This window comes from Sorex fumeus, unplaced genomic scaffold (genome assembly GCF_029834395.1).
Source record: "Sorex fumeus unplaced genomic scaffold, SorFum_2.1 ptg000005l, whole genome shotgun sequence".
Taxonomy (NCBI): Eukaryota; Metazoa; Chordata; class Mammalia; order Eulipotyphla; family Soricidae; genus Sorex; species Sorex fumeus.
Window position 1 is genome coordinate 3,561,950 of NW_026606062.1, and position 288,358 is coordinate 3,850,307.

The 288,358-nt window shown below is 44.0% G+C and overlaps 2 protein-coding genes across 2 annotated transcripts in view; one reads left to right on the plus strand and one right to left on the minus strand.

Moving 5' to 3' along the window:
• Positions 1 to 16,586: 16,586 nt before the first annotated feature.
• COL4A4 (collagen type IV alpha 4 chain) lies at positions 16,587 to 148,112 on the minus strand. Its single transcript, XM_056121365.1, has 47 exons — positions 148,108 to 148,112; positions 147,862 to 147,904; positions 144,546 to 144,623; positions 124,530 to 124,664; positions 123,209 to 123,253; positions 122,397 to 122,513; positions 118,612 to 118,680; positions 115,343 to 115,378; positions 113,817 to 113,879; positions 113,495 to 113,530; positions 113,270 to 113,311; positions 107,440 to 107,520; positions 105,461 to 105,514; positions 104,616 to 104,675; positions 103,746 to 103,790; positions 101,572 to 101,625; positions 100,531 to 100,600; positions 97,953 to 98,057; positions 92,268 to 92,432; positions 87,839 to 87,928; positions 85,900 to 86,063; positions 83,557 to 83,629; positions 80,354 to 80,460; positions 75,184 to 75,367; positions 71,004 to 71,072; positions 70,748 to 70,855; positions 70,014 to 70,232; positions 67,002 to 67,163; positions 64,304 to 64,474; positions 62,125 to 62,268; positions 59,166 to 59,273; positions 56,984 to 57,165; positions 54,802 to 54,865; positions 52,648 to 52,722; positions 47,552 to 47,659; positions 46,392 to 46,499; positions 38,840 to 38,911; positions 37,065 to 37,193; positions 36,863 to 36,976; positions 34,937 to 35,092; positions 32,329 to 32,436; positions 31,141 to 31,149; positions 28,106 to 28,231; positions 25,687 to 25,803; positions 21,747 to 21,935; positions 18,203 to 18,489; positions 16,587 to 16,850 (listed from the first exon to the last, which is right to left on the minus strand). Exons 1-47 carry the CDS (start codon positions 148,110 to 148,112, stop codon positions 16,587 to 16,589), a joined length of 5,010 nt encoding a protein of 1,669 aa, XP_055977340.1.
• A 33,310-nt stretch (positions 148,113 to 181,422) lies between these two features.
• COL4A3 (collagen type IV alpha 3 chain) overlaps positions 181,423 to 288,358 on the plus strand; it is a 182,169-nt gene continuing 75,233 nt past the window's right edge. Inside the window, exons 1-13 of the mRNA XM_056121379.1 lie at positions 181,423 to 181,512; positions 269,267 to 269,323; positions 271,581 to 271,670; positions 277,194 to 277,238; positions 278,403 to 278,447; positions 279,030 to 279,092; positions 279,757 to 279,810; positions 280,995 to 281,021; positions 282,058 to 282,135; positions 283,823 to 283,885; positions 284,005 to 284,040; positions 287,750 to 287,791; positions 288,212 to 288,289. Of these exons, the coding sequence (XP_055977354.1) occupies positions 181,423 to 181,512; positions 269,267 to 269,323; positions 271,581 to 271,670; positions 277,194 to 277,238; positions 278,403 to 278,447; positions 279,030 to 279,092; positions 279,757 to 279,810; positions 280,995 to 281,021; positions 282,058 to 282,135; positions 283,823 to 283,885; positions 284,005 to 284,040; positions 287,750 to 287,791; positions 288,212 to 288,289 (768 nt within the window). The remainder of the gene's footprint in view (positions 181,513 to 269,266; positions 269,324 to 271,580; positions 271,671 to 277,193; positions 277,239 to 278,402; positions 278,448 to 279,029; positions 279,093 to 279,756; positions 279,811 to 280,994; positions 281,022 to 282,057; positions 282,136 to 283,822; positions 283,886 to 284,004; positions 284,041 to 287,749; positions 287,792 to 288,211; positions 288,290 to 288,358) is intronic.

The window sequence follows — 288,358 nt, forward strand, 5'->3', positions numbered from 1 at the left end:
GCCACCAGCTCGCTCTCAGCTGCCTTGGCAGAGCCAGGGACACTTGCAGGCTCATGAGACCCGGCATGAGTCCAGGGAGCTCCGGATGCCAGTCTGCAGCTCCTTGGGTCACTTGGTAACTGAGGCAGAGCTCCAGCTAAGTACCTGTGAGCCTTGTGGTGTCTGCACTCAAGCCAACTGGAATCCCTCTTGCCCCAGTCCTTCAGCGTCTTGCCCCCGGGATGCCCGTTAGAAGTAACCTCCTGGGTTGGAGAGATAGTACAAGGGGTTAAAGCTCCTGCCTTGCACATGACCATCCTGGTGCGAGTTTGCCACCATGTATGGTCCCAGAGCACTGCAGGAGTGAGCCCTGAGCACCTAGGCTGTGCCTACAAAACCATACATAAGTAAAAGTGACTTTCTGCATCTCACATGTTCCCAGGGCCACGAGACTCTGCTCTAGTCCTGCGTGCTCAGCCTCCTGGGTGAATGGAGGCCCAGACGAGCCTGTGTCTTATTTGTGGGTCTTATTTGCTCCCCCCACCCCCATTCTTTTTTCCCTCCCTGGAGCGATAGCACAGCGGTAAGGCATTTGCCTTGAGCACAGCCAGCCTGACTGAGCTGGGTTTGATTCCTCCACCCGTCTCGGAGAGCCCGGCAAGCTACCCAGTATCTTGCCCGCACGGCAGAGCCTGGCAAGCTACCCGTGACGTGTTCAATATGCCAAATACAGTAACAACAAATCTCAAAAAAAAAATGGAGACATTACTGGGCCCGCTGGAGCAAATCAATGAACAACAGGAGAACAGTGTTTGTTTTGTGTTTGTCATCCACCAGGGCTCCTGGGAGCAGCTTCTGAAATGTACATTTCCCACTCAGATTGGTTGGTTGGTTGGTTGGTTGGTTGGTTTCACTCACATTGAATGTCCAACTCTATGAGTATGGAATTTGAATATTTGGTTGTTGTTGTTTAAATTATCATTGCCCTGGAGATAAATAATAGCTCCTGGCTCTGTTTGCCTTGTCAAGATCTGAAGACACCAGAATCGGGCTGGGCGTGGCCTGACTGTAATCTACACGCCTTCTTTATTCATGGAGTCGGAACCTCAGGAAACGGGTTTGGAGATGTGGAAGAGGTCCTTTGAGTTATAAATATAAACCCATTATCATAGCACACCAGCCAAGATGCTCCGGAAATTATTATAATTACTCTGTTCCCTGAATAGCCTTGCTCATAACCAGTGCTCTTTTTCAGTGTCCATCTTATTTCCACCACCACCCCCAAAGCAATAAAGAATCTCCAGAGTTATGCCAATAGAGTGAGTGGAATTAGGTTAAGACAGACAAACAGACAAAATCCAGTGTCTTGGATTCATGATCTTGAATTGGTATTTTGAGTTTGGGTTCCGTGCTCAGAGTTGCTGATCTCTGACCATCCCATTTTTGGTCGACTGGCCGTCAGCTGAGGAGAAACCTTGCTTCCAAATCTTGCCTCGCCTGTCGAGAGGAAGGGGTGGTTCCCACACACTCCCTCAACCACCTCTCACGGACCTTAGTGGCCTGCAGTTCCAAAGTCCTTGTCCTTGGTTTAGGAGATTTTATTTTGTTTTTGTTTTCGTTTTTGTTTCCCTTTGGGGCCACACCTGGCAATACTCAGAGGTTACTCCTGGCTCTGCACTCAGGAATTACTCTGGCAGTTCTTAGGGGACCGTATGGAATGCCAGGGATTGAACCCAGGCCGGCCATGTGCCAGGCAAACATCCTACCAACTGTACTTGGCTCCAGCCCAAGTTCTTGGTCTTTGAGTGCTCCATCCCTGAGCACGGTGTGACTAGGGGGAGAGAGCTTGGGGTCAGCGTGTGAATCTGGCATAATTCCTGCCTGGAATGTGAGTCTCCTAAGGGTCGCAACCCCCTCCCACGTGGCCTCTTCACTTCTCTGGGGAGATTCGGCCAAGAACTGCGTTCAGTTCTCGTTTGAACAGGATGGACCTCCCTTGCTCTCCCTTCCTGTGCTTCCAGCCTTTCCTGATCTCCCCCCTTGCCCCAGTCTTTCCTTTAGAACACAGGCTCTGCATAGAGAGACCTTTACCCCTCCACTTCCTGCCTGCTGGTGCTTTACCTTACCACTTGACTCTATGTTCCACTAGGAGCTCATCTTCCCCAAGGGCCCTGCCCCTCTCTCCATGCCTTTTATTGCCTCTCTGTAACCAAAGAATAAAGCACAGAGTCACTCACCTCGACTTAGGGTCTTGGGTCTGCCCCTGAGTCTCACGCCCACTTACCTGGGTCAGAGGCCTACACTTCTACCAACTTGCCTCGTTGTCCTCGCCGCCAGACTCCCCTTGCCCTGTCCATCTGGGAGGTGCTTTGAGAGGAAACAGCCCTCTGGAGCCTGGCCTGATCATGAGGTAGACCCCTAGGGCACCAGCAGATACCCTGGGACACATTATGCCCGCTTGTTTGAGGAGGACTTAATCACGGCCCATGGGAGCCACTGCGTTTGGCCACCGCCCTTGCTGTGGCATGGGAAGAGACAGACGTGCAGCCTCTAGGGTCCTGAGCCTGGGAAGGCACTGGACACCAGCCAGCTCATGCCCACGTCTACCACCAGCTCTCCCTGCACGAAACCTGCATTGCCTCCCTCCCCGGCCTCCTGGCCAGCGTTTCTTCCAGGAAGTATAAATTTCTTTCTTTTTATTTCCCCTAAATGTTGGGAAACATGCTCATAAACAAAACACAAATCAAATCCCCAAAAGAATGACATCCTTGCTGTGGGGTACTTATTTGTGGTCGTTCAAAAAATAACTGCTTCTCCCTAAGAGATGCTGTCTCTTGATAAGTCCCCTCCCTCAACCTCAGTTACCTTCTGACCATGACTCAAAGTTATTTATTGAGACTCTTGAACGCAGTCCCAGGATTTCATTGAATGAAAGCAAGAAGGTCCCCAACCCTGCCCCTCAGAGCTGTGGCCCCTGCCCAGCAGAGCCGAGGCACCCAGGAGTTGCCGTGGATAAAAACACAATGTGCATGTGAATGCACGTACACACACACACACACACACACACACACACACACACACACACACACACACACTCACACAGTGGTGGAAAACCATTCAGTCCCGCCACCTCTAACAGCCTGGATGAACCTAGAGGATGTTGGTGTTAAGTGAAATGAACCAGAGATATGATCTCACTTTATATGTGGAGTCTTAAAAACAAGCTCATAAAAGAAGGATGCTCGGTGGGTGGGTGGGTGGGGTGAGGAGATGTCTAAAGGTACAAACTTCCAGTTCTCAAATGAATATATGGGGACTGCAACGATAGTACAGTGGGTAGAGCATTTACCTTGCACCCAACCATCCCGGATTCGATTCCCAGCATCCCATATTGTCCCCTGAGCACTAGCAGGAGTAATTCCTGAGTGCAGAGCCAGGAGTAACCCCCGTGCATTGCCGGGTGTGACCCAAAAAACACTGCACTGTAGCACTGTCCTTTTGTTCATCGATTTGCTCGAGCAGACCCAGTAACGTCTCTATTTTGAGACTTATTGTCACTGTGTTTGGCATATTGAATACGTCATGCGTAGCTTGCCAGGCTTTGCCATGCAGGTGAGATACTCCTCTCGGTAGCTTGCCGGGCTCTCCGAGAGGGGCAGAGGAATCGAACTCGGGTCAGCCATGTTGGCTGCATGCAAGGCGAAAGCCCTACCCACTGTGCTATTGCTCCAACCCCTGTGCTATGGCTCCAGCCCATCCCAAAAAGCAAAAAAAAAAAAAAAAAAAAAAAAAAAATGAATATATGAATCCCATCCCAATTCATGTTAAAGCCATTCTGCTGTATACTGAAAGTGCTTGGAGAAAAGTGGGGGAGCGAGAGGGGGGTGGGGATGGAGGAGGATGAATGGGAACAGGGCTGCAGGAGAGGAAGAAGAAAGAACTGCTCTAGCTACGTTCTCGGCACCCAAATCCTCAATTTCAGTGAGTACAGTTTTAATGAGCCCATTCATTGCCTCCCGGAACCCTAAGCCCAAGCCTCACACAGGGGAGCTGGTTCCTTGCTGTTCACACTCCGAGGCTCCTAGCAAAGCAGCAGCAGCCGCCGCACTCGATTCAGCAGCACCTGAGCACTGAACACAGGACCTGTCTGGGCAGGAACAGCCCGTCCCGGGGAAGTAGCTCGCCGGCAGCTGCAGGCAGCTGCAAATAAGTACAGGTGTGATTGCTCCATCTTGGCCGTTGATGGGATTACACGGCGCCAGGGGGCCAGTTGGTGGGTGTGACCCCCGCCTACTGGAATTTGGAGGATCTGGGTGTAGGATGCTCGGCCCCAATCCGAGTAGGCTTGGAGATCTTGCCCCCGGAACCCACGTGGCTTTGTCTCTCTGCCGTGTAATCCCATCAACGGCCAAGACCCAGAGACTATAAAAACCAGCTCCTGGAAGAGAACAGTGCAGTCTCCTGCCCCCGCGCCTGGCTGTCCTCACAGGGCCCCCTTGAAGGAGAGTGGGTTGAGCTTTCCTTCCCGCCCCGACCAGGGCTCTGGCAGCCGAACAACCTCCAGGACCAGCCACCACCATGCTGAGACCACTCTCCGCACACATGAAGGTACTGGCAGAGGGACAAAGCCACGCGGGTTCCGGGGCCAAGATCTCCAAGCCTACTCGGATTGGAGCCTGGCATCTTCCACCCAGATCCTCCAAATTCCAGTAGGCGGGGGTCACACCCACCAACTGGCCCCCTGGCACCATGTAATCCCATCAACGGCCAAGACCCAGAGACTATAAAAATCAGAGACTAGAATACACAGTAAGGTCTTGAAAAGGCAAAAAGAAAAACCACCAAGCACAGGTGCCCACAGTGGACACCAGCCCGTCAGAGTTGGGGTTCACCCTTTGCCTTCAGAGCCCCAAAAATGGTGCATCCAAGCTGTACCAGAACTGAAAGTCCTCTGTTTCTTTTAAAGCAGTATTGGAAATGATTGCAATAGAACTTTCCTTTCATTCTAAAACGTTCTGACTTTTCTCGAACAACAATAGTAAAGGATTTCAGGTCAAGAACACTGATTTTGCAAAGATCCTCAACAAACTACTAGCAAATAGAATCCAACTACTCATCAAAAAGATCATACACCATGACCAAGTAGGATTCATCCCAGGGATGCAAGGATGGTTCAACATTCGGAAATCAATCAACATAATCCACCATATCAACAAAAGAAAAGATAAAAAGCATATGATCATATCAATAGATGCAGAGAAAGCATTTGATAAGATCCAGCACCCCTTTATGATGAAAACCCTAGCCAAAATGGGTATAGAGGGGACCTTCCTCAACATAATTAAAGCCATCTACCACAAGCCTACAGCAAGCATCATCCTCAATGGGGAAAAACTGAGAGCCTTCCCTCTTAGATCAGGGACGAGACAGGGATGCCCACTCTCTCCACTGCTGTTCAATATAGTACTGGAAGTACTTGCAATAGCGATTAGGCAGGAAAAAGATATTAAGGGCATTCAGGTAGGAAAGGAAGAAATCAAGCTCTCACTATTCGCAGATGATATGATACTCTACTTAGAGAACCCAATAACTTCCACCAAAAAACTCTTAGAAACAATAGACTCGTATAGTAAAGTTGCAGGTTATAAAATCAATACCCAAAAGTCCATGGCTTTCCTATACGCAAACAGTGAGAGAGAAGAAAGCAACATGAAAAAAACAATCCCATTCACAATTGTGCCCCAGAAAATCAAGTACCTAGGAATCAGCTTAACTAAGGAAGTAAAGGACCTGTACAAAGAAAACTACAAAACGCTACTTCAGGAAATAAAAGAGGACATGAGGAAATGGAAAGATATCCCCTGCTCATGGGTCGGGAGACTTAACATTGTCAAAATGGCAATACTACCGAAAGCATTGTATAAATTCAATGCAATCCCTATAAGGATACCCATGACATTCTTCAAAGAAATGGAGCAAACACTCTTGAAATTTATATGGAACAATAAGCCCCCACGAATAGCTAAAGCAATTCTTGGGAAAAAGAAAATGGGAGGAATCAACCTCCCGAACTTCAAACTGTACCACAAAGCAGTAATAATTAAAACAGCATGGTACTGGAACAAAGGCAGAACTGCAGACCAATGGAACAGGGTTGAATACACTGACATCTCTCCTCAATCATATGCTCATCTAATCTTTGATAAAGGTGCAAGTAATGTGAAGTGGAGTAAGGAAAGCCTCTTTAATAAATTGTGTTGGCATCACTGGACGGCTACATGCAAAAAAATAGGCTCAGAACTCTGCCTAACACCATGTACAAAAGTAAGATCAAAATGGATTAAAGACCTCAACATCAGACCAGAAACCATAAGGTACATTGAAGATAAAGTTGGCAAAACCCTCCATGACATTGAAGCTAATGGTATCTTCAAAGATGCCACGCCACTGGCCGAGCAAGTGAAAACAGAGATAGATAAATGGGACTATCTTAAACTAAGAAGCTTCTGCACCTCCAAAGAAACAGTGACCAAAATACAAAGACAGTCTACAGAATGGGAAAGTATATTCACCGAATACACATCTGACAAGGGGTTGATATCCAGGATATACAAAATACTGGTTAAACTCCACAAGAAGAAAACATCCAACCCCATCCAAAAATGGGGCAATGAAATGAACAGAAACTTTCTCAAAGAAGAAATCCGAATGGCAAAAAAGCACATGAGAAAATGCTCTACATCATTAATCATCAGGGAGATGCAGATCAAAACCACAATGAGATACCATCTCACACCTCAGAGACTGGCCCACATTCAAAAGAACAAAAGCAACCGATGCTGGCGTGGATGTGGCGAGAAAGGGACACTCCTTCACTGTTGGTGGGAATGTCCACTGGTTCAGCCCTTCTGGAAAACAGTATGGACGATTCTCAAAAAATTAGAAATTGAGCTCCCATTTGACCCAGCAATACCACTCCTGGGAATATATCCCAGAGAGGCAAAAATGTATAGTCGAAGTGACATCTGCACTTGTTTGTTCATTGCAGCCCTCTTTACAATAGCCAGAAACTGGAAGAAACCTGAATGCCCAAGAACAGATGACTGGTTAAAGAAACTTTGGTACATCTACACAATGGAGTACTATGTAGCTCTTAGAAAAGATGAAGTCATGAAATTTACATACAAGTGGTACAATATGGAAAGTATCATGCTAAGCGAAATGAGTCAGAAAGAGAGGGATAGACATGGAAAGATTGCATTCATCTGGGGGATATAAAGTAACAAAGTATGAGATTAATACCCAAGAATAGCTGAGATCAGCACCAGGAGGATTACTCCATAACTTAGAGGCCAGCCGGGTATCCTAGAGGAAAGGGCTATTCAGATAGAGAAGGGAGCACCAAATAAAGGATGTTTGGAGGATCCTCCCAGGAGGAGAGATGCATGTCGAAAGTAGAGTATGGACTGAACATGTTTGCCACTCAATGCCTCTTTTGCAGACCACAACACCCAAAAGGAGAGAGAGAACACAGGGGATTGCCCTGCCACAGAGACGGGGGGATGGGGGGATGGGGGTGGGAGGGATATTATCCATGGTGGTGGAAAATGGGCACTGGTGGAGGGATGGGTATCTGATCATTGTATAATTGAAACCAAAGCACAAAAAATTGTAAATCTACAACTTTAAAAAAAATAAAATAAAATAAAGGGGAAAAAAATAAAAATAAAAAAAAAAAAAAAGAACACTGATTTTGTTTTATTTTATTGATTGATTGATTTTTTGCTTTTTGGATCACACCCAGCGATGCTCAGGGGTTACTCCTGGCTCATGCACTCAGGAATTACTCCTGGTGGTGCTCGGGGGACCATATGGGATGCTGGGAATCGAACCCGAGTCGGCTGTGAGCAAGGCAAATGCCCTACCCGCTGTGCTATTGCTCCAGCCCCCAAAAACACTGATTTTAACTGATGGAAATATGCATGCGGCCTACATGGCTGACCCGAGTTCGATTCCTCCGCCCCCTCAGATAGTCCGGCAAGCTACTGAGAGTGTCCCGCCTGCACGGCAAAGCCTGGCAAGCTACCCGTGTTGTATTTGATATGCCAAACACAATAACAACAACTCTTGTTACTGGTGCCTGCTCGAGCAAAATCGATGAACAACGAGAGGACAGTGACAGTGACAGTGGAACTATGCACACTTTGTAAAAATTTTATTTCAGGCACTGTAATTTGCAATATGAATCATGGCAGATTTCACGCAGAAAACATTCAGTCACCACGGCCTCCACCAGCGAGCCAGCTTCCCTCCAGCAAAGGCTAAGTGACACCCGGCCCCAAGCCAGCCCCCATGCCAGCCCTCACCCCCATCCTCCCAACAGTGCTATGCTTCCTGTGAAAGAGCAGCGTGCAGTTTGTGGCCTTCGCATAGTTGCTGTTTGTTCGCTTTTGTGACTTTCTATACCACACATGAGGGAGATCATTCTGTATCTTTCCTTCTTCTAACTCCACTGAGCATGATCCTCTCCAGATCCGTCCACAAATCGCACGACTAACAGCTTTTCTTCTAAGGTAAAGCGTATTCCACTGTGTATGCACAGCAGGCACGGGCTACACCGCCATCCTGGAGTAAGGAAGGGGTGGCAGGAAGGGCCTTGGCAGGAAGTGGGTGAATGAAATGTTGACACGGGCTGACACCAAGGTCATTTGACCCCTGCTAAGGCCATACCACCAACCCAGATCATTCTGGCCTCATGGATCCCTAAAACTGGCCCTCCAAGAATGGGGGGACAGCAGGTGGGCTTCCCCCAGACTGGTGGCTTTGTGGTGACAGCTGCAGTCCTAATTGATCCCTCAGAGAACCCTGAGTTTCTCAACAATCCACCTCCAGCAACGCACCAGAAGACTTTGGCCTTTTTTTGGGGGGGGGGCAGTCACACCCAGTGATGCACAGGGATTACTCCTGGCTCATGCACTCAGGAATTACCCCTGACAGTGCTCGGGGGACCATATGGGATGCTGGGGATCGAACCCGAGTTGGCTGTGTGCAAGGCAAATGACCTACAAGCTGTTCTATCGCTCCAACCCCCAGAAGGCTTTGGCCTTTGGGGAAAGACTGTTTAGAGACCAGTAGACCAGGAGTCAAGAGCTGCTGGGAGCTCTGTGGTCTTGAGCAAATGACTTTTTCTCCTGAAGTCGGTGGGCCCCATGGGTGGCTTATGTGAGGCAGAGAGAGAGATGGTTACCTTCTCTCAATCCTCCTCTGCCCCCGGGGACGGGCTGGGAAGACTGGGACTGATAAAGTCTGTGAATGAGCCTCTGTGTGCGTGGCACGGGCCAGAGCCCCACCAGCTCCGCCAGGTGACCATCAAGCAACACCTAATGTCCACTGATCCTTCTTGGCACAGGAGTTCATCCACACTACCTGATTTCTTAGGAAGCCGCAGACTGGTGGGAGGGAGAAATTGCTCTTTTCAGGAAAAGAAAGCCAGCCCTAGGCCTTCCCCAGGCCGTACAGGTCTTTGTCCTCACAGAAAAGAATTTCAGGAGTAGACTAGCAGTGAAATAAAACAGATTTTATTTGGAGGTTTTTAGAAAGGTGAAGAAGGCAGAGCCCAGTGCACATCACAAGAGGGGAGATGCAGGCGATGGCGGGCGACACATATGCTCGGTCACATTTTGTGCTCGGCCATGTGGGCGCAAGCAGCACATGGGCGCTGGCAGCATATGCACACGCATCCTTTGTTCAAGTCGGCATTTGTAGGGTTTCTCCAACCTGCCCCACATGGGGCTTTCTAGCTAGGTGAGAGTCTGTTTCTAGGGTGGTCCCCAAGAGGATAGAGTTGGGAATGGTCCATAGTCTTCTTTGAAATTCCTTACCTGGTCTTTGTTCCCACAGGATTTTCCTTTTGAGGGTCGTCCCACCCTCTCTGGGCATCTGAGCCTTAGTGCCTGTCGGCAAGGTGAGATTTTTACAGTTTCCAGGGCTATGATTTCCCAGGAATTCCAATACCATAGGAGGACCCTTCCCTGTCTACCTGCTGCCTACATCACAATCCTCAATCTCCTTGTGGGTCAAGTACAACAGTTGAGAGCATGAGGGAAGCACTTGCACAGGAGTCAACACTTCCTGCCACATAGCGAGTGCTCGAGGGCTGGAAACAGCCCTATATCAGGCGGGGGGGCGGGGGCAGGGGGACACCAGATACCCGGGAAACTGCCTCCTACTGACAAAGCACAGTTCCCTGAAACAGATGTTGGGAAGCTGATCCAGTGGCTGCTGGAAAACAGGGTCCAGTCCCAGCCCCATCTTCTGGTTACCATGGCAACAGAACCTGGCCCTCCATCTTCAGCAGTTATGTCCCTCGCTTCTGATTCACAGCACGGCTCGGCAAGGCTGGTGCTGTTGGGCTCCTTCAAGTAAGGAGAGAGCTGGGACCACAGGCATGAGTCTCTGTGGTCTGTCACTGCACCTCAGCTGGGCTTGGGCATCCCCCTAAGTGCTCCTGAGGTCTGGTTTCAGCCCCCCACCCCACCCCACCCCCTCAGCACTGGTGCAAACCAGACTTCCTAAAGTCTTGGAACCTCATCTTTCTCCAGCAAACGGGGCTCTTTCTCCCCTATTCCTATCAGCCGCTCAAACTTTCTCCAAGCATCCTCTCGGGTTCCCCCCGCCCCCCACATGGGCCAGCTCCAAATGAAAGGGGCTAAATTTTTTTAAAAAATAAACTCGCTGTGACTTAAAGGAAAATAAATGCACCAGGTAACAGTCATCTTAGAGGTCACCTCAGCATTTTCTGTCAAATGAACCACATTGTAAATGGTGATGCAATAAAACTTGCTGTGTCAGAGGGGTAGACAGACATCTTGAAGCATGCTACAGATTGCAGAGTCTAACTTTACAGCCAGAGGTTAGAGAAAGAAATGCAATTTATTTGACATTTCACATTATCCCCTATGAATCATTAAAAATGTAAGCAACATAAAATTCAAGCATTTCACAAGGATGTGGCAACCTGCCTTGGTGGCTTCAAATGCATTATGCAGTGTCCCTAGCACATAATAACAGTGACATCGCAGAGGACTGGTTTTTAATGTCAATTGTTTTGTTCCCTGCAGAACTTCCTGATAATGTCCCTATAGAAAACTGTGATTTTTCCCCCTCCGTGGTATAGTAGCTTTGAGAATTGAAATGAAACAGCATTCCCAAAGACATTATAAATTGGCCAACTATAAAGTAATTCTTATCAGTACTGTAAATGTTCTGTAAGAATCATCTTATAATTCTACTAAGTAAAACCACCCCAGGAACTATTCTTCATATTAAATGGCTTATTTTATTATTTTTATTTTGTTGTTGTTTTATTTTGCAGTTGTATGGGGCCATACCCGTTGATACTCAGAGCTTAGTCCTGGCTCTGCTCTCAGGGGTTACTCCTGGTAGGCTGGTGGGACCACATGGGTGCCAGGGATTGAACCCAGGTCATCCACATGCAAGGCAAATGCCTGACCTCCTGTACTACTTGACCCCAAATGGCTTATTTTAAATAGATGGCAGAACCAAAATATATTTATTCTTACTGGGTTAGGCATATGCTCTAATTTAATTTCCAATGTAAAAGATGTTATCCCATTTTATAAATGAGCAAAATGGGTCTCAGAGAACCGATGTGATTCACCCAGGTCAACAAGTGAGAGAAATGCATAAGTTTCCATACTTGAGACAGTTCTTCCAAATAAAAGGCATGGTTATCAGATTGACCCGGTGAGGAGGTAAATCACCAATCTAACGTCAGTTCCTGGGACACAGATCATTTGCTTTATGCCTAAACAAAAAAAATAAATAAAAGATTTTTTTCATTTCTAAAAAATCTTACATCAATTTCAGTGCATTATTCATGGACTAATTTTCCAAGTACCTAGAAGGCATCTAGAAAGATTGGAGCTGTGGTTCTTGTTCTGAAAAGAATTATTTTGGTTGCAGGATGGGTGTTGAACCCAGGGCTTCACCCTTGCAAGGTACGCTCTCTACCATGTATGTCTTTAAAGTTGTGTTTTGGCTTTTGGGTTTATTTGTTTGGGGGTCTTGTCTGGTAACATTCAGGAGCTACTTCCTAGGGTGCCTCAAAGATCAGGGCTCAAGGAATTATTTGGTGCTCGGGATCAAACCCAGGGCTCCTATCTGGCAAATCATAGATTCAATCAAGAGCTGTCTCCCTAGACCCTTCTAAAAGGCTGAAGCTTCCAAACAAGGAGGAAGTAGGGGCAACAGGTAAGGCATAGCACATTTCAGCAACAAAATATCTCTCACCTAGATTTCTCAAAACTTATCATGGCTGAAATTTCAGTCTGTGGAGAAGCTGGGTTTCAGAAGGGACCGACTATTCAGACTCCTCTGTTGACTTCCAGTCAGTAATTAATGAGAGGAGTGTGGGAGAGTGAAAGCAGGCAGAGACACCCAAAGTTTCTGGAATAGAGAAATGTTGTCTCCATCTTGTCAATGAGAACTCTCTCACAGAGCCATAGGTCACCTATCACCTCCTGACACGTAACTGCCACTGAAGAAAGAACAAGGTGTCAATGAGGTGCTTGGCTCTGTGTGGACTCTGGTCACAGACAGGACAAAGCCTGGTCCCTAATGTGGACCATGAAGGAGGTGACAAGTGGGAACAACTGACAAACCCACAGGGACAGGTCCATGAGCTACGCTGGGAAGAGCAGAAGGAAGTCCGGGACTCCTAGAAAGTTCTCACATGTCCTCCCTGCTCCTTGACACCAGTCCAGACTCTCCTGGGCTTAGTGCTCTGTCTGGTGCACGTGTACCTGGAGGAGGATGTCAGCCATGAAAAGAGTGGAAGTAAAATCTCCTTGTGGCCTTTGACCCCAGGAAGTCATTGGGGGAGGTGAAGGCCAAGAGCAAGCTCAAGTTTCCCTCTCAGAGACATGACAACTGGACTTTGACATGGGCAGTATCCACTGTGAGATGGCAAGTACTGGATGCTGGTGAGAGGCTGTGTTCAGACAGGCACCCCAAGGGGCAGAGGAAGAATGTGGCCAATCGCAGGAAGTGCTCTCCAGCATAGAGAAGAGGAGGAAGGAGCGGCCGTTTACAGCTCTGATGCTCCAAGACCAGTTTCCTGGAAGGAAGGGAGCCCCACCTAGAGACTAAGAACCCAGAAGGGAAGTGGCCCAAACCATCACAAAACCTAGAGCAGGGTGGCTGGAGACATAGCACAGGGGACAGGGCACAAGCCTTGCATGTAGCCAACCCCAGTTTGCTCCCTGGCATCAAATGGTGTCCTGAGCATTGCTGGGTGGGGCCTAGGAGCCCCTGCTGGGGCGGTTGGGGTAATCTCTGGTATCCAGGGCCTAAGCAATGGGGCTCTGTATTGAACCACTGGCCAGATTGGCTGAATAGCTCCAGGAGTGGCCACCTGTGGCCCCTGAGCACTGCTTGGAAGCCCCCACTGGGAAAAAGGAAAAAAAAAAACACAACACCTAGAACAAGTCCCTGGGGACAATCCCGATGTATTCTACACCACAGGTGGCATAGGGGGTTCTTGGGAAGAGGACCTCTACAAGACTAAGTGATCGCAGGAATAGATACGGAAGAGTGTTAAACATTGTTCATGCTGCACAGAGAAAGGTTGTTCCAAAGCACATCCGTCTCTAACCAGCTGAAGAAACATGCGACCTTCTGGTCCAACACATTATTTTGCTTTCCCCCACCCCGACTGTGTTTGCCTCTGGAGGCCTTTAAAGGCTCTTCAACCTCAGAAGGCTGTGTCGGTGGTGCTTGAGAGGGAACTCTGGAGAGAATGGTATTTCCGAACATCAACCTCGTTCCGATATCTCAGGCCAATTACCCACTTTACTCAGTCTGTTTTCAGAAAAGGTTATTTAGCCAATGCCTAAAGGTAGATCTAATACCAAAGTTAATGTGTTTCAAGTCAAAAGCACACACCTGTGTGATACAGCAGGTCACACACCTGTGTGATACAGCAGGTAGGGTACTTCCTTTGCATGCAGCTGAGACAAGTTTGTCTCCCAGCATCATCAGGCGTTATCCCTGAGCATAGAGGCAGGAGTAATCCCTGAGCACTACCAGGTGAGTCCCCAAATCCCAAACCCAAAAAGTTCACAAAAAAAAAATTGTGAAAGTTGAAGGAACAAACATACATGTTGCTTATTTCATAGACTCCTTCCCATCTTCCCAGGAGAGCTCTGACTGGCCCTCACCATCAGGAATGAATGGAATGACTTTTTTCAAAGGTTTACATTTGGGGACTGTGGAATAATGTGTTGGAAACAAAAAAAAAGTGTCATTATAAATACACTTTATATTTACATTATAAATACGCTTAAATAGAAGTGTTGAATGAACCAGGAAGGAACTGTTGAGGCCCATCAAGGAAAATTGTTGTCATAATGTCATAATGTTTCTCTTGATCAGAAAGTAGTTTAAAAAAAAAAAAAGACTAATAAATGGCCAGCAGGGCTGGGGACGGGGGTGGGGAACAGTCCAACACAAGGCTGGTTTGGAGCCAAAGAATAGCTTTTTCAGCCACCGTTGGCAAGAAAAACTTTTTCTATCAACATGGTTTCATTGAGCTTTTCCGCACTCAGCTCTATTTTTAAGTTTGTTGAGGCTGAGCACTGAAGTCAAAGTCATTTTCTTACAAGAAATCTACTTAGTTTTCCTAGAAGTGACACTTTTTCGTACAAGGAAGGCTATTTCCCTAAACACTTTTCGTTGTAGGTTTTTCCAGCAAGTCTTTTAATTTTTATTTATTTATTTATTTATTTATTTAAATAACTATTCTATTTCTTTGTTTTTTGGTTTTTTGGGGGTCACACTCAGTGATTCTCAGGGGTGACTGTGGCTCTGCACTCAGAAATCACTCCTGGCGGTGCTTGGGGGACCATATGGAATGCTGGGGATCAAACCCGGGTCGGCTGCATGCAAGGCAAATGCCCTACCCTCTGTACTATCGCTCCAGCCCCAAGTCTTTTAATTTTTAGACCACTGGATTCCTGGGAAAATAGAAAATGGATCTTTGGCTCTTCAGTGGATTCAGAATACAGAGAACACGCCATTAAACATGAACCTATTGGGCCAGAGATAATAGAGCAGCTAGGGCATTTGCCTTGCATGACCCGGTTCTGCTCCTGAACTCTGCCAGGAGTGATCCATGAGCACGGATCCAGGAGTAAGCCCTGAGCACCACTCGGTGAGCCACCCTGCACCCTCACCAATGGACCTGTCTCACCCACTGCATGGAAAATAGAAAGGCTGAATGTCTAACTACTGCCAGTGTGTCCTCATGAAATAAAAATATAAGAATGCTTTTAAAACTGGAAAAAGAAGAGGTTCCTGTGAAAGCCCAGTCTTCAAAACATAAAATTCAAATTTCAGGCTGCCTTTTGTTGCTTTTAAAGATAGTGCCATGACGCCCTGGCAGGGTGACCCAGACTTAAATGAATCTTCTTCCCTAAGTTTAATTAAGTCGGCCCTTAATTTTCTCCCAAGTACATAATGATAGCGCTGTCACTCGCCCTACGAGCTGTCATTATGCCAAGGGAGGGAGAGCACACATGGGCCTGGAGGCTTTGTATGCCCTCATGCCCCCTGAGGGGGCCCCAGGTGGCCACAACCCCATTTGCAGGCAGGCAGGGAGGGTGGCTGGGCCCCCCGACTGGGAAAAAGCGTTCTGTTTGGAAGTTCCCGGCAAGGCCAGTCCCATTTTTGTGAATCACGGCCTTAATATTCATTAACAGCTTTTAGGCTCTTAATCCCTTATTGAATATATACATTTTTCCCATAATTGCTGCTTTTCAAAAGCCTTGCCCAAGTAGGCATTTCTATCCTCTGCAAACTGCAGAAGAGAGTGTTTTATGCTCGTCTGGGATGTGTTTATGCTAATGCTGCATCCCTAGGAGGTCAGGCCCTTCCCGGCATCCTGATTCATTCTGCTTTGCAGTCAACTGTGAACACTGGGGTGATTTGGGGTGTGTGTGTGTGTGTGTGTGTGTGTGTGTGTGTGTGTGTGTGTTTTGTTGTTGTTATTGTTGTTTGAAATCCCTCTGGGTCATGATTTTACAATTATTTAAAGTGCACGGAAAAATAGATGACAGAGGAAATCATTTTGAAATGTTGGAAATCTCCACTTTCAACATTCATTTGTGGTCCTATTTATTTCTTTCCTTTTTTTTTTCCTGCAAAGTCCAGCCGGAAGCCTGCTGGGTCCTGGAATAATGGACTTCAATGGTTGAAAAGGCTGCTCACCAACGAGGGAAGACCTCACTAACACAATTTGTCGTCTGCCTCTCCTTATTGATTTTTTTTTTTTTGCCTGCCTGCCTGCCTGCCTGGGAATTCGCATCTTTTTCAATAAAGTCAGTCAGCTCACGCCCATCCTGGAGGAGCTGAAACTCCAGTTGAAAAAAAAAAGGGGGGGGGGAGTCTGGAGGGAGAGGGAGGGAGAGAAGTACCCTCTGGGTGTTCCTGGGAAAGCAGAATTTACAACTGAGCACCTTGATACCTGCTGTCCCAGTACTGATGTGATGCTTCGGCCAGGAGGGTTTCTGGCGCTGCCCGGCTGCCCTCTAGCTGGGTCTCATGCACACCTGGCACCGGCTGACCCTCTGGCGCTGGGCCTCGCCAGTCTTCAGGGTGGCCGGGGATGGCGCCGAGGAAAACTGTCCATCTGCGCTGACGGTGCTCAGCCAGAAACTGTACTCATTGGCGAAGAAGTGGCACGTGCCCCGCCGGCCTTGGCACTCGATGAAGGGGGCCACCCTGAAGTCTTCCAGGCAGCTGCCGGGGGACATGAGTGCCTGCCCGCCACCCTGGGCCCCGGCTCCTGTGTGCTGCGGGGGAGCAAGAGATGGTCAGGGTGCTGGGTTGGGGGTGGGGTGCGGCAACGCATGAACTTTGCCTGCAGCTGGCCCCAGCTCCATCCCAGCGACACAGGGTCAAACCCCCCTCCCAGCCTCACTGAGGACAGGCCTGCAGGGTCCTGAGCGCCGTTGGAGTGACCCCAGTGAACATCTCCAGGCTCCCAATGAACCATGACCAGGAGGGCCCCAGAGTTGGGGAGATGTGTCCCCAGATTAAAGACTTGGGGTGAAGACGTGGGTCCACCAAGCCCAGGCCCAATCAGAGTGCACCCTGTGCTTGACTTTTGGCTTTTTGTTCCCCCTGAAAGTAGTCCAGGAAGAGCCAAGTCCCACCTGCCGCGGAAGGGGAATTGATGCCCGCCCCCCCTGCCCTCCAAAGAAACGAAACCCCGAGACAGAGATAGGGCTATCTCCCCAATCCTGCCCAAGAAATGAGAACCCAAAGCAGCAACAAAGAAGCTGAAGGGTCCTAAAGATAAGGATAGTAGATACACGGGACAGGTAGATTGCTCCATAGCTGGAAGCCTGCCTCATGAGCAAAGGGGAGAAGGCAGCTGGAATAGAGAAGGAATCACTAAAAAAAAGATGGCTGGAGGAATCGGTCGGGATGGGAGACATGTGCAGAAAGTAGATAAAGGATCAAACATGATAACGTCTCAGGGTCTGTGTTGCAAACCATAATACCCCAAAGTAGAGAGAGATTACGGGGAATCATGTCTGCCGTGGAGGCAGGAGGAGGGTGGGAAAGGGGGGATATACCTGGGATATTGGTGGTGGGGAATGTGCACTGGTGGAGGGATGGGTGTTCGATCATTAAAAAAGAAGAAGACGAAGAAGAAGAAGAAGAAGAAGAAGAAGAAGAAGAAGAAGAAGAAGAAGAAGAAGAGGAGGAGGAGGAGGAGGAGGAGGAGGAGGAGGAGGAGGGAGAGGAGGAAGAGGAGGAGGAAGAAGAGGAAGAGGAGGAAGAGGAGGAAGAGGAAGAGGAGGAAGAAGAGGAAGAGGAGGAGGAGGAAGAGGAAGAGGAAGAGGAGGGGGAGGGGGAAGGGGAAGAGGAAGGAGGAGGAGGAAGAGGAAGAGGAGGAAGAAGAGGAAGAGGAGGAGGAGGAGGAAGAGGAAGAGGAGGAAGAGGAGGAAGAGAAAGAGGAAGAGGAGGAGGAGGAGGAGGAATCCCTCTGTGGCTTGAGGGGGCATTGGAGAGCTCAAGTCCACCAGTCGCCCTCCAGGTTGACTGACTGCGCATATTCATAGAACCATATTCATAGAACCAACATATTCATAGTTGGTGGGGGGGCGGGGGGAATGGGGTGGGGGATGGCGCTCACCATCAGGAAGGAGTAGCCGGTCCAGAGGCTGGTCCATGCTCCTGGGCACGGGGGCACCGTCTGGTCCTGGCTATGCACAGCCACCGCCTGGGCGGGCGCCTCGCACACGGCGCAGCGGCTGATGTAGGGGCGGATGTCCTCCTCTGAGAGTGGGGTGTCGGGCATGGGCCCCGCGCTGGCCAGCCAGTAGGATTTGTCGTTCCTCCGGGCATAGTGGCACACTTGATGGATGTTGCAGTAAGCGAAGGGCAGTGTGCTGAACACAGGCAGGCAGGAGCCGGCCAGCCCTGGGCGTGGGGAGAGGAGATGGAGGGTCAAGGCGTGCCCGGGCCTGTCTCCACCTGCCCCGTGCCCATCGCTGGCAGGCCCTGTTAAAGGTTGCTCCCATGTTGGAAAAACCTGCTGCTTCTCTCATCCGAACCTTCCTGGGGCCAGCAAAGGGCCAGGGGTGCAGGGACAATGAGCTACGGAGTCTCTACAAAGCTTCCACCTGTGGGGCTGGAGCCATAGATAGCACAGCAGGTAGGAAATTTGCCTAGCATGCGGCTGACCCGGGTTCAATTCCCAGCATTCCATAGGGTCCCCCGAGCACCACCAGGAGTAATTCCGGAGTGCAGATCCAGGAGTAACCCCTGTGTCTCGCTGGGTGTGATCCAAAAAAAGAAAAAAAAATAGCTTCCACCTGCCCCCTGCAGGGGTGGATAGGGGAGTGGAATGAGCAAAAAGGCAGAATGACACAAATACAAAGTTATAATGATGTAGGTGAGTAGATAGGAAAGGACCCCTCCCAAGGCAAAGGCAGGAAATTTCCTGGGAAATAATAGCCCTGACCTCATGGAGAACTGGTCCCAGTCTTTTACAGACCCTGAGGAGTCTGGACCCTCCTCTGACAGAAGCTCCATCAGGAACAAAAGGCCAGGAAAGGAATTTCAAAGAAGACCACCACTACTCCTAACTCTACCCCCCTGACAACCTCCCTAGCAACAGACTTTGATCTAAGTAGAAGCCCCACATTGGGGCAGGTTGGAGAAACCCTATAAAGGCCACTTTGAACAAAGGAAGGGCATGCATATGCTGCCCAAGTCCATGTGCTGTTTGCGTCCATGTGGCTGAGCACATGTGTCGCCCACATCTCTCCTCTGAGATGTATACTTTCATGCTTTCCTGTCTAATGCTGGGGTGTGTGTAGGGGCTCTCTCCGCCCTTGGAAAAGCTCGGGTTCTCTCTTGAGCACATTACTTGCCACTCTCTCCCACTTTTTCTCCCTCCTTCCCTTCAAAACCTCCAAATAAAAACTGTAATTTTCACTGCTCGTCTATTTCTGAAATTCTTTCTGTGAGGCGAGGCAAGATGAGAACCCAGTAACCCTGGGTCCTGGGTGGCAGAGGCAGATCGGGAGAAAGTGACCATCTTTCTCCTCCTCTCTACACATAAGCCACCCATGGGGCCCACCGACATCAATAATAAGTCCCATGGAGGGGCAGTATTGGGGGATAGGTATGGGGCTAGTTGGGATTGGCAGGTAACAGGAATGATTGATGGCAAGAGGAATCTATCACTGCTCACTGGGCTGCTGCTTCCACATCACTCTTGGGGAGGTTCTGGGAAGAAACCAAGGCAGAGAATGTGGTCGGGCCTGGACAGGACAGGCGTGTGTCTGAAGGAAAGGCAGCAGCCCAGAGGGCCTGAGATTTGAATTTCGACTCTCAAAATTAGAGGGAAAAGCTTAACCCTCCTGGTGATGCTCAGGGGTCCGGCCATATGGGGTGTCCGGGATTGAGATGGGGTTGGCTGGCTGTAAGGCAAGTGTCTCCCTGTGCACTATTTCTCTGCCCTCCTGAGAGTTTTATGATAAGGGAGTTGGAGCTGAACAGGCTCTCAGGCATGGCTGGAGGGAAGGCAGGGAGAGCACATCCAGGACTCAGTGAGACCCAGGAAGTGAGTTTTGCTGAGCTCGTTAAGGAGTTTGGATTTTAGCTCAACCATTCTGCAGAGTTTTACGATATTGACTCTGGCCAGACCAGGACAGGAGACAGACTTGGGGCACACAGGGACCAGGGCGGCAGGAGAGAAGGAAGAGAATGAGAAAGGGGCAAGACCAAGACTGACCCCCAGGGGGTGACCGAGAGAGATGTGGAGGCAGCAGTCCCTTTACTGACGGGGTCCAAGCCCAGTGGGCAGTGACCAGAGTCCACTTGCCGTCAACCGTTCCTGTTCGCGCCTACTGTGTGCCCACTGTCCCACCACTGGCTGGGAAAAAGAGGTCCAACGCGATGCTTGCTTGACCCCCTGGCTCAAAATCTATTCCCAAAGGGGACACCGTCTGTTACTGAGAACCGGTTAGGAATGTCATGGGCCATGCAGTAGAGGCAGCTGCATGATTTGAAAAACAAACCTGAGCTGGTCAGGGCTTTGGCAGCCTCCTGGAAGGACATCTCCTGGACAGGGTGCTGACCAAGCCCTCCCACCCCCCACCCTGACACACTAGCTCTGTTCCCATCTGTGCCAGCATTCAAGTCCCTGCTGGCAAGTCCCAATCATTCATGTCAGAGATATCCTGGACATCAGTGGGGACATCAGGCATTCCCAAAGCCTTCTGGTTGGCAGTCAGACCATCCTAACTGCAGTCAGAGGTCAACCTTCAGCTCCTTAGAGCATTGTAGATTTGATAGTGTTTGGCTGAGAACTGACCTGGATCCAGAGTCGGGGCCTGAGAGATGATGGTCTAGCGGTTCGGGCTCATGCCTAGCCCACACACAAACCTGATGTCCTGCACCCTAGGGTCCCCCCAAGCACCACCTGGTGGACCCTGGGAAGCCCAGAGGTCCCCAGATCTGTAGGGTTTGTGTAGTGACACATTCTTGGGCATCCAGATTGACCGTGAATCACCGGTGGGGTCCCTGGACTCCCTGAATACTTCGGACAGTACAAACCAAAAACTATAGAAATCAGTCAATGAGTGAAAAATGCCAAAGTCAAGGATTGAAGATGCCACGAGAGATAGTCCAGTGGGTAGGGAGTTTGCCTTACACCCCTCTCACCTGGGTCTGAAATCTGGCACCACATAGGGCCCCTGAGCTCAGCCAGGAGTGATCCCTGGGCACAGCCAATAATGATTCCTGACCTCAGAGCCAGGTGTAAGCCCTGAGCACAATCTGCTGCCCCAAACAATCAAACAGAAACCAGGGCTGGAGCGATAGCACAGTGAGTAGGACATTTGTCTTACATGCGGCAGACCCAGGTTTGAGTCCCAGCATCCCATATGGTCCCCCGAGCACCACCAGGAGTAATTTCTGAGTGCAGAGCCAGTAGTAACCCCTGAGCATCGCTGGGTGTGACCCAAAAAAGAAAAAAAAAATCAAACAGAAACTAGTGTTGGAGGGTAGGGGGCGGGACCCCCACGTGCCTGGGTCCCTGTCACTAACAGAACGGGAAGCCATGGGGACTAGAGGAAAGAAATTAAGACCAGCCGAGAAACATCCTGTCACTTTCCCATAAAAATTACCCCAAACCTTGCTCCCACAGGCCCTGGCTGGGCACCTACCGAGGTCCTGGTTATGAGCTTTCTCCTGCCCTTCCAGGAACAGCAGGCTGTAGCCCGCCCAGAGTTGGGCCATGCCCACTGGGCATGTGGGTTCTCTGTCGCTCTGACTGTGCAGAACCAGGAGGAAGCCCCCGAGGGCTTTGGCGCTGAGCCCCGGGCGCCCAGGCGCCCCAGGGGGCCCGGGAGGACCTGGAGGAATAAAGAGGGGAGATGGGAAGACAGTTTAGGGAGCACAGTGGAGTCAGCAATACCACACAAAACTATCCCGTGCTGGGCTGGAGCGATAGCACAGCAGGTAGGGCGTTTGCCTTGCATGCAGCCAACCCAGGTTCAATTCCCAGCATCCCATATGGTTCCCTGAGCACCACCAGGCGTAATTCCTGAATGCAGAGCCAGGAGTAACTCCTGTGCACCAGGAGTAACTCAAAAAGCTGGAAAAAGAAAGAAAGAGAAAGAAAGAAAGAAAGAAAGAAAGAAAGAAAGAAAGAAAGAAAGAAAGAAAGAAAGACGCTGTGCTGTGGCATGTGCTCATGGAACAGAGCAGCATATTCGGGGGTGCTCACAGGAACACCCCATCCCGGTGGCACACCAGCGCCCACAGAAGTCAGCAGGAAGGGGTTCATGCTCCTGCTAGAGCTTCAGGGTGCATCTCCTCTAGGGCCGGAAAGAGGGGTAAGGTGCGTGCCTTACACACAAGCAGCCCAGGTTCTATCCTGGCATCTGGTCTCAGAGCCTGCCAGGAGGAAGCCCTGAGCACAGTCGTGTGTGGTGCCCACCCCCGAATAAATACAGACATGAAAGCAGAAATGAGCCCGCGTCCCTGTCTCCCTGAGTGTAGTAGTCCCTGGGAGAAGGAGGAAGAGTGAACAGAGGGAGAAGGTCTAGTCATTGTGGCATCTGCCCAAAGAAAGCACCAGAACAGGGATGGTTTCCCATCTCACCGTCCACTCCCCCGCCCCCCACCCGGGGGTGCTCTGCCCACGTTGTCTCCCTCGGAATGGAGCCCACTCACTAGGGCTCATGACCAAAGGGCCTTTCTGCCTATCCCAAACTGCTCTGGCTTCTGCCCTGTTTTGGAGGGGAGGGGCACAGCTGGCAGAGAGGGTGCAGGCACCGGTAATGTCAGATTGAACCCAGGGACTTGGGACACGCCGGCAGCCCCAGGTTCAGGAATCTGGCAGCTCCGTTCAAGGACTGTTCAAGGACCAGGCAGCTCCATTCAAGGACCTGTACACGTTTGACCAGGTGGGCAGGTGAAGGCCAGCCTGGCATCCTGATGGACAAGTCCATCAATGGAGAGTTGATGGACAAGTAGCCATTGTGGAGGCAGGTAGCCAGGGGACAGTTGATGGGCAGGTAACCAGTGGACAGTTGATGGACAGGTAGCCAGTGAACAGTTGTTCCCAAGGCCAGCAGGATCTGTCTCCTGTGACATCTCTGAGGGGAAGGCCTAAGGCCATCTTGTAGTCAACAGCAAGAGAAGGAAGTGAAATTTGACTTGGGTTCTGGGGAGATGGCTCCATGGGCTAAGTGCAGGTTTTGCATGTAGGATCCTGGGGTTCAAGCCTTGGCACCACCTGGTCCCTCGAGCACCACCAGAAATAGCCCCTGAGCAGTGGCCTGAAAGTAGCCCCCAGGCACCACTCAGGAGGTAGCCTCCCTAATAAAACCAAACCAAGAGACACAGTCTAACTTTGTGTTTTGTTTCTGATTTTGGATCACATCCGGCAATGCTCAGGTTACGCCTGGCTCCACGCTCAGGAATTACTCCTGGCAGTGCTCAAGAGACCATGTGGGATGCCAGGGATTGAAACTGGGTCTGCTGCGCGCCAAGCAAATATCCTTACCGCTAGATTATCATCGCTCTGGCCCTGAAGTCTGACTTGCAATCCAGAGTTTCTGCTGGCCTGAGCCCTGAAAGCTGCCAAACACTGAACAAATGCACTTGACCTCGTGTCCATGGTGCTAACTGGGGCCTGACTTGGGACCACACATTCCGTGGGACCTGCAGTTCTCGAGCTAGGATCTGGGACTCACAGAGCAGAGCATGGGAACAGGACCCCGCATTTCTTCCCAGAAACCAAAGGCAGAGGCTGAACTGCTGCTTTCTTTATTCAACACCCTGGTTACCTTCTGGGACCACAGCTGATGGTGCTCAGGAATCCTGGTGAGCTTGGGAGACCAAGTAGGATGCCGGGGATTGAACACGGGTCAGCTGGGTGTAAGGAAAGCACCCTACTTGCTGCACTATCACTCTGGCCTTTCTTTGTTATTTTTTATAGGGGTCACACCCTGCAGTACCTGGATGTCGGGGGTCATTCCTGGCCGTGGGGCTCAGGTACCACAGGGGCCGCACACCCAAGCAGTGCTATGAGGCAGGAACTAATGCGGGGGATCAAACTTAGCCATGCTCCAGCTGTACTGTGTACTCTGCTCTAGGGCCATCCCTTTTGGCCTGAGCCACAGCTGCGGGGGGCTACCCCTCTCCAGATCTCCAACCCTCCTCACTGCCCCTTCCCCAATGCTGCATGGTAAATTTCCCAAGAAGAGAGCGTGTTGTGGGATCTTTGGGTCCCCAGTGCCTACCACAAGGGCCGGTGCCCCCAATCTCAAATGTCAGTCAGTTCTGAGGAGTCTCAGCTTTGCATTCAAGTTCCCTTAGAAAGTCTTTGAGAGCTGAGACAGGGGGATGGTACTTGCTGTAGCCATGGCGGACCCAGATTCCATCCCTGGCACCCTTGAGGGTCCCTCCAGGAGAGATCCTGGAGCACAGAGCCAGGAGTAAGCTCTGAGCACTGCCAAGTGTGCCCCTGGCCCCTCAAATTAAAGAATGAAAGAAAAAGAAGAATCTCAGCTGAGCAGCTTGAGCACAGCCGGGAGGATGGGGCTTGGCCCTCAGCACCGAGGGTGGCTGTCCCAGCCCCTCCAGCAGAGACCCCCCCCAGCCACAGAGTCACAGAGACCCACAGAATATGGACACACACACGCACACTCACACACACACATACACATGCACACACACACGCACACATATGCATATGCACGCACACAAGCATACACACAAGCATGCACACACACATGCACACACAGGCATGCACACGTGCACGCACACACACATGCACTCACGTACACATACGCACACACATATGCACACACGCACATGTGCACACATGCACTTGCACACACACAGGTGCACACACGTGCACATGCACACATGCACCTACACATGCATGGACATGCACATACATGCATACACACATGTGCACACACATGCACATGCACACACGTGCATGCACACAAGCATACATACAAGCATGCATACACAGGCATGCACACACAGGCATGCACACACACACGCGCACACATGCGCACACACATGCACACACATGCTCACACATGCGCACACATGCATGCACACATGCACACATGCATGCACACATGCACAATGCACACACATACGCGCACACGCATGAACGCACATGTGCACACACGCGGACATGCACACACATACACACACGCACTTACACATGCATGGCCATGCACACACATGCATACACACATGTGCACATACACACATGCATGAGGACACACACACACGCCCTCCTACTTCTGGATTTTCTGAAGGCCATAGGCTAAGATGAAGGGACTCAGGGGCCCAGGGATTCTCCCGCTCCCTGCTTGTAGCAGGTGAGCACCCCTCCCCCCAACAGCACTGCTACTGCTGGTGCCCTGGGGCTCAGCTGCTTCAGGAAGAGAGCAACCCAGCGGCCTGGACCCTGTGGTAGCAGATGGAGCATGTCAGAGCATGGCAGGGGGACCCACAGGGCTCCTGGTCCTCCCGTCTCCCTTGGATCTGCTGACTTGGCATCAAGACTGAACCCTGGCTGGGCTGGAGGCACCCAGGGATGCTGCACTGGCCTACTCGAAGCGACTCACTTACCTGCTGGTCCAGGGAAGCCCATCTCGCCATGGTCCCCTGGGCGTCCTGGAGGCCCGGGAGAGCCAGGGATGCCGTCCTCGCCCCTCCTGCCATCCAGGCCCGGCTCCCCTTTGCACCCTGCATGGAAGGTGAGGATGGCCATGGGGAAACAGCTCGAGTCTGCCAGCACCCCAAAGGCCCAGGAGAACCCCAAGTGCCAGCTGGCCAGGGATTCTCATCTCCACCATCCCTGCCCATTCCCACCCAGGGGCATGATGCTGCCTGAGTTCCAGCCCCTTGGCGGCGGGGGGGTGGGGGTGGGGAGGCGGGCAGAGCACCAGGAGTACTGTCCCCGGCTCAGCGTGGCCATGGGGTCATGGGCAGGGGCACGTGACCACACCCAAACGTGCTCAGTGAGAATGTTCCCATATGTTGGAGATTTGGGGTTGCGTGAACTCAGATGGTTTCTAGAATCCAACATCTTTGAAGCCAGAGTGGAGGAGTGTACTGAATTTGTTAAATGCAGTTGGGAGCCAAATAAAGTTTGGGGCAAGGGCAGTGATTTTTACACATTTTTAAGTGATTAAAAATCATAATAAAATGAATGCTGTTCTTGCATGTTGCAGGACTGTGAGTTGCCAAGGGGTTCATAGATGCCAGGCCATCCTGATAAAATTGGGGCCCAGCTATCTCAAGGTGCCCTCACGGGAAGGGAGCACTGACAGTCACCAGCACCTGCTTTTGGACAGCATTGCACAGAGGCTGGAAGGTCCCTGTGCACACACTGTGAGGCCAGCGTGGAACCTGCACAGCACCCTTGGGTCAGAGCAGGGCATGGTCCTTTCTCTCTCTCTCTCTCTCTCTCTCTCTCTCTCTCTCTCTCTCTCTCTCTCTCTCCCTCTCCTCCTCCTCCTCCTCTTTCTCAAGTATCTACCTCTCTTCATCTTGTATGCTCTAACTCTTTCTCTATGTCTTGCTCCTCTCTCTCTCCCTCCCCCCTTCTCCCCCATCTCTCTCACCCTTTTCTCTCCTGCATGAATCTTGCATCTCAGTATCTAATCTCTCATCTCTCCCTTGGTCCTTCCACCTGTTCCCCTTCCTCCTCCTCTCAAGGCGCTAATTTCCCCACTGCTGTCTAGTAATCTCCATCCCTCTTCATCTACTATCCTTTCTTCTGTATCCTCTTGCTTCCCCTCTCTTCTATCCTCTAGCCCTTTATATTCTCCCATCTCTTTGTGGTCCCTCCTCCTCCTCCTCTCTCCCTCTCTTATCACTCTCCCCCCAGTCTCTCCATCAGCTCCTCTCTCCCCCTCTCTCTGCCAGAATTAGCTAGAGATCACCTGTGTATTCAAAGCATTCGCTCAAGTGAGTCCCACACACTCACTCTCCTGCACAGCTCTTCAAGGTGGACCCTACTGCTGGGGTCCACCCAGGAAGCCTTGACTTGGGAGCCATCGAGAAGGCAAAGTGGCAGAACTGAGGGACATGAGTGAATGGCAAAAGCTAAGCCCTTGTGGTAAAGACGAGAGTGGACATCAGCATTGTGTGGCCTGATCCATGCTTCATGGGCGTGCAGAAACCACTCAGATTCCACCATCGGGAGCACGGCTCACCCTTAGCGACTTGGGTTTGAGGAAACAAGTGGTGACAAATTTAGTTCGACTCCCGCTTAGCCAACAACAACAGGAAGCAAGCCACCACTGAGCTGTGGAGGAAAAGGGACAGCCAATGGACTCTGGTCCCTGAAAATCATTTGCACTCATGGAATGCAGGGTCAGGGGCACTGACCACTGGGGTGGCTGTCCTCTAACCCGGGGCTCCTTCTCTAAGTACAAAGAACCAGAGGCAGCGGGGATAGGCACAGAGAACACAAACTGGAGAATTCTTGTTTAGAGAATCGTTTGACTTACAGTCTTACATAGGCCCCCTGTCAGGCAGCCCATGAAGGAATCAGACAGGGGTTGGTTAGAGGGGCATCAGTGCCACTGGCATCATTTAGTAGGAACCCCCTTTTCCTCCCCCTCCTCCACGCAATAAATACATCTCCTCTTTCCTTCTTGCGAGCTGTTTCTGCTCCACTGAGCCAAGGCAATTGTTGTTCACTTAAGAGCCAGTCAACAGCTATTAACCACTATGAATAGAACATCTACTCTGTTGTCCTAAGAGGTTTCAAAACCTCAAATCCCAACGTAGCCCAAATAGAAAGGATTTCAATAGAGTTTAACACAGAAGTAGAAGGGATGTGTTGATTCAGTTAAGGCATGAAACCTTCGGGGAAGCGTGGAAAACGCTATGGAAGAGGAAGATTTTCATCGCTTTATCCCCACTAGGATGAAAGACTTTTTAGCCTCTCTTTGAAAACTCTACAATGGCACAACCAGTAGAGTTTCAATTCAGTGACATAGGATACAAAGAATGAACATCAGCATGAGACTTGTACCTGGTCCTGGGGGGCCTCTTGTGCCAGGGGGTCCCATGGCTCCTTCTGGTCCTCTTGGGCCCGGTACCCCAGGAAGCCCTGGAATTCGGGGGCAGGAATCCAAGTCTGCAGGTGGTCCACGTTCACCTGAAATTGAAACCTCAACTTATACAGTGATAGGTTTGCTTCCATGAATGGACAATCTCCTTCTTCCTTCTCTGGGATTCTTAACGATGCTGAACATGTTCAAGATTCTTCAAGAGTCCAGTGTCAGTGCCATGAAGGCAGAATTTTTATTCACCATGAGGTGAATGAAAAACTTTCAGGAAGGATCTTGTTAGAGGAATGAATGAATGAATGAATGAATGTGTGAATGGCAGAATTTTTATTCACCATGAGATGAATGAAAAACTTTCAGGAAGGATCTTGTTAGAGGAATGAATGAATGAATGTGTGAATGGTAATTTAGAGGAAGCAAAATAAGTGTGAGACAGGAGAGGCAGGCTGAAGCAGGATTATTTAGTCATTTCAACAAGGGTTCCCACCTTTGGGCCACTCTTGCTGGCAGAGAAAGGGATGCCGGTCGGTTTCTAATGCTCAGCTTATTGTCCCTCTAGTTTGTTACTCTACATTTTCTTTTGCACAGTGTCTGTTGCTCAAAGAGAGAGAATTTCAGGGTTGCCAGAGATCTGAAAACGATTTTTTTCCAAACTGAGTGCATGTCAAAATTCTCCATGAGCATCATAAAAATAATCTGATGCCCGAGCCCCCAAAATACTGGCTAATGGTCTAAGTTACCGCCTGGGCAGTGCCCTCAATCCAATCCAGTGAATCCAGCTGGAGCTTTTGGGAATTAACTGGTACCAGGATTCCTGCTTAGATGTAAAGGATAGGAATTGCAGGGGAATGAGAATCTGACTTCAGCCACTTTTTATATTCTCTAGCTGTTTTCACAGTCAGTCAGGGCTGGGAAGTATCATCCTAGGAAGTTGGAACTCTGACCGTAGCACGTGAGAACCAGTTTATCAAAACCTCGAAGCCCTCAGCCTTACGTGTTGCCAGGTAATAGGCTCATGGGCTGACCTAGGACTTCATGCTGAGAACCACTGCTCTAAAAGTTTGACACTTCACTTGGTTGCGTTTGCATCTCTAAGACATTTTTTCTTGGGGGCTGGAGTGATAGTACAGCAGGTAGGGCGTTCACGAGGCCAACTGGGTTCGATTCCCAGCATCCCATATGGTCCCCTGAGCACCACCAGAGGTAATTCCTGAGCACAGAGCCAGGAGTAACCCCTGTGCATCGCCAGGTGTGACCCCAAAAGGAAAACAACAACAACAACAACATTTTTTTTCTTCTTCTAATGCTTCATTCAGTCACCTGACTGGGATCACCCCGGGAAGAGAAATGATAACACTAAGCAGATGAGAAACATTAATGGAAGTGATTGAATTGAACTGAACCAATAGCAACGAGTTGAATTGCTTTGATTGACTGCTCCATTACGTAGCAGGCCCTGTGCTAAGAGCTCCTCACAAAGTGCTCCCTCCAATGCTGTATGTGCTGTAACTTTCAGAAGAAAGTTACAGGTGATTCCACTCAGGTAATGGATACATCTAAGATCACAGGACTATCACAGCCGCCTATGCTAAACTCCAGTCACCTGGTTGCAGCCCTCTGCTCTTAATTTTCATACCGACTGCATGAAGAACTCTCAGTATCTGTGAGATAAATTTTACAAAATGCAATTTTATGTAAAACATGACTTCTTAGCCTTAAAACTCATACAAATGTGCAAAAAAATTTTAATCACACCTAAGCTTTTTGTTTGAAGGACCCCAACTACAACAAAAATGATACATAAACAGTAAGAGCAGATTTGCCTATATAAAACTGACCTGAATTCCTTATAAGCAGTTGGAACTTAACCCCCCGATAAACATTGTATAAAATCCAAGCACTGCAGAGTTGAATATCTTTTTACAATATGTGCAATTTCGTGTAAAACTTCTACCCTGGGTGACTTGAGAGAGATGCATGTCAATATTTTTCCATTTCCCCCTCAATAATCTGGTGTATTACTGTGGAAATTTACCAGTGGTGGTAGGAGGAAGAGGAGGAAATGGGAGGGGGAGGTATAACACTGGGGTATCTTATTTAGCATTGGAATGAGTTCATTCCAATTAGTGCATCATTAGAGATGCACTAAAAGGATTAAGGCAAAAACTCAGCAAATACCGAACTTGAATTTTTTAATGCAAATTTTTAGATAGTAGGATATTTTTTCCAAATTCTGATTTTTTTAAATACTCTTTAATAAACCAGAAACTGATAGGGAGAGCTGAGGTTCTAAGACCACCCCCTCCCCCCCGAAATAAAATATAGTATTTGTGCTCAGGGCCACTTCCTGTAGGGTTAATCACACATGCCTGGAAAGAATAAATGTAAGAAGGCACACTCTTTCCTTTTTCTCCTTTTAGAGAAATTCCCTTTATCCTCACTGAAAATGCCAGACACAAAATAATATGTTGCTTTTGCGTGATAGAAGTGTAAGTGAATACCGAGTTAAAAAAGACTAATAGCATTTTCTTTTGAACACACAAAGAAATTTGCTCCCTGAAAATGGACTTGGGGTATGATGGAAAACATTTGTTGCGCCTCCTTACTGGGTTTTAAGATCCCATCTTTTCAGGGGTTGATACTGCTTATTTTAGGGATGTCCTATGTATTTATAGTGTAGGACTTATAAAAGAAATGTACATGGGTGTGTGCTGTACCATTTGACAGAGAAAGCACTCATACTCCAGGCTTGAATTGAAATTACATAACGGAGCAGCTAGGCCGCCTTGACAACCTATAATGAGGCTCTGCATTAGGACACTCTAATATGGGGTTACTATATCTGTAAAGAGGAAGCGATGGCATTACAACCTAATATAATTACAGCACCCCGACGACCAAAATGTAACCAAGCGGAGCTCACAAGACAAAAAGGCAAGAGTGGAAGTGGCTGGAAATCAGAATTAGAGGAAATAATTTATGTAATAGCAATACTTACCTTTGGAACCTGAAGAGATTCAGATCCAAAGCCACACGATATTCATAGGGAGGAAAGAGATGTCAAATTTGTCAGTTAGGACAAAAGCGAAAGAGATCATTTGAGAACATCCATAATCATTTGAGGAGCGCTTCAGGGACATGCAGGATGACAGCACCTTATTTACATAAAAAGTCAGCATGAATATTGCTGATGGGAGCCATGATGATTTAGGGACAGAGTTACCATAACAAGACTGGAAACGAAACTCACCTGTACAATATAGAATTTTAATGGGGTAGAAAAATATGCCCTAAAAATAATACAACATATGTAGGGGTTCTATTCGATTGGAAGAATTCTGAGAATTCCATGTTATTTTGCCAAGTTTTATAGGTGCTGGAGAGAAGGGAAATAGACGACAAACCAAAGTGTAAACCTTTGTTAGACTGTGCTCTGTCCCAGGCTAGAGCAGTGCAGTTATTGGTTTGGACTAGGGGTTCATCTATGAGATTGTCACCTATTCCAAATGGACACCACATTGCCATCATATAGATTTAGGATCAATGCTGAGATAGATTGTTTCTGTCCTCTCAGACACATGTGTCTGTCTCTCCTTCCAGCTCAGCCCCGGCTGACTCTCCCCCTGAGATGGAGCTGTGTTATGTACCGAGCTTGGGTTAAACAGCCTTTCTCTGTCCTAGGAACAAATATCCTTTTACAGAAAATGTTGAATAAAACATCTGGGGAAATCAGTGGGAATCCAGGGACAGGAACTGAGCAGACAATCCTCAGATACAATAACTGGACCAGCCTTGGCTTCTCGTGGGAGAAAACACCGAGTTACTTACTTTAGAGATATTTGGTAAAATCAACTCCTCATGTTCAGACTTATGTGATCAGACAGTAAATATTTGCTTACCAAACACAAGACTTGGTAGTGTGCCTGAAATAAATATAATCTTTTTCTTGGGATGCAGACAGAGGATCCCAAGCAATGCAGAGGGGGCTTCCGTGGTGACAAATGGGGAGGTTCAAGAGCTTTAATCTTTGTACTTCGCCCCACATACCCAGCCCCTAAATCCCAACACTAGGTAGAGGGATCTCAGGAGATCCTAGTCATTTGAGATAATGTCGTGGCTTTCTGGGAGATGCCCTCCCAAACTCATGCTTGAACAAATTGCCATGTAGAGATGTATAGAAACTTACCTGGGGGACCAGGGGGCCCTGGACAACCAGGGATTCCAGGCAAACCCTTCTCTCCTGGTGACCCCGGAAGCCCAGGTGGTCCTTGTGGCCCTGGAAATCCCATAGGACCTAAAAGGAACATATGACAATAAGGCACCTGGGAAGGAGACACAGAAAGACAAGGTGGGTTGAGGAGGAGCTGAACACTGATGGTCACCCCTACACATGCATCAGCCTCAAGACCTAGGTGACATCCCCCATCCTTCTGTCCACTGAGACTCCCTCCATCTGGAGGAAGCATGCTAATAAGGAAGTAGAGCTCAAGTAAGTGCATGACATCCTCTGGCTCCTCCACATCGCAGCCAGTGCCATGTTTCAGCTATTTCTTAGAGCTGCATAGTTTTCCATTGTGTCTAGAGATGCAACAACTTGGTCCATTTCTTCCTAGTTGGTTGGTTTTGCAACTTGGGTCTTGTACTTAATGCTGAGATGAACACACAGATGTGCACATGTGCTTCTGAATGAATGTTTGTCTGTGTGTGTGTATGTGTGTGTGTGTGTGTGTGTGTGTGTGTGTGTGTGTTTGGGGGATAGATACTAAGATGAGGTACCCCTGGGACATCGTGGGATTTTCATTCCTACTTCTTGGAGAAATCTCTTTCCACAAAAGTGGAGACTGGGGTGGGAAGGGAGGGACATTGGGAATCTCAGGGAGGGAGGTGGGCACACTGATGATGAGGGTTCTGGTGTACACCAGAGACCATCACTAACAATAGTGTAAACCACTGTCACTGTCACTGTCACTGTCCTCCCATTGTTCATTGATTTGCTCGAGTGAACCCAGTAATATTGTGAGACTTATTACTGTGTTTGGCATATCGAGTACGCCAGCTTGCCAGGCTTTGCTGTGTGTGGGAGACACTCTCGGTAGCTTGCCGGGCTCTCCAAGAGGGGCAGAGGAATCAAACTCGGGTTGGCCATACCTCAATTAAAAAAAAAATTAAAAAAGAAAAAAAAGGGCAAAATTTGAATGAGCATGGAAGCAAAAGGAAACCAGGAAAAAGTGCTTTGTTCTCCGGGACCAGGATGGCTCATAGCCTCAAGAGCTTCCCCCCCCCTCTTCCTCACTCCTTCCCGACACATCTTCACACATCCTGTTCCTGTTCTTCTCCTCTCTCTTCTACATCCTTTCTGGAAAGTTGATCAACTTGCCAGAAGTTGATCAAGGTGGAACAATGGGTGCATGTGCAGGGGTGGGGAGTGGTAAGGATGAATGGAGAATTCTGCAGGTTGAGCTTCCTGGGCCCTCCTCTGCTCCCGCCAGGGCTCCACGGGGGCTGCAAAAGTCTGTCTGTTCCCAGTGTCCCAACTGGAGGCTATTCAGGGTAAAGAAGGACCACGCTGAGACCACTTGTTGGGGGTTACTCGTGGCTTCTCCTGGTTGTGGAACTTCTGGGACAGCAGCCAGGCTGCTTGCTTCCTGAGTTCCTCATCCAGGGACGTTTGGGTCTCTTAGATCTTAAAGTCACCTGCAGGTCACTTTTCACCCTTTAACACAGTCAGCTTCCATGCTAGAGAACAGCTTAAATCACTGCTCTGAACTTGCTCTAGCCACAGTGCTTAGAGGGCCAGAGACCATTTGGGACAATCTTCAGTCCTGTTGGTCTGAATGTCTACTACTTGGACTTGGAAATGAGGCATAGCAGAGTGTGGGTGGTCAAGAAAGTGTTGGGGTATGACCAGAGTTATGGCAGGAGAGGCTTATGGTATGGGGTTATGACATCCAGGGCATTCACTCCAGCCTTTTGAATCCGGTCCCCATCCCAGAGACTATGTTTTTTAATAACATATGGCCTGCATTTTATTTTGATAGTTTAGTTCCCATCTAGAGAGAAGACGATTGTGTGTTTTTGGAGAGCAACTAGTGCTTCTTATTTTAACTTGTCTATTTCTATTCACAGGAAGTAGGAATTACAACAGGCAGTGTTGGCCCCAGAGCTTTGAGGTGAAGTAATACCCAAGGACAGTAGTATCAAGGGCTAGAAAGATTGGTCCGTGATTGGAAGCCTGTCATAAGTGGGGGGGAAAGGAGAATGGGGAGAGCAGTTAGGATAGAGATGGGACCACGATGACAATGACAGTCGGAAATCAGCACTCAAGAACTGCATGCCATCTGCTTATGGGGCAGGCTTGAGTGGTGGTGGGAAACTTCGAAATAATGGTAGTGGGAAGGTGTAATGGTGGTGGGACTGGGGTTGAAATATTGAATGTAATCAATTATCATGAACAACTTTGTGAAAATAAAATTTAAAAATTTAAAAAAATAGGTAAAGGGACAGACGGATTTCAGTACTTATATTGCAAATCATAATGTCCAAAAGGAAAGAGAGAGAAAAAGAGACAAAGAAGAAAAGTGCCTCCCATAGAGGTAGACTGGGGGAAGGAGGGCAGGAGAGAAACTGAGGACATTGGTGGTGGGAAATGTATGCTGGTGAAGAGATGGGTGTTGGAACAGTATATGACTGAAACCCTATCATTAACAACTTTGTAATCGTGTATCTCAGGGTGATTCAACAATAAAAAAAATATTAAGAGTTTTTTTCACCTAGGAAACCATTTGTGCCCATACCTTTCTGACCATCTTTTCCGTCGCATCCTGGGAAGCCTTTATGTCCTGGAGGTCCTGGTGGGCCTGGGGGACCTGGTGGCCCTGGCAGACCACAGTCACCGGGATCCCCTCTCAGAAGCTCAACAGTGCCGGGGGCACCCGGAGGTCCAGGGGCTCCTGAACAGAGGGAAGAGGGTCTCTCAGTGAAGAGCAAAGTATGTGTCAAAGTTTATTAATGAATGCAATTTGATGGCTAGCAAGCAAAGAATGAAGATTAGAAGAATGTCAACAGCATCCGAAGTGAGATAGAGATTATGCCTCATCAAGCCCCAGTTGAGAAATAGCAAATAGTCTTAGGAATTATTTGAGCAAAAGAAGTTAAGCAGTTTTCCTTCTTTCAGAGACATTCCTGTTAGAAGTAGCAGTTTATGAGTTTTATTTACATTGATAAACCACTGCAAAACATAAGGGATGGATGGAGAGGTGGACAGAGAGGTGGACAGATGTGTGGGTTGGTGGTTTGGGTGGATGGGTGGATGGATCAATGGATCAATGGATGAATGGGTGGATGGATGGGTGGATGGATGGAAGGGTGGATGGATGGAAGGGCGGATGAATGGATGGGTGGGTGGGTGGGTAGGTTGGTGGATGGATGGGTAGGTGGGTTGGTGGATGGATAGATGGGTGGGTGGGTGGATGGGTGGGTGGATGGATGGATGGATGGATGGATGGATGGAAGGGTGGATGAATGGATGGGTGGATATGGGTAGATGGGCGGATGGATGGAAGGGTGGATGAATGGATGGGCAGATGGATGGATGGGCGGATGGATGGATGGATGAATGAGTGGGTGGAGAGATGGGCAAATGGATGGATGTGTGGATGGATGGATTGGTTGGTTGGTGGATGGATAAATGGAAGGATGGTTGAATTAATAGGTAGATGGATGGATGAGTGGCTGGTGGGTGAATGGATGGCTGGGTATATGGATGGGTGGGTGGATGCATGGATGATGGATGGATGGATGGATGGATGGATGGGTGAATGGGTGGGTGGATGGATGGGTGGGTGGATGGATGGATGGGTGAATGGGTGGGTGGGTGGATGGACATGTGACTACTGCCTAGGTGCCGTCTGGATGGCTAAATAGATTGTGGACTGGAATGAGTAGACGGATAGATTATAGGATGGGGTAATAGTGAAAGCTAGCAGGTAAAAAGAAATTTATCATTCAATTTGAAAATTAGTATCTTTACATGGGAATTAAATTGAAATTCTATTCCTAGTGGTAAGCATCTTTCCACGTCATGTATGAAACAGAATTACATCATAGTTGAATCCCATCCTTACTAAGATCCTAGAAATTTAAGGACAGTGGGCCTGTGTCTTCTAGAAGACCTCTAGTTGAAATAGGATTGTCTGCATTGAGCAAGATCTCACTGTTCTGTGCTTTATGCTGCCCTCAATTCTCACCCCAGTCATCCCACTTTGTCACATCAGGTCTTGGCTAGAGTGGAAGTGATGAAGGAAACCAGAAGTAGCATTAGCAGCACACAAAGAGATTCTGCTTCTCTTTGGCTGCTAGGCCTGGTGCCTCTGTCCCTCAGGGCAAGAGACAATGGTTTCAGTGATAGGCACCAGAGACCACCAGTAATTGCAGTTCTTTCCTGCTGGTACTGTCCAGACCCTCATGGCCAAGCTACGGACAAGGCTTGCTTGAGTCTGAACCATCAGAGAGAGGACTTCTGGGACACATGAAGAAGGAGCAGGAGGAGATTAAGCTCTGGCTGGGCTCACCCAGGTGAGCCTGTAGCTGTTCACTCTCCACCGAGCCCAGTGTCCATATTCCCAAGGCTGGAAACACCAAGGGCATCTCCCTGCCCTTTTCCAACAGAGCATCTAAGGGAAAGGGCATCCCTGGTCCCAAAAGACACAATTAGCTTGTACCTCTAGCTCCGTCGGAGCCAGGAGGTCCCGGATCTCCAGGTGGGCCCGGATCAGGAATGTCCCCTTCAGCAGCTCTCCCTGGGACACCCGCAGGACCGGGTGGCCCACGGCTCCCTGTGGGGGATACACAAAACCATGAGTCTCATTACACCCAGCAGACCCCAATGCATCACCAAGAGAAGCAACAAGTGCACTTTCTTACCTGGAGGACCGGGAGGACCTTTTTCTCCAAAGAGGCCGGGGGGAGAAATCCCGGGGCTCCCTGGATCTCCAGGCTCTCCCTTCTGCCCAGGTGTGCCCGGGGGGCCAGGTGGGCCCATTTCATGCAGACCTTAATGAAGAAACAGCGTTAGTCACACAATTCTTGCGTGACCTGGAAAGCACGTACTTGCCAAGTGACAGGGCAGTGGCTGGTTCTGCTGAGCTGGGGTCTGGATTTGATCTTGTGCAGTGCTCAGGGGTAACTCCTGACTGTGCTCAAAGATCACTACCGGCAGTGTTTGCGGGGGTCATATCCAGGGTCAGAGGCTGAATCAGGATTGGCAGTGCCAGGCAGTTGCCCTTCCTCTGCTCTCTGAGCCCCTTGCCACATTCTTTACTCTCTCCACACACTGACTAACCACTGGGTTCAGCGACTTGGCGGCTCTTCCCAGATTTTTCTTTTTGCTTCTAGAGAACAGAAATTTATTCTCACAATTTGGGGGACCAGGAGCCCCCAATTTCTTTTCTTTAAAACAGCAACTAATGGACCTAAGAGATAGCACCAGAAGGAAGGCCCTGATTGGGCATATGGCCAACCTGGATTCAATCCATGGCATCCCCAAAGGTCCCCCTGAGCACCACCAAGAGAGATTGCTGAGCACAGAGCCAGGAGTAAGCCCTAAAGCACTGCTGGGTATGGGCCCCAAACAAACAAAAATAAATTGAAAAACTAAAATCACAACCCCAGAAGCAACCAGCCCATCTCTAGTGTGGAAAGATGCACCCAAAAGGTGACTTGAATGGCCAGGAAAGGATGAAAAAATTAGTTAGGAACTTGATGCAAAGTTGGTGGGGAGTGTCACCCCGAAAGGGGAACACTCAGCAGATTCTGGGAGGGAAATTACCCATCTTATCAAGCATATTTGGAAGGGCCACTCTATGACTCGGAAGACAGTTGACTTTCTCTTGCTTTTCCCATTCTTATGAAGACTCTGTCTCTCACACTGCCCGTTCAAGCTATGCCCGTGAGTCCTGCAGCCTACGGGCCTGATCCCAGAGACCCCCTCTGACGGAGAGCGATTTTCCCAAGAAAGCAATCCAACAGCGGGCGCGGTATTAAAAGAATAGAAGAGGCTAAGATGCTGTTGTTGATGAGCCTGTTCGCACCATCAAAAAATAACAGCAATTTATTCAGGTAATTTGTTTTAGCAGCAGGCTATTGAAGGATGCGAAAAGCCCTAATTAGACCCATGCGATCACGCTTGGCATTACTACACTTAAAACAATACCCCCCAGAATAAAAACCACAGCTCTTTATTTGTTATTCATAACATTTTGAAATCGAACTCCACCTAAGCAATTTGTCAGGTGTACTTTGGGTAGAGAGAGTCTCAAGCAATATCAACCACATGCCTTCTTTTATTTGGGGAGGGTGGGCATACCCATGGGTGGTGCTCAGGGATTACTCCTGTCTCTGTGCTCAGGGATCACTCTTGGTGGTGCTCAAGGGACCATATGAAGTGCCAAGGATCAAAGTAAGGTCAGCCACATGCAAGGCCAGCTCTGTGACCCCTATTCTAGCTCCTTAGATGAAACTCTGCCTTGGAAACACATTTAAAAAATAAAATAAAATAAGGCATCTTCAGCACCAAAGAATTGTCCCCAAATGTCACATCTCTCGGCTAGTTCTTAGGGCTGAATCTGGGAAACAGCACCTACCAGAGGTAGCACGGTCCCACTGGCCCTGAATCTCTCACAAGTAGGATTTTTTCTTACCTGAAGCACCTTTGGATCCTTTCTGGCCCTTTAAGCCATGCAAGCCGTTCCGACCTGGTGATCCAGTGGGACCTGAAACATATCACAAGCTTGTGACACATAAGAAGGAAGGAAGAACTGACTGGCAGAGTCCTGGCCCCTAGTCACAGGTGTTGCCCAGAGGAGGGCGGGCTGTGGAGGCCACCGAGGTCTTGAGGGGATATCACGAGCTTGTGGTCCCCAGAGAAATTCCAAGGCATGGGTTATTCTCAACGCCTTTGTGGGTTGGCTGTTCAACATACTTTTCTTTGACTTGAAAGCACCACTGTTGGGTATGAGTCTGCCCCCAAGATCTCTCCTTCCAGCCTACTGCAGAAATCCTCACCAGCTTATAATTACTGAGTCTGGGTGTGGAAAGTGACCTTCGAATTTTTAATGGTAAAATCACCCTAAATGAAGACGCAGATTCAACAGGAGCATGGCCCAGACCCTTTCCCTCTAGCTTCAGGATCTAGGCAAGCGGTCACATTGGCTGATTTCTGATTTCTTGAGGATCTGGTCAGGTAGGTCAGTGTAGGAAGACAAAAGGGAGGGGTGGGGTCTATGGTATGCCACACCTTTATCTCCTTATCTATTTCTGATAATTTTGAGTATGGTGGGGGGAGGAAATGGGTTCAGGTCAAGTTTTATCCACAGATATTACTTGGTAATAACTTTCAAAGTAAACTATTTTGTTGCCTCTTTCAGGAAAAGAACTGTATTTTGTAATAATCTCCAATCTGTCATTAGAGAGGAGCTCACCGATTACTTCTCTGAGTCTGTCAGACATCAGCATAGTTTCTTCAGGGTAACATCTATCAACCAAGCTTGACATTGAACACCAAGAAGTCCATAGAATTAAAATTATAGATAGATTATATAACTACTGGTAATACTAAAACAGCGTAGTATTGTAACATACAGCATATTATAACACAAAATTTGTGTTAGAATGGCACACCATTTAACTGACTGTATTTAATTAAAGATTATCTTTATTAATATAATATTTTATACTTATTTTTATTAATATAATATTTACAATATGTGAATATTTAAATTTTCAAGGAGAAGACAGAGGGAGGGAAAGGCAGGTGATAGGAAGGAAAGCAGTGAGACAACTAATATGTATAAAATATCTCCTGGGCACCGAGGCCTCCCCTGGGCCCTTCATATAGTCTTGTCCCAAGGTTTGGTTTAAAGGAAGGAAACTTCTAAGCCCCTGGTCAAGCCTAGTAATCAGCCTCGAATGCTAAGGAATATCCTATCCAATATAGGATAGACTGGGCTTCCTTCCCAGCCCAGGATAAACTCGCTCAGTATACAGATAGCCCTTCACTCATTTTAGGACCTCGTTCCTCTCAGAATTTAGGACCAGAAAGTGTCCCTCCTCTACCAAGCACTACAGAGAGTTCCCTCCAAATCCTAAAGAGGTCCCTTTCCCATGTTCCACCCCTATCTTGCCTTTGGATGACTGGTTGCCTTCTGGTACATTAATTAACTGAAAGACTAGGTCCTTCGAATTGGTCTTTCCAGGTCCCATGTAGCGTCCCTCCTGCCACACATGAGGTGTCCAATAAATGTGAAATGAGTATATGGATGTGTGAAAGAGTGGAAAAGTGAGGTTAGGGGGGAGTGTCCAGAGAGAAAGCACAGCCAGGTAAGTTGCTTGCCATGTATGTTGCTGGCCCTGGGCCCACCCCTGACACTGAATATAGGCCCTAAGCATCACTGGAAGTGATTCCTGAGCACAGAGACAGGCCTCAGTCTAGAGCACTAGATTTTCAAGGAGACAAGGTGTGGTCCAACTCTGTCCCACCCAAAATAGAGAAGAGGGGGAATGGTGATGGGGAGGCTTGAAGTGAAGCCGGGAAGGTTATTACAAAAGCGTGCTACAATTTCTGATTCCATGCCACCACTTCCTTTGATGGATTTACAGGGTGAACAAGATTTGAGGAATTCGAAGTATCCATTGGTATATAAATAATTCAAGTGCTAATTATTATCTATTCATTAAGCACATTCTCTGTGGACTTCTTATTAGAAGATGTAACAGTTAATTGGTTCCATTTTATATATAATGAGTCCACGCAACAGAGAGTTACTCTATTTTTAAAATCTAAACTTAGATTGGTGCTAATGGGCTCTATTTGCACAACTAGGAAGGCACCCTTATTTTCTCTAAAGCATTATTTCCTAACCACTTAATTTAAAACGAAATAATAATTCTGGCTTAGTTTATTTTCCAATCTTCTTTCTTATTTATGTGGCAGTGTTTCAAGTTTGCACCAAAAGAACACACAGACCTTCTTTATCAGCCAAGTCTAGATATTTATTACAATCTATCCCGGAATGGTGATAAATTTTTTGAGACCACTTTGTTATTTCAGTGGTTTTGATCTCCAGCTTAAGCCACCAAGATTGATGGCGTGGGGGGCTTGGTTGGGGGTGGACAGTCTCCGCTGCTGCCAGTTCTCCCTGGTCTCACCATATGCCCAGACCCTGGCTTTTCCCGGTTCCAGTCGCTCACCATTGTTGAACTGACTGACCCTGGCCTGACCCAGTGTTATCTTTCTAAATTGAATGCAGCTACATCTGGGTAGGGTTTACAGGGTGATATCCCCCACCCCCACCCCACCCCACCCCTTTCCACTGAAAGCTTTTTATCAATCCCATCTCTAAATCAGAAAGTTGTTCATGCATAAAATATAGACAGTGCAGATGAGGCCATTAGGCTGACAAAGCACATTCTTGGTAATGAGGATGTTTTATTCACTTCTGAGGTCCATCCTCCCCTCAACAACCCTCACTTGAGAGGGTTCCAGGGTGCACCCCCAGGCTCACAGGTTAGGGCACTGCCCCCTCCAGCCAGAGAATCTCATTCCTTCGCCCCCCCCCCCCCCCCCCCCCCCCCCAGCCTCCACCCGGCCCCAGCTAGCTTCCAACTAACAGGATTCCTTGATTGGATCCTAGTTTGAAGAACTTCTTTCGTTGTAGCACTGTAGCACTGTCCTCCTGTTGTTCATCCATTTGCTCGAGTGGGCCCAGTAACGTCTCCATTGTGAGACTTGTTGTTACTGTGTTTGGCATATGGAATACATCACAGGTAGCTTGCCAGGTTTGCCATGTGGGCAAGATACTCTTGGTAGCTTGCCGGGCTCTCTGAGAGGGGTGGAGGAATCGAACCTGGGTCAGCGGGGTCAGCCATGTGCAAGGCAAACGCCCTACCGCTGTGCTATCGCTTTTGTTGTAAAGACTGGAAAATTGTTCTTTGCAATCTCTCTCTCCCTGGAGGCCTTTTATCCTATGTTTAATACTATGGCCCGCTTGTTCCTCTTTGGGGCACTTCCAAGTCTAGCATGGAATGCGTCCCATCCTGAGATACTTCCTCAGTCCCAGGCCAACCGGGACAACTGGTCACCTGGACATCAGAGCCAATATGGGTGCGAGAGATCCAGGTGATGCTCCCTCCTGAAGGGACTGTATCCAACCCTGATCAGAATAACTTCTGAAATAAGATTGCAAATTGAACTTCTCATTCCAAGGAGTCTTGAACGTCTGCCAAGGAAAGCCAAGAGAGCATAAACATCATCTTCGCTGTCTCAAAGCTTCAGCCCCATGTAGAGCTAGAGGCAGATCTAGTGACAGGCTCAGCTGAGGGAGACAGAAACCCTGACTTGACGGAACAAACGGCAATTTCCTCAGGAGGGGAAGTGCAGGGGCAAGGAATGGGAGGGGAAGACCTCTCCGGACTCCAGGGGTGGAAAGCTGGGAGAGCAACTCTGTGATGCTCTTAGCTCAAACCTGGCATTTTTCTGATCCCAGAGACAGTTCCTGATGCTTTTTTGTTGTTGTTGTTTTTTAAAGTTTTGATGCCAATTCTTCTTTTTAATTATTTATTTATTGCTTTTTTTTTTCGGGGGTGACACCCAGTGATGCTCAGGGATAACTCCTGGCGGTGCTGGGGAGACCATATGGGATGCCGGGGATCGAACCGGGGTTAGCCATGCACAAGGCAAATGCCTTACCTGCTGTACTATCGCTCCAGCCCATTCCTGATGCTTTTGTTCTCAGGAAAACACTTTACTTGGCAACAATCAAAATAACTCACTTACCCATTCTTGACACTTCTCATCATGCTACAGAGCTCTCTTAAGATCCCCATGATCTTACATGGAGACTCAGCTGGGGACTGAGTGTCTCCTTTAGGGGTGAGGGGCTGTACACTTAGACACTCACATCTAGGCATCAAGCCATTTTTTTTTTTTATTAAAGCCCACATTCAAATGAAAGTTTAAGTCGGACACAACACGGGCCGGGCTCGGAATCCATATGGCCTGTGGGAGCAGAGCAAACAGCTCAGTTCAGCGGCCGGTTTGTTCAAACAAGATCAATAGTCTCCTTGACTTATTCAGAACATACTTCAAATATTTAGCTTCTCAGTTCAAAGCGTTTCTGCTGGAGGGTGATTCATTTTTCGATCAGCATGATACACTGCAACAATGGATTTCTATTGTAGGCGTTTACATTTTTTAGCCACGGGTTTCACAGTTTTGTTTTGAAGTCCTGGTGCGTGGGAGGTGGGGTGGGGGTGGGGGGGTTGAAATGCAGGGTCCAGGCGACAGTTTGCAGTGCAACAGCGCCTCTGTGTGGCCAGGAAGCACACTGCAGCTGAAGCTGCAGAAAGGAATGAGTTCTAGTCCCTCTCTTAACCAATGCACAGAATTAGGATGTGACCAGAGATTATTTTCAAGGAATTTGTTACTCAGTCACGTTCACTGGCTATTAGATCTCTAATATATCGCTCTGAAGTTATGTGGAAAAAGCAAACTAATTCCAGGGAAGGAAGAAGCAATACTAGGAATTAAACCTTGTCATTTGAGTCCAAGTGGGTACCTGTTACCATATCAGGAAAATCCTTATCTTTTTTTTTCTTTTTGGGTCACACCCAGCTATGCACAGGGGTTACTCCTGGCTTTGCACTTAGGAATTAGTCCTGGTGGTGCTCAGGGGACCATAGGGGATGCTGGAAATCGAACCCAGGTCGGTCGTATGCAAGGCAAAAACCCTATCCGCTATACTATTGCTCCAGCTCCCTTATCATTTTTATTAAAGTGGGAGGCTTGGAAGATGTGGCGATGAAGTAGGAGGAATTAATAATGGGAAATATTCTTTTGGGGTTATTTGTTAATTTTATCTGCCAGGGACTCAAAAAAGTGCCAAAGAATACCCAACTAGTAGAACTGGGAAGATGGCTGAAAAGGCTGGAACTTACACTTTTGCATGCAAGGACCACAGGTTCGATCCCAGGCACAGGCATTGATACCACCTGGTCCCCTGTACACCCCCAGCACCACTAGAGTATCCCCCTCAACCTCTTAAAAATATCCCAGTAGGGACACAAAGGCTGCCAGAAACAGGAAATAGTCACAATATTGAGAGAGAGAGAGAGAGAGAGAGAGAGAGAGATTTATAAGACAACCAATTTATTGTTTTTCTTTTCTCTTTTTTGTTTGCTTTTTGGTCACACCAGGTGATGCTTAGGGGTTACTCCTTGCTCTGCACTCAGAAATTACTCCTGGCATTGCTTGGAGGACCATATGGGATGCTGGTAATCAAACCTGGGTGTGCTGTGTGCAAGGCAAACGCCCTACCCACTGTACTATTTCTCCAGCCCCAATTTATTGTTTTTCTTGAGCTCCTATATTGCTTTACAAATAACTAGGTAAAAAAATGCCTAAAAGCAGGTTTTTCACACAAACAGATAATTTGTTTTTTTTGTTTTTTGTTTTTTTTTAATTGTATTGAATCACCGTGAAATAGTTACAAGCTTTCATGTTTGGGTTACAATCACAGAATGATCAAACACCTATCCCTCCACCAGTGCACATTCCCCACCACCAATATCCCTGGTATACCCACCCCCTTTCCCACCCTCTCCCTGCTTCCATGGCAGACAATATTCCCCATACTCTGGTTTTGTGATGGGAACTTTCTCCAGCAAGTTATCTGGCTATATAGAAACAGAGAAGCCTGCCATTTCTGCAAAATCAATGACTCCCTCTTTGTAGATTTGTCCCAGGTAAGTCTACTACCTGCTGGAAAATAGGAACTACTTTTAAGTCAGTGAGGAGTGAAATGAGGAGGTTTAAAAAAAACACAACAGGGAGCTGGAGCGATACACAGCAGGTAGGGCGTTTGCCTTGCATGTGGCCGACCTGGGTTCGATTCCCAGCATCCCATATGGTTCCCTGAACACCGCCAGGAGTAATTCCTGAGTCCAAAGCCAGGAGTAACCCCTGTGCATTGCCAGATGTGACCCAAAAAGGAAAAAAACACACAAACACAACAGTATTTGGATTTTTTAAAACAATAAAATGATGAATCCTTTCCCCACAAAATATATTTCCAAATTTCCTGAGAGGAAGAATGTTTAGCTTACCAAAATTTAGTATATGTATGAGTCAATGAGCAGAGTGGAAGTGGGAGGAGAGGCAGAAAAGGTAGAAGGTGGAAATGAAAAGGTAGAAAGGTAGAAATGGTTGGTTATGGGAATGAACTGGCTAAGGGTTGTGCCTTCAGTGGTAGGTTAAGGGGGACAGGCTCAGCTTCCCAGCTACTAGCTCACTTGTCACGGTTTATTCATTCATTTAATTCATAAATTAATACTCAAATCAGCCAGCAGGCTTCATGAATTCCTACTTGTTGTCAGGGATACAAAAAGTCATCCCTGCTTTAAAAATAAATCCTATTCGACTAGATGAGAAAAACCTCTAAACAAAGAGGATCCAACGTAAGCATTATGCTAGGACAGGCACACAAATATCCATGAAAAATGTTTTCTTTCTAAAACGGAGGCAACGAACTGAAGAAAACGGCGCACGGATGAATGAGACGCGATGAAAATTGTTAATTACAAATCATTATAGTCCATGCTGTGTTGTATTTGATATTGCATCGTGTTGTCACAAAGCCTATGTGATAACGAAAGTGTGAGTACTGTTAAAGGGAAAAATCAAACTGGATGAAAAGGTTTAACATCTAACAAAGACGATGACCACTAGGTGCTCTTTCTCCACTGCCAGCGAATGTTTTCCTTCCACTTAGCACCATTGGTAAATGTAACTTTATTTACATACTTAATTTTATGTATGTCTTTCTTGTTATAATGTTCCATGAAGGAAGAAGTCAAGTCTTACTTTCTTCAGAATTATGTATCTCTTGTCATACACGTTCGCAGACATCATAGGAGCTGAACTATTTGGGGAGAGTCAATGGTTAGGTCTGCCGTTATGGCCACCCTGGGGGAAGTGCCCTCAGAGATGATAAGGCAGCGCCATCATTTCTGTAGAAGGCAGAGCAGGAGACTAGATGAACACAGACCCAAACCACAAGAAGAAACAGGAAGTGGTACTTCTTTCCATCCTCTTGGGAACGAGCAATAATACAAAGTCTACGTGACCGATTACTGGAAAGCACCATGAATTTCCTCCTTAGATGGAGCTTTCTGATGGGCTGAGTTCCTCTGACTTACCTTGTACCCCGGGAGGACCGGGTGCCCCTGGATCTCCCATGACACCTCTTGGCCCAGGATCCCCCATAGCTCCGGGATGTCCCTCCTGTCCAGGCATTCCTGGAATACCTGGAGGCGACATGAACATTTTGCTGACACTCAGATGATCCCTGACTTGCATTCACTGGGAAGCTTATCTGTGTTCCTAGGGGGAGGCATTGCCAGGTCACATTTTCTTCCTAGACCTCTACCTCTGGGAGACCCGCACGCTTGATGCCGGGAGAAGAAAATAAACTCAAAGTTGCCAATCACAATTTAAAACTCTCCCTTTGGGGCATGGGCAAGGGGTGGGGTGGTGGAAGGGATATTGGGAACATTGGTGGCGGAGAATGGGCACTGGTGGAGGGATACCCGATCATTGTATGACTAAAATATAATCATGAAAGTTTGTAAATCTGGAGCTGTATCTCACAGTGATTCATTAAAAAAAAATTTAGGGGGCTGGAGCAATAGCACAGTGGGTAGTGTGTTTGCCTTGCATGCAGCTGACAAGGGTTCGATTCCCAGCAACCCATATGGTCCCCTGAGCATTGCTAGGGGTAATTTCCGAGTGCAGAGCCAGGAGTAACCCCTGTGTGACCCAAAAAGCAAATAAAAAAATTTAAATTAAAAATAAAAAGCAAAATTGGGGGGAAAAAACCCAAACCAAAAATAAATAAATAAAAAGATGGGGATTACCTCCTTGTACTAAATTAAATAAATAAATAAATAAAATTCTCCCCTTATTTGGCAGAAGTGGGCGGAGGAGAGACCCCTTGAAATGGGGTATTGTGTGAACAGTGTGCCCACAGGTCTGAAAGAGAGACAGAATCCCGATCCTGAATGACCTGTGAATGAGGGAGAGCGAGGCAGGCACCTCTCTATGCCAGACCATGCAGGCGAGCCTGGCACCCTGCTTGGCACTCTGGGCGGGGAGGTGTGGTCTGCATTTACACCCACACCTATGAGACAGGACCGGCTCCAACTGACAGGGGAAGAGAAGTCTAAGTGACTCGTCCAAAGTCACAAGTCTGAGGATTGGCAGAACAGAAGCCAAACCCAAGTTTATTGGAAATCTGGATGTTCTCAATTCACCAAGATATACGTGAGTACAGGGAAGGTTTTGAGCCCTCTCAGGATACCTGGACACCCTGGTGGTCCGAAGGAGCCAGGCGGTCCTGGTCTTCCTGGTGGTCCTCTGGGGCCTTGAACACCAGGCAAGCCCCTCTCTCCAGGTTCTCCAGGATATCCTAAAGAAAAACGGTCAAACCTCTGAGTGGTTGGATATTGCTTTCTGAGAGTAAACCTAGACCACCTCCACTGCTAGCCCCCTTTTTCCATTGTAATTTAATACTAACAATTTTTCTATTGAAAAGATAAACTTAAAAGAAAAACTGAAAACAAAAGCCCTATACTCAGATCACCTTAACACAATTTTTCATCACTGTACAGTATGCAAATCTTGCCTATACTTTCTAATTAGAATTTTCTCAAGTTAGCATTATATCATAAGTAATGATTCAAGTTGGCTATTATTTGCCTAATTTTAGATGACAGCTCAGAGCTTATTGAGTTAATCTTTGATAAATTAATTCATCTAATTTCCCCCCACTATAGGTCATTTGAATTATTTCAATGGCAGTTACACATAATGATCTTTATGTATTAAAAGATATTTTCCACTTAATCCACTTACATATAATCCATCTTCTTCCATTAAATGATTTCCTAGGAAAATGCTTAAGCAACACCTAGGAAACATCCTTAAGTAATAGAGTATATTTGAATTCCTTTTTATGCATTCGAAAAATGTTGAACTATTTTAAAGTAAACTACAGACATCATAGAATTCCATCCCTAGATACTTCGGGAGGTATGTCTGAAAAATAAGATTACTTTCCTGCATAGCTAAAATAATATTATTAAAGCCAAAAATATTAAACACAGTTCCTAAATATCATCTAATGTTGATTTCAGACTTGGGTTACCCCAATTTTCCCTTTAATGTCCTTTCCAGCTGGTTTGTCACCTGTGTTCCGTTCCTGAACGAAGCATCCTATCTAGAGGATCTAACCCTTGAAATAAATAAAAACCCCAAGGAGTCCTTTTCTCCTAACAGTGATCTGACACAGAGAATATACAGTGTCATAGATCAAAAGTCTTCTAGAACAGACTACTTTCCTTGTGGTTTTTGATAGAGGTTACTACATAGCTTGGGTAAACTCTAAGCAACTCTTACCAACACACACCCAACTTTGCCTATATCCACAGTTTCCACAACAATTCTAACAGATGGCTATGATGTTCTCACAGAGGCTTTCAGCTTGTTTGGTGCTTCTCTTGCTAATTTAGTCAGGACAAGATGGTATTTCAGACCGATTTTACCTTTATTTGCTTGCTAGAGAAGATGAATGCTCTCCTGTGGGTTAGTTTATAATCCATGTCTGTAATAAATTCATGTGAGGAGGATAACCAGTGCTGAAAATCACCAGTTGAACCCATGAATCAACTATATAACTCTGTATTGTCAAACCCATGGGGGAATGTGGATGGAAGGGACAGTCATCATTTACTTAATAGATATGAGACAAGTCTATGACAGTCTCTCTCTGTTTCCTAGTAGAATTTAAGATCTATGCACCTCACTGGGTTTTTTGGTGTTTTTATTGTTTGTTTGTTTTACTTATTCTGAAAACATCCATCCAGTAAAGGTAAGGCACCATTAGCCTTATCTACAAAGTGCAAGTATTAAAACTCTGAAATTTGACCACAACACCCAAAAGGAGAGAGAGAACAAAAGGGAATGCCCTGCCACAGAGGCAGGGTGGGATGGGGGGGGGGGGATATTATCCATGGTGGTGGAAAATGGGCACTGATGGAGGGATGGGTATTTGATCATTGCATAATCAAAACCCAAGCACAAAAAAATTGTAAATCTACAACTGTACCTCACGGTGTTTCACTAATAAAAAGAAAAAAAAAGAGAAAAAAAAAAACCTCTAAAATTCTTCCCTCCCCAGTCCTTTTTTTTTTTTTTTTAAGTTAAGCACAGAATTTGTGAGTTCTCTTTGGTGTGCCTTCTCTCTGGAATAAAAGGGAAGCTGGTTCTGAACCTGGTACAGTCCAACATAATCCTTTGACACAGACTTTGAAACCACGCTTTCTCCTTAAGTTCATTAAAACTCAATATAGCATTTCCCAGTTGATGGAAATTGCATATGTAGGTAAAGTCTGTGCTGGTGAGTAACAAATGATGTAATTTAAAAAGTGTCATCTCACACCTTGCCATAGGGTAAAGGGGTCAATTTAAATGGTGATAATCACGGGAAACCAGAAAACTACAAGACAAATGTTCTCGAGAAAGAGCCTAGGCATAATGAGAACTCAGACTTAGGTTTTTAAATTAAGTTCTTAGGCAACACAAAGAATTCGATTTTGAACTTTTTGTCTTATAAAACCTCATCATCTTTAAGGTTTATGGAAAAATGCTCATATGTGTACCAAAAAACTCAACATTTTGTGGACTGTCACTGCGGCTGAGAACAGCATGAGTCCAAGTGTGTAGCCGTGTCTAGATTTACATTGATTTCAGACTCTCACTGGTGGGGCTGGAGCAATAGTACAGCAGGGAGGACGCTTGCCTTGCATGCGGCCAACCCAGGTTCAAGTCCCATCATCTCACATGGTCTGCCAAGCACCACCAGGGGTAATTCCTGAGTGCAGAGCCAGAAGTAACCCCTGAGTATTTCTGGGTGTGACCCCCAAAGTCCCACCCCTCCAGGAAAAAAAATAAATAAATCCCCAGAGATTCTCCCTGGCTCCTCATTACAATCTGAGAACCAACTGAGAGATAAAGGAACAGAATCTTTTTGATTTGCATCTCCCTGATGATTGGTGATGGAGAGACATTTTTTCATATATATATTTTGGCCATTTGTATTTCTTCTCTGAGGCTGTTTCTGTTCATCTCTTCTCCCCATTTTTTGGTAGAGTTCTATGGGTTTTACCAGTGCTTTATATATCTTAGATATTATTGGATAAGTGGTTGACAAATAGTTTCTCCCACCCTGTGGGCTGTCTTTGTATTCTGGTCACCGTATCCTTTGAGGTTCAGAAAATTCTTAATTTAATAATTTTTTTAATAAGTCCTTTTGTTTATACTTGCTTCTACTTGCAGGTTTGGGGAAGGAGGAAAAAACAAAGGACGTTGGTGGAAGGTAGCGGACACTGGTGAAGGGATTGGTGTTGGAACATTGTACGCCTGAAACTCAATCACAAATATCTTGGAACTTTGTCATTCATGGTGATTCAATAAAAAATAAATTTTTTTTTTTTTAGAAAAAGAAGGAACAGAACCCAGATATCAGCAACCTACCAAGACCTCACAGGCAGTCTTAACAGTCACTTTGAACCAATGAGTGTTCTTACTGAGACTTCTCACTCTGGAATTTAGTATGAACTTCAGTGGTGCCAACCCCCAATTTCTCCTCCAATTAGACACATGAGCTATACACACATCCATATATCAGCTAAAGTGTTATGTTATCTATGGCTATTTGTTCATATCGGTGGCGAGAGACCCACACAAAAGAGGCAAATGAACTTTTTGCTACCTTGACTTCTCTTACTATTAGAACTCTATTTTAGTACTTACATGGTATAAAAAAAATTCCCATACTATTTTGCTCAGATATTTTTCCCTCTTATATTGAATGAAACATGTCTACAGTCAGAGAAAAATTATAAGTGAATATACGAATAAAATAAAAATATAAAATAAAAAATAAAAACATAAAATATATGCAACATACAGGTTGATATCATATAAAATATGTATATAACAAAAATACGCTATGTTTTGATTTACAAGGGCCTTATCTAAATGCAAGACTGACATTTCACTGGTCCCCAAACAGTTATCTGACATTGGGTTCCCATCATGAAAGGACATCCCTGTGTACACACCTTTGTATACTTAGATGCTGATTAAGATCAATTCCTCTAGTCAGGAAGATAGTCAAAGGGGCTGAGTGCATGGGAGTTTGAAGTTCCATCCCCAGTCCTGCATGATCCCTTGAGCCCCACAGGGATAGGCTCCTGAACACAGGTCCTAGAGTAGCTTCTGAGCAGGCCTGGGTGTGGTCCCAAAGCAAGAAAATAAACTATACATGCATATGTATTCCAACAAGTGGGCGATGCATATCTTGAATGCAAACGCACAACAGAAGGGAATAGAACTATTCCCCACCAGTCTCTGAAAGGTAAATCTATGAGTCACACTGATAGACTGCCATGTCCTACATCCACTCTCCACCATAGGGGATGCTATTCTGCTCCTTTTCCAGGGAAGCATGGAGCTGTACATATGTGGGGGTGTCTTTCCACTGTGGTTCATCTATGGGAGGTGCCGAGACTTGGCACAGGAGTCTACTGGCACATCACCGTCTGCCCTGAGGAACACAGTGCTCGAGTGACTGAGGTTTGCTGGGATGGTGATGGAAAACTTCTAAATGTCTGCTTTGTGTGTCAGTAAGTCAGAGCACTGGTCTTCATTCTCCTGGGCTTTTGTGAATCAGAAATGAATTGTGGAATGTCAGCTGGCCGCTGGGGTTAGTGTAAATGGGCATTGCTAATGGAGCACATTAAGGTTTTCCTTTTCTTTTTTTGTTTTGGCCCACACCAGACATGCTCAGGGGCTACCCCTGGCTCTGCACTCGGGAATTACTCCTGGCCGGACTCTGGGTACCTGTCTGGGATGCTGGGGATAGAACCTGGGTGGTTAGATGGAAACACACACACACACACACACACACACACACACACACACACACACACACGGCAGATGAACCTGCTGTTCTATCGCTCCAGCCCCAACTAATGTAGCACATTTAATTGTAGAGATTATAAAATAGTCCAGTTTTACAAGCCTGCAATAGCTCTTCTCAACTATGTCCCTCCCTCCCTCTTTCCCTCCCCTCCTCCCTCCCTCCCTCCCTCCCTCCCTTCCTTCCTCCCTCCCTCCCTCCCTCCCTCCTCCCTCCCTCCTTGCCTCCCTCTCCCTCCTTGCCTCCCTCTCTCCCTCCCTCCCTCCCTCCCTCCCTCCCTTCCTTCCTCCCTCCCTCTCTCCCTCCTTACCTCCCTTCCCCCTCCCTCCCTCCCTCTCTTCCTTCCTTCCTTCCTTCCTTCCTTCCTTCCTTCCTTCATTTCTCTCTTTCACCAAGAAACCTCATCACTGTACCTGGACATCCAGGGGCGCCTGGTTCACCCTTTGGCCCAGGGAGGTCGCAGTGTCTTGCAGGGTCCCCCCTGTGTCCTGTAAGGAATAAAGTGCATATAACATTATTTAAGAGAATTTAACTTTGTCTTGATAAGTGATCTAGTCACTTTTATATTGTTATTTTAGAGTCTATTTAAAAATATTTTAGAAGAGAACTTTTGAGAAAATGCTTTTGTTCCTATCTGAGACTCAAAAGAAACATGGGTGCAATGTGTGATGGAAACAGACACGGTTTTACATTTTATAATCGTTAGAAGGAATGAAAAATGCTTAAGCAGGAACCTTTAAAATCCCCTAACATTTAAAGATATACACCGAGGCAACAACCAAAATGCAAAGGCAACAAAATGGTAGACCAGTCACACACATTAGATTTGGGCAGCAGGGGTGAGAGGAAGCGGGTGGGAGCCGGCTCTGCTATACCCTGTCAGAATAGTGTCTATGAGAAGTCAGTGTTTAGAGTATTGTAAGCTGAAACTTAAAAAAAAATAAATGCAGGGCTGTAATGATAGCACAGCGAGTAGGGCATTTGACTTGCAGCCAGCTGGGTTTGATTCCCAGCATCCCATATGGTCCCCCCAGCACTGCCAGGAGTAATTCCTGAGTGCAGAGTCAGGAGTAACCCCTGTGCATCACCGGGTGTGACCCAAAAAGCAAAAAATAAAGTAAAATAAAATAATAAAATAAATAAAATTCTCTAACAGAGTTTCAAATTGAGGTTTCTAGCTAAAAAAAAAAAAAAAGAACCAAAAACTTGGCTCTGGGTGACTGCACCCTGCATGGTGTTTGGAGGAAGTAGAGCAGAGGGGGAGGGATGGGGAGGGGAGGGGAAAAGGAAGAGAGAAAGGGGGAGGGGGAAAGGGGAAGTGGGGGAGGGGAAGGGAGAAGGCTGTCACGGCTTGGCTGATGTAAGCTCCTGGCCCTGTCTCTCGTCTCTCGGGGAAGCCCATCTCTGTCCTGGTAACTAATTCAACTCTTGACCGAGGAGGTCTCAGGCAGTGCCACACTCAAAGGGCATCGCAGACTATGTATGACCCCCACTGTCCCAGGGAACCTGGGCTGAACCATCCACTTCCGTCAGGGTAGAAGCCAGCCGCCCCTTCAAGGTCCCGTCGCTTTGGGCAGTGACACCCAGATCCGTTGCTCGACCGGAATGTGTTCCTGCATAAATCACTGTGCAGCTGCACCTCCACGGGCAGTGCCTCTAGGCTTGCTCCCTCTTCCCTGGGCACAATGATTGAGACCTAAACCTGCCACAAGACAGACCTTATAGGAGAGACGCTTCTAGGCCCAGGTGGGCAGTGGCCCATGGCTGGGCATCTGGTCCCTCCCCTTGAAACATCACTTTCAGAACTGTGGTCACTGGAGGGAGGAGGAGGTGGAGTACGAGGAGAAAGAGAAGGGGGAGGGGGAGGAGCAGGAGGAGGGGGAGGGGGAAGAGAAAGGAGGAAAGGGAGGAGGGAGGAGGAGGGGGAGGAGGGAGAGGAGAAGAAGGAAGAAGGGGAAGAGGAGGAGGGGGGAAGGTGAGAGGGAGAAGGGGAGGCGGAGAAGGTGAAGAAGGAGGAGGGGAGGGGGAGGAAAAAAAGGAGGGGGAGAGGAAGGAGAAGGGGGAGAGGGAGGGGGAGGGGGAGGACGAGGAGAAGGACCTACAGTTGTGGTCTGCTCTAGCACTTAGAAATTTGAGGGACTAACACCAGTGATGGCTGGAGCAACAGCACAGCAGGTAAGGTGTTTGCCTTGTATGCAGCCAACCCGGGTTCGATTCCTCACCCCTCTCTGAGAGCCCAGCAAGCCACCGAGGGTATCCCGCCTGCACAGCAGAGCCTGGGTAGCTTCCCGTAGCATATTTAATATGCCAAAAACAGTAACAACAAATCTCACAATGGAGATGTTACTGGTGCCCACTCGAGCAAATCGATGAACAATGGGAGGACCGTGCTACAGTGCTACAATGCCAGTGATGTGGGCCTAGAGCGTTTGACTATCTAGAAGAGCCTAAGTAGAACGTTCTGGGAGGAGCAGTTGCTGGCTTTGCTGCTCACAGCCAACCAAGGTCACCATGGCACAGGTGTACGTGGGTGAGCCTCGCTGAATGCGTTTCACTCCCAAGCTTACCTTTGGGTCCTTTGGTTCCGTCCATTCCTGGAAGTCCAGGGAGCCCCGGAGCACCTGGCTGACCCTGAGGTTTAACCACACAGAAATGACCCTTAACTGCATTTCAGGCACGAGGGACACATACTTTCCCATAACTCCCACTTGGTTTTGGCAATGAGCAATGGTGAAGAAAATTGGAGAGGCTGGAGCAGTAGCACAGCGAGTAGGACATTTGCCTTGCACACGGCTGACCTGGATTCGATTCCCAGCATCCCATATAGTCCCCTGAGCATCACCAGGAGTAATTTCTGAGTCCATGAGCTAGGAGTAATTCCTGAGCATCGCTGGGTGTGACTCAAAAAGCAAAAAAACAAAGAAAAAAGAAAAGAGAAAGAAAATTGGAAATGCAGCACACATGGACCGGTGGCGAGTTGTTCAACCAAGATAAAACTCCAGAATTACAGACATTGATGCAAATTGGTCACGTCCATTACTGGATTGCAAACCAGTAATGACCTCACATTTTAAATATCAAGGCCTGAATGAACGAGTGGTTCCCAAATGAAATATTGTAAGCGTCATTTCATAGCCCACATTAAAAAAGAAAAATCTTTTATCTCCAAGTATGGGTAACAAGTTTGACATGAAAGTTTTCAAAAAGTTGGTAAGACCAAATGTTAAGAGCAAACTCGGAGATAACTGCAGGCAGATGGAAAGGCCGAGAAGCCAGGAGGTAGACCCACTCATTTTATTTACTTTTTTTATTTTTAAATTTGGATTTATTTTTGAATTGAATCAGTGAGATACACAGTTCCAAAGTTGCTCATGATTGGATTCCAGTCATATAATGTTCCAACACCTATCTCTTCACCAGTGTACATTCCCTTCACCAGTGTACATTCCTTTTTTTCTTTTTTAATTTTTTTTGGGTCACACCCAGCGATGCACAGGGGTTACTTCTGGCTCTTGCACTCAGGAATTACTCCTGGGGGTGCTCGGGGGACTATATGGAATGCTGGGAATTGAACCTGGGTCCTCCACGTGCAAGGCCAACACCCTACCCGCTGTGCTATCGCTCCATCTCCACCAGTGTACATTTCCCACCACCAATGTTCCAAGTTTCCAATACCTCTATTGCAAACTACAACACCCTAAAGGAAAGAGAGAGCAAAAGGCAATGCCTTTCCATAGAGGCGGGGTGGGATGGGGGAGAGACTGGGAGTGGGAGGGCTACTGGGTTCATTGGTGGTGGAGAATGGGCACTGGTGGAGGGATGGGTACTCGATCATTGTATAACTGAAACCTGAGCATGAAAGTTTGTAAGTCTACAACTGTACCTCATGGTGTTTCACTAATAAAAAAAATAGCTCCAAGTTTCTCTCCCACCCCACCCCCACCTGCCTCTGTGGTGGACATTTTTCTTCTCTTTCTCTTTCTCTCTCTTTCCTTTTGAGTAGGCCCACTCTTTTTTTGCTTTTTGGGTCACACCAGGTGATGCACAGGAGTTACTCCTGGTTCATGCACTCAGGAATTACTCCTGGCGGTGCTCAGGGGACCATATGGGATGCTGGGAATCAAACCCGGGTCGGCTGCGTGCAAGGCAAACTCCCTACCCACTGTGCTATTGTTCCAGCCCGAGTGGGCCCACTCTTGAGATGACTCTTTGTTCTAATTAACCAGAGACAAATTGCTACAGGTGTGTCCAATAAGTTGAGGGCAGTACCTGGGTACTTGGAATAACCTGGTGACAGCAACCAACCTTGAGCACTGCTCAGAATTTAGTTACATCATGACCTGATGTCATGATGTAACATGACATCTGTTGCGATAGCTGGAGCTATCGCTGGAGCGATAGCACAGCGGGTAGGGCGTTCACCTTACACGCAGCCAACATGGCCGACCTGAGTTCGATTCCTCCGCCCCTCTCGGAGAGCCTGGCAAGCTACCGAGAGTATTCGATATGCCAGACACAGTAACAACAAAGTCTCCAATGCAGACGTTACTGGGCCCGCTCGAGCAAATCGACGATCAACGGGAGGGCCTTTACCTTTACCTTTACCATGACCTTCCAGAAGTTTCCATTCTTCCTTTAACCTATTCCCTAGGGTCTAAAAGTGAGTTACAATATGGTGCATATGTAAGCATGATATCTGAAAGACAGAGGATTTACTCTACCCTTGTTTCCCAAGCAGCAGCCGCTTACCTGGTCACCTGGATATCCTGGGAAGCCGATGATCCCTCTCAGCCCAGGCAAGCCTGGAGGGCCTGGGGGTCCGGGAATCCCTGGTGGCCCACTGCCTCCAGGCTCCCCTTTGTGAAGTCCCGGGGGTCCCATTCTTCCTGGCTCTCCTCTCCTTCCTTGCATCCCGGGGGTGCCTTTGTCACCTGGTGGGGTTGGAGTGTTACAAAACATCTTCCCAGAAATCCCAGACTGGGCTCAAGTTACATGGAAGTCTTCCTCCTACTTTGAGGAGATGAAGACCAAGGTCTTGGGCATCCTCTGCCTACCCAGCTCTGCACCGTGCTTTAGAGAACTTCCCTGGGAAGGCCTGTGACAGATTCAGGGCTCCAAAGCAAGGAGCAGGCATGGAACTGACAAATGAGCAAACACTTCCCAGGGACCTACAAGCCTGGACAACAGGTTCAAGACAGAGTCAAGTTTCGCAGAGAGGAAGTCTGAATTTGGGAGGGAAGAGAACACAAATGTGCTCAAAACTCTTTTTCTTTTTTTGTGCTTTTGAGGGGAGGGACAAGGGGGGTCACACCTGACAATGCTCAGGGGCTACTCCTGGCTCTTCACTCAGGAATTACTCCTGACTGTGCTCGGGAGACCATATTGGATGCTGGGAATTGAACCTGGGTTGGCTGCATGCAAGGCAAACGCCCTACCCGCTGTACTATTGCTCTGGCCTCTTGGTCAAAATTCTTGCCAGATCCTGGTTCTGAGTGCAAGCAAGACAGATTGGCATAACACTGGCAGTGGGAGGGGCCAACTGCAGACCCCCTGACCTGGAATCTTCGTTGGAACCAAAGCATTTGAGGAGCGCTAGAAGAGTTCAAGTTTGCTGTGCTATTCATTTTTATTGCAGCCTCCCTAAACGGGAATACTTTTCACCAAGAACCAGCACTATTGCTCCACAATCATCCCATCAGTTGCAGACCACTTATTTCAGGCACCAGCCCCCTCCCTCCACCAGACTCTCCTCAAGTCAAGGCCAAACACTTAAACTCTACTTTTCAGGCCTGCACAATTAACCTCCGTGACACTCAATGATGAAACCACCTCATGATGCATTTCTCGGAATGTGTTCCCAGCATTAAGTACCACAGGTAAGGTAAGGTAAAGGCCCTCCCGTTGATCATCGATTTGCTCGAGCGGGCCCAGTAACGTCTCCATTGGAGACTTTGTTGTTACTGTGTTTGGCATATCGAATACTCTCGGTAGCTTGCCGGGCTCTCCGAGCTTGCCGGGCTCCTCAGGAGCAGTCTTACTATGAAGTATTCACATTTATAAGTACTTACACATGTCAATAACATTCTAGCATGGAAAGGTAAAAAGAAAAAAAAAAGCACAATGAGGTTCACTAGTAGGTACTGATATCTATAAAAATGACCTTTTCTAACTTTAGTGTTTTGGGGGGGAAGTTGTTTCATGCCCAGGTCTGTTTCAATGCTCTACAGATAAGTTCATTTATTTGATCACGATCACGATCATGACCATCCTGTTGTTCGTCGATTGCCTCGAGCAGGACCCAGTAATGTCTCCTTCATCCTAGCCCAGAGATTCAAGGCTCTTTCAGGGTTAGGAGAATGAGACCCATCATTGTTACTGGTATTTGGCATATTGGTTATACCACGGGGCGTTTGCCAGACTCTGCCGTGTGGGCAGGTTACATTTGGTAGCCTGCCAGTTTGTCCAAAGTAAAAATGAGATAATAAGATGAGGCACGGCCACAAATGCGGCCGCGCGCTTCTGGAATCTGGGTTTTATAGTCTCTAGGTCTTGGTTGTTGATAGGATTACACGGCGCCAGGGGGCCAGTTGGTGGGTATGACCCCTGCCTACTGGAATATGGAAGATCTGGGTGGAGGATGCTCAGCCCCGATTCAAGCAGACTTGGAGATCTCAGCCCCGGAACCCGTATGCCTTTGTTCCTCTGCTGGTACCTTCATGCATGTAGAGAGTGGTCTCAGCATGGTGGTGGCTGGTTCTGAAGGTCTTCGGCTGCCGGAGCCCTGGTTGGGGCAGGGGGGAAAACTCAACCCGCTCCCCTCCAAGGGGCCCTGGCGAGGACAGTCAGGCGCAGGGGCAGGAGACTCTGCACTGTTCTCTTCCGGGATATCATTTACTTAATATCATTGAAAAAATAATAAATAAGTGTTTACCTTCTTTTCCTGGGAAGCCATCATCTCCCGGAGGTCCAGGTTGCCCAGTTTGGCCTTTTTGGGAAATTATAGTCGTTTTTCCAGCATCTCCTGGAGGGCCTCTTGATCCTTTAAATGCAGATTATGTAAGAACAAGCCAGAGAGAGGCGTCACACATGTGAGTCCTCTATTAAGCCATTTTCCATCCAGTGTGCAAATCTCTATTTAACCTCAACCATGTATATGCTTAGAGACTGCACAACACCAGCATTACTGATCAATCTCCCTAATGCAGGAACACCTTCTTACCTTCCTCTTCTAAGCTGACCAACCACAGGCTCTGGTGAACTGCATGCCCAGTGGGTGTTGGCAAAATTCAACCAAATAGTCTCAGACATAAGGGGAAGTAGAAAGGCCAGAAACATTCCTGCTTTGAAATATTTCTCTTCACTCTGTGAAATTTGAAATGCCCATCCCATCTTTCCCGGTTCCTTGTCTTCCCCTGCCTAGTCACCTCTTAATATTTTCCTTCCATGAGAAAAAATGTACATGTGTCAAAAATTGATAATATATAAATTATTAAGTAGCACTGTAGCACTGTCCTCCCGTTGTTCATAGATTTGTTCGAGCAGGCCCAGTAACGTCTCCATTGTGAGACTTGTTGTTACTGTGTTTGGCATGTTGAATATGTCACGGGGAGCTTGCCAGGCTTTTCTGTGTGGGCAAGATACTCTCGGTAGCTTGCCGGACTCTCCGAGAGGGGAGAAGGAATTGAACTCAAGTCGGCCGGGCCAGCCGAGTGCAAGGCAAATGCCCTACTGCTATGGCTATAAATTATTACTAGTCAATTATTTATAGACTAGTAAAACAAAAAATAATAACAGAATCAATCAACAAAGAAGTAAAAATAATCTGAATTAAATGAGACTATTTTCCCAAAGGGCTTTCAGAACAAAAACTTGCCTTGTAAAAATTATCAAGCATTCATTCTCAGCACACTTAAGAAAATGCCAAAGAGTAGGAAGAGTTGTATGCAAAATACTAAAAATTAGTATTTTTAATTTAGACCGCCAATTTGCCAGCCCAGTGTTGCCTTCACTGGCCTCCTGCTCCCCCTTGTAACATGGGATAATTTTACAGTAGCACAATAGCATTGCAAAGCTCACTTATCTAAGCTAGCAGAGTAACTTGGATTCCTAGATTTCTCGTCAATAATTTATAGACTAGTGAAAAAAAATAATAGCAGAATCAATCAACGAAGAAGTAAAAATAATTCGAATTAAATGAGACTATTTTCCCAAAGGGCTTTTGAGACAAAATCCTTGCTTGTAAAAATTGTCAAGCGTTCACTGTCAGCACAGGAAGTGTGAGGCTATCTTCAATCATGCCGGCAGCCTCGGGGCTGAGAAGTGAAGGAAACATTTAAGAGAATGGATACAGGGTATTTAAACCCACAGTGTTAAAACTTCTTATTTCTGCTATTAATGAAAACTCCTTCTTTAAATGAAACTCGGGAAGACACATGTGTGGTGGGCGGACTCCTTGCTCAGAGGCTTGTGGGTGATACTGGTTGTCTCTATGTGATGTTTGGTCTAGACACTTTTAAAACACTGGGAGAGGGGCTGGAGCGATAGCACAGTGGGTAGGGCATTTGCCTTGCATGCGGCTGACCCGGGTTCGATTCCCAGCATCCCATATGGTCCCTTTAGCACGGCCAGGAGTAATTCCTGAGTGCAAAGCCAGGAGTAACCCCTGAGCATCACAGGGTAATAAATAAATAAACCTAAACCGTTGGGAAAGAAAACTCAAAATGAGTCAAGTGTAGCATGGCCTGTGAAAATAAAATCAAGAAAAAATTTCTGGGTTCCTTGATTTTATGTTTATTATTTATTTATTTTTGCTTTTTGGGTCACACCAGCGATGCACAGGGGTTACTACTGGCTCTGCACTCAGGAATGACCCCTGTCAGTGCTTGGGGGACTATATGGGATGCTGGGAATCGAACCTGGGTCGAACCCAGGTTGGCTGCATGGAAGGCAAATGCCCTATCCGCTATTGCTATTGCTCCAGCCCAGTTCCTTGATTTTAAAAAGTGTGGGAACATGCTGTGCCTGTTGGTCTTTGGCTACTTCTGTGCTCCTCAAGTTGAATAGATCCGAGAGCCCATTGGGCCTGCAAGGCCTAGAACATTGCTCCTGACCTTTGCCAAAATGCTTTCTGTTTATTGTTGTGGGCGCTGCTTCTGGAAGTCCTGGGAGACCTTTGGTGCCTGGCAGAGAAAGCAGATGCCCTATCCTTTGAGTTCTCTCCCTGACCCCAAGCTACTTATTTTTGCAAGAAAAACAAAAGGATAAAGAAATAGAAGTGCTCACACACCCACTCTCAACCAGTGAGTAGTTGTCTGGTATCCAACTGTTATAAAACAGAGAGATGGCTAGTTTGTCTGCACTGCATTGCACTGTCCTCCCCTTGTTCATTGATCTGCTTGAGCGGGCACCAGTAACATCTCACAACAAATTGTAAGACTTGTTGTTACTGTTTTTGGCATATCTAAAACTTCACGGGTAGCTTGTCAGGCTTTGCCATGTGGGCGAGATACTCTCGGTAGCTTGCCGGACTCTCCGAGAGGGGCGGAGGAATCGAATTCGGGTAGACTGTATGCAAGGCAAACACCCTACCCACCATGCTATCGCACCAGCCCCTAGTTTGTCTATTGATCAAAAATTCTACCATATGGGAAGACATAAGAGAGTTGCAAATAGATGATATTATAACAGCTTGACCTAAATTGTTCTGCAGAGCTATGTTTATGGTGGTAGATGTGAAATACTACACATAACTGTATTACGCTATATCAATCAATGCAGTCTAGAGATATGGAAAAATCAATTCTGTTAAAAATTCTAACCCACGAGAACCCAAAGGAGGAAGAAGCCGGGTTGCAGGTGATATTTGTGGGTTTGGGTCAAATCCCACTTACCTTTGGCCCCTCTCACTCCGGGGTCCCCTGGGAGCCCAGGCCAACCTTTTTCTCCAAGTTCGCCTTTTCTGCCAGGGACTCCCTCAGGCCCAGGTTTTCCTCTCTCTCCTGGAAAGCCTGGGAATCCAGGCAGTCCCTGGGGTCCTGAAGAAACAAGAACCAGGGGTTTTAGGGGGCGACGGTGAAAGAGAAGCCTGTTTCCCCCTTGTCTACTGTTGCTTGCAGCTACATTTTGGCTGACTTCAATCCATACTTTGGACATGCCTGCAAATCCCTGGACTTTCCCTGAGACCCCGTGGTTTGATTTTTCCCTCAGCCATAAATTCAGCCCCAGCTTTGGGGCTCACAGAAAAACAAGAGATAATAGACAATGCCCAGATAAATGGTCAAATAGATTACTTCAAAGGCCCTAAATACATCCGTACTGGGTGGTAGTCTTTTTTTTTTCTTTTTGGGTCACACCCAGCGATGCTCAGGGATTACTCCTGGCTTTGCACTCAGGAATTACTCCTGGTGGTGCTTGGGGGACCATATGGGATGCCAGGGATCTAAACCAGGTCAGAATCAAGACTCAGGAGCATGTACAAAGCAAACACCCTACTGGCTGTACTGTTGCTCTGGCCCCCAGGACGGGTAGTCTTATCTTAGCAACACAACTGGGACTTAAACTCACAAGATAGCTCTGGGGAACACTGGGAATCCTCTCACACACTGTATTTGATAAGTAACACAGAGACTCAGTTTATCTATTTACCCCCCCCCCCCCCACAAAATGAGCCATACTTAAATTAGTCTTGTACAGAGTTCCTTCCCTACTAAGGAAATTTTTTTTCTCTTCTACTTACTTTCCAATAAACTTCTCTATTGTCTAACTCTGAGTCTAAGCATATTTATTATTCAGTATTTTCACCCTTGAAAATATTGAAGAACCCTTGAGTCGTGAGAGAACTCAGATGAGTTGTCAGAGAACTCACTGTCACCACTCCTGAGGGTGACACTGGAAGGACCTCGATGATTCAGCATCTGTATTCCTCACTGTCCACAAGGAGGCCCATGAAGGTGGGTTTTCCAATACTGGTCACATCGTGTGTTTCCTCCACATCACAGACACCAGTGCTAACCAGTGTTTCCACGCCACAGAGACCAGTGGTCTACATGCTCCTGAGTCTTGATTCTAATGTGCCCTGTAACATGCTTGACTAATATGTGAAGAGAGCTAAGAATGGAGGGTGGGCTCCATTGTGGGAAGCTGACCTCCATGACCCACCAACCCTGGAAGATGCACGTCCGGTACTGTAACCATCGTGGCCCCTCTTACGCAAATCCGGAGCTACGTATAGATATCTCCAGGAAACATCTGCTACTGCTTCTCCTTGTGACTGAAGGTATTCGACAATGTAAAGATCCTGTGACATCTTTAACCATATATGGACATGACTCTTTTGTGTAACTACCTCATGCCTGGTATGTGAAACGTATAGACTTTGTAACTTTCCTAACCATATATGGACTTGACTAATAGGTATATATATATACCCTGATTGCCCTCAATAAAGGTCTGTCCCTTTTTCCTCTCTGTTTCTAAACTGCACTCTATCTCTTGTATCTTGTGTTCATTCGGTCGGTCCCTCCTTGCACCTACAGACCCTAGGGCCACTTCCGCGGGCCAGAGGAGTGGTCTGGCGCCCCCCCCCCCCCTCCTGCACACATTTGAGGGGAAGAGTCTCAGCCCTGACCTTGACACATCACCCTTTTCCCCAGGCCTGTGCAGTATTCACTACTTCTTCTACAGAAAGGATCTTGGGTCTAACACCCTAGCACTCCACACCTTTATACCTCCAGAAATGTGCCCTGCCGCAGAAAACACGAGTGCAGAGGGCAAGAGAAGGGAGGTGGATGCCACAAGGCAATGTAAACAATGCAACAGCTTTCAACTTTCTTTCTCTCTCTCTGTCTCTCTCTGTCTCTCTCTCTGTGTCTATCTCTGTGTGTCTCTATCTCTCTGTCTCTTTCTCTGTCTCTCTCTCTCTCTGACTCTCTCTCTGTCTCTCTCTTTCTCTCCCTCCCTCAGAGACTCCATGGATTCATTGAAAACCCACCCTTCAAATGAAAATCCATTTTAAGCAGTCAGTAGGTTTCATCAAATGCAGTTGGGGGATTATGACAAAGGTCTACTTACCTTTTGAGCCTGGGAGACCAGGTCGCCCATCATCTCCAATGGGCCCTGGGAGTCCTGGAGGCCCCAAGGGTCCATCTGCCCCTGGCTGTCCAGGTACCCCAGGCAGGCCCTTCATTCCAGCGGGTCCAGGGGGTCCCCGATCCCCGGGCTCTCCTTTCCAACCCGGAGCACCTGAGACAAACCACAATGGCAACATGTGTGAAGAAAGAAAACTGGCTTCACTTCTTGTTTATTCAGACAGTAGAATCCATGTTCATGGTAACTAAAGTGGTTTCTCTACAACTGCTTAAGTGAAAGGACAGCAGGCTTCATCAGGTAAAGAGGCCATCGCAACTCCCACAGTCTACGAAAATATTTTTTGACTACAATTAAAAACAAAGGGAAGATGACTGAAAAAATATTTCCCTGTAGGGATGCATGAATATTATAAAGAAGTTTGTTTTTAATGATGGAAATGGATAGGAAAAAGAAATATTTTTTTCATAGTATTAATCTTAGAAATTAAGATTAGTATTGATCTTAGAAATCAAGTCTGATTTCTGGGGGTCTCTGGATACTCGACACTTCCGGCTCTGCCTTTGAGGACCTTGGAACCTGGAAACCCAGGCATCAAATGGTACTGGAAAGACACCTCCCTGACACTGTGACATCAAACTGTGTCCATGGCCTCTGACAAGATCCACAGGCTCACCTAGACCAGAAGTAAACTTTTTGTTCTTGGCTCTGTGCTTAAATGAATATTAGTATTTTCTGCTCCTCATCACTAATCATCAGGGAGATGCAGATCACAACAACAATAAGATACCATCTCACACCACAGAGACTGGCCCACATCCAAAAGAACAAAAGCAACCAGTGTTGGCGTGGATGTGGGGAGAAAGGGACTCTCCTTCACTGCTGGTAGGAATGCCGATTGGTTCAGCCCTTTTGGAAAACAATTTGGACGCTTCTCAGGAAATAAGAAGTTGAGCTCCCATTTGACCCAGCAATACCATTTCTGGGAATATATCCCAGAGATGCAAAAAAGTATAGTAGAAATGATATCTGCACTTATATGTTCATTGCAGCACTGTTTAAAATAGCCAGAATGTGGAAAAAACCCGAGTGCCCGAGAACAGATGACTGGTTAAAGAAACTTTGGTACATCTACACAGTGGAATACTATGCAGCTGTTAGGAAAGATGAAGTTTGCATATGGAAAGTATCATGTTAAGTGAAATGAGTCAGAAAGAGAGGAACAGACATAGAAAGAATGCACTTATTTGTGGATTATAAAGTAACAGAAAGGGAGACTAACACCCAAGAATAGTAGAGATAAGTACCAGGAAGATTACTCCACAGCTTAGAAGCTGACCTTGCATGCTGGGGGAAAAGGCAGCTCAGATAGAGAAGGGACCACCAAGTAAAGGATGCTAGGAGGGCCCGCTTGGGATGGGAGATGAGGACTGAAAGTAGACTATAGACCGAACATGATGGCCACTTAATACCTCTACCGCAAACCACAACACTCAAAAGGAGAGAGAGAACAAAAGGGAATGTCCTGCCACAGAGGCAGGGTGGGGTGGGGGTGGCCGGAGGGATGCTGGGACTGTTGGTGGTGGAGAATAGGGCACTGGTGGAAGAATGGGTACTCGACCATTGTATGACCAAAATGAAAGCACGGAAGTTTGTAAGTTTGTAACTGTATGCCACAGTGATTCAGTAATAAAAAAATTTTTTTTAAAAATGAATGTTAGTATTTTCTGGGGGTGAGGGGTAGCTAATAGAAGAAAACTTTCCAGATGCTCCCTGAAGCTTTCGCTAAGTGAATTCTATCCAAGCTGGTTGTTGTGAGGAGATGATCTTAGAAATCAGAGCAATCTCATACAGGATTGGTGGGGCTGGGAATAAAGGGGCAGAGGTAGGTTTGCTCCAGCCCTGTCTGGCTCCTGGGAGGGGATGCATTCCTGCCTGTGATCCATAGGACTTAAGGAGCAGAGCCAGCTTGAATGGGCAAATGAAGTGTAGAGTGGAAAAAGTTCACAGCATCAGGGCTGGAGCGATAGCACAGCAGGTAGGGCATTTGCCTTGCATGTGGCTGACCCAGATTTGATTCCCAGCATCCCATATGGTCCCCTGAGCACTACCAGGAGTAATTCATGAGTGCAGAGCCAGGAGTCACCCCTGAGCTTCACTGGGTGTAACCCAAAAAGCAAAAATAATAAAATAAAATAAAATAAAATAAAAAGTTCCCAGCATCACGTGTTGAGAGATTCCCAGTCTTGGGTCTTGGGGGAATCTATAATGCCTCACTAGTTATACCAATCACGAAATGGCCCAACTGTCCTTTACATAAATGAGGCAAAGAAATTGTTCTTTATAAAGTCACTTTTACAGCAAGCAGCCTGGGCAGGGCACCTTCTCTGGAAGAAGAGGAAGCTGTCCCCAGGGGTTCCCAGGCTTAGGGGGCCCTCACAGACACCTCAGTTCGCCCATCTAGCCTTGCTTTTATGCTCTTGAATGATGTCATCCCCATGGCTCTTGGATGATGAGGAAAAGGATCCCAGTCAGGATTACAACTCAAGATATAAAATGGTGCTATGGACCAGAAGGTCCTCGATTCTGACCTTGGGCATCCAGGAAAGATCCACAGCTATGCTTACTTTTTTCCAGAAGTAGGATGGTACCCTTCAAAGTTCCCAGCACCGTGGGCACTTACCTGGATTGCCGGGAGCCCCAGGGAGCCCAGCTTGCCCTGGTCTTCCTGGATCACCTCTTCCACAGGAACTGCCAGGCACACCTGGGGTCCCTGGATACCCAGCACTTCCGGCTCTGCCTTTGGGACCTTTGAGACCTGGAAATCCAGGCATGCCAGGTGGTCCTGGAAAGACACAATACATCCCTGACACTGTGACATCAAACTGTGTCCATGGCCTCTGACAAGATCCACAGGCTCATCAAGACCAGCAGTAAACTTTTTGTTCTTGGTGCCATGCTTAAATGAATTTAGACTCTGAATAGGTTTTCTTATCATAGATCCCAGTAAGGGCCCAAAGACTAAGAAACCATGCACTGCTAAGAGAGTTATTTTGATAAGGTTATGCAGACAAAAAGAAGTGGCTTATGCAAATTAAAAGCCCATGCTGCTAGTCCTGATTTTAATTAACCTCTGACTTGGGAGCGGCTTTACACCAGATTTTCACAATACTTACAACCACAGTTTGTGACTTAAAATTTGCATTTGCAAGAACTGTTGTCATTTAAGCTCTCAAATTTCTATTTCTTAAAAAGGCAATGCCATAATTTTCAGGAAGAAAGATAAACCCCACATAATTTCACACCCTCACCCCAAAGCCCACTAAATAAAGTGTTTCATTATGTTTTGGCTGATGTATTAGCACTTTAAAAATAAAAATCACTTTCAATTGTTGAATTATTTCACATTACATGGTCATCTGCAAATGCTGTCAATTTTGTTGTAATTCTTACAACTATAATTTCAATCACTAATAGAGATGAATTGCATTTCTTTGAGAGAGACAGACAAGGAGAGAGTTGAGGGAGAAAAAGAATCACTTATTTTTCTTGATTGTTTCCAATTGTTCCTCTATTGCAGGTAATATTCCAAGAATAATTTCATATTCACCACCCTTGCCTTCTCGTGGACACTTTCTCTAAATACATTTCCACATGTAAGGTAGTGGTGGACTGGGTCAAAATTATTTTTGTCGACTCACATAAAGTATTTCCCTATTATTTTACAATTAGCTAGGCTCTTATTTTTCATGAATTTTTAAGAATTATAATTTAGGCAACATGGTGACCATAGTGTTAATGTTTAGGAGACTACTGTGTTAAAGTAACTGCTCTCCAATACCCCCAAAGTGCCCAGACCTTCTACCACTGACCCTTTGTCCTCTCTAGTCCTATGGGCAAACATGTGAGTTTGTAATTTACAATCAGTTTTCTGAGGACAAAGAATGGGGCTTATCACACCCCCACTCCTCTTCACTTGCCTGATTCGGTTCCACTATCATCACAAACAAGGCGACTTAAGAGCTAGCATCACTAATGTGGGAACCAAAGAACCAACAGAGCATCAAAGTCAAATCTGCCATGCCCATGTGATTGACACCTGGCTCAGAGGTGGTGATGATCCTGGCCCCCTACTTGGTTTTTCTAAGTCACTAACACCCAAAGGCCTCAGCTGGGACCAAGGTGATGCAGTCAGGTAGTTTAGGGAAGTGCTGCACCCCGCCCCCCTACAAACCCCAACATGATGGCTTATGAGAATTCTGCAAGTAATAAAGCCACTAGTCCTAGGTCTGACCCACCTTGTGGATACTGAAAGCAAAACCTGGTAAGACCTTCTCCAGCAACAAACCCTGAGGAAACTGAACCCCTCTCTAGAAAGGAACTGAAGGAAATTACTGGAGAATCCTCAATTTCTTCCTTTAATCCGATTAACCCTCAGCTAGCCCAGACCAGAGAAGACTGGACCCATTCTCCGGAAGTGGGCTGGATGTTGTGGGCCAAAACAACAACAACAGAGTATAGGTACTCTATAGGTAATAGAAATTTGCTGAGTAATGCTTCCTTGCCAAAATGAAAGTATAAGAACTTGCTGAATCTAGTGCTCAAGTCCTTGTTAAAACCCACTTGGACCCCAGCTAACTGGAGCAATAAACCTCGCTGTGTGACTTGCATTATCGGCTCTGTTCTCTGTCCTTGAGGGGTAGTCCACTCTGGACCCTAACAAATGGAGGTTCCTTAGTGACTTCCATATAGGACACAAATCAGAGCAGGACCATCTTCCTGCCTGGAACTTTCCTGTCCCATCAGCTTTCCCGGTGGACTCCTTCTGTCCCAGGCCAAAGTGTGTTTCCGCTGGTCTCAGCCCCTCCCCTTCAGGCAAGGCCTTCCTGAACTTCCGCCCTCACAGCTCTGCCCTTTGTACCACCCTCTTCATCCTCTTTTTCTGTCCTTCCTCCAGACGGGGCGGCACCCACTGCCCTCCTTCTCAGCACCAAATCACCCTTCTGAATCGCAAAGCAGAGCAGCTGGATTCCATCTATCTGCGCTGGTGTGTGCATGAAACATTCATTTTCTCGATTTCTCAGCAAGAATGTCTAAGCATTCTGCATTCCTGGTTATGTGTTGGATTCCCCGCTGGCACTGTTCTCACTGAACCTTCTGGGCGATGCTGCCCTGTGGACTATACACCAGGGGATTCTCCTCGAGGGGAGAGAGCTTCGGAGACAGTCACTCCAAGAAGCAAAGGATAACGCCCAAAGGGGCACTGTCTCCCCATAATTTGCGATCAGTGCTCCTCTATTACCAGCAGTTCGGCCTGGCTCAGGTCTGCTAGGCGGTGATGTTAATTGAGTTCCCTGCCATACTTTGTCTCACCCACCGCTGTGCTTTCAGGGGTAATAGACTCCCCAGGGCTACTCACAATTTGCTGTGTGTGGTGTTAAGCTTCTCCTTTGTGCTACACTTCCCCTGCATTGTTTCCCAGTCTTATCACTGCCCCCCATTCCCTAGAGGTACCTCTTTCCTATATGAATCCTGATTGGGAATAAAGCTCCTTGATTACTGTCTGGTGATCTGTCTGTAACCAGTTTCTTGTGTATCAGCTGGGGATCATCTATTGGCTCTGAACACATCAGGGGACCCTGGTAGCACAGGGATGGTGACTCAGACAGTGACTGACCACAGGAACCATGCATACCTGCAGGCCCGGGGCATCCTGGAGCACCTCTGTGTCCTTTCAACCCGGGCGCTCCTGAAAGACCCCTCTTCCCTGGGGGTCCCGGGGGCCCATAAGCAGGGTCTCCGGGGATTCCCTTCAGTCCGTCTGCTCCAGGTGGACCAGGAGGGCCTGGGGGCCCCCGCGGGGAGGGCCCTTGCTCGCCTTGAAAGCCTGGATCTCCCATGTCACCACGAAAACCTATTTAACGAAAAAAGGTTAAATGAAGAACTGTAGACACATGCCCAACCCTTGCATTCTCTTAAAATATCAAAGGATTTGAACCCTTTAGAGCAGCTTGATAGATAGTGTCTAGTCCATCTTTCGTAGCAAAAGCAAAACAAAACAAAACAAAAAAACAAATAACAACAACAACAACAACAACAACAAACAGTCCCTTTGTGTTTCCTGTAAGTCAATGATGATTCCCTAATAGCTTTCATTCTCTGGAGAACAGTCTGGCTGCAGCGAGCAGTTTCTGCAACCTAATAGAGCAGCAACAGCCTACAAATCATGCTTCAGGTAGAAGCATGAATACTTATTAAATTGCCATAACCCAAATGTGGTCGGAACACGGCTAAGAGCTTAATATATCAAGAATGTCCATTTCTGCATTGTGTAGAGCTCTAAGGGCCATTTGCTTACTCAGGTGATCCCATCTCAGCGCTACACAAACACAGCCATTCCAAAAGCAGGAAAGCCAATCATTTACTTACCAGGGGGCCCGGGTATATCTGGTTGTCCTGGTTTACCAGGTTGACCCTTTGGCCCATCCAAACACCTGGGTCCGGGAGTGCCCTGAGGTCCAGGAAATCCCTTATGGCCTAAAAGGACAAAAAAGCAGACTCAAGAAAACAGGAATCAAATGAGAAAAAAATAAGGAGATTTTTAAAAAATCTAGGCTGTATTTTTTTTTTTTTTGAGATGGAATCAAAGATGATGGGCAGTCTGATTGACAGCAGCTGAACATACCTGGAGGGCCATCCATCCCAGGAGGGCCTGGACTCCCAGGGTAACTCATATCACAAGGAATTGTATCACCTGGAAGGAAAAAGAAAAGTGGCATTTCCATCATCAATCAATGCCTTGTGAACGTGAATCTCAAGGACAACACATCAGGCTCTTTCTCTGTATAGGGTGTGACACTAAGAGAAAGAAGACTGTCAAGAATGATGGAGCTTAGGGGCTGGAGTGATAGTACAGTGGGTAGGGTGTTTGCCTTGCATGTGGACAACCAGGTTCGATTCCCAGCATCCCATATAGTTCCTGAGCACCATCAGGAGTAATTCCTGAGTGCAAATCCTGCACTGGATTAACCCCTGTGCATCGCCCAATACAAAATATAACAAAACAAAACAAAACAAAAAGAATGAAGGAGTTCTTGAACTACTTTGCTTCTGAGTTTCAACTATCAGATAAGTTACACACACACAAGGGGGTAAAAGAGAATGCGAGTATCAGAAAAATATTGATTCCAGGAACTTTCCATTTTAATTACTTATAAAGAAGTCCACATTTTAGACCCAGGTATTTTTCACAAATCACAAATCACAAATCATCCTGTTATTCGTCCATTGCCTCGAGCAGACCCCAGTAACGTCTCCTTCATCCTAGCCCTGAGATTATATTCAAGGCTCTTTAGGAGAATGAGACCCATCATTGTTACTGGTATTTGGCATATTGGGTACACCACGGGGAGTTTGCCAGACTCTGCCGTGTAGGCATTTTTATTTAATTATTTATTTATTTGTTTTGCTTTTTTGCATCAGGTTACTCCTGGCCCTGTACACAGGAATTATTCTTGGTGGTGCTTGGGGAACCGTATGGGATGCCAGAGATTGAACCCAGGCCGGCCGCATGCAAGGCAAATGCACTGCCTGCTGTGCTATCATCACTCCGGCCCCAAGGCCCGGGCATTTCTAATGTAACAGATGTGACTCCTTTGCTAAAACATGAAAATTACAATAAGGAGCAGGCCTGGAGTCCGGAATATCTGGCTTCAACTTTGAATGAAGGGGATTAGGCATGAAAAACTATTCTGGAGTGTTCCCAACCAGTGGACCAAAACCCCAGTGTGAATTCCTACCAAATCTACAAAAGAATAAAGTAGGGGAGAGAGTATGCCAGCTGCTATTGGCTGGGTCTACCATGGGTCTGTGACTTCAAGCATTTTACCTCTTGTTTTACGAATGATTATACCATGTGGTTATTGTTGTCCCCATTTTAATTTCTAAGACTTCAAGAAACAAACGGTTCCTCTGAGTTCCCAGCTACTTTAAAATGGAATGTTTCTTTTATAATAAAAATACTATCTCACTGTGTATTACTTCTGATCTTCTCCACTAAAAATTGTATAGCTTAAATAAAAATGTTAGAGTTGGGGCTGGAGCGATAGCACAATGGGTAGTGTTTGCCTTGCACACGACTGACCCAGGTTCAATTCCCAGCATCCCATATGGTCCCCTGAGCACTTCTAGGAGTAATTCATGAGTGCAAAGCCAGGTATAACCCCTTAGCATTGCTGGGTATGATCCAAAAAGCAAAAAAAATAAAAATAAAAATTAGACTTCACTCGGATCCCAGTTGATAATCAACGTTGATGATGATCATCAAATTCTTAGGTATTTGTCTTTCTATTTAATCAAAGGAACACCAAAGACTCACGTTTTGTCTTAAATTTCACAATTTCAGACTATATAGTTCAAGATATACAGATGCATTACAAAAGTAAAAATCTTGGGCTAGAGAGATGGTACAGGGGTGAAGAGACTTTGCTGGAACTACATGAGCACTGCTGAGTGTGGCCCCAAAGGCCCTCCTCCATTAAAGAAAAGAAAAATAAAGAAAATATTATGCAAATCTTTTCCCAACCCTTAAAAGAGTTTTAGCCCGCCCAGACGAGACCTCGAGTTGCCGCCCATAAATGGCTCCTCTGACTCTTGAATGGCCATGATCCCAGAGGCACACAAACCAACCTTGGAACGCAGTGGTTTCTGGCAGAAATCCCTCCAACTTAAGTAATAAAAATATCAGAAATCCAGTCTCTGGAAAGAAAGATGGCGGCCACGTGGAAGCCTTGTGGACAGCAGGTTTGAGCCGGGGGTCGGGGGCGGCAAAAACCTCATGGGAAGGGGGGTGTTCCTGTCCGCCCTTCATGCCCTACCGGGTCACCAGTTGCCCCCCACGAGCAGCTCTCCGGCATGGCCATGACTCCAGAGCACAGAAACCAATCTCTTAATTATCTAACTTTTAATAGAAATACTTCCAGGGTTAATAAGTAAAATAGCAGAAATCCAAAACTGCGTGGCCGCAATAGCGGCCGCGCGACATCATTTAATTCTTAAACCCAGCTGTAGAAAGCAAATCATTTCACAACGCTTTTTCAGCATGTCTGATTGGGAGGGAGGGTCGTAAACTCTAAATAATAATGGTGCATCTTTTATCGAAACAATGAATCTAGTCAAAGTAGATAGAGTGTTAACTAGAACTCATCTGCCTCACAGGAATTGGGAGGGGTGGGAGATGGGGTTCTATTGGAGTTTGCGGTAAAAAATAAGTATTGGTAAAGGGAAATGTGTTTGATATTTACATGACTGAGACCTAAACCTGAAAGCTCTGTAACTTTTCCCACAGTGATTCAATAAATAAATAGGTAAAGGTAAAGGTAAAGGCCCTCCCGTTGATCGTCGATTTGCTCAAGCGGGCCCAGTAACGTCTCCATCGGAGACTTTGTTGTTACTGTGTCTGGCCTATTGAATACGTCACGGGGAGCTTGCCAGGCTCTGCTGTGCGGGCGAGATACTCTCGGTAGCTTGCCGGGCTCTCCGAGAGGGGTGGAGGAATCGAACTCGGGTCGGCCATGTTGGCCGCTTGTAAGGCGAACACCCTACCCGCTGTGCTATGGCTCCAATAAATAAATAAATTATAAAAAAAATTTTTTAAAAATTTTAAAAAATAAAAATAAATAAAAATATCAGAAATCCAAAATTGTGCGACCGCTGTTGTGGTCACACAACATCATATGCTCTTCATAATCAGCAATAGAAAAAAAATTATCTAATGATGCCATTTTGGCAGGTCTACTTGTTGGGGGAAAATTTCAAATAATAATGGTGGGTCTTCTGTTGAAAAATTGAATGTAATCAAAGTAGAGAGAGAGAGTAAAGTGGAAATCATCTGCCACACGGGCAGGGGGAGGGTGGGATGGGGGTTATACTGGGTCGCTTGGTGGTGGAAAGTGTGCACTGATGAAGGAATGGGTGTTTGGTCATTGTATGACCGAGACTTAAACCTGAAAGCTTTGTAACTGTTCTCACGGTGATTCAATTGAACTGTGACACGGTCCTCCTGTTGTTCATCGATTTGCTCGAGCGGGCCCAGTAACGTCTCATCGTGAGACTTGTTGTTACTGTGTTTGGCATATCAAATACATCACGGGTAGCTTGCCAGGCTCTGCCGTGTGGGCGAGATACTCTCGGTAGCTTACCAGGCTCTCCAAGAGGGGCGGAGGAATCGAACTTGGGTCAGCCATGTTGGCCACTTGCAAGGCAAATGCCCTACTCTGTGCTATCGCGAGCAATAGCACAACAGGTAGGGCATTTGCCTTGCACGTGGACGACCCAGATTTTATTCCTCCGCCTCTCTCAGAGATCCCAGTGATTCAATTAAAAAAAAAAAGAGCTTCAGCTACCATATCACAAGTCACTGTTGCTTGAAATTCATATCACTGCCAAATACAGTTAAAATCCTTTTTTTCTCCCTAGAATGCTTGCAAATGGGCATGATGTGTTTTAAAAATAAAATTCTAGTGGCTCTTAAAAAGTACCTTACATTATATCAAATAAAGATTTATCTTTTGAATATATCTCTATCATTAAAATACAGTCAGATTGTATAAATTGACAAAGAGAAATGGATGAATAGCAATTTTGGTGTGCCAAATAAATAAAGCAACAGACATTTCAACATTTGAAGATCTATCTTAATAATTGGTGGTGCTGTGGTGCTTTAACTGGTTTAACAGCATTCAAGGTTTGAACAAGGGCCACATGGGATTTTATGAACTGTTCCACCACAGCTGTGCCCTCAGAGAAGCTCACCAAAGTTTCCATGGTTTCTCTTCACCCTCTACCATTCAAAACATTAAAATTACCTTTTGAACCCTTCATGCCTTCAGCTCCTCTATTTCCTGGGTGTCCTGGATCTCCTGGTAATCCTCTCGGGCCAGGTGGACCAGGATATCCAAGACCTGGAGGCCCCCTTGGGCCTGTTCTTCCTGGCGGGCCTGGAGGCCCAGGAAACCCTGGGTCACCTGGCGTAGCATCTTCATGATCCCCCTGGGGATGTTTATATTCTGAATTAGTAATCAGTCTTGGAAATCTGGGAACTCAAGTCAGTGATTGTTAGAGCTGACTGAATGCAGAAAGGCCCTAGTTCCAGAAGATGCTATTCAAAAGCAAATCTAATTAAAAATAATCCACTTGGGTGGTTCACATGCATATTTGCATAGATGCATACATACATATATATTGAGCTGTTTATAAAATACAGCTCCCTGTGGCATATTTGATATGCCAAAAACAGTAACAACAAGTCGCACAATGGAGACATTACTGGTGCCCGCTAGAGCAAATTGATGAACAATGGGAGGACAGTGCTACAGTGCTATTAAATCTAAAATAAGAAACTTTGTGCAGACATATTTTCTGGTAGCACTTAAAATATCACGTATAAGCACTTCATTTAAGAGAGGCTGTGGGCCTCAAGTGATGGGGGATGGGTCACTCCTTTCCATCTCCCTGTCTCTTGGGGATCCTGGCTGTCACATCCTTGGACAGCCTCTGGGTACCATTTAAGCACATTTATGGCCATCCAGAGACTCATGAATGAATCTTAGAACCAAGCAGTTGAGCAGTTCACTGCAGAGATGTCTCTTGATCCCAGTGATTTAAAATATTAGATTTCTGGGAGCTATCACTTAATCACTTAACTTCCCGTTAGTCGTCGATTTGCTCGAGCGGGCGCCAGTAACGTCTCCATTTGTCCCTGTCGCGTGCTATGTAGCCCAATGGCATCTGTTCACTCCGGGAACATGAAGGGCCTCAAACCGATCGTTCATGATCTTGACGAAGAAGTCTGACCATCTGGTAGGTGGGCGGCCACGCAGTCTCTTGACATCCCGTGGTATCCAATCAGTAACAGCTCTAGTCCAACGGTCATCTTTAAATCTCATTACGTGACCAGCCCATCTGATTTTCGACACCTTGGCAAATGAGACAGCGTCCCTGATCCTTGATCGTCGACGGATGTCAGAACTCCGGATTCGTTCTCTCATTTGAGTGAAACGTGATATTCCAAGCATAGCTCTTTCTATTCTTCTTTGGGAGACCTGAATGGCATTCTAATCTTGTTTGCGTAGGGCCCAGGTCTCTGAGGCATATGTTAATGCAGGAAGAACAGTGGAATCAAAGAGATGTGCCTGGAGCCGGAGGTTCTTCGTCCTCTTAGCTATTTCTTCGACGTTCTTGAAGGCGTTCCAAGCCGCTCTCTTCCTCCTGCGCAGCTCGGGTGCCAGGTCATTTGTCATGTTGACCTCTCGACCTAGGTAGACATAGCTGTTGCATTCGGAGATGGTCGTTCCATTGAGAGCAAATGGGGCGTCAGGAACAAGGCTGTTTCTCATACACATTGTCTTCGTAAGATTCAGCTGTAGTCCTTCCTTTCCACACTCACGGTCAAAGTCGGCCAGCATTTGTGCCGCTTGGCTGATGTTTGGTGTTATTAAAACAATGTCATCAGCAAAGCGGAGGTGGTGTAGTTGCCGACCATCTATCTTCACTCCCATTCCTTCCCATTCCAGTCGTCGCATGATGTTCTCGAGGGTGGCACTGAAGAGTTTCGGTGAAATGGTATCACCCTGCCGCACCCCTCTCTTGACATCAACGATCACTTCTTTGTAGAATGGTGAGATCCTGGTAGTGAATCCGCAATACAGCTCACGGAGGATCCTGATGTATTGGGCTTGAATGCCCTGATTGGCTAGGGCTTCAATGACCGCTTCCATCTCAACAGAATCAAAGGCCTTCTTTAAATCAATGAACGTTAAGCAGAGCGGCATCTTGAACTCCCGAGAAACCTCAATGAGCTTGGTTATCGTGTGGATATGGTCGATGGTGCTGAATCCTTTGCGGAACCCTGCTTGTTCGCATGGTTGTCCTTCATCTAATGTTCTGCCAATCCTATTCAGGATGACTTGAGTGAACAACTTGTAGATGACAGACAATAGGCAGATCGGGCGATAGTTGCCAATGTCATGGATGTCTCCCTTCTTGAACAGTAGTACGGTCCTGCTGGTTTTCCATTGGGATGGAACCTTGCATTCAGACAGGTAGCGAGTGAAGAGCCGAGCCAGTGTATTGATGAGTACTGACGGCAGGTTCTTCAGGTGTTCAGGTCTGACCTTGTCTGGGCCGGGTGCTGTTTGTTTCTTTACCGACGAAATGGCATGTCGGATTTCGGAGGGGAGAATGTTGGGAACAACATACCCATCCTGTGGAATTTGGTATGTTGGCAAGTGGACATGGCTACCGAAGAGATTTGAGTAGAAGTCATGGATAATCTTCTCCATTGCCATTCTGGAGGATGTGATGGATCCATCAGGACGTCGGAGGGCAGTCATCTTGGTCTTATAGTTGGCGAAGGACAGGCGGGCCTTATGAATACTTTTCCCGGCTTCTGCCGCATCTACCAGTACTTCTGCTCTTCTCTCTTTGAGGTCTTCCTTGATCGCATCTCTGCACTGCTTTGCAAGCTCGGACGTTAGCTTGCGGTTGCCTGAGGCATGCGCCAAACCACGCTGGCGAATTAGCTCAAGAGTTTTCGAAGATAGGCGACTTTTTGTGGCTATCTCTCTCTTGGCATTCCTTGCACATTCATGGAGGTGCTGAACCAGTCGATCGTATTCCTCGTCAATGTTGTCAACAATGGCATCCTCCCATGTTGCCGCAATAGTACCAAAGAGTTCCCAGTTGGTGGTCATTCTGGGAGTTCTCTTTTTGAACTTTGCAGCCCTTTCTCCCCACTCTGTGAAGTAGAATTTTGCACGAAGGAGACGGTGGTCCGATCCCGTTCGAAATTTTGGGACAACAGCGACATCAGTCAGGCAAAACCATTGATTGAATATGATGTGGTCTATTTCGTTGTGGAATCGTCCACCGGGAGATTCCCATGTCCATCGTTTAGATTCTGCCTTCTGGAACTGTGAGTTACCATGGATGGTCTTGGTCGATATGAAGAACTCTGACAGTCTCTCACCCTGTTCGTTCCATTCTAGGCCATGGGTCCCGATGTGAAGTTCTTCAGCTGATCTTCTCGGTCCTATCTTGGCATTAAAATCACCCACAATGATCTTGTAGAAGGTGTGGTCTTCTTTATAGAACTTCTCTAGCTCCATGTAGAACTTCTCGATTTCTCTTTCATCATAATGAGATGTTGGTGCGTAGACAACGAAGATAGAAACTGCAGGCAGTGAGCCACATCTATTCAAATGTAAACGTCCGATTCGGGTTGTTAGGCATTCGAATGAATCAATGCTCTTGGCCAAGTTTGTGTTGACAAGGACACCGACGCCTCCAACACCTCTTTTATCGCATGTTCCAAGGAACAATTCTTCTCCAGTGTCGAAAACGGCATGGTGAGATTCGTGCCTTCTTGTCTCGGTCAGACCAATGATGTCGTACTTGATCATTCGCGCTTTTACCATCAGGTCCTCGATGGATGCATCTGATGCTAGCGTACGTGCATTGAAAGTACAGACGATCATTTTTGTCTTCCTTCAAGTGGCAGCCTAGGTCGGCCTTGAGATTTTGTCGGCCTCTCCTTTCTCATCCTTCTCAGTGCTGCCATGTCGGTGAAGCCTTCAGGGTCAGGTGAATGAGACCAGTTGTAGTTACTGGTTTTGGCATATCGAATACACAGTGGATAGCTTGCCAGGCTCTTCCGTGCGGGCAGAATACTCTCAGTAGCTTGCCAGTCTTTCCGAGAGGGATAGAGGCTTTTGGGGTGACCTCTAATCACCCTTGTAGGTGTTACCATATTTGAACCCTATCAAATATGGTACGACAATTCCAGAAGATGGGTATTTAGTGTCTTATGATGTGTTGTGCGGCCGCTTGCGGCCGCGCGGGTCCGGAAAGCGTCCTAGAGTGTGGCGATGGCTGGGTAGTGGAAGTAGTGTCGAGAGTGGAAGTCTGCCAGTGGGGTATTTATCTGGGTAGGGTGGGTCTCCTGTGCACAATTCGATCCCTGGGTGGTTGATGGAAGCAGACAGGGCAGGGTAGAGTGGGGCTCCTGATTAGAATCCTTTTGTCACCTGTGGTGGTGGGAGCAATATCTCATACTATTCATAACAAGCAATACAAAATAAATTATCTAGCATCTGCCTGTGGGGCAGTCTTGAGTGGTGGTGAGAAAATTCAAAATAATGGTGTTGGGAAGGTGTAATGGTGGTGGGACTGGAGTTTAAATATTGAATATACTCAATAACTGTGAACAATTTTATGAAAAATTAAATTAAAAAAATAAGAGAGGCAGTGGGAATCTTAAACTGGGTAAATTCCTACACCTTCAGAATTAATTTTCTGCACTTTACAAGAAACTACAGGGATAGAGTTTACATGAAATCAGAAGTCCCCAAACGAGAGACATGTTACAAGAATGACACCAGGTTTTCCTTGCATGCACCCAGTTTTTCCCTGGTACCCCATATGGTCCTCTGAGAACTTCCAGGCATAATCCTTAAGCACAGAGCCACAAGTAAACTCTGAGCACAGCTGACTGTGGCCCCCAAATCAATTAGCAATGAAATAAATAGAATGGCACAAAACTGGAGACTGAACTCTTTCTTATGATTGAACTAATGCTCAGACTGTTATATTGTCTTCAATTATGCCTTGTCTTTGAGAACGACTACCTTCTCAATGTAGTCAATTTAAAAGTGACTCTATAAAAAGGAAAGTGCCCGCCATAAAGGCAGGAAATGGGGTTGGGTGAGGGTAGTGGGAGGGATACTGGGGACATTGGTGGTGGGAAATGTATACTGGTGGAGGGATGAGTGTTTGATCATTGTACAAATAAAACTCAATCATGAAAGTTTTGTAACTATACCTCACAGTGATTTAACAAAAAATATTTTTTAAAGGTGATTATGTGTAGCGTGTTGACACACCATTGAGCTGTGGATTTTTTAAACTGAGAAGGGGGAAATAGTGACCATACTTTTTTTAAATTGTGAAACTCAAAAGCAGGAGAAGAATTGTACATACCGGGAGTCCCGGATCTCCCTTTTCTCCGTCATATCCGCGCTGACCATGCTGTCCTTGCTGCCCTGGAAATCCTGGGAGTCCATCAGGTCCTCTTTCTCCTTTGCGCCCTGGGGACAAAGGGGACAATCAAGTTCTCAACAACCGGGTAATATAGAAAGAACTGAAGGTCTAAAGATATGGTGTTTCAGTAATAAAACTTAAAAAAAAATGTAGCCAAAGCTCTCAATTTAGTTTAACAATTGCATTCATTTATTGTTACTATCATCGTACAACCAATTAATGTCCACAGTTTGTGTCATATATATTTACCTGCAGAATTGTGTATAAGTATAGGGGAATATTTGTGTACTTGGACACAAATTAATGTATATAAATGATCTAAAATACATTATATTTTTAGAAATATGTTTAGGCCATGGTGGTGGGAAATGGGCACTGGTGGAGGGATGGGTATTTGATCATTGTATAATTGAAACCCAAGCACAAAAATTTGTAAGTCTACAACTGTACCTCATGGTGTCTCACTAATAAAAAAGGTAAAAGGTAAAGGCCCTCCTGTTGATCGTCGATTTGCTCGTGCGGGCCCAGTAATGTCTCCATTGGAGACTTCGTTGTTACTGTGTCTGGCATATCGAATACTCTCAGTAGCTTGCCGGGCTCTCCGAGAGGGGCGGAGGAATCGAACTCGGGTCGGCCATGTTGGCCGCTTGTAAGGCGAACGCCCTACCCGCTGTGCTATCGCAATAAATTAAAAAAATATATAAAGTAAAGTAAGTAAAGGCCCTCCCGTTGATCATCGATTTGCTCGAGCGGGCCCAATAACGTCTCCATTGGAGACTTTGTTGTTACTGTGTTTGGCATATCGAATATGTTTAGGTATAATTTAACCCACTGTATTCTACACTTAGTGATATCAATTTGCCTCACTTTTTCTTATTAAAACATCTTCAGGCATAAAAATATGATATGGGCAAATGACTTCATGATGATAAAAGACAAGGGCAACGCCCTTGACTCTGAGCAAACAGACATTCCTCTAAGTCCCTGACTTCATTCCTGTCATGTAGACATCCATCCAAAAGTCAGAGAGGAGAATAGCAACTTCAAAACACACGAAATTTCCTTATGTGAAAAATGTTTCTTTTCCCTTTCAAAAAGGCTGTTTATGCAGGTGCTGCTCACAACAGCCTTTCCTGTTATGTGATGTTAAACATGGTACTCTGCCTCCTGTCACAGTGAATGTCCTCAGGTGAGTCTAATTCTTCCTCATATATAGTTATCTAACTGAATATAAAAGAAATAGAGCTCTCTTTTATCTCTGGTTATAAGAACATGTAGGTATATGCCCACATCTCCTGAGAGAATCTGCATTCACAGCCAGTCCTGAGGGAAATACATTTGGCACAATGAAAGATGGTAGATGCAAGGAGATTCCTGATGCTACTGGATTAGGCCCTGGATTAGGTTGCCTTGGTGGGAATATTATATCTGCCCTTTCAAATGCTGTCATGGAACAGGAGAGATAGTTCAGAGGGTAAGGTGCTTGCCTTGCAGGTGGTCAACCCAGGTTTGATACCAGGTTTGATAACTCCATCCAGGAGTTATCTCTGAGCACAAAGCAAGATGTAAGCCCTGAGCAAGGTGTGTTCCCCAAGCAAAACAAAACGAAAAACCCAATAAATAAGATGTTATTGAGATAAGTCAGTAAATCACTTTCATTTTTCTTAAACTACTTCATGCTGAACTTTTTTTTTTTAACCTCCCAGCAGTGCTCAGGGCTTATTCCTGGCTCTGTGCCCAGGGATCCTCCTGGCAGACTCAGAAACCATATAGGATGCAGGGGATTCAACACAGGTTGTCTGTGTGCAACGTAGCTCTCTCTTGCCACCCACACTTGGTGCTCTCGAGCAGCTGTTCATGGACTGGATTGGACGGCTGTTGCGATGGGCAGGAGAAGGCAGGAACGTGGGTCAGGCTGGTTGATATCAACTGCAATTTATTCCAGTATCCTCTGATTCTCTCTCTCTCTCTCTCTCTCTGTCTCTCTCTCTCTCTCTTCCTCTTCTCCCTGCCTCTCTTTTTCTGTCTCTGACTCTGACCCTTGATTCTCTCTCCCCTGATCCTCACTCTCCTGATTCTCACTCTCTCTCCGATCTTACAGTCTTAGTTTATATAGCAATCACATACGGTGGTGATAGAAAGGTGGGTTGAACATTAACAAATCAACAAAGAGGGGTAAAACCATTCCTCCAGGAGATTAACTCAAGGACAAAATCTCATCTAAGGAGATTACTCCAGATTACTGGGAGATCCAGTAAGGGCAGGATTCCATCCAGGGTGTGTCCCTTTCTTCTTTCTTCAGCTAGTAATCCACTTAAATAGTTGTAGTAAATCTACTAATATTTATAGCAATGTCATTCTGTATAAGCACATTAAGAGATATATCAACTTAAAGTTTCTTTCTTCCTGAGGACATCTCACTATATATTCCAGACCATAGTCCTCAGGCCAGATTAGTCTTCCTAACCCCAGCAGGGTCCTAATCTCGCTGTTACTTTTGGATCATGACAGCATTTGCCCATGACCATGCTCTCAAATTATAGTTGAGTATTGTGGTGCTTTGGCCTGGCCCATTTTGATGCCAGGGTAGCTCACAGCTTACCCTGGGTCCATTCAGTCCCTCATCAGGACCCTACTTTTGGGGTGCTAGGAACTAAGAGCAACTGAGTCAAGAAAGCAGATGCCCAGGAATAAATATTATTCGGAGTCAATCAACTCCCAAGTTACAAAAGCATAATATTAACTGTCTCCCTGTGTCCATACAGAAAGGACATTGCTTTAAGGTAAACTAAGTTCCCTGCGACAAGGTTGAAAGGACAAACCCAGCGTTGTCCTAAACCCTGCCAGTTGTGCTATTGCTCCAACTCTCAAGCTGGATTTCTGTCTCAACTAAAGTACACTTGATTAATACAGAATATTATATATATAGCAGTGAACAGACTGTGGACCAGTGAAAGGCGTCAAACATGAAGATTTAAATGTATCTAAAGGAACATTTTTGAAACAGAGGGTTGGAGGCTCCATTTCCATGTGACTGTGAAAGACAGGGAGTATTTTTAAAGCAATTTTGACAAGTCTTGTTACAGAATTGGTCTATGATCATAGGAAGTTAATGCCAGAGCTAAGAGATCAATTATACTCACCTTTTATTCTTGCTACAACCATGTTCCCCTTTTCTCCTTTGCTGCCAGGTGGTCCCGAGGCACCAGGATTTCCCTTGGTAAAATCATGATGAAGAAATATATTTGTGATGGGTCAAAAGTTATTTATATCCATGTGCAATTTCTATCCATAAAATATCCTTTATTTTTTTCTAAATTACCTATTCTACAACCTACTTGGGGGCTGGAGCGATAGCACAGCAGGTAGGGCATTTGCCTTGCAAGTGTCCAACATGGACACCCCGAATTCAATTCCTCTGCCACTCTCGGAGAGCCCGGCAAGCTACCGAGAGTTTCTCACCTGCACAGCAAAGCCTGGCAAGCTACCTGTGACGTATTTGATATGCCAAACACAGTAACAGTTGTCACAATGGAGACATTACTGGGCCCGTTCGAGCAAATCAATGAACAGTGGGAGGACAGTGACAGTGACAGTGACAACCTACTTGGGTATTTCTGATCTTCTCCTGCCAGTCTTTCAAAGTAGATCCTATTTGACAAAGTCAACTGTCAAGAACTATGTGTAAAAACTGAGGGACTATGAACAAAACTCTTACTCAAGTCAATGGAAAGGTATTGGTGTCAATTTCCTGGCTCGAGCAATATACAGTGATTCTAGAAGTTATCTCTGGAAGAAGTTAGAAGTACATGTGGGAACTTGATTTGATTATACCCTAAAATGTTAAAGTTTCTCAAAATAAAAGAAATGACTAAAAATGTTAAATGATATGGGATTTTATAATGCAGAATTACCAGGGGAGGAGTGTTAACTGCAACAGCAGCTATGAGAACTGAATATATATTCCAGAAATGGATAATTTTCCTTGATGGAGGTGCATAGGATGGAACGTATTGATTTGCTTGCACAGATGTGCTGTTATTTTTATAAATCTAAGAACCAATCAATCAAGCTTAGTTTTCTTTCTAACTGGCCTCTACTTGTTTATAAGCAGTGAACCATGCAGAGGAGAAGAAGCACATGGGAGCAACACACAATGACAACATTGTGTAATGAAAGCGAAGAAACTTCCCCAAATACACACAACAGGTACCAAACATCAAGTTGACCGAACATCAGGTAGAGAAACATAGCACTCAATTGTTCTGCCAATTGAGAAAGCAACTAGATGCACCACCAGTAGTGAAGTTATTCAAGTTATCTTAATGCAGACTAAAAGGTAACTTGATGACATAGTTCACTCAGTCTCTCTAGAACATCACTCTTGACTAGCAGACTGTATTGATTTCTCCCTTCGAGCTCTCTATTGGCTTCTCCACGTCATCCACAAAGCAAGGTCAAATCTAACCCACCTATAAAGACTCAAATTCTGCACTTCTTCACACACCTTTGACTTCACCATCTCCAGTTCTCTTCTTACTTTCTTTCTTTTTTGGGGGGGGGGTCACACCCAGTGATGCATAGGGGTTACTGCTGGCTCTGAACTCAGGAATTACCCCTGGCAGTGCTCAGGGGACCATATGTGATGCTGGGAATTGAACCTGGGTTGGCCACGTGCAAGGTAAGCGCCCTACCCACTGTGCTATTGCTCCAGCCTCTCTCATCACTTTCTTGTGTCACTAAACTCATGATGGTTTAACCCACATCTGTATTATGTATGCTGACTCGCTATCAATTAGAAAGCAGCTCTCGCTCTCTCTCTTATTGAATTAATTATTGTGAGATACAGTTACAAAACTTTCATGATTGAGTTTCAGTCATACAATGATCAAACACCCATGCCTCCACCACCAATATGCTACAGTATCCAGCATAAATGTGCTATTTTCCACCACCAATGTCTCCAGTATCCCACCCCTTCTCACCCACTGCTTCTTCCTTCTTACTCTCTCCTTACTTTTGGGCATCATGGTTTGCAATACAGATACTGAGAGGCCATCATATTTGGTCCTTAATCTACTTTTAGCACACATCTCCATCCTGAGCGATCCCTCCAACCATCATTGATTTAGTGGTCTTAGCAGAGCAGAGGTCCCCAGACACTCTGCTCTGGTCTCTGCTGGAATAAAGTAGGTGCCAAATAAATGAGTTGAATGCGCATAAATGATTTTGGGGTCCATAATATATTTATAACTTAATAATATAGAAATGGGTATTTTCAAAATTATAAAATATAGAATACACTATAAATTCAATAAAAGGTAAAGGCCCTCCCGTTGATCGTCGATTTGCTTGAGCGGGCCCAGTAACGTCTCCATTGGAGACTTTGTTGTTACTGTGTTTGGTATCTCGAATACGTTACAGGAAGCTACTGAATTATTAAACTGCCTCTCACATTGAAAGGTTGTCACTGGTAAGATACTCACAGGTGGTCCTGGAGGTCCTTCAGCACCAGGAGGTCCTGGAAGACCTTTTTCTCCAAGCCACCCAGGGGGTCCTGAGTCTCCCTTTCTCCCCTGCCTCCCAGGAGGTCCTGGCGTTCCTGGAGGGCCCGGGGGACAAAGCACACAGGCACAGAGTCCCTTGTTTCCTGGAGAGAAGATTAAGGCAGCTTTGTCATGTTTCCAGAATCCCAATAATGGCTGGATTGTACAAAACCACTAGTGCAAATATGAACAAAATCCCAAAACTTTAACCATTGTATTCTAATTGGCAGGCACGGTTTTCATTAAACCATAACGAATTGTGATACCTTTGATATGCTTTGTTTAGTTTTCTGTATATGGCATTTTTTTAAAGGCGCTTTCCAGTATGCATCTGAAAGAAGTTTGAATTAAACGAGGTACAGCTTATCAGATAATGGAATGCTCTAAGTGGGATTCAAAGAATGCTAGTGTTGTCATCTGTGTTATCTTAGAAATTATGTTTTTAACATTTTAATTGTATTGCTGCTTGCAATACAATTTTTTTCTTGAAAAAGATCCCACTCTGCGTACTCTATATACTTACAGTGTACATTCAATATTCAAATAAAAGACATTCTGCTTAAAAAAATCGATTCTGCAATTTTGATCATGACGACTGATAAGTTATAATGGGGGGAGAGTGCACGGAATACAGTGTGTGGTGCCCCCATGGTCTGTGGCGGTTTCATTTCCAGACAAAAGAGCTATTTCACTCATTCTGATGAATTCTATGGTGAAAACTGATCATCTGATTCTACTGAGGAAATCTAATAAATAAGAAACATTTTATATTTATTAGAAGTCTGGAAGTCTTCTAACTGGTTTCCCCTGAAGAAACAAGCAAAAACAGTCAGAGTAGAAACTCTGAACACTTGCCACAGAGAAGAAAGGCCACGGGGGAGGGGGGGAGCCTCCACAGCTACTGAGAATGCTCCCGGTCCTGGAGAGAGCCAAGATCACTGGGAAGTCCCAGATGGGGTAGGTGCCGCATCCCGTCTCCTCCAGGGGGAATCCTGGTGACCATGAGCCTCTACAAGCATAGCTCGCTTATGCAGGAACCAGGACTCTTACTCCAAATGGCGCGGCCGATTACACTTCTTATATATAAAGTCAATGGAAAGTAAATTCTCCAACGTTTCTCCCTGAAAATCAGGCTTAACTCTTTTACAAACCACAACACTGAACAGGCTGAACAGGAAAGAGAGAAAAAAAGGGAATGCCCTGCCACAGAGGCAGGGTGGGATGGGGATGGAATGGGGGGTGGGAGGGTTACTGGGATCCGTGGTGGTGGGAAATGGTTACTGGTGGAGGGATGGGTATTCAAAATAAATAAATAAATTTAATTAAAAAAAACTCTGAACACTTAAAATAATACACGAAAGGAACGCTAGATTCCATGGTGTATTACTAATTGATAATCTCCTACAATGTGTTTTATGTTCACTAGGACTTTCAGTAGAAATAATTTTGGTGAGGAGAGTGATCATCCTGCGTTGTATCCATATTCTCACACCACCTGACTCAGTTGGCCAGAAAAGGCTCCAAGCAAAACTGCAGAGCAAAACACTACAGGGTCGGGAAGGTGGGGGACCCATAGAAAAAAAATGAAAATAAGAGTCACATCTTGATCTCTTCCAGGAAGCAAGAGGACCTAATGAGGGAGGTGACTAAACTTCATGGCACATAGGGGTTGCCGTTAGACTGAGACGCAAGCTTTTTTAGTTTGTTTGTTTGTTTTGTTAGCTTCATCACATCCTGAGCACCTCATGAAGTGGAGGACTCCCAGCAGAACTGAGAGGAGTGGAAAATCTATACAAAATGCCAGTGTCCAATTTCACAAGTGCCTTCTCTTGGTGCTATGAACTGTCTCTGAGAAATCCTACCTTTGCTATGTACTTGCCTTTTTCTCCTTTGGAGCCTCTTCTTCCTGGAGGACCCATTTGGCCTTTTGCTCCCGGTGGTCCTGGGTATCCAGCTCTACAATAGATAGCTATATGGCGAGGGAGAGGGTAGACAGAGAGAATCAGGCAACTCCTGTGAATGACTTCTAGAGAACGAATAAAAGCATCCCTTGTACCCAGAGGTTTCCTTCATTCCCATTCCTTCGTCCATACCTTCCTAGGATGCTTTCTGTTTGCTCTAAGACCATATGGAGGAACAGGCCACAATTGTCTCCAAATGGTCCTGATACCAACCCTAGATAAACCCCTCCTTATTCTCAGCCTCATGCAGTGAGTTGCAAAGCCAGTGGATGGACCACAAAACTAAGTCGCACCCGCACAAAACAGAGTATATATGACAAAGAAAATTTCCCTGTTGACTCTCAAACATAACCTAGTAAAGAAAGCATAAAGCATAGCTTGTAAAACAAAACAAAACAAATTGAGACAGTTGAATAAAGCTGACCATTAAATGTAAGCAAAAAGTTCCTTGTTCTCCTCCACATCTGAGTAAAATCACAGTAAAGAGCTATTGTGAAAAATGCCTAAAAGCAGGGGCTAGAGGGATGGGACAGAGGGTACAGCCGATCCTGCATACTGCCGACCCAGGTTCAATCCCCGATATTTCTTTTGATCCCCTGAGCACTGCTAAGAGTAATTCCTGAGTGCAGAGGCAGAAGTAACCCCTGAACATCACTGGTGTGACCTCAAAACCAAAAAGCAAAAAGGAAAAGAAAAAGGCATAAGCTCCAGTGATTCATTAAAATAAAATTTAAAAAAAATGCATAAGCCCATGGGAAAGAATAGGAGAATGAAAAAGAGAGGAAAAAAATAAAGATATACATATTATATATACACACACACATATATGGATATATAGTAAAGTAAAGTAAAGTAAAGGCCCTCCCGTTGATCATCGATTTGCTCGAGCGGGCCCAGTAACGTCTCCATTGGAGACTTTGTTGTTACTGTGTCTGGCATATCGAATACTCTAGGTAGCTTGCCGGGCTCTCCGAGAGGGGCGGAGGAATCAAACTCAGGTCGGCCATGTTGGCTGCGTGCAAGGCAGACACCCTGCCCGCTGTGCTATCGCTCCAGCCCTCAAATTCAGATGCTTTTGCTGCAGCATTTTCCTTGTTTTATTTGCTTGTTTGGGGGGCAGGTTGGACAGCCGCCAGCTGTGCTTAGGGCTGTGCTTAGGGCTTCCTTTGGATATATAAGGACTTTTAAAACCATAGAAAGTTGAATTCTAAGCAGACAGCATGGTAAGCAGAGAAAGAAGAAAACAGGATGCAAACTCTTCCAAAGAAGAGCTGGTATATCAGAAATGGAGGGACACTGAGACCCCCGCATATAGAATTGTTAAAGAAAGAGCTAAAACATAAAATGGCCTTTTCAAAATTGTCAGCAGGCAAGATCAAGGACCCCTCATACAGAGGAAAGCAGACAACACAGTAAAAAGACAACCTGAAATTCAACAATTCAAAAAGCAGACGAGGAAAAGTATTTCATCCCTGAAATAAGAACAGGCTGAGTGATTCCAACTGCCTTCTCCTCTTTGCTCATGAGGCAGGCTTCTAGCTATGGAGCAATCTATCTGTCCTGTGTATCTACTGTCCTTAGGTGTCAACCTCATGTTATGTTGTTTTATACTCCACAAATGAGTGCAGTCCTTCTATGTCTGTCCTTCTCTTTCTGACTCATTTCACTGAGCATGATACTCTCCATGCCTATCTATTTATAAGCAAAGTTCATGACTTCATCTCTCCTGACAGCTGCATAGTATTCCATTGTGTAGATATACCAAAGTTTCTTTAACCAGTCATCTGTTCTTGGGCACTTGGGTTGTTTCCAGATTTTGGCTATTGTGAATAGTGCTGCAATGAACATATAGGTACAGATGTCATTTCTATTGTGCTTTTTTTGCATCCTCGGAATATATTCCCAGAAGTGGTATTGCAGAGTCATATGGAAAGCTCAATTTCTAGTTTTTGAAGGACTAAACATATTGTTTTCCCAAAAAGATGGCTGGAGGAATCGGTTGGGATGCAGAAAGTAGATAAAGGACAAAATATGATAACCTCTCAGGGACCAAATATGATAACCATAATGCCCAAAAGTAGAGAGAGATTATGGGGAGTCATGTCTGCCATGGAGGCAGAGGGAGGGTGGGAAAGGGGGGGTACACTGGGGATATTGGTGGTGGGAAATGTGCACTGGTGGAGGGCTGGGTGTTTGATCATTGTGTGATTGTAACCCAAACATGAAAGCTTATAACTATCTCATGGTGATTCAATAAAATTTAAAAAAAAAGAATAGAAATGACCTTTGAAAGAGATATTTACATGTAAATCTATTCCTTAAGGGCATCTCATTCCAACAGCATATCTAGTCTACTCCTGAACCCCACCAAGAGTGATCTGAGCACAGAGCCAAAGGAAGCCCTAAGCACAGCCCTAAGCACAGCTGGCGGCTGTCCAACCTGCCCCCCAAACAAGCAAATAAAACAAGAAAAATGCTGCAGCAAAAGCATCTGAATTTGAGGGCTGGAGCAATAGTACAGCAGGTAGGGTGTTTGCCTTGCATGCGGTCGACCTGGATTCGATTCCCAGCATCCCATATGGTCCCCTGAGCACTGCCAGGAGTTAATTTCTGAGTGCAAAGCCAGGAGTGACCCCTGTGCATTGCCAGGTGTGACCCAAAAAGCCAAAAATAAAGCATCTAAAATTGAAAAAGATAACGACAAAAGGCAATCTGTATGAAGGAAGAGACTCCTCCCCCCCCCCCCCCCCCACAAGTGTTACAGACAACAAGACAACATAAAGACAAGGAAGAGTAGCCAGGAGGACTGAGTCTCTATCAGAAGAATGTAAAGGGTCCAGAAAATGTAAGAAGGGAAAAATTAGAAGACAGAATATTTTTAAACAGATGCATCAAGAACTTTTCCCACAAATGAAGGATTTGGGTTTGGTTGACAGAATCCAGAGCAGCAGTGATGGATATATTTGAACCCACCCAGGACACAGCTGGGAGAAAGGTCACTAAAACCAGAACCATCCTTGCCACTTTCGGAGAGGAAAAGAGATTCCGAATAATTGGGTCAGTGAACTTCTCAGTAACAATGGTAGAAACAAGAAAGCAAGAGAAAGGACTGGAGTTATAGTACAGTGGGGAGGGCGTTTGCCTAGCATGCAGCCAAACCGGATTCAATCCCTGGCATCCCATATGGTCCCCGAGCACTGTCAGGAGTAATTCCTAAGTGCAGAGCCAGGAGTAACCCCTGAGCATCATGGAGTGTGACCCAAAAAGGGGGTGGGGGGGAGGAAGAGAGGAGAGAGAGAGAGAGAGAGAGAGAGAGAGAGAGAGAGAGAGAGAGAGAGAGAGATCAAATTTAGAAAAATAAAGGCATTTCCAGACAGGTAATTCTCGGCTTTTGCCTTGCATGCAGCCAACCCGGGTTCGATTCCCAGCATTCCATATGGTCCCTCGAGCACCGCCAGGAGTTAATTCCTGAGTGCAAAGCCTGGAGTAACCCCTGTCAATGCCGGGCGTGACCCAAAAAGAAAAAAAATGCAACCTAATGTGAATAGGTCCCCAAAAGGTCCAGCAGAGATTAATTTGAAGAGATAATATCAACAGAGAATTTAATGAGTTACCATGCACTCCTCTGAGATTTAGATAATTCAAGATGGGCTGAAGTTGAATAAACTATAAGTACATTGAAAATCAAGCAAATACATGCAAGGAAAACAAGATAATTATTAACAAAATATAGTGCTGGAAAAGTAATAATATACATTATTTTGTGTCTGAATTGGTAAATAGCATTTACCTCTTCAGTGTAAGTATGGAACACGGATTTAACCAAAATGATAAAGATAACTATAGTTTCTATTGTGTCTCTGTATGATGGCAGCTGGGAGGGATGGGAGGACAATTCTATTCATCTTCTGTTGAGGGACATCAATGTGAATGCCAAATAGAAAACTTAAGAAATAGCAATCCAAAAGTCTTCATGGCAAAACAGAGGTAAACAATAAAAGATCTAAGTCCATCGCCCTTGGAAAAATGGGATTAGTAGAGGTTGTCTGAGAGAGCAAAAAGACTTTTTTCACATGCAGACTTTGCAGAACGAAGTCCATCTCTAACTCTGGTAAAAATGAAAATATCAGAACACTAAAAGTAGCCTTTTACTACAAAGAACTGCCAGCAAATGTTTTCATCTACTTTCAGTAAGAGTTCATACACCAGTGTGTGTTTTTTGCACTATTAACACTACTTGGCTTGTGAAATAGGAAATGACTTATATGTTTAGACAGTAGAGTTTCTGAACAACAAGGCAACCATCAAATGCTACAGGCTAATGAAGGGGAAGGAGGCACAAGTTACCATCTGATCCTGGTGCTCCCGGTGGCCCTGGTGCTCCAGGAAGTCCAGGTGGTCCTGGGTTGCCTGTTTTTCCTGGAACAGCAGCCAAGCTTCCAGGAATCCCAGCAGCCCCTGGAAGTCCCGGATGTCCAGGAAAGCCGGGGGGTCCGGGCGGTCCCATTGGGCCTCCAAGAGAAATTGAGAATGAAAAACACAGTATAAACTCTTGGAGAAACCAAACCAGTGTATTCTTCCTTGGGTTGTTGAATTTTGTAAAAGTGAAAAACATGAATTTAATATAACTAAAATAAACTGCAGTTCTTCCCGAAGTGGGGGTGAGCAACCTCTCCTCACCTCCCCATACTTTAGGGAGCACTGGCAGCCACAACCACAGCCCACCACTGCTGCCATGTAAGCTCACTGCCCAGTTAAATACTCTTAATTTTTTGGAATGGCCGTGCAACATCTCCAAACTCTGTTAATACTAACATCCTGGTAGGAGCACAGCAGATTGAATGGGAATGTGATTGAGGAGTCAACTAAGCCCAGTTTACAAAAACATTAACACAGAAGGTTCAACTAGCAACAGCAGCTTAGTAAACCCTTAGACAGGGACTTAATGTCCTCATGGAGAGAGAGAACAATTTTCACAAATTTTCTTTAATGAAGTATTTATTTTTATTGTTCCATGAACCATTTAGTGGTTACATGCAATACAAAAGACGTGGTTTGGGGTCTGCTACCAGAGTAGGCTTGAAAGGTAGTTGGGAAAATGGGGACAATGGTGGTGGGAAGGTCTCAGTGGCATTGGGATTGGGGTTGGAATATCGGATAACTGTCACAAATGCATCATGAACAACTTTGTAAACTATGGTGTTTACATGTGGAAAAATAAAATAATTCATGTGCCTGTCCTAAGGAAGGCTCAGTGCAGAAAGCACAGGCTCGCAGTCTGGGAGCTGCAAGTTTGATCCCCAGCACCAGCTGCAGGAGTTGAGCACTGCTTCAACAGTTCTCATAGGAGCTCCTGATGGTGCCATAAAATGTCTGAGTATTGCAACTAAAGCATGCGTCTGCTTGCAGGCACTCCAACTGAAAAGTGTGGGTGCACTGGGGCCCCCAGAAAGAACCTTCTGAGCACCGCAGTGACCCTTGGTCAGCAATACAACCAGATCATGCAGGAGCATCACAACAAAAAGTGCTCAATGAAGAGTGTGCTACCTCCTCATCACTGTCTCCGCAGACAGACACAAAGGGAAGGGGTGATAATAGAAATGAAATGAAATAATGCAGCTTGAGTGATTTGGAAAAAATACCCTATAACTTAGCCATCAGAACTCCTCTTCTTCTCTAGCAGGCAGGGTGAAGTCAGCCAGAATGATCTCCTTTAATTATGGGACTCAAGGGTACGCACAACAGGAGAACTGATCCACACAACTGAGGTGGTAATGAGTCAGGGGGCGTGTGGAAAGGGAGGGGTATTGGTGTCCTTGGGAAAGGAAGGTGGGCACACTGGTGATAGGGTGGTGCTGGAATTATGTTCATGAGAAGCCATCAGAATACTATAAATCACAGACTCTCAAACAATAATTTATTTTGTAAAAAATAAAAGACTTGACAAGTCATGAGCAGACCCTAAATCCAAACAAATCAAAAGCTTCTTCGCAACCAGCACACAGGTGGAAACAACAAGTCATAGAAACTGTCTCTCCTTACCCTTCCCCAATTTGCTCAAATTAACTGGGAAACGAAATAGATATTTTCATTAAAAGGCCTTTACAAATCTTTCCATTTTGATAGACTTGGTAGTAATCACAATGAACAAGTGAGTTTTTAGAGAGAAGAGAAATATGGGTCCAGGTCATCATTCATGTTGGACATCCAAGCTCATGGCATCCCAGGCTGATGGAAAACATGGGGGTCTTGGCTTTGAACCAAGTTTCTTCCTCTCCAACCTCAGGTACTTGCAGGTGGCTTGGCTTCTTTGCTGTTCTCTAGCTACCTCAGAGTCTTTTTATAAGCATCAGATCAAAGGATTAATTCTGAGTGCATAGGCACCTGCTCCGGAAAGCATTGTGGCCCCAAACAGAGAAAGTGAGCAGGAAGCATTGTTAGATTCGCCTTCCTGGCGACATCACACATTTAAAGAGAATTGAATCCTGCACGTCAGAGTGGACACTTTGCTTAGCTGCTTCTTCCTACATGTGCCTAGTTCCAGCATCTCTTTGGGGTAAGTTTGTTGTCTTCAAGAGTGGCTACCATAGTAGCTCTGGTCAACCCTAGGCTCTTGTTTCTCTCTTCCTTCATCTCTTGGATCTCTTGTTTCCCCATGCTCTTGTACCTATTGTCCCTCACATTTTTGTCTCTCTTTTCCCTTTGACTCTCACAGTTCTCCTCCCTCACACAGATCTCCTCCCTCGTGTTCTTGTAGGTCTGGTTCCCCATGCACTTGTAGCTTTCATTCCTCTTTGGTCTTTAAAGCCTGGAGGTGATGTGAGGTGGCGTGTCCTCTTCCCCTTGGATGTGGCAGTCTTTTGTGATGATTTGAGCCAGTGGAATACAGCCGAAGGGATATGTCATGACTCCCTGGGCTACACTGTTCAGTGTGATTGAGCTTTTCCTTGTAACTGGAAGCACTAGTTACAAGATCCATTCCTGATCCACTGTGGAAGCAATCACACTCCAAGGAAGCTGAATAGAGTCCACAGAGAGACTCTGATGGAAGATGTGAGTTAGAAGAGGGCATTTCCCATCCTCTGTTTACAGTTCCTGCTTCTATATGGTTGTGCTAGTCAGCTTAGCCCTTGCTGAGGTCTTAAACCACAGTGACATGACTTGTTTGAAGTCACTAGGTTTTTAGGTAACTGAGTCAGATGGACCTTTATTAACCACCAGAAATGCAGCGTGGTAGTTAATGACTTTCTTCTTCACAAATACATATGTGCTGAGGCTTTACACATATTTTCAGGCACTATTTTCTTTCCAAAACAACCGTGCAAAGTTTATATTTCATAGATGAAGCACAGAATGTATAGTATCAAATGTGAAATAATGATAATAACTTGTGAGTCTTCAGCAAATAGCAGGAGGGATTCAAAGAGCAGTACACATACATATTTTATTTCTTATTTTGTTTCTCTAATGACTAGAGTTTACACACTTCAGTTGTGGTGCTTGCATATGCTTAGTTGTTCACCAGGGGTTGCACAACGTTTGTTTTGTTGCCATCACACACTTGGTTGCAGTACAATGAAAAGCAGACTTTGGATGTATCCGGGACCACATATGGCAGTGCCACAGAGATTGCATTTGGGGTGGTAGCAGGGATCCAACTTCTAGCCTCATGCCTATAAGACAAGTGTTTCAACTCTATGAAGAACTTCATTCTGCAGATGAGAAATTTGAGGTGACGGAAAGGCTAATGAATACCCAATATGCCACGAAGTAGTAGAATGGTAGATAGGAGAGCCTGAAATATTTTTAGTCCATGGAGAAAAGGTGTAGTTAAGTCATTCAAAGTTTTAGGTGGCAAGACTGAAATTCCATCTCAGGTATTTGACCAATACTCCACTTATATCATGGGAAATGGGTAAAAAGTTATAAATTGACATAGGCAGGTCACATTGACCTTATTCTAGATATTCATTGTATCATGGATATAAAATGAAAGAGATTTCTGCATATGTAACTTGAAATATAATGAGAATGTACTCCTATGGGCATGGCTTCCATCTGTGGCGTGGCTTTCTGAGTTTCTGACTTAGATCTACAGTTGTATTGGGTGACTCTGGGTACCAGTAATAGTACTGAGAAGAAGGCTCCATCTCCTCCCAGCAGAGAAAGGGTTATAGTGGAAAGGGTGACCACTAAGTGCCTTGACTATCCAATTGTTAGGCATGAAATACATTAAATTGTGGTCATAATAAAATAACAAAAGAATGGAATACAAAATAGAGTTCACAGAATGCCCAAAAGGCATTTTAGGAAAGTTGTGTTTCAATCATATATGTCTATATGGATACATGTGTATGTAGAAAAATATAAATACTAAATGTTTTTTTTAAAATAAGTGTACTGAGTTATAATTTTTTAGGAGTACAATGTTACCACAGTCACTACCAAAGTGATGTTTCTAACTCTGAACTGCAGCCTCAAAATTTGAAAATTTTTATGCATGAAACCTTTCTAATAACAGTTTTGTAAACCACGTTGCTTAAAATAAAATGTAAAAAAATTTTTTTAAAAGTCATTGGGTAAATTCTTTTAAAAACTAGACTTATGGTATTTAAGGATTTCCTGTTGCATTTGATTTTGAATCTACTAGAAATGGGTATTACTTATCCCCATTGGGCTGGGGTTTCAATCTGTTGGAGACACTATTCAATTATCAACAACCACCAAAGGAGAAAAGTAAGTCCAGAGTGTAGAGCTCCCTACTCACCAGAACACTCTAGGGGACTTAAGTAGTTCTGCCCAATTAGGCCAATGCCCTGGTATCTAAAGATGAAGTGGGAGAACCAGAGCTTCACTGCTTTTGTGGTAGCAGAACCCGTGGAGCAGAGACTGAATTCATGATAGACTAAATAAGAACTCCGTAGTTAATGGTTGACTTGCTTAGCAAACTTCTAACTCCTTCTCAGGACATTCAGCAAGAGAACCAGACTATATCAAATTACATTTATTCACGAATTTTCTCCTGCCGTGTTTAATCAGCTCTCCTGGGTACACAGAATGCAAATACCCTGTAAACTTCTGATCTTACTGAGAATATCAACAGGAACACACTGGAAGGAATAAGAAAGGGTTTGTTTCTATTTTTTTTCAATGTCAACAGTGTTCTTCCTTTGGCTCTTCATCAATATTTCTGAACTACAGGGGTGTATATTTGTCTGGGGACCCAGGGATGTTATCAGTATTATTTTTTTCAAGGCTATGAGGAGAGGAAAGGACTGTCATTTTTTTGCTATTTTATTTTTAACTATGGTGGAATGATTTTTTAAAATTCAAAAAGTTCATTCCTACATTTTGTGGAAGAGATGTAAGTTGGGGCCTATGTCTGGGCACACGATTTTAACAAGTAGGTGTCAAAAAAGAACGTCTTCCCAGAGATCAAAGAAATGCTCTACCATTATCTGTGGTTCCCAGGTCTTCCCTGGAGGTGATTATCTTGTGGGAAGGTCAAATATTATCTTTTCCTCCACATTGCCCACCATAATCCTGATATGCTGGTTGGGTGATTCAGGCAAACAACACAATCCTGGATTTCTCTGTGTGACTGATTGGTTTGAGTTCAGCAGCACTGGACCCTGGCTCTTGGATAGGTGCTTTATGATAGCAGATGTCTGAGCTCAGCATTCAGTGAGCGGACATTCTTGGATATCTGGAGGACCCAGACATCCGGACCTTTAAGACCCATTTATGATGAAATTGTTTCAATGCCAGCTAGAGTTGACAATGGCTAATATGAGTGAAGCTGTAGAAAACCTCTGCCCTGGAAGCCAGGCAAAGACACAGGATCCTGGACCGGAGTGATAGTACAGTGTGTAGGGCACTTGCCTTCCATGGGGCTGACCTGGGTTCAATCCCCGGCATCCCCTATGGTGTCCCCAGCACCGACAGGAGTAATTCTTGAGTGCAGAGCCAGGAGTAACCCCTGAGCATTGTTGGGTGTTACCCAAAAAGCATTAAAAAAAAGAGGATCCATACCTTTGCAGGCTTCCCCTGGTCTACCTGGTGGGCCTGGGGGACCAGGTGATCCTGTGGCCCCCATTTCTCCATAGCGGCCAGGGAGACCTGGATCCCCTGGAGGGCCTGTTTGAAAAAAGAATAACATTTGTAATAAAATACACGCTCATAAGCATTTTAAAAGTCACATACAATTACTTTTTCTGAGACTTAGTTCTAACTAACCCACTAGGAGACTCTTGGAGTTTCTTATCTCTTTGAAAATGCAATGCTTTTGGTCCTTTGGGATGTCTGCTGGCTGCAGACATGCCAACCTTTGTGCCCTCTACTATTGATTTCAGGTAATATCTAGGGAGGTTTCATGCATTTTTGTGGTGACTATTTTGGGGAGTCTCCTGCCCCCGCGCCTGGCTGTTCTCGCCGGGGGCCCCTTGGAGGGGAGCGGCTTGAGTATTCCTCCCCGCCCCGACCAGGGCTCCAACAGCCAAAGACCTCCAGAACCAGCCACCACCATGCTGAGACCACTTTCCACACACATGAAGGTACCGGCAGAGGGACAAAGCCACGCGGGTTCCGGGGCTGAGATCTCCAAGCCTACTCGGATTGGGGTTGGGCATCCTCCACCCAGATCCTCCAAATTCCAGTAGGCAGAGGTCACACCCACCAACTGGCCCCCTGGCACCGTGTAATCCCACCAACAGCCAAAATTCGGAGACTATAAAACCCAGCTCCCGGAAGCGCGCGGCCGCATTCGCGGCCGTGCGACATCTTATCATCTCATTCCTACTTTAGACAAATGGCAGGCTACCAAATGTAACCTGCCCACACGGCAGAGTCTGGCAAACTCCCCGTGGCGTACCCAATATGCCAAATACCAGTAACAATGAAGGGTCTCATTCTCCTAACTCTGAAAGAGCCTTGAATATGGCACTTAAAAAAAAAAAATCTCAGGGCGAGGACGAAGAGACGTTACTGGGGCTTGCTGGAGGCAATCGACAAATAACAGGATGGTTGTGATTGTGATTGTGATTTTGGGGTCACAAAAATATGCTGAGTCTTAGGGAGCCACCATGGCTCCTCATGGTCATGCTCAGAAGACAATGCAGTACTGGAGATTGAACTCAGAGTCCTGTGCCCACAAAGCATGTGATCCAGCTCTTTGAGATACAGCTCCAGTCCTTGACACTTTTATTTTTTGGTGGGGGAGGGAGGAAAAAAGGGGGGTTCCAGAGATTGAGCTCAGGCCTCATATACACAAAATAAATACGCTATTGCTGAGTTAATCCCCAGCCAGATTTACACATGCTTAACAATGAAAAGATTTCCTGGTTCTGAAAGGTAGCACTGTAGCACCGTCCTCCCATTGTTCATCGATTTGCTTGAGCAGGTCCAGTAATGTCTCCATTATGAGACTTGTTGTTACTATGTTTGGCATATCAAATACGTCACGGGGAGCGTCACTCCAGCCCCTGTGCTATCAGAGCGGGTAAGGCATTTGCCTTGCTTGTGGCTGACATGGCCAACCCAGGTTCAATTCCTCCACCCCTCTTGGAGAGCCTGGCAAGCTACTGAGAGTATCTTGCCTGCACAGCAAAGCCTGGCAAGCTACCTGTGATATATTCAATATGCCAAAAACAGTAACAACAAGTCTCACAATTTGTTGTAAGACATTACTGGTGCCCGCTCAAGCAAATCGATGAACAACAGGAGGACAGTGCTACAGTGCTACCATGACTTCGATAAAGTCTGAAAGGTAACATAGCAAAAAATCTTAGCATAGGGTTCACATAATAAAATTAGGGGTCAGAGTGACAGTACCATGGGAAGAGTGTTTTCCTTGCATGCACCCGACATGGGTTGATTCCCAGCATCCCATATAGTCCCCTGAGCACCAAAAACAAACAAACACTGTCCTCCCGTTGTTCATCGATTTGCTTGAGCGGGCCCAGTTATGTTTTCATTTTGAGACTTGTTGTGACTGTGTTTGGCATATTGAATATGTCACAAGTAGCTTGCCAGGCTTTGTGTGCGGGCGAGATACTCTACTCTCAGTAGCTTGCAGGGCTGTCTGAGAGAGGTAGGGGAATCGAACTGGCTCAGCTGGGCTGGCTGCGTGGAAGGCAAAAGCCCTACCACTGTGTGTGCCTGTAGTCCCAGTAACTCGTGAGGCTGAGGCTGGAGGATCGCTTGAATTCAGGAGTTCTGGGCTGTAGTGTGCTATGCCCCTGAGCACCAACAGGAGTAATTCCTGAGTGCAGAGCCAGGAGTAATCTCTGAGCATAGCCAGGTATGACCCCAAAAGCTAAAATAAATAAATAAATAAATAAATAAAATTAAACTTGGGTATCTTATGCTGATGGAGAGGAAATAGGATGCACTAGTACTTGGCAGTGATAACTTCAGGGAAAAGTTCATTGTTTACCATGCATACCTCACCATACTGGTAGAATTCAGTATTCATGGCAGAAATAGCATGTGTCGAGCCTGTGCCATGAGCAAACTATAGTCATATGGGGCCAGACTCTTGTTCCTTACTCACTCTTGCCACTCAGTCTCACTCAAATCCCACACTATCAAAAAAAAAAAAAGCAACACCAACCTTTGAATAGAGGAGGCAGAGACACCAAAACACCTGGTGGTCCGGGGTGCCCACGCTCGCCAGGATCCCCCTGTAATCATCCACTCATTCACTTTTCTTAAAAATAGAATTACCCCCCCCCCCCAAGTTGTCTGGCATTCAATAAGTATGAAAAAATATTCAATAAATATAAAAAAAACATGAGGACATTCACATGAGAAATTTCATAAGTTGGTGAGAGAAATGAATGGTTGATGGCATCTAAGGGAAACAGGGGCATGGGTGCCTATAAACAGGACATATTAATGGCACATTTCCTCCAAAGAAGAGCAATGTTTAACTCCAATGAGACTTTTTCACTGGTCTTGAGAAGCCATGATGTTTCATAGATCTGTAATGAGCATTAATGTCTCATTAGGAAAAATTGTTTTTCAGTAGCAGCTGAATCCAAATGCAATTTTAGCAGCAAAGATAGTCACCTTTAACTGTGCCCCCTTTGGGTTTTTGTGGGGGGGGGGAGTCAAACCCGGCAATGCACAGGGGCTACTCCTGGCTCATGCACTCAGGAATCACTCCTGGAGGTGCTCGGGGGACCATATGGGATGCTGGGAATCGAACCCGGGCCGGCCACGTGCAAGGCAAATGCTCTACCCGCTGTGCTATCACTCCAGCCCCTAACTATGACCCCTTTGTGTCCCCCATACCAGGCTCATCCTTTTCCACAAGGGCTAAAGATGAGACACAGGATCACAAAGAACAGAAGTACAATCACATAAGGCAGAGTATGTCCCATAATCCCCCCTCATCCCTCCAAAACTTCATCTCTATTGTGACATTATATGATCCTTGTGGAAATTTGGAAAGTTTCCTATTAGTTATCTATAAGACTGTTTCTCAAAAGTAAATGTAATCTTTATAGCATGATAAAAAAGAATATGTATAAAGTTAAGATGTCTCTTTCAAAAGTTGTACTTTCCATAAGACTGAAACTTTTTAAAAATTATATTTTTGAAGAGCTGTAGAGTTTTACCATGCTGCTAACTAATAGACTGGCTTCCTTACCTTTTGGCCGGGAAACCCAAATGGTCCAGGTTCTCCAGCCAGTCCTGGTTCTCCCTAAAAATAATCACAAGCATATTCTTTTAAAATCGTGATTTAGGGGCCAGATGAAATGGCTCAAAGAGCTGGAGGCCATGCATTGCATGCTGGAACCCCAAGCTTAATCCCCAGAACCTCTGGTTACTTCCAATCCAAGCACCATGGGAATGATCCCAAAGCAGAAGCTAGGAATAGTCCCTAAGAACCTCTGTGTGGGGGACAAACACACACACATGAGCACGTACATGTGCACGCATACACACAGTGATTGGAGAAAAATTCGACCCCCTTTTCCCCTAGTATATTTATTGATACAGTTCTAGTATAGACCAAAATCAATACTGTAATTTCTGACAGGCAACTATAATAATTTAGAATCCATATCATTTATATTTCTTATTATCTTCAGTCTAGCGGTATAGAGGAAGGAAATTGTGTTAAATTTTTTACTTATTTATTTTATTTTTAATTTTTTTGTTAAAAGTTTTAAAACATGATTGGGTGACAAGTTCTCTCAAAGTTGCTTAATTTGAATGACACAAGTTTACAGAGAGTCCATGTAAAATCTCAACAATTTGGAGTTGCAACAAACAGTGCTTTTCCTTGTTTCTTTGTTTCTGTCTTTTGGGCCACAGTGGGTGGTCCTTAGGGCTTACTCCTGGACCTGTGCTCTCGTGGTGGGCTCTGGGGACCATATAGGGTGCCTGGGATCAAACCCAGGTTGGTCTGGTACAAGGTAGTTGGCCTAGCGCTGTATTTTACCCACTGTACTATCTCTCTAGTCCTACAACAGAGAGGTTTTTAAAAAAATAACTTTAAAATGGGAGACTAACACCCAGGAGTGACCAAGATTAGTATCAGCAATTTTGCTCCATGACTTGGAGGCCAGCCACATGTGCTAGGGGAAAAGGAAGCTCAATTAGAGAAGGGAGCACCAAATAAAGGGTGTTGGGAGGATCCTCCCAGGATGGGAGAATCATGCTGAAAGTAGACTATAGATCAAACATGATTGCCACTCAAGGCCTCTCTTGCAAACCACAGGACCCAAAAGGAGAGAGAGAGATTAAAAGGGAATACCCTGCCATAGAGGCAGGGTGGGATGGGGGGGTCGGGGGGTGGGAGGGATGCTGGGACCCGTGGTGGTGGAGGATGGGCACTGGTGGAAGGATGGGTACTTGATCATTGTATAACTGAAACCTAAGCACAGAAATTTGTAAGTCTATAACTGTACCTCATAGTGTTTCACTAATAAAAAAAATTTAAAGAAACGTGATTAATAAAATCATTAATAGTTGATTTTTAGACATAGAATGTTCTAGCACCAATCTAACCACCAGTGTCAACTATCCTCTACCTGTGTTCCCAGGTCTTTTCCAGCTCTGCACTCCTCCCCCAACCCTTCCCCCACACACCTCAGCCTGCCACTTAGACAAGGAACATGTTTAAAGTTTGGTTGATGTAGTTTGGAGTTCATGTTTTCAGTGTTGAGACTGTGATTTGGATCTATCCGACTCCCCAACATTATAGCTGTGCCCAAAACTCTAAATTCTGGTCCCACTTCCCTTCCCTTCCCTTCCCTTCCCTTCCCTTCCCTTCCCTTCCCTTCCCTTCCCTTCCCTTCCCTTCCCTTCCCTTCCCTTCCCTTCCCTTCCCTTCCCTCCCCTCCCCTCCCCTTCCCTTCCCTTCCCTCCCCTCCCCTCCCCTCCCCTCCCCTTCCCTTTCCTTTCACATCTTCCTTCCCCTCTGCTTCTTTTCTTCTCTGTCCTTCTCCTCCACATACTCTGGGGTCAAGGGTGATCTAATTCCCCCCTCCCCTCCCACCCCCTTTACTACATTGCATTTCCTTGGCTAGCTCTTCTATACACCACAGATAAGTGAGATCATCTGTATTTGTTCTCTGGTTTACTTCATTTAGCTTATCTTCCAGCACCTTCCAGGCTGAGGCAAATTGCATGCAATTTGCAAGAGGCAGTTTTTACGCTTTCCTCTTTGCACCCACTGCTAAATTGTTCAACTCATAAAGTGAATGTGTTTCTCGTTCCCATCACTAGGTGTGTGTTGGCAAGCATTTATCCAACTGATAAATGGCACTTGTTAATAAAAATGTACTTATCATCGCTATCATGGTACACATTTACCTTTAATCCTGGAAAACCTGGAGATCCATAGGAACCAGGACTGCCCTAGTAAATTCACAAAAAAAAAATCAACATAAGGAGAATCAAAATGCATGAAGCAGATAAATTCACTTTTTACTTTCCAAGCTTGTTCCGGGAATATTTAACCTTGTCTTAAAGATGACTAGATTCCATTTCTGTATATCATTCACTATTTGTATAAATCATAGGTATCATTAAAAAAAATCATGTCCTTGACAGTTTAAAATTAGAAACATTTGTTGTTGCTCTTCCACTTTAATTCATTTAATGTAATGCTTGCCGTGTGGGACGTCTAAATATCTTTGAAATCATTGCAATATAATTTGTCTGAAGATTTATAGTTGCTCTGTGAGCAATAAAACTTACCAGGAAAGCCAATATTGTCCTATTAAACACTAAGTCTAGAGTCAACTAAACTCAGTACCCAGGCCTGACGGGATCTGGTCCTGACAAATACTGGAGGGATGAAGACCCCTCAGTGAAACGGCTGAGGCCTGGTGCTGAGCTATTGCCCTTAGGTCAGCACTTTTGATACCAAATAAGCTTAAAGGAATACATCCAAGCCGTTATTATATTGATACTGAGCCTGGCAGAAAATAGCACAAGCCTATTATTCCCACCAATTTTTATCTTCTGCTGGTCTGCTTTTGCTAACGGATGTCAATGGAAGCAACATTCTGGGAAATTCAGCTCTTCCACAATTCTAGCTGTTGAAGATATATTGTGCCTCTAGGATGTAACCTCCATCTTTGGACTCTCAGAAACATGGAGGATGGTGTCTCACAAAAATGTGAGAGGAAAAAAACATCCAAACTCACAAAGGTGAAGGACATCGTGTGGGTTCCTTACCCGAGGTCCTGGGAATCCAGGAATCCCTTTCTCTCCTTTGGCTCCAATGCCAGGTTCTCCCTTAAAAAGATGACGAGAGTTAAAGATTTTCACGGAAACAGGATTTCAGCAACATGGAATGCAGAAAGAAAATAAAAAGTAAAAATGATTGCAACTAGCTTAAAGAAATAAATATTTTAAAATGTATATTCTACTGGGCTGGAGCGATAGCACAGCGGTAGGGCGTTTGCCTTGCACGCAGCCCACATGGCCAACCCGAGTTCGATTCCTCCGCCCCTCTCGGAGAGCCTGGCAAGCTACCGATAGTATCTCGCCTGCACTGCAAAGCCTGGCAAGCTCCCCGTGGCGTATTCGATATGCCAAACGCAGTAACAAGAAGTCTCACAATGGAAACGTTACTGGGCTCACTCTAGCAAATCGATGAACAAAGGGAGGACTGTGACCGTGATATTCTACTAGATTATAATAGTGAATTATAAAAAATGTAGCACTGTCCTCCCGTTGTTCATCGATTTGCTTGAGTGGGCACCACTAACGTCTCCATTGTGAGACTTGTTTTTTGGCATATTGAATACATCATGGGGAGCTTGCCAGGCTCTGCTCTGCGGGCGGATACTCTTGGTAGCGCCCCGAGGCTCTCCGAGAGGGATGGAGGAATCGTACCCAGGTCAGCCGCGTGTGAGGCAAATGCCCTACCCGCTGTGCTATCGCTCCAGCCCATAATTGATAAAAATATAAGAATACAATAAAAATAAATTTTAAAGCAATGATATAAACCATGTAGTAGTTTCTTAAATTACAAAAAAGCATATCATACATACTGAAAAAAAATTTAAATAAATTACCTTGGGTCCCGGTGGTCCTGGTGGTCCAGGCCTTCCTGGAATTCCTTTCATACCCTAAAACCCACGACAAACATAACAGAGGGACTTATTCTTAATTAAAGTGGTAAATTCCACTTTATTCAGAAATTAATATTTTTTATTAGTGAAACACCATGAGGTACAGTTGTAGACTTAAAAACTTTCATGTTTGGGTTTCAGTTATACAATGATCGAGTACCCATCCCTCCACCAGTGCCCATTCTCCACCACCAGTGATCCCGGTAGTCCTCCTACCCCCCACCCCATCTCCCCCATCCTACCCCGCCCTGCCTTTATGGCAGGGTATTCCCTCTTGCTCTCTCTTTCCTTTAGGTGTTGTGGTTTGCAATAAAGGTATTGAGTGGCCATCGTGTTCGGTCTATAGTCTACATTCAGCATGCATCTCGCATCCCTAGCGAGTCCTCTAAACATCCTTTAGTTGGTGTTCCCTTCTCTATCTGAGCTGCCTTTCCCCCCAGCATGTACTGCCAGCTTCCAAGCCATGGAGCAGACCTCCTGGTACTTATCTCAACTATTCTTGGGTGTTCGTCTCCTATTCTGTTTTTATATTCCCCAGATGAGTGCAGTCTTTCTATGTCTGTCCCTCTCTTTCTGGCTCATTTCACTTAGCATGATACTTTCCATGTAGAACCACTTGTGTGTAAATTTCATGACTTCATCATTTCTAACAGTTGCATAATATTCCATTGTGTAGATGTACCAAAGTTCCTTTAAACAGTCATCTGTTCTTGGGCACTCAGGTTTTTTCCAAATTTTGGCTATTGTGAACAGTGCAGCAATGAACATACAAGTGCAGATGTCGTTTCTATTATACTTTTTTGCATCTCTGGGATATATTCCCAGAAGTGGTATTGGTGGATCAAATGGGAGTTCATTTTCTTATTTCCTGAGAAGCGTCCAAACTGTTTTCCAAAAGGGCTGAACCAGTAGGCATTCCCACCAGCAGTGAAAGAGGGTCCCTTTCTCACCACATCTGTGCCAACACCAGTTGCTTTTTAACAACCATTTTTCTAATGGTTAAAATAAGGGATCTGTCTTCCACTGGTGCTAATCAGTGACTCGATCCCAGTGTACATGGGATCCTATAACTGTTCAGATCCACTCTCTGCGCCTCACAGTGTAGATCCCCATGGAACCAGGCAAAGATGCATGCTAGGAATGTGGCCAGGGCGAGAGGCACATTCTCTTGGGCCACGTGACGACATGTCATCCAGGAACTGAAAACCAGTCACTGATTCCACCCATGGTGTCAATGACATGTCATCTGCAGGCAGAATAATCCATGTTTGCCAGGGTACATTACTGGCCTAGTTCTAGGCATTTGCTGTCTTTTCAGGGATCAAAACTCCAATTCATATAGCACTGTAGCACTGTCCTCCCGTTGTTCATGTATTTACTCGAGCAGGCACCAGTAATGTCTCCTTTGTGAAACTTGTTACTGTGTTTGGCATATGGAATACGTCACGGGTAGCTTGCCAGGCTTTGCTGGGCGGGTGAGATACTCTTGGTAGCTTGCCGGGCTCTCCGAGAGGGGCAGAAGAATCGAACTCAGGTCGGCCAGATCAGCCACAAGCAAGGCAAATGCCCTACCCACTGTGCTATCCTTCTAGCCAATTCATATAAAACACTTAAAGGACAAATGGACTTTCAGCACCTTTATCAAAGACAAGAGTAATGGGCGGCTAAGTCCTAGAGGCTGCAAACAGTAGCTGGAGCTGAGTCTGTAACTCAGCCACTGAGCAAAGTGGATGGTGCTGAGAACCTTCCCCCACTTCCTCCTCCCCGCTCCCTGCTCTGGCTCTGCACAATGCAACTCATAAAGGGTTCAGCCTCTTAGGGATGCTGTGAGGTCACCCCAGCTACTCAGCCCTCTGCTGGCACACGCAGAGCTATGCCTGCTCTACCGCTCTACCAAAGTCTTGCAGGGCCTTGGGAATTACCTTTTCTCCTTTGAAGAGATCATAATCTGGTGATTCTATCAATAGGGTCAGTCCAGGAGAACCCTGCAGGCCAACGTCACCCTTAAGAAAAAAATGTCAAGTTAACAGGAAGTTGGTGTTTATTTTGAAATAAAATTTAAAGTTACTTTAAACCCCAAAGACTGATGTTATTTTTTACCTTCCTGTGTGGCACAGATTGCAATAAAAAATCATGAATATATATTATATATATTACAAATATATCATGTAATTTTTAAGACTTCTTGTTTTTCATAAATAATATATTTATAGTTATAGCTAAATAAAAAATCATTTAGAATCTTCTAAGTTAGAGAAAACCTTTTATTAAATCTTGATATAATTCTTTGTGATGTGTGTGATTGTATGTGCATATACATATGTAAGAAAGGATAGCACTGTTGTCCCATTGTTCATCGATTTGCTCAAGTGAGCGCAGCAGGTAGGGCGTTTGCCTTGGAAGTGGCTGACTCAGGTTCGATTTCTCCATCTCTCTCAGAGGACCCGGCAAGCTACTGAGAGAATCCCACTCACACAGCAGAGCCTGGCAAGCTACCTGTGGCGTATTCGATATGCCAAAAACAGTAACAAAAAGTCTCACTTCATGTTCCTGGAGCGAGCAGATGCCATTGGGCTACACCAGCACGGGACAGGGACGAATGGAGACATTACTGGTGCCCATTTGAGCAAATCGATGAACAATGGGATGACAGTGCTACAGACAATGCATACATATGTAAGCATATGTGTAAGTACATATTTATATTTAATTAAATGGTGTCTGAACATAATTCTAAATATATTATAACAAAAACACTATAAGATAATATATATATATATATATATAATCATAATCTAAAGTGAACAACAGAGTTTATATCTGAAAGTTTAAATTGAAAGCTTATTGATGGGGGTATGGTGCCATAGCAGGTCAATCTGTACCTGTGAGGCGAGTGCATCAGCAGCCTGATGGCGCCTTCAGACTTCCAGATACCCCAAAATTGCTGCTGTGCCTTTGGCCAGACCCCAAAAACTTGGGGCAAAGTTTACCAAGAAAGTAAACGGCCAAAAGTTAGGTATGTGGGAGACACACCCACAAACCACCTCGGGCTCAGCTATATAATTGGAGGCATGGCCTCTCTGGTTCCTGATTGAACTGCTTAATGGCCATGATCCCAGAGACTCAGAAACAAATCTTGAAACCCAACGGCTATTGGCAGAAATGCATCCAGTCCCCTCAATAAGTTACAGGCGCTGGGCCACCCCAGATGGGAATAGGTTTTGTGCCTTGGCCTGTTCCCACTGGCAGCCCGATCGCCGCCATCCTCCAGAGGCCACTGGATAGTCAGGTTTGGACCCACAGTGACGAGACACGCAGGGTCTCATGGGAGGGGGATGGAGCCAGCCCTTTCCTCCCTGTCCCAACGAGGCCCCAAATCGCCGCCCTTCAAACGGCCTCTCTGGCTCCTGATCGAGCTGCTTAACGGCCGTGATCCCAGAGGCTCAGAAACAAATCTCGAAACCCAGCGGATTTTGGCAGAAATTCCTCCAGATTTAATTGTAAAATTTTGGAATTTCGAAATTGTGTGGCCACTACTGCAGCCATACAACATCATATGTTATTCATAGCCAGCAATGAAAAACAAATTGTCTACTGTTGCCTTTTCAGCTGATCTGAGTGTTGGGGTAAAATCCCAAATAATAATGTTGGGTCTGGTGTCAAAGTATTGAGTGTAATCAAAGTAGAGAGGAGTAATGTGGAAATCATCTGCCCCACAGGTAGGGGGACAGTGTGGGATGGGGATATACTGTGGGTTTTGGTTGTGGAGAATGTGCAGTGGTGAAGGTACGGGTGATTCATTATATGAGCAAGACATAAACCCGAAAGCTTTGTAACTGCTCTCACGGTGATTCAATAAATAAAATTATAAAAAATGAAAAAAAAAAAGGTAAGGTGGAGTTCATGCACAATTCAATCAGTTAATCAGTGGCTGAATAAATAGCAGTACTCCTACATTTTTTAAAAAAGAAAGTTTATTAAAAGTTTAAATTTTAAAAAATTGTGTTTTTCTCTTAACATTTACTCTTATAACTTTCTGATTACTTTAGAAATTCTTCAAAAACTTAATTTTTATGTATATACAATCATTTGTCATAAAAACATACTATTATTTGTTGAACTATTCTATTCATTAGAATCATTTATGTTGCAGTCAACAGTATTTTTAAACTCTATAAAATGATTAGTCAAGCTCTTCATTTATGTTATGTATTTATGTTATTTTCTCGCAAAAGAAAATGTTCATTGAATCAATTTTACCCCAATAGAACTGTAAATTCTCACCCTTAATTAGAAGACAATTATTTTGTATTTTTCTGGATATTTCTATCACTTTTCTCTCCTATGTCAGAAATAACAGATGGTAGATGAGACCACCTGCGCTTGCAAGCTGGACCCTTAGGGCAAGTGCCTCCAAATCTCTTCTCCCTCATTTCCTTAATTCCTCCAAATCTCATTTTCTTCTCTGTGAAATGGGATTATAAAACAGTCTACCTGAAGGAATTATTTTATTAACTGGATAAAGCACACACAGTGCTTACTCCTTACTACATTGAGTGGAATAAACTCAGTCCTCAAATATATTACTGTTAAAGTCATTAATGGTTTTGATCAGTGGGGCCCGGAGGAGAGAGTGTTTTAAGCTTAAATGAAAACCTGCAACTCACTAGTAAACCCAAGAAACTGCAGAGGAGCCAAGAGTTTGCAAAGGTTGTTTGTTTGTTTATCTACCCTGGTACCTAACGCAGTGTTGGTGCAGCCCTGCTCTGTGGACAGGGTGGAGAGATAGCACAGTGGGCAGGGCTCTTGCCCTGCACAAGGTAGACCCTGCTCCATCACTGGCACCTCATATGGTTCCCCAAGCTCACTAGGAGTTATTCGTGAGTGCAGAGCAAGGACTAAACCCTGAGCATTGCTGAGAGTGGGCCCAAGACAACAAAACATAAATACACTAGTAAGTAAAGATACCTGATATACAAAGATGGAACTGAGCAGAAGCACAAACATGAGAACATAATAACTGGATGGCATAAATTTGTAAAAAATAACCAATAAATGGCTTGTCCTTGCAACTGGAATGAACCTGAATAAACGCCTAAAGGCTGACAAGCAAGGAACTTCTTCAGGATGTAATATATATGTATTACTATACATATATATGTATATGTATATGTATATGTATATATATATATATTCATAGTGTAAAAGTGCCCTAAACCCACTGAAGTCAAAAGGACAAAGAGGGATGGAGTGATAGTACAGTGGGCAGGGTGCTTCCTTCGCATGGGGCAGAACAGAGTTTGATTCTTAGCATGCCATATTGTACCCAATACCTGACAGGAAGTATAGAGACAGGGTAAGCCTGATTCTGCTGGGTGTCACCCCCTCAAAAAAATAGTACAAAAAAGGTATGGTATGAAAAAAATTAAAACAATTCACAATCATATCACCTGGGAAAAATGAGTAACAGCTACTTAAGGTATTTCTTAAAATAGGATGGGGAAGTACGTTTGTGTACACGGGACAGTTCTGCCTCAAAGTCAAAACTATGATTTGCCTGATCAACTAAACCATGAAATGTATCCTGTTTGGGTTCATTTGAGCAGCTAACTCAGAGCCAAGTATCTATCTACCTGTCACTCTCAGGTCTGAGTTTGTGATAATCTCTGTTGGTTTAGATGCTGAGTTTAGATCTAGCTGATGATGCGTCCCAGTGAAGCAGTGATTCTCAAACTGAAAAAGGAAGCCTCAGTTTACCCTTGCCAGCCGCTGTGAGCAGCTCACTTTTGGCTGGCCTCCCTTACATTATTTACTCCTTGCAAATTCCTGGAATTTTTTCTGGTAAACAGAAGTTAACGATTGTTCATTATGAAATTCTGCCCCAGAACTTAGTCTCACAGGGAGACTAAGATGATGGACAACAACCCGAGGCAGGTGACCAGAAGGACAAACCAGCCAGACTACCCTGTACATTCCTGCATTCTCTGTAACACAAACATCCAATTTTCCTATAAAAATCTCACAAAAAAGAGCCATAGTTAACTTATTCTTATGTGAAATTCCTTCCCACTTGGGGAGCTCCTTATCCTCTCTCTTCTACTTTCCAATAAACTTTTCTGTTTTCCAATCTGAGTCTGAGCACCCTTATTATTCAAAATTTTCTTTTTTGAAAATATTGAAGAAGTTGTGAATCACAAATGAACACAGAGACCTGCAGCCCCTTCTGCCTCAGCTGTGTCAAAACTGCATCCTGGGGTTCTGGGTTTGGACAAACATAATTTTGAGGGCCCACGTAACTCTCCACATTGGTGAAACAATGTTTTTAGTTTATTTTCCCCGTTAGTGGCTCAATTGTCAGGGAAGGACAGGTGGCCACCTCCTCCCTCACTCTCCCAGGGTTACTTGGGAGGTTTGTGATACATTTCAGCATCCACCAATGGGGAGGCCAGAATATTACTGGCATCCAGTGGGTGGATGCTGCTAGCCATTCTATAATGCACAAGTTACATCCCACCATCATGAGACGTCAGCAGTGCAAAGGCTGGAAAATCTTATCCTGGAGCACATTTCAATGTCTTTTTGTTTTTCTCTATGGGTTTTTACAAAGCTGAATGTACACCTATACAAAGTGTACACCTACACACTTTTTAAAAGTTGAACGTATGTTTTACAAAGTTGAATGTACACTTTCAACATTCTATCAGAGGCATTTCTCCCTATTATAAAATTTCCTAAGCGATAGCACAGCGGTAGGGCATTTGCCTTGCACACAGCCAACATGGTCGACCCGAGTTCGATTCCTCCGCCCCTCTCGGAGAGCCCGGCAAGCTACCAAGAGTATCTCGCCCGCACGGCAGAGCCTGGCAAGCCACCCGTGATGTATTCGATATGCCAAACACAGTAACAACAAAATCTCCAATGGAAACGTTACTGGGCCCGCTCGAGCATATATAGAGTTACGTGGGCCCTCAAAATATATATATATATACATATATATATATATATATATATATATATATATTCCTGTGTGATTTCTGCAAGAGGCTGTACTTCCAAACTGAACCGGCAGCCAGGCTATATCCCTAACACAGCAAGTCTGTCTTGCCCAGGCCCAGACTCTAGAGGATTCTAGGCAGATAATAGCTATTTGCTCTCCGTGAAAAGCTGCACTTACCACCTCTTAGACATGTAGATTGTTTCCAGAAGAGCTGTCATTTTGAAAAAAAGAAAAAGCCTTCAAAAGATCATCCTAGCTAACTTTCAGGCTTCAATAGAAAGAACTGTGGATATGAGGTGAGAAGCGCAGGGCAGAGGAAGTTGGCCACAGAGAGGGTCTAGGAGATTGGGCTGTTTGTTAGATGCTTTTGGTTCCTGTTATTCTTATCTCCAGTTATGTGTCAATTTATGTATCAATGGGGTGTTGAGGATTCTAAAGACAGAGTTCTGAACTCAAGCCAAAGAAATTAGTAATTACACACGCTGCTCATCCAGATGCAATGCATGTTCAGAAATGTTGAGTCTCTTTTGGCTAGGGTGAAATGTGTCAGATTAATGAACTGGAAGAAATGGTTCAGTTTTGTTAAAACTGTCAGAGACCATTCGGGGTCACGGTGCTACAGTAATTTAGCAAGAAACATTTCTGGCCATAGAGACTTGAAGATGAACCAACTGAAGGGAAAGTAAAGGCAGCCACGGAAAGTCAGGCAGAAGACACATTTTCACATTTTTTTCCCAGCAAAGGAGAATTCTTACCGGGTCCCCCTTCTGCCCCTTTACTCCCATGCCAGGGTTGCCCTGAAAAAGAAGAGAGGGAGAATCACATTTGAAAATCAAAATAGTCATTGCAAACAAGTTAGACTTTGGGGTAAGCATGTGATATTAATTTGTTACATAATTGGGGCATTGAAGAGAAGAAAGATGGTGCTCCCCCATGGTTCTTAAATGTGTGATCTACTGAAAAATGTTTGGGGTGCCTACCTTCAAACCTGGGCTCCCAGGGTGGCCCGGAAGACCCTAAATCAATGACAAAAAAACACATCAATCAATGACCCATCCCAGAAATCAGAATGTGTCTGTGCGGGAAATGCTTGATTTGAAACGCTCCACAGTAGGCTTACTATCGGCTGGGCTGCTTCTAAACCCTGAGACCTTGAGCCGAAAGGGGCTCACTCTGGAATGGTGAGTTGGCCTGCTGGCTCTGCTTTCATCTCTCCCAGAAGCCCCTGTGCCTTACCCCAGACCTGCAGTTTAAACCTCAGCCTGATTTTGAGGGCGACAGAATCAGCAAGATTGTACTTACAGTGAATCCTGGTTCTCCTGGGTATCCCATGGGGCCTGGTGGACCTCTGGCACCCATAGATCCCTAAACATGAAACAAGTGCATTTGTTACCAGAGCTGTAATACACCCACAGCAAAAGCTGCACACAGTCCTGCCTGGATAAAACCTTCATCCAACACACAACCCTGAAAGCAGGGTAACTTCCTCATGGAGAATCTCCCCAGCAGTTCTGAGGTGGCCATTGCATGGCACAGAGCTATGGGGGAGCAGCACCCCTGTAAATGTGCCAAAGACCTACATTTTGGATTAAATGAAGCCCCAGGGATCAACCAACTTATTTACTAATAAATCCTGTAACAGCAAAGAATAGACACAGATGACTCACACTTGAAAGTTATAGGTTGTGGTGCAATTTAAATTTGGTAAAGGAAAGTCAAGTATAAAGAAAACTTATCAATAGCTACTCCTAAATTCTGTGCATACTACAATTCTAATATATCTCAGGATGCTTTAAAAATATCAATATTACTTAACATACAAAGAACATATCAAAGTCTTTTACTTTTTAGTATGTTTTTTAGATGCATCCTATAAGATCAAGTGAGGAGAAATGCTTTCCTCAAATCCAAAGCACTAAATCAGCCAAAAACTATTTTTTGTAACATGTACATTATAGCATAATTGCACACAAATTTCTTCAGTAGTTCTGGAAATGTGGAGAGAGGCATTCTGTTCTCTGTAGCCCCGCCCACATTGAATGATTTATGTATTCAGTGGATTCACTTTCTTTCAGAGTGAATTGCTTTTTATTCTAATAGCAGCATTATTTCACTGGTTATACAGAACTGAGTTTCAGAAGTTGTACAGAAACCCACATGAATGAGTAATCCTGTTTACAGCCAGAAGTTACCAACATTATGGATTATTCATTGGGAAGCAACAAAATTGCTTTTAATTTTAATCTTGCAAGCATTGAAAAAGTGGGAAAGTAGGGACTGAAGCTATAGTACAGCAGGTCGGGTACTTGCCTTGCCCTGACTGACCCTGGTTTGATCCTTGGCATCCTGTATGCTCCCCTGATCCTGCCAGGAGTAATCCCTGAGCACAGAGCTAAGAGTAAGTCCTGAGCAACTCTTGATGAAGGGCACTCCCCTCCAAAAAAAGTGGAATATCTAACATAATCAATAAATTATACATTTCATTCAGCAGGCAAAATCATTTCCACCTAACATATGCCATTTATGTTGTTTCTGATTGGATTTTGCCTCCTAAATATTAATTGACCACGTGAACACAAATAACAGCTAATGATTAGAGAGGAAAGAAGACAGAGGAAGTGTGCTGAGAATCCAGGATGAGTTCCATGATGCGTATCATGCTGGATTTAATGCTCCATTATAACCCTCTTGAAATTCTTAATAATTTCTAAATAAGGAAATGACCTTTTATTTTACACTGGACCCTGCAAATTACGCCGCTGGTCTTATTGGGAGCCCAACCAGTATGGATGACGAAGGGAAATACACGGTCTGCTCAGGGAACTTACAGGTAATCCCGGAAGTCCTGGTTCCCCTCTGTCTCCCTACAATAAAAACCAACAAAATTAACACTTTTTTCAGAGAAACGCTGGTTTCCTAAAGCTCAGATGAAGTATAGGAGAAACACACACAGGAATTATCTGAACTATCTTAGTGTCCAAACTATCATAACTATTGCTTAGGTTTCTCATGGTTGAGAAGACAATCGTGGAAGGACTCTGTGATTTTCAGTCTTCATTCTGCAGCTCTGAGTTTTACTTCTGTGGAAATGTGCAGAACCCAGCGAAGCGCTGCAGGAGTTGTGACAAGAGGGCATCAAAGTAGGTTTCATCTTCCAGTGTAAAAGATTCTCAGTGACAATCTCATGACCCTACTTCATCCACCGATAGTGTCTGCCAGAGCTGAAGTTATAGCTTGATATTCTCTCTTTTCAGGGGAAAGGCAAAGGGACTGTAAAAAGTCTCTGTAACTCGACTTTTGTCACTCCACTGGAGAGTCTACCCACTTTAAAGGACTACAGGATGTGTATTCTATTGTGATCATGGGATTTTTAAAAAATCATAAAAGAGGAGCCAGAGAGATAATACAGTGGATAGGGCATTTGCCTTGCACCTGGCTGACCCAGGTTCCATCTCCGGCATCCCACATGATCCCCTAAGCACCACCAGGACTAATTCCTGAATGAAGAGCCAGGAGTAAACTCTGAGGGCTAGGTGTGGTTCCCCAAAAAATCATAAAGGAAAATACATTGTAAAATACACCTAAACACCTAAAACTAAATAAAATATTTCGTGTCATTTTATTTTTTAATTTTTAAACATTTTTTCTTTTAAAAAGTTTTTCATTGAATCACTGTGAGCTACAGTTACAAAGTTTTTATTTTTGAGTTTCAGTTATACAATGATAGAACACCTGTCCTTCCACCAGTGTACATTTTCCATCCCCAGTGTCCCCAGTATCCCTCCCCTCTCCCCCCTAAAATCCCACCCCTCCCCCTGCATCTATGGCAGACAATTTCCCTCTGATTCTCTCTCTACTTATGGGCATTATGGGGTTTTTTGTTTGGTGCCATTTTAAAGGATATTACAACTCTGAGGCATTAAGCACTATTTCCAGCTTTCCTCTCTTCCACTGAGGAATCTGTTCCCTGGGAAATACCAGTACCCTTAGTCCTTTCCCATCTCAGCCCCTGACAGGCACCATTCTGTTCTCTATGGATTTGACTCTCCTGGGAACCTCACTGAAGTGTCAACTTTCCTTTGGTGACTAATTATAATAACCTCAAGGTTTATCCATGATGCATTGTGTATCAGAGCTCCCTTCCTTTCTTAAGGCTGAATAATATTGTTCTCCATGGGTATCACTAATCCATTCTTCCTGCCATAGGACACTCTTGCTTCCTTCTGCCTTCTACAATTCACAACTGACTATTGTGAATAAAGTGCATTTGAACTTGGACTCACAATGAATGCTTAAGGCCCTGCCTTCAGTTCTCCTGGGTACCTACCTGAATGTAGAAATGCAATTTTAGGGGGGAATTAGAGTTTAGATTTATTGAAGAATTATCATACTGGTTTCCAAAGCAGCTGTACATTCCAACCAATGATGTACAAAGTTCTAATTTTTCTGTGTAACTACCAATATTTGATATTTCCTTTTTTTTTATAATAGACTTTCAAATGGGTGAAAGCTACCTTTTTTTATGAGATCAGGTGAATGCAGGGTGGTATGGCCATAGAGAGACTAAAAGTAAGTAAAGTAAAGGCCCTCCCGTTGATCATCGATTCGCTCGAGCGGGCCCAGTAACGTCTCCATTGGAGACTTTGTTGTTACTGTGTTTGGCATATCGAATATGTCACGGGCAGCTTGCCAGGCCCTGCCGTGCAGGTGAGATACTCTCGGTGGCTTGCCGGGCTCTCCGAGAGGGGCGGAAAAATCGAACTCGGGTCGACCATGTTGGCTGCGTGCAAGGCAAACGCCCTACCGCTGTGTGTTTGCTTGGTTGGGTTTTGGGGCCACATCCTGCAATTCTCAGGGTTTACTCTTGACTCTGTGTTCAGGGATCACTCCTGGCAGGGCTTAGGGGACCATATGTGCTCCTGGGATCAAATACAGGCAGGTCATGTGTAAGGCGAGTGCTCTACCTGCTATACAATCATGCTGGTTCCTTAAAGGACTTCTTGCACGGACTCTGTTTCTCAAAACTTACTGAGTGGGAAACCGCTTTAATCAGGGATCCAGTTTCTCTTTTGGGTGAAGTACTTACATTTATCTGTCCCAATTTCTTACCTGTTCTCTTTTGAACATTTACAAAAACTATTCACCACAGTAACAGTATGCAATGGGTTGTAGATTACCCTGTGCTGAATATAAATTTTTCTATCTTCATCTTAACAGCATCAAGAGGGAAGATGGCTTCCTCTTGATTGAGAAAAAAAGATGAAGCTCAGAGAACTCAGGGAAAACTTAAAGTCACAATTTCATACAGTCAGAACCCTTTCTCCAATATGTTTATCAACACACCATTTCAGCACATTTATTGACATTTTATAAGTATGAATGGACCCGGATAGAATAGACACCGTAAAGTCTAAAGATATCACCACTCAGGAATTCTTGGGGCAGCATGCACTCAAGATTTAGTAGGAAACCATCCAAGACAAGTTTCATGTAATTGTTATAGACTAATCCACCCTCTGGCGGATTAGTGATGAGAAATGATGTCATCATCAAAATGAGTTGTCTCTCCTCAGGATTTATATCTAATGATCTCTGCTCATTCGTGACTACTCATACCAGAGAGACTAGGCGGTAATCCAAGACTTGTTTATAGATACTGCATTTCATTCTTCACTAAAAACACAAAAGTGTTTAAGTTACCAAGGACGGTGCTACAAGCTTTTCAGAATTTTCAAGTCCTATAATTGTCAAGCTCTTGTACTTTCCATAATATGGTGATTCCTACTATATTGGATTGCCCAAGACAGCGTTTAGCATCTTACCTGTACGGGTCAGTCTCACCTGTCGTAAAAAGTCAACAGTACCAACAGAAACAAAAACAACCCAGGAACAAATGTATCCATAGCAATGCTGCAAGAATAATTAGGAGGGGTGGGATTTTTCAGTGAAAGTAACTAAAGTCATAAGCCTTCCACAAGTAAGATGCATCACAGAAAATCAGGGTATTGATAAAGCAGGACCCAGGGACATTTCAAATGAATCCTTTAGACAGATAGTATTTTTTATATTTTCAACTGACTGTGACCATAAAGCTTACCTGAATACCTTTAATGGCACCAAAAATGAACACAGAATCTCCTTTTTCTCCATTTTCTCCAGGAAGGCCCTGAAAATAAAATATTCATTTAAGTGAAGGGGGAACAGCATGTTGCTCTTCTATATTTCTTTTCTATGTGAAATGTTACTCATCAATAAAATTACCAATATATTTTTGTTTCACCAGTGGAGATTTCTATATTCTCTTTATAATTATTATTATTATTAGGCTGTGGTATATTTTTATGAAATATTTAGTTAAGTTCTATTACATATTCAAAGATAAATTATCTACTAATATATTTATATTATTTATATACTATAAATATAGAATATGTATTTTTATAGGTTGTATTTAAAATTTATTAACATATTATAGTGACTTACTAATATTGAGCAGGTAAATTACTTTAGTACGGCATACTATACATGTATCATTCTTAAAAAAATAATTTTGCAATTTTCAGTTAATAATTTATGTTCTAGAATTGTTCCTTTAAAATAGATTTTATCCATTATACTTTTTGTATTCAAAGTGGAGTCCAGGTATCCTTTGTAAGATTACATTTAAAATTATATTTTTGTATGGTTTTCATAAATTAGTTGCAAGTTTATTCAGGGTATTTAAAAAAAAGTGAATAAAATACCTCATTGCATTGTTTTAATATCTTCAAAATTATCCTATTGAGTAGCTTAATATCCTATTTCATATATTAATACATTCAGCTTGGTTTCCATATAAAAATTTCCCCTACATCAAGCTCCTACAAAGGTCAGACTTCACATCAAAATCTTTTAGCAGAAAGTCTGACTTGGTTTCTCTGGGAAAGAGTTAATGGTTTTATACGTTATGTCAACAATTTTCTTGAGAAAACAGGTTAGCCTATCCAGCAGGTCTTGCTTCAACAGTTCTAAAACACATGAATTTCCACAGTTAATTAAGTAGAACTAATTTTCAAGACAATGGTTCAAGTTTCCAATTACCTTGGATATTAAGTGCACAAAGGGTGTACTACTTCATTATTATCTTATTGGTTCATGGATTATTTAGCAAATGCAAACCAGGATCAGTAACTGACCAACTGTATCACTCCTATCAAAATTTTGGTGACATTTCTCAGTTAGTACAGGTACGCACACACATACAGAGAGAGGGAGAGAGAGAGAGAGAGAGAGAGAGAGAGAGAGAGAGAGAGAGAGAGAGAGATCACAAAGTATGTAATTGATGATATTTCATGAAGACAGAAGATTGAGGGGCAAAGTTGGGTAAGAAGTAGGGTATAAGCCTCGCTGATGTGAGGTCCTGGATTTGATCCCTGGAACCACAATAAACAAAGTGATGAAATCATCTATTACATCAGTAATTAAATATATCATGAAAAGAGGAAACTAGTCATCAGAGTACAAATGAAGTAAGGAAATGAAAAGTGATCCTCAGAGCAAAATCTCAGAGAACATAAGCTGGGTTGAGAAGACTGAGGTGACTGGAAGTGTTGGCTCCGCCATCTTTCACACAGTAGGGATTTGGTGAAGACATACTTAGCAATACACAAAGATGGAGGCAAGACAGATAAAGATGTGCAAGAGAGGAAACCCAGGTCTAATGTCATGGGAAAGAAGCTCTTCAAGAATGGCAGATGACCAATGCTTAGAAAAGAAGCTGACAATTCACCAAAGCCCAGGGCCTTCCCTTTGTATCATTATTCCACAGAAAGAAGTACTGCTTCAAGTACTTTTGACCAGTTCTCAGTGTATTTAGCATTTTACATTATAATGCACTAAAAATATGACCTAAAATCTCTGGATATTTATAATGAAACATGGTAATGTTTCTATTGTTTATAAAACCTTCTGGGGCAGAGGGGCCAAACCCAGCTGTGCTCAGGGCTCACTTGTGGCTTAGGGCTCATTCCTGATGATGCTGAGAGACCATGTGTAGTGCCAGGGATCAAACTCAGGCTGGCTGAATGCAAGACAAGCACCTAACCCTCTGAGCTATCTCTCTAGCCTTTAGTTAAAACCTCTTACAGGCCATATATGAATGTACCTAATTGGTGTCAAAGTTGTTTCGTGTGGTTTCAGCTTGCCAATGGTTCTGAGGACATCATGGCACTGTGCCAAGCACTGCTTGCAGGAAACTGACTAAGGAAAGGAAGCTGCTCTACTAAGACCGTTGAGACAAACTGCAGTGTTGTGGTCACACTATGTGCTCTGTTCAAGTAAAGATCAGATAAATCAGCTTTTCTGGATGTTGATGGACAGTAGCAGAAGGAAATTGGGTTAACTCTGCAGTTCTTTTGTGGAGGGGGCAGAGAAGTGAGGAGGGGAGGAAAGGACTTGGACTCTCAGTAGTGATGCTCAGGGCTTACTCCTGGCTCTATGTTTAGGAATTCCTCCTGGCATTGCTCAGGGAACCGTATATGGTACCTGGGATTGAACTCAGGTTGGCTCAGGGATCATTACCTACTGCACCATCTCTCTGTCCCCATATATACTATGCAGAGCTTGAGAAATGTGTTCATCTTGAAGGCACCTGGGTCTTGAGGTGGCTGCATGGGAAAGTGAGGCTGAGAAGCTTAACAAACAGTTCTTGGGACTTGTTCTGACTTGATGCCCAAGGAAAAATGTGAGTATGGAAATTCTACCGGGTGGTGTTTACTAGGTCAGTTTCACTAGGGAAAAAATAGAAAATGAAGAAGACAGCAGGATGACTTTGAGACAAAGATAAGACCTTTCAGAAGGAAGCTTAGGAAATGGTATTTAACTGGGCAAGAGAAGATGTAGATGAATAGTCTAAAAGTTTGAAAAGGACAAATTATTTCCTGCCTTTAAGTGGAAGAAAGAGGAAATAGTGAAAGAAGAAGAAAGAGGAAACTGAGAGCAATAAAATGTTCTCGTGTTCCCCGAGATTGTTTCTGGACGTCCTTTTAGAACTCTCCACACAAGCATTTAAGGCCTAGAATGCTCAAAACTGCATCTTCCAGCCCCGTTGGTCACTGTGGTCCAGTTACCACCTTGAGATACTGACTTCCCACAGGGGTGACCCAGGAGAGGGTCACTGCTTCAGGTGCAGTTGGAGGAAGGGGTTGTTTTCACTTTGTACTCTTAAAGAAGGTTTCAAGTTTGGGGGCGCTCTGTAAGACTTTTTTTTCTGGAAAGGGGGCAGAAGGTCAAATAAGTTGGGGAACAGGTGACTTGGAGAGCAGGAAAGTGGAGGAGAGGACATCAGCTCTGCAGCACTGCCCAGCTGCCAGGCTGGGCTGCAATATGGAAACAACTTCTCAGCTCACTGTGCCCCTCTGATATCACAAGTCCACAGTGATCCTGGGGTCCCCCTTCTCATCCCTAACAGGAAGTGCCAACTGCCTGCATTCAATCCCTTTTTGTGTGAGGTGACTGGAGTGGGTGGTGTGTGTGCAGTGACTCTATGCCATACATAATGCCCATTTGGCTAACAGGCCTTTGGGCTCCCTCTCTCTCCCTGGCTATTCATTCTCCATATTGCAGCCAGGAACACCTTCCTGGAACGAACATCAGTCCTGGCAGATCATCTCCTTCTTAAAGCCATCCAGGGCTTTTAATGCTAGGGAATCAGAATTCTGCTTTCCCCACTGTCAGGAAGGTTCTGCATGCTCTGGGATCTGCCCAACTCCCTGACCCTGCCCTAGTTCCCCCTTTGGACACTGCAACCCAGGACACGTCACTTGGTTTCTTGGACAGATCCAGCTGGGCTTTCTTCTAAGACCTTTCCCATAGACCCAACAGAATAAGCTGTGGGTGTCTTACAGGGGGTCCTCCTGCACCATGAGGTCCTCTTTCTCCTGGAAACCCCGGATCACCTCGCGAGCCGTTATAGCCATCTGGGCCAGGCTTTCCTCTGGGTCCTGGAGGTCCTGGGTGCCCCTGCAGGAAATAAATGGAGAAGTGAAACTTTTTATTCTAAGAATGTTATAGTATAGAAGTTAGGTGATATAGCAATCAAATTATGGCAATGGTGTCAGGTTTGTTTACTCTGGTAATGCTTACTTCTGCAATGTACTCAGCATTATAAAAATAAATGAAATCTCCTATACTCCAATTTTAATTTGATGTGGAAGACTCTGGGAACTTTCATTGAAATCCTTAGAAAAAGATCATAATGATCGTAAAGTTGCCAAATCCTTCCTTTTTTAAAACTTAAAAAAATTTTTTTAGAAACTTTGAAGTCTATTTATAATGTTCAGATTCATCAACAATGGAAAACTTTCACTCTGAATATGCATTTCTTGAACATTGCATGTGACACAGTATTTCCAGATTATGTTGTAGAATGACCTTTCTCAAATGTGCCTGGAAATCAGCCTTTAAGTTAAGTGTTTTAGGCTTAAAGTCATTATGCAAAATTGCAGTGCAAACATACCTTTCATAAAATTAGATGACAAAATAAGAAATGTTTGTTATATATATGAATGTGAATATGTATGAGCATATATACATAAAAATATACATATACACAAAGAGAGGAATAGAACACATGATTTTAAGGAGTTATGTGTTCTGAGCATTTTGAGTGGCTCTCACTTTCATAAAAAGAACAGAGAAAATTGAGGGATACTTACAGGTATACCATCCAAACCTGGAAATCCAGGGACACCAATTGGACCCTAAAACCCCAAACAAACAAACAAAAAAAAACCCAAAACAAAGGTAGAAAAGTTACTAAATTATTTAATTAGTAAATTGATCTGTTTTAAAACATAATGATATATAAATAAATGTAGCAATCATTGTCATACAGTTTCACAACAGTGAACATAAATGCTAACATTGAGAATCAGCCTTTTGTACTTTGCTTGGGGGGTCTTAGGAAGCCAAACCTTGGACAGTGTCAATTTAGAGAAAACATTCAACTCTCTATGAGCCAAAAATTCAACTTCCTGGAAACAATCCCAGAGAAACCATGCAAAAATAAATGTAGACGAAGGTCCTCTAGGATAGCCTTTCTCAACCGGGATCTATGTGGTCTCTCATGGGTCCTAGGTTATTTATTCAAAAGGAACTATGGGTAAAAATAAAGTAAATTGGGTGCCAGAGCAGGGCTCACAGAGGGAAGAGAGAAATAAAGGAAACAGAGGAGTGGCCAACTAGAGAAAAGTTGAGAAACATTAATCTAGAACTTTCTCTGCTGTGGGCCCTTCAACATTGCCTTCTTTCTGTGGCCCCTTCTGTACCAGTTGACCTCCTATTCTCATACCATGGTCAACGTACACAATTTTGATCTGTGAGCCTTTTGGAGTATCCTAGGCCAGGTGGACCCCTATTGAGAAATGCTAATCTACAGTCTTGTTCTCTCTCCCACTTGAACTACAAGAAGTTGAGGAATGGGGCTGGAGCGATAGCACAGTGGGTAGGGCATTTGCCTTGCACACTGTTAACCGGGTTCAATCCCTAGCATCCCATATGGTCCCCCGAGTATTGCCAGGAGTAATTCCTGAGTGCATAAGCCAGGAGTAACCCCATGTGCATTGCCAGGTATGACCCCAAAAAAAAGAAAAAAAACCACAAAAAACTTGAGGAGGAATACCAAAGTTATTCATATTTAATAGAACATGGCAGACTTTAAGGAGAATAAGTTCAATCTACATAAAAATGCAGAATGATCTCAACTCAACCATATTGTTGATTGGCATGGAGCTATAATATCCTTAGGTTTTTAAGAGACCCAGGGATTCCTAGCAGACCTGACTAGGTGTCCTTGTGCATTTGTGAGCATAGAGAAATTTCTAGGCATGCATGGTCCTCTGGAAAGGGGGCAGGAGAGAGGGCTGATCCTACAAGAAAAGTTTGGATTTTACTTATGATAGGGCACTATCAGTGCTTCCTGTGAAGACCCAACCTGGACATAGCCGTGCTGGTGAAGAATTCACTGAGGAATCTTACCTTGTCTCCTCTGTCCCCCACTGCTCCTGGGCGGCCACTGTCACCTCTCAACCCTTTCTCTCCCGGGATCCCAATGGGTCCTGGCAGTCCCAGGGATCCTATCGGACCCTGTGGCCCTGGTGGTCCTGGTCGACCCTATGAGAAAAGATTATAACTGTGTTTGAAGTGTGTTGTTCAGACAGTGTCATGTCTCAGTAAAGCCTGGGGAATGAGGACCAAGCAAACCTATTTCACAAAGGATTCATGAATTACAAAATTAGAAAGAGTTACATCACCTGTGGGAATCTAAATTTAGTGGGACGAAAGATAGGAATTATAGCATTTGCACAGACATACTTCAGCAAACTTACGATGATTCTATTATTCTCCTCCTGCCAATGAAACTTATAAATGATGAGTTGGTTAGTGAAGCAAGGATATGTAAAAAAAAAGTCTTATTATCATAGTATTATGACACATTGGTGGGGGAATGACTAGATTTTATTCACTCTTGGCTCATGATGTGTCAGTCCCTTTAGGGGAAAATTCCTTTTTTTTTTTAAAGAAACGTTGACTTAATTTTTATTTATAATTTGAAACAAGGCTTGCCAGGTCACATTACATAGCTGCAATCCAATTTTTCATAAATGAAAAAGTTACTCCTTACTTTGGGAGAAGAGCTCCCTTCTCTCCCTCCCCCGACATGTGCACTGAGTCCTGGACGGGAACGCTTCCACAGAGAAATGCGGGCTGCCCTACTTCCTTTGCACTCTTCTTTCATTGCATTAAGATGAATGCAGTCACCAACTGAATGTTCAGTTATGGACCTTCCTTATGAAGCACCCCTGAGTCTCCTGATTCCTCCTGCTCTGGGAGAAGGAAGTGAGGCTTTGTGTGGTTTTGGGTACACATGATCCCACCACCCCATGCATTCATGGCCCTGTTCTCTCCCAGACACCCCACCCCCCATGCACAGTGCCTACATCCAGGCTCCCTGAAGGATGGAGATGGTAAACTTCATGATGTCATAGATTGTGTTCTCTACTTGCAAGTTTCATCTTAGACTCTAACTTCCTGCTGCCTCTTCACATCTCCTTCCGTACAATGGTCTCCCCAGCTCAAAAAAATCCCATTGTGAATCCTTCACCCCCAAACCTGATTCTCTATCTACCTTCCCTATCTACCCATGTAACCCAGACTGGATCCTGGAGAGGAAACTTTAATGTTTATCTTTTGGCTACACCAACATTTCCCCCAGTATCACTTTCTAGCTTTTCATTTCTGAAATAGAGCTGAAACTCACCCAATTCCCATCTCCATGGTGACAACCAGTGTCACTGAAGTTATCGTTCCTAAGTGGTCCACCCTCTTCCTCTGCCCTCCCCAAGCCTCCCCTACAAAACAATCCTTAAAAACAAAACAATATGAAAAGAAGTCAGAGGGCCAGGGATATAGTTCAAAGGCTTTGCATGCGGGAAACTTGGGCCAATACTCAGCACTGCATGGTTCTCTGAGCACCATGCTGAGAGTGAATCCCCTCCCCCCAAACACAAATATCCCCCGAGAACAGACCATTATACTTTTTCCTTAAAAAAAAAAGATCAGGTGACATTGTGCTACAACATTCTACATGTTTCAGATGTGCATTCTTAAAAGCAAATCATGTGAGGCGCACCTGAAGCATATACTGCATCCTAATGTGACATCACTTCAAACAAATGAATAAGTAAATCTCTATATGAATATAGACCACACTACATTCACCACTGATGATCCAATTTTCTTCTTCACCATACAATTGTCTTTTACCCTAATTACCCTTTGCTACCTTCCCTTCTAGTGACCAAAGGGTCTCAAAATCTGATACTTTTTTTTTTTTTTGGTTTCTTTGGAGGTGGAGGTGGAGGAACACCTAACTGTGCTCAGGGCTTCCTCCTAGCTCTGTGCTCAGTGATCACTCCTGGTGGTGCTCAGGGAGCCATATGGGGTGTCCGGGATCAAACTCAGTTAGGCCATATGCAAGGCAAAAGCCGTCTCTAGGTTGTGCTTGTTTTGTGTCACACAGTTTCTCTGTTTGCTTTCTCTTCATGCTACAGATGCTATGCTTGAGCCTTTGTTTTTGCTCTGACTCATTTCACAAAGCATGTGGCCCTCAGGCCCTGTTTTTACCACCTGGCAACCTTCCCACTGCATGTAGATAAAACCAGGTGCTCTTCACCTTCCCAGCCCTGCAGGGTGTGCCCCAACTTTCCTGGCAGCCGTGCCATTGTTATTATCATCTCCTCTCCCATTCCACAAACACACATACTCTCTCTCTCTCTCTCTCTCACTCTCTGGGGTCCCCACATATAGAGGACACGTCCTGGGACCCTGGGCACAACTTCTGGACTCCTCTGTCCTCTGAAGACCCGCTCCTCCCCTCACACGCTTAGAATCCCCCCCTTAGGAAGCAGAATCATCCCACTGGTGCCCCTTTCAACCCAGCCAGTACCTCACCTCCATTTCCTGCTCGGCAACTCAGTATCCATCTATCTAAGTCGTGCGTCTGCTCATCAGACCACTGGTTGCCTCTCTGATCAGATACTGCATCAGATCCGGAGAGCACAGAGTGGCCTCTCTCCTGTCTCACCACTCAGCCTTTAGCTCTAGGCATGTGCTTTGGAGTGAATGCGTGTAGGTCTACCCATGAGCGCGGAACCACAGAACAAGCACAGAGCCACAGAATGAGCACAGATTCACAGAATGAGCGGATCCACTGAGTGAGCTGATCCACAGAATAAGCAGATCCCCTGAATGAGCTCAGATCCATAACTGAATTCAGGTTCGTTGAATAAGCTTAGACCCACAGAATGAGCACAGAGCCACTGTATGAGCACAGGTCCACAAAATGAGTATAGATCCAATAAAGAGCATAGAACCATGGTTCAGGGGTCCAGCAGATGTCCTTCTCTTCAGACACACTCTACCCAGTATGGTTGAAAATATGAGTTTTGAACTTTTGATGCCAGTGGGTGCTGAATTTGAATCAGAGAGGAGAGAGATGGCCACTTTCTCCTGATCCACCTCTGCTACCTGGGGGCCAGCTGGGAAGTCTAGGATTTATAAGGTCCGCTCCAAGCCCCCACACAGAAAGAACCTCAAGTCCTGCCAGCCCCAGTAGGTAGCAATCAGCCACACCTGATGCCCACTTGTTCTGTGCGTCATAGGAGTTAATCCCCATCACTTGATTTCTTGGGAGCCATGGATTCAGACTGGAGGGAGGAATTGCTTTTTGCAGGAAACGACAGCCAGTCATAGGCTTAGTCCAGGATTTTTGGGTCCTTGCCTTCCTCTCAGTAAAGAATTTCAGGAGAAGATGTGCAGTGAAGAAAAAACAGATTTTATTTGGAGGTTTTTGAGGAAGGGGAAGAGGATGAGATAGAGAGGGAAAGAGAGTAACGTGCTCAAGAGAGAACACGGACTTCTCCAAAAGCCAACAGAGCACCAGTACACATCTCAGCATTAGTTATGAAAGTACTAAAGAACGCATCTCAAGAGTACACATATCTACACCCCTGATTTGATAGAAACAGCTTTTAAGACTTTGACTCTAGTCACAGTTGTCATGAGACAATAGATCCTTTATTTACGTTTTATTTTCTTTTTTGGCTTTTTGGGGCACACCCAGTGATGCTCAGGGGTAACTCCTGACTCTGCACTCAGGAATGACTCCTAGAAGCTCTGAGGACCATATGGGATGACGGGGATGGAACCTGGGTCTGCTGTGTGCAAGGCAAACACCCTCCCCGTTGTACTATCCCTCCAACCCAGTGCACCCTTTCTTCTCCAACCCAGCACAAGACCACCACCATCATCCTACCCTTTCTCAAACATCAGCTCCAGTGAAGACAAGGTGCAGAGATTGAAAGCTTATTTTCTGCAGGGAACAGTGAGCTTATCATATGAAGGGACAACCTGGGGGAGATTTCCGTAATGAGGAGGCAGTGTCATGGGGAGCAAAGGGCAGCGTGGGCTTTGTGGGAAGGGCAGAGGGGGACCCAGGGACAGTCACTCCAGAGCTTACTCTAGGGCACTTAAAGAGGTCAGGCCTCTTGAAAAGAAGAGCTTCATTCACAGTCATTGTGGACCGAGTAAGGCTCTGCATGAACAGAAATGTGGGTGGATTTCAGGAAACACCTGCTCAGACCAGACCGTGTACTTCTCCAGCCTATGCTGAGTGCCCAGTGTCCAGTCGAAAGCATTCATAGGACCACAATCATGAGGACAGGGCAGCCCCTTATGAATGTGGGGTCCAATGGGGCTGGAGGATTAGCACAGAGGGTAGGACATTTGCCTTGCATGCGGTCGACCCGAATTTGATTCCCAGCATCCCATATGGTCCCCTGAGCATCGCCAAGAGTGGTTCCTGAGTGCATGAGCCAGGTGTAACCCCTGTGCATCGCCGAGGGTGACCCACCCCCCAAAAACGCAAAACAAATGTGGGGCCCAAGAGGAAGTATTGGGTTTGGAACCCAATCTATCTAAAAGTTGTATCTTTACAAAAGATGCAGTTGCTATCAAATGTGTCACTCAGCACAAGATCAGCGTGACCCCAGATGACAGTGGCACCACTGTTTGGGGTATCCAGTGTCATGTGATCCCATGAACAAAGCTCCACACGAAGGACCAGGGGGAGTATCTGAATCCAGCACCTTGCCACCGCACCCCAGATCAGCTCCTCACTGGAGCCCCCATGCTTCTCCTGTAACCAGTCCCTCTAAGAATGAAGGGTCTGAGTGCACCCCACAAGGGAGAAACAGATGTGGGACCGGACCCAATCCTGGATTGCACTTGGGCTGCCCTCCCTGAGATTGTTGTGCTTCTTTCCTGCCCCAGGCTTCTACACAGAAGGGCAGCAGGGTGGGGAACTGTGTCCAAATGAGACAGACTGAGAAAACCATGGAAGCTTCATACACTGTGTGAGCCAGAGAAGGAAAACTTTAGACCAGGTGTTTCAAAGGATTGACTGAGCAGGAAGGAGATGAGGTGAAGGGGCACGGCGGCGATTCAGAGAGGGAAGGTGTTGGAGAAAGCTCTGCCACAATGCCAGGAGTCGCCATGGACAGCTGGAGTTGAACCCTGAGCTCAAGTAGAGTGATACACCTTGGAACTTTCTCACACGTGGGCATGGGTATCAGGATGTTTACCTCATGGGAGAGGAAGCACTTCTGGTGGGTTGGTGAGTGAGTGGGTGGGTGGGTGGGTGGGCAGTGTCTGCTGCCTGGTGGGCTTCTGGGACTTGGAAATAGTCCACTGACAGAGATTCAGAGGCTGGTGGGCCCCAGGGCATGGCGGGGAAGCAAGAGGTCTGAGAGAAGTGTGTAAGATGAAGATGGAGGAGAGACATCTCAGCTGAACCTGTTCAGGAAAGAGTGACTGAGTGTCCAGGCTCTGCTGTCAGCCTCCTGCATCTCAAGTCCCGCCCCACCCCGAGGGCCAGCAGCACCTTGTCACGCCAGTGTCGTGCCCATCAAAACCCCAATGACAATTTTCAAGAATGGAGAACAAACTCTATTAAAATTTGTCTGGCATATCCCAGAGAGGCAAAAAAGTATAGTCGAAGCGACATCTGCACTTGTTTGTTCATTGCAGCACTGTTTTCAATAGCTAGAATCTGGAAAAAACCTGAGTGCCCAAGAACAGATGACTGGTTAAAGAAACTTTGGTACATCTACACAATGGAGTACTATGTAGCTGTTAGAAAAGCTGATGTCATGAAATTTATATACAAGTGGTACTACATGGAAAGTATCATAGTAAGTGAAATGAGTCAGAAAGAGAGGGACAGACATAGAAAGACGACACTCATCTGGGGAACATAAAGTAACAAAATAGGAGACTAACACCCAAGAATAGCCGAGATAAGTACCAGGAGGTTTATTCCATGTCTTAGAGGCCAGCCGCACATGCTAGGGGAAAAAGCAGCTCAGATAGAGAAGGGAGTACCAAATAAAGGGTGTTGGGAGGATCGTCCCAGGATGGGAGATGCATGCTGAAAGTAGACTATAGACCGAACATGATTGTCTCTTTTGTAAACCACAGCCCCAAAAGGAGAGAGAGATCAAAAGGGAATGCCCTGCCACAGAGGCAGGGTGGGATGGGAGGATGGGGGTGGGAGGGATACTGGGATCAGTAGTGGTGGAGAACGGGCACTGGTGGAGGAATGGGTGCTTAAGCATTATGTGACTGAAATATAATAATGCAAGTTTGTAACTGTATCTCACAGTGATCCAATAAAACTTCTTAAAAACAAAACAAACCAAAAAAAATTTTGTCTGGAATCACAAAACTCCCCGAATGGTCAAAACTATTCTGAGAAAAAAATAAAATCGGAAGAATTATATTTCCTGACTTTAAATATACTATAAAGGTATAATCATTAAAACTGCATGGCACTGAAATAGAGACTCCCAGACCGATGGAATAGAATGGAGAGCCCAGAGATGAATCCTCAGATTTATATACACTCGATAGCACAGCGGGTAGGGCGTCTGCCTTGCAAGCAGCCAACATGGCCGACCTGAGTTCGAGTCCTCCGCCCCTCTCGGAGAGCCCGGCAAGCTACCGAGAGTATTGGATATGCCAGACACAGTAACAACAAAGTCTCCAATGGAGACGTTACTGGGCCCGCTCGAGCAAATCGAGCAATCTATGGCAAAGGATCTGGATGAATGAAATAGAGCAAGGAAAGTGGATAAAGGACAAGTCTGAAAAAAATACTCATCCACTGCTGGTGGGAATTCTGTCTGTTTCAACCTCTGTGGAAAAATAGTATGGCGATTTCTCAAAAAAAAAAAAATGTAACAAGAGAGCTTCCATATAACCCAGTGAATCCACTTCTTAGCATCTACTCCTCAAACACCAGAACATTAATTTGAAGAAATATATGCAATCTATGTTCATTGTAGTGCTTAGTACAACAGCCAAGATAAGAAAACCCCTAAAGATGAAATTTTATAGTTCACTAAAGTTTGCATGGAGCCAGAGAGTACTGTGGTAAGCAAAATAAGTGAGAGAAGGACAAATAGTGGATAATCTCTCTCCTCTGTGCTAAGCAGAGAAACAAGAGAACAGAAAGTAATGAATAATGACAAATCCTTGGCTGTGGATTACAAACCCAAGATTACCAATCAGTGGGGGAAGGAAGAGGTTAGCGAGGAGGCAAAGTAGACATGATGTAGGTTAGACAAGAGGTGATAAAAGGACAGAAGTCTGGGCACGTTCATTGTGGTGAACTGCTGATGGAATATCTGCGCATCAATACTATAAGCATTGATTATTGTAATCTCCAACTTTAAAAAAGAAGGAGAAGGTATTTAAGCCTGAATTCAAAGTCAACTTGGGGACCTACTTCTTTCCCATTCGTGTCTCCCATGCATCCACATGTTAATAAACTTGCATTTATTTTCTCTAGTTAAAAATGAAGATGTACAGAGTATTGAGCTCAGTACCTAACACAATAATGCTATTTTGAGCACTATACTCAATGTATAAGAAATAGTTGCTAAATCAGAAAAAGCAAGCAATAGACCCTGTGATCTCATCTGTAGAGAAACAGGGTCAATATTTTCTATGGGAATGTTGAAAAATAGACATCTCTAAAATTATATTTCTTTGTAAAAAGGGGGCCGGAGTGATCGTACAACGGGTAGGGCATTTGCCTTGCACAAGGCTAATCAGGGTTCGATCCCCAGCATCCCATATGGTCCCCTGAGTCCTGCAAGGGGTAATTTCTGCATGCGGAGCCAGGAGTAACCCCTGACCACCATTGGGTGTGACCCAAAAAGTAAAAAAAAAGAGAGAGAGAAGAAGTGGCAATTTGCCATGTTATGCATGAGTGAAGGCAGTAGGGACGGTATCACACTCTATTGCCGTGAGGACCTTTTTGCCATTGAGGAATGTAACCTACAGGAAAAGGATAAAGTCTTGTGTCTCTCAGCATGAAGATATTGATTTGACAAATACGGTTGGCAACCTACAACGTCGGCTGAAATGTTACAAACAAATTATACTCTCTGTAGTTTCCTTTTCCTTCTCTCTTTTAAAAAATATAATGGCTATTGTTTACTGATTAGCCACAAAATGGCTAAAAGCTTAGAATTTTCAAGGAAGTTTAGATGTACAAATGCATTACATAAAAAGCAGAAATAAAATACGTGAACAATAAAATAAAAAATATATAAGCATTTGGGGCTATGTGAGGCTCTCTCAATGACTTAAATTACTGAAGAAATGTTAAATTATAACACGGGAAGTAAGAATAAATAATGACTTCCACTGACCTTTGTTAAAAAAAATCTATGTGAATCAATCATTCTTGGTAAGATTAATTAATGTAAGTTAACAGCACCCACTTTCCCTAAATACAAGGTTCAAGTAATAACTGCCTTTTCATTAAGTTTGGGAATTATCTCTTCATCTCGCATGTAATTTATATGAAATGCTTCAAATTACCTTTCGCGAGTGCTATACTGTACAACAATGTATTATTTAGAAACACAACAAAATGCACGTTGGAACATAAAAGGGTAATTGAGAAAGAGACAGTCAATTAACTGGCTATAAATCTTTTGAATGTATTCCAGTGGGGACAAGCTGTGTGGAATCCAGGGAGAGAATGGGAAGTTGGGTGCAGGGCGCTGGAGGTGGGGTTGGGGGTTGGGGAATAGGGTGAGGGATGAACGGAAGGCTTCAACTCAGCAGTAAAAATGACCAAAGTCCATTCAGTCTGGACATGAACTTCATTTTTTTTTTTTGCTTTGCACAGGGCAATGCACAGGGGTTCCTCCTGGCTCTGCAATCAGGAATTACTCCTGGTGGTGCTTGAGGGACCATATGGCATGCTGGGAATCGAACCCCAGTCGGCGGCATGCAAGGCAAATGCCCTCCCTGTTGTGCTATTGCTCTAAGACACTTTTTAAAAGAAATAAAAGTAGATGTGGTTATGGATACGGTAATACTAGATGCCCCCGCACCCCCCACCAAAATACTGCTAGGGGGACTCCTGTCCCCTGTCACTTGCAGGATCGTCTTATAGGGATGTCCGTGGTCCCACACCCATCAGTGCATGGTCTGGAGTCTGAGGGTGTCACCAAGTGAAAGTGGCCCAGGCCACCCTGGTGAGAGAGGCACGGAGTGAGCAAAGGCACCATAAAATCCTCCTTTCCCCCACATCCTCCCCGGGCAGTGTGAAGGAGAAACGCTCTCCTGGCACAGCTGGCAGCACGCCTGGCATCTCCGCAGATTCCACATCCAGGAAAGCAAATCCCGACAAGTGACAATGGTCCTGGCTGGGGTGCCCCCGGGGCTCCCCGTGAGTGCCAGCAGCCACACTGATGCCCATGTGCCAACCGCACGGAATACCAGGACCACCGTTGCTCGGTCCCATCAGAAAAAAGGAAATGCCCGCACTTGGCAGCTGGGGAAAGCTCCGGCCTTTTTTTTAAATCGTGAGTGGGGCGGGGGGGATTTCATATTTATGGGTGTTTTACCATAAGATTCTATTGGGGGGTTCCCAAGAGGTATGTGGAAGACTAGAGAGCCCCTTGACCCCCACCCTTCCTCGCCCTTCCCTGGCTGGCCAGGTTGTTAGTAGCTCAATGAAGGCGTCCGATGCTATAGTGTGGGTGATGCCTGGCCACCTCCAGGCCTGGACCAGTGATGTGGCCTTGGATGCTGGGGGTTGAATCCTGTGGCCGCTTGCCAAGCTGTCCTGCTAGTTACTAACTGCTTACCACAGTATCCGACTAAGCCGCGATATCCCCTAACCCCACACAGGACACATTTGGGATTTGGGCTTTTGTTTTTAGGCCACACCTGGCTGTGCTCAGGACTAACTCCTGACTCTGTGCCAGGGACCACTCCAGAGGATGTTGGGGTTCGAATCCAGGTCAGCAAGTGTTTTACCCTCTGTTATCTCTCTGCTCCCCCAATACATTTTAAGGAGAAACACACTAAACTTCGCATAACACAACTAAATCTTCCAGAGAGTCTCAAAGCCATTCCCCAGTGCACATCTTTGAAATAGACATGGTTTCTTTCACGCAATTCGGGCGACTAATTTACCTGCAGCCATGCAGAGAGTAACACCATTCTCATTCAACTATTTCATAAAACAGGCTCAGAAAAAGAGGTAAATTACAAATAAGCTTCCTTATTTATAGGGCTATAATAGAATTGACATCAGGATGGCGGAGTAAACCACAACCCCACCCCCACCCCCAAAAGATATTTCTCTAACTAAGGATCATTTGATTAATAGGATTTATTTTATTTATTTATTTATTTATTTATTGCTTTTTTGGGTCACACTCGGCAATGCACAGGGGTTACTCCTTGCTCTTCACTCAAGAATTTCAAGAATTATTCATGGCAGTGCGTGAGGGACCATATGGGATGCTGGGGATCAAACCCAGGTTGGCCATGTGCAAGGCAAATGTCCTACTTGCTGTGCTAGCTCTCCGGCCCTGACTAATAGTTAAAAACCCATTTTTTAAAAAAAAAATCAGTGCTCCATGTCTAACCACACAGCCCCCCTCCACCCATGAGCCATATCAAGATGGACAGGGCGCATTGGAGTGGATCTAGGCTAGAAAATCTAGCGGACAGCGGAGAAGCCCAAAGCAGAGGCTGACTTTTCCACACAGAGCCCGTGACTCTCTTTGTCCCCTGTGTGCCCAGATCTGCTCTGGGTTTTGTGACTTTCGGTGGGAGATGATGACATCAGAAATCAGTCTAACACTTTGGTACATCTACACAAATGGAATACTATGCAGCTGTTAGAAGAGATGAAGTCATGGAATTTGCTTATAAGTGGGTGGTCATGGAGAGTATCATGCTGAGTGAAATGAGTCAGAAAGAGAGGGACAGACATAGAAGGACTGCACTCATTTGTGGAATATAAAGCAAAGTAATAGCAGACTGACACCCAAGGACGGTAGACCCAAGGGCCAGGAAGATGGCTCCAAAGTTGGAAGCCTGCCTCATGAACCTTGGGAGAAGGCAGCTGGAATAGGGAAGGGATTATTTAGTCAATGACGGTTGGAGGGATCATTCGTGATGGGAGATGTGTGCTGAAAGTAGATAAAGGACCAAATATGATGGCCTCTCTTTATCAGTACTGCAAACCATAATACCAAAAGTAGAGAAAGAGTATGGGGGAAATTATCTGCCATGGAGGCAGGGGGAAGGTCGGAAAGGGGGGGTGGATAGCGGGGACATTGGTGGTAGAGAATGTTCACTGTTGTAGGGATGGGTGTTTGAACATTGTATGATTGAAACTCAAACATGAAAGCTTTGTAACTGTATCTCAATAATTGATTCAATAAAAATAAATAAAATTTAAAAAAATTTTAAATAACAACTCAGGAAAAAAAAAGAAAAGAAATCAGTCTAAATCCTAAGATGTCTCAGCTGAGGAGGACTCTGCATGCCATGGGCACAACTCCCTCCCCTCCCCACCCCTAGGTCACCTCTTTCCACTCAGAGACCTCGCAGAGCCCGTGTCACCAGTGAGTTCTCTGCAGCATACAGAGGTTACAGGAGCAGGGAACTCTCAGACCTGCTGTACGGGACCAGCAAGGACAGAGTGAGGGACGGAGAGAGCTCATGGGTAGGCGCTTGACTTGCATGTAGTTGGCCCCATTTCCATCCCTGCAACACTGATGGTCCCTTGGGCAACACCAGGCGTGATCTCTGAAAGCAGAGCCAGGAGTAATCCCTGAACATTGCTGGGTGTGACCCCAAAGCCAAAACACTGAACCAAACAAAAGACAAACAGGAAATCTCCCGGCCCCCCACCAAATGGACAGTGTGGCAGGCCCACTGTGTCTCTAAGACCAGAACATTCTTTGAAACCCTTAAACCTTGCTAATCATCTTAACAGCTCCCAAGCAGGGCAAGGCCAACAGAGAAAATTGTTGGCAGTTCGGTGTTTCTAAACCCAGTTCTTGAAGTCAGTCTTTCCATCGCCACTGATTTGCTGCCCAGGGGAGTGGGGGTGGGGTAGGGGGCTAACCCTGTGGGAAATGAACAACAAGAACAAAAAAAAATAAAAACCCACAGGGACTTTAGCTTTCCAAGAACTGGAAGAGAGACAGGGAGATAGACAAGCACAAATATACATCTTGTCACATTTCTTTGTAACCACTTTCTCTTCTCTCTCCTGGGGAGCCAGATCAGTACCAAGAAACAGAAAGAAGTGTTTGCTAGTTGATTTGCTCATGGATACCTTGTTGAAAGAATGAATTGGGCAAATAGACCCAAAAGATGCTTTTATTATATCATGCCATGTGCTTTTCTACCTCCCTCCCTTGAGACAAAGAAATTGCTCATTTAATGTACTGGGGGAAGAAGCAGGGGGTTATTTAAGCGTATCCTTCCCCTACCCCTTTTGTAGATTAAGTCAGAGCAATTGTGAACTCACCGTTTCTACTTCTCATCTTAGCCCCATCCTAATTAACCACTTGGGGTGATGTCTGCTAACAGCATCTTGACCCCTGCATTACACAGTGCTCATTCGAAATATGTACTCGGGGAGTCCATGAAGATTTCTTTTTAAAAAAATTTTTATTAGTGAAACACCATGAGGTATAGTAGTAGACTTACAAATGTTTGTGCTTGGGTTTCAGTTATACAATGATCAAGTACCCATCCCTCCACCAGTGCCCATTTCCCACCACCACGGATCCCAGTATCCCTCCCACCCCACCATCTCCCCCATCCTACCCTGCTTTTGTGGCAGGGAATTCCCTTTTGTTCTCTCTCTCTTCTTTTGGGTCCTGTGGTTTGCAAGAGAGGCCTTGAGTGGCAATCATGTTCGGTCTATAGTCTACTTTCAGCATGCTTCTCCCATCCTGGGAGGATCCTCCCAACACCCTTTATTTAGTGCTCCCTTCTCTATCTGAGCTCCCTTTCCCCCTAGCACGTGTGGCTGGCCTCCAAGTCACAAGTCATGGAGCAAAATTCCTGGTACCAATCTCAGCCACTCCTGGGTGTTAGTCTCCCATTTTGTTACTTTATGTTCCCCAGATGAATCCAATCCTTCTATGTCTATCCCTCCCTTTCTGACTCACTTCACTCAGCATGATACTTTCCATGTAGTACCACTTGTATGTAAATTCCATGACTTTATCTTTTCTAACAGCTACATAGTACTCCATTGTGTAAATATACCAAAGTTTCTTTAACCAGTCATCTGTTCTTGAGCACTCAGGTTTTTTCCAGATTCTGGTTATTGTAAACAGTGCTGCAATGAACAAACAAGTGCAGATGTCGCTTCGACTATACTTTGTTTGCCTCTCTGGGATATATACTGCCAGAAGTGGTATTGCTGGGTCAAATCTAGAGTTAAAAGATTCGGAAGCTTGAAGGGGCCCCTCTCTCCTCCCGCCTCCCGTTGGATTGTAATTCAAGAAGGTGGCCACTAGGTGTCGCTACGGAAGCACTTAAACCCCTTAAGCACCCATCCATCCCTGGAGAGGTCAGGGGTGGGGGGCATGTCTCAGGAGGAGTTATAAAAACCAACGCCCAAAAGTGTTGCTAAAAGAGGACAGAGCTGTCCATGCAAGGACAGGGCTGCGGTGGTGACAGAGTATTGCTTAAGTTCATCTGCTTGTCATAGAGCCCTCCGTGACACCAGAACATTTTTGCTCAGAGAGGAAGATGGTGCATCGGGAAGGGTCGAACCCTGAGACGGAGGGGGATGCGCCTATGCCACCTTCCTCGATCCAGGTGGTCCGAGGGCGGCTCTCCCACTTTGAATCACAACACCAGCTCAGCGCCGCGGTGCTCACGGTGTGGGAACCGCGGACAGCGCCCCAGAAGGCTCTGGAGTTGCTGGGCTGACTCCGTGGGATGCTCGCTCCTTTCCTATTCTATCTCTCTCCCTCCCATGGCCTCTGTGCCAGCCCCCCTCCCTCTCTGGGTTGCTGGGGTCTCTTTCCTCATTTCTATGGGCTCAGTAGTAATCCTGGCGCTGCCCCAAAGGAGTCACCAGGCTGGAAGTACTACTACTTCCCTGAGCACTGCCTCTGAGCAGGGGGGGGGGGCGGGGCAGAGGGAAGGGGGTTAGAAACGATCCCAACAAACTGCCCTAGGAACTAGACTCAGATAGTGATGCGCTTACGAGGCCACTGGGAATGTTCACCAGGAATGAATGTCAACCCACAGCCCCCCTGGGCCCAAGACCCCCCCCCCAACTCCCATGAAACATCAGGTGAGTGCATCTGAGGAGTGCACAAGGTCTCCTGTTCTTCAAAGGTGCTCTGTGCACCCCAAACACTGCTAGGCTACTGGTGGGGCACTAGGGGGGTCAGAAAGAACAGCTGACAGGGGGACCTCTATTTCCCAGTCCATGGGACTTTCTTCCTCCTGGGCGCTCTCTCTCTCTCTCTCTCTCTCTCTCTCTCTCTCTCTCTCTCTCTCTCTCTCTCTCTCTCTGTTTACTTGCTGAGTTGATGGTGATTCAAAGCATCTGCAAAGAGTAGGTTGGAGACTGCGCTGTTTCCTGCTAGAGGCTCGACCAATTACTGGGCAGGGCAATTTTTTGTTTTTTTAGCCACACTGGGATGTGCTCAGGGCATGACTCTTGGCTCCGAGCTCAGGGATCACTCCTGGAGAGCGCAAGGAACCGGATGAGGCACCAGGGATCAACCCCCAGTCTGCGGCATACAAGGCCAACACCCTGCACACTGGACGATAGCTGCAGCCCCTGACCATGGTATTTTATTTTAGTTTTGCCTTTTGGATCACACCTGGTGATGCACATGGTTTACTCTTGACTCTGCACTCAGGAATTACTCCTGGCAGTGCTCGGGGGACCACATGGGATGCTGGGAATTGAACCCGGGTTGGCTGTGTGGAAGGCAAACACCCTACCTGTTGTACTATTGCTCCAACCCTAGACTTTGACATTTTAAAGGAGAATTGCACTTCGTTCTCTGCTGTCACCAGAATTCTGATGAGCGTGATGAGATGCTTCCTTTGTACTATAGAGCTTCTTCCTGGAGTCGCCATACTACCTTCCATATTCCTAGAGAGTTATTACCCTGAAATATATGTGGGCTTACAGCTCCCAGGCTCTGGGACTCCCCTGCGTTGCTCAGCTGGGCTTCCCCTAAACAACAAGGCTGTTCCTCTATAGTAAGAACCTTAGTTCAGCAGAATTTATGTGGTCCACTCACACCAGGCTGCAGGGATGTGCAGTTTCTAGGAAACGGACCCCTATTCAAGGCAGAGCCCAGAGTCCCTCACAGATCAGCAGATGTTTCACCAAGTGAGAAAGAAGAAAGATTCACACAAGTGTACTCCAGACCCAGGGAACAAAGTTTTGCACCCTGGGTCCATTTGCAAATCACGTTCTACAATATAGCAGACATCTGGACCCTTATGTCCTGGCCTCACATCTCAGGCACAATTGCCAGAGTGCACCTCTCGGCCTACTGAGACACACTCCTCATGCAGACACCTGCGCCACAACTTCTGCCACCGTGATGAGTAACATGTCAAGTCAGAGAAGATGATAGGCACCCTCCTCCCTCCGCCTCCAGACACCACACCCTGCCCAGAGATCACTCCTTGAGCTTCTGAACCAAACACCTGACAACGGACATGTTTTACAACAAGTTCAAGTTATCAACTCACAGCTGATGGGTTTGATTCTCCATGGAAATTCGTTTAACAGGAGGCGTTTGAAAAAGTCCACATTCTAATGCTTTCTCATGACCCAGACATCCCAGCTTGCCACTGTCCCCAGATCTGACGGTCCCTTCCTGGGGATGCCTCAGTCAGGTTTGCTGCGGTAATATCAGGCAGGAATTCATTCCTCGGGGATTCTACAATAAGGCTCAAACACTGAAAGGCATCCCCAGGATGAGGGTGGGGGCAGAAAGAACATCGGGAAGGGGACCTCTATCTCTCAACCCATAGGAACTTTATTCTTGGAGGATAAAAACACAACAGGAAAAAAAAAGAGAACAAGAACAAAAAAGTGAAGGAGTTAGTGATATTGCCAACTTATTCGTTGTGACTAGATTTTATTTTCAGCAGAACTGACTCCTGTCGGCCTGGACACACACAAAGCATAGCTTGAAACATTTATCAGGCTACAGTTATGGAATGTTCTAGAACACAGCTGTGTGACTGATAAGGAGATTGCATTCTATTACAGTATGTGCGAATAGTGCGCTGATAGGAGAAATGTTAGCTAGAATAAAAAAAATTCCGAAATAAATTCCAAATTCCATTTTTATCATGGAATGCAGTTTTAAAAAAAAAACACAGGGAACAAGTATATGGGATTACAGGGGAAAATCCCAGTGCATTTTGTAGTGATTTCAAAAGTTCCAAAGTGAAGACTGATGGGCTCTGTGATTTTTGTTTTCAAACTATAAGACAGCTCTTGACTTTTAAGGCATCTGAAGCTCTTATAAAGTTCTGTTGGCTTCATTGAGCCTAGACTCCATGAATGATATGAAAGAATACATACATCATCATGTAAAAAAATGGCATCTTTGTTATAATTAATTCAGCAGAATTTAAAAGAAGATCCTTCTAGTGTATAAAGAAATGATTTTCCCTGTAAGGGACACCATCCAAAGCATAGCGATCCCTCCTCGGAAACGGATATAGACCATTTAGCATTCCGCTTGATGTCACCATGCGCCATCCTTTGAGAGGGGTCCCAGCGAGTCTGGCGAAGTATAAGGCATCCTCCTGACATCTTTGGCAGCCAAGTAAGTATCTTTTGCTTGTGCAGCCATGCCCCCTCTCAGAAGCACGGGATATCAAGGATGGAAGAGTCAGTACCAGCCCATGAGTATGAGCTCTTCTTCTTCAGGTGAGATTTCTGTACCATAAAGAGGCCACAAGGACTGGGGTGGAGGGAAGCCCCAAGTCTCCTGCCCACAGAGAAGAGCTCTTTGATGCCCTTGAACCCTTTTGAGATCTGCATGCAGCAATGCCTCCATTAGAGTGCACCTCTATAGTCAGAACCTTAGTTCAGCAGAATCTGCACAGTCCACTCACACCAGGATGCAGGGATGCGCAGTTGCTAGGAAACGGACCCCTATTTTTGTTTCTGTCCCTATCTGAGATGCACAAGGGAATTTGAATGATGTGAATGACATGTTTAAGAATATAGTTTTAACAAAACACAAACATGAAAGGATGTAGGCACACTTACGCTCACTGCAGAGCTTAGTACAATAGCCAGACTACGGAAACAGCCGAAATCAGTGACAGGTGAGTTCTTGGAGAAGTTGTCTTATGTGAGTGCAATGGATCAGTATGCAGCTGCAAACAATGAACTCATGAGAGTCATTGAGGCTGCAATGGGGATAGATCTGGAGCGCGTCGTGTTAAACCAAATAAGTAAGAGGGAGAAGGACGATCACCAGATGATCTCACTTATCTGTAGGATAGAGTCAAAACAAGGACATAGATAATTTCGAACCACGACAGACACTTAGATTTGAATTCCAAAACTGATTACTAAGCAGAGAGAGGAAGGATGGGGACAAATGACCAGAGGTCATTAGAGGTCATCAAAGGTGACATAGGGACAGTAGTGGAGGGTCATGGACACTTTGAAGGGTGTAGTAACCTCGAATATTAACATTATATATTTTGTCACTATTGTAGCCATCTTACCTATACTATAATCTTTTTTCAAAAGAAATAAAAAATATCTAACATTGGGTCCAGAGAGCTAGTTTAGTGGGCAAGGCATGCAGCAGACCCAGGTTCAATCCCTGGCACCACAGAGGTCCCCTAAGCAATGCCAGTGAACATAGTAATGCCCTAGCAAAGCTGGAGGTGACCCCAAAACCAAAGAGAGAAAGAGTTGCTTAACTTCCGTTTAGATACAGCCTACTCTACCTCAAACTATAGCTATGGCCTCTGGTGCTAACTTGATACACAGTCTTTACACCCAGTGGGACCGGTCAGCTCTCAACATTTGCTTTGGACCCAGAGGTTTTGATAAGGGGGTTGGACAAATGGCTCCCCCCAAAATGTGCTCCCCCCATTTCTTCCTAGGAATGCCTTCCTATACCTCTGAAGATCTGAACCATTTCATGCAGTGTCCTCTCTCTCTCTCTCTCCTCCTGGCCTTTGGCAGACTCTGATTTTTATGGTCCACCTTGAGCTGCAGCCGTGGCTCTGGAGACGGTCTGTAAGCTGGCGAGTGCAGAGGCCCTGGGCCTCCCAACCAGCCCCTAACTATGCACAAATCCTGCTTCCAAGGTTCCAGCTGGAGAATATCATGGGACACTATGGGTGGGTGGTGTTCTGTTCTTGGCTCGCCCTGACCACCCAGAAACAGACACGGACAGCAGGGCACAGCCCAGGATGGGGACCCCTCAACCCCCACCCCCACGCCTTTATCAGAGTCCAGTGTGTCTACAGGCAACTCTCCTGCTCCCTGAATAGTCACAGAAGCCAACGGGAAAGTCATGGGCAAGGAAGAACTAAACCGGCCTGAGGACCTAGTCCGGGATTTACGGTAGAAGCTCAGCAGCCTTGCCCTCGGAGCCCAGAGAACTAAGTCTTGGAACCTGGATCTCTTACTATGTTTATCCAAATAACTGCAAGTGTTAATAAAAAGGAACACGGCCACAGCAAAGCCAGGCTGCAGCCCGTTCAAGTGTCTACTCCAAGTTCACATGGTGAGGATGGGTCCTGAGTCCTGCCTTCCCTGCATGAGGCTTTATCTAGGGTCCACCTCTGGTACCTCAGGACTCCTGAGCACTGCCTCCCCCACCTGCCCAACATGAACCAAGTTATAGCTGGAGATTGGGGATTCCGATCGGAGCACAGAAATAAAGAAATAAAGAATTTCAGCACCCAGCCGCTAGATAGGATATGCACTTAAAGTACACTTGACCTTATGTGATAGCCTCTCAGTATCTATATTACAAAACATAATGCCCAAAAGTAGAGAGAGAGAGTATGGAGTCAGGGGGAGGATTGGAAAGGGGATGGGTAATACTGAGGACATTGGTGGTGGAGAATGTGCACTGGTGGAGGGATGGGTGTTCCATCATTGTATGACTGAAACTCAAACATGAAAGTTTTGTAACTGTATCTCATGGTGATTCAATAAAAACAAAAACAAAAAACTTCATTAAACTTTGTCCAATTAAAAAAACCACAACTTTACAAAAGGGCTAAAGAGATAGTTAAGTGGGGAGGGCATTTGCTTTGCATGAGGCTGACTAGGGTTTGATTTCTAACATCCCATATGGTCCCCCGAGCACCTGAGTACAGAGCCAGGAGTAACCCCTGAGCATCGCTGGTTGTGAACCTCCCACCAAAAAAAAAAAAAGCAAAAACAAAAGAACAAAAAAGATTAAACAAACATTCCAGGTGCTCACGCTACTGATTCTTGTAGCCTAAAGTGCTGTTTAAGATGCAGATCATAGTTTAAGTCTTTTGCCCAGACCAGTAGATAACACCACCAGGTGATAGACAATATTTTGGGGAAACTGGTTTGCAGTGGTTTCAAGACAACCACCCCATTTTCACGGCTTTAGTGTCAGATCAACACTTCCCCCCATGGTTTTACAAGCATGCGCAATGCAGGGTGAGCAGATATTTTTTAAATCTCAATCATCAAACAGATCTTTACACATTTAAGTCTGCTCCCACCAAAAACAAAACAAAACAAAACAAAAAACAGAGAGTAAAATCTCAAAAGGAAAACCAAAGTCCTAGAAGGGACCGGGGACATAGACCAGGGGTACGTGTTTGTATGTTCTGGGATCCTTTGCTCCCTTGAGTAAGTTGGAATTCTAAGGCCCCGAGGGACCCGAGCAGCACTGCATCTTCCAACCTCAACATTGAACTGCCTGGTGCAGGAGATTGAGTATCTCTGGGAGTCTCTCCCATGACCACTGCTTGGAATCCACCCCCCAACCCCCCAAATAAAAGTTCAAGTTTACTCATTTTGCTCCCCAAAGCTTGGTTAGGAACCCCTTCACCCATGTGTCCTTCACTTACCCGAGACCCTTTTTCAGGAATGCAGTGACAAATGGTGCAATTTCTTCCTCCGCAAGGACTGATAAACTTCTTTGTACTCTGGAAAGTCAAGTATCTGAATGAGTACACAGGTATTCATCTCTTTCAGGGTGGGGCAGGATACTCACATTACAACGAGCAGCAGTCTCCCTCACTCACTACAATACCCCAGTACATGCTTTCTCACCTTAGAGTATTAATGGAAGGCCACTAATACTTTACTTAAAAGGCAAAAACCTTCCCTGGTGGCTTGAGAGTAAAAGGGTTGGTGACATGAGCAGAGAGCCTATGTACACTAGGTGAGGGTTGTCTTCATTTGTTGCTGTTGTTCTCATCTAAAATCTCTTCTGAGTTTATTGGGGTTCTTGGTGGTGAAAAATGAGCACTGTGAAGGGAGAGGTGTTTGATCATTGTATGACCAAGACTTAAACCTGAAAGCTTTGTAACTTTTCCCACAGTGATTCAATAAATAAATATAAGAAGAAAAAAAGAGTAAATAAAAAAAAATCTCTTCTGAAACCACTTTATTTTAACTGGTAGCTTTGCCACTTCCTAGCCATAAAACTCCATTGACTGAATTGTTCTCAGTCTCAGAAAGGCAATTATGAAATTAGGGAAATCCTAAGTATTCAATATTTCTATTTTAATTACAACCTGCCCTCCCCATCTCATCCCACTTGCCCCAGGACTCTTGCTTGTTCTCCAAAAGCAGTCCAGTGTGATCCTAAGTACTCTGTTTGAGTCAAGGTTCCACCTTGGGCTTGTGGTAAAAATGTTTTTCTCAAAGTGGCTGATTTTCATGACTTTCCTGCTTGAGGTGTCTCTCAGCCATGAAGCTTGTGGACTTGAAAACTTTTAGGTCCTTTTTTAATTTTTGGAAAACTATTCTTCAATAAATTTTAGAGTCACTTCCCACTCAAATATTTTCTTCTCTCTCACACATAGAGACATCCACATCCACATCCACACACACACATACACACATACACACCACATACACAAAACCACACAGAAACACACATATACAGAAGCACATACACACAGAGAAACGCACTTATAGGTGGCCCCTCATTCTCACACATCCTTATCTATAAATGAGGCCATCAGTTAATTCAAGACAAAGGAAGGTTCTGAGTCTGTTTCCACAAACCGCTCCCTTTGACTCTCAGGAAGGCAGAAGGTATCAGCTTCCCTCCATAGCCCTGATACAACATGCAGGCATTCATGTCACATTTCTTTCATTGATCAATCTTTTTTAACTGGCTGAAGGCTGTAACAGATCTTTAGAACTAATGTAAGTAATGAAAATTAAAACAGTTGAACCAATATTTAAATTTAGTATGGAAGACAAACATTGTCAGCACATACCTCTGTATGCAACAATGTACATGTATGTATAAGTGTGTGAATATCAGTATGTACATGTGTGTATGTGAATGGGAGGGATAGAATTGTTCTGAGCATCACTTTTCTTTTGAATTAACAATTTAGGCCATCCCTTTTCTAGAAAAAAATATGTTGAGACACAATTTGAAAATATCTCCATCAAACATTAAAATAAAAGGATCATTCTCTATAAAGATGTTATAGGCCATTGAACGTACATAAGAATTTGAACATTGCCAAGAACCATGAAATGAGATAAATTAAATTAAAAATGCATTTGAAATTTTAGAAATACATATGACTCTTGAGTTCTGAGTAACTTTATTACCTATGAACACAGAAACATGAAGTTAAACACCTTAAAAAGATTGTTTTTAAAAATAAAAAATCAAAAACCCAGAGCCAGGTCAGAACAACATACAAGCGTTTAAAATAACTAGTGCACTCTGGAGTTCATTTAAGGTTGGAATTCATTAATGGCATTCAGTGAAACAGCAAAACAACCAGAGAAAGCTCATTTGATTAGATTGTTTGATAATGAAAGCAAGTCTATTATAATCTGTTATTGTTTTTTAAAACTTAATTGGGCTAAGTAGCACTGAAATGTCTGTAGTAAAACTACATTTTGGGAAGGAAACACTTTAAAATAGATGAGCAGATCCTTAAAAAGAAATAGAAATCGTTACATGTAAGATTTTGACTGGGAAAAATAAAAGACAGACAGAAAGATAAGAGTGACTAGAGTGTCTATGGAATCTTTCTACATTAGATAAGTCTCAATAAAGATCCCCTGAAGAGGTGGGGAGGCATTTACACAGAGAGAAGCTCTGTCTCCAAAACTGCGACCCCTCAAAGAATGAAGATAGTAAATCAGACAGATCAACAGTGGAAGTTTCTTCACGGGGAAGACACAAACATTCTCAAGAGCCAATATTCCTCCACTTCAAAGACAAAAAAGGAAAGGATCATTTCCTCTCTGATACTCTAAAACAAATGGTTATTGCATAGAAAGTTCAAGAAAATAACTTAGCAATTTCTAAGTTAATCGTCTATCCTAGTATGCCTCTATGTTTCCTTTTTGGACAAAAGTTACACGAATAAGTGATTTTTAAAAATGCAAACTATATAAAGGAATGTAAGGGGAAGAAAAGTTGTTACTCAAACCACCTTCAGTTTTTCTCTCTTAGAGGCAACCACTCTTCAAATTGTGCTCAAGCATTTGTAAACGTATTCAGTCAATGATTTTACACACACACACACACACACACACACACACACACACACGTGCAAAGTCCTTTATGTTTTATAAATCTTGAAGTGGCCAAGCTGCTTCCCTCCCACCTCTGAAATTTTTAGAACAGAATTTATTGATTTATTAAACTAAAAAAAATGGGAGTATAGTTTCACCTCTCTCTATGTGCATCAGTTTCCCCACGCACACCAGCCAAGTTCAAGTGCCATCACACTGTCAAAATGAACCCTCTTATTTTTCTCACCAACCTTCCCTTTGCCTAAGGTATCCTCTATGCATTTCATGTGAAAGACAGTCTTTCCAACAAGAAGAAAGATGTTCTCGTGAAGGACATTCTTATTTTGTCAGTTCATCTGCTTTGGTTTTATAAGAGAGGATTATGGCAGTTACAACATAAGAAACTCTCTAATACCTGGGAAATTTGTTAAGCAAATCTTAAAATATAAAAGAAACCTAAGAGCACTTGTTTTGCGTGCAAGAGGTCCTGAGTACAATTGTTGGCACTGCAAAAACCAAAAAATCCCAGTATTTATCTCGTTCAGCCTTTACTTCACAAATGAGAAAATGGAGTCCCTGAGAGTCTTGGTTAAAAGCATACTTTCCAAAACTCTACTAGCAAAGTGGATTTTCATGCACAATTAGAGCTGATCAATAACTTACCCCAAACACATGTTGCACAAAAAAGAGAAGAAGTAGAAGTGACCTGTGAAAAAGAAAGAATGCAAATTAAACTGAATGTTTTTCACACCAAACAGACTAACAATAAAGGTAACCGAGGAATTCTAGAACCTTTTTTTTTGTTTCAAACTGGTTGCTGTCACCAGCTGATTGCCATCATGACAAGATAAATGTGATCCTCTCTCGGCCTGTCATCATTAGCCTCTTTTTCACCAAAGGAGGACTCACCCCATGATTCTGGGCCCCCAGGGAATATATGAAAGTGAGATGTGGATATAAACACATGAGTAAAGGGAAACCACACCCAGGATGAAAACTGGGGAAGGGACTGGAGGGATAGTACAGTAGTTAGGACATTTGCCTTGCACGTGGCCAACCTGCATTCAATCCCTGGCATCCCATATGTTCCCCTGAGTACGACCAGGAGTAACTTCTGAGTGCAGAACTAGGAGTAACCCCTGAGCATCGCTGGGTGTGGCACAAAATGAAACCACAAAAAAGAATAAAAAATGGAGGAGAGTGGATCTGATGCTATTAAATGGGACCAAGGAGACGGAGGAAGGATGGAACGCAACTTCGTAGGACTGGGGAAGTGAGTTAGAGAAGAAGCAAAATCATATGAAAAAGAAAGGGAGCTGAGAGTCTCGTAAGGTAAAGGTAAAGGTAAAGGTAAAGGCCCTCCCGTTGATCATCGATTTGCTTGAGCGGGCCCAGTAACATCTCCACTGGAGACTTTGTTGTTACTGTGTCTGGCATATCGGATACTCTCGGTAGCTTGCCGGGCTCTCCGAGAGGGGCGGAGGAATCGAACTCGGGTCGGCCATGTTGGCTGTGTGCAAGGCAAACGCCCTACCGCTGTGCTATCGCTCCGAGTCAAAAATCCAGTGATGGTAATAGAATTACCAACAATCAAATTTTCACTAAGGAGAGATGCAACCAAGGAGGAAAGGGGGGAGGACTTGGGGGGAGGGGATTAATCAGAACCAAGGAAATGTATGTGTTGATGATTTTCAGTGATTCACCTGAAGCCTATGTGATGTCCTAAAGTGATGATGCTTAAAAAAAAAAGAGGCATTTAAATAAAAATATACTGTTATGGCTGAACATTTCAATACCACCCTCCCCGCAAATTCATAGGTTGAAATTCTATACTGTAATATCCTCCCTCCAAAAAAAAAAAAGAAAAATAAAGAGAGAAACAATGACCTAAGTGAAACCATTGTGAGGTAAGCAAAGCAAAAAAGTGAGTGGGACCCTCATGAGTGAGATTAGTGGCCTCTTCTCAGAGCATCCTCACCATGCACACACACCCTCTTTCCATCAGATGAGAGCACAGTACTAACCTTCGAGAAAATTCTCCCAGTGAGGGAGCCTGACCCTACTGCTTCTTTGATCTCCAATGTCCCGCACTTGAGAAGGGGGGTGGTGAATTTTGGTTGTTGAGAAGCTTCCCAGTTGTTGCTACAGCGTTGTTGGAATACCATCATATTGAAATACTACGCAGAGACATAGGGCTGAGAAAACTCACTCTGCATTTTCATTCCTTTTCCTTGGGCTTATATTTGTCAAGTGCTTCCCCAGACACCATTTCATAGGCTGCTTATCACATAGGTGTTAAGCCTGGGATTCTGGGTTCCCAAGTGGTAAGACAGACAGAAACACAAACTTGATAATGCAAAAGCAGTAGGAATTTTATTCCAGTATACTGGGGTCAACTATCTTACCCACAGAGTGGTCTCTTAATAGCGACACCGACTTCAGGCAGCAAGCAGTTTATATAGGGTTTGATTACATAAGCAGTACATCATGCCTTATTGTTTCAGAAAGAAATCTTAACTACCAAACAAAGGTGTTTTGGCAAGTGTCTAGGGTCACAGTGGTCAGGCAATAGTTAAACAATAGGGCTGGAGTGATAGCAGTGATACGTCACGGGGAGCTTGCCAGGCTCTGCAAGGGTAGGGCGTCTGCCTTGCATGTGGCCAATCCGGGTTCAATTCCCAGCATCCCATATGGTCCCCTGAGCACCACCAGGAGTGATTCCTGAGTGCACAAGCCAGGAGTAACCCCTGTGCATCGCCAGGTGTGACCCAAAAAGCAAAAAATAAAAAATAAATAGTTAAACAATAGTTTCCACTAGCAATTTATGGTGACATAGGCCACTCATTCTTTTTAGGGTTAACACAAGGCAATTTCTGCAGAATTGTGAGAATTGATTGATTGAGCCCACTTGCTGAATCCCCGAACTTTTCCAGGTGGGTTCATGTTGGCTAGTTATACATTATCTCATTGCTGGGAATCCAAGATTGTTTTAGTTCCGATAACTGAAACTGAGGCCTAGCTGATTTCTGCCACCTGTCATGATGCCAATTTTGCCCTTACAGTAGGGAGGGTACATAGGACCACATTATGCCTAGACTCTGCCATCCCCATCTTGCCCCTTACTTTATCTGTGAATTGCCTTCTCTTCTCTGAAACCTTCTTTCTCCTCCCTTAAGGCAGGGTATTTGCCTAGCATGCAGCCAATCTGGGTTTAATCCCTGCTACCACATAACCCCCACTCTAAACCCCTTTAGGAGGGGTCCCTGATTGCAGGGTGAAGTGTAAGCCCTGAGCAACCCTGGACCAAACCCCCTCCCCAAATAAACAAAAAAACATGAAACAGAAATCAAGCAAGCAAGGGGTTAGCTAATCCCCCATGGAAATAAATCCTGAAATAAGATCAACAGAATTGTGATCTGTAGGTGCCGGGGATATTTGGGGGGCAGTGTGCGAGGTATAGGAAAATTCTGGGATAGTGGAGAAGCAGCCCTGAGAGGATAAAACAGCAATACTGGCGCCATAGTAAAAAATGAACAAATAATAAAAAATGGGAGCAACAAGAAGTGACACTCTCAGAGAGAAAAAGGCAAATACCCACACTCCTATATGGAATATAAAGAAAGTAGAAAGGGATTGGACAATTCCCAATGGAAATAAATCCTGAGGTAGGGTCGATAGAACTGTGACCTAAGAAGGCTAAGGCAGGAGACAGGTACTGGGAACAAAGGTGAAGGGATCTTGACATTGGTGTTGTGTGTGGTGTGCCAGTGTTGTGTGTACATGCACTACTGTAATCTCTGATACCTCAATGAAAATAGATCTGGAAGAGGAAAAATGGCAGACGTTCTCTACAGATTTCTGGAACTATCTGGCTTTCTGAAGGATGCTGCGTTTGGAAAATCTCTGCCTTTGGGTCCAACACTTATTTTTAAAATGATGAAATCAAAGCAGGTGAGCACAGGAAGGACACTTACCAGCATCCAGGGGCCATTAGTGCTGTGGTCTTGGGCTATATTCCAGTCAAGTCTTCAGCAGAACTCTGTCATTATCTCTCCTCTTTCATAAGACTTCCTTGCAAAAAGGGCTCTATGTCCCGAGTTTAAAATCTATATTAAATGTAGATAAATTTCTTGAGAGTTGGGATAATTTTGAAAACAATTATGTTCATTGTTTATGATAATAAAAGTATTTTCTTAAGAGAGTATTCGTGGTTTTGCTTGACAGTCCTTAATGGTAGTTAAATTGAATAAATACCAACTTTAATTAAACATAATTTTTTATAGAAATAAATATATTCTTGGGTTAGAGTGAGAGCACAGCAGTAGGGTGCTTGCACCCAGGCTGAATCTCCAGCACCTCATATGGTCCTTCACATGTGACTGGGGACAGAGCCAGGGAGGAAGCCCTGAGCATTGCTGGAGGTGGCTCAAAATTTTAAAAACTTAAAAGGTTAAAGTTTTGTGCAAGTGAAAAAATATGCCTCAGGTTAATTCCATTAATTACTGGTTCAATGAATCTATTATGACCCCCCAAAAAATTTCTCCAGTTTTGATATGACACATATGAATTTTTGAAAAATGAAAAGGTATTACTTTTCATTTGAATCATAGTGGATTTTTCTTCTACATAATATTTTTCCTTTAAAATCCTAATTAGGGGCAGAGAAATAGCACAGAGGTTATAGGAATTGAGTTGTATGAGGCTAATCTCGGTTTTGTCCTGAGCACCACATGGTCCCAAAGCACAAATTCATGGTATCCCTGAGCGCCACTGGGTGTGACTCAAAACCTCCCTGTGCCAAATCCAGATTAGAATTCATTCAAGTGCTTTATTATTCTTTGAAATTAAAAAGAAGTATTTTTTAAAAAATTGAATCACCAAGAGGTACATAGTTACAAAATTGTTCATGATTGGGTTTCAATCATACAATGTTAGAACACCTGTCTTAAACTAGAAAAGGGTCTGTTAACATAGAAGTATGCATAGAAAATTCACATAAAACATTTTTATAGAATGGTACAATAAAAGAAAACATTATATATGTATATGTAATTACCATATAACCCAGGAATTCTATTTCTAGATGTATATACATGAGAATCAACCGTGCATGTTCAGTTTTGAACCTGCACATAAATATTTATAGTGGCATTATTAATAACAGTGAAAAAGTAGAAACAACCTGTCCACTGTCTATCTGTCCTCCTGTTGTTCATCAATTTGCTTGAGCAGGCACCAGTAATGTCTCCATTGTGAGACTTTTTGTTACTGTTTTTGGCATATCAAATACAACACAGAGAGCTTTCCAGACTCTTCCATGTTGGCAGGATACTCTGGGTAGCTTGCTGGGCTCTCCAAGAGGGACAAGGAATTGAACCCAGGTCAGCCGAGTGTAAGGCAAATGCCCTACCTGCTATGCTATCGCTCCAAACAGAAACAACCTAATGCCCATCAATTTATTTATAAATTAGCAAACTGCTTCATCTGTAAGGAGGAGTACCATTAAGTCATGAAAAATATGAAGTACTGATAGATACTGTAACATAGGAGACCTTGAAAAGTGTTGAATGAAGAAGTTACCTACTCTGAAGATGTTATTCATTTAAATGAAATGTCATAGTCAGGCTAGTACACAAAGACAGAAAATAATCATCAGGAATTAGAGGAGTGAGTAGAGAAATTTAGAGGCAAAGTGTCTTTGAGGACGGTGGGAACTTTATGGAATAACATCATGAAAATGGTTGTACATTAAGAATATATGAAAACGCACTATAATGGGAACTTGAAAGTATTTTAATCTTGAATTTCATTTTGTGATTCTTATCTCAGTAAAAATCATTAAAGGAAACATTTTGACTCAAAGAACTCTGTACTCGGATCAAAGATATCTTTGGTTCAAAGAGTTGAAAGGTCTCATCTTCAAAACGTTGGCTTCTCTGAAGACCTATACTTATGTGAATTGATTAGAGAGAAGGAAACTTGGAGTGTTGAATGTTACAAGCTATTTTTAAATTTCTGGATGAAATCTAGATAACTCAATACTCTATGGGAGACTAGTTTTCCAAGTAAGTGGTAGAACAGCATTCCATGATAGTTTCAAAATCAAGTAGAAACAGACTCACCTAAAGTGCCCACATCTTTTCCCACCCCCTAAATCCATCATTTAAAATACTTTCTTAGTGAGTTACAGATACAAAACTCCATAAAATGAATTATGGTTTTGGAAGGAATGCAAATAATGGTTTGAACCACTCAAAAAACATTTAAAATATTAAGTATTTTGAAACAAAAAACTGCCAAAAATGAAAGAAAATTGGATGTTTATATTTTAACCCCCAACAGGTACATGATGCTACTGATATCCACACATATTGTGACAAAGGACACACAAAAGTGGAGGGTTATTCATATAGACTGTTGCAGTGGCCGCCTTTCAAATAAAGAATGACTGTATATGATCCTAACACATAGAAAGTACATGGCACAGTTCCATTTAATGGCTTAAAGGATGGACCATTTGTAGGAACCCACCATCTCTCCATGAATCAGAGGCTCTAGCCAATTAGTGAAAAGACACTGGTGGTGAAAGAACACAAACTGGGTCAGAGCAGACAGAGCATCTTTACCACTCACTAGGCATTCAGTTACCATATAAACTGTGACAATAGGGATTTTGTCCTATTTAATTCATGGATTCATCTCCATCGTTATAACAGGCCTGGCATTTAATGACTACTCAGTATGTGTTTACTAGGTGAGTGAGCTTTTAGATACTCAGGGGCCTTTGGAATATGAATTAAATGCAGTTAGGAAGAGACAGAAGATGAAGTATATTTTGGATATACATGAGTATATCCAAAGAAGAGAGAAGAGTGAGATGGAGACAGAAACCTGAATAGTCCTGGGGAAAACAGAAGGAGAAACTGGCACTCTACTGATTGTTGCCCTTCTCAAGTCACTTAGATTTCGCGATTCCACAAGGAAAGTATTATTTCCACAGTACAGGAAAAACAAACTGCATCAGATTCAGGAGTTTATGCTAAGTCACAGCACTAGTAAAAGGCAGAACTGGGCTTTTTTAGACTTGAATATATATATTCCTTCTCCCAAATACTATCACAGCTTAGCAGACTTAATGCACCTTTATACTGGTGTTCCAATTCAAGTAGGAAAACCTATACACAATCCTATATTTTTGTAAGTTAAATCTAAACATTTTAATCGTCTCTTTAAATAATTGCAAAGAGTACAATATTCTATACTGCAAAGGGTGATCTGTAAAAAACACCATTACACTATTACAGAGCCAGCCAATATATTACAGTACCACAGATATCTAATCAGTTTAAAATATATGCACCCAAGTTCTTTATCACTAAGGAATTTACATTATTTTTCTTTTTGAATTTATATTTTTATTCTACTACCTCACCGTGTGTTCTTTTATCCTGGGGCAATAAAACTTTATACTTTCAAAATCTATACTGGTCTTATAAAACATAGTGCAAATATAGATATATGTATATGAAACTACATATATCATATGTATATATGTAATTTATATATATATAAAATATGTATATATGTACATTAAATACACATACATTTAATGTATATATATACATACATTATATGTATATATAATACATATATTATATATGTGTAATTCTTAGATTTTTAATTTCCTATGATCAAAAGTCTCCACTAAATATTCTCTTGGATTAGCTTATCATTATGATTGCTTTTAGTCTGTCATTCAGCAAAAATATACATGTGATTAAATATTTATTATCAGTTAACAAATATTAGAAGTAAAATTTTATTGGAAAGGTAGGTAACAATTAGTTAATTGGACTTTTAAATTTTTCAATGAGTTTATTTATCTCTATATCCATAGCATTTCTTCCTGGGTGAGGTTTTAGAAATATTCCTACTTCCAATCTCATTTTTTTTTATGTTGGAGTACTGCTATTTATTCAGCCACTGATAAGCTGATTGAATTGGGCATGAAATCCACCTACTTTTTTTTCATAATTTTATTTATTTATTTATTTATTTTTCTTCTTATATTTATTTATTGAATCACTGTGGGAAAAGTTTCAAAGCTTTCGGGTTTAAGTCTCGGTCATACAATGATCAAACACCTTTCCCTTCACCAGTACTCATTTTTCACCACCAAGAACCCCAATATACCCCCCTTCCACCCCTCCCAATGCCTGTGAGGCAGATGATCTCCACCCAACTCTTTTCTACATTGATTATATTCATTATTTCGACAAAAGATGCACCATTGTTATTTACAATTCCCGCCCCCCCCAACAATCAGAATTGCTGAAAAGGCATTGTGAAATACTTTGTTTTCTATAGCTGGTTATGAGAATCATGTAATGTCGTGCAGCTGCGATAGTGGCCTCGCAATTTTGGATTTCTGCAAAGAGCCAGATAATTACGAGATTGGTTTCTGTGCATCTGGTATTATGGCTGTACCGGAGAGCCGCTCGTGGGAGGCAACTTGTGACCTCGGTAGGGCATGAAGGACGAGCCGGTACCACCCCCATTCCCATGAGACTGCAGTTGCCCCGTCACCGCTGGCTCACACCTGGCTGTCCAATAAGCTCTGAGGCAGCGGCCACCTTGCTGCCGGGGGATGGGGGTGGGGAGGCGGAAGGGAGCAATACCCTTTCCCTCCCGGAGAGGCATGGTGCCGTAGTTTAATGCATGGTCCATTTATTTTTCTACCACAAGCTGCCGGGCTCTGGATGAAGGATGAGCCAGTACCGCCCCCCTTCCCATGAGACTGCGGTTGCTCTGTCACTTGTACCTGCCTTTCCAATAAGCTCTGAGATGGTGGCCACCTCGTATGCAGTCCAGATGCATTTCTGCCAAAAGCCGCTGGGTTTCGGGATTTGTTTCTGAGTCTCTGGGATCATGACCATTCCGCCAGCAAGTTAATCTGTACCTGTGAGGCGAGTGCATCAGCAGCCTAATGGCACCATCAGACTTTCATATACCCCAAAATTGCTGCTGTGCGTTTGGCCAGACCCCAAAAACTTGGGGCAAAGTTTACCAAGAAAATAACTGGCCAAAAGTTAGGTATGTGGGAGACAAACCCACAAACCACCTCCGGCTCAGCTATATAAGTGGAGGCATGACCTCTCTGGTTCCTGATTGAACTGCTTAATGGCCATGATCCCAGAGACTCAGAAACGAATCTCAGAACCCAAAGGCTTTTGGCAGAAATGTGTCCTGTTCCTGCAGTAGGTTACTGGTGCTGGGCCACTCCAGGTGGGAATATGTTTTGTGCCTTGGCCTGTTCCCCCTGGCGGCCCCGTGACTGCCATCCTCCAGAGGCCACTGAACAGTCAGGTTTGGGCTTGCAGTGAGAATACATGCGGGGCCTCACCAGATGGGGGTGGAACTGGCCCTTTCCTCCCCATCCCAATGAGATTCCGAATCGCTGCCTACAAATGGCCTCTCTGGCTCCTGATCAATTTTATTTTTAAAACTATAAATTAAATCAGCCTTTAAAAAGTGAGCTGTGACTGGAAGGAATTTGCTTTATAAATGTGGCTCAATTCTCTATACTTTCCTTGAATTGTTTAACAAGATTATCATGGAATAGAAGAATTATTTTATGCATGAGCTGACATCTTCACTCCTCAATTGTGAAAAAAAAGCAAAATAAAGCTGAAATCACCTGATCTGGAGTACAGTGCATTCTGTCCTCAATGCCTTCATCTATGCCACCTTCCCTCTGACTCCTCCTTACACCCTGGGGCAAAGATGGGTAGTCATATTCATGATGAACAGGCACAGAGAAATGGAGGGGGAGATGCCTTTTGTTTGAAAAGTAGGACATTGAAAAAGAGGAGGTAAAAATCTTCACCAAAGTTCCATTTTCAAACAGAACAAGTCCAATAAAGAAAATAACAGCAGCTGAGAATTGGGGAATGGAGCCACTCAATATTTTCCCCAAGAAGATGCATGCTGAAAGTAGACAAAACATGATGACCACTTACTACCTGTATTGCAAACCATAACACCCAAAAGGAGAGAGAGAGAGTAAAAGTGAATGTGTCTGCCACAGAGGCAGAGGGAGGGGTGATAGGAGGAATTCTGGGAACATTGGTGGTGGAGAATGGGCACTGGTGGAGGGATGAGTACTCAAACGTTGTATGACTGAAACATAATCATTAAAGTTTTTAAGTCTGTAACTGTATCTCATGGTTATTCATTAAATATATATATACATATATTTTCCCCAAGATGTCTACATAACTCTTTGGCCAGTTAAAGGTCTATGCCCCTCACTTCGGGGATCTCTACCTTGGATGGGCTGCTGATGGGAAGAAGTTACACAAACCTGAGGTCATACCATGCTCACCCCATGGGATTGCTTAGTCTGAAGGCGAGACCTTGTGTCTGTGTACACTTGTGTCTGATGTATGCTTACTAGGGCAGAGCTCAGCTGTGGTCCCCTCAGTCCCTCAGCTGTGGCCCCTTCAGTCCCCCCTGCCACATCAGTGAGCATAGTACTAAGAACTCACAAAAAGCTGACACCTGTGTAAACCTCTACCTTCTTTATGGATTGCAACTTCCTGTTAAGAACCTAAAACCTTAATTGTAGGCAAGCTTTGGACTACATTGAAAGGAAAACCTCATTGTTCAGAATGTTACTTCTCTAACCTTCTCACAAATAAATGACTGTGACCACCTGAGACTAGCTGAGATATAACATGTGTCCTTTGAGGTCCATCACTGCTACCAAAGCTAAGTCACCAATGTACAACCACCCACCAGCTCTGACAAACCCAGGAAACTTCTGCAGAAGTACTGTGCCTTGCAAGAGATCTGCTTTACTTTGCCAATTGTTATCCTCAGCCGATGTTATTCTCCATCAGCTGCCAAGTAAGATCAAAGTGGAGGTGAGGCCAAGTTTGCTGCACTGGATATGCCCCAAGATTGGGGACAACCACCTGGCCCAAAGGCAGCGTGACCCAGATCCTCTGGAAAATGTCTTCCTGAAGAACAGAAGTCGGGTAACAGAGAAGCCTCGGAGAGGAGGGAGGAAGAAGACCTGGGATCCAATAGGATCTTCCGAGACTGATTAAGGTCTACACGAAAAGCAATTCTGAATTGAGAAGAAACACTCTACACCAAGAAGAGCTCTCCTGAGAAAGAAAAGTGCATGAAGAGAAAGATAGATGAGGACAAGCTGTTCCTTGAGCTGTCGGATACTATCTCTGCCTATTTCTCTTTCTTTTTTAAGATTTTTTTTTATATTTTAATGAATTGCAGTGAGAGACAATTACAGACTTACTCTTCCTTCCTTCCTTCCTTCCTTCCTTCCTTCCTTCCTTCCTTCCTTTCTTTTTTCTTTTTGGGTCACAGCCAGGGATGCATAGGGGTCACTCCTGGTCTGCACACAGGAATTACCCCTGGCAGTGCTAAGGGAACCATATGGAATGCTGGGAATAGAACCTAGGTCAGCCGCATGCAAGGCAAATGCCCTACCCACTGTGCTATTGCTCCAACCCCGACTTACACTTTCATGATTACATTTCAGTCATACGACAATTGATCACCCATCCCCCCACCAGTGCCCATTCTCTACCACCAATTTCTTTTACTTGAGCAAACCAACCTGAGCAGACAGACAGCTGTGCCCTGGCTTAAAGCTAGTCTGGAGACTGCAACCCAGAGGCTCATGCTGAGTCCCTTTCCCAAGAGAGAGACTGAATCTAAGCACCCTGACCCTTCGCCCACCCACCCAAGTGGCTTCTGCAAGGTCTTTTGCCTTATATATTAATCTTAGTCCTTTGTATCACTTACATGCAAAGCTTCACAGCTCTCACTGTGTGCTCTTCCGCCAACTCCCTGAGATGATTTTTATCTTCACTTCTTTCTTTAAAAATTTCTGGACTCTAAGCCCCCCGGAATTCCTTATGTGCTGCTGATCAATGTTCTCCAAAAAGTTTGGGAACGAGATCTAAGATCTTCCAAGTCATTATCTCTTATGTGGTGGGGTGGTGGTGGGGAGGGGGTGAGGGGGTGGTGTTTGTTTTCTTTGCAACCCAATCTTGAAAAGAAGCAGCCTGCTGGGGCTCACGAGTAGGGGGAAGAAGCTGCAACAGCCAAGATGCACAAGACAAGAGACTGACTTTCACATTTCTCCAGCAGCAATATAATGAACACTCTTTCCCCAAGTAACACTAAGTTCCTCTTAACAGTAATTTATTTTGTTGTTGTTCTTTCAATGAAATCATTTCTACTAACTCAATGATTCCATGATTTTTCCTTTTGATTCCAAAATACTAGGACTATCAGAAAAGTCTATTTCCGAAGATCAACTTCAAGGAGAGTCTGAACACCTTCTTCTATACACCCTCCTCTTTCCAAATTAGAATCACAAAAGATCATGCAATTATGAGCTGAAGAATAGAATTGGTAGGATGCCTGCCTTGCATACAGCCAACCCAAGATTGATCCTTTACATCCTATATGGTCCCCTGAGTACTGCCAGGAATAATTCCTGCATGCAGAGCAGGAAATAATCCCTGAGCATCACCAAACAACCACAAAAATTGCGTGGCCTCCAAACAACAAAAATGGACTATGCTATTGTAAAGAAATAAACCAAGATTTGCTGAAGCTATCCAAATGATCCCAGGTTGGGGAGAGGGGAGAACATATCTGAACACTGTGCCTTACTATTCCCTGCCATTATTCCACATAGAAGTCTCTCCTTGGATTTTTGTTCTAAAATCTCATAGCTTTGAGTTGACTCTGCTGATAGACATTCAAAGATTCCAGGGTGGTACGAGCTTTGTAGCAAAAACAGTGTTATGGCCAGGTTTTTACAGTAGGTTATCAGCCTGTATGGTCCAGGGGTCATGGAATGCAGCTGGAGTGTTGTGTTCTCCGGGAAGCAAAAACAGGGGAACAGTTGCAAACTACTCAAGTAAGTTCATGCCAATGACTCTGAATTCCAATTTGACCAGGATGCTGTTGGGTCACGGCCAAGCCCGCCACTACCTCTGCTGCCTCCAGGTTCTCAGCATGCTGCGAGTCCTCAGCTGACCTTGGAGTTGAGTTGGCGAGTCCAGGATGGGCCGTAGCTCAACCTGCCCACTGCCCTGCCAATATAGGCTTTCCTTATCACTTTCTCCTTGAGGTCTCCTTCCAATGTCAACAGAAATTTTGACAACAATCATAATAATGTCACCATTTAGCGACCAAGTGCAGGTGAAACATATTCCAAAAAACATACAACTGTTTTCAAAACCGGATGGATTCTAAATGCTATAGTTCTCTTGCCAAAAATACTATTCCCCGATGACCCTCAGTATGTGATTTTCCTCTCTAAACAGAGTGACTCTATATGAATTATTTGGACCTTTTGATCTCTGAGAATGCTATTTGTGGGAGCAATTTGAAAATAAAACCCCGTGACAGAATCAGGAAGGGCTCCCTCACTAACATATTGCAAGGATGGCATTGTTTTTTAGAAGTCTCTAATCTCCTAGATAATTTGATAATTTATATACACATGGATTTGGTTTGTTAATATAGTGTTAAGAAGCGATATATAGGCTCATGAAAGATACAGCCTATACACCTGTTGCAATCTTCTTATCTGGTTTGGTACCAGAATACAACTAGCTTCATAAAATGAGTCGATCAGCATTCTTTTATTTCTGAAAGTTTTTGAAGTGCTGATATTATTTCTTCCTTAAACATTTGGAGGGTACAGAGATATAGTATAGTGGACAGGGCAACTGTCCTGCATATAGTGGACTGGCTGTCTTTCTCTCCTTTTCCCTGGTACTCTCATGGCTAGGGAAGAGAGCAGAGCCCTAGTGTTAGAAGGAATGAGTTCATATCCTCATCACTGGCAGAATAGCTCTGAGCAGGTTTGTCTTTCCTCTGGGCTCTAGATTTCCCTGTGTGTAAAGGTAAGAGCTAGGAGAATCTCATAACTGTAAACCAGGACCCAGCACAGTGCCTGGCATGGAGTAGCATCTCAATAATGCTTTGTTTCCTACCTCTATTTGTCACTCTGACAGAAATAGCCCCTATTATATTGGAGAAGGATGACAAAAATGGGGACGGGAGTCAGACTGGGAAGAAATTAGGAGAGGGAGAGATTTGGTCCAGGAAGAAAGGAGACTCTGGGCAAAGGAAAAGGAGAAATAAAATCTAATGTGCTTCTAAAGTAACTTTTTCTAATGAGGAGAGAAAAATTGTCCAAGGGGATGAATCAGTTTGGGTGTAGAAGATATACAATTCTAGTTTGAAACAGAAACTGACTCTGGGAGGACATCGGAAGGCTGGCACTAAATATTAACATATAGAAAGCTCTAGAGTGGGGCTAGAGTGATAGCACAGCAGGTAGGGCATTTGCCTTGCACGTGGCTGACCCGGGTTGAATCACCAGCATCCCAAATGGTTCCCCAAGAACCGCCAGGAGTAATTCCTGAGTGCAGAGCCAGGAGTAATCCCTGAGCATCGCCAGGTGTGACCCCAAAAGAAAAAAAATGAAAGCTCTAGATCTGGATGCTGATAACCATGTTGATGGCTAACTGTCCCACCTTCTCACTCCTTCTCCCTCTCCTCAACTTCTTCCTTTTTCTCCCGCCCCCCGCACCACTGCCGCCACCACCACCACCACCACCATCATCATCATCATCATCATCATCATCATCATCATCACCATCACCGTCATCATCCTCACCCTAAGAAACTCAGTAAGCAGCATTTTCAGAGCACAGCCTATATGCTAAGCGTTGTGCCAAGAGCTTAGCATGGATCTCAGCCTTGACAATGACCCTGTGAGGTAAGTAATATGATCACTTCCTTTTAGCAATAACTCCCACACCTAGTAAGTGACTCATTCAGAATTCAAATTCCAAAGCCTTCCTTATTAACTTTGCTTCAAATTTTTATATGTAAAAAATACAGATAAATGGGTTTTAGAGAATTCACTTCTAAAAATAGTAACTGTTGCCTTCAAAAAAGCAAAAGTCCGATAATATTCTAACACCCATCCTTCCAGTATTTTCCACCAACAATGTCCCCAGTTTCCCTCCCACCGTATTATATGACTGAAACCCTATCACGAACAACTTTGTTGTTTGACTGTGTATCTCAAGGTGATTCAGTAAATAAAGGAAGGAAGACAGAAAGATAGGAAGGAAGAAAGAGAGAGAGAAAGGAAAGAAGGAAGGAAGGAAGGAAGGAAGGAAGGAAGGAAGGAAGGAAGGAAGAAACATTAGAGAGGGGGAAAAAAAGCAAAACAGGGAAAGTCCACTAAAATTGCAAAGGCATACCATAGTCCAAAGACATCTGGTTTCCTGTGAATTCCAGAAAACTCAAGTTCTAGTGGGGAGGTCTTTCTTTATGTCTGAAATTTTCTTTTGTTTGTTTTGGGGCCTCCCCTGCTGGTGCTTGGGGGACTGGGTAGTGCCGAGGATAGAGTCCAGGACTTCTGCATCCCAAGCATGTGCTTAAGACTTTTGAGTCATCACTTAGTCTTAATGTTCAGAATTAGAAATCTAGAAACTTCTATATGACGGTTGGAGATCTTAAGGCATAACTCTTACTGGATAATAAGAAAACCAGCTATGAAAGTGTGAAGACAGCTAAATATGAAGATTTTACCAAAATTTCTAAATAAACTTTAAATTTCGATAGAAATATTGGGGGTTGGGTAGGGGTTGCAATCAGCTCCAAGTTAGAAGGAACATTGTCTTGGTAGGGAAGTAAGATTGTGTTTATGTGCATAGAGCCTTTACTGAGGACTTTGCTACCCATCTTCCTTGTGGCTGTATTCCTTTATTTTGCCCACCTTTTCCTGCTGTGTTTCCGAAAGGATTTAGCTCCTAAAGATGAAATCTCTTTAGTATGCTTTCTCCTAAAGTACAAAACTGGGAACTAGACTCCTTCAGGGATGCTTCTGCCATTCTGGAACCTACTGAAATATTCAAAGGCATCCCTCAAGCTGAGCTCTAGAGCACTGCTATCTCACAGTCTGCTCCAGACCATAATGTGCAAACTTAGTATTTCAGTTTGGAAATGAAGTAACACACTCCAAATAATCTATCAGCTAAAGAAGAAATAAGAAAAATCAGAAACTATTTTGACCAAAATTATAAAAACAACATGTCAAAATGTATGGGATATAACTTACGTAGAACACACAAAGAAATTATGTCAACAAATATTCATTAAAAAATAAGTATAAGGGGCTGGAGTGATAGTACAGTGGGTAGGGCATTTGTCTTGCATGCAGTCAACCAGGGTTTGATTCCCAGCATCCCATATGTTCCTCCAAGCACCTCCAGGAGTAATTCCTGACTGCAGAGTCAGGAGTAACCCCTGAGCATTGCTGAGTGTGACCCCAAAATCAAAATAAATAAATAAATTTTTTAAAAAGTTTAAAATCAATGATCTAAGCTCATGCCTTAGGAGACTAGAAAAGGAAGAATACATTATACCTAAAGTGAAAAATAAAAAATATTAAAGGTAAAAGATAAGCTCGATAAAGGAGAATTTGCACATCATGAACCTATCAGCTAAGTAAATAAATAAATTCATAGTCCTGATAACCTACCAATGTCAGAAATTTCACTTAGGTATTAAAAAATTATTAGTATCTTCTGAACTATTTTCATTAAATTTGACAATGTACAAGGGAAAAACACATTATAAAATGTTAATCATTAAAATTAATACAGGAGGCAATAGGAAATATGAACATCCCTCCATTAACTGAGCTGATAGCTCATAAATTGTATCAGTGAAAATCCTTTCTCCAAAGATCTCCAGATTCAGGCAGTTTCACTAGTGAATTATATGAAATATTTTTGGTCTTATTTGGTTTGGTTTGGTTTGGGTTTTTTGCCATACCCAGTGTTTCTTGGGACTTACTACTCCTGGTTCTGTGCTCAGGGATTAGTCCTGAAGGGCTCAGGGGATCACATGATATGCCAGGGATTGAACCTGAGTTGGCCAGCTGCAAGATAAGTTCCTATCCACTACACTATCTTTTTGTCCCCACAAAAGTTTAAGAAAGAAATAATATCAGTACTTCAAAGACTTTCAGAAATAAAAGTAAGAATGCTAGTCCACTTATTTTATGAAGCTAGTTGTGTTCTGGTACCAAACCAGACAAAAAGGTTGCAAGAAATCTATAGACCTATATCTCTCACGAGCATATATATCACTTCTTAACACAATATTAACAAATCAAACCCATGTGTATACAAGTTTAAATTATCTAGGAGATCAGAGACTTCTCAAAAAAGCAACAAAGGATTTAACACTACATGATTTCAAGATTTCTTATAAAGCTAGAATCAAAAGGAGACTGTGATTTTGGTGAAAGAAGAGCCATTCAGACTGAACCCAGCATAGATGATCAATGATTGTCCATGCAGGCATCAAGGCAATATAAGGGAGAAAGATCATTTCAACAAATAATATTGTGAAAACTGGAATACCACAGGAAAAGAATTTCAAATGAATATTAATGCTATACACCTTAATTGACTTAAAATAGATCATTAACTTCATAGAAGAAATCAATTACTAACAAAGAAGAAACTGTTGGGGCAGTGATGGTACAGAGGTTAGGACACTTGCCTTGTGTTTTGCCCAAGTTTCAGATCCCAATTGCAGAGAGACCAAGTTCACACATGATAATGCAATAGCAAAGGAATTTTATTACTAGCCTGAGCCAGCGCTAACTAGAGCTAGGATCCAAGTCTCATCCAATGCAGTGGAGTTTTGACAAGGACTTTAAGTTTCTAAGGAGGGTACAGTGACCCTTCATGACTGGCCAGACCCAACTACTCAATTTCTTTTTTTGGGCGGGGGGTCACATCAGGCGATTCCCAGGGGTTACTCCTGGCTTTTGCACTCAGGAATTACTTCTGTTGGTGCTCGGGGGACCATATGGGATGCTGGGAATCAAACCGGAGTCGGCTGCATGCAAGGCAAATGCCCTACCTGCTGTACTATTACTCCATCCCCTGCCCAATTTCTTATCTTGGCAAATTACTCAACTGGGAGTTTACCAGAAACTGCAAGTCCTGCTCGGGGGAAAAGGAAACTGAGGCCTAGTTGAGACTTCTTGGCATCAGTTTCCTCTTAACATTCTCCCCTTTTCTTTAAACTAAACTGAGGAATCTTCCTCAGTCACAGGGTCATTAATGTATTGGTATTACTGACTCAAATCCATAAGCTGTACTGGATTTATTCTGCTCTTAACAAAGACTACCAGCTTGTTCAGGATGCAGGGGTCCATGGTTAAGGGGAAAAGCAGGAGTATTAGGGATCCCAGGTAGGATGGGATCAGGATGATAAGTTGACTTTCCCAGTTCTCTTTCTATTACCTATAGCACAATATTTACCATTAAGTACAATTCAGGAGTACTGGAATTGGCAAGGTAGGAGAACAAGCAAGGGGTTTCATGAAAGCAAGCCAAGTATTGTTGGGTCCCCAGTATAGGAGCTCTTCTAGCAGACCTGTGGTATAATCGCTGGAAGGCCACTCTGTAGTTGGTTACAATAGGCTTGGTAGGTCCCTGATCAAACACACATCCCAGTATGGGTCATAATTGGCATAAATCCAGGTTAATTCTACCTGTCTCAGTATCAGAAAGTACACAGTGCCAAAACTGGGTATGTAAAAAGCTCGCTCTACAGCTTTCACTATGAGCATACAGAAACAGAGAATAACCCATGGCCTTCCCATGGTTCCTTTAAGTCACTTTCATCAGTCTTATCTTGAGGGAGTTGTCTCCCATTGTCTGGACAAGCTACTGGTCAGTGTCATTCTGTCTCCAATGGGGGAGGCAGGTTTTTGATTCCATCCTCCTTTGGAGCAGTTTGTGTGGTCAGGATCACGATACAAGGACCTATCCCAATGCATACGAATGAGGAGTTCACTCTGGTAGTGTGCTCCAAGCCCTGCATGGAGTTGGGCGTTGATACCTGTAAAGGCCAATAATGTACTGGAGAAGAAAGAGATCATACACTCTGTCCTACACTTCCATTTCAAGACTAAGGTGGAGTAGTGGCAGTCAACCCAAAAGAATTTCAAAGGGAGCAGAGTTCCTCCATAAAGGAGGTTTGCACTCACAACAGGGCAATTGGAAGGGATTTTCAAGGTGGGAGGGCCTTCCTTAATCTATCTATCTACATCATATTCCCCTACAGATTTCACCACCTTAAATCTTTAACGGAAAAATGGTTGAAGTTCCGTCTTCTGTGGCTGCTTCCTGATGACACCGGGACATTGACCCTGCCTGCACAAGGGGTGAAATCTCAAGCTACCTTAGTTTTTAATGAGCAATGAATTTGAAAGATCAGATCAGTTAAACTAAAGAATGCTACTTTGAAATGACCAGAACTTGGAGGCAGAAAAACCAATGACAAATGCTCAAATGCTCAGGGTACAAGAACCACTTCTCAATGGCATAGGAAGCACAGTTCTGAGTTACTTCCTTCTTACTGCTCTGTTCATTCCTTTCACTAATATTTCACTGCATTAGTCCAGATGTAAGTAATTTTCAACTTCCCTTTAGACACCTTGTTCTAATGTCCATTCTTCCTCTTCTACAGAGTGTTCTGGCTTAGAGGAAATATTCTCTAATGGGATATTAATCCCATGATGGAACAAGAATTGAGAGCTGTTATGTATTAACTAAGAATGAATACTTAGAACCAGTTTAAATGTCTACTCTTAGTACTTCAGCCAATTGACTGGCTGGGGGAAAGCAGTTGATCCTGCCCTTTGGGCTAAGGTCCTCCTGGTAAAGCTTTGGCGTCTTCTTTTCTGGCCAGACTGGTGACAGCATGTTCCACATTGAGTTTCTTTATAGAGTAGACAGCTTATTACTTACTGAATTACCCAGTTATTCAATCGCCTTTGTAAAACTGGAATCCGATTCTTATAGAAAGCAAGTTACAGAAACATGGTTTTTCTCTCCCTCATTTCAAAATCTGCCAGATGGCTTAACAAACCTGGCTTGTTCTCTTGCATAAACACAGCAAGATTGGAGAACTCTCCATTTGGGGTACCCCATTACTTACCCAGAAGTCCTGAGGGTTGGTCAAAGACAGCAGGAGACATGTCAGCACAGTGAGTAGGGCGTTTGCCTTGCACGTGGCTGACCCAGCCAACCCGGGTTCGATTCCTCCACCCCTCTTAGAGAGCCCGCAAGCTACCAAGAGTATCTCACCCGCACGGCAAAGCCTGGCAAGCTACCCGTGATGTATTTGATATGCCAAACACAGTAACAACAAGTCTCACAATGGAAACGTTACTGGGCCCACTGGAGCAAATCAACGAACAACTAGAGGACAGTGCAACAGTGCTAATGTTTTATCTCACGTCAGGGCTACTCCAGGCTTGGTCATAAGATGTGATGATCAGTTCCTATGATGAGGTTGAACTGGGCTCAGGCCTCTGACCCTCTGTAGGAATGTCCTGGCAGTCAGGAGTCCATTCCATCCCTTCTTCAGGGCTGGGAGAGATTTCGACCTCCAGTTTTTGATACTGAGGACGGGGGCCCAGGCTGAATTAGTCATTGCAGATTTCTGGCTTCCTCATTTTCCATAGCATGGATGATGTCTAGTCCTTCCTTGAGCCGGCCTGCCTTTAGGGTCTCCCTGAGATTTGTAGGGTACTTGAAACAGTAACTGTTAAATACCTGCTCCTTGTCATTTAGACCAATCCCCTGATTCTCTCCCTGGAAGAGGGATTGTGGGGTCCCACAGCTAGTTTTCCTGTCTGCACCAGGGCTAGACCCTATTGTAGAGAGGAAAGGCTTTTGTCTGGGTTCATGCAAACAAGTATCATGTCTTAATGCTTCATGGCACTGAGGAGAGAAAAGCAAATATTTCACCTAACCCATTTAGTCAGTCCCATGTTGAAAACCTTGATTTCCAATTACTTAAGAGCACTGTAACAGGAATCTGGATACTAGAACAATTCTGCAGATAATTGAAAGAATTTCTTGTAACAATATAGTTTGATCACAGTTTTCTTTCTTAAAATACAACCTCAAACCTACACACACATTTCTTCACATACTCAAGACTTCTACATATTCCTTTATGCTCATTCTGTCCTGTTCCTCAAAACCAGTTTCACTTTATCAGGATTCCTTTCCCTTTTTCCCACTAACAATATCTCCATCCATCATCCCTTTTACTTAAAATACACACTTATATTCCCTTCTCATACTCATATCTCACAGGTTTTAACCTCCTTATTTACTGAACTTAATGTAGCTTGGTCTACCAAGAAATTTGGAAAGAAGTTGCTAATCATTATCTCATTTACTTCTGCATTACTCTTTCGAAAGCATTATGTAGATCCTACAGATATTCAAAAGGTTTACAATATTCACAATTAAAGATCTTATAACAATTAAAGATCTTATAATCTACTGCTTCTTTCAGAAGGGAGCATAAAATGAGGCCCCCATGACCATACCACTGAACCCTGTGCCAGGCTGTTTTCACTCAGGGTGCCCCAGAGGGGGGCGGGTGAGATCCCTCCCTGCCCAAAGGGACCCAGCCCTGGCAGCCGACCTCCACTACCCAAATATTGCCATGCTCCAGACTGCTTTCCACATGCTCAGGCTGAGCCTCACACATGAGTGAACATATTCCTGTGTTGGCCACGTGACAGAACATAAGACTCATAGAGGGAAATATATATATATATATATATATATATATATATATATATATTCCCTCCTCACCCCGAGCAGAGCCCCAGCAGCCAAAGACCTCCAGAACCAACCACAACCATGCTGAGACCACTTTCCACACGCATGAAGGTACCGGCAGAGGAACAAAGGCATGCGGGTCCTGGAGCCGAGATCTCCAAGCCTGCTCAGATCGGGGCTGAGCATCCTCCACCCAGATCCTCCATCTTCCAGTAGTCAAGGGTCACACCCACCAACTCCCCCCCCCCCGCCCGTGCCCCCCCCCCCACCCATGTAATCCCATCAATGGCAAAGACCCAGGGACTATAAAACCCAGCTCCTGGAAGTGCGCGGCTGCATTTGTGGCCCGCACGACATCTTATTATCTCATTCTTGCTTTGGACAACCTGGGAGGCTACTGAATGTAACCTGCCCACACCGCAGAGTCTGGCAAACTCCCTGTGGCGTGCCCAATACGCCAAATACCAGTAACAGTGATGGATCTCATTCTTCTAACCCTGAAAGAGCCTTGAATATGGCACTTTTTAAAATCTCAGGGCTAGGACGAAGGAGACATTACTGGACATTACTGGTGCCTGCTCGAGGCAATCGACGAACAATAGGATGATCGTGATCATGATATATATATATATATATCAAATACAATGGGATGACAGTGATACAGTGATACAGTGAACATATATCTACTTGGCAAAAGTTCACTTCACATTAGAAACTTAATTTTTAGAATTCCAGTTTCTAGGAAAACAGATTAAAACACTAACAGAAAATGGGATAGTTATTTCTCATTTGGGTATCGCCCACAGAGGCTCAGAGCCTTGCTCCTCACTCATGCACTTCCCCATTCTCAGAAACCACTAAAGCTAAACGGGCTGCCTGTAGCTGCTTGAATTTTAAAATTACCTTTTTTTCCCCCCTTCAGTCGAAAAAAGCTGGTTTTGAGCTTCAGCAGGAAAGCTCAATATCTATAATTTTTTTTCCCTTTATTTTATTTTATTTTTTTAAAAGTTGTAGATTTACAATTTTTTGTGCTTTGGTTTCAATTATACAATGATCAGATACCCATCCCTCCACCAGTGCCCATTTTCCACCACCATGGATAATATCCCTCCCACCCCCATCCCCCCATCCCCCCTGTCTCTGTGGCAGGGCAATCCCCTGTGTTCTCTCTCTCCTTTTGGGTGTTGTGGTCTGCAAAAGAGGCATTGAGTGGCAAACATGTTCAGTCCATAGTCTACTTTCGACATGCATCTCCCCTCCTGGGAGGATCCTCCAAACATCCTTTATTTGGTGCTCCCTTCTCTATCAGAACTGCCCTTTCCTCTAGGATACCCGGCTGGCCTCTAAGTTATGGAGTAATCCTCCTGGTGCTGAATATCTATAATTTTTATCAAGGCACAATTCTGCGGTTTTTCGGAAGCTCCTGAAATTTAGGTCACCAACAATCTCAGAAATTAAATAAAACATTGGTAGCGTATGAATTTTGCAACTAATTCTATAACTTTAGACACTCACATTTTAAGCCATTACTCTTGAAACTTGTTTTCATGTACCCCATTAATTTCAACTCACATTCTAATAATCCAGTGCAAATACAAATATACATCAACATACCAGCATAAGAAACCATCAATTTTATGAAACATAGGAAAACCTTCTTTGGCTTAATTTTAAAGTTAGGAAAACCCTTAAATCATCCATTTTTCTTAATTATCTCAAATTGTAAGATTTTTACACCAAATATTTCAACAACTTCACAATTCAAACATTCAGAAACAAAAAGATGCCATTGGTACTCACCAAACTTCTAAATAGCAGCTTTAGTTGGACTGTCAATGTTTATGAAAGCATGAGAAAACTCTTTACTTTACTTTGTTCTGATGTAGCCTAATTTTATCTTTGCCATCAGGCTACACTAGCACGTGACAGGGATGAATGGAGCCATTACTGGCGCCTGCTCAAGCAAATTGATGAATAATGGGATAATAGTGATAGTGATAGTGAATTTTATCTTTACACTGTTTCAAAACACTCTTTTTTAAAAACCAGGCAGGAGTCTCTCAACCAGTTCCTGCCAGACCAGAATGTAAGGGGTCTGGGCTGGGTGTCCTCCCTGTCCTGGAAAGAAAATGAGGCTGGCCATTCTGCAGAACAAAGAGTTATCAGTTTACCTTTCTTCACCTCTACCGAGAGGTTGCTGCCCCTGGACCTGAAATGACTGAAATGGTCAGTCACAGGGAAAGTGGGGTCGACTGATGCTGACCCATGACTAGATGGTGAATTAGGAGGCCAAAGACAAGAAGACTCACTAGAAACAGGACAAATGACAAAACAAGAGTATGACACTCAGACAACTGGCATACAACAGCCATAAAAGATGTTCCAACAATGCACACCCAACCAGATTCTGACACCCCAAAAGTTTCCTTACCAAACGGCATCCACCATTTTCAGAGTGTTCCAGGAGTAGTGGGGACATCTCCCACACTACCCAACCAGCGACCCTCCAGCGCGACCATCTGCTGGTCTCCCAGAGCAGGCCCTTCTGCTAGTCCCCCTGACTAGCGTCCTGCCATGCCGATTTTCTATGCAAGAAAGAGTTGGCACAGTCCCGTTTTTCTAAACTTGGCAAAACCTGGTCCGGTCCTTCTACAGAAGAAAGATCGGGCTCAGTTCGGTTTTTCCAAACTGGCAAAACCTGAATAAACTTCCTATATGGTATAGGCAGGGATCTCAACCGGTAGGGTTCCCAGCCAACACGCCAGACGTTGTGCCCAAGTTTCAGATCCCCAATTCCAGAGAGAGACCAAGTCCACACACGATAATGCAAAAGCAAAGGAACTTTATTAGTAGCCTGAGCCAGCGCTAGCTCTAGCTAGGGTCCGAGTCTCATCCAACACAGTGGAGTCTTGACAAGGACCCCGACTCTAAATCACAAGTAGTTTATATAGGGTTCAGACTTAAGAAGCAATATATAGAATGGTCTATTTTTAGCATTGGCCCTATTACAATGGTGGTCAGCAATTAGGCAATGGTTAGTAACAGTTTCTAAGGAGGGGACAGTGATCCTTCTTGACCAGCCAGACCTAACTGCCCAATTCCTTATCTAGGCAAATTACTCAAGTGGGAGTCTACCAAAAACTGTAAATCCTGCTCTGAGGAAATAGAAGCTGAGGCCTAGTTGAGAATTCATGGCATCAGTTTCGCCCTCAATCTTGCACACAGTCAATCTTGGAGACATCCCCAGGACCCCATATGATTCCCTGAGTCCCTTCCAGGGGTGATTACTGAACCAGGGGTAAACCCTGAGCACTGCCCAGTATCCCCATAAAGGTAAAAGGTAAAGGCCCTCCCGTTGATCGTCGATTTGCTCGAGCGGGCCCAGTAACATCTCCATTGGAGACTTTGTTGTTACTGTGTCTGGCATATCGAATACTCTCGGTAGCTTGCCGGGCTCTCCGAGAGGGGCGGAGGAATCGAACTCGGGTCAGCCATGTTGGCCGCTTGTAAGGCTAACGCCCTACCCGCTGTGCTATCGCTCCAGCCCATGAACAGAAAAAAAAAGAAAGAAAAAAAGAAGAAAACATGAGGAAAATCTTTACATCTTAGCATAAGTAAAAATTTCTCAGATAAGAAAAGCATCGACTGTACAAGAAAGAGTCAATAAACCAGACTTCATCAAAACAGTGGGGGCAGAGAGCACAGGAAGTAAAGTAATTGCCTTGGATGCAGCTGATCCCAATTTGATACCTGACACTTTCTATGGTTTCCTAAGCACTGTCAAGGGCCACTCCTGAGCACAGCCTCTAATAATAACTCCAAAGCACTGCTGGGCATGCCTAGCACTCCCTCTTCCCAAAAGCTTTTTTTCTTTCCCTCCCTCCTTTCTTCCTTCCTTCCCTCCTTTCCTTCCTTCCCTCCCTCCCTCCCTTCCTTCCTTCCTTCCTTCCTTCCTTCCTTCCTTCCTTCCTTCCTTCCTTTCCTTCCGTTCTCCCTCCATCCATCCCTCCATTCTTCCCTCCTTCCCTCCTTCCCTCCTTCACTCCCTATCTCCCTCCCTCTCTCTCCTTCCTTCCTTCCATCCTTTCTTCCTTCCCTCCCTCCCTCCTTCCTTCTTTCCTTCCCTCTCTCCCTCCCTTCCTCCCTCCCTCCCTCCCTCCCTCCCTCCTTTCTTCCTTCCTTCCCTCCTTCCCTCCCTCCCTTCCTCCCTCCCTCCCTCCCTCCCTCCCTCCCTTCCTTCCTTCCTTCCTTCCTTCCTTCCTTCCTTCCTTCCTTCCTTCTCTCCTTCTCTTTTTGGTTTACACTCAGTGATACTCAGGGGTTGCCCCTGGCTCTGCACTCAGGAATTACTCCTGGCAGTGCTCAGGGGTTTATACGGAATGCCCAGGATCGAGACCAGATCAGCTGTGTGCAAGGAAAATGCTCTACCTGGTACTATCACTCTGGTCCCCAGTATTGGCTTTTCAAACTACATCAGTAAGGAAATGAAAAGACACAGAATGAGACTTGTTAACATAATATTTTTATATGAAAAAATTCTTGCAATGTGTAATTACATTCAACAGGAAGAAGAGAAGCAACCAATGTAATTATCCCTCACCAAAATAAGAATTGTACTAGGGCCAGAGAGATAGTACAGAGATTAAGGCACTTAGCTTGGCACAGAGCTGATCCCCAGTTCAATTCCCAGCACCACATATGGTCCCTGGAGCACATTTAGGAATAAGCCTTATCTCTGCCAGGTGTGGTCCAACCAACTCCCTCCCCCTAAAAATGTTGTGCAAATTATTAAGTACCTGGAAAGATGTTCAACAAGATTTGTATTCAGAGGATAGAAAAGTCTATTGATGTACCACTATAGACTATTCATCAGAATAGTTCAAATGTAAAAGACTAACTATATCAAAAGAATGTGACACAAATAAATGGAGTGCCTGGTAGTCCCATGCATATTGGCTAAAATGCAAGATGATATAACTTCTTTGGGAAATTGTTTCTTTTCTTACTGAACAAACATCTACCCCATGATACAGCCAAAGTATGTATCCAAGAGAAATAACACATGTCCACTGAAAGTTCAGTACCAAAATCATTCATAGCAGCTTTCTTTTCAACAGCCCAAGTGAGAACAACTGTCACTGTTCACTGTCCTCCCATTCATCGATTTGCTCGAGTGGGCCCAGTAACATTGTGAGACTTGTTACTGTGTTTGGCATATCAAATACATACATCACGGGTAGATTGCCAGGCTTTGCCGTATGGGTGAGATACTCTTGGTAGCTTGCCAGGCTCTCTGAAAGGGGCAGAGGACTTGAATTCGGGTTGACCTTGTCAGCTGCATGCAAGACAAATGCCCTACCCACTGTACTATCGCTCCAGCAGCAACAAAAAAATTCAATAACAGGTAAACAGAATTTTGAAAAAGGTGATGCCCATACAATAGACTACTGATTAACCTTAGAAAGGAACAGATGGTTGATACACATAAATGGGTCTCAATGTTGCTTGCTGGGTCACAGAAGTCACATACAAAGGGGGATCCATTTATGTGAAATTCTAGAAAGTGCTGAATAATCTAGAGGGATACTAAGCTGGCCTGAGGGTGTTGGAACTGGAGAGAGGAATGGATAAGCTTCAAAGAAGCAGGAGGAACCTTTGAGGCATAATTGAAAACCTTTGTATCCTGGCTGGGATTTGGGATTCACAAGGTATACACATCTACAAAGCTCCTTGAAACATGTCCCTCCGCTAAGCGTAGTTTTTCTGTACAAAAATCCTACTTCATTTTGCATACTCTAGTTATGTTAAACATTTGAATCCTCTACTTCTGGATTACAAAGAACTTGTAATCCAGAAAGGCGAAATATAGGACACTTTCTGTACCATATAATAAATATCTGATCAGAAGTCCCTTAGTGATCATAATCTTTGATCTATTGTCAAAGCAAAGACAGACCAAAGAGGAGGGGCCGGCTGAAACTAGAGGGAAAGTACAAAGACATGAGATAAGAAAGTGAAGCTGAAATAATGAAAAGTAAGGAATGACAAGGTTTTGTAAAAGTTGATTTAGACAACCACTTTATATCTTTATTTTTTCAATTTTTTATTAAAATTTTATTAAAAATTTTTATTAAATTTTTTTTCAATTTTCTTAAACTTTTCTTAAACTTTACAATTGTTTATGGCTGGAGCAATAGCACAGCAGGTAGGGCCTTTGCCTTGCATGTGGCCAACCCGGGTTCGATTCCTCCGTCTCTCTCTGAGAGCCCAGCAAGCTACTGAGAGTATACCGTCCTCACGGCAGAGCCTGGAAAGCTCCCTGTGGTGTATTCCATATGCCCAAAACAGTAGCAACAAGTCTCACAATGGAGATGTTACTGGTACCCACTCAAGCAAATCAACGAACAACGGGAGGACAGTGCTAGACAGTGCTTTATTAAACTTTATTTTACTTAAAGCATCATGATTGACAATAGCATAAACCATAGGGTTTCGTGCATACAAGATTCCAACACCAAGCCATCCACCAGTGCCTGCTTCCATTCCAGTCTAACCCTGCCCTTCTTTTTTCATCACCACCCACCCTAATCCACCCTCTTAGTGGAGCTCAATCCTATAGTCCAGTCCTCAGGTCCTTTTGTCTTTGATCATTTGTTATTCCCTGCTATCTTTCTTTATATCCCACGTGTAAGAAAGATCATGAGTGTAAGAGCAGTAAAGGCAAAGAGAGTCCTCTGGGAACTTTGAAATAAGCAAGTGGCATTGTGGATGTGATGGTCATTGCTAATATTTACTAACTATTTCCTGATCTCTTTCCAGGCATGTGATACATTTTATGTCCTCCCTCCACCCCTTACAAAATAAAATGTGAGCACATGACTGCTTTGGCCAATGAAATGTGAGTGTAGGTAGTGTGTGTATGATAAAGCCAGATGAACGGTCTTAGATCATTTTTTTGGATTTGCACATGCACTTTCTTTTCATGGTGATCCAGGGAGAACAATTTAAATAGGAATGTATGGGAGAGGCTATGATACACAGTGCATTCCCACCCACCCCCAAAACCCACTTCCCCAAGTGTAAAGAAAGACAATTATCTTGTTACTATAAGTCTCAAAGTTGGGGATTACTTACAGCTAAGTAAGCTGGGGATTACCACAAGTCACTTGCCCTTTCTAATATAATGTATAGTATAATTTTCAGTGCGACTTGGAAAATAATGTGGAAATGCATTTTAGAGAGATAATTGGTCAGGGATTAGCTAGAAGGCTATTGTAATCCCCAACAGATAAGTATAGGTAGCAGGATAGGATCCTGAACTTAGGTAAATAGTGGAACCGGAACTTTCAAGAACTGACATGAGTTGATGATAACAACTCTAATTCAAAGAAGAACTGACGAGGTTCTAGAGGTATTGTGTACAGGCATTGAAAAGAGAATAGTCTATTTTCTGCAGAGGTGTCAATCTGCGAATAACCTTAGGTACCTAGTGCCCAAGCTGAGAATGCTCTTGTGATTATTTTTTTTTCAGAGTGCAGAGGGTTGGTAGACTCCCCCCAGCCTCCCATACTTCCAAGAGCCCAAGAAGCAACGCCCACCTCCTACAGCCACTTTGATGTTGATACATTGGCCAATACCATAGATCCTGAAGTTTCTGAACCTGAGAGGCACACGTGTGACACCTCCTAAAATAACAAACAGCTCAATAAGTTCTTAGAGAAGCACTTAACCCCATGATCAGCTATAACAATTTTTACATAGATTGATTTTCTATATCTAATGATTTTAATATTGCAGCTTTGTTATCTAATCAATTTTAATTCCAGAATCATATCAATCGTTGTGACTTTTCTACATTAAAATTTAAAAACTTTAAAGTAAAGAGAATATTCTGTAGAAAGAAGGATGACTAAGTGGGGAGTTTTTTTAATTATTATTCACGGTCATGGTCCTCCCGTTGTTCATCGATTTGCTTGAGCAGGCCCAGTAAGTCTCCATCATGAGACTTATTGTTACTGTGTTTGGCATATCGCATACGTCACAGGTAGCTTGCCAGGCTCTGCCGTGCGGGCGAGATACTCTCGGTAGCTTGCCGGGCTCTCCGAGAGGGGTGGAGGAATCGAACTTGGGTCGACCATGTGGGCCGCTTGTAAGGCAAACACCCTACCGCTGTGCTATCCCTCCAGCCCTAATTATTATTATTTAGGGTAAAAGAAAGAGTAGTAGGCAGGTTGGCAAAGTGTAGTGCATTATTAAAGTAGAGGCATAGCCCTATACATTGAAGGTTATATAAAGATTGTGAACTTCGGGGAGGGGGGGGGCAGACCTGGGTGTGAATCCTGAGGGAATCTACCCATCAAGTTGTTCAACTTCATTTATTAAGAAAATTGTGAACAGTTTCATTCATTTAACAACAAAATTCAACAGTATCCCTAATGGAGTTTGCATTTAAATACATAGGAAGAGAAGCACCGTGGATTTAAGCTCTGTGCAGAAAACAGACATGAACTATTACACAATGGAGAAAAGGGAACGATAGAACTTGTCAAAATTGATGTCCAATTTCAACACCTTTCTTGGCATAGCAATCAAAAGCAGAGAACATGTGTCCTTTGTATACACACACACACACACACACACACACACACACCACATTAATCGGTTTTTATTATTTTTAAAGAACAAAGCTCTGAAAAAAATCAACTCTTTCCATGCCAAGACAACATTTTTAGGAATCAGGAACTTTGTTTCATTGGCACCCTCTAGTAGCGCACCATGCATTCTTCTACAGGAGGATAGATAGATGTGGTGGGGAGGTGAGGGCTGGGTGATTAAATCTAACTTTTATTTAATCGACCTATTTATGGTTTGGGGGGGGTCATACCCCATTGGCGCTCAAGGACTACTCATAGCTCTGTGTTTGGAGATCTTTCTCAGCAGTGCTCATGGACCATGCAATCCTGAGGATGGAACACGGACCTCCTGTATGAAAAGTTTGCAATCGTCCTGCTGAGCCCTCTCCCTAGACTAAAATCTCTCTTTCAGACAAGTCATTTCTCAGAGAGGCATGCATGTCTGAATGATGAGGATTCTTGGTAATTTCAGGGTCTAACCAGTGGTGGCTGGAGCGATAGCACAGCGGGTAGGGCGTTCGCCTTACACGCGGCCAACATGGCTGACCCGAGTTCGATTCCTCCGCCCCTCTCGGAGAGCCCGGCAAGCTACCGAGAGTATTCGATATGCCAGACACAGTAACAACAAAGTCTCCAATGGAGACGTTACTGGGCCCGCTCGAGCTCGAGCAAACCAGTGGTGGAGAGCAGTGCACGAGACTCTTCATTCCTAGCCATCTGTCCAGAATGCCAAAGCTGCTGTTCCCAGGGATTCCCTTTTGCAGGGCTCTGGATACCATGGTAGTGTGCTTGCATCAGTGCAGTTAAGTGAGAATCTCCCTTGTGCCACTATTTTTCATGCAGTTCTCTTTGACTTCCTTTATGACACTGGAGCATCAGATTTTAACATGTACTGTTTTCTAAGAGATCCTCAACCAAGGGTTTTTAATGGGCTACTGCATCAAAGACTTTTAGTGGGTTATGGCATTATATCCTTTTAATTCCTTGAGGGACAACTATGGTTATACCCATTTTCCAGAAGACACCATCCCAGAAATGGTGTGAGAGAGGATTCAACATCCAGACTCTAGTCCAGAGACCAAGCTCTTTATCACTGCTTCCAACTTCCTGTCGTTCCCTACAAGTTTCTTTCCTGTCAGAAGTCACTTATGGTTGACAGCTGCTTCCCACTTCAAAGTGGAAAAAGCTCTGCCTAGTCTTCTGTCAAAAGGACTTGGTTGGTTTCAGGAAAAGGCACTTCTGCAATTTAGCCATTAAAAACCAATAAAAGGAGGTAGAAGTGCATTTAATTCTAGCACTGAGGACATTTCTTTCCACGAAGTGATCTCAGTACACGGAAGATATGTCTCTGAGTTTTTGTACACTATCATTTCATCCACAGAGTCCCCAACTAAAAAGGCTGCTCAGAGAAGTTTGGAGAAGAACTCTCTTCACCTTAGGGGAGAGGTTTTAGTGAAGCACATCACAACTTCTGTGCTTCCTGCATGCAAGTCAATGTGAAATTTAATATGCCTTTTTCACTGTTCTGTCAAGAAGAGACTCATCATTGGAGTAAAACAGTGAACTCTGTGACTTGATTGCACATGGGAACCTGCAGGAGGTTTTGAAACATATTCCAAATCTTATCCCTAGAGAATCTGGTGTGATTAACCTGGGGTGGGCAGGATAGCAGGATTTTTTGAGGCACATGGTCATCAGTAACATTAAAAGAAAAGGAGAGGAAAAGGATGAGGACTGGGGGTGGGGGGGAGGTTTACAGAGTAAGGTGGGGTGGGTGGAGAACCATAGGACAGTAGGTAAGGCACTTGCCTTGCATGCCACTGTCCCAAGTTTGATCTTTGGCAACTCATATGGTCTCCTAAGTACTGCCAGGAGTGATCACTGAATACAGAGCCAGGAGTAACCCCTGAGCATCACCAGGTGTGACCTCCAAACAAAACAAAAACAAAAAGCAAAATAAAGAGTAAGGTTTCGGTACTAACCCAGCCACGTAAGGTCTAATACGCTAACAACATCCATTCTAGTTGCAAGCAAGTGGTTCTCCAACATCAGTCTTTAAGTACTAATATCACACGTGGCGGTTTGAAGACCACCACTGAAAATGTGAGCATTGGTGTTTTTTTATTTAAAAAATTTTTTTTTGGGGGGGGAGGGATCTTAACCTGGAAATGGAGTTCAGGTGGTCTGTGAATTTGGAAGGGAAGACAAATGGCATTTCTGATTGCAGGACCCTTTTGTGGAAGTCCAGCCCTTCCTCAGCTGTGAACACAGGTGACCCGGCACAGATGTCAGTAGGGTGGGCAGGCTCTGTGCCCTCCGGACTGGCATTTCCCCTGCACATTTCAGCTTGGGCAGTTGTCTCAAAACACCCTTTTGTGCTCATTACTGCGTGGTGATGACAAGCGTTTTCTAGATCCGCGTTGGAAGCTTGGTATCCAGCACAATGTTGAAAGCGTTAATAGCCTACATGCCTTTTAACACTTTCATCATTGCGTTCCTGAAACACGAATTCTGATTCATTTCATGTATGTAATGGCACCGCTCTGCACAGGGATCTAAATAAAAAAAAAAAAATGCGGGGCTGGAGTGATAGCACAGCGGTTAGGGCATTTGCCTTGCACGTGGCCAACCCGGTTTCAATTCCCAGCATCCCATATGGTCCCCTGAGCACCGCCAAGAGTAATTCCTGAGTGCAGAGTCAGGAGTAACCACTGTACATCCCCGGGTATGACCCAAAAATTTTAAAAAAATGCTTCCATCGCTGTCAGTGGCTCGGGAAGGGCGGCCTTAACCAGCCGGAGAGGCTTGAGCTCCGGCCACCAAGGCCGCCTCCTCCAGGAAGGACACGGGGAGCGAGATACCTGGACCGAGCTCCCTCTTGGCTTCCCCCGCACTTCCGCAGATTAGATTGCGGCCTGAAAGCCGGCTCAGTGCGGCAGAGAATAGGATGGCTTTCTCTCTCCCCTGCCTCCCGCCCCTGGCATGTCAGCGTGCCAGGGTGTCAGAGAGTCCTGCCAGGCTGGTAACACGAGCCTCCCAATTAATCAAAACACAGTTCAAACCCAGGCAGGCAGACAAGCCCGGGAGCCAGACAAGCTCTCCTCTTCTGACCCCCGGGGCCACCCCTCCACCCCCCACCCCGTCCTGCCCTGCCCGTTGCCCGGGCGCGCACCGGCCTCGGAAGACCCCCCTGGCCGCGGTGCCCGCTGCCCCGCTCTCTGGTCAGCTGGGGGAAGCCTTACCTGGCGGGGCGCTGGCCACCGAGCGCGCACATCCAGGCGCCCCAGGCTGGTGCCAAGGCCAAGTCCGACGGCTGCACGTCGGGACGGGTTGGCGAAGGGGAGCGGAGGCACCGCGGCTGGGGCCAGGCGGAGTGCCGACGCCCCGCGCGCCTCCGGCTCAATCTGGGCGCGCCCGTTGGCCACTCCCTCCAGCCGGCACACCCCCCAGAGGTCCCCACCTCCGATCCCCACCCCTCCTGCCCCCGCCGTCGCCCCAGGTCCCTGGGGAACGACCGTCCCCTCCCCAATCAATCCCGTACCCGGGGATCCGCACCCTCCTGCCGCCCAAGCGCGCGCTGCCTTCTGGCCTGGGCATGATGCCCGGCTCCGAGGGACAGCGCCTGGGGAATTGGGGGGGCGGGGTGGAGAAGGGGGACGAGGGCGGGGTCAGAGCCACCTCCCTCCCCTGGAGTCAAAAGCCTCGGTGGGGAGGGACGGCGGACGGCACGGCGAATCGGTCCCCGGCGGCCGGTGGAGACGGAGTCTCTCTCTCCATCGGGCTGCCCACCCCGTGCCGCGCAGGGGACGCGGTGGCCCCAGAGCCCGTGGGACGCGCTGGGGCTCACCATGCGCCCCCCGGCCTCGCCCAGGCCGCCCGCGGTGCTGCTGCTGTCGCTCCTGCTGCTGCTGGTGGCCAAAGAGCCCGCCCAGGGCAAGGTGAGTAGCGGGCGATGCGCCCCGGCCGGCCCCGTCGCGGGCACTGGACACGCGGGGTCGCGGCGGTCGTGGCTGCGCGCTCCAAAAACGGGTGGCGTGGGGGACACGAACAAACCCATCTGCCCGCGCGACAGGTGAAGGGCGACAGCTCGGGAAACTTGGCGTCAGGTAGCGGGGAAAGGTCGCCAGAGACTTTGGATGGGGTGATGATGCATGGATTCTATAGGATAGAAGGATGGATGGATGGATGGATGGATGGATGGATGGATGGATGAATGGGCGGGCGGATGGACGGACAGGATAGATGGTTGATTGATAGCTGAGATAGATTAGATAGATGATTGATAGATAATAGATGATTGATAGATAATAGCTAAGGAGAAGAGCAAGAGGGGAAAACAGACAGACAGAGATAAAGAGAGTGAGGAATGGACAGTCGCCACTGGTGAGGCGCTGAGAACACCGGATACAGACACAGGATGTCCCCTTGGTGACCCAGAGCACAGCATGGCCCAGCAGAGGGGCTGAACGTGCAGACGGGCACCAGAGTGAGTGCCAACCCTGCCTCTTTGTACCTGTCACTCAAAATGAACTCTGATCTCTCCGGGACCTGTTTTCTCCTTGTCAAAACTTGCTTACCTGCGCTCCACCAGTATTCTCCGGGCAAATGCCGTCATGGAAAATCCAGCGGTCACTAAGATCCAGGAGTCACATCAGGTTACAGAGAACAGCCTGTCCTTGGGATACAGGCATGGGAGTGAGACCATGGGCTCAGGATTAAGCCCGTGCCCGTTCAGTGCTTCTTAGTCCCTCTTCTTGGAGCTAATGAGGTGTCCGCCAAACTATTATTATTCCTGGAGTTCGCTTCCCCAGTCTGATTCGTGAAAGTAAAATTTAACTCTTTGTATGTCTTCTGTGATTTTTTATTTATGCTTGCATTTTAATTTGTGCATAAATAAAAATTGTTTCATGTTATTTCCAGTTTTAACAGTTTCATGACTGGGATTCTGCTTGGAAGTAGTTGCATAACTGCATTATCTGAACAGATGTTTAGAACTTACTAAATGTTTTCTACTTGAAGTTTAAGTTGGTATTACAGATAAAGCTAAAATTCTCTTTAATTAGCATTATTCCTCTCTTCCCTCTCTGATCTAAACAAAATACTCACTTTTACTATTTCCTCTCTCTTTCCAGACCTTTAACTATGCATTTATACATATACATATAAACTCATATCCTGAATGTAGATTTTTTTGGGGGGAGAGGTGCTTTTAGATTTTAATGCAATTGGTACCAGGCTGTTTGCACCCTTTGCAACCTACAAGCCCATCCACATCAGAACACCACTCTTTCTTTTTGCCTAACAGTATAGTTGTTCACGTAAAGCTAAGTCAAAGTAAATAGGACCTTCCTCTATCAGTTTAGATTAGGGTGATTTTGTGTTGTACATTCTAAAGGGTTTTGTAACTCATGTAATATCTTCATGTAACTGAATGCCTCACCCAGGTTGTTTGGTCTTCTAAGCATGCTGGATGACTCTCAAACAAGATAGCATAGGTCATCTGCCAACTTTAATCCTGTACACATCACTCCACAAGCCCAAACCTATAGAAAGTGTTCTAAGAAGGTCTGGGGAAGAATTTCAGAGAGGATTTCGCACGTCCGTACTCTAGGTTTCAAAGCAGAGATGAGATTGGGGGAGGGTGGAGGAAGAATGGATAAATGACATGAATGCCAAGATCTGTGAGCTGACTGTGCAGGATTGAATTGATAAAAATCGCCATTTTTCAAATTCTCTTCTATTTTGAATTCTATTTTATAAAAATACCTGTCTTTGATTCTATTTTTATATTCCATTAATGTTTTATATATCCAAGACTTAAAGTTTAGTCAAATCTTACTAGCTTTTTTTTTGCCAATATTGCAATTTAACTATCATCCTCATCATCATTTAGGCAAGTCTTTGTTAAATGTTATGAAAAGCACTTCCTGCCAGATGACACAATGTCATAAGACACCATGAAATGAATCTTCATTCTGTGGAGAGGAGGAATTCTGAAAAATTGGTAATGGCTCATATGGCACCAGAACTGCTCCCTGCTTAGGGCAATTTGACTTCTGAGTCTCTCTTCTCAGCTGGCAAATGAGGAATTTGAAACCCTTTGTGGATGAGGTCAGGAATGAGATTATGGGGTAGGGTACAGTCTCTTCAAACACTCCAGGATGGACATTTCAGACTTCAGGTTCTTCTGTCAGAACCTTGCTCCTTTGAGGGGAGAAGCTGGGAATCTATTTTCCATGAGGAAGCTTCCAAGCTCTCCATATTAACATAGAGGGCAAGACTTAATAAACACCAGGTGGATTTTTTGATAAAGGGTTAAAACCAACACAGGACCAAACAATGTATAAGCGAGGGCTAACTTTTGTCAGAAGGTCATCATATTTATCTTCTACTCTGCTGTGATAGTTCAGGACATAATTTTGTTCCAAATTTCTGCCATCTTTCGGCAGCATTTCTCCTAAGGGAATTTAGTGGAGGTGTTAACTCACAGGGCAACTCAGACAAGTTGGAGAAATCCATGCCTACAGTTTGTTGAGGAACACACAAAGTAAAATTTTCCTGCTTATTTGTTCTGGTTTCCCACCCCAGACTTGGTCCTCCAGTACAACCCCAAAACCATTTCACCCATTTGAAACTAAGAGATACTTTGTTGTCTCAACAGACAAATGATATGAGAGAAAAACTAGAGAGGTCCTCTTTTACCAACATCTTTCTACAGCATTTCCCCAAGATGGGAGATTTATGCCTGAGATGCCATTGTTTTGATTTTACTTTTTTCCACCTTAAAATTAGATTAAAACACACACACACAAAGTTTTGTAAACCAAAATATAAAATTTACATCAATCAAAAAATTATATATGTATATATTTTTCAATTCATTTAAATACATTTAATGGGATAAAGTCAAGCTAAATAAATGTAATTTAAATATATAAAAATTACTATTTATGAAATAGTTGATATTTTCTAAAATTTTAAAGAACTAGTATATATTGCCAATGTAGTTCATCTTACCTCTGAATCTCTGGGTAATTTTTTTCCCTCTAGCTTATGTTATGGTAAGAATATACTGTATAATGTATCTAACATGAGAAAATAAATAAAGATAAAGCCAAAAATATTTTAGACAAAATATTGCAAGTAAATATCAGGATCCAAATAATGACTAGACTCTGGAAGGATGCTCTTTAGACTAATTTTGTTTGTAAATTTAAAAAAGAAGTTAAGTGGATTAGGAAATATTTAAAACAGAAACTAATGTGACACACCAGTATTTCTATCCTGAGATGAAGCAAATACTTTTAATACTTTGGCATGCTTACTCTTAGACCTGTCTCTTTAGGAAAAATAATGTGAAATACAGAAAGTCATTTTCCTCTCTTTCATCCTAGGGGGGTTATGCAAATCATCCCCATGCATGGTTTTCAATTTATACTCTATGTCTGTATGTGTGTGCAGTCTTGACAAAAAAATAAATATTATTATTTTGTGGTCCCCTGAATGCAGTGAATGAGTTCACATGATACATACATGTTAAGCTTACTTGTATCACTCAATATTATGGGTTTGGGTTGGATCCATGTTTATGATTATAGATGATGTTTATTTGTATACAGATGCTGTGATAGATGCTGTATAGTATCCAGTTACATAAACACAGCTAAGTTTACTTGTCCATTCCCTTAAACACCAAGTGTTTCTATTTTTTCTTTTACAAAGTTGCAATACACATCTCTGTAAGAATACCATTACAACAAGTATATGCCTAATTCCAAGGTGGAGCTAAAGAGTTTCCAGGAATTTTTTTTGTACTCTTATTAAGAATTATTAGCTAGAAGCTAAAATTATTGTACAATCAGGTACCAAAGTACCTATTTCTCTATCTCCGCTACAAAACTCATGTAATTAGATGTTAATGGGTATAAAATAGTCTTGTTTTGACTTGAAAATTTGTAAATCTTTTTATAGTTTAATTGGCAGTTTATATTTCCCTCGGATTGAATTGAACAATCTATTCGTTGCCTCTTTATAGTGGCCTTGACCTTTTGCTTTGAGTGAATTTAGTTATTTGTATTTTTTTTTTGCTTTTTGGGTCACACCCGGCGATGCTCAGGGGTTACTCCTGGCTCAAGCACTCAGGAATTGCTCCTGGCGATGCTCAGGGGACCATATGGGGTGCTGGGAATCGAACCTGCGTCGGTCATGTTGGCGGCGTGCAAGGCAAACGCCCTACCCGCAGTGCTATTACTCCAGCCCCCTAGTTATTTGTATTTTTGAATACTAAACTTTCATCATCATCAGTGGGCTGGAGTGATAGCCCAGAGGGTAGGGCGTTAGCCTTGCACGCGGCCCACTCGGCCGACCCAGGTTCGATTTGTCTGCCCCCTTGGAGAGCCTGGCAAGCTACCAAGAGTATTCCGCCCTCACAAAAAAAGCCTAGAAAGCTACCCGTGACGTATTTGATATGCCAAAAACAGTAACAACAAGTCTCACAATGGAGTCCTTACTGGGCACGCTTGAGGAAATCAATGAACAACGGGTGGACAGTGTTACAGTGCTACAATGCTACAAACTTTCATCAAACATGCAATCATTTTTCATTCAAATCTGTTTCTCTTTCTTCATTTATTAGCACTTCGTGACATAACATTTTCACAGCGTAATTTCAAACTTAACCATCTTTACCTTTATTTTTTACATTTTGTATTTTAAAAAATAATTTTCTTCCCTCAGATTATGGGCTGGAGCGATAGCATAGTGGGTAGGGTGTTTGCCTTGCACGTGGCCGACCCAGGTTGGATTCCTTTGTCCCTCTCAGAGAGCCTGACAAGCTACAGCGAATATCCCGTGTGCCTACAGGGCAGAGTCAGACAAGCTCCCTTTGGAGTATTTGATATGCCAAAAACAGTAACAAGTCTCACAATGGAGATGTTACTGGTGCCCACTTGAGCAAATCGATGAACAACAGCGGCACAGTGCTACAGGGCAGTGCTACAGATTATATTTTTCAGTCATTTTTTTTAATTTAACTCCTTTACACCTAAGAGCCTTAATTCTGGAGGAATGTTTTCTTTTTGTGGCATATAATTTTTATCTTCCATCATGTATATAAATTGTTTCAACATAATTTATTGAATATCTTCTTTTGGCCCTATTTGCAGTTACATCTACAAAAGTGGGAACAAAATGCCATTCTAATATTTGTTAGGTCTACTTGTTTTTAATCGATGTGTCTATTTTTTAAGGGCTTCAATTGATCATTTTCTAAAAATTTTTCTGATTCTTTAAATTCTAAGTTTGAATATTATTGGTGCTCTTGGAAATGATGTCTATTTCTTGCTGTTTTTGGGGGGGGACACACCTTATGGTTCTCAGGTGTTACTCCTGGCTCTGTGCTCAGGGACCACATCTTGGTGGGGTTCTGTGCTCAGGGATCATCTGTCGGGGTGCCTGGGATCAAACCCGGACTGGCAAGCACACTACCCTCTGTACTATAAATAATGTGTGTGTACGTGTGTGCATGTGTATATGTGTCTGTGTGTTTTAATAAGAATTAAAGAAACAGCAGAATCTACTTTAATTTTGTTATTTGGGTTTTCTTCCAGAACTTCAAATAGTTCAAATGTCTTAAAGCTAAAAAACTTCACCCTCACATGTTGGCTTTACTGCTATCATATATTTTAATATGTGTATCTTACAATATTATTACATTAAAACTCTTTCCCAATTGATTTATTTATCCTATGCATTATGTAGATGTTTATTTGTTTTGTGGGGTCCTCCAAAATTATGCTCAGGAGTTTGAGGGCCCCACCAGTGAGTATGTCCATTGGGCCATTGCTGGAGCTCAAGGACCATAGAATGTGATGCTGCTTGGTGCCTGCAGTGCCAGGCTACCCAGCTGGTGCTGGGCACCTCCAGAGGCACAACCTCTGGTGCTTGGGGCACTGTGTCACACCAGGACACATTAGACATGCCCCTAACCACTATAACAACTCCTGACTCCACGTGCTTATTTCTTAATTTCCAAATACAGGGAGATATTTCAGGTCTTTTAAGTTAGAAAATGGTGAGACAATGTAGCATATACTGATGGCAATAATTTCTATGTATACAATTAAATCAAGATTTGGGGATATGTTATTCAAATTACAGTGTATATGTCCATGTGTTTTAAATCTCCTGCTCCACAAATATTTAATCAAATACTATACTGCTCATCAAGTCTTGGAAACTCTAAGACTTTCCTTTTTATATTTTGTACCTCTCTCCATCTCTATTCCTGGCATCCTTAGTTTGTATGGATCTCATCTTTCCCTCCAGGTCTCCTTATTTCTTTGGTACCTTTCCTGGACCACCTGCATCCTCCTAATCTTGCCTTGCTCCTGGGGTATGTTTCTCTCTTCGCTCAGCTTCCAACTGGACCACAGACTTTGTGGAGCACAGCCTCATACTTTATTTTCTTCTCCACTGGATTATGAGAATTTAATGGTATAGTGCACCTCACATGTTTTTATTGTGTTATCACTGTAACTACAGTTACTCTATCACGTGACTTCGTGTTGCATCTTAGAAATGCACGAATTAATACACACAGGCAGAACTTTGACACTGGGATCCGGGAACTACTGGACAAGCTCTCCCCTTTCCTTGCTTCTTTGTCCTGACACACATCATTCTCCCACAAGACCAAAAGTCCATCCTCACCATGTAGGAGGTCCCATGTACTTGCTCTAAGTTTGGGAGCTGATGGAGCTTTGGCCATAATTGTGATGTCCTGAGGATCCAGACTGAGTCCCTTACCTTCGTTTTTAATCTCTTATTTTCTATGTGCATTAAATTCTGTGACACATCTCATATTTATCTTCCAATTTTTAACTCTCTCTTCTGTTGTTTCTAATTATCAGGTTTAGAGTCTACTGTGCGACCCTTAATGTGGAGTACAGCTCCAGAGATATTCACTATTAGCTTTTTAATTTAAAAAAATGATTGGTATAGTCTGAGTACCCATCATAAAGTGAAAAAGGACATAGTCCCCTCCTGTATTATAAGAATTTAGTGGCTTAGTGCACATGCCACATTTAAAAAATTTTTTTTTATTAGTAAAACACCATGAGGTACAGTTGTAGACTTACACATTTTTGTGCTTGGGTTTCAATTATACAATTAATGGATGGACCCATCCATCCACCAGTGCCCATTTTCCACCACCACTGATCCCAGTATCCCTCCCACCCCCCAACCCTCCATACACCCCTGCCTCTGTGGCAGGGCATTCTCTTTTGTTCTCTCTCTCCTTTTGGGTGCTGACATACCACATTTTTATCTTGTCTGTCACATTGTCATTAATCATATAGGAAATATTCATTGAGATGGTTGCTGTCTGCTATATTTAGTAGCAAGTATTATTTTAGCAGTTTTATTTGGAGTATATATTGGTTTTGTTAGCTTTTTTTATGCTTTCTTACCCTTTATAAAATTTTGGTTTTTGGGATCACACTTGGCTGTGCTCAGAGTTTACTTCCGTCTCTGTACCTAGGGATCACTCCTGGTGGCATCCTGGGGTCATAGGAGGGGCCAGGGATCTAACCTGGGTGAGCCATGTGTAAGGTCAGCGCCTTAACCACTGTACTAGCTCTCTGGCCCTCTCCCCGTTATTTTTGATTCTTGAATCACTTTACACAGATTTATTTATTTAATCGAATCACTGTGAGACGCAGTTACAAAGCTTTCATGTTTGAGTTTCAGTCACACAGTGATGGAACACCCATTCTACCAGTGCACATTTTCCAACACCAATGAGCTCAGTATCCCTCCACCCCATCTCATTCCTCCCCCCTCCCTCTATGGCAGACAATTTCCCCTGTACTCTCTCTCTACTTCTGTGCATTGTGGTTTGCAGCAAGATACTGAGAGGCCATCACGTTTGGTCCTTTATCTACTTTCAGCACACATCTCCCATCCTGAACGATCCCTCCAACCATCATTGACTTAGTGATCCCTTCTCTATCCCAGCTTCCTTCTCCCCAGCTCATGTGGCACGCTTCCAACCATGGAGCAATATTCCTGGTCCTTGTATCTACTGTCCTTGAGTGTCAGTCTCATACGATGTTATTTTATATTCCACAAATGAGTGCAGTCATTCTATGTCTATCCCTCTCTTTCTAACTCATTTCACTTAGCATGATACTCTCCATCCACTTATCAGCAATTTTTTTATCACACAGATTTATTTTATGTTCTCTTTTTTGTTTCTTTTTTTACTGTTTCAAGGTCTATAAATCTGTCTTGTTTCTTCTGTCTGCTGACGCTCACTCATAGGAAGATAATATAAGTGAGAGATTTGAGGGCAATTAGCTATCTGTGTCATTCCCAGCCTGCCCCACCCCATTCAGCTCACAGCACAAAGATTTCCCTCAGAGAAAATGACATTATCCCCACATGCCTTTCAGAGGACCTGCCCCAGCAGGAAGGAATTATGTTGTGGTGGTCTGGGGGGGAACCCAACATGTCTCTTACTGTCTGGGTCAGCCTTCTCCCACCTGCTACCAATGTGTACTTCCTTCAAACACTGTAGATTTCTGTTGAATGAAGTGGCCATCAAGACCAAACACAGTGAAGAAGACAGCAGCTTCCTCTCTAATCAGACCCGGAGTCTTCCCTCTTGAGTATTTCTCCAGGGTGACAGCAACTCATTTGTTTTCAGGCATAATCCCTGGGAAAATGGGATGCAGTGAAGTTGTATTTCCTTTATAGTGTTGGCAGTGTTACTCAGAGCTCAGGACTATCTCATGTTAACTGTGACTGAGGTTGGCTTCATTCAGCACTGCAAGTGATTAAAACCCTCACTACTCTGGGTGGAGGATTTCAACAGTGCAGTGTCAGGGTGCAAAGAGCCTATAATCCTTCATCCCCAGGATCAACCCATGCTCCTGACATGACCTTTGGACCAAAAGGCTTCCATCCACCATGGAGAAAAAAAAATCTTGAGATCAGTAAAAACAGATGGTGCTCAGAACATATTCTTCAAAGTTTATGTATGTATGTCCTCAGCCTAAACTTTCTAATCCTAACAGACCTTCACTGTGGGCTGTTCATTCCACCTCTATTTTCAGTTTGAGAGAATAAAGAAACCAGGAATATATCCATTAAAAAATAACTGTTCTCTGGGACTAGAGAATTCACCTTGCTTGTAAGAGGCCCAATCTGGATCCCCAACCCTGCATGGTTCTTCAAGCACTGCTGGAAGTGGCCCCCGAATCCTGAGCTAGGAATAGCCCCCTGGGGACCTTCACAGCAGCTTACCAGCAGTACTTCCACTTCAACTCTCTCAATTGTCTTCATCAATAAAAATCTGGTAAGACAGGAGCTAAGTCCAGGCTCTGCCTTTACCTCACCGCCTGTAATTGTTGGCTCTGCCTTCTGGAAGCACGTTGTCAGTCTTTCCATTCTTCCTGGGGCTGCTCGCATAGCTCCCAATTAAGACCTCTGGCTTCAGACACAGTTGCTAACCAAGACTGAATGGGATTGCATTGACTCTGTACTTCTTATATCCAACTGTAAGTGCAGATAAGAAACATCTAGATTCTGCCATGCAATAGCACTATAGCATGAGTTATAACTCTGAAGTGCCTCGGTAATTAAAAACCTGTAAGATCCACACTGAAAAAGATGAAAAGGCAGATAGCATTAACTCTAGAGTATTTTATGATAATATTGTCATTTCAATATCTAATCACTTTAAAAAAACATTAACAGATACTTTACAATATTTTTTCAATTTTATTTTCGCTTTTTGGGTCACACCCAGCGATGCACAGAGGTTACTCCTGGCTCTGCATGCAGGAGTTACTCCTGACAGTGCTCAGGGGACCATATGGGATACTGGAAATCAAACCTGGGTCGGCCGTGTGCAAGCCAAACACCCTACCCACTGTGCTATTGCTCCAGTCCCATATTTTTCTATATTAATCTATCAAAATCTAGGGTCCCTTCTTTGACTTCTAGAATATCTCAGTTGGGACTAGGCCCATTTCAAGTGTCTACACAACCTCCTGTAGCCTCTATCCTGGGCAGTGCAGATTAATGTAATCAGTGTCCAGACCCTAGAAGAGAGTTATGGCTATAGATTATTTCTCTGGGTGGGGCATAGTTTGACTATTTGCCCTAAGAAATAAATATATGCCACAATGATGCATTTGAATTAAAGACAAAATCAATATGAATTGTGTCTAAATATCTATTTAATTTTTGGGAGAAAATTGAGATAGTTAACATTGGCTCCAATGTTCAAAAGTTTATCTACTTTCAGCACATGTCTCCCATCCTGAGCGATCCCTCCCACCATCATTGTCTTAATGATCCCTTCTCTATCCTAGCTGACTTCTCCCCCAGCTCACAAGGCAAGCTTCCAACTATGGGGCAATATTCCTGGCCCTTGTCTCTACTGTCCTTGGATATCAGTCTCATATTATGTTATATGACAATTCAATATACTTAACTGTAGTGCCCAGTTACCAAAATGTAATTAATGTGCATGAGGAATTATAAAAACAAACAACCCCTCTCCCTCTCCAACAAAAGCCCTGAAAACATCACAAGGCAGCAAATGCTAGGAAAAGAAAATAAAAGAAGAAATATATTGAAAGCCAACATGCTGTCTTTTACCTTTCACCTCCCCTTTTTAGAGGGGGCTGGTCACACCAGACGATGCTCCTGACTCAGGGATCATTCCTGGTGGCGTTTGGTGGACCATATGGGATGCTGGGGATCAAACCTACATTGGCTGCATGCAAGCACCCAATCTGCTGTATTTTCCCTCTGGCCCCATCTTGTCTTTCATCTGAGGATATAAACTAAATCATCAGTAGAGGAGTTCAGTCAGATAGGCAGCCGCCAGTTACCCTGGATGAGTTGCTTCCAAAGGATCTCTGTTTTTCTTATCTCTAAATGGTAATAGTATAGTTATTGCAGATGGTGTTCAACTCAGAGTCTGGTGCAAAGTCAGTACTAAGATGTTTGTTTACGGTGGGGGGTGGATTAGACCACACCCAGCAGTTCTCAGGGGGTTATTCTTGTCTCTGTACTCTGGAGAGACCCATGGAAATTCCTATACACCCCCCTGAGGTGCCCGGGATAGAACTAGGGCACCATGAGCAAGACAAGTACCTTCTCTTCTACCTCTTCCATCTCCCATCCTCCCTCCACCCTCCCTCCTCCCTCTCCCCCGCCCTTCCCTCCTACACTTCCTGCTTTCCTGTCCCTCCTGAACCTCTGGTTGCAATATCCATATTTTCTACTCTAGGTATAATTGCATTGATTGTTCCAGTGAGAAGAAAAGAATAGAGTTGAGCTTCTGACATGTGGCTAGACAGTGGAGATTCATTTGAATCAGTCCAGAGAAGCCTAGAGGGAGACCACAACCAGGAAATAGATGAACCACAGTCAATGACAGTGACTTCCAGGAGCTGTTGGGCTATGGTGGTGAGAAGGAGAGGGTCTGTCCAGCCCGAGGGGCAGGCTCCACTCTAAACAGCTGGCTCACAGATGAAGCCCTCAAGGAGAAACAGCTCTAGGAAATACTAGGGGCTGATTGCAGTCCTCCAAGCTCTGCAGAGAGGGGGAGACATTTCCTAGACAACATCACTTGGGTTACTAAAGAGCAGAACCAAGATGAACAGAATTTCTGAAGGAAAGAAAGAAAGAAAGAAAGAAAGAAAGAAAGAAAGAAAGAAAGAAAGAAAGAAAGAAAGAGTCTGACTTGATTTTCTCAAGTGTCCTGAAAGGAAAAGGCTGAGGATTGTGTTGGAGCTGGGGGACAGGTAGACAGATCCCAGAGGATCATCACGCTTTTGTTATGAAGGAGCCAGAGACAGTACAGCAATTAGGGTGCTCACCTTGTATGTTGCAGACCCCGGTTTACTCCCCATATCCCTGTATAGTCTCCTGAGTGCTTCCAGGAGTGATCCCTGAGTGCAGAACCAGGAGTAAGCCCTGAACACAACTGGATATGGCTAAAAAACTAACAAACAAGAAGGATGAAAAATTGCTCGTTGGATGGGAGCAAAAAAGTCCAATGACCTGTGTGAGGCCGACCGTGGTACCAGATTTTAGGGTTGGTATCAAATGATATTTTAAGTGAGACTCAAGGAAGCAGTCGACTGTGGCTGTGCTTATGGGTGAGAGTGGGTCCACATTGCAGTGCCTGGGGCCACCCTAAGGTAGTGTGATGAAAAGTTGCATCTCTGACTTGTGTCAGCTTATCTCTGCCATCCTCTCCTTGACCTCGTTGAGAATCAGGCCATTTCACCAGGTGTGGTGTGAGACCTTTGGGCCAGGAAACAGAAGCCGAGCCCTTGTTCCAGCTGACACAGAGGAGGTTCAGAGTGGGTGGGTGAGTGGGGGAATGAACCCAAACCTGAAGGAGGTAATATGCACCACATTCAAAGGACCAGCAGCCCAAGCCTCCCAGTTTGTGAGACAGGAAGTTCAGTCTATGTCTGCCCAGCCAGAACCTCAGTTTTATCCAGCTCTAAGAGAGTCCATGCACACAGCAGGGTCTGAGAACTAGGCCAACCTTGCTAATGGCTCTGGGGCTCTTTCTAAGGGCAATGGGTTGGTCTGGAGGAATGGAGAAACAGAGTGATCAAATTCTGATTTTAAAATTCTTGAATGACTGACACATGGAGAAAGTTCTCGTCTATTCTTTCCTTGGGAGCCAACTCACCAAAGGAGAAGGGACTAAGCAGGGCATGGGTTCTTAGGGTGTGTTTGCTCTCTTTGCTCTGGGAGCCAGAAAGCTGAAGAGTCAGTGTCCATCAACATAGCTTCAGTTATGCCTGTTCACTGATTTAAGGGTAATGAGTTTGATGATCATCATGTATCACAGGGGAAGTCTGAAGATTTATGTTCTGTATATAGACTATTGCACTGTAGTCCTGTCCTCCCGTTATTCATCTATTTGCTCGAGCGGGCACCAGTGACGTCTTCATCGTGAGACTTGCTGTTACTGTTTTTGGCATAATGAATATGCCACGGGTATCTTGCCAGGCTCTGCCATCCGGGCGAGATACTCTTTGTAGCTTACTGGGCTCTCCAAGAGAGATGGAGGAATTGAACCTGGGTCAGCCACGTGCAAGGCAAATGTCCTACCTGCTGTGCTTTCGTTCCAGCCCCATGTAGACTATTAAACAGCCAAAACTATTTTTGCATATCAGGATAGGGTTATACACTTATTTATGTGTCTGTACATAAATTTAAAATATTTGATATTTTGTAGCATCTTAGGATCATTACAGAAAAATCATAGTTTCTTAAAGTGTGATCTGCAGATCTATTTTTAAATATAATACTTAAAACAAAAATATTTTAAATATAAAACCCTTTCTAGTTTTCTGACAGGAGTTTTGAAGTCAATTAGGAATGTCCCCTTTTTATGCCTCTAAATTGATGTTTGTTAATTAGATTATCTCTCCACTTGGATTTCTTACAGAAGTAATTCCAATGTTTGAAAATGACTTCAAGTGTATTTAGAAACCTTGAGAGATTTGTCATTGTGTAGACAAAACAGTGAGGTCCCTGGACATTTTTCCCATCAGGATTATTTTTTTGTCATGTGAACTTCTCAAGAAAAAAGTTTTACTAGTAATGAGTTGAGAAATCTGCAATATTTTCTTTGGAAATACCCAGGAAAACGGGGTTTATATTCATTTTCTTTATTTAACTAGATGATGGAGTAAATTTGCAGTGTGCTTTTACATATGATATTGGGGAATGGAGGAATTAACAGTCTGTTTTTTAAAAGTTTTATGTGTTGAACAAAATTTGGAAAATGTTTGAAGTAAAGAAAGATACAAAAATAAAAGTTACCCACAATCATATCCCCCATCAGTGATTACTGTAAACACTTGGATCTATTCCCTTCCAGACATTTTTTTCTACATGTTTATTTCACCTAGTAGTAGACTGGTGAAATTTTTCCATGCCATTAAATCATTCTAAATATCATTAAAAAATGTGTACACAGTACTTCCTTGTAAGTTGGCACCAAAACTTATTTAATCAAGGCCCTTCTGTTGAGTATATCCTTTTTCCTAATTGTTTAGAAACTATGGTTCAATGAAACTCCTTGAAATAAATGTTCGTTAAATCCTATTTTAAGTAACTTTCCATGAGGAAATCTTCTTACTAAATGTCTGATTTTGTGCATTTGTGAGGAATAGATAGATACAAGGTATTAGTCCTAGTTTGATTTTGAAGAGAAGGGTCTGATTCAGGGATAGTTATTGATATTTATCTAGTAAGTAGAGAAACAGAGTGTAGAATTGAGAAATCTGGTCTCTGGGGACCTTCGATAAGATTTCTTCCTACCCAAAACATCCAAGATAATGAGAAACAAGTGTCAGATGTCATTCTATTTATCACTAAAATAATTAAGCTTTATATGAGACCCGATTGATTATAGTTTTGTTCGGGGACCACACCTGGTGGTGTTAAGGGCAAACTCCTGGCTCTGCACTCAGGGATCACTCCTGGTGGGGCTCAGGGGACCATATGTGGTGCCAGCTATCAAACCCACATAGCTGCTTGCCAGGCAAGGACCTTGCCTACTGTACTATCTCTGCAGCATCTGGTTATTTTAAAATTTTGTGGTTATCAAAAATATTAAATTCCTGACATTGTTCTCCCTGTACAATTAAAACTTCAATGAAATGCTTTTGCTCCCTGATTATTATTTGTATCTGTCACCTAAAAAGAGTTAAACTATTTTCTTGTTTGAACAATCAGAGGTGCTGTTTTTTCTTTTTCTTTTTCCTTTTTTCTTTTTGAATCACAACCAGAGATGCTCAGGGTTATTCCTATCTCTGAACTCCTGGTGGTACTCTAGGGGAGGTGGGGAATCGAACCCTGGTCTGTCGTGTGCAAGGCAAACATCATACCCACTATACTATCGCTCCAGCCTGCTGAAATCAGACCTGGGGAAAGACAGCTGTCTGTAACTGACACTTGTTAGGTATCTCCAGCTTTTGACTGGTTCTTGGTCAATGTTTACGGAATTCACTAACATTAAATTAAATGTTGAAACAAAAATTCAACAAACGGTATAGATTTTAATCCTCGGATACAATAAGGAAAATAAGTTCTTTCTCAGAGGAAATATTGACGGTGTCTTTCATTCATTTAACTAGACGCTGGGAACGAAAGTAGATAAAGCCAATACGGTCCTTCCTGCAGTGTGAGGAGGGGTTGAGAGAAATACACAGCCAGTGATCATAAAAGCATCCATGCTGTATCTGGTCAAATAAGCAAAAGCAAAATTTTGAACAGGAGCCAGAGATGAGAAGCAGTAATCAAGACAGACAAATGTGTAGAGCAGTGAACACACTGGCCCTCATCTACAAAACAAATATGCAAGAAGAGCAGAGACAAAGATTTCTGTGGCTTCCACATGGTTTCTCTTCCAAAGGAAGCGCTTAGAAATGTTGGCGTGAGTACAGAAGGCAACATGGACAGTGATTGGGCAGGGCCTTGCTTTTCTTCCAGAGCTGCTCTGTCCCCGAGACAAGCTGCTCAAGAATTAGAAGCAGGGCTGCCTTCTTCTGGGGATTCTGCGGCCCTTTCCAAAAAGTGATCAGAGCTAAGAACAGGAGCCAAAGAGATAGTACACTGCGGAGAGTGTTTGCCTTGCAGACGGCCAACCCCGGTTCAATCCCCTGCTCTGCATATGGTTCCCTGAGCGGGCCAGGACTGATCCTTGAGTGCAGAGTCAGGAGTAACCCTGAATACTTCTAGGTGTGAACCCCCCCCCCACCAAAAAAAAAATCCCCCCTCCAAAAAAAAAAAAGATCGAAACAAAACAAGGAACATTGTTACCTCTGACAGTTTAGGAAGTAAAGACTGGAGATCAGGCTCCCAGTGCAGGCCAGTGCCAACACTCTAATTGTTTCAGTTTGGCGGAGAGGCCGTCCACCAGGTGGGTTGTTGAAGCACAGCATGTATTGGCAGCGGTGCCCCTCAAACCCATCCATCATTTTCCTTTCTCTGGGATCTACCCAGGTGTTTCGCAGGTAGCCTGACTAACCAGTGTCCAGCCTGGGAGCACATTTTTGCAGGGAAGACCCCCTGATGTCCTCTAGTTCCTCAAAACTTAAAAAACAAACAAACAGGGCCTGGAGCAATAGCACAGCAGGTAGGGCATTTGCCTTGCTTGTGGCCAACCTGGGTTCGATTTCCAGCATCCCATGGGGTCCCCCGAGCACTGCCAGGAGCAATTCCTGAGTGCAGAGCCAGGAATAGCCCCTGTGCATCACCGGGTATGACCCAAAAAAAAAACAAACAAAAGACCTCATCTCATATTGTGACAGAGACATCTCTGTGACTGTTCGCTTCAAGACACTCAAATGCCAAGACTCCCCACATCCTCTTGCACAAAATGTGGCAGCTAGAATCTGCCCAGAAGCTAACCCTCCCGTCTCCAGAAAAAATATAGCTGGATACTTTGGGAACCCAGTACGCTGTGCTCATCTGTACTAAGAGAGGAAGGAGGGGCAGGATGAGAAGTGCAGGAATCCACAGAGAGTTCTCAGCTTCGTTTAATTCTCCAGTGAATTTTTTGACCCACTATCAACTTCCTGGAATGTATTAAGGAGTTTCTTATTTTCAAAAATATTATCCAGGACATTCTTGGCGGCTGGTATTTTCTAATAAGACTACTTGGAAACATCAGCAGAAATGCCATCCTCCCTTAGTCCTGTCCCCATTTTAGAAAGGACAGTTTATTTACTTTTGGCCAGCCGGTGTTAATCCTGATGCCAAACCATAGTTAAATCTTTTATCATTTTTATGATGACTTTCTTAATACCTTAGAATACCTGTGACGGAGAGGGATCATCCTGAGTAATATTGAATGCAAGAATTTGCTTCTTCCCTATCTTTAAATATAGGCTTTCTGGCATGTGGGCTGGAGCGATAGCACAGCAGTAGGGCATTTGCCTTGCAAGTTGCTGGCCCGGTTGACCCGGGTTCGTTTCCTCTACCCCTCCTGGAGAGCCCAGCAAGCTACGGAGAATATCTCACCCACACGGCAAAGCCTGGCAAGCTACCTGTGATATATTCGATATGCCAAACACAGTAACAACAAGTCTCACAATGGAGACGTTACTGGGCCCACTCAAGCAAAGTGATGAACAATGGGAGGACAGTGCTACAGTGCGCCAGCATGTATTTGATTTTAAAGAAGAAGTTGTGTGGCCAGACAACTGTGTGCACCACAGACCCCCTTAGATTCCATTCATGGGGAAAGGCCAGGCTTTGTGGAAGGTGGAGCTTGGCCAAAGCCCATTTTCCCATTAGTGCCTGACTCCTTCCTCATCACTTCCCTGCTGTTTTTTCAAACAAGAACACAAAGGTCCCTGGGAAACTTCGAATCTGCTGTGTACTATTTAGCAACCGAGGTGAAACAATGGTTTCTATACTGATCCTCTTTCTCTAACAACAAAAATAACATATACTCCTTTGTGAACATTCAAAATACATAAATATAATTGGATAACAATAGCACTGTAGCACTGTCTACCCGTGTTCATCGTTTTGCTCGAGCGGGCACCAGTAACATCTCCATTGTGAGACTTGTTGTTACTGGTTTGGGCCTATCAAATACGCCACGAGGAGCTTGCCTGGCTCTGCCGTGCAGGCAGGATACTCTCGGTTGCTTGCAGAGCTCTCTGGGAGGGACGAATGACAATAAAAGACATAAAAATGAAAGACAATATGTTGAGGCATTTCTGTAGAAATGAGGTCATATGGTGATTTCCTAAGTAGGATACTTATGGTGGGCATTCCCACACTTTCCCCAATGTTTCTGTCTTTCATTCCTCCCTCATCCATAAGCTCAATTGTATGGATCAGTTCTCCCATTGTGTTGAGTTTGATTCTTAGTTGCTGCTTTGCAAAGTATTTCTAAGTCCACATGTGAGAGAGATAATTACTCATCTATTCCTTTCATTGTGACTTCACTCACTCAGCAGGATATCCTCTAATTCTATCCATGGCATAGCAAATTGCATGATTCTGTCCTTTCTTAGAGCTGCATAGTATTCCACTGTGTGTATGTACAACCACTTCTTGATTCATTCACTTGTAGTTGGACATTTGGGTTGTTCCCAGAGCCCAACTATTGAAGTAAGTGCTATGATAACCCGAAGTATGTATATCCTTCCAAGGGAATGTTTTCATGTTGGAGAGTAGATGTCAAGCAGTGATATTCCCACCATTCATAAAGGAGTTCTATTTCTAATATTTGGAAAGATATACATATTTTATTTATAGAGGCTGAATCTAGATGATATTCTCAACAACAGATGATTCCTTTCTTGCCACAGTCCCACTAACACTGTCTTTAGACATTTCAATATGTGCTTTTCTCACTGACATGAGATGATGTGAGACTTTACATTTTAAAGTTTTTCCAAATTATTCAACCTTTCAGTTGTTTCTACTATAATATAACATCTTCCATTTACTCTAGTGCTCTTAGCTCTGCCCCTAAAGTGAACAGAAAAGTGAACAGAAAAAATCTGGAATAGCACGAGAATTTTCTTATCATATAGTTTTGGTGATGAAATACACAGCTTAGTGACCACATATGACAAATAGAGTATTTTTCCTTATTGTAGTTCTGGACTCAATCTAGCAGTAGATAGATTTCAAGCAATCATCCCATCATTTCTCAGAATTTCTCTACATCTTACAGTTCCCTGTAAATCTAGAATGAGCTAGACTATGTGACCTCCGTTAACCATCGCCGTAGAATGGTTCATTTCTTCTAGATCACTCCAAAATTAAATTAATTAAAGTATTTTATTAACGAAATATTAATTAATTAAGCCGCTCCTAACCCTTTGGCCCTTATGTGGTGATTGAACAATGGCAATTGTTTGAGGCCAGTGCAGTAAGACTGATGAATTTTCAGGGTGTGTGTGTTTGTTTAGATAGATAGATAGATAGATAGATAGATAGATAGATAGATAGATAGATAGGGCTGGAGTGATAGCACAGTGGTAGGGCGTTTGCCTTGAGCACAGCCAGCCTGGCCAAGCCAGGTTCGATTCCTCCACCCCTCTCAGAGAGCCCAGCAAGCTACCAAGAGTATCTCTCCCCTGCACGGCAAAGCCTGGCAAGCTCCCTGTGATATATTCAATATGCCAAACACAGTAACAACAAGTCTTGCAATGGAGATGTTACTGAGTCCTCTCGAGCAAATCAATGAACAATGGGAGGACAGTGCCACAGAGCTATTTAAATTAAGGAATTTAGAGAAAGGAAAACATTCTTATCAACATACAAAATCCAATTATTTTCTCACCCAATCCCACTTCATCTATCCCATCTCTCTAGTCTTCTCTTATCCTTACCTGTGATTTTCCAGTCACATTCCCATTTGGACTGGAATCCATTAGGCTTTACCCTAGATTTCTTGAAAGCCAGTCTTCCTAAAGAAACAACTGCATTCAAACCAAGTTGACTTCTTTCTATCAAGTTGAATAACAACTTGATAGGCATGATAGTGCATTATGATCTCAGAAATGTTACTAAATGGCTACATTATAATCTAAAAACCAAATATAGTAGAGAAAAAAATGGGAATAAAGACCATTTTGTCAAAGGAAAAAATGTTGACTATTATGACCTGCAATGTTTAAAGCAAAACAAGAATTGTGTGAGCAATTAATGAAATCACTTTTTCCTTTATTTAAATAGGGGCCACAGCTGGTGGGCTTTAGGGACCATCAGTCTCATTCTGGCAGCACTCAAGAAGCATATGGTTCTGGGATTTGAACTCAGAACCTTGCACATGTGAGACAGATGCTCTACCACTCTTCCCACTTGAGTCAGGTCCCAGTCCCTCAACAACTTGTTTGGTTCTTTTTAAAAGCAATTTACATGAATGAAAAATTCCCAACATTTTCTGATGCCAACCCAGGAGACTAATAGAATTACATTTAATATCTACCCACTAACATTCTGTAAATGATTTACGTGGGAGTCCATTTCAACAAAGTTCACCTTCAGAAAGAAATAGTCAGTAAGGCTTCACTGAAGCCCAACTTGTTTTTACATGTGGGACTGGGGTGTTTTTGCATTTTAACAAATTACGATATTAGTCTAAATAGGCCAAGGTTCTCGGTTATTGTTATAGACTTGTCTTGGCCTAGGATTTTCCTGATTCATTATGAAGGAGAATGGGGGTGGGAGGTGTATCTAAAATTGAGTGCTGTAAGCAGCTTGAAAATAACATCAGAGTCATCATGAACTCTGTCCTCAAAGGTGGTTTCCATCAGTCTATATCTGGGGCCATTCAGGTAAGGGAAAATGCCTACAATTTGTCATTAGAACTAAAGTAAGGGATTGCTCATTCCAACACTATTATGCACCAGAACTCAAATCCATCGTTTCGTTCCCATAAGAGGTCCTTTTTCAGATAAATATTATTTTTCATAAGTACAAATCTGTTGGAGATGAAAGACAATTATTTACCAAGAACTTCTTATGTGACCCTGGCTTGGTTGTTGAACTTTCTTTTCCTCATCTGTAAAACGGATATGATGGCATGAACCCATAGGTAAAAATTTATAATAATGGTCCCATGAGGAGTTCAGTAAATGTCTATGACTGAGTGATGCTCCTGGGCAATACTTTATTTTTATTTTTTTTTATTAGTGAGACACCATGAAGTACAGTTATAGACTTAAAAATTTTTGTGCTTGGGTTTCAGTTATACAATGATCAAGTATCCATCCCTTCGCCAGTGCCCATTTTCCAGCACCACAGGTCCCAGTATCCCTCCCACCCCATCCCCCCTATCCCACGCTGCCTCTGTGGCAGGGCATTCCCTTTTGTTCTCTCTCTCCTTTTGGGTGTTGTGGTTTGCGAAAGAGGCATTGAGTGGCAATCATGTTTGGTCTATAGTCTACTTTCAGCATGCTTTTCCCATCCTGGGAGGATCCTCCCAACACCCTTTATTTGGTGCTCCCTTCTCTATCTGAGCTTCTTTTTCCCCTAGCACATGTGGCTGGCCGCCAAGTCATGGAGAAAAATTCCTGGTACTAATCTCAGCCACTCCTGGGTGTTAGTCTCCCATTTTGTTACTTTATGTTCTCCTGGGCAATATTTGACCAAATCCTCATCCAGTCTTTTACCTCTTAAACCCAGCAGTCAAAACTGTCAGTAACTTCGGTTTCTGGTTTCCTGTTGAAAGAGCAGGGGAGCTACCCATTATTTAATAATGAGATTTTGCGTCCATTGCGAAGTATCTATTTTAAGTGTATTTCAGTTTTAAAACAGGAAGCAACATGCATGCAATTAGAATCATTCCGAATGACATCATATCCACTATGTTGGATTTGTGAAACACTGGCTTTTGAACTTACGTTACAGTAATCAGGTCTTCAGGGGCCCGAGTGGCCAAAGGAAGCTAAGTGGTTCTATTTCCTGTTTTGCCATTGAAAAATAATGTACTTATGCATACAGATAAAAGTCTGGCGTTATTATGCTTGAAATAAACATTTTGGGGGCTGGTGTGATAGCACAGCGGGTAGGGCATTTGCCTTGCACACTGCCGACCTGGGTTCAGTTCCCAGCATTCCATGGTCCCCTGAGCACCGCCAGGAGTAATTCCTGAGTGCAAAGCCAGGAGTAACTCCTGAGCATCACGGGTGTGACCCAAAAAGCAAAAAAAATAAATATAAAAAAGTAAAAATAAGCATTTGGGGTATGATAACTTGCAAAGGACAGGGTAAATTTGAGGAATTTCTTGGAAACCTGGAGCCCAGAAACAACTGAAAGTTCCCACTGGAGATCAAAGCCAAGTAGGGAATAGAAGTGAGAGAAACACAAACTGAGGGTTTATGCTATTCATGCTGGACCTCAGACTTCAGGGTGAACCAGGGAGAGTGACTAGACTCTGGTGATCATACTTGGTTTAAAACACCAAACCACAGAAGAAGACCACGGACCCTAACCAGTAGACAGACAGATGGAAACCAGAAAACAAAATTCAATGAGCATTCTCTTTTTCTCCCTAACCATTCTTCTCTCCTACCTCTGATGATAGCCTTCACACTTGACCTAAGGGAATTCCCCTCCTCTCATTGCCAGGCAGGAGTTGGGCCCATGATCCAAGCAGAGCCAGGCCAGAGACTTCACCCAGGAATTTGAATCCTTGGAGCTGAAGCTGAAACTCCAAGGAGTTTATTCATCCTGACAATGGGGGGGGGGGGGGCCCCGAAACTTTCCATCAGTATTTCTATCTTGATCTGCACAAGCGCCCTGGGACCAGTCTTTCCTGGGCCTGTTTATTTAACTTTCCTTCAACTTTTGTGTGCTGCCCTGTGTCATTCCAACAAATTCCTCTTTTATCATGGAGCAAGCCTAAATCACGTCTACTGCTTACCACCAAAGAACTCTGGCATGGTGTCAGGAATCCGGACAACCCTTTGGCTGGTAGAACTGGTGGCTCAGCAACCTTCCACCCCTTCCAAGGAGGTTCTCACTCATTGGGAAAAGAGAGTCTGCCTCGGTGGCTCTGTTCAGGCCAGCCAAACCACCCGGGCCATCTGGCACTTACCCAACCTGGACCGGGGAATGTGAGAACTCCGTGAATGATTAACTGCCACTTATCACCAAATTGTGAGGTGCAGGCTGTTTTGTATACATCTGATTTGAATGCCAGACCTTATAAAATGAAGACAGATTCAAGACACCTGCTTTTAAAAATGATGTTTGTGGAAAGTATCATGTTAAACGAAATGACTCAGAAAGAAAGGGATAGACATAGAAAGATTGCATTCATCTGGGGAACATAAAGTAACAAAATAGGAAACTAACACCCAAGAATGGTAGAGATTAGTACCAGGAATTTTACTCAATGACCCGGAGGACAACCACACATGTTAGGGGAAAAGGGAGCTCAGAAAGAGAAGGGAACACCAAATAAAGGGTGTTGGGAGGATCCGCCCAGGATGGGAGAAGCATGCTGAAAGTAGACTATCGACCAAACATGATTGCCACTCAATGCCTCTTTTGCAAACCACAGCACCCAAAAGGAGAGAGAGGGAAATGCCCTGCCACAGAGGCAGGGTGGGATGGGGGCTGGGGGGTGGGAGGAATACTGGGATCCGTGGTGGTGGGAAATGCGCACTGGTGGAGGGATGGGTGTTTGATCATTGTATAATTGAAACCCAAGCACAAAAATGTGTAAGTCTGCAACTGTACCTCATGATGCCTCACTATTAAAAAAAAATAAATTAATTAATAAAAAAAATGTCAGCCAAAGCATGGAAATAGATATATATGCAAAAGAAACACTTCTTGGTAAAACTAGATTGTTTACCTATTTTCATTTAAATGGCCTGGTAAGTTGTCATGCAGTAGTATTTTGGCCCTCCTACTTACTTAGACAAGGAAAGGTACACAAAGCAAGGAGCTGTCTTGATAGAAATTGGCAATGCAAAACAGGGTCTGTGAATTTTATACTGCAAATCTATCAGCAGTCTGTTAAGGGTTCAAGCTAAACCAAGAATTTAAATACAAATATATAACTGAAAGCTTCAAAATGTAATTGATGAAATAAAAATAACCATTCTATTTTCACGGAACTAGAAAGGTGTTGATGGAGGTATAGTCGGGGATGGGCAACATCTGGCATCATTCAGGGACCATGAAGTGTTGGGTATTAAACAGGGGGCTTCCTCATGTAAAACATGCCCACAAGTTCTTTGAGCCATCTCCATGCCCCCCCCATAGTTTTCTTTTCAAGATAGTCACATTTTTTGTATTTTTGTAATAACCCCTGAACTATGCTTTCATTATTTCTATGGGGCTGGGGTGTAGCTCCGGGCAGAGTAAATGCTTTGCATGTATAAGGCCCTAGGTCCTATCACTGACACTCCCCAAAATAAAATACTTCCATTAGAAACCTTCTGCAGATCAAAAAGATCATTTGTTTATAACTATGTTCATAGATATATTCTCCACGCTTCCCTTTCCTGTATTTTTCTCAATTTCTAAATCACTCACATCCAAGCAACTTAATAAATCGCTTATATCTAAGCAACTTAAAAAAATAAAATAAAAATGATGTTCGTTGGGAGTCCTATCTCGATTCCAAAGACAACTTTACAGCACCCACTTAGCATGTTCAGCAAGGTAGCTCGGAGAGATAGTATGTTTGCCTTACATATGGCCAACTCCAGTTTGATTCCCCAGCACTGCATGTGGCCCCCTGAACACCACTGGGAGTGACCTTTGGGTATAGAACTCGGAGTAAACCATGTGCACCCCCATACCCATTACAAAAGTAATAATGTCTTCAAGATAACCTTTCTCACCAGCTTAGTTTCTGCCCTCTGCTCAACTCTTTTTTTTTTTTTTTTGGCTTTTTTGGGTCACATCGGTTGATGCTCAGGGGTTGGCCCTGGCTCTACACTCAGGAATTATTCCTGGCGGTGCTTGGGGAAACATATGGAATGCCAGGCCCTGAACCCGGGTTGACCGTGTGCAAGGCAAATGCCCTGCCCATTGTACTATCGCTCTGGCCCCTCATCTATACCTGCTTTGACTTCTGTCCTCAGAAAGACCCGACCAATTTTGTTTCTCTCCTGCTCTATTTTGTTATTTGTCTCCAGGTCTATTTTCATTAAATATTTCCTTTTTCTTTGCTAAGCTTGTTTTTCTGCTTCACCAGCAATAACTTTTTAACTGCTTTAAATAACTTAATTTGAACACGTTTAAAGTTCATCCTCAGATCCAAACAAGCCAAGTAGCACATTTTTTTTTAAGTATAACTGGATTTTTCTCCTTACTAGGCACACTTTGGAAAATTTCTCTCTAAATTTGTACACAGTCTTGACCCTCACTTTGAATAGCTGCGTTGCTGAACTTTTGAGTTTAGTTCAAATTAATTTTCAGAAGTGGGTTCAGTTAACCAATTGTAAAAACAAACAAACAAACAAAAACCAATTGTAAAAAAAAATAAAATAAAAACAATTGTTAAAAAATGCTTTGGGTGAAGGGCAAGGTTTAATTGGTGAATGGTTATTTAAAAGGTGGGTGGTTTGAAGTATTTTACCTCAGGGCTCTCAGCAGTTGTCCAGGGAGTTAGCATACAGAGAACAGTTAAATCTCTTAGTGCTCTGATTAACTTCTAACTTTCAAAGGAAAGGAATCATCTCACAAATCCTTCTTGATCTTGTCTATAAGGAAACTAGCCATCACCAGAAGCAAATGTAGCACCGCAGTGTTGTAGCACTGTCTTCCCATTGTTCATCAATTTGCTCTAGCGGGCCCAGTAATGTCTCCATTGTGAGACTTGTTGTTATTGTGTTTGGCAGACCGAATACTTCACCGGTAGCTTGCCAGGCTTTGCCGTGAGAGAGAGATACTCTCAGTAGCTTGCTGGGCTCTTTGAGAGGGGTGGAGAAATTGAACCCGGGTTGCCCGGGTCAGCTGCATTTACAGCAAACACTAGGCAAACGCTAAGGCAAAAGCCTGGCAAGCTCCCCGTGACATATTTGATTTGCCAAACACAGTAACAACAAGTCTCACAATGTTACTGGGCCCGCTTGAGCAAATCAAGCCAATGTAGTAGTTTGAAAATGGTTCTCTAGGCTTCCTGAGACAAATTCCAAACTGTTGGAGCGCCCCACCCACCCACACACCCCACCAAGCAATTCTTGGACACCACAAGAGTGAGAATTCTACTCAGTTCTGTCACCATCTACTTGAAAATCGGTCTGATTCCACAGCTCAGGGCTATAGCCCAAGACCACCCTTGACTTCAGACATCAGTTGTAAATGCAGGTTACTTCTTTTGAGTTTCAAAGAAAAAGCATGGGAGAGCGGGACTCCAGTGTCCAGTTGCTGAGCACAATTGTAGTCATAGTTTTGGTCATAGTCCCAGTCATCATAGTTTCCTCATGCTTGTCCTCATCCCTTTATTCTTTCTTGTCTTCTTCCTCCTCCTAGACCTCAAAGTCCTCTACCCCTTTAACCCCTTCAGCATAGTTATATAGAAACCATGAAGGGTGGGGGTACACATGGTGTGGTTGAACATTGTCCTAACAACAAACAGATGTAAAGCCACTCCTTAAGGCGGAATTTCTAGGAGATTAACTCAAGAAGGAAATCTCACCTGAGGGTTCAGCACTCCACATTACTAGGAGATCCACTCAAGGGTGATTCCATTCAGAGTGTATTGCTTTCTCTTTCCTCAGCTAGTAATTCATTTAAACAATCATAGTAAATTTACTCTTATAATATTTATAATCATTTTGTATGAAAATAGTAAGAGATACATTAAGCTTAAAGGTTGCCTCTTCCTGGGGACATCTCACTATATATGGGAGACTATAGTCCTCAGATCAGGTTAGTCTTCCTAACCCCAGCAGGGTCCTTATTCAGTACTTCTTTTCTGGGTCATGACAGAGTTTGTTCCATGACCGTGCTCTTTACTTATTCTACTCCTTATGGCACTTAGCTTGTCCTTTTCTGATGCCAGGGTAACTTACCAGCTTGCCCTGGCTCCATCCTTGTCTCTCATTGGGACCCTTTGTTGGGGGGTATTAGGAAGTAAGAACAATGGAGGCTTAAGTCAAGTAAATATGAATGGATACCCAGGAGTAAATATTATTTGGAGTCAATGAACTTCCATGTTACAAAAACATAACATCAACTCTCTTCCGGTATCTACACAAAAAGGACATTGCTAAATAAACTGTGGAAATGACATAAAGGAAAGAGCAAAGTAATATAGAATTATTAGTGCTTGATGGAATTGGATGTGCCTCAGGGGCACTGTTGTGGGAGCAACTCAATAAACCTAAGCTCCCTGTGGGAGGAGCAAGGATAACCCAATGTTATCCAACATGTTTCTGATAAGCCAACTACCAAGCAGACATTCCCACTCTCTCATCTTCAGGCATGCGCAGGTCATTGCCTACTTTTCAGTACTGTATAGCTTAGGATTTTCCAGATTCAACTAAGATGCTGACATGAACCACAGACTGCAGGATAACCCATTTGTTCTCTATGTCACTACTTTATTCAGACTATATTTTGTAGTAACATTAGAATGAAGAGATGTAAAAGAGTATGGTGTGGGGAAGAAGTACAGGGTTCCTGACCCTCTATAGTATGGCATTCTCTTGTTAATCAACCTGACAGCTCTCTGACACCCTTCTGTTGAGTATTAATAGAGTCTTTATTATAAAGGCATGACTGATTAACTCATGGGTCCTTGGCCATTGAACACAATGTTCAACCCACTCTCTTCTCCCTGGAAATCAGGTGCTTGACTGGAAGCCCTCCCTTACACAAGTAGATTTTCCTGGCAACCATCCTATCTGCTCAGGTTTCTCCAAATATTTATTTTCATTGACATAATAAATCACATCCTAAATAATATTACCTCTTAAGAAAGTTCCAGGCTGGTGAGAAAGAAGCTGTAGACAAAGACCAAATACATGTAAGAAATATATTTTTTCTGACTGGATAGACAGTACAGTGGTTCAAGTACTTGTCTTGCACATGACTGACCCAGGTTCATTCTCTGCCTATACAGAGCCTCACCAGGAGCCATCCCTGAGCTAGGAGAGTAAATTCTGAGAAATGCCAGAATAAAATTTTAAAAAAGTATACATATATACCATCTTATGTCATGTTTCTCAACATTTTTCACATTATTGCCCCATTCTGACTGTGTTTCCTTCCTGTGTCCTCCCTTACTACCACTTGGCACCCTAATCTCAAGTTGTTACCCCATTTAAAGTGATTTTCACCCACAGACCTCTTTCAATATCTTGGGGATTCTTGGGGGAGGGGAATGCATGTGATTCCAGCAGAGAACTGATCTAATGTCAAATTACTTCTTTTTTTTAAACAAATAACATCAAAGTTGTGTTCATCCTCAAATATAAAGAAAATATGTATTTTATTTTACTTGATAATATGATGCTTTGATTTCTTCCTCCATTCTGATAAAATCTTACTCTTAGTTCTAATGTAAATATTTGACTCTGCTGAGATCAGAGGGTGAGGTCTTGCCCCCCTGGGCAATTGTGGTTCCTATAGAACCATGACTATATTTCCTGTAATTAAACAAAGAAAAAGGAAAAGAAAACACTGAAATTCAGAAGAAAAACCTTAGATTAGTATTTCTAAAGCTGTATTCTACATAATAGTCATTTGGGAAGCTGATTTTAAAAATGAGTATTTCCTGGCAAAAATCCTCATGGTGTGGCCTGGGTATATGAAATTTCCCCTGATTTGGGAGCCAGTAGTCCATGAAACTCTTGTATAGTTAGGGAAGTGAGAGGAGAAGTGCTGCTCTTTCTGGGTCTTGTTCTTCTGAGTCTTGATCACAGATTTATGCATAGCTGGAAGAGTTCTTAGGCATTATCAGAGTTCAGTCTCTCCTCGATAGAGTCTGCCCAGCACTGGGCAAAAAGACACCAGGAAAACAGAATTCACTGCAAATTGCAAGCCAGAATGATTAAACTAATCATTAAATCATTAAACCATCACATATTAACATTTGGAAGTTGGAAAAGGAAATTTAACTGAACATGATTTTTACCATATACTCAAGCTCTTCTTCCTCCTCTATCAGAGTGTGAGAATTGCCTGAACTAAGGCAAGTGGTTACAAGTAAGATGTCAAACAATGTACGCTCTTTTTATGGTGAGATTGGTTGGGGATTATTGACCAGCAATGGTAATGATGCATTGTCTTGACTGTGCTACTGGGAACTGAGGTGGGGATATGATACCAGAATCACCTCCTCTTCCCCAAGACTGGCGTTGAGGGCACATCTATGCTTCTACTCTCCTCAGGCCAGGTTAGCATAGCTGGCAGCTCGAAGAGGTCCTCTAAGGGGAATTTGAATATAAGGAGGCTCCCTAAAATAAATCTATGGAGTCCAGCCACTTCTCAAGAGTCAGTTCTCCCTCTCTGCCAGTCTGGCATTTTAGTAAGGGGCAAACAGACATATTTAACTTCAGATACTAATAGAATCTGAATGTCATGGTGAAGAGTGTTAACCATCCATTTTTGATAGATGTTATAAAAGGAAACATTCTTGTTTTAAAACTTAAAGTTTCCCTTCATAATTCCTCATAACTTGACCTTACCTTAGGTTAAATTTAACACATACTCTTATTGTGATAATTTGTTTCCTTTTTTCAGTTTTGTTTTAGATAATGTTAATTTTATATATATATATATATATATATATATATATATATATATATATGGTAAAGGCCCTCCCGTTGATCGTCAATTTGCTCGAGCGGGCCCAGTAACGTCTCCATTGGAGACTTTGTTGTTACTGTGTCTGGCATATCCAATACTCTCGGTAGCTTGCCAGGCTCTCCGAGAGGGGCAGAGGAATCGAACTCGGGTCGGCCATGTTGGCCGCTTGTAAGGCAAACGCCCTACTCGCTGTGCTATCGCTCCAGCCCCCACAAGACATATACATGTCATGGTAAATTATTGTTAACAATATGTAAATCACAGAATATCAATCAATAAAAATTTTAGAAATTAAAAAAACACTAAGTCATGTCATAGACTTTACTCTGGTTGGTTAAAAAAAAAATACAAGGAATTCAGCAGGACATGAAAGCTAATATTTTATCATCACTCTACACCAAATTCAGTCTAGAAAAAGCATCAGGTAAACATATTTAAAAAATCAAATTCTGGGGCTGGAGCAATAGTACAGTACATTTGCCTTGCATGCGGCCAATCTGGGTTTGATTCCCAGCATCCCATATGGTCCCCTGAGTATGGTCTGCCAGGAGTAATTCCTGAGTGCAGAACCAGGATTAACCCCTGAACATCACCGGGTGTGACCCAAAAAGAAAAAAATCAAATTCTATTGTCAAATTAATATATCTTTAAAAAAATGAAAAAAAGAATTAAAAATCAGATAAATATTAATGAATTTACTATATCTTTAACATGTTTTGGAAAAATAACTAAAAAATCGGAGAAAACAAACAAGGAAAAAGTGGTTCTTGGCAATATCATAAACTCAGATAGTTGTCAAAGTAACAGAAGATTTTTTTCTGGAACAACTGAAAGAAACCTACCAGTTGGAGACTACCTGGAAGGTCTGCCATTGTCTCCTTACAGTTGCTGGCATTTTCTAAATATTCACTGTCTACACGGTGAAATTGCATGAACACAACACAGCTGTTATTTTATCCTCATGATCAGGACATCTTTTTATGACATATCAGGTCATCTTTTTATGACATTTATTATCTCATTCCTACTTTGGACAAACTTGCAGGCTATCGAATGTAGCCTGCCCACAGGGCAGAGTCTGGCAAACTCCCCGTGGCGTACCAAATATGCCAAATACCAGTAACAATGATGGGTCTCATTCTCCTAAAGAGCCTTGAATATAATCTCAAGGCTAGGATGAAAGAGACGTTACTGGGGCCTGCTCGAGGCAATCGACGAATAACAGGATGATGAATGAATGAAAATGGTCAGGACATTATTTTAAAATTTCACACACTCTACTTAGGAAAATTGAGTAATTCTCCATGGCATTGATTACTCAGGGATCTTAGTAACCTTTCAAAGGTTACTGACCAGCCTGACCAGTGCCCCATCTTTCAATAAACTGACCACGCTGCCTAAACCCTTTTGCTCCTGGTGAATGCTTGTGCAACACATGACTTGGATCCCATGTGGTCTGAGTTTGGGTTCCTGCTCCTAAACCTTCTCGTCTCCTCTCTGGATAATCTTGGTTTCTGTTTTTTCATGATTTCTGCTCATCTATCTCTCCTCCTGCGAGAGGGCCTGTCCCCCACATTCTAGATCTGACTTCTACTCCTACAACCAGATACCTCACCCTACACATCTCCAGAGAAAGTCTGATTAATGTGGCTGGTCTTTCTATCCTGCTAAATCGGGCAGCATAACTGGGCAAATGTTGGCTGTCTGGAGACCCAGTGAACTGTGCCCCAAGATGTGGACCATATTAAATTTTCAGATAACAATTCCCCATTATTTTGATTTGTAGGAACTTCTGAGAACAATGTCTCCTCATTATATCTCTTCCAATATTAAAGTAAATGTTAGTAATGTTAGGTATTATCTGATCGTTCTGCTTCAAAAGAAAAGTACTTTCATCCAAATCTAACAACCTTCTTTTGTGATAATCTTGGCTTCCTTCTCACTTAGTTGCTGAAGAACTCTATGTTTTTATTTTTAATATTTTTTTTAGTTCTTGGGGCCCACACCTGGCAATGCTCAGGACTTGCTCTTGGCTCTGCGCTCAGATTCTCCTGGTGGTTCTTAGGGGAGCATATGTAATGCTGGGCATTGAATCAGAGCCAGCCATGTGCAAGGCAAGTACCGAACCTGCCGTACTTTGCCCTGGTCCAAATACCTTTTTTTTTTTTTTTGCTTTTTGGGTCACACCCAGGGATGCACAGGGGTTACTCCTGCCCCTGTACTCGAGAATTACCCCTGGCAGTGCTCAGGGGACCATATGGGATGCTGAGAATTGAACCCAAGTTGGCCACATGCAAAAAAAAAAAAAAAACACCCTACCCGCTGTGCTATTGCTTCAGCCTGGACCTTATTTTTAAAATAACTTTCAGTATTAGCATCAGATGATCTAAGTACCTAGAGTTAAAAAATTATAACTATTTGGACATAGTGTCCTTTTCTCTACAGTGCCTTTAATATTACTTCATTTATAAACAGGTATTTAACATTGGAAGGGGAAGGAAAGTTTTTTTAAAGCTCAGAAACCCAATGTGAGACACTGGCTCAATACATCACATTTTTACATAACCCATGATACCCAGAGGGATATCCGGTAGACTATTTTTAAACCCTCTCCTCCACCTCTCGCGTAACATAGTTACAACACTTTGTTAGAAAAAAAAAATTGGCGCAGTTTCTGTGATTCATGAAATGCAACCCAAATGAAATGTTATAAACTCATTTAGAATCGGAACCATTTTCACTTAAATGAGCTATGTATACCACAGAAATACTTTTATGAGTTAGATATACACATATGTATGCAGAATATGGACTAGAACATTGATAGGTGTGTAGTATTGTATGTTGAGTTTATCATAGAAATATTTTTCTAATTAGTTAACCCATTCCACAAGCATTTCTAGGGCACTTTTTATGCCAGACACTGAAAAGATGGTGAGAAGGTGATTTGGCCCTTCCTAGTCTGAGGAGACTAGTCAGAGTGAGGCAATTTCAATGTCACATGACCCAGTGTCACATGATCCAGCTACAGTGTGAAGGTAGAGACATACAGAATGGTGCTCCCAAAGAAAGGGTGTCAGTGCTGAGACAAGAAGAAGAGGGAATGTCAGGAAGGTAGAATGGGGATGGGGAAGAGAATCTTTCAGTAGAGATAACAGTCCCCAGTGAGGGGTTGGAATTGCCAGGGAAGTGAGCACAAGAGGGTGGAGAGATGCTGGCAGCTCCTTGAGTCCTCTAGCTCTACTCAATGAAACATACTCAGGATAGATGATGAATGGCTCTGTAGCTTCACTACTGTCCCCACCTAAAGACTTGTGCATCATTCATTTCACAAGTGAATGTCAGTAGAATTAATTCATTTTACTACATTAGTTTATGTTTGCTTTTAAAGTAAGAATTCAGTCAGAGGGCTATAGTGACAGTACAGCAGACAGGGCATTTGCTTTGCATGCAGCCGACCTGGGTTCGTTTCCTCTGCCCCTCTTGGAGAGCCTGGCAAGCTACCAAGCGTATCTAGCCCTCACAGCAAAGCCTGGAAAGCTACCCGTGACATATTCAATGTGCCCAAAACACTAAGAACAAGTCTCACAATTTGTTGTGAGACCTTACTGGTGCCTGCTCAAGCAAATCGATGAACAGTGGGAGGACAGTGCTACAATGCTACAGTGCTATGACATTAGTTTATGTTTGTTTTTAAAGTAAGAATTGAGTCAGAGGGCTGGATTGACAGTACAGCAGGCAGGGGGTTTGCCTTGCATTCTGGGGGTTTGCTCCCCAGAATCCCATATGGTTCCCGGAGCACCACCAGGAGCATTTCCTGAGTGCAGAGCCAGTAGTAACACCTCTGAGCATCACCGGGTGTGACCCCCAAAAGCAATAATGATGATGATGATGATAATAATAATAATAATAATAATAATAATAAATTCAGAGTTCCAGTATGAGCAGACTTGTACTTTGGTTTTTTTTTTTTTTTTTTTGCTTTTTGGGTTACACCTGGCAATGCACAGGGGTTACTCCTGGCTCTGCACTCAGGAGTTACTCCTGGAGTTGCTCAGGGGACCCTATGGGATGCTGGGAATCGAACCCGGGTCGGCCGCGTGCAAGGCAAATGCCCTACCCGCTGTGCTATCTCTCCAGCCCCAGACTTGTACTTTGTAAGTCACCTGAAACTCAAATCAAAATGACATAAACAATGAAAGGAGCTTATTCATTTCCCTAAACTTTAAAATCCAGCAATCATAAAGGCAATAGGTAAAGTTGGATCCATAGTTCTAATAATATCAATAATATCACCAAATACATAGTTTCTGTTGTCCCTACTCTTTATACACTGCCTGCTTCAGCCTACAGTTTCTTCCCCTCATGATCTCAACACAGTTTCTGTATTTGTATTATGTGTTGTACTATGTAATGAGAGACCCACTCATTGCTCTTCTAATGTGCTATATCTATATATGTACGGGTATATAATTTTGCCATCATATCACTTAATTACTTAATCACTTAATCACATAACTTCCCGTTAGTCGGCGATTTGCTCGAGCGGGCGCCAGTAACGTCTCCATTTGTCCCTGTCGCGTGCTAGTGTAGCCCAATGGCATCTGTTCGCTCCGGGAACATGAAGGGCCTCAAACCAATCGTTCATGATCTTGACGAAGAAGTCTGACCATCTGGTAGGTGGGCGGCCACGCGGTCTTTTGACATCCCGTGGAATCCAGTCAGTAACAGCTCTAGTCCAGCGGTCGTCTTTAAATCTCATTACGTGACCAGCCCATCTGATTTTCGACACCTTGGCAAATGAGACAGTGTCCCTGATTCTTGATCGTCGACGGATGTCAGAACTCCGGATTCGTTCTCTCATTTGAGTGAAACGTGATATTCCAAGCATAGCTCTTTCTATTCTTCTTTGGGAGACCTGAATAGCGTTCTCATCTTGTTTGCGTAGGGCCCAGGTCTCTGAGGCATATGTTAATGCAGGAAGAACAGTGGAATCAAAGAGATGTGCCCGGAGCCGGAGGTTCTTCGTCCTCTTAGCTATTTCTTCGACGTTCTTGAAGGTGTTCCAAGCCGCTCTCTTCCTCCTGCGCAGCTCGGGTGCCAGGTCATTTGTCATGTTGACCTCTCGACCTAGGTACACATAGCTGTTGCATTCGGAGATGGTGGTTCCATTGAGAGCGAATGGGGCGTCAGGAACAAGGCTGTTTCTCATAAACATTGTCTTCGTAAGATTCAGCTGTAGTCCTACCTTTCCACACTCACGGTCAAAGTCGGCCAGCATTTGTGCCGCTTGGCTGATGTTTGGTGTTATTAAAACAATGTCATCAGCAAAGCGGAGGTGGTGTAGTTGCCGACCATCTATCTTCACTACCTTTCCTTCCCATTCCAGTCGTCGCATGATGTTCTCGAGGGTGGCACTGAAGAGTTTCGGTGAAATGGTATCACCCTGCCGCACCCCTCTCTTGACATCAACAATCACTTCTTTGTAGAATGGTGAGATCCTGGTAGTGAATCCGCAATACAGCTCACGGAGGATCCTGATGTATTGGGCTTGAATGCCCTGATTGACTAGGGCTTCAATGACCGCTTCCGTCTCAACAGAATCAAAGGCCTTCTTTAAATCAATGAACGTTAAACAGAGCGCCATCTTGAACTCCCGAGAAACCTCAATGAACTTGGTTATCGTGTGGATATGGTCGATGGTGCTGAATCCTTTGCGGAACCCGGCTTGCTCGCATGGTTGTCTGTCCTTCATCTAGTGTTCTGCCAATCCTATTTAGGATGACTCGAGTGAACAACTTGTAGATGACAGACAATAGGCAGATCGGGCGATAGTTGCCAATGTCATGGATGTCTCCCTTCTTGAACAGTAGTACGGTCCTGCTGGTTTTCCATTGGGATGGAACCTTGCATTCAGACAGGTAGCGAGTGAAGAGCCGAGCCAGTGTATTGATGAGTACTGACGGCAGGTTCTTCAGGTGTTCAGGTCTGACCTTGTCTGGGCCGGGTGCTCTTTGTTTCTTTACCGACGAAATGGCGTGTCGGATTTCGGAAGGGAGAACGTTGGGAACAACATATCCATCCTGTGGAATTTGGTATGTCGGCAAGTGGACATGGCTATCAAAGAGATTTGAGTAGAAGTCATGGATAATCTTCTCCATTGCCTTTCTGGAGGATGTGATGGATCCATCAGGACGTCGGAGGGCAGTCATCTTGGTCTTGTAGTTGGCGAAGGACAGGCGGGCGTTACGAATACTTTTCCCGGCTTCTGCCGCATCTACCAGTACTTCTGCTCTTCTCTCTTTGAAGTCTTCCTTGATTGCATCTCTGCACTGCTTTGCGAGCTCGGACGTTAGCTTGTGGTTGCCTGAGGCATGCGCCAAACCACGCTGGCGAATTATCTCAAGAGTTTTTGAAGATAGGCAATTTTTTGTGGCTATCTCTCTCTTGGCGTTCCTCGCACATTCATGGAGGTGCTGAACCAGTCGATCGTATTCCTCGTCAATGTTGTCAACAATGGCATCTTCCCATGTTGCCGCAATAGTACCAAAGAATTCCCAGTTGGTGGTCATTCTGGGAGTTCTCTTTTTGAACTTTGCAGCCCTTTCTCCCCGCTCTGTGAAGTAGAATTTTGCACGAAGGAGACGGTGGTCCGATCCCATTCGAAATTTTGGGACAACAGCGACATTGGTCAGGCAAAACCGTCGATTGAATATGATGTGGTCTATTTCGTTGTGGAATCGTCCATCGGGAGACTCCCATGTCCATCGTTTAGATTCTGCCTTCTGGAACTGTGAGTTACCATGAATGGTCTTGGTCGACATGATGAACTTAGTCTCTCAACCTGTTCGTTCCATTCTAGGCCATGGGTCCCGATGTGAAGTTCTTCAGCTGATCTTCTCGGTCCTATCTTGGCATTAAAATCACCCACAATGATCTTGTAGAAGGTGTGGTCTTCTTTATAGAACTTCTCTAGCTCCATGTAGATCGACACTACTTCCACTACCCAGCCGTCGCCACACTTCAGGATGCTTTCTGCCATCATACAAAAATTTTTATTGAGGCACTATTACTTATAAAGTTATCCATAGTTGACTCCCAGTCGTACAGGTGTCTAACACCAATCCTATCACCAGTGTCAACTTCTCTCTAAAAATGTCCCCAGTTTCCCTCTGACCCCAGCCTACCTCTTTGACAGGTCCCTTGGATGTTGTCTTTTGGATCTCATGCTTTCTGTGTTGTCAGTTCTTTGTTTCAAACTTGTAGTTTATCATACCTCTACACTGCCTATGTGTTCGAGGACCCTGTCCCCCCCCCACACACACACTGCCTTCTGTCCACGTCTTCTTACTTCCTCACCTCCATTTCTATCCTTCCCCATCATTATCAGCACTCTAGTTTAGGGACAAGGGTAATCTATGCATCCCTCCTTTGATACTCTGCATTTCCTGTGCTGTTATTTTGTATACCACAAACAAGAGAGATCATCTGGTATTTGTCATTCTTCTTCTGAGTTACTTCACTTAGCTTAACACGATATCCCCAGTTTCATTCAAGTTAGGGTGAACTGCATGAAGTCATCCTTTCTTGCAGTTGCCTAGTATTCTATTCTCTATCTACAACACACCTTCATCATGCACCCTGCACACTTAGGTTGATTCTATCTCCAAGCTATTGGTCTAAGGGCTGCATTGACTAATGGTGTGGTGTGTATGTCTTTTTAAATTTATTTTAATGTAGTAAAAAAGCCACAACTATTGGTACAATTCTAGAAGTAAAATTGATTCAATAACAAAGCTGCAATATTAAAATTCTAGATTTATATATAAAAAATCAATTTATGTGAAAATTGTTGTATCTGGATGCTACACTTGGTCTTAACCAAAAGGCCAAGAAGCAAGGGCTGAAGCGATAGCACAGTGGGTAGGGCGTTTGCTTTGCACATGGACGACCTGGGTCCGATTCCTCCGCCCCTCTCAGAAAGCCTGGCAAGCTACTGAGAGTATTCCGCCCCCACGGCAGAGCCTGGCAAGTTCCCTGTGATATATTCAATATGCCAAAACATTAACAACAAGTCTCACAATGGAGACGTTACTGTTGCCCGCTTGTGCAAATCAATGAACAACAGGGGGGGAGGGGCAGTGCTGCAGTGCTCTTGTTTCTGAGGGTAGGGTTGTTAAGTCCTTGTCCAAGAATTTATTAAGCTGTTTGTTGCTTTAGGAGGTGTCACGTGGCAGTGACTGGGTCTATGCAGTCCAGAGACTTTAGGATCTGTGGTCTGGGTCAATGAGTCAACATGTTAGTGGCTGTGGCAGGGGGTCACGGCGGCTGCCTGGACGCCAAGTACCTGAAGTTATTCACAGATTGGTGTCTCTGCAGAAAACATTTGTGAAGTGGTGGAGTTTAGTCATTGGCATGGCTGTAGTGTGTGCATTCGTTCTTTCTAGCCCTTTCTTTCTCATCATACATTTAAAATATTTCAATTTTTAAATTATTGATCCTGTTTATATGTAGTACCCTGCTTCAGATTTAGGATTCTTATGTTCTTTGTATAAATATCCAGAAATGGGTGTGGAGAAATAGTTTAGTGTTAATGCAATTGCTTTGCATGCAACTCACCCTTGGTTCCATCCTACCACCACTTATGAGACAAAAGTAAAGACTGAGTACCACTGGGGATGGTCCCCTCTAAAAAATTCCATTCAGGTTAGAGCAGCTAGGGCACCTGCCTTGCACACAGCTGACTCTGCTTCAATCTCTGGCATCCTCTATGGTTCCCTGAGGACTACCCTTAACCCCTGAGAATGTCCTAGTGTGACCCAAAAAAGCAAGATAAAAATTATATTAACAGAATTTTTGTGTCAGAAGAGGTTAAATTTGTTGGTTATTAATTTATATGAGACCGTTACTGTCTCATAATTTATATGAGACATTTAATGAGGGCTAGAGCGATAGCACACCAGGTAAGGCATTTGCCTTGCACGCGACCGACCCGGCCAGTCCAAGTTCGATTCCCCTGTCCCTCTTGGAGAGCCTGGCAAGCTACTGAGAGTATCTTGCCCTCACGGCAAAGCCTGGCAAGCTACTGGTGATGTATTCGATATGCCAAACACAGTATCAATAAGTCTCACAATGGAGACATTACTGGGCCCGCTCAAGCAAATTGATGAACAACGGGAGGACAGTGCTACAGTGCTAAATTTATATGAAAGATCAATTTAAAAAATTCAGTCTTTATAATCCCCCTCCATAAATAAAGAAAAAGTGGGAGTGAAAGAGAAAAATCCGTCTGCATCAGCAATATACAAATGTCAAATAAATCCATCCAGGAAATATTGATGGAGCAATGCTGGTGGCCAGGTCCAGTGCCAAGGATTCAAAGCAGCACATGCCAAAAGGTTGCAATAGATTACAGCGACAGAGCAAAGCAGAATTATCAGATTTCAAAGTAAGTCCTTATGCTGAAAATAGATGTGGCTAGTACTTTGCCTTCAACTTTTAAGAAAATTCAATACAGCTTTCTCTATTTTGGCAGTGCTTGGGGTCTATTCCTGATTCAATGCTCAGGGCTGACCTGGGGAGGCACTCAGGGTCCATGTGTGGCTAAGATCCCACATGTGTAGCCTGTGCTCCTATCTTTGAGCCATTTCCCCAGACCTTCATGCAGTTCTAGAAGAAATTGGATGTGATGTCATTTCTACTGTACTATTTTGCATCTCTGGGATATATTCCCAGAAGTGGTATTGTTGGGTCAAATGGGAGCTCAATTTCTAGTTTTTTGAGAAACATCCATATTATTTTCCAAAAAGGCATCCATATTATTTTCCAAAAAGGCATCCATATTATTTTCCAAAAAGGCATCCATATTATTTTCCAAAAAGGACTAGTTTGCATTCCCACCAGCAATGAAGGAGAGTCCCTTTCTCCCCATATCCACACCAACACTGGTTGCTTTTGTTCTTTTGGATGTGTGCCAGTCTCTGTGGTATGAGATGATATCTCATTGTTGTTTTGATCTGCAGGGGGTGGGAATGGGTGAGGGTGGCGGAGGGATACTGGGAACATTGGTAGTAGAGAATGGGCACTAGTGGAGGGATGGGTACTTGAACATTTTATGACTGGAACATAATCACGAAAGTTTGTAAGTTTGTAACTGTATCTCACAGTGATTCATTAAAATAAAATTTAAAAAATAGAAATAGGATGTAAAATATCAGGTAGCTTGTAGTGGTAGCTACTTTAGGGAGTATGAAATGTAAACTAAAAATAAATTTTCTCATAATTCAATTCTGGATTATTAATTATAGCAAAATTTAGAATTTTACAAATCTCTCACAAAGCACAAAGACCCACTAGAGAGATAATACAGTGGGTAAGGCACTAGCTCGTCTTGCATGTACTTGACTTGTATTTGATTCCTGGTACCCCATGCGATGCCAGGAGTGATACCTGAGCACAGAGTCAAGAGTAAGCCCCAGTGTAAATGTGATCACTTTCATTTCTTAAAAAAAGCAGCACCCACATGGGGAAATATATCATTAAAGGAAAGAGAGAAATTTTTATTTGATTAAATTCCTCTGTGAATAAGTTTGTTTATTTCTTCTCTAACTTTTTAGAAGAAACACTCTGCTCTAAATTCATTTTTCAAATTTTTTCTGGTTAAAGATTAAAACCAAGACACGATTTTAGTACAAATATTAATGTAAAGTTGTATTATCCCATTCATGCAAAATATATTTGAAATAGAGACAATCCCAAGGGAGTATGAAAAACCTATTTCACCACTTTTGAAGGTTCTAACATTGGTTAATTGGTTAGAATCTTCTGTCATCTAATATTCAGCAAGGTTTAAATATCTGATGTTACGCAATGTACAATGTATACACAATGTACAGATATCTGATGTACACTGCAATGTACAAATCTCTAAAATAACTAGCAAATTTTACATTTTAATATCGAATACAAAATATTTGTGTGTGAAGCAAGGTAGTTTTATTTTTTTTTTTAAAGGCCCTCCCGTTGATTGTCGATTTGCTCGAGCGGGCCCAGTAACGTCTCCATTGGAAACTTTGTTGTTACTGTGTCTGGCATATCGAATACTCTCGGTAGCTTGCCGGGCTCTCTGAGAGGAGTGGAGGAATTGAACTCGGGTTGGCCATGTTGGCCGCTTGTAAGGCAAACGCCCTACCTGCTGTGCTATCGCTCTTATTATTACTATTATTATTTTGGTGAAACTTATTTGGTGAACTTATTTAGGAAGATGCGAAGGGAGAGAGAGAGAAATTCATGCTTGAGAAAGAACACAGGATTCTCCAGATAAATAGGCAAGCAAGAGAAACTTGTAATCCCATTAACGGCCAAGACTCAGAGACTATAAAATCCAGCTCCCGGACGAGACCAGTGCAGTCTCCTGTCCCCGTGCCTGGCTGTTCCTCGCCGGGGCCCCTTGGAGGGGAGCGGGTTGAAGTTTCCTCCCCGCCCCGACCAGGGCTCTGGCAGCCGAAGACCTCCAGGACCAGCCACCACCATGCTGAGACCACTCTCCGCACACATGAAGGTACTGGCAGAGGGACAAAGCCACGCGGGTTCCGGGGCCAAGATCTCCAAGCCTACTCGGATTGGAGTCGAGCATCCTCCACCCAGATCCTCCAAATTCCAGTAGGCGGGGGTCACACCCACCAACTGGCCCCCTGGCGCCGTGTAATCCCATCAACGGCCAAGACTCAGAGACTATAAAATTTAGCTCCCGGAACCGCGCGGCCACATTCACAGCCACACGACATCTTATCAGAACATCTTTTTATGACATCTTATTATCTCATTCCTACTTTGGACAAACTTGCAGGCTATCAAATGTAGCCTGCCCACAGGGCAGAGTCTGGCAAACTCCCTGTGGCGTACCAAATATGCCAAATACCAGTAACAATGATGGGTCTCATTCTCCTAAAGAGCCTTGAATATAATCTCAGGGCTAGGATGAAAGAGACGTTACTGGAGCCTGCTCGAGGCAATCGACGAATTGACGAAAGAGAAACTTAGAGACAAGCGAATGAGACATGTGTTCAAGGGAGAACACAGGCTTGGAGAGAGAGCAAGCAAGAACACAACATGGTTCTATCTCTATTTACAATAAAACTAAACTAAGGATGAAAAATACCAAACTGCTGAGTCTATTCTGGAAATTTTCACATTTAGGTCACTATTTGGAAATCTGAGTAATCCAGCATTAAGTTTGACTTTGTCATTGTTGAAATTTGCTCTGATGAAGGGGTGGTTTGGGATTTGCCCTTCTCTCTGGAAGATCCTACACCAGATGTTAGAGTGGAATCTTGCCATCAACCTTGCATTGGGCCCTGGTGGGTATTCTGAACCCAACCTGCCCATCTCAGCCTTTTACTCAGCCTGAGAGTACTTGCCAAAAGAAATATTCCCTGGTAATCCATTGATACCAGGGCATCCCTTTCTGCCACTCTCAAGCCAGGCTTCCAAGTGAGCCCCAGAATTCCCTCCTTCTTACATACTTGCTTATTCTCCACGGCTTCCTTTCCGGTAGCTGGGATCACACCAACTCCCAGATCACCAACCCCATTTTCTCAAACAAATTGTCCAAACCTAGTTCTAGGGTTGTAAAAAAGCAAAATTTGTGTCTGTTTCACCCCTTCCACCTATTGTGTATGCAACTTCTTTATGTGTGCATGTGCTTTAGCAAACTTTCTTATATCTGATTTGCTCATTTTCCTTCCAGGAACCTAACAAAGGAGGTAATGTCAGAAGAGGAGGAAAAATACCAATCAAAGACTTGACTTGTCGCATTCACTCAGTGCACTGTGGGGACCCACTAATGTAGCAGATAGATATAAAAATAGTTTCCTTGTCCCCTGGTAAGAATTGAGGCTGGGACAGTCTTCAAAAGTAACAGCAAGTGCCATTAGGGAGAAAGTCATCTCTTTTGTGTGTTTCAAATCCTCCATCTCTGAGTATTTGCTGATAAGAAGTTGTAAACAAAACATTCTCCAAAAAGCAAGACAACAATTTTATAAGAAAAAAAATATGATTTTTAAAACACCAAGACAACATAGTATCACTCAAGAGGTACAAATCTGCGTTATATTTTTATTTTTCATTTTGAGTATCTTAAATGGTCAAAACAGAGGAAATGTAACCTGATTCCTGTAGATACTAGAAAATATTTTTGAAGCTTCCAGTTACTTCTCACACCACACACACACACACACACACACACACACACACACACACATACACTTTGGAAAATTGGAAACAGGTGAATAATTATAAAATCTCATACTAACTAACCCCACCAACTGTGTGCCAGGTGTGGTGGAAAGCATTTCACATTTATTAGTTAGGGCACTCCAACACAACCATGGGTGACTTACAGTTATCATCCCGTTTTAATAAAAGAAGAACGATAGAAGAAGAGTGGAGTTTGCTGAGGTCTGAGATCAAAGAGGGGTGGGCAGGGATGTCAGACCTGCAGCCTGGCTCTGGAACTCTAGGTGTGAAGCCTCTGGTCTTTAGCCTTTCTTATGTTCTCTGTGAAATGTGCAGATCATAGTTTTCAAATGCCACATCTCTTAGAAATAGCTCCCATGCATCTATTGCCTAAGAATCAGTGAGATTCAGCTCATTGGCTTGCCGTTCTAGGGATTGTTGCCTGTTTCTCTTGGTCAGAATAGTTCTCATTCAGTCCTTAGCTATCTTTGTGGGTCATCACCTGTAAGTGATAGTGGTGGTTGTTCTCTTCATCGCTGTAACCATCCAGGGCATTGAAACCGAAGTCAGTTGCTGAGATGTCTGTTACCTGCATCGAGGTTTAATCAAGCAAACTTGGATTTGTGAATGGTCATCAGCATCTGATTAGAACAAAGTTTTTAACGTCAAATATTGACTTAAAAAATTGAGACCGACCTGTGTTCAATTAACAGCACTCTCTATGATCCCCTGAGTCTCCCCAGGAGAGATCCCTGAGCACAGAGTTAGGAGTAAAGCCTGGACACTGCTAGACGTGGTCAAAGACACATTTTTAAATTTTTTAAATTTTTTTTAGAGTTTGTCTGGCATTTTATTTTTTTAAATTTAATTTTCATAAAAACTGTTCACAATTATGGATTGCATTCAATATTTCAACACCAATCCCACTACCATTACACCTTCTCACCACCATTATTTCAAATTTTCCTACCACCACTCAAGCCTGCCCAAGAGGCAGATGATAATCTAGGTAATCTACTTTGTATTGCGTAAAACATTTTTCTCTTTTTTTTTCTTTAAATAATGTAGGAGTACTGCTATTTGTTCAACCATTGATTAAGCTGGTTGAATTGGGCATGAACTCCACATTACTTTTTTATTTTATTGTATCACTATGAGATAGAGTTACAAAGCTTTCATGTTTGAGATTCAGCCATACAATGATGAAACACACATCCCTCCACCAGTGCACATTTTCCACCACCATTGTCTCAAGTATGACCCCCCCAACACACACACACACACACACACACACACACACACACATCGCAGTCCTCACCCTGCCTCTATGGCAGACAATTTCTTCAGTACTCTCTCTCTCTAATTTGGGACATTAATTTTGCTCAAATTTTCCCACCACCATTCAAGCCTACCTGTCAGGGGCAGACACTAGATAATATATTTTTCATAGCTCATTTCAAATATCACAAGAGCTCACACGGGCATGATTGTAAATGTAAATTTCTAGATTGTAAATGGTTGGGTTCCAGAGACATCTCTGTATGGCACTAATCCATTTTGGGATTCAAATGGGAGCCTCTGGGCTAGAGCTGTTGGTGCACTAAGATGGCATCTGGAGGCAAATTGTGGGCATGACGGCCAGTCTTCTGGGTGGGCAGGGACCCAGGGAGGGATAGTCCAGGTCCTCTACCACCATGCAACCTGGAGATTTAGTCCTGAACCTGCATATCTAGGCCTTGCTTTGAAAGCTCTTGGTCACTGGGATTCCATCTGGAGTAGGCAGAGAGACTGCAACTGCTCCATCTGGGGTGTCCTGGTGATATTGGCTTGGTATGGGCCCACAGAGATCTCTGGTGCTGTGGTGTCATATGGGACTTGCTGCTGTCTCTGGGCCAGGGCTGTTGGTGTGCTAAAATGGTGTCTGGAGGCTAATTGTGGACATAACAGCCAGTCTTCTGGGCGGGCAGGGACCTGGGGAAGGACAGCCCAGGTCCTCTGCTGCCATGCATCCTGGAGATGTAGTCCTGGAACCCGCATACCTGGGTCTTGTTTGTGGAAGCTCTTGGTCACCGGAATTTCATCTGGAGTCGGCAGGGAGACCACACCTGCCCCATCTGGGGTGTCCCCGTAATATTGGCTCAGTATGGGTCCCAGAGAGATCTCCAGCACTGTGGTGTCTTCCAGGACTTGCTGCTGTGTCTCTGGGCAAGGACTGTTGGCACACTAAGATCCACATTACAAAATTTTCAGCAGATTATATCTTGGTGACTTCCATCCTGATATGGTGGAGTCAGGCTTGGGGTATAGTGGCAGTTTGGGATTGTGGAAGCAAGTGGCTGCCAGGGACTCTGCTTGGGTGGGCACATGCCAACCCATCCCCTCCAATTTACTTCAGACTGTTCAGCCATGTATGGGTCTGAGCTTAACTGCGGTTTTTGATCTCTTTCGAGATTTATTTAGGGGTCTCTGAGGCAAGGCCAATAGTAGAGCTTACAGGGTGGCGCTGGAGTTGGTACATGAGGGTGACTGCCAGTTCTTCCATGTGTATTGGGAAATGGGAGAGGTAGCCCATCCCAAATCTGAGTGGACTTGTATAGCTGAGCCAGAGGTGGTTTGTGGGTATGACTCCCACATGCCTAACTTTTGGTCATTTAATTTCTTGGTAAACTTGTTCCCAAGTTGTTGGGGTCTAGCCAAAGGCACAGCGGCAATTTGGGGGTATCAGGAGCCTGCAGGCAACATCAGGCTGCTGATGCACTCACCCCGCAGGTACAGGTTGACCTGTTGGCGGCACCATACCCCCTGCTTAAAACATTTTTAATTAAAATTTAAACGTTACAATTCTTGCCTGAAATTCCAAATACAATGTGTTAATAAGACTATAAACCATAACATCAATAAAGTACTATAGTATGTCAGAGGAAAAGCTGAATATATTATGACAAATGTTTATCTCATTACTTGAAGCAGATGAGGTATATTTGTAACTTTTGAGACGATCATGGTTAAGTGATTGATTTATTCATTTAATTATATGTTTATTTAACAAAGTCCAGGAGTCCTGTGCTAAGGCTGGAAACATGACCACGAATGAGAGAAACATCCCAGCTGACGATGAATGAGAGAAACATCCCATACTTCAAGGAATTCTCTTTGTAGTGGTAGATACAAAAGTTTCCAAGTTGCAGTATATAAACTTGCATGGCTACGTTAGATGAGATAGAGGCAGCCTAGGTCTGGGTACTTATAGGGAGGTGGAGAGAGAGGAAGAAGGGAAGGAAAGAGAAGAACTGAAAGCATTCCAGATTTATGAAAGCCCTTCCTCCTCCTTTTTTCAATTTAAAATGATCTCAATTTTATACCAGTTGAAAACAAAATTCAGCCATTGGTTGTGTTAAATTTGCTTCATCAAAAGATTAAGTCAGGCATCATCCCATTTAACAGGAAGAATCACTTCTTGAAGGGATGTCCAAACAGAAGACTTCTGAATAGGACAGGTCTGGGTAAGGAAGACATTAGAATGTCTCAGTCAGGACCACCTTTCTGGGCTGATGGAAGGGGTTCGCCAGGCAGACTTCCGTGTTTGTGTTCACCAAGAAATTCCAGACTCATTTGGTTTATTATGTTATTAGAGGGAGTAGGCTGCAGTTAAGTTAGGTATTATTCAGCTTGATGTAAACTGAGCTCAAGCAAGTTTGAACCTGTTGTTTGTTTTTTAAAATATATTCAAGGCAATGAAGGATTTTTAAAAAAATTTTTTCTATTATCTCACCTTATGATGCTCAGGGGTTACTCCTGGCTCTGCACTCAGAAATTGCTCCTGGCAGTGCTTGGGGGACCATATAAGATGCTGGGGATCAAACCCAGGTTGGCCACATACAACGCAAAGGCCCTACCTACTGTGCTATGGCTCCAGTCTCCAGATTTCTATTTTAAAAGGGTCCAGAGACAGTGTGAAGAAAATATGAAGGACAGCTGGAAGGAGAACTCAATAAACTAAAAGCTGCAGGAACTGGAATTCCTACTAAATCAAAGATTGCAAAGCCAGGGGCCTACCACTTCCCACCACACTCCTCACTGATGTCCCCATGCCTGCAGGCCGGTCCATAGTGGAGCTGTGACTTTGATTTGAGGTTCACCAAGGATTTAAAGAGTACTCATGATGCTTAAAATGAGATGACTACATTGAAGGATTTTTAAAAATACTTTCCATGCATGTATAGAAACTTCGCTCTGTTTATATACTGAAAATTCCTAGCTGTTTACATTCTTACTCAAGATGAATGAAACACTCAGATTAGGCATACAGGAACTGTTTCCGGTCATTGAAACCTGGTGAAATCGAATTTCAAGTGCTAACTACCACCTTTAATGTGGATAGGTTTCTGCTCACAACTGAAGCAAATTGCTTAGGATTATAATAGGATTTTACTGGGAAGAGACCCTATTACAAGCATATAATGAAATTAGCAGTAGAGGTAGGAGGGAGGGGTGGAAACCGTTTAACGCAGAGTTCAGGGGCCAGGTGAGCTGGCAGGCAGCAATGGTCTGGTGCCTCTCTCCAGCTGTGCATTTGCAAAGAGCAAAGCAACTCTTTTCTTGCATTAGGGTACCTTATAGTCCCTACTGGAGGAAGCTTTATGGCCACACTTTTTCTGTTTTGTTTTGTTTTGTGGCAATACCTGGTAGTGCTCATGTCTTACTCCTTGCTCTGGACTCAGGTGGCGGTCTTGGGGGACCATATGCGGAGTCAGGAACTGAGCCCTGGTCAGCCACATACAAGTCAGATGTCTTCCTCACTGTACTGTTTCTCCAGGCCTGGACCACAAATCTTGAAGTCATCTCAAATCTACTCAAGTTCAATGCCCATTTTATACCACTTCCCCAAAGGGTGTTATTAGGAGCACCTATTAATTTAATTCAGGAAGGGGCTGTCACATACTGAGATGTTAATCTAGTCTGATCTTTCACAAAAATGCATATATTGGTGACATAAGTCACACTCTATTGTTCCACCTTAGCCAGGGTCATTACTATATCAATGCACATAGTATTTGTATTTGTTGAGCTCATTACAGTATCAGGGCATACAACCTACTACATAAAAACTGGTAAGCATAACAGTAGGTCTTCTCAGGAAAAACCTCTTGAAAAGAAAGATCCTATGTTCTCAAAAGGTCTTATCTAGGTAATTGAAAACTTGGTGATTTTGTAGAAGAATTAGGGAGCAGACATTCAGAATTATACCAACATCCCTCTCTAAACAACTGGATTCTTTTTATCACTAATATTTGGAAAGTTTTGCTTCTGGAATTCCCCAGCATACCATCATTCTAAAAAAGAATTACAATATTTTAGTATTTGAAATGTTCATAGTATCTCTAAATACATGTAGGTAATGAGTGACCTGTTGTAGTTCATTTTGGCAAAGCCCACAGCTATGACAGGATCAAAACAGTATAAGGGATTTATCTCTAATCTAAAGCATTCCAAAGATATTGATTTGAAACACCTCTAAAGTCCTGAAAATACTCAGCTGGAGAAATAACTTGAGGCCAGAATTAATCTCCTGCTTCAGTGTTTCTGAATTGTTGCCCATATTCATAAGCCATGATCCATGGTTTCAGAATTATCTGTGGAAACTTCTTAAATATTCAAATACCTGGGACCCACCTCAGACTTGTTAAGTCAAAGTAAGGGTGGTCTTAAGAGCAGAAGTTTATAAGAACAAGTGATATCAACATATTCCTTGGATAATCTTATGCTAATAAAAATGTTAGAAAACTAATATCAAGGTCTGGAGTGATAGTACAGTGGGTAGGGTATGCGGCTGTCCTGGGTTCGACTCCCAGCATCCAAATGGTCCCTTGAGCACCGCCAGGAGTAATTCTTGAGTGCAGAGTCAGGAGTAACCCCTTTACAAAGCCAGGTGTGACCCAAAAAGAAAAAAACCCTAATATCAAGAGTAGATCATAGCCTCAATAATTTTCAAAGTGTTGGAAAGTTGAAGCAAGTGTTCATCTTTATATTTGATTGCCAATTCATAAATTGTACTTTAGGTTTACTCACAGCCTTGGAATGAGTTCATTCTGTAACTATATACATAGGCAGATCTCATCATCAATTGTCAGAAAAAGGAATCAGAGATAAATTTGATTGGCAAAGGGAGCTGATATGTAAAAGGATGGAATTCTTTTGCAAGCTCATAGAACTTAACGCTGGGAGAGCTTGACTGTGACTGAGCTCTGTCCATCACCCATCAGTGTAAAACATTCCAGTTTTGGTGATCTGTATACAGACATTGGAAATAGCCAACACTAGCACTGTATTTTTACATAAGAGTGTAGCTTTACATGTTATCAATCTAAGCAGGAACAACTTTGTTTTCCTTCTCTAACCTAAAGAACACTGTATCACTGTCATCCTGTTGGTCATCGATTGCCTCAAGCAGGCCCCAGTAACGTCTCCTTTGTCCTAGCCCTGAGATTTTAAAAAGTGCCACATTCCAGGCTCTTTCAGGCTCAGGAGAATGAGACCCATTATTGTTACTGTTTTTTTGGCATATTGAATATGCCACAGGGAGATTGCCAGACTCTGCCGTGTGGGCAGGATACTTTTGGTACCCTGCCAGGTTCTTCAGAGTAAGACCTAGATAATAAGATGTCGTGTGGCCGCAAATGTGACCGCATGCTTCCAGGAGCAGGGTTTTATAGTCTCTGGGTCTTGGCTGTTGATAGGATTACATGGCGCTGGGGGTAGTTGGTGGGTGTAATGCCTCCATGCCTGATTGTCCTCACTGGGTCCCTCCTCCAAGGGTTTCCCTCCCCACCCCAAGCAGAGCCCCGGCAGCTGAAGACCTCCGGTTCCAGCCACAGACATGGTTAAGACCACTCTCCACACATTTCGATGAGTCTCATGCATGAAGGAACCGGCAGAGGAACCCAGGTGTGCGGGACCCGGGGCATAGATCTCCAAACCTGCTCGGATTGGGACTGGAGCCTCCTCCACCCAGATCCCCCCATCTTCCAGGCATTACACACAACCTAAAGATAATTTCTATCAAACTCTGTGTCCTGGCATTTTCAAACTCTTTCTAAGTGCCAAGAGCACTTTCGCCACTATACCACAAATAGGGGATCAACTCTTGGTTATTCTCTTACTGGTTCTCCTCTCTCTTCTATTCTACATTATTGACTCCTTGTGGCCTGCTTATTGTGAGATGCATCAAACACAGCAGTGTACAGAGTGAGTGCCTATAGATTGTACATAGATTTAATAAACCCATAGAGGAGAAACTAAGAAAGGTGTTTGTGGTGAATACACAATGGAATACAACACAGTCATAAGAAAAAAAGTCTTGCAATTTACTTGGTCACAAGGATGCCCAATTCTAAATCTTTTGAGAAGTCTCAATTATTTTCCTTAGAGGCTAAACCAGTTGCCATTTCTACCAACAATAGATGAGTGTTTTTCTTCCCACACCCATGCCAGCACTAGTTGTTTCTATTCTTTTTTTTGCCTGTGCCAGTCTCACTGGTCTGAGGTGATATCTCAGTGTTATTTTTATTTTCATTTCCTCGACAATAAATGGCAAGGAGTGAATCTTCATTCATGTATTAGCCATTTGTATGTCTTCTTTGGGGAACCACCTGCTCAGCTCTTCTCCCCATTTTTGATGGTCTCATTCTGTTGTTAAATTTTATAAATTTGTTATATCATGGATCTTAAACCTTTATCAGATGATTGGTGAGCAAATATTTACTCCTATCCTGCAGGGTATCTTTTTATTTTAGTCATTGTGTCTTTTACAGTATAGTATTTTTTAATCCTTTAATGTAGACCCATTGGTTAATTTTTGCTTCTTTTTGATTGGCCAATGATCTTGAATCATTAAAGATTCCTCGAGAGTCAATGTTATGGAGGGGTCTGCTTATGTTTTCTTAACATAATTTATGGAATCAGATCTAATACCTTTTTTTGGTGAGAGGGGGTCATAAATGACTGTGTGCAGGGCTTACGCCTTAGTTTGTGCTCAGAGATCACTCCTGGAAGGCTCAGAGGATTTTATGTGGGTGCTGGGAATTGAATCTGGTTGGCAGTGTGTGAAGCAAGCACCTTCCTCATTGTACTATCACTCGAGCACCAAGTATGATTCATTTTGAATTGACTTTTGGTCCTGGTGTGAGATAGGGATCTGGGTTCATTTTTCACATGTGGCTAACCAGGTTTCCCAGCACTCTTTGTTGAAGAGGCTTTCTTTATTTCACAAATCCAGATCCTTTGTTGAAGATTAATTGTCTGTAAAACTGAGGATCTGTCTCTGGACTCTAAATTCCATTCAATTGCTCTGAGAATCTACCTTTATTTCAGTACCACACTGTCTTGATTACTATAGCTTTAAAGTATAATTTACAGTTGGGCAAAGAAAATCCTCCCATCTTCTTTTTCCCAGAATTGTTTTGGCTATTCAGGGGGAGAGGGATACAAAGAGTTAAATAATATTCACTTAGCATCTGTGTATAGACCAAGGGAATATTTTCTCTTTTTTAAAGAAGCCTGCTATTTACAAGTTCATGAATAGTTTTAAGACGTGGAACTTTTCTACAGAGGAGGAAAACAATTTCTCCTGTTGGTAAAAATTTAACTGTAGTTTAATAGGAACTACATAGTGAGATCAAAAAGTAAAATAAAAAGAGAGAGAGAGAAAGGAAATCCAACCTATTTGATTTGGGATAGGAAAAGCAAAGTTGTCACTTTGGAGAACACACTATATGTGTGGTTGTCTCCTCAGTCAGTGGTTTCAGAGAATGTCTGAGACCCACGGAGCATACGAGAAGCAGGAAATTTGTCCCAGGTGACCTTGAGTTTAATAGACAAGGAAATCCAAGGTGTGGGGTTGTGTGTTTAGAAAAACAAACAGTTCATTCTAAACACTGCAGACACCAGTGAAAAACTGGAGCAGAGAGAATTCTGAATGAAAGGAGAGATTTAAAACCATTTATTTGACCCATGCATTCCAGCTGTATATATTTCTTCTCCTGAAATACCCAACTCCTGTCTATTGGAAAAAGAGAACCAATGTGTTTTGTCCTGAACCACCACCAAACCATTGGTCTAGTTTGCCATTACCTGGTCTGACAGCTTCTTCAGGCACCAGGCGAATGATGTATCATTAACTAAAGCCCTGAAAGGAAGCGATAGTTCACCTTAAATACTAACCCTTAACCATTAACCTGAACACTGCTAAGAGGACTTCAGGATTTGCCAGTGCACTCTGCCCCATTTAACAGTTCGATTTCAAGGTTGGTCAGTAGCACAAAAATCCAGGTGCAGAATTCCTTTCTGAAATCACTGTACTTCTCTGTGCTATTAAATAAAGGTTCACTGGGACTGGTTTCCTATGCAGTGTAACAACTTAGGGACTTAGGGGCTCTACACTGAGACATCCTAAGTGCTAGCTGAACTTGCTCTAAGTTACTTCACTTCTCTTCCAAAGAGGTGTGTTATCACTATTTGCCTATATTTCCCTTGTGGCTATTCTCAGGTATTTTTTGTGTTTTCTTGTCTTTCCTATACAATGTTACCATTTCCTAGTTTATGTATTTTTTATAGCCCTGACTTCTAAACCTATGGCTGTTTTCCTATATTGGACAGATGTTGCTGGTATACAGATTGTTTTAAAAAGGCAAATATGAAAGTGAAGTCTTTTGTCCAATTTTGTTTGATTTTCAATCACACCACTCAGCAAATATTTACCATATACTCAGCAAAGCCTCCTTATAATCTAAGTATCTTGAGGGTGGTATACAAACCCCTGGGTTCTCATATCTACACCCATACCAAACACAGAGGAGTGCCTTAATAAACTCGCCCACTGTCATTCAGTGTAAATAGAACCCAGGAATGCAGCAGTGAAAATGCTGTAAGATCCATACTAACATATGTAGCATAAACATCAGGGTGCATCTTGATAGCACATAGATTTAATATACTTAGATTCTATCCAAATACCATTTACCAACTAGGTGACCAGGAGAAGCTCCATCTCTTCATACCTGTTTTCCCGTATAGTCTAGTTTGATGCTCTAGTGATGAAATAGAGTGTAGAAATTGCATAGCTAAAACAATGTCTGAGATTTGAATGTTTAGTAAGACAAAGCTATTACTTTTCTGTATCATCCAGAATCATTTTATTAACTCTCATTTTTCTTCCTTCAACCCATTCTTCTTTCTTTCCATCATTCCTTCAACCTTGCTGTTTTTCTTTCATTCTCTTTATGTCTTGCCTTCCTTTCTATAATCTTGCTTAGAACTCTGAAAAACGCCCTCCTCCCCAACCATCCATGAAGGAACTCATACAAATAAGGGCTAGAGACTTTTTAAGTTTCTAAAAACAAGCTAACAGAATTCTGCTGGTGGCATTTCCCCTATGAATGCCTCTTTCTTAGCCTAATCCTGTTACCTAACAATTACCCAGCTGGACACAAGGCCAAAACTCCAGGGATTTTCCACTTATCCCCAGAATTGCCCCAAACACACTTTGTCTCTTAGGTTGTTACTGTGCAGCTTCAATCAGGGGAACTAATCAAGGAAAATTAAGCAGGGAAGTTTTTAACACGAGTAAACCTAAGCGTTCCCTCAGTGATGTGTCTGTATCCACAGAACAAAGGTGTGTCGCGTCCAGCATCCTGATGAATGTGTGCCCAACCAACATATATCCTCTATATCATGCAGGTCTTTAGTATAGACCCGTGACCGATCAAATGTGTGGAGAGCAATGCCCAGTGATGAAAGAAGCATCCTGTGTCCTTTGGAAATGGCTCATCTTTGAAAATGTGTATGTGAAAAGATGTATAAAAAAATACATGCCAAAATAGATGCTCAATTATATGCTGAATAAGGTAAAGGTAAAGGTAAAGGCCCTCCCGTTGATTGTCGATTTGCTCGAGCGGGCCCAGTAACGTCTCCATTGGAGACTTTTGTTGTTACTGTGTCTGGCATAGCGAATACTCTCGGTAGCTTGCCGGGCTCTCCGAGAGGGACGGAGGAATCGAACTTGGATCGGCCATGTTGGCCGCGTGTAAGGCAAATGCCCTACCCGCTGTGCTATCGCTCCAGCTAGGCTCAGCCATTAACAACATGTTAGTGATCTTATATGCTGAATAAGTAAGAAAATTTCTTTAGACAGAGATGTAGATTTGGTTACTTTACAAAAACTATCGGCACCATTTGGAAGGACAAGTAAGGAGAGGGTGCTAAAATCTTGGGCTGGGATGAATGGAAACGTTGCTGGTGCCCACTCGAGCAAATTGATGAACAACAGGATGACAGTGATACAGTGATACAAAAACTATGCAGTGCATTCAGGTGATAGCTTGAAATTTGGGGGACTAATATGCTTTTGCTCGTTTAACAGTTTTAGTTGTGTGTGTCGGGGGGGGGGGATGTTGGGCGACACCCTGTTGGGCCATTTTGGGCTCTGTGCTTAGAAGCGACCCCTAATGGTGCTTTGGGGGCCATGTGTGGTGCTGGGGAATATACCAGGGTAGACCACATGCAAAGCAAGTGACTTACCGTATACTATCTCCTCTCCAACCTTAATGTTTTAAATAATCTTATCTGCCTATTGAAACAGAATTTCAATTTTCTAAAATTGGCATTCTCTGCAATAGCACAAGCAAAGCATTCCTTAATAGCCTAAAAGAATTGATTTTTAATGCCTTGCAACAGAGTAATTTTGGGGGGTTAAATTTGTAGTTACAGACTTTGTATTTACATTAGAAATTATTTTTGTGGCTGTAAATGATCCCAAGGGATGCATAAATGTTTCACAAATAATAATTCATAGTTTAAAGTATGATTAAATGAAGTTAAAAATAACATGAAAGTGAACAAAATAGTTTAAAAATATTCATCAGTGACAGTATCTGACTTTAACTCATAATTAAAAGTTAGTACGTAACTCCTTTTTACCAATTTGCAGATGGGGCTACACCCTCTGGTACTCACTACATTCAAGAATCACATCTATTGGGGCTCAGGAGACTATATGGAGTGCCAGGAATCAAATCTAGATCAGCTAAGTGCAAGGCAAGAGCCCTACCCACTGTACTATTGCTCTGCCCCCTACTAATAGTTTTTGAAATCTTGCTAAGACCAAGGTGATCTCTAATGAGTTTCATGAGCTTTAAATGTTAAGACTTTCAAAGAACTTTCTTTGATTAGGGAAAGTGAGAGAAGCATCCATGCAACTCAACAAACCGCAAGATGCCAGAGAGGAATAAGGGTCTCTAGGCAGGAGTTGCCACTATCCTGGGCACTTGGGAGCTCAGATACCTCTTTGCAGCAGAAGCTCTACCTTGGATTCTTGTGGAAACCATCCAGGCTGACTTTCCAAACCAGCGGTGTTCAGGTCAACTTCCAGGAACTGTGTTTTAGTTATCTGGGGCAGTGGCCTGGCATTTGGGGGAGGGCAGGGAGCGTCTTGAGGAGCTTCCAAGGTGATTCTAAAGTACAATCCAGATTTGACTTTGAAGAATGAGAGAGATTTTCATTCATTGGGTGGGAATGCATGGTTGAGAGAGGGGATGGGAAGAAAGGGATGAGTACAGAAGGAAAAGAGCCAGAGACCAAAGAAAAGGGGTGAGGATTCGGGAGGAGAAGAGAATAAAGACGTGGACGAGATGCTTCCTCTCTGCCCTGGAACTGCATCATGGATTCCCGCCCCCCTCAAAAAAAAACAAAACTATTAGTAACACCCACCTTTAAGCTCCACCCACCCTGGACTTTCCTGATTCCAAATCTGTACTCTAACAAGACTTCTGAGTGGTTGGAACCATACTGGGGTTGGACAAAACCACAGGGTCATGACAAAGGTGACAATCACTGATAGTTATACATAAGTTTGCGAACTGTCATTCCAGCAGAGTTGAATGATTTGTTAGGGGTTAACTGAGAATGCAGGCAATGAACCGGGACCTGGACAGTGAGGAGCACGCTGGGAGAGGGGCATGTGGCCAGGGTCCAGGGGCAGTGGAGGTGAGCCGGGGAAAGCTCTGAGAGGAGAGAAGGACAAAGGGTGCCCACGCTCTTCATCCCCAGCCTGTGTGGATGGACAGACCCGCTCCTGTCCTCGGCTTACCCACATCATTAACTGCTCATTATAATATGATTAGCTTCATGGTTTCGTCCTCCTTCGTGGGTTTTCTGTCTGCGTTATGGGTAACTGTGTGCACTGAAGCGACACAGTTATATAATTCACTCCTGTCGATCAACTTCCGAAATCCCACCCCAGGGGAATGTGGTCACTAAATTCACTCGAAGGCTGCATATAAACCCCGCTGTCAGGCATTCTGGACTCACCTGCATTTTGCATACTTGGCCCTCTTCTGTTTTGCCCACAGTTTCCTGGGAGTTAATGAACTGACTTGCTGTATGCCGGAGCAGCTTGTCTGTATGTGTGAACTTCAAAATGTTGCTGATCATACAGCAGAGCCAAGGACTTCCCTTCACCCGCCAAGTCCTCCTCACTGCCTCCCCCCATTACACCCATGAGACAATAACTAGACAATAGCTCATTTGCGCCATCTTTCATCATGCCAAAGCAGAAACTGAATCAACCTCTAAGGGTTGGCAGCTGACTCAACTACAAAGCAGTGGGGCAAGGACTCATCTAAAGCTCTCCTGTCACCTTCTCCAAGTCCCACTTCCTGGTCTGGAGGAGACCCAGAGGACTTCCCTGGTATGGAACACTAGAGCCGGGTGCAAAGCCTGCATCCTTTAGAGGAGAGGGACCCCATTCCCCACCCAGAGAGCCCCACAGGAGGCAACTCTGGAGGGTGTAGGTTACTTTCTCTCTGCACACCTCACTCTCTCTACTCTTGCCGTCTCTGGCTTTTCACCCAACTTCTGAAGCTATGGAACTTCTCAGGACCTTAGAGGAAGAACCCCCAGGAAATGAATGAATAACCCCATGCAAATGCCTGGAGAGCTAGCTTAAAGGAAAACTTAAAGCTTAAAGGAAAACTCACACTAAAGAACCATGCTTTCTTGGAATGTGAAAATAAATCACTGTCACTGTCCTCCCGTCGTTCATCAATTTTCTCGAGCGGGCCCAGTAATGTCTCCATTGGAGACTTTGTTGTTACTGTGTTTGGCATATCGAATATGTCACAGGTATATCGAATATGTCACGGGTAACTTGCCAGGTTCTGCCGTGTGGGCAAGATACTCTTGGTAGCTTGCCGGGCTCTCCGAGAGGGGCGGAGGACTCGAACTCAGGTTGGCCATGTTGGCTGCGTGCAAGGCAAATGCCCTACCCGCTGTGCTATCACTCCAACCCTCATCCCAATACGGATCTCTTCATGTACTGCCTTTCCACTTCTCCCCTTCTCTCTCCAACACACACACACACACACACACACACACACACACACGCACACACACATGTACACGCACATGCACACACACACATGCACACACACACAAATACACACACGCTTGATCTAGAAAATGGAAAAAGACCTGTCCACACACATACATAGATACACACTAAATAGGGAGCATACAGGAAGCAAAGAACCCTCCTGCTTTGTCAAAAATTTCCAAGATATCAAAGAGTTTTATTTTGAATTTTTCAGAAAAAAATTTTTTAAATAAGAAAAAGAGGACTGGGGACATGGCTCAAAGTTCTAGAGTGCACGATCTCCAAGTGGGATAGCCAACACTGCACACTCCCCCAGCATTGAGTCAGAAGTTGTCTCTGAGCACTGCTTGAGGGCTGTCAACTTGGGTTCAATTCCTGACACCACATATGTCTCTTGAGTACTGCCAGGGGTTCTTCTCAGCCAAGAATAGGCCCTGAGCAGTGCTCAAGGCAAAAAAAAATTGGCAAGGTGAAGGAGGAAATGGAAGACAAAAAGACAAGTCCCAAAGAGAAAGTAGGGGAATGAGAGCAGAGAAACTGAACTTTGAAGACTGAAGTTTAGGCCTAAGCTACCTGGTTTTACTTTTTTTTTTTCTTTTGGGGCCTCACCCTACAGTACTCAGGGGTTACTCCTAGCTCTGCACTCAGGAATCACTCCTGCAGTGCTTGCTGGACCATATGGGATGCCAGAGATCAAACCAGGGTCAACCATGCGCAAGGCAAATGCCCTGTCTGCTGTATTATCATCTGGCCCCAAGCCAATGGTTTTTGAACAACACAGATTGTGTATTGGTGGAGAAAAATCAACTTCTGCAAGCATGGTCACAAGTCACCCCACAGTATGTCACTACCAGCTGATTCCTGATACCCTCTGGGGTGTCTGGCAGTTTCTCTCTGCATAGGAATGAAGAGGGTGGACAGGCTAGGTTTCGCCAACCTCATCAGTCTAACCTGCCTTTCCAAACCGCTCAGCGGCACTTCCCTTCCTGCCTCCTGCCCAGGCAGCTGAGTCCAGCCAGGGTCTTCCCAAGCCCTGGCATTTCTCCTCTAACCTTTGCCCTTATTCCCTTGCTTGTTCCACCCTTCCTAAGAGATCCCTTGCTCCGAAGCCTGTGATCCTCCTAGCCCAGTTCTAACCTGCCTCTCTGTACCAACTCCATATGGACTCCACTTCCTCTAAGGCAGAACTCTGAGAGGCGCCTGGGTCCTTAGAGCATCCATTATCTTTTGTATGGATGTGTCCTGACCAAGCCTCGAATGATTGACAGGTTGAAGCTAGGCAACCAGAGTGATGGCAGTTTATTTAATCACCTTTGTTCCGGTTTTCTTATCTGTAAATTTGCAAATATTAATAGCACGATCTTAAAAGGTAAGAGTCAACTGCTCTAAGTATCAAATCTAAGTAATGTGGTACCAGGCACATAATTAAAGCTCTAGGGTGTCATCTGAGTCTATGGGTCTAACAACCTCTGAGCCCATGGCTGAATCACCTCCAAAGTGACGATAATTCTTGTTATAGAATTGTGACAAAGGGTGAGTATCCAGGCAGAACTACAACAAGCGCTGCAAAGTTGTAATTACCTAGTGCACCGTGATATGAAAGTATCACACTGTGTAAAGAGCACAAAATCAACACTGAGGTGCTGGAGCACGCACACACATAGACACACACACACACACACACACACACACACACACACACACTGCTTAAGGTGTAGAACTTACCAAAACATTTGAGACTCTGCTGGGGTCTATCAGAACCTTCTTTCCCCATTCCCCAGTTTCCCAGCTATCAAATACAGGATAATTTTACTGCATGCTAGTTCCTTGATTTTACTTATAGTTTCATCCTATTTATTCCGAGGCAAATAAATATGTTTATGTATATACATGTATCAGTCACAGTCCTCCCATTGTTCATCAATTTTCTCGAGCGGGCCCAGTAACATCTCCATCATGAGACTTGTTGTTACTGTGTTTGGCATATCGAATATTTCATGGGTAGCTTGCCAGACTCTACCCTGCGGGCAAGATACTCTCGGTAGCTTGCTGGGCTCTCCGAGAGGGGTGGAGGTATTGAACTCGGGTCGGCCATGTTGGCTGTGTGCAAGGCAAACGCCCTACCACTGTGCTATTGCTCCAGTCATATACATGTATATATATGAATATTTATATGACTTTTTTGAGGTTTGGAGCCACACCCAGAATTGCTCCGGACTTACTCCTGGCTCTGTGCTCAAAGATCGTTCCTGGTGGTGCTCAAGAGCCTATACGTGGTGCTTGAGATTAAATCCAGGTCAGCCACAGGCTAGGTAGTAGTTAGTTAGACTAGTTAAGGAACTAGCAAGTTCCTTAACCCTTGTAATCCTTCTGCAGCCTTGCCTACTGTTGATCTTCTGTAAAAGAAATCATGGTCTCTGAGCATGTTTACTGAGACTCGCTTTTCTCATTCAACCTGAGTTTTTAAATCATCCATGATCATTGTAAGGCTGGAGCTTCATTTTCACTACTAATATTCTATTTTAGAATGTAAAAAAGTCATTTTTCTAGTCTATCTTGAAGCGTAAGTGGGGATTTTAATTTGTGAGTGTGTGTGTGTGTGTGTGTGTGTGTGTGTGTGTGTGTGTGTGTGTGTGTGGTGGCAGGGGGTGGGGTGGGATGGGATGGGGTGGGGGAATGGGAAGGACTAGGGAGTTTGGGCCACACCTGGCTGTGCTCAGGGTTTACTCCTGGATCTGTGTTCAGGGATTACTCCTGGTTGACCTTGGGGAACCATATTGGATGCCAGGGATTGTACCCAGGACATCCACATTTGAGGCAAGCACCCTACCTGCTGTTTTAACCCCTCAGCCCCAGATTTTAATTTTTGATATAGGGGCCATTCTCAATGATGCTCACCAGTGCTTGGATCTAGCAGTGCTGGGAGTGACCAGAACCACCACCATTGATTTTAGAGATCAAATTCAGAGCCTTGCCTTAAAATCTCCTCAGGCCTGGATTGAAAAGGAGGCATGTTGGGGTCCTTGGGGGAAGGAAGATGAGTGTGTTGGTGATGGGTATGGTTGGGATTATGTCCACAGGAAGCTATCACTAGTGGTATTGTAAAATATAGAACTTCAGTTACTTAAAAATATTGTTTTAATCTCCCCAGTCTTGCAGATATTTACTGTTATACTTATAAATAACGGCCCTATGACTGAACTTGTATATCTGCCCAGGCAAGTGGCAAGTGCCTGGGGATTTCTACGGTCTCCCCAAGTTTGAGGTTAATGTGATTTAGGGTGTGTGTACATTTCTCTTAATTAGGAAAGTTGCAGAGGATTTTCCCAAATGTTGGAAAATCACTTTCATGTTGGAAGACGGTCCACAGTCTCACCTGCAAGATATACAAGCTCCCATTTCTTCTCATTTTCACCAAGTTTTGGTGCTCAAAGATTTAATTTTTACTACTCTGGGTCTGCCTTTTAATTTTGTCAAAATTGTGTGTGAAGTCATTTCTGAGTCCGGATTAAATTTGATTTTTTTTTTGGCAGGGGGAGGGGGGTTACTTAGCATTGACTATGTTTGTATCTGTTGGTGGATTGTCATGTTTCTTCCTTCATAAAACTGATTTGTCATATATGTTGTCCATCATTTTGTCTTTTCCTTATTGATTACTAGGTTATGAATCCTTTGCTGATTTTATGTGTCACAATAAACAACTTCTCTAGAGCACCTTTTGAGAAGCATTTTTTTAATCTTAATTTTGTATGATTTATAATCTGTTTTTATTGTCTGTGCTTTTGCACCTTAAAGGTACCTTGTTCTATGGGGCTACTACAAGAAATGACTCATCTTGTTGGGACACTTGCCTGGAATTTGATTCTAACATCACATTCCTCTATGCCCAGCCCCACTGGGCATGACTCTTACTAAAAGAAAAAAAAATCCTTCTCTATCCTAAGGCCTTAAGGATATATTCTTAAATTTTCTCCTAAAAGTTGAAAAGTTTTTTTTTCTTTTCCCACTTGAGTCCGTCGGCATTGATCCCTTGTAAGATGTGAGCTGGAGAGACTTTACGTTGTTCCCTTTGCCAGCCTTCTTTCCTTCCTTATACAGCCTGTTCTTTTTTTCCCTTTTTTTTCTCTTTCCGGGTCACACCTGGCAATGCACAGGGGTTACTCCTGGCTCTGCACTCAGGAATTACTCCTGGCGGTGCTCAGGGGACCATATGGGATGTTGGGAATCGAACTCAGGTCAGCCGCGTGCAAGGCAAACGCCCTACCCGCTGTGCTATTGCTCCAGCCCCACAGCCTGTTCTTTAACTCGATGAGAGGATGCAATGTAGTAGAGAAGCACTGCTGGGATCACACTTGACCCCAAAGTAGAGGGATGAGAAGGAGAGAGAAAGAGAGAAATCAAGAACAGGGGTGGAGAGTAAGACCACAAGAAAAGTAAGTAATAAGGGAGCAGGAACCAGGGGCCTCCAGTAGATTGGTAACATGGGGGAGTGGTGTCGTTTAGATATGCAAACCACAGAGCCAACAGCACTAAAAACATGAGAGCCAGATGACAGCAATCAAACTTCAAAATGTGCACGTCAATTTGGCTGCAGAGATTGTACAGCAGATACAGTGCTTGCCTTGCACATGGTTGATCCAGATTCAAACATCGACATGCCATATGGTCCCCCGAGCACCACCAGGAGTAATTCCTGAGTGCAGAACCAAGAGTAATACCTAAGCATTACCATGTGTGGCCTTAACCACCACCCCCCACAATAAAAAGAAAGAAATAAAATGTACCTGTTGAGGTGGCAGGCTGGGAAGTTGGGTAAGACTTTGGGAGCACTGGCGATGGGATTGGTGCTAGAACATTGTATCTCTAATACTCAGCTATCAATAACTTTTTAAATAATGGTCATTTGATCACTTGACTTCCCGTTAATCGCCGATTTGCTCGAGCTGGCGCCAGTAACGTCTCCATTTGTCCTTGTCGCGTGCTAGTGTAGCCCAATGGCGTCTGTTCGTTCTAGGAACATGAAGAGCCTCAAACCGATCGTTCACAATCTTGATGAAGAAGTCTGACCATCTGGTAGGTGGGCGGCCACGCGGTCTTTTGACGTCCCGTGGAATCCAGTTGGTAACAGCTCTAGTCCAGCAGTCATCTCTAAATCTCATTACATGACCAGCCCATCTGATTTTTGACGCCTTGGCAAATGAGACAGTGTCCCTGATCGTCGATGGAGGTCAGAACTCCGGATTCTTTCTCTCTTTTGAGTGAAACGTGATATTCCAAGCATAGCTCTTTCAGTTCCTCTTTGGGAGACCCGAAGAGCGTTCTCATCCTGTTTGCGTAGGACCCAGGACTCTGAGGCGTATGTTAATGCAGGAAGAACAGTGGAATTGAAGAGATGTGCCCAGAGCAGAGGTTCTTTGTCCTCTTAACTATTTCTTCGACGCTCTTGAAGGCATTCCAAGCCGCTCTCTTCCTCCTGCACAGCTCGGGTGCCAGGTCATTTGTCATGTTGACTTCTCGACCTAGGTACACATAGCTGTTGCATTCGGAGATGGTCATTCCGTTGAGAGCGAATGGAGCGTCAGGAATGAGGCTGTTTCTCATAAACATTGTCTTCGTAAGATTCGGCTGTAGTCCTACCTTTCCACACTCACGGTCAAAGTCGGCCAGCATTTGTGCCGCTTGGCTGATGTTTGGTGTTATTAAAACAATGTCATCAGCAAAGCGGAGGTGGTGTAGTTGCCGACCATCTATCTTCACTCCCATTCCTTCCCATTCCAGTCGTCGCATAATGTTCTCGAGGGTGGCACTGAAGAGTTTTGGTGAAATGGTATCACCGAATAATGGTACTTTAATAAAATTAAAAGTTTTTCAGTAAATGTTTTTTCCTTTTTTTTTTTAAGAGTTCATTCTTTCCCCAGGGTCTTGCAGTGCTATTACTATATCTACGTTTTCCATACAGGTTAGGTTTCTATTTCTAGGTTCACATTGTCTGAGCAGTTCTATATCAACACTGCAGTGTCTTATTACTTTTGATAAGAAATCTTGAAGTGCAGATGGTGTGCTGCCTGCCTGGCTCTTTTATTCAGATGTATTTGGCCACAACAGAGCTGTGCAGTCGGGAATGGTGTCCCCCACTCTGGAGCTCTCAGTCTCCACAGGGACTACCCACTTGTCTTAATGATGAAGTTGTGCTCAAAATTATGGCCTTAGATGTCAAGTTCTTGAATGGTAAAACAATCACAACTCACTGGGGCCTGGTAAAAGTAGCTGAGAGGTTTCCAAGCTAAGACACAACATTGTTCTCATTATCTGGAAATTATAAATCTGCTTAAAAGAAAACTCAAGATTCATCCACTAAATATTCTATCAGAATAGCTGTGTTCACTTATATACAAACCTGTATTGGTCAAACGGGACTTAACGTTTAGAAACATATAAACACTGTAATTCCTTCCTTTAATCTTGTCACAGCTTGCCTTCCTCTAAACCAGATCAGGTCAGAAGGCTGGCCTCTTGGTGGCTTGCTTGGATTTCCTAAATAGCCACAGTGTCACCTGGAACACCAGGAGAATTAAGTTACCATCCTGTACAAGATTGTGAAGACCCAGAGTTCATCGTTAACCAGTCCAAGATCACACAGTCTCAAGATTTCTTATTCCCTGTCCAGATACAATTCTTTCTACTGAGTCTATTTTTTTCTGGAGAGTCAGATAGGAAATATTTCAGCCTTTGTGAACCCAGAATTAATGTCCTCAACCCTTCAAATAACTATCCACTAGGAAGTTTGATTTTCTCTTGCCATCTTTAGATTACACCAGTATTTTCTGTTTTCTCACTTTACTTAAACATTGTGGTTTACAAAGTTGATCATGATGATTTGTTACAGGCCTTCAATATTCCAACCCCAACCCCACCACCACTGTCACCTTCCCACTACCATTGTCTTCATTTTCCCAACCACCCCTCAAACCTGCCCCCATAGCAGACCCACAATAATTTATTTTATATTGCTTGTTACCATTAAGTGGCTAATAGAATGATCAAAAATATTTCCAGGGAAGAAAATTTGTGAAAATTGTTGTATCTCACCATGGGAACCTTAAGTCCTTGTTTGAGGGTTTACTAAGCGGTTGTTGCAAGTTAAGCCTTCTGTGTTCATGATTTGTTAATCAAGATTGGTTGGCTTCTATGTTATGCTCCATCCAATCTGGTGTGCTACTGCTGGATGTTGTAGAGTTTGGAGATATCCCTCCAGAAAATACAGAATATTTAACTGAGCAGTCCATCTGAAGGCATGGTGGTGTCTTTGGGGTGTGGGAGTAGCCTGCAGGGCTTTGTTAGGTTGGGAGTTGGCATGATGCCCATCTCCCCACCTACCTCCACTCCTGTCCCCCAGATCGCCTCGGAAGTCTCAGCTGGAAATGGGTAGCACTGTAGCACTGTCCTCCCGTTTTTCATCGATTTGCTCAAGTGGGCCCAGTAACGTCTCCATTGTGAGACTTGTTGTTACTGTGTTTGGCATATTGAATACATCACGGGGAGCTTGCCAGGCTTTGCCGTGCTGGTGAGATACTCTTGGTAGCTTTCCGGGCTCTCTAAGAGGGGCGAAGGAATCAAACTTGGGTCAGCCAGGTTGGCTGCGTGCAAGGCAAACACTCTACCCACTGTGCTATGGCTGTGGCCAAGAAATTTTTGTGGCTATTTAATCTCTTTGGAGATTTATTTATGAGTCTCTGGAACAAGGCCAGTAGCTGAGCTTCTAAGAAGGTGGCAGTGGGAAGTGTCCCAACATCAGCATTCTTAGCTCTAGGGCCATACAAAGAAAGCCATGGACTGACTTTGCCCTGCAGGCTTCCATCACTCCTACTCTCCTAAGACGAGCTCCTACCCTTGGCTACACCCTTATAGTAAACCACTCCTAGAAGATGTAAATGTTTGCTCCTGCCCTTCTGGTAATAAAAGACACATGAATATAAGGTTAGAACCCCAATAGAACAAAAAGTGATTACTTATTATAAGCAACCAACCACAGGTGAAATGATTCTTGAAATTAACTAACTATACCTTGTATGTTTCAGAATCTCTTCTGAAGATGGTTCAAGTACACTGAAATCTAAGTCATTTTCTCTTCCATGTATTGAGACATCTGTATGACCCAGAGACTATTGAATACCAAAGCACAAAATTCAGAAGATCAATTTCCCTCAAAATTCTTGATGTCAGTAACTTGTGATCCCTCAAATGTGTACCCTGAGAAAGCAAAGTTATCAATGTATATTTTATATCTTCTATATCTGGAGAACTAAAGGTTGTGGGGGCAAAATACTGGAGCAAGCACAAGCCCCATAACCTGTTTCATATCCCATCAACCCCCCCCAACACCATCTATGGTTGCCACAATTATTTTTAAGAAAAGATTAAAAGTTGCTATTCAGATATTCTGAGAACTTCTTCAAACCCAAGTAGATGGTAAAGATGAAAGCAGTAGACACACCATTAGCATTTCCAGTGTTCCCTATAGAAGACTTTTGGAAGTAAAGTCTATCTTTTGAATCTTTTCTGCTTCCAAGCTGTGTTGTTCTCTTTGCCTTGTAAGCGTGCACATTTTACTCCTGTGTTTTCTTAATGGGGGCTGGAGCGATAGCACAGTGGGTAGGGTGTTTGCTTTGCATGCAACCAACATGACCAACTGGAGTTCGATTCCTCTGCCCCTTTCGGAGAACCCAGAAAGCTACCGAGAGTATCTCACCCACATGGCAAAGCCTGGCAAGCTACCCATGACGTATTGGATATGCCAAACACAGTAACAAGCCTCACAATGTTACTGGGCCCGCTCAAGCAAATCGATGAAGAACAGGAGGACAGTGACAGTGACAGTTTTCTTAATGGCTCAGCATGAGAAACCTTTCTATTACTCTCATTCTACATCACTCTAGAGTAAGTTCAGCATTGTGTCTGCTTTCCTTTTTATTTTTAAATCCGGAACTTATTGAAATACTTCTTGGTCCTAAACTCTCACTGGGCATACAACTGACTTCTCATTCTTCAAAGGCCTATTCGTTATGAATTACAAATTCTGGATGAATGAAGGAAAAAAACAGTTCAAATACATATGTGTAGAGCACCTGAGACTCACTGACAAGTCCTTTAAAATGTGGTGACTGAATACTTACCGTTCACTTCCTTTTCATTTGTTTGGTATCCCATGTTCTGAAGAGCCTCTTCGATACTCAGAGTCTGGGCATTACCCTGAGAACTTTCTTATCACATCATTACCTAAGGGACTATTTATCAACTCTTCAAGAAGGAAAAGTGAACCTGAAAATATTTATTTTCAGACTGACTCATTGTGGAATGTCTGAAGCTTATATTGGCTTTGGTGGGAGAATGTTTAATTGCCTTAAACTGTAGTATTGAAATGAGAAGTTGGCTTTAGCTAAACCAACCTAAGCAAATGTTTCTCAATCAAGCGTTTTCTCTTTTCATTTTTGTGGATAGAGCAATAGCCTACCCTTCCCTCATCATTGTCATCATTTTTATCATAATGTTACTATTCTTTCTTTTAAAAAATTACATCTCTTTATCATGAAATATTTAAAACTCCAAAACAAATTCCAAAGCAATCCAAGCAAGTAAAAAGTCATCTATGGAAAGCATCCTAATCCCACCTCCAGAGTTGATCATTTTAAGCACTCTATGTAGATACTTCCAGAACTTATATGGGTAAACACATCTGTTTCACATAAAAATCATTTTCCTCAGAAACCCTATTTTCTGCTTGACATCCTATTTCCTTCCCAGGATTTTCCACACTGTCTGCCTCATCCCTTAATGTTTCACCTTATGGATGGAGCCACCTTTGGAAATCTTGTTTAATGGTTTGGTTTTCACTCCCACAGTTTTTCCTAGCATCATATGTGCAGGTGTGCATTTCAGAAACTTGGCTTTCAATGACAGATGTTCATAGTATTTGTGTTTTGTGGGCAGAGGGACCTCCCAAGCAGTGTTTGGGGGGCCTAGGGGCCACTCCCGGCAGTATTTAGCCAAATGGGATAGGCAGTTCAATGTTAGGACCCAAGGTTCCTTGGCCTTATGGTGCTAGAGACCACCAGGGCGATTTCAGTAGGAATCAGGGACCTGTAAGACTACACCAAGAGGTGCTCCGTGTGGGACCCTGTGGTTCCAGGGGTTCAGAGTTGGGTTATGATGCAGGTAAAGCATGCTCCTCTAAGTGCTGAGAAATGCCAAGGCTTGTAATCTTTTCCATTTTTAAAATTGTAACTTGAAGGGAGGTGGTTGTAGTTATAGTACAGTAGGTAGGACACTTGCCTCGTATGTGATATACAAAGCTTATCGCAGATATCCATATTTCCCTATAAATTCTCAAAGTATCTGACCTTTGTTTGATTCCCTGCATCCCATATGATCCCTTGAGCACCACCAGGAGTAATGCCTGAGTAAAGAAACAGGAGTAACCCTGAGCATTGCAGGGTACGGTCCAAACACACCCCCACTCCTGCTGCCAAAATAAAATAAAATTTTAACTGTGACAAAAACAAATGAGGGTGTTTACATGCTTCAGTGTGGGGGATCCTTGAGGACATTTTGCTGAGTGAAATGGGCCAGTCGTGGGAAGATAAACACGTCTGTTTCCATTTCTCGGACGGACCTAGAGTAGTCCCATTTATATAGAGAGAAAGTAGCCACATTTAAAGAAAGAGAGTTGCCAGGAATGGGAATAATGAGAAATCCCTTACTTGGAATAGAGTTTTGCAAGACAAAAAAGAGTTCTGAAAAACGGCTGCACCATAAATTCTGTTATTTAACTCTGCTAACCTCTACCTTCAAAACGGTGAAGTTCTTGTCAATTCCATACATTTTGTTTGGTATACAATTAAAAAATCTTTAATATAAGATGATATTTGGGATCAGAGAGATAATAGAGAATGTAAGGCGCTGATCTTGCATGCATCTGACCGTGGTTAGACCTGGCATCATCTTCAGAAGTGTTCCCAGAGCACAGAGCCAGGAGTAATCTCTGAGCACTACTTGATGCTACCCCAAACTAATAGCAATAGTAGTAAAAATAGTGATGATAGTGATGTTAAAGGGCCAGAGCGATAGCACAGCATGTAGGGCATTTGCCTTGCATGCGGCTGACACAGCCGACCAGAGTTTGATTCCTCCGCTCCTCTCGGAGAACCTGGCAAGCTACCGAGAGTATCTCAACCGCACGGCAAAGCCTGGCAAGCTACCCATGACCTATTCGATATGCCAAACACAGTACCAACTCTCACAATGTTACTGGGCCCGCTCGAGCAAATCGATGAACAACGGGAGGACAGTGACAGTGACAGTGATGTTAAAAATTATTTATATTTGATTTTAATATGTATTTGTTAGTTGCACAAACACGACCCTTACCTAGTCATTTCTGTTATCTAGAAGATAATTTTTTAAAAAATCCAATGCTACAGGTTCTCTCTCTTTTTTTTTATGATTTTCTTTTTGAGTCGCTATGAGATAGACCCTTACAAAGCTGCTCATGATTAGGTTTTGGTCAAACATTATTCCAACATCCATCCCTCCGCCCGTGTTTATTTCCCACTACCAGAGTCCTCGGTTTCCCTCCCATCATACCCACACACACACCTGCCTCTATGGCAGGCACTTCTCTCTCCCTCTCCCTCTCTCTGTCTCTCTCTTTCTCTCTCCCTTTCTATACCTCTCCCTCTCCCTTGCCCTCTCCCTGCCCTCCCCTCCCCCCCTTTAGAGCATTGTGATTTGCAATACAGATTCTGAATTTCATTTCATTTTATTTTATTTTACTTTATTTACTTATTTTTGCTTCTTGGGTCACACCCGGCAATGCACAGGGGTTACTCCTGGCTCTGCACTCAGGAATTATTCCTGGCAGTGCTCGAAGGACCATATGGGATGTTGGGAATCGAACCCAGGTCGGCCGAGTGCAAGGGAAACGCCCTACCCGCTGTGCTATCGCTCCAGCCCCAACTTCTGAAAGGTTTTTGTAATGCTACAAATTCTCAGTCTTCTTTATAGCGGCTGTCCTCAGACTTTATCCAGTTTTTTTTTATTCTGACTTTATAAACGATTCTACCAAAATTTTATTTTGTTTCTTAATCAAGAATATATAGGAAATGAATAGAAATGTAGAAAAAGTACAGACAACCACAGGCAGGAAACTAACAATAGAAAGAAGGGAAAAAAACGAATGCCTAATAATACCACAAGCGCCTCTATACAAAAAGAGGGCCGCCTGTTTAACAATGAAAACCATACACCGTGCCGCATTATGGTGATACAGATGCAGAGATCTTTGCTCCAATAACATCACTGAACAAACATTTCTTAATCATCACTTGTGTGCCAAGAATCTATTAGGGCACAAAGTGTTGATAATGGCAGCCGTGGTGTTTAGAAAAGGCGGGTTACGTCACCTGCAGTCTGTTTACAAAGACAGAGGGTGTAACTCAGTGACAGATGATCAAAACTTGGGTATGTTTTGAGGTAAACATTAGTTACCCCAAAAGTGTCATTCTTGGAATACTTTCTTTTTCCCAGCTTTCAGGTCCAATGATCATATATAGTTCAATAATCATGTACAGTTCAGTGACCTTACCTATACTAATTTCTACCACTTTGTCCCAGTTGTAAACAAGGAACTTGTAAACATGCGATCCACCCCCGAGGTAGATGTGTGCCTTATGGAAGCATATTGGCAGGTTTGAAAGATCACAATAGTTTGTCTTGGTTTTAAGCACAATATTTTATTGTCTATAACCCTCCTTTATTTGTGTCTTTGTGCCAGTTGCCATGGTTTAGAGATTTGGGCTGTAGAGAATGTTAACAATGGACAAAAGGATAAAAGAAAAAATGAAAAACTTGGTGTCCCATCATTACCCAGCGATAACTTTGCAGGGGGAGGGAGTCTTTATTTTTTTTTCCAGGAAATTGTAACTAATGAAACCTGTCAAGATGTTATCTACCAGGGGTTTTTTTTGCCATGAAAAGGATCAGAAATGAAAATTTGGGTTTTAGCAATTTAACTTATTAGTGGAGATTCTTGTTCAAGAAAAATGTTCACACAGAGATCATTGAGCACCATAGTCACTGATGTCACCTGAGTATTTTTCTTAGAAGATAAAGTGCTAACAACATCCAGAGACCACAGGTTAAATATGATTTTGGACACTATTGACTTTGCTTCTTCCACTGTGTGAACACTTTGCATTTTCACATTCATTCTTGAAAATATGCATTCATATTCCCAGACTTAGTAAACGTTGGAATATCAACAACGTATAATGACTATAGCCCAGCTAAAAACCCTGCTGCTTTCATAAGCTTTGACTGCCAAAGTCTAATTAAAGGACAGAGATACCATTATGTGTGTATATGTGTATGTAAACACATATATGCAAATACTTGTTTTGAATTTTCCATAATGGCTTTTAGAGTTTTCTGGAGGTGATTGAATTCCTGAAAATTACAGTATAAACACTGCTTCAAAGGTTATAATACCATGTACATTTCTGTCTTGAGAAAATGAATGTCAAGGCACTTTCATTGTTCCTTTTGCAGTTTCCTTCCCAAACGAACAGAGAAACCAGAAAACTAGAAGCCAGTACTGTTGTTCTGAGTTGAACAATCATTCTAACATCAATAAAAAATCAATAGTTAAAATCATTCTAACATCAATAAAAAGATATTTTAATGCTCTCAATTATTTGTGTGCAGGGACATAAATCTTAACTCATTTACTATGTCTCTGGTCTAACTTATCACATACTTTTTTTCTAAAAAAGGTTTAGAAAGAACCTGTGTTCTGACCCATGCTTTCTATCTTCTCTTTGCTGATCCTACTTCATTGGCTTCCTGATGCATCCACCCTGCTCCTGATGCCCTGATATTTATCATTCTACACAAATCAGCTGGCTGATTGTTCTTGCTAGTGTCCATCCTGAGACTCTGATTAATTTCATCCGAATTTTCTCATATATTTCATAAAAGTTTTTATTTGCAAGATGTTCATGACCTGGGTAAAAAGAAAAACAAATAGAATATATTTCTATGCTTTCTTCTCCACAGACTGTTCTCAGAATCATGAAGTATCATTGTATTCATAAGATTTTTGTCCTGTTTATTTTAAACTGTTTCTATTTCTATTATAACCGTTGTATATTTTACATTTTTCTATACAAATCAGATGCAGGATCTACTTTATGCATTTCATATACTACAATTTTTTTAAATACTCAACTTTAATAAAGCACCCATTACTAGTGATTTTAATACTACTTGGAGTTTAAAACTACTTGGAGTTCACTGAATCTTTTCAATCCATGCAGCTTCTAAATTCTGCCCAAGCATCCACAGATTCCCTGAGCTTACTGTTTTCTTCATAGCTAGCTTCCTTTGGTTTCCTGCACTTGCTTAAGCCTGAATCCAAGATCTCAGTTTCCACAGCTCTTCTTCCATGTACAGCCCAGAACAAGAAAGGGGACTCCCTGATTTGCTTCATATAAGGCAGTGTGGTAGAACAACCTTCATTGAGATGCAGACACAGTACCATCAACTATGACTATACTATGCTCACCTGGCTGATAGGTAAAGGAGGCTGTTGTTTGGGACCTTTGTTAGCTTTGTACCCTTCTGTGTCTTGGAATTTCTGTCTTTATTAACTCAGGAAATTGGGTGCTACAGTTTAGAGGAAAGCTTAAGTCCTCCAGAACTATCCTTTTTCACACCTGCAAGAAGCATGTTCTTCCAAGAAACTTAGAGATGAGCACAATGTATCTCCCTAAGAGCAGCTTTGTCAGGAGGAGGAGAATGGCATGTAAACAAATCATTGCAACGCAATTACATAGGTGTGGTAGGAGCAGTGATGCACAAAATGACCCAGAGGATTTAGGAACCTATTCTTGCAGAAAGGGCTTACCTTTGAGCTGCTCAGAATAAGCACAAACTAGTCAAGCAGAGGAAGGAAGTGGGCGTTTGGAAGCCAGGGAGAGTCAGGCCATAGAAGGGCCATGTGGAAAAGCACGGGAATGTCAGAGAGAGCTTGGGAGAACCAGAAGTTGGGGAAATGTGGGCACCAGGATTCAAAATACCTTATGTGTATGCTGATGAGTGTAGACTTGGCACTGGTGGCCATAGGGAATGGACAAATAATTTTGATCAATGATGTGACAATTGACAAAGAATTGTCAATTTGTCAAGGTCATGAACGATCGGTTTGAGGCCCTCCATGTTCCCGGAGCGAAGAGATGCCATTGGGCTACACTAGCACGCGACAGGGACAAATGGAGACGTTACTGGCGCCCGCTCGAGCAAATCGACGACTAACGGGAAGTTAAGTGATTAAGTGATTAAGTGATGTGACAATTATTTAAGTTGGATAATTAATCCCAACTCTCCTCGATCTTTAAAAAGTAAATATTAACTTGTTTCCTAAGTGCCATGGAGATTAGTATGATCATTTCTAGGTGAGTCTCAGCTCCTGTTTAATACTTTCTCTGTTAAGGGGATACTCAGTGGTGGTCCAAGGAAGCCCTACAGTAAAGTCTCCTGGACTGCTTAGTTGGGCTTTTTTTTAAAAGTATTGCCTTTTATATATTTTTCTTCTATTTTTTACTGAATTGCCATGACATACACAGTTACAAAGCTATTCATGATTGGGTTTCAGTCATATAGTGTTCCAACACTAGTGCCATCAACATTGTAAAATTTACCACTACCAATGTCCCCATTCATTCTTACATGGGTTCTACAATCTTCAGTTATCTACTCAGGAGATAAGAATATTGGAAAAAATTAAGCTTCATAAGGGCCCAGGGAATGTTGCACATTGAGAGTACGCTCCTAAATTTGTATTATAACACCATGAAAAAGGAAAGGGTTAAAAAAAGTTTTGTTAGGTCACCATTTGATTTAAACTGTTGGCATGAAAGATGTACATTCTTAGATGTAACAAAAGCAACACTCCCGCCCCCCCCCCACACACACGTTTTTTATATCAGTTTTTTCCAAAAAGCAAAGTTGGCATATCAGATTCCATTCTTACACTGTATAGGCGTGAATGTGAACAAGAAGCCACCACCCAAAGCCAGTTCATTCAGAAACAAGCGCTAAAAGGCGATTTGGCAAGAGTCCTATCATGAGAAGATGTTTTGGTCTCTGCAAAACAAAGCCTGCTCTTCTTATGCAGCGTCCAGGGGGCCAGCAGGAGGCTCGGACTGGTTGGCAGGGCTTCCTCCTACTGCTGGGTAGAAGCAGCACCCCTTTTCCGGGTGAGGTTTTAAGCTGATTTGTGGGTACATTGCAGAAGATGGCTCATGTTGTGTATGTAATGTCAAAATGTCAATTCCTCATTGCCCACTGTCCTCTTTGAAGCAGATGTTATCACAGCAAAGACCAACCCAAGCCAAGTCCATAGTGTGTGTAGGTTCAAGGGCCCAGTCAAGCATGGATGGGACAACTAGCATGCAGTTTGGTACAGATGCCTTTAGTTTTGCTGTCTTCCCTCAGTGAAAAGAAGTTCAGGCCCCAATAAAATCTGGACCAGTCTTGAAATCAGTACAAAGCAATGACCCCTAGAGCCTAGTTCAATCTGAACATTCCGATTTGTAACAACTGAGCATATGGATTCCTCAGAAGGTCAAGAACAAAATCTCCAAAATTTAGGCTGGTCTGCAGAGAATTGTCAGCTTAAGATTTCCTCATCAAACGTTGGACTCATTTTTCTTTAAAATTTTCCTGTGTTTGTTCTCATTGTATTTTTTTTTCTCTACCAGGAAGTCAAAACTAAATTGGTAGTTTTCCAAAATGGAGAAAAACATCACTTCAGATGAACTGAGAATGCATTTGACATTGAGAAAACAGTCAGTGGTGTGACCTACAAAGTTACAGGAAATTTTCTCTTTTGGAGACAAGAATTTCTTCTTCTTTTTTTGCTTTTGGTCCTGGATAAACTTTCTTCCTCACTGTTAACTTTGAGCAAAGTATGCAGATAATGAGTAATAAAAAGCAAGGGTAGTCATAAAACACTTGTAAAATTAAAGGCTTGGACAAAACAGAATCTCATGGTTACTCCTAGTTACTCTCATCTAAGGTCTCTTTCTCAGAGGGAAGTGTTTTCAAAGTTTCCAGCTAATTCTTCCATTGACTTCCCTCTATCTTTCTGGTACAGAAAAATGCAGGATACTGCTGGTTGAGTCTCTTTTCAATTTTCCGATTGCAGCTTTACCTTGCCTTGCATTTTAGTTCATAAAAACTCTCCATGATCCTTTTCTCTTTCTCCTCAGATTTTTCCATTCTGCTTATAGTGTGAGTTCTATTATTATGAATATTTGTCCATAGCCCTGATGCTTTTTCTCTCATACATAGCACTTCTGGGGCCAACTTTTTTTTTTTATAATCATGTTTTACTATTTTTTTTTAAACACAACATTGTCAATTTTCTTGGAGCCTCCATCTGTGCAATAACTCTGAGAGATTATCTGAGTGAAATTGCCATCTGAGTTTCATCATTTCCTTTCTTGAACTAATTTCCTTTTCACTGGTGGAGCACATCCTCTGGTAGTTTGTACTAAAGGAAGACTGAATACCAGTATTTTGGCTTCTTCTCATATCTAAACATGTACGTGTCCTCAAACTTGACATGCTATTTTTTGAATCTAGAGTCTGGACTAAAAATCAATTTTCCTTATTTTCCTTATAGTTCTGAAGGCCAACTGCCATCACTGTCCATGTTATTAGAGTTAACACATCTAATATGCCATTTTGATTTGAAGACCTTTATGACTGTTTCCTATTTCCTTCTAGAATCTTCTCACTTGTCCCCTATGTTCTGGAGTGTTAGAATTATATGTGTTTGTTTGTGAGAGGAAAACAGTTAGTACATCCCCCTAATCTAAAATTTTAAATTTTTCACATTGGAAAATTGTTTCTTGCAATAGTCCTCTGAACATTTCTCCTTTCTCTATTCTCTCTTTCTGAATCTTCGAGTTGTCAGACATTAGATCCTCAATTCTCAGCCTTTTTATTTTTATTTCTTGCTCTTATTTCTCTCTCTCTCTCTTTCTCTCTTTACCTATCTAGGTGAAGCAAGAGAGTTTTCACTGGAAAAAATTACTTACAAAGGTGTGAGGGGAGAAAAAGTGAAGGGAATATAAATTTGAGAGAGAACACAGGCTTTTTCAGAGTACCAAAAAATCCATAGAAAAATAGATATGTGTTCTAGAGAGAATAAGCATTTGAAAGAGCAATCCTAACCTTCTCTCTTTCTCTGTGCTCCTTTCTGGAAAGATTGCCCATTCGTCCTCCAATCAATGCTTCATTTTAGTTGGGTCCCTCTATTATGACTGTAAGACATAGTGAGGTGGGTCTGCAAAGTCTCTTAAGGTGGAATTAATTAATTAAGAATTCTTTTTTTTTGTATTTTAAATTTTTTTATTATTAGAGAAACACCATGAGGTACAGTTGTAGATTTACAATTTTTTGTGCTTGGGTTTCGATTATACAATGATCAGATACCCATCCCTTCACCAGTGCCCATTTTCCACCACCATGGATAATATCCCTCCCACCCCCATCCCTCCCATCCCACCCTGCCTCTGTGGCAGGGCAATCCCTTGTGTTCTCTCTCTCCTTTTGGGTGTTGTGGTCTGCAAAAGAGGCATTGAGTGGCAAACATGTTCAGTCCATAGTCTACTTTCAACATGCATCTCCCCTCCTGGGAGGAACCTCCAAACACCCTTTATTTGGTGCTCCCTTCTCTATCTGAGCTGCCCTTTCCCCTAGAATGCCCAGCTGGCCTCTAAGCTATGGAGTAATCCTCCTGGTGCTGATCTCAGCTATTCTTGGATGTTAATCTCATATTTTGTTACTTTATATTCCCCAGATAAATGCAATCTTTCTATGTCTATCCCTCTCTTTCTGACTCATTTCGCTAAGCATGATACTTTCCATGTTGTACCACTTGTATATAAATTTCATGACTTCATCTTTTCTAACAGCTACATAGTACTCCATTGTGTAGATGTACCAAAGTTTCTTTAACCAGTCATCTGTTCTTGGACATTCATGTTTCTTCCAATTTCTGGCTATTGTAAAGAGTGCTGCAATGAACAAACAAGTACAGATGTCACTTCGTCTATACATTTTTGCCTCTCTGGGATATATTCCCAGAAGTGGTAATTAATTAAGAATTCTTAAGGTGGAATTTCTTCAGGAAGGAATGGCCCAGCTAGAGGACCCACTGGTATGACTCTTCATGTGAGGATTGATGTTGTGAGCCTCAGTTTCTCATTACACATCCTTTTCCACAGGCTCCTTGACTCAACAAGAAAGTTGACTTCACCCAGTAACCATGAAAGAGACAGAATCACACACATCTATCTACCCCATTCTGTTGCTCTTGGCCAACCTTGTTTAAGAGTGGCATTGCCTGCTTGTGGCTCTGTAGGTCAGCCTGAGGGACCTTGGGTCTGGTGTGAAGCTGCACACATCTATACTCCAGCATTTGTTGTTTTCTCTTCTGTGCCTTCCCCTTGGGAGCTGTCTCCCAAGGGGAATCTGCACGACCCCAATCTGATACGTGTTCAAAGACCGTTTCTAGATACATGTGCCGTATTGGGTTCCAGGGTCAGATTCCTAGCTACGGAGTCAGCATCTCAACTGCACCATCCCCTTCATTGCTTTGTGTCATCATTACATTTTAAACCCCAGAAACACTTATCTTGTGTTTTCATTTAGTACCTTTCCTTGTACTTCAACTTTCTCTAGTGGAACAGAGAACATGTTTTAAAGCAACCTGCAAAAGTACTGTCTCACTTGATTCAAAGTTCCCACATACTCCCATCTTCCAAACAACCCACACTTGGGGTTTATTTTGCCTTTGTACCTCCTTCCCTTGTCCCTTAATGGGTTGATCCATTAAAATTCTTTAGCCATCAACCACCTTATTCTGGTTTTGAAAAGCATGCAGAATGCTTTTAATGACCCTCATTCTAAATGAACTTGCATAGAAAGAGAAGTCTATTTTTTTCTATTGTTCACCATAATACTGATGCACCAGAGTCTTTCCTAGAATCCCAAAAGGACATTCCTTTTAGGAAAACATCCTCGTCTTATGGCTCACCCTTAGTGTTTTATATTCCATTATGCATCCCTTAGATTCCCAGATACCACATGGACTTTTCCTTGAAATATATGATCTATCTTTCAGTGCTCAGTTTGAAAAAAAAAACCCTCCCAATTCTCCCTGAATCCCAAGCTACAAAAATGATAAACTTTTAAATTCACTTTAGATTTGTCAATAGTGATCAGTACCATTAGCCACGTACCAAGGGATGAAAGTGATGAAGGAACATGATCCCTTCTCAGCAGGGACAAGATCACAGGATGGAGCAACTTCTCCTCCAAGAACTCTCAGCTACTGGTCCTGAGTTTGAGTTTTCTACCATTTGAGCAATTCTTTGTGTGTGTGTGTGTATGCTTAAAGATGCTGTGGTTCCTGGGATGTGTCTGTTACAAGACAGAATTTGAAAAATGTTTCATTACTGTGTATGTTTCATTAATATGTAAAACACTATAGAGATGAACCCATACTACTTCTTGGAGAGAAACTCCTGCATCAGTTGGTCACTGTGCCAACAGTGGCTCACAGAGGGGTGGGGGGTTGGAGGGGCACTGAAAGAAGGCAGTGGGGGTCACCATGGGGTTTCCAAAGTCACACCTGTGTAAGCCACTAAAGACATTATCAGACCAAGGAAAGTGAGCTGCGTGAATAGTGCTGAGACTTCCTGTAAAGTCAAGACTATTTGCTTTCCTTTCAAAGAAGCATGTACTTTCTTCCTTTTCAAGCACTTTTTCTACAGAATAAGGGGGCTGGGAGGAATAGTCGCTGTGGGTGGAAAAATCAGTGACTGCCCTAACAAGGAACAGAAGACCATCCAACACTGGTTTTTGTTTTTTAAATGTTTTCATTTTTCAGCCCAAAATTAATTTTCCATATACCTTGTATCTCAGGAGAACACATAATTTAATGCCACATCATTGTTTTATCATCAAGATCACTCCCCCCAGAGTTAGCAAGCGTTCAGACGGTGATCATTTCAGGTAAGGTGGAATGGGGCAAAATCAAAAGCTATTGTCCTGATTGATGTCCACGTAGCACTGTAGCACTGTCCTCCCATTGTTCATCGATTTGGTCGAGCGGGCCCAGTAACGTCTCCATCATGAGACTTGTTGTTAGTGTATTTGGCATATTGAATACATCATGGGTAGCTTGACAGGCTTTGCCATGAGGGTGAGATACTTTCGGTAGTTTGCCGGGCTCTTCGAGAGGGGTGGAGGAATCGAACCCGGCTCAGCCAAACCAGCTGCGTGCAAGGCCAACGTCCTACCACGTGCTAACAGAAGAAAAGTATACCAGCATGCACATGCCTTTCTACTGGCAAAATAGAAAACATTATTTACAGACACTGAAATATGAACACTGAAATGTACAGACACTGAAAAAAAGTTCATGCAATGGTCACGTGGAATGACCGTTATTATTATTTTATTATAATGACCATCACACTATTTTTCTCTGAACCATCACTTTTATCTGAAAACAGAAGACCCGTGTTCATGTGCCACAGGTTGTACAAAAACATCCTGGATGTGGTTGATTGTGGATGCAGTGATGAGCTGACCCCTGATCAGATACCAGGGACCTCCCCGTGATACTTCTCCCTGATATATCCTGGGGAAACAAACAACAAGGGAGATTTATTCCTATCCCCATGCTCTCTGCAGCTCAGCAAGGCAGTGAACAATGAACCATCTGACTTAGCAGCTGTGGGTCACACTTTGGGGGTTTATGCCCCTTCTCTATCTAGAAACTCTTAACAGTAGCACCCAGAATCGGTATAGAGTATAAATAAGACCATGCCCACAGCAGAAAGTCTGAGACGGGTTCTTTTTTTTGAGGGGGTCACACCTGGCGATGCACAGGGGTTACTCCTAGCTCTGCACTCAGGAATTACTCCCAGCAGTGCTCAGGGGACCATATGGGATGCTGGGAATCGAACCCGGGTTGGCCGTGTGCAAGGCAAATGCTCTACCGGCTGTGCTATCACTCCAGCCCCTCTGAGACAAGTCTTAGGCAGTCTGCCTTTAACTCGGTAACAACCGTGTCATGATCAAATAAATTTCACTTCCTCTCCAGCATTCTTGTCAATTCCACTTCCTTTGCGGCATCCCCATCACCTAGCCTGTAGAGTCTATTAACCCGGCATCAGTGACAAAGGACCTCTTGGTGCTACTAAATGCCAGACCTTCCAAGGCCGGAAGGGACAAGAACCCACTGTTAATGATTACTCCTCTAAATGCCACTCTGGGATTTATGCAAAATGGGCAGACTTTTTCTTCTGCATGCCTGACTTCCTGGGGCCCTCTGATCGCCACCCTCTTTTGTCAGCATCAGTAACCCAAATGTCTGCTGTCATCCAGAAAACCCAAAGCAGGTGGCTGGTTTCGATGTCTAGACTTGGCGGTGTCTCCGGACAGGAGCTAGGAAAGAGGAAATGGCAGTTGCTTTGAGCTGGCTGTGGTGTGCAGGGCAGTGAAGCAATGCCTGGAGTCTTCCTCCCTTCCTCCTGCCCCGGGGCACTGGTGGATGGTCCTTGCCCAGGGCTGCGAAGGGGGCGCTGGGGAGAGCATGGGTGTCTGTCTGGCAGAATCTCACCCCTGGTTCAGCTCTTCTTTTCACAAGCACAGATTTTCTGCCTCTGGCTATTGGCTCGGCAGAGGATCAAAATCCTGATGTGGGTCCAACAGAGCCGCTCAGTGAAGTGTAAATGGGCTTTGAACAAAGCCAACCCACCCTCTCAGACTCACCCAGGCAGGCCTGGGGCGGCCCAGCCCATTTCAGGCACTTGTACAGGAACAACAGGGAGGAAAAGCCGAGATGCTTTGGAAATAATTTCCTGACCTATAAACGCTTAATAAACTTCCTAGGCATGCGTCCTAACCTTCACTGCAGCCTGCAAAACGGAACAGCCCCATCAGATCCTCAATTAGTTTGAAGAGGAAAAGAACCTTTTCCCCTTCTTTGTTTTATTTTTTTTTTTTTAAAAACTGCCTGCTAGAGGAGGATCTAAAATTATTGTGCAGAGTGGTTCTTACTTACAGTCTAGTGACCGCAATGAGGCTTCACTGATAAACGCGGAAGGGTCCATCTCAACGACAATTTAGAGAAAATCCAAGCTTGTCATCCTTCCTCTGAGACTGCCTGTCTTTGTATGAGAATTTTTTTTTATGAGTATCATTATTTTGGGTTCAAGAGCTGCACCTAGCAGTATTCAGGAGACCATGGGCAACGCCAGGGACTGAACCAGCGTCGGCCACATGCAAGGCACGCCCCTTCCCCACTGTACTGTCTCGCAGGTTCCTACTTTTGAGATTTGCACCAAGATGGATCAAAGGGAGAAAAAGCACATATATTTATTTACTTTTTAACTGAAACACGGGCACCTTCACAAGACAAAGTCCCCAAGAAGAAATAATCAGAGTCAGAAGCAAGATCTCAGCTTCACACAAACAATATGTTTGTGAAGAATTGACGAGACAAAGGGGTTTGTGCTCAGGGCAGTCAAAGGTGAGGAAGTCACTAGGGATAAAAGAGTTTGCTTCAATAGGGTTGATTGGCAGCTGCCTCTGAGGTCTCCAGTGAGAGGAGAATGTGTTTCCTGAAGACCAGGGGAGCGTTCTGATACTTACTGTGTCTTCACTGTCAGCTGCTCAAACCATTTTAGTATCTAAAAGGCATATTTGAGTGGGAAATACTTTGGTTCTCCTCAGAGCTCCCAGTCTTACACTATGTACTTGTCTAAGGCCCTTCCCACTGTCAATGCTTTTGAAACTCCTTTTCAGATGTGGAAACTGAGGCACTAGAGATCACACAGGTGGGGACTGGGCAGTGGCAGGCCTTGAGGACAGGCAATCTGATGCCCCCCTGACCAGAACCTGCTCACCACAGCCAGAAGCCCCAAAGTGCAGGCTCTTTCAGACAATGCCTGGTTGGGCACCTTTCACTTTAAGCACGTGATACTATTGTTTAGACCAAAAACACAACAATGTTCACATACGAGTAACATTTGGTTGATCAACTAATAGATTCGGGGTCCTCTAATAGAATCATTAGCTGTTACTGGAAGTTATGTTGTGCAAATTCACAAATGCACTTTTTGGTGGAGGGGGCGCTGGAGAGAAAATACCAGGATGAAGCCACTTGCGTTATATGTGACCCGCCCCAGTTTAAACCCCAGCATTACCAAGAGTGGTTCCTAAACAAGCCAGGAGTTAGCACTGAGCAAGCTGAGTGTGGCCCAACACAACTCCACCACCATCACACAACACACAAACACACATGAACACGCATACACATGTACACACACATAAACACAACACATACATACATACTCACACACACCACACACACATACACGCATACACACAACACATGCACACACATCCATATACACAATACTCTCACACATAGACCACACACAACGCATACACACACATATACAAAACACATACATACATACACACAGTAACACACCAGACACACATACACACAACGCATACACATACATACTCACACACACCACACACACATATACACATACACACAACACACGCACACATGTCCATATACACACATACTCTCACACATACACCACACATAACACATACACACATATGCAAAACACATACACACAGTAACACACCAGACACATATACACACAACACATACACATACACACAACGCATACACACGTACTCTCTCTCTCTCACACACACACACACAACACACATAAGCACTTTTCAGCCTCTCTTACCAAATCTGACAATTAATCCTATATTGATTCTGCTGAAGGTCTGTGACATCTGGCCTTCTAAGTCTTTATTTAGACTTCATGTTACCAAAGTGTGTTGTATCCTTGGTTAGATCCTAGGTAATGAATGCGACTGTGAAAAAAAAAAAATCCTCGAAAGTTTAACTATTTAACATGCAAATGTTTGAGAGTTGTCCCCTGGTCATAGATCCTGCGAGTCACATACAGAATGACTTTTCCAGAGGACTGGGGTGGAAGGGGACTTTGAGACATTGGTGTAGGGACACTGATAATCTAGTGGCAGGGATAGTGCTGGAACATTCTATGCTGGAAATCCTGTTATTATAAATCACAGTGCCTGAATAAAAATGGGGAGAAAAAAATTTAAAGGTGGACAAAATACTAATAATAATATGCAAAAGTTTGAAAGCATTGTGTCAACTTGGGTCATTTCCTGCTGTGTTAATGGTTAGCAAGGGGAGAAAAACCATTAAGTCATTATTAAGAACTTTCTTTTCTTAAGAAATGATTTCTTACTTCATTAAGGTTTATGGAAACTAAAAGCACTTTATCAATGGAAGAGGGAAAACTCATTAAAACATTGCTTAGGAGATATCTGCCAGTTCCAGGTTCTTAATGGTGAGTAGCATTTGGCCACACTGGTTTTTAAATGCTTTAGCATTTGAACAATCAACCTAATCACCTAATCACAGTCTTTCAAAAAGTCAGCTCAAAGGATGAATCCAGTGCAAAGAAAGTGAAGATAGGACCGCTGCATTTTTTTTTTTTTTGCTTTTTGGGTCACACCTGGCGATGCTCAGGGGTTACTCCTGGCTTTGCACTCAGGAATTACTCCTGTCGGTGCACAGGAGACCATATGAGATCTGGGAATCGAACCCGGGTTGGCCGCGTGCAAAGCAAACGCCCTACTCGCTGTACTATCTCTCCAGCCCCACTAGATATGATTTCTTAAGTAACAAAATCCCGTTCGCAAATCCAAACATTTATTTCCAGAAGGGAAGTGACGGTCGGGGCTCTCGGTCTCCGCCCTCCACCAGTAGGGAAGTGCCTCATTGCTACTGGTTTTCCACAGAAGTCCTTGGCAGTGCTTGGGTCTCCAAAGGCTGCTGGGCATCCAGAGTCCTGCCCGGTGCCATCGCTTTGAATTCATTCCACCGGCCGCATATTCCTGGGTCAGCAAATCCATTCCCGCTCTGAGTCGGCTGCATCTGACTGTGCAGAACTCAGCCGGGCCAGGACTGACCAACTACACCAGAATTAATGCCGAAGTTGTGTCAGTGGCTCAGCTAACCTGGGCATAGCACAGGACCCTGGCGCTGGTGTCTTGCCCATAGGGCTGGTCTGCAGTGGAGGAGTAGACGTGGGTACGTCTGAGTAGACCCATTCTGTAACCCTGCGGTGCGCCTACTGCAGGATGCCCCGAGCTCCTGGGGCCTTCTACACAACACACTAGCTGGTGCCCACTGCCCGCTGCAGCTTTCCTTATCCAATTTCAAGCCCGCCCCTGCCCTGCCCCATGGAGTTTAACCATTGCCGAGGGTTCGTCTTTTCTACTGGTTGCATTCATTAATGCCACGGTCTGAATGAATTAAATATCAAATAATACATTTTGGAACATGAGTTGTTTCCAGATTCTGGCTCTATTGTGAACAGTGTTGCAATGAACATACAGGTGCAGATGTCACTTCTACTGTGTTTTTTTGCACCCTCGGGATATATTTCCAGAAGTTGTATTGTTGGGTCACATGGAATCTCAATTTCCAGTTTTTTAAGGAATTCCCATATTGTTTTCCAAAAAGGCTGGACCAGTTGGCATTCCCACCAACAGTGAAAGAGAGTCCCTCTCTCCCCACATCCATGCCAGCACTGGTTGTTCTTTTTCTTTTGATGTGTGTGCTAGTCTCTGTGTTGTGTGATGATATCTCATGGTTGTTTTGACTTGTGTCTCCCGGATGATTAGCAATGTAGAGCATAGGGTATTCTTTTTCATTGTATACTTCAGCAAATATTTCTTAATGTTTTTTCATTCCAGTCAAAATATCATTAGTAATATTTTAAAAAGTTTAAATTTGGGGCCAGAGGGATAGTACAGCAGGTAGGACCCTTGCATTGCATGTGATCAACTGGTATTCAATTCCTAGCACCACGTATGGTCCCCTGAGCACTTCTAGGAGTAATCTCTGAGCAATATCAGTGTGTCCAAAACAAAACAAAACAAAATTAAAATGTATCTTAAACATGAGCTGGAGAGATAGCACAGCGAGTAAGGTGTTTGCCTTGCATGCGGCTGACCCGGGTTTGATTCCTCCACCCCCTCTCCAAGAGCCCGGCAAGCTACCGAGAGTATCCTGCCTGCATGGTAAAGCCTGGCAAGCTACTTGTGACATATTCGATATGCCAAGAATAGTAACAGCAGGTCTCACAATGGAGACTTTACTGGTGCCTGCTCAACAAATCAATGAACAACGGAGGACAGTGCTACATTTCAGAAATATAAATGTTAAAAAGAATATTCTTGGGGACACTGAATGGAAAATTTTTGTTTGTTTTTGGGGGACTACACCTGGTGATGCTCGGGGGTTACTCCTGCCTCTGCACTCAAGGATCCCTTGTAGCTGGCTACTCATATAAGCAAGTCTGTATAAATCACTTTGCCCCTGGACTCTGTCTAAAATGAACTCTTTCTTGACCTCAGTGCATCTTCCAGGGTTTAGGGGATACCCCTCCCTGTGGGATAGAATTTAGGTCTTGAGTGACAGAAGGTTCAGAGATGCTCTCAGTTCATTTGTAAGTGCCGACCTGCCTCTATCCTTGTCTTCCGGCCTTGGACCTCCGTTTGTGGAGCTTCCTTGCCTGGTAGGTTTCTAGGTAGGAGAACTGATGCTTTCCTTTCTGACGTCTTGTTCCTCTCCCCTCCCCTGCCACACCTCCCCCATCACCCCCTCCCCGCCAGACTCCCAGTGGGAGGCGCATTCTGCTTCCTCTACCTTGGGACAATACTAGATGCCTAAATGCCTACCTAGATGACTAGCAGAGAGAGGCTTTGGGCAGATTTTGCTCTCAACCCAGTGGCTAAAGCACCCTTTCCAAGAGGAAACACCTGACCTAGCTACTCTCTCGGAATGAGAGGACAAATAATATCGAACACCCAAAATTGGCCGCAAATTGGCATTTGAGATGATCAGGTGTCTGGGTGTCTGTACAGAATGACCACTCTTTGCCAGCTGGAGTTTTTGGTGTGCGTGTCGAGCAGTGGAATCAGATTTACCTTGCAGGTCCATTAAAAGATGATGGAGGATTTGCCCCACCCCAGCCCAGGGTTTCCAATGCCTTCTTCTGGGCAGGGTCAGAGGGTCAGCGTTTCCCACAAAGTCCCGGGCGGTGTTGACGCTTGCTGGTCCAGGGTGCCACACTTCGCTGACAACCTCTTTGTTATAGTCTACCTCAGGCTGTGGGGGACATGATTGTCAGGAATCTGGAAAGACGCATGATGATCTTGCATATGTGAGAAACACGGTAAGAGTATAGCAAATAGCCAAAGGCAGTTGAACCCTAGAACTGGTCTACAGAACTGAGCTTACCAAGGTGGGGGTGCAGTTGGGTGACCCTCAGGGAGAAAGGGACTGGGGGGTGCACTGAGACATTAGGGAGGGGAACACTGAGCAACTGGAACATTGCATGCAATGTCAATAACAATAGAATAAATCCCAGTGCCTAAAGTAAAATATACAGATGGATTTTTACAAAGATATTCATAAGTTGATTGCAGCATTATATGCAGTAACAAGACAAGGAACAAGATATGGAAATAACTCAAATGTGCTCAGTGGTGGGTGAATGAATGATGAAATTGGGGGGTGTATGTACAATAGACTACTACCTAACTATAAGAAAATATGAATTTTCGCCCTTTGCTTCAACAATAACGGAACTAAAGGGTATCCTCTAAACAAAGTAAGTTGAAGAAGGACCAAAGAACTCGAGAAAGATGAGATCAAGATAATGAAATCAAGATATGAGCTAATGACTCTAGAGATGTGCAAGGAAAATGCGAAAAAAATCATCTTCTGAAACTTTTCAATGATGCGAACCTTGGGAAGTTACTGTGTCCTGCCCACTTCTTTTACCATTCCTATTGGTTGAAAGGTTTGAATACAGAAGATCTGTGAGGATGGGCTAAGAATTACCACCTCAACCCTGCCTTATGGTAGTATCAATTACCTCAGGCTCTGAGTTCAGGAAATATATTCAATTAAAGATAGTTCTGTTTGTACGCTTTGATTTTTTTTTTTTTGCTTTTTGGGTCACACCCGGCGATGCACAGGGGTTACTCCTGGCTCTGCACTCAGGAATTATGCCTTGCAGTGCTCAGGGGACCATATGGGATGCTGGGAATTGAACCCGGGTCGGCTGCATGCAAGGCAAACACCCTACCCGCTGTGTTATCTCGCCAGCCCCTTGTATGTTTTGATTTTAATGGCACAAATGGAGCCTCCACTTCGGGAATATCTGAAGTTATGTTTTTCTCATTTTCCTACCAACTAGCCATCAAATCTCCTGGGCTTGCACTACTTCCGTTGTCAGTTAAGTTTGTTTAAAAAGGTAAAGGTAAAGGCCCTCCCGTTGATCGTCGATTTGCTCTAGCGGGCCCAGTAATGTCTCCATTGGAGACTTTGTTGTTACTGTGTCTGGCATATCGAATACTCTCGGTAGCTTGCCGGGCTCCCGGAGAGGGGCGGAGGAATCGAACTTGGGTCGGCCATGTTGGCCGCTTGTAAGGTGAACGCCCTACCGCTGTGCTATTGCTCCAAGTTAGTTTAGTTTCATTCCTGTCCAAGAAAACAAGCTCATCTTTGGTTGCCATGAACCTGAAAAAAAAAAAACAAGGGCAAAGGAAATAAATATATGGCCATAAAATATGTGGCCAAACACAATTGCAAGCCACTGTTTTCAACTATTTTTCTCTTTGTCTCTCTCTCCTGGCACAGAAGGCTTTCAAAGTTGACCTTAATTGGCATTGGTATGTGCCAAGGCGTGAGGGCAGGACTTCTAAGAGACTGGTTAGACAAGCTAAGAATTAACAAACTTTGGAAATGACTTTTGTGGTTTTCTTAATAAGAGCATTTTCTGGCCGACGTAAGTAAATTCATGTGTTCTCTCTAAAGACACATGGGGATGGAGCACCAGAGAGAGAGCACAGCAGACAGGACCCTTGCCTTGCATATGGTTGACCTAGGTTCAATCTCCAACACCCATAGGGTCCCCTGAGCACTGCCAGGAATGATCCCAGAGCACAGACATTAATTCCTGAGCACCATTGGGTGTGGTCTCCAAATAAATATATAAGTTAAATAAAGACACTCAGATATTGATATTGGGAACATTGGTGCTGGTAAATGTACACTGGTGGAGGGATGGGTGTTGGAACACTGTATGACTGAAACCCAATCATGAACAGCTTTGTAATGGTCTATCTCACAGTGATTCAATCTGAAAAAAAAAATTAAATAAAAATAAAAGGAAAAGTTGTTGAGTGCTCCAAGAGCACAAAAGTGTGTTTGCTCTTGCCTGCTGCCATGGGGTTCATTAAACTTCCTTTATTTGTTTGTTTAGTTAGTTTGTTAGCTACTTTGGGGGATTTGGGACCACAGCCAAGACCCCAACCTGAGATTCTCAGGGGTCATTCCTGCTGGAGTTCAGGAGATCATAAGCAGTGCCGGGACTGAACTGGGATCAGTCAGCAGTATTAAAAGGCGTTGACACAAAATCCCTTTCTCTTTTGTCTCCTCCTAGGGCTGCATCTGCAAAGACAAAGGCCAGTGTTTCTGCGGAAGCACCAAAGGAGAAAAGGTAAATGAACTTGCATGTGGCTGCAGAAACTAGGGTTTCTGCAGAAACTGCGCTAGGGTTCTGAGGAATCCACACTCTTGCTTATTAGCCAAAGAAAGAAAGAAACTCCCGGGTCCTTCCTTTTCCCAAGTTCAATTTTAAAGTATAGTCATAAATGTCTGAAACTGTATCTTCTCTGAAGCTGCTTATACTTTGTAAATACTGGCATTATAACTCTCTAGGACTTGAAAAGAAGAAGTAGCAAGTGAGCAAAAAAAAAAAAAAAAACGCATAAGCAATGTCTATGTATACCCCGTTTGGTAACCACTAGCAAACAGCTGAAAACAAGTTGATTTGCTTACTTTGCATAAGATAAACATTGAGACAGGCCTCTTGTCCTGAAGCATTAGTGCGAAAGCGCCCTCTGGTGGCATAATCCAGAAGCAGCACGCTTGACTGAGACCAAAAGTCAGCGTTGTGGAATTTAAGGTGGTGTGTGTGTGTGTGTGTGTGTCGGGGGAGGGGGGGGCAGGGAAGGGGCGGACAGGGGGAAGTAATGCCATGAAATGGCATGAATTTGCTCCATTGACAGGTAGTTTGTGATAACCAAGACAGTCAGAGCTAAGGTTTATTCTTAGTTTCCTCAGAGATAAATTGTTTAATAACAGCTTGGGAAGTCTACTGAGAAATCATTTTTTTAATCATATTTTAAGTTTCCTTAGATAAGATTATTTACATATAACATGATAATTATGATGATGATGATATTTATTTTATGTTATCTAATTCATGTTAGTTTCATATTTCCTCCTACATCTGTGATATGGCATATTCAGAAGTACATTAGAAAACTGCATTTATTCTTGCCCTGAAAATGCATTCAGTGAACCCCTTACACAGGCCAAATGCTATTCTAGAAGGTGTAATTCGATATTGAGGGGGATCTAGAAGAAAATCTTTCACTGTCTTTGTACTGCACAGTGTGAAATTACTAAAATGATTTTTTAAATGATAATTTGCTTGTTTAAGGTTAAACTGAATCAACCACAGACCTTTCCTGTTTAAAGTAGGTGTTGGAAGCTGGAGAGATAGTCTAGCAGCAGACCCTGGTTCCGTCCTCACCAACACAAAGGCCCCCAAACACTGCCAAGAATGACCTTGAGCACAGAGCCAGGAGTACCCCTGAGCATAGCTGGATATGGGTCCCCCCCCCCCCCATTAAACAGAGTAGTTCCCAGGATCACCTCCAAGGGAAGAGAATTCTTTGACCAAACCGTCTCACTCAGGAGACTCATTCACACCCACTGGGTGTAAAAGACAATAACCTCTCAGTAGATTTTTGTTTTGTTTTGTTTTAGCACAGCGGTTGGGCGTTTGCCTTGCACACAGCCAGCATGGCCAATTCGAGTTCGATTCTTCCGCCCCTCTCGGAGAGCCCGGCAAGCTACCGAGAGTATCTCGCCCGCACGGCAGAGCCTGGCAAGCTCCCCGTGATGTATTCAATATGCCAGACACAGTAACAACAAAGTCTCCAATGGAGACGTTACTGGGCCCGCTCGAGCAAATCGATGATCAACGGGAGGGCCTTTACTTTTACTAAACTTGTTTTTCTTTGGGGCTGCCCCAGGCAATGCACTGGGTGCCTTGGGAATCACTCCTGGCAGTGCTAGGGGGACTTTATGGGATTCCGGAGACTGAACCCAGGTCATTGAAGTGCAAGGCCAGTGTCCTCCCCGTGGTTCTATTGCTCTGGCCCCAGTGAGCAGATTCTAAATCCAGAGCCTGGCGGTGACTAGGCCACCTCTGAGATCTCTGTGGCACTTTTTTTGCCAAGAGCAGGCTGAATGACTAATTCCTGGGTAATCCAAAAGGGACCAAACCCAGTGCCCACATACTGTTCTTTTCAAGCTGCCTACAATAGTGCGCATTCCCCAAACATTCCTGCCTTACCTCCCTTTTCTTTCCATCCCAATAAATGCAGTTTTTTTTTAATCCCCTTCTTTCTCTCTGGGCTTTGCCCCTTGTACCTCATCTCCACTCCCCAAACTCCTCAGACTAACTGGGCCCACTGAGATGGTACCTCAAGAACACACATTCCGGGGCAGAGACAAACTCTTCTTAGTTCATTGTGCCTCACTGCTGAGAAATAATTAGTTTTTAATTCAACACAAAGAAAAGCAAGATGTTATTATGTTGGTTTTTTTTTTTTAAAGAGATGGTTGCGGGTGTTTTGTTAACTTCCAGTTGTTCTGTGTGTTTCTGGCCTTTTTCTGGACAGGGAGAGCAAGGTTTGCCTGGGCCTGCTGGTTCTCCTGGCCAGAAGGGATTTCCGGGTCCTGAAGGTCTGCCTGGACTCCAGGGACCCAAGGTATGACTCCTGCAAGCTTGGAAAAATCCCTAAACCGGCGTAAACTTTCTGCTCTCATCAGCGCTGCTGAAAACGTCAGGACAGTCCAGTGTCATAGCCTGGACGCATTCCTGCCCCTTCCCTGCGCCCTGCTTGGAGATCATGCAAATGGTCAGCGTCTGCTCCTGTCCCTGCCCAACTGCCTCCTTGGTTCCCAGCTGCACAGTCCCCTGTGTCACCTCTGAGTCTCCCTGCCTTGCTCCCCCGATGGAGCGTGAGTTCCCAACCCCTTCCTTTCCCTGCTTTCCGAGCTCCCCTATCCTGGTCTCCAGGATCACTACGTGAATCTTTTTCCAGCAGGTGTCTTCCTGCTCTCCTGCTGGGACATCCCCGCTTCCCTTCCCTCTTGGCTTTTCTTTGCATCCTTCAATGGGCATTTACCACCCGGTGCTAATATTCCGCTTCCTCTCAATCTTTCAGATGCTATAAGTAAAGGATTGCCATGTTCTTCCTGTCTTTCCTTTTCTGGTCGTTTCTTTTTACTTATTCTTTTTCTTTCTTTCTTTCTTTCTTTCTTTCTTTCTTGGTTGTTTCTTTTTACTTATTCTTTTTCTTTCTTTCCTTTTCTTTTTTCTTTTTTCTTCCTTTCTTTCTTTTCTTTCATTATTTTTCTTCCTTCCTTCCTTCCTCCCTCCCTCCTTTCTTTCTTTCCTTTCTTTTCTTTTTTCTTCCTTCCTTTCTTTCTTTTCTTTCATTCTTTTTCCTTCCTTCCTTCCTTCCTCCCTCCCTCCCTCCCTCCCTCCCTTCTTTCTTTCTTTCTTTCTTTCTTTCTTTCTTTCTTTCTTTCTTTTCTCTTCCTTCCTTACTTCCTTTCTTTTCCTTCATTCTTTTTTCTTCCTTCATTCCTTCCTCCCTCCTTCCCTTCCTCCCTCCCTCCCTCCTTCCTTCCTTCCTTTCTTTCTTTCTTTCTTTCTTTCCTTCCTTCCTTTCTTTTCTTTCTTTTCTTTTTTCTTCCTTCCTTCCTTTCTCTTTCTTTTCTTTCATTCTCCTTCCTTCCTTCCTTCCTTCCTCCCTCCCTCCCTCCCTCCATCCATCCATCCCTCGCTCCCTCCCTCCCTCCCTCCCTCCCTCCCTCTCTCCCTCCTTTCTTTCTTTCTTTCTTTCTTTCTTTCTTTCTTTTCTTTTCTTTTTTCTTCCTCCTTACTTCCTTTCTTTTCTTTCATTCTTCTTCCTTCCTTCCTCCTTCCCTCCCTCCCTCCCTCCTTTCTTTCTTTCTTTCTTTCTTTTCTTTTCTTTTTTCTTCCTCCTTACTTCCTTTCTTTTCTTTCATTCTTCTTCCTTCCTTCCTCCTTCCCTCCCTCCCTCCCTCCCTTCCTTCCTCCCTCCCTCCCTCCCTTCCTTCTTTCCTTCCTTCCTTCCTTCCTTCCTTCCTTCCTTCCTTCCTTCTTTCTTTCTTCCTTCCTTTCTTCCTTTCTTCCTTTCTAAGGTATTTTTGAATCACATCTAGCGATGCTCAGGACTTACTCCTGGCTCTATTCTCAGGAATTAACTCCTGGCAGTACTCTAAGAACCATATGGGATGCTGTGAATTGTTCCTGGTTTGGTGGTGTGCAGGGCATACATCCTACCTTCTATACTATCACCCTGGCCTGGTTGTTTCTTTTTAAAAGCAAACAAACAAAAAAGCCAGTTGATGGAGCCAGAGAAATAGTACAGGGGAAAGATACTTGCCTTGCAACCTTGATTTGATCCCTATCGCAGCCTAGAGTCCCACAAGTGCTAACAGGGGTGACTCTTGAGCACAGAGCCAGGAGCAAGCCCTGAGCATCCCTGGGTATGATCCAATCCCCAGTACAAACCGGCTGAAGATGCTGGCAGTGGTTCACCCCTGTTTGCTCCTAAGATAATCTGCCCCATCTTCTCTCCCCTGAACTCACTCCCGCAGGGGTGGAAGGCTGGACTGATCTGTCCCTGAGCACGGAGGGGGGACTCCTCCCCCAATAAATCAATAACCTGGTCTTCAGTGATGCCAGAAGCAAATCCCCAGCATTGAAGGGAATAAATACACACTGAAGATTCTCTCTCTCTCTCTCTCTTAAGATTTTATTATTGAATCACCGTGAGCTAGACCCTTGCAAAGCTGTTCATGATCAGTTCTCAGCTATACAGTGTTCCAACGCCCATCCCTCCACCAGCACAAGTTCCCCGGCAATTTCCAAGTACAAATGGCTTGTATTTTCCAAGTACCGTTTCTCAAAGAATTGCTCCCTTTGAGAAACGCTATCATTTTGTGTCAATCACAGGTACAATCTACTTTTCTATTTCTCCTTCTCCTGTTCCTGCAAAAAGTCACTCCGTTTCTATATGCACAGTGTCTGGGTGTCCTTCTCCACCTGTCAGCCCCACGCTTTCTTTCCTCCGGCATTTCTTTAGAGAAGCCAACGATAAACCAAAAGGATCATTTCAGTCACATGTCACTGAAGGTAAAAAAAAAAAAATAGCCGGCCCCAAAATGGAGTCACTTGTGCTAAGCCCACCAAAACTTTTAATGCCTATTTTAACTATGGTTTCAACCTTCCCCAGCAATGGGGCCCTAACTAGTAAGTATGAAATTTTCTGGTCAACAGCAGGGAGATTGTTATTTCCTTTATTCAAAGACAAGAGAACCAAAGCTTAGACCTTTCTGTATTCCCCCATAGATAGGTTCCTTAAGCCTGAAATCATCCCCTTTTACCTCATCCCATTTCTGCCTACAAACTACTTTCATTTGGTACAGTATTTTTTTAAATTTATTTATTTATTGAATCACTGTGGGAAAAGTTACAAAGTTTTCAGGTTTAGGTCTCGGTCATGCAAATATCAAACACACTTCCCTTTACCAATATTTATTTTTCACCACGAAGAACCCCAATAAACCCCCACCCCCCCACCCCCCCAATGCCTGTGAGGCAGATGAATTCTAGTTAACACTCTATCTACTTTGACTAGATTCATTGTTTCGGTAAAAGATGCACCATTATTATTTAGAGTTTACACCCCCAAATCAGACATGCTGAAAAAGCATTGTGAAATGATTTGCTTTCTACAGCTGGGTTCAAGAATTAAATGATGCCACGCGGCCTCTATTGCAGCCGCGTGGTTTTGGATTTCTGCTGTTTTACTTATTAACCCTGGAAGTATTTCTACTGAGAGTCAGATAATTAAGAGATTGGTTTCTGTGCTCTGGAGCCATGGCCGTGCCGGAGAGCCACTCGTGGGGGGCAACTGGTGACCTCAGTAGGGCTTGAAGGACGAGCCGGGAACGCCCCCCTTCCCATGAGGTTTTAGTCGCCCCATCACCACCGGCTCATACCTGGCTTTCCACAAGGCTCCCAAGTGGCTGCCATCTTTCTTTCCAGAGGAAAGAAGGCGGAAGGGACCAACACCCTTTCCCCTCCAGGCAGACATGGTACAGTATTTTGGAGCTTCTTTATAGTTGCTATGTAGGAAACTTCTGGATTCATGAATCATTTAATAAGACCAATTAGATCTTTAAAATGTCTCTCAGTTGGGTTTTAGTTTAACATGCATATGGGTCACATGCCATTTCCTGAAGCTAATCTCGAAAACCTGTGTGTCGTGTGGACCTGGGCATGCTATTTTTAATTTACCGAAACACTAGCAAGACATCATTTTTAGTGAAGCAAAACTATTTTTTGTTGAAAGGACTTTACTTAGAAAGATACGAGAGGAGAAAAGGAAAGAAATACACGTTCAAAGAATAAACAAGCCTGAAACACAAAGAATTCTGGTGACTTCATCTTGAATGAAAATTATTTTGTAAAGTAGCAATAAATAAAAATATAATAAAAATGTGTGTGCTGTGTGGTCACAGAGCTCATGTTTTAAAGAATAGCTTAGAGACATACCCACCAAAGATACTGGTGTCAAAGAAAGACAACTAAAGATTATAAAAACGGAGGCCAAGATGTAGGACAGGGAGCATGGCAACCTAAATCCCACCAAGAGAAGATCCCGGAGCCCACAGCCAGGGATAAACCCTGAACATAGCAGGATAGAGCCCCCAAATCAAAATAAAAGAATATAAAAAAATACCCTGTGAGATTTTCCAGACTTATACATTTCCTGGGCTGGAGTGATAGCACAGCAGGTAGGGCATTTGCCATGCATGTGGCTGACCTGGGTTCGATTCCTTTGTACCTCTTGGAGAGCCCAGCAAGCTACCGAGAGTATCCCACCCACACGGCAGAGCCTGGGAAGCTCCCCATGGCATATTCGATATGCCAAAAACAGTAACAAGTCTGACAATGGAGACGTTACTGGTGCCTGCTCGAGCAGATTGATGAACAAAGGGAAGACAGTGCTACAGTGCTATCCATTTCCTGTCTTCAGGTGAGATATTTTCTGCATGATATCATTTAAAGTGGGGGAGTAAAGCCTGCAAGCCACACTCCCGCTGGTCTTCTGCATAACACAATTAGTGCCCTGCAGGGGAAGGGAAGGGACTGATATAGGGCTGTAAGGGGGAATTCCAGCTCAGGCAGAACTCAGACCTCAGCTTTGGCTGTGCAGTCTCAAAAGACTCTTTTCTCACATTATCCAAAAAACACCAATGCTAACTGAACACCGCCCCCGTGGGGGGGAGGGGGGAGGGGAGGAGACAGGAAAATGGCTCTGAGACCATGCAAGTGACCCGTTAAAACCATTGTCGGTTAGAGTGATTCCCCAAGGAACAGGACCTCCCAGACTGTGTTCTTTCTGAGTTCAATCTGCATCCGTCCTGTGACCCGAGCGAGGTTATCTCTAGCCCAGACAGTCCTGACTTGTGCTGTGTGTTCATTTGTGCAGGCCAGGCACATTTTGCTAACAAAGTGCTTCTCAGAACCCAGGGATATTGGCTGCCACGCTGGCCTCTCATTAGCCGGCATCTATCATCCTTATCAGACCCCAGCAGCTGTCTGGGGAGTGCCAGGACTTTTTTTTTTACAGAGCCATTTCTCAGAGACACAAGAATCTTCTCATAAATGCAGATTGTGAATCAATAGATCTGAAGGTGGGGTGGAGCTGAGAGGCTGTACTTCTCATCAGCTCGTGGTGCAGTTAAAGGTGCAGTACTTGGGTCCCCCTTTGAAGTAGGATTTGTATGGATTTGTGTGTGTGTCCATTCTGGTGAGTTCTTTAATTTTAATGCAACAAGCGAGCAAAGCAATGGAACTGTGCTAACAAGAAAAATCATCCCATGGGGCTGGAGCAATAGCACAGCGGGTAGGGCGCTTGCCTTACACATGACCAACCCAACTTCGAGTTCCAGCATCCCATAGGGGACCCCGAGCATCACCAGGAGTAATTCCTGAATGCAAAGCCAGGAGTAACCCCTGTGCATTGACAGGTGTGACCCAAAAAGAAAATAAAAATGAAAGAAAGAAAAATCATCCCATGTGGAAAACTGATGTGTGAAAACAGAACTTGTTATGAATGGGTTTTTCCTTTGTGCCAAGTAATGTCCAGAGTGTTAACCTTTCATTTATTTCCGTTCGAATCTAGGGCTCTCCCGGATTCCCTGGACTCACAGGTCCCAAAGGCGGAAGGGTTAGTAGTCCAATAAGCACAACCCTGTGGCTTGGTGAGAAGTCTCTGTGCTGTGAGCTTTCTGCAGGGTCAGAAGGGAAAGCATTGCATTCTGTGTGCTCTGTAGATGAAAGGCAAGAACAGGCAAACCGACCTATCATGGTAGAAGTTACAACTGTAGCTTTGGTTGGGAACCAGAATCAGTTGGATGGGGAAGAGGAGGGAATTATTGGAGGTGAGCTGGGAGGTTGGGGTGCTGGGAATAGCCTTCATGTGGTTGAGTATGATAGGATCACATGTACAAGCACCCGTGAAACTTTTCATGGAAGATCGAAGTATCTTAATGCAACTAAATGTGCCCTTTTAGAAACTTAGATGAGGGACTGGAAGTAAAGCAGGTAAGACACTTACTTTCCACAATGCTGATGCCAGTTCAATCCTGGGCACTGCATATAGTCCCCTGAGTATCACCAGACTGCTTCTTGAACACAGAGCCAGGAGTAAGCCTGGAGCAGTGCTGGGTGTGCCTTCTCCTGCCACTGCCAACCCTACCCAAAGTCACATGTAGCACTGTAGGACTGTCCTCCCATTGTTCATCGATTTGCTCGAACAGGCCCAGTAATGTCTCCAATGTGAGACTTGTTGTTACTGTGTTTGGCATATTGAATACATCACGGGTAGCTTGCCAGGCTTTGCCATGTGGGCGAGATACTTTTGGTAGCTTGCCACGCTCTCCGAGAGGGGCAGAGGAATTGAACCCAACTCAGCCGGGCTGGCTGTGCACAAGGCAAATGCCCTACCGCTGTGCTATCGCTCAATGTCTTAAAATCAGTATTTTGTTTTTGTTTTTATTTTTGGTCACACCTGGCAATGCACAGGGGTTACTCCTGGCTCTGCACTCAGGAATTACTCCTGGCAGTGTTCAGGGAACCATATGGGATGCCGCGGATTGAACCTGAGTCGGCCGCATGTAAGACCAATGCCCTACCCGCTGTGCTAGCACTCCAGCCCCAAAATCTAGTTTTTAAAGTTATGTGAATATTAGATGGCCAATGGTCTGCCACATCTCTATTGTTTTTTAGCCAATTCTGAGTGAGTTTTGGGACAGGACCATGGTCTGGGTAAGACATTTATGTGTGTAGGTTGCATTTTAAGTGTTTTTCTTGTCGTTCTTTCTGTCTCTAGGGGATAACTGGATTGCCAGGATTTTCTGGCCCTCCTGGACTTCCAGTGAGTACTGGGGAAGAGATTTGACTGGAAAAAATGGGGAATCAGCTTGCTTTAATAAGGCCGGCAATATAACAATCCAGATAAACCTGCAACCTATGGAAAACAGTTCCGGGGAAGCACTGAATCTATTAAAGTGCGGATATGCAGAATATGCAGATCAAACCATATTTTCTGAAAAATAAGCAGAATAGTAGGAACAAAAAGGGACTGGAATGGAAAAGAATAGAAAAGAATCGCTCTGTTTATTAGCATAGAGCAACCTTCAGAGTTATCTTTACTGACTTCTTTTTCCTTCACCCCCCCCCCGCCATGCCCTGCCTGGACCCCAGCATATTAAGGGACTCTTCCATGTATAAATACCTTCCATTTATTTGAAATATCTGTCTTGATCATTTTAAGTGGGTCTACTCTATTTGCTATGGTTTATTCAAATTGCCACCTAAATGAATCAGCTATTTAAATAAGAAAATGCACTAAATAACGATTGCTTTGTGCTTTTCTTCTGCACCTTGCTTTCCTGTTACCATCTCATCTGGGATCTAGTCCTAATGGCTCCTTTCTGAGACTTCTTCTGTTTTCCAGGGTACCCCAGGCCATCCCGGAACTTATGGACTTCCTGGTGTCCCAGGGTGTAATGGTTCCAAGGTATGTCCCCCTCAACCTGGAAACGATCAACTAAATATTTTGCTGAATGAATAAATGCAGAAGCAGAGAGATGCACAAAGCATTCCTTGGAACGTTTTTTTAGTCAGCACCAATAGAATTTGTCTTCAGGGCAGAAATATAAGTATTAATCCAGAAACTTTCCAATTTTCCCTACATATTGTCTTGCTTTCTGAGAGACTGAAGGGAAAGGTCTCTCACAATCTGCCATTAAGACCATCACTGGGCGTTTATTTGCATCTGAACTTGCGAGTGCAGGGGAATCAGAAACTGAAGCTTGGAGTATAAACTGGGTTTTTGGAAGATGACTGATCTTTTCAGTGTTGACTCAGGTGCTTTCTCTCCTGGCCTGGTTGCAATGCAGGAACTAATTACTAAAGTTCAAGAAAACAGCAATTAAAAAGTTCTTGGCACAATTAGACTTTTGCCATCTATGCAAAATTCTGAGAACTAGCATATTCTAGTCCTGTTTCCAATTACGATAATGGTTTTCTGTCCTTAGTCTCAGGATCCAGAGCCAGAGGAATTTGGGTTTTCTTGTCCGGCTTGACCACAGCAGGGTTGGAAGAGAAGAGAGAGTGAAGTTCTTTCAAGAGGCCTTTAGGGAACAATTAAAAAAACAGGAGAAACTTTGTCTCTCTTCCAGGGTGAGCCAGGCTATCCCGGACTTCCAGGAACACCAGGGTATCCAGGTTTCCCGGTAAGTCCACATTCGTAACCCTCACATGATCCAAAATCCAGCTTAGAGTCAAGGGATCACTCAGAATGGCCCTCTGAAGAAATCCCTCGTGACCACAGGAAGTGTTTTAGTTCAATATCAAGAGGGAGAATGAATAAATAAGTCCATCATGAGTAAATGCAGTAAGCTCAGGTGTGCAGGTTGAGGCTTCATTCTGGTCCTTGAGGTATCCATGCAGAGATGCACTGGAGGCTGTTAGATTCCCTAAGGAGAGGGATGAGGGGCCAAAGTTATAGCATAGCAAGTAGGGTATTTGTCTTGGGCTGACCCAGGTTCGATCCCGGGCATCCCATATGGGCTCCTGAGCACTGCCAAGAGTGTGTGCAAAGCTCAGGGGAGCACTGCCAGGTGTATCCCCCAGAACAAAAACAAAAAGAAAAGGGATGCTAGTGACTCAAGGAATGAGGCTGGGGAATCTCTAGTGTGTAAGGTTCAGATCAGGGAGAAGGAGCCTGTGGCAGAGTCCCTTCACTCACCCCTGGCAGAAAAAACCAAGAAGCCCAGGGAGATGAGTTTCTGCCCAGAGGAGAGTAGAGAGCACCAGATGCTACTCAGATATCCAGTAAGAGGAGAAACAACATCTGTCATCGATTGTGCAAAGTCATGCCAGATTTGGCATTGGACAAGGAGAGAGGTGATGGGTGATGGGTAGCGCCAAGAGTCACACGTGGAAATGAGGAATGAGTGGAAGATGCACGGAACAACAGGAAGTTTGCCGAGGATTTGCAGGAGAGATGGGAGGCTTTGGGGCAGAGGTAAATAAAGGGGAGACTTGGATTGTTTAATGAGAAACTCAAGTTTGCTGAAAAGCCAGGGGGCCAAAGAGATCACACAGGGGTTAGGGCACTTAACCTTGAGGTGTTGCTGATTCGCGTTAGATTCCTGTTCCTGATTGTTCTCCCGAGCACCACGAGTTATGACTCCTGCGCACAGAATTAGGAAGAGTCCCTGAGCACTGCGGGGTGTGGCCCAACTCCTGCCTCCCCGATTCCCAAATTATAAGGAAGCATGCAATGGGGAGAGAAGGCAGAACTGACAATGCAAGGATGCTGTGCGTGTGCGTGTGTGTGTGTGTGTGTGTGTGTGTGTGTGTGTGTGTGTGTGTGATTTACCCCGAGGTGAGTCATGGGTCTCTTCTTTCCTAGGGTGCCGTTGGTCTGAAAGGAGAAAAGGTGAGTCATCCATGACACAATGTCACTTGTCACTTATTGTCCTGTTGTTCGTAGATTTGCTCGAGCGGGTGCCAGTAATGTCTCCATTTGTCCCTGTTGTCTGATAGTGTAGCCCAATGGTGTACTGGGGGCTCTTTCGGGGTCAGGGGAATGAGACCCATTATTGTTACTGTTTTTTGGCATATCAAATACATCACGGGTAACTTGCCAGGCTCTGCTGTGCGGGTGGGATACTCTCAGTAGTTTGCCGGGCTCTCTGAGAAGGAGAATCCCCATAACACAATAGGATTGAAAATCTTTAATTGCACATCTGAGAAGAGTTTCCATTTCATAATAAGTTCATGGGTTTTTAAAAAAAAAACATGTTACCAAAATGACAATTTTAATAGATAATAATTTATTGTAAGTCATTTCACAGTTGATCAGAGATCACAATTTCAGGCATGACTAGAACAACTTCCCTAGGTCACTGTGTAATATGCTATAAAGATACAATTTCGTATCAGCCCTTAAGGAAATCAGCTCAAGGAGAAAAGAATCACATTCATGCGCAGAAACCCACATTCGAAAATAGCTGCGAGTATTGGCAGCTTCAGAAGTGACTAAGCATGGTTGTGCCTGTTCATTTTATAAAATTTGAAAATGCTGTCGATTCTTCAAAATGGAATAGCCACATAATACAGTAAGCACATAATTCTCTGAGCACATATTCCGAAAATCTCTTTTATCCTAGAAGCAGTATATTCTTAAGTAAACATTTAAAAGAGTTGTTTTTTTGGGTGGGGGAGGAGGACGGCTGGAGCAATAGCACAGCAGGGAGGGAGTTTGCCTTGCACGCAGCCGACCCAGGTTCGATTCCCAGCATCCCATATGGTCCCCTGAGCTATGCCAGGAGTAATTCCTGAGTGCAGAGCCAGGAGTAACCCCTGAGCATCACCAGGTATGATCCAAAAAGCAAAGAAAAAAAAACAGGTTTGTTTTTTTTTTAAGTAGCTAATTCTATTTGATCAAACTGATTATCTCCTTCATGTTCCAGGGTGAACCAGCTGAAAGAGAAGGTATAGAAGGTGACGGGAAAGGTGACCCTGGATTACCAGGATCTCCCGGATCCCAAGTATGACCTTCAGACAAGATCCCGAGTTCTCTCTTTGTCTTCTCTCTCTCTCTCTCTCTCTCTCTCTCTCTCTCTCTCTCTCTCTCTCTCTCTCTTTCCCGGCTTTATCTTTTCCCTTTCTTTCTCATCCCCTGGCCTCCTTTCTGCTTAAGAACATCCTAATAGACATTCACAATTTTCAATTTATCCATTTACCTAATTTCATTCGAAGGCATTCACTTTATTATGAAAAACTGCGTGACATAGATGTAAAAAGATAATTGGACACTTTTATATCTTTGCCCCTTTAAATCTCAATCTCCCAAGCATTTTTAAACCTAAGCAGTCTCCCCAGAGAGTTATTTTCCAGGTAGCATGTATTTATGGAAATATCTTTATTTATTTTTCAGTAATATCAGCAGTAGTAGCAAACACTTCAGAGGCCAGACAGTGAAGCAGCAGACCTATAAGAGGATGTCCAGGCAATCTGGGCCCTTGACGGAGCCCTTGAACGTGCATTGCAGATGAGCTCCGTACAACACTGAGCACTGCTGAGCATAAAACAGTGGGAGATTCATTTGCACAAGAAGTGTTAGGTGCCAGTGCTATTCTGGGCTGTAAGAATAGTACAGCACACAAATCTGCCCTCCAAAAAATGTTACTAAAACATCTTGTCCCGTAAAGCTTATTATGCTTTAGTAGTGGGAAATGCCATGGGAGGGAATGTACGTGGATGGTGTGTTGATTTTCATCAGCATCAGGAGAAAAATAATGCAGGGGGAGGGGAGAAAAAATTTCCAGGCCAGGAGGAAGCTTGTGGATGTAGACTGGGAGAAGGTCTCACAGAAGGATGCCATTTGAATAGAAATAAGGAAAGGGAAATGAGTTGTAGAATTATTTGAAGAAAGAGTATTATAGGGGCTGGAATGATAGCACAGCAGGTAGGACGTTTGCCTTGCACACAACTGACCTGAGTTCGGTGCTGGGAATAAACCCCAAACACCGCCAGGAGTGATTCCTGAGTGTAGAGCCAGGAGTAACCCCTGTGCATCGCCAGGTGTGAGCGAAAAAGAAAAAAAAGAGTATTATAGGCAGAGAAAGAACAGTAAACGACCCTAAAGCAAAACATACTGGAGCTGGAGAGATAGCACAGCGGGTAGGGCGTTTGCCTTGCACACAGCCAACCTGGGTTCGATTCCCAGCATCCCATATGGTCCCCTGAGCACTGCCAGGAGTAACTCCTGAGGGCAGAGCCAGGAGTAACCCCTGTGCATCGCCAGGTGTGACCCAAAAAGCAAAATAAATAAATAAATAAAGCAAAACACCCTTTGCATGCTTGCCAAAGAGGAGGGAAAGAGTGAGAGAATAATAGAAAGAGAGAGAGAGAATATTATTTTTAATTCTGAAAAATTCTGCAAAGCGTCATTTTTCTGGCCATGCCACCAGCTGATGATTCTGGAAGCCCCAGGCATGTGGAAAAACACTTAGTGGCACTGTTGTAATTCACTGGAACCCTACATGGGACGGTTTGATCCCTTGAGCCACAGGTGGTTCCTTGTACCTCTCCAGGAGTGATCCCTGAGCTCAGAGCGCTCCTGGATGTGGGTCAACACCGAAAGTAAATTTTTTTTAATGCATTTAACTAATAGATATTGTGTTTCGGGATGCAGCAAACTCAAACCTGCTCTGGTTCTTCTCCGACGTGCAGGGCTCACCAGGGCTGCCCGGTTTTCCAGGACCTGTCGGCCCTCCTGGTCACCCCGGACGCTCTGTGAGTACAGAGTCAGTGTGACTCTACCTTCTGTCAACGAAAAAATTCTAGTTCAAACTTTGAGACAGCATTTTCCAGCTAGTTTTCCTGGTGTAATTTTCCTTTCTGGCTTTTTCTAGGGCTTTCCGGGAGCCAGAGGACCTCCAGGACCTAAGGTAGAGATTCCAGTCAGATCCCCCCCTAAGCAGTGTGGGGGTCACAGCTGCTCTGAACATCCACGTAGGTCACTGCTGGGTCCCTCCTAAAACCTGAGAGTTGCCCCCAGAGGAAAGGGGTGGTGGTGGCAGCTGTGACGGGGTCTCCCTTCTCTCTGAACCTCAATAAATTGCCCTTCCCAACCTTTGAATCCAATCACAAGAACTCATCTGTAGGAAAAGCGCAGGGATTCCTAGTCCACAGCTTTCCACTGATGACAATGCCAGTAATGGCCCATCGCTACATCCTACACATTTGGAGGTGGCAGCTTTGCCAACACCCCGAGAATCTGCCCATCAGTACCAAACAGGACTCATGAGCCCAGGCCGGAATCCTGTCCACCTTCCTGTTGAATAGCCTCATCGTTCATGCTCCTCTCTGGCCTTCAGTGCTACCACAGCTGTTCATTAAACAAAGGACAGATTGGCAGGATAAAAAGATCACACCTGAGGCCTAAGCGATAGTACCAGGGTTAGGCACTTATTTTGCACGTGGCCAAACCTGGATCGACCCCCAGCACCATGTATGGTCCCCCAAGCACTGCCAGGAGTGATTCCTGAGCACAGAGTGAAGAATGAGTTCTGACCCAAGTCAGGTGGGGCCCCTAAACAGAGCTACACAAAATTTCATCTGCTCGTGGAGTGGGGTTAGGAATGAAACAAAAGCCCCAAAGACACCGTCAGACCCAGAGATATGGACACTCATATACCGAGGAACATAAAAGTGCAGAAAAGGGAGTAGACTGGGGAAAGGGTTTGGAATTTCTTGGGCAGGAAATTTTAGGAAAATAAATAGAGGGACGTAACTGAGGGACACGAAAGGGTATTTGCATAAAGTCTGTTCATGCACGCAGTCCTTTTTTTTTAAAAAAAAATTATTTTATAAAGTAGTTCATGGACTGGAGTGATAGCCCAGTGGGTAGGGCATTTGTCTTGTACGTGGCTGACCTGGCTGAAACAGGTTCGATTCCTCCGCCCCTCTCAGAGAGCCTGGCAAGCTACCGAGAGTATCCCGTCCACACGGCAGAGCCTGGAAAGCTCCCTGTGGTGTATTCAATATGCCAAAACACAGTAACGTGTCACAATGGAGACGTTACTGGACCCACTCAAGCAAATCAATGAACAATGGGAGGACAGTGACAGTGAAAGTAGTTCACAATATTTGATTATATTTGATATTCAAACACCAATCTCACCACCATTACACCTTCCCACCACTATATTTCAGATGTTTCCATCCTGAACCCCAATCCCTGCCCCAAAGCAGAGCCAAAATAATATATTTTGTCTTGTTTGTTATGAAAAACCGCTGAAAAATGCTACAAAAAAGTATCCTTAGAGAAAAGAGTGTGAAAATAGTTGTATTTCACCCAGGGGCCATTAAGTCCTTCTCTAAGAGAACACTAACATGTTGTTAATGGCTGAGCCTAGTATCACAAATCAAATCACAAATCATCCTGTTAATCGTCGATTGCCTCAAGCAGGCCCCAGTAACATCTCCTTCATCCTCGCCCTGAGATTATATTCAAGGCTCTTTAGGAGAATGAGAACCATCATTGTTACTGGTATTTGGCATATTGGGTACACCACGGGGAGTTAGCCAGACTTGCCGTGTGGGCAGGCTACATTCGGTAGCCTGCCATTTTGTCCAAAGTAGGAATGAGTCTCCTGCCCCCGCGCCTGACTGTCCTCGCCGGGGCCCCTTGGAGGGGAGCGGGTTGAGCTTTCCTCCCCGCTCCGACCAGGGCTCTGGCAGCCAAAGACCTCCAGGACCAGCCACCACCATGCTGAGACCACTCTCCGCACACATGAAGGTACTGGCAGAGGGACAAAGTCACGTGGGTTCTGGGGCCGAGATCTCCAAGCCTACTCGGATTTGGGCCGAGCATCCTCCACCCAGATCCTCCAAATTCCAGTAGGCGGGGGTCACACCCACCAACTGGCCCCCTGGCGCAGTGTAATCCCATCAACTGCCAAGACTCAGAGACTATAAAAACCAGCTCCCGGAACCGTGCGGCCGCATTCGCGGCCACGGGACATCCATCCTATTATGAGCCTAATATATATATATGTAAAAAAATATATTTCCTTCTAAGATTGCTGTCTCCTACTTTGAACCCCATATGTACACAGTCCTTGCATCCAATGAGAAATCAGTTGTTTTTCTCCTGACACAGGAGAGCGAGTCCTGGCAGCCTCACATGGGGAAATTCAGTCCCAGCATTTGCTGTTCCCCAACTTTCTTCATCTCCAAATGTTCCTCATGTCGAAGGGTGGCCTACTCTGATGCCCTTGTTCATTTACTGAAAAATCTGTTAAGCGATGCTGAGTCCTACTGAAAAACGAGCCTTAAACAGAGCATCCCCCACTGCTGTTTGTAGAACCATCCCGGAGCAAGGGGGTAGGGAGTGGGTTCATCTTTCTATTTTCATAGACTTTCCCAACTGCATGTGTAAGCACATACACATGCATTTGCACACACGTCCACTCACGAACATGTGGGAGTGTATATGCATGCACGTGTACACATCCACTCATGTGCATGGTGAGCGTACACACCACCACTCACACACTCAGAGACACATACAGTTTCCTACACACACATCCTGAGAGATTAAACTTAAAAGCCGTTGTCACATCATAAGGGCAGTGCTGAGGCTTAAAGACTTTTGATTCCTTGAGTTTCTGCACCTTAAGATTCTGCCTTTCAAAGAGTCACATTGTTGTTCCACTTCAAGAAGTACCACCCATGGGTGGGTGAGTCAGCTGCCATGGCTAGTTGTGAGGACTACTAGCGAGGCCATCAGCGGGGGAGAGGGGTATAGGGGAAGATTTCTTCACAGGAACAAGGATGAGCTAGTGGAGACTGGTAAAAATGACAGACTGGCCATGGAATGACGAGAGACTATTGCCAGATTTGTCTCTTCTTGTTTTCTTTACTGTCACTGTCACTGTTCTCCTGGTATTTAACAATTTGCTCGAGCGGGCCCAGTAACATTTCCATTGTGAGACTTGTTGTTACTGTATTTGGCATATCAAATAATACGTCACAGGGAGCTTGCCAGGTTTTGCCGTGAGGACAAGACACTCTTGGTAGCTTGCCAGGCTCTCCAAGAGGAGCGGAGGAATCGAACCCAGGTCAACCGGGTCAGTCACATGCAAGGCAAACGCCCTACCTGCTGGGCTATCTCTCCAGCCTGAAATTCAGCGAAGCAGCCCTCCTGATTTTAACTTGAGAAAATTGGGTGCATTAGGAAGTTCAGTCACCATGCAGTAGAAACAAAACCAGCCAGTAACCAAGCCAGAAAACTGTTCTCTGAGCACTTTCCTTCCCCATTCTGGTTAAATCCCTTAAACTTACTCCCTGAGGTAGTCCAGAGATTAAGGCATTTGCCTTGCATGTGGCCCACCCAAGTTGAATTCTCAGCATCCCATGTGATTGCCCTAAATACTACTATGAGTCATCCCTAAGCAGGGAGCCAGGAGTATGCCCTGAGCATCACCAGCTGTGCTACCCCAACTCACCCACCCACCCACCCACACATAAGGAAAAATCTACAATAATTTTTCTAATTCTAAGATCAACATATCAGTATTCAGTTACAAATAATGGGCCTATTTATTCAGATTTCTTTTAGAAATAATTTTGTTTTGTGTTTTCTTCCCGCAGGGTTACATGGGCGATAACATGATAGGACAGAAAGGCGAGCAGGTGATGTATTTCATTTTGGTTATGTTCAGAGCCAGAAAGATGGGACTGTGGTCAGAGTGTTTGCCTCACACAAGACCAACCCAGGTTCTAACCCCAGCATTCCATATGGTCTCCCTGAATGCAGGGTCAGGAATGAGTCCTAAGCACCAAAGGATGTGGCCCCCAAACCAAAATAAAATAAAATAAAACAAAATCAGAAGAATACAACACTCTAAGTTGTAGCTGTTGTCATAGGCCGGGTACATTCAATGCCATAGAGATCAGTTTAGGCATTTTATTCATGAAGTCGCATGGTTGTTCGTTGTGCCTCAAATTCTCAATAGCTCAATGGCTTACGAAGAGGACAAGGGGCACCAGATCTTTCCAATCCTGTGAAAACAGTGTTGTTAGATGTTCATTTCTGACTGTATTTCTCTTTAGGGTATGAAAGGATTGACTGGACCACCTGGACCCCCAGGAACAGTGACCATCACTCTATCACGCACAAAAAACAGAACGGTAACGTTCCCAATTTCATACTAGGATTGTGTCTTCTCTTTTCGGCGATGAAGTCCTGCCAACCATCCT

What these genes read in the sequence shown, in the direction of transcription:
- COL4A4 (XM_056121365.1), bottom strand. An exon ending in CTGGATTCCCAGGACCTCGG is followed by an intron (nt 103,791 to 104,615) that starts GTAAGGAACCCA and finishes TGAATTTACTAG; the next exon opens with GGCAGTCCTGGTTCCTATGG. An exon ending in GGGAGCACCAGGATCAGATG is followed by an intron (nt 87,929 to 92,267) that starts GTAACTTGTGCC and finishes CTCGCCATATAG; the next exon opens with CTATCTATTGTAGAGCTGGA.